The sequence below is a fragment of the Didymosphaeria variabile genome, assembly GCF_027946475.1.
Source record: "Didymosphaeria variabile strain IMI 356815 chromosome Unknown scaffold_9, whole genome shotgun sequence".
In the NCBI taxonomy this organism is placed as follows: domain Eukaryota; kingdom Fungi; phylum Ascomycota; class Dothideomycetes; order Pleosporales; family Didymosphaeriaceae; genus Didymosphaeria; species Didymosphaeria variabile.
This window is the reverse complement of record NW_026611628.1, coordinates 1-253966: the sequence shown is the minus strand read 5'-3', so window position 1 is coordinate 253966 and position 253966 is coordinate 1. Positions and strand designations below refer to the sequence as shown.

Below are 253966 nucleotides of genomic sequence, written 5' to 3'. Positions count from 1 at the left end.
AGGAGATATCGAAGACTGCTCATCCATCGCCATGTTCTATCCTTCTTTATAAGACTGGTACCAGCGCAACAATGTCGTCCGTGCCGCCTCTCTCTCAAAATCAATCACAACAAAGTGTCATGTGCCTTCAGTGCGCTCGCAAAGACCGCTGTGCTATCTGTGTTTGTTTTGCCAGTCCAAAAGATACTAATCAGTGGTCATGATGAGTTCCCTTTCCTCTTCTCCAGGAAAAGGAAAACCAACGGCGCTCATTACGCCTCTGTGGATGGTTTCCGAAGTCCACAGCGAATGGGTAGACGGTCGTTCCTCTTCTACAAAACACTTTGCCAGAACAATTCATGTCCTTCTGTGTCTCCCCCTGCAAAGCGTGACAACAGTGCGGTGTTGGCTTGCGCGATCGATGCGCTTCATATCACCATGCGTAAAAGAATTCAGGAGACATGGGAATGTTCGTTTGGACTTGCGGGACACAAAAGTGCCCTTGAACAGCATACATGTTTTGCTCCTTCTCCCATCCAGGGTACATCGCTCTCAAAACCTGCCCGGCTTCTCTTCTATGTGTACTCGGACAGGACTATGAAGATTCGCAGTTCACATTCGCGAAATGAACGAAAACCACAATCACAACGTTCAATGCGCTTTGGCCTGTGGAACACTGAAGGCTACAGTTTGGGTTCACTATGTGTTTCTTGTCTTGAAAAAAAAGAACAGAGAAACGCCATATGCTGCGCTCTCTTCTTCCCCGGATAACTCTCTGTTCATCTGCACGTTTCTGCGCATCCCTAGTATCTCGCATCACATACGGACGCAGAAACAACGGATGATTTTGACTATGTTAATCGAATTGTGGCAGACTAAGCTTTACGTGATGTGGGCGATGTATTGCTCTCCAAGGAGCGAAACCCTTTGTGGAGCTATCATATGCTGCGCTCTTCTCGGCTATTTCCAAGATATCATGTCACCAAGACTATGGGTTCGCGGATACTGCGCCGCTTGCATACGCCCTTCAAAAAGACAAACTAGCACACGTCATGTCTTTTGGCTTGTGGAACTAAAACCAATGGGACTAGTATGCATGTGTCGTTCTGTTCGAAAAGCCCTGGTAGCGCTTCCATGCTCTGCGCTTTTCCTCCTCCGAGACTGATGCATCAATTGCGTATGCTGACGGACCTTGTGTCTTTCACAATCGCTGTGTACAGTGGAACAAAGCCCTGCCATTATGTACTATGTTCTCTCGGAAGCCTGAGCGACCTTAAAAACCTCGAGGTCGCGAAATGTGTTCCCGTCGCCGTAGTCCAAACTCGACGATCACAACGAAGATGTTCTGTGCGAAAACAATCTGTACCGATGTATGCATCTGCGTGGGGATAACGCTCCAAAAAGAACAAAAGTTCCTAGAGATGTGTTTCTGGCTTCTTGGAACGCAGAAATGCGGACGCTGATGCAGTGACGTAGCTCTTGCTTGTTGGTGTTGAAGCATGCAAACAAAAACCGTCTGTTCGCTTCACAAGACTACATGGGTATATTGCGAGCACACTTCTTTGACGCGCAATCTGTTCGTTTTCTATTTCTCCAATCATCAAAACCTAAAGGTCATGGATACATCTTTTCGTTTCTGTGTGGAATTCAAACGTTGGAGAACTAATCCGACGCTCATCACATCATGACCATGGAGAAATAAAGGCAGCTACTTCAACGTCTCGTGTACACTTCGCAGCGTAACCTCTGCCTCTCACGGAATTCGTCTACGCCACTCAAAGTTGGCGGAAGAACAGAGCATGTCTTCTTGAGTACCTCAAGATTACTGTCCTACCTGGACATGGACTGGCTTGACTCCAAAGAACAGGCTTATACGAGAAATGTGAACCTTTTCTATTTGGACGCCCCAGAGGACGAGAAGGGATAGCCTTGAGGTTTCTGGCTACTAAACAAAGTCGGTATTCTATGCTTACCCTGTCTTGTAAGATACTCATGGTCCAGCTCGATAAGCGCTCCGGACCGAAAACCACGCAAACTTCGTCAATGTACTCGCCTTGACTCTCGCATGCTCCAAAACCACGTCCGTATCATGGAATGAGTCTGCATTTAGGAAAACTTTCTTCGTCGCCCGAACCTGCCTACACTAAAGCACTCGATCGCTTCAAACACATGCCTCTTGGGGTTCTTGGGCTCGAGAAGCCTACCAGAAGATCAACTATCGGCTCTTCTATCTCGATATCTGAGCTCAAAAGGACCTGTAAAAAAGACAATCCATGTCCTGTTTCTTTCGTGGGCTCAGCAATGCTCCGGTTGTCAGAGTGCTGGAGGACCCAATAGTATATGACATCCTCAAAATATCTTTTCTCTTATGCTATGGCGTAAAGTCCACTGGACTACGCGGCAAGCTCCGTGCACAAAGACTAGAACCAAGACCTCATGCTTCTCGCGACTTCTACGTAACTTAAACAAGAGCCAAAAGTCACGATGTTGGTCTGTTCGAGCTACAGAAGCAACGGAGCGAGAAGCTTAAATCTTGTGGCTCTGCCTCTGAATTACTCAGAATCTAGATCTTTACTAAAATCCCCGGAGGTCTGAACCATGAGGAGCGAAGGGTAACTCGATATGACCACGTCTCAAAGTGGTGGAAATGCGAGCTATGCTTCTCGGGACTAGAAGCATATTGCGAAATGTCGTCCATTCACAATGTGTTGCTCCGTCCCAGCTGCAGACCACACAAAAGAAAACTCGATCAAAGAATATCATGTGTCTTGGTCTTTCGAATGCTTGAATCTGAACACCCGGCTTTCATGAGCACCTTGGCGACGACATCTACAGTCTATCAATGAATGCCCTTCTCCAAAGCTGGTTGTGGAAGATGCCATGTTGCTCGTGGGTGTCTCCGTGACTCCCAAATCTGGTTTGTCCAGTATAATGCTTCTCCACCACAGCTCATTAAGACTCAAATCGAAGATCGGGCAATGTATCCGTCTTCTGCAGGGAGAGAATAAGTATCATACCGATCCTCGCCACAACAGTGGACGCATGAACAAGCTCACCAAGGGTCAAGCGACCCAAGCCAATTATGGACTGCCAATCTACATGTTTCCTGTGCCGGCACTTCGAAACATCATTAAAATATTGCTGACGCATGTATTACGACAAATAGCTCTGCGTCAGTAGATTATGTACTTCGCATCTTCTGCTGCAGATGAAACTATCAAAGGAAAAAGCAGATTTCTCTGAGGGTCTGTCTCCTTGGAAGGCCACATGGGGTAAAAGTTCAACCATGAGCACCGGAGCACATGGAATGCTCCTGCCACTGGAAAGCCCGTGTTCGCTTGGAATAATACCCTTCGCAGGAGGTTTCATGTCTTCTGCGTTAAGCGATCGTGAATTCTCAAGGATCTTCCCCAGAGAAGTATCATGGCAAAGGACCGGGGGTCACATTTTCATGCTTCTTTAGCTCAGATATCTCGCACGGTCGAAGCAATTGAGTTCATATTTATCCAAGACGGAATTCATCAATCATGACTGGTCTACTCTCGCAAGAACTGCCGGGAGACTTCGACCGTCCTACTCAGGACCTCGAACAATCTCAAGAATATGTATCTATAAGCACTGCAGCACACATAGCTCATAGAGCCAGCGTTGTGTCTCTTCTGCTCCAGGACACCCAAAAGTTCATCGACGACACGAAATGCGCCTCCTGCTATAACTAACTAAATACCAGACAACATTCTGAAGGATTACAAGTTCACGACCTGGTGATGCATGTTCCTGGAAAAGCGTCTTGTCTATCAAAGCGATCGATACTCCCAAGCATGGTCTTTCTCAAGCTTAGGCACCATACTACCAAACATACTTCAGCCATGAGCATTGGTGCCTGAAGTATCGAAATACACGGCGTAGGAACACATTGTGGGTACAAAAGACAGATTCCCCAGTTACATGTCTGTGTCTGTGGAAGCGGCTGACCTTACGAAATCGGAATAAACATTTTTATGTCGCTCGTATAGAGCATCTAAGTCCCACAGAAACGCGGCTTACGAGCACTCGAGAAATAAGGCCATGTTCGGAGTCTCCGCAACATACCTTCTGCACAGGAAAACGAAAGCAGCTGAAATGAGACGCGTGTCTATGTTAAAGCCAGCTAGTTTCCATGTAGGAAACAAACGCGTCATTTGTCTAATCGCTGCTGGTGAAGGCCTCCTTACTTGCTCTGTCTGACGGGTCGACCGTAGCCTCGCACCATACGGAATATGGCTCTTGTCGCTTGGTGGGATTTCTCGGGCATTTATGGTGCCCAGGCGCAATTGTTGGCACGGGACCTTGAGAGTCTAGACGTTCGGGCCCGGCTCCTTACCAAAGAACTCCAAGAGCCCCTCCTTCACTTGGCGTTCAGCCCGGTTGTTTACTGATGGGCTCGATCTTCGAGGTCCTGATCCTCGATTTCCTTGTGGACGAACATGTCAAGGGACTTCTCACTGAGCGGAGCAGCATCAAGCGAGTCAGAGAGTGTATCCCAAAAGGCATTGTAGAAGACTGAGAGACCCGGTACAAGATCTATGGCCTTCCTTTTCGCTTTTGGATTCGCCTCTTAATATCGGTCGACGACGTCTTTCCAGCCCTTATACCCTGCACTGGTGGCATCCTTGATCTTTCTGTTCGAGCTGGAACTGGAACCGATGCCACCATCATCGACAAGTCGCTTGTTTGCTGTGGTGCTCGGGTTGGAGCCGGCGCCTGCCATTTGAGAGTCATCGTCATCCTTCATAGTACTTCGGCGGGAGAAAGAAGTTTTCGACATTGCTCCTGAGTTAGTGTGCTCGTCGGTTGGTTCGAAGAGAAGCAGGAAGCCTTTAAGAGTTTAAATATTGTAAGCGCGACCTGGAGAGGGCGAGTGCATGATAATGGATAAGAGTGTGAGAGAGTAAAAGTGAATAGTGAGGGGTGAATCAGGGTGAATCAGGGTGAACAGGTGTGAACGAGCGTGAATGGGCGTATGTTCATCCTCGGAAAGATCAGATTAACTCAGTTGGACAACGAAGTCCTGTTCTGCTACATCACAACAATCCTTGATGTATCACTCCTCTTTCGTGTGCTTTCCGGGTCTTAGAATCCTCCCGTATTTGTGAGTATGAGACCTGCTGCTAAGCTACAGTGGATAGTAATATGTCCGTGATAGGAGCATGCAAACATGAACTTCGCTTATAACATGGGGAACTCGAAACCATTCTATTACCGATTGCCCGAGTTTCCGATCTTTTGATGATGGCAACTAGTTATACATGTCTTCGTGTTGTTCAGTGCGCACATCAACGAATCCCAAGTGTATCCCTATCTCTAACCCTGCTCCTCTACACAAAGTATAGATGCCCCTATGTAGCCCCTGGGTCCTTTTTCTGGGACTCTTGGTACTTTGCCTCATCCCAGGCATAGAAATCCTTGACGAATTGAACGTCCTTAGCAGACGGTCTTGTTCTATGAGGAATCATGGTCTCGCTTCCGGGAATCTTCTGACCGTTCGCGTCTCTTCGGATTGCGACAAGTACAGCGGTTCTGATATCAGCCTGATCACCTGCTTCTGAAGAGGAGTACGAGTCGTAAAGCATGATCGAATCCATGTCAAAACCTCCCGGTCCGTCTAGCCGAGGTTGCGAGTTGACGTTAAGCCCGGCACCCTTGATGTAATCTTGGCTTGGGGCGTGATATTTATGAGCCATGGCAAGATCCTCGCATAAGGCCCTATGAGCCTGGGCGGGAGATATCTTTTCTGCTACATGCGCAGTATTGATTTTATCCCACATTCCGACTAGGTTATCACAGCGGAACTCAACGTGGTCGTCACGATCCCAACGTTGGTGCTCGTGTATCATACCTATAACTACCAAGATGTTAGTGCCGTAATTGACGGATGGAAATGTGTAGACTAACCGTGCCCGAACTCATGGGCGATATCGTCAGGCGTAGCTCCAGAGGCAACTCTCATCCAGTGGCGGTTTGGTTTTTCCTTGTCGGCGGCCCTGACATAACCTGTGGTAGATGAGCCAGCTGAACCAGATGCCTTGACATCGTCAATCCAATGAATCGCTAGTGTATCACTAGGCCACCTGGAATGGTCCCAATCGCACTGAAAATCACTGTCGGTTTGTGGCTGATTTTCTGTCCCATATCGATAGGAGGTACAGCAGAAGTGATCGTTCGCCACGCGAAATCCAAGAGAATGTCCGCTTGCCGCGCTTGGTCTTCCGTTGAGAGCCCCCGACCACACATTGAAGGCAGCCCTTATCTTGCAGGATTTCCCAGAGTCTCCAATGTTCTCATATGTGCGCTTGTCTACGAAACAGTACGGAATCGTTCGGATGTAGCCTTCGTCAATCTTCCATAGGCCACGACGCATCGGCCAGGCAGATACGTGACCGGAACTTATGACTGAAATCGCAGGGGGTCAGTGAAGATTCTGTTACACACGTGTTCGTAACAGCTTACATTCCGCGTAACCCATTGCAGGATTGTCATCGTTGCTCATGGATGGGAGCGTGCGGCCCGTAGCGCCGGTGGAGTTCTTGTGAGCTTGACGGACGGGAAGGGCGCGATCGCCAGCGGGGATGGAATTGATCGCAAAAAGGAGCTGTATCATAGCAGCGAGTGCGATGATTTGGGCGAGAAACTTCATCATTGTCAACGGCGAGGGGTGGAAAGCTACGTTTTCGACCGTGGGTGGAGGGGTGAAATCAGGTGGCGGTGTGTTTATATACAGTAAGACTGGGAGGCTCCGGAGCACAGACCAATATCATGTGCAGCAGCTCACCGAAATTTTCGTTTGTTAATGTGTCTTTTAAGCGAAAGGTGAAGGCGCAGGGAAGCTCTGGAGTGTGGGCAAGTATAGGCCCCGTTTGGAAACAGCCGGCACGAGCGTTTTTCTTACACAAAGAAATTAACCCTATGCTGTATTTGCTGTGAATGTTAGATGCTAAGGTTATATTATTAGGCTGTCAATCGCTACGTTTGATTACGGGCAGTGCCAACACTGTAATGATGTAATGAAATATTCGGCTTTGAAAAGCTGTGCATGATGAGGAATCACTACGCAACCGGTGGTGGATCTAGTCGCCAGAAAACTTATGAACGTATCTTAAGCCATTCATATATGTAGGAGCAGATGTTCGTCTATGATTGCTGACGTCTGGTGATCAAGAAATTATCAATAAGGCCAAGCGGGCACTACCATAAGCAAGATCGGTGCTGACACGGTAAAAAGAGGCCCCAGACGTCCCAGGTTCCCTCAGTTACATACAGGCAGTATACTAGTCTTTCTGTTTCTATAGCGCAAAAACCTAAGAACACGATCAATCTTGATGACTGGGTTGCATACCGCCTTCCGAAGCAGACAGGTTGAATTTTCGGCCAGGTGTTCTCTTTGGAGGCAGATTCCATTGTAAGCCTTCCATTGTAGTGTCAGCTAAGTCAAACAACCGTTTGGCAGATTTAGAAATCCAGGGGGCCACATACACGCTCTCTTTTGCAGCACCTTGCGCTTAAGGAGTCAATAGTTTCTCGATGTTATGTTCTTCCAGAATCATAAAGCTATCTAATAACAGTGCACTCATGATTTACAGCATTATAGGCCTGCAGTAGAAACATCTCCTTGAACTTGGACAGCCGACGGTCACAAGCATCCATGGATCTTCGGATGAACATCTTACTGGAATTGAGCGGAGTTTTTAGGTTAGCCAAGCTATTTGATCAGCTTTTTGATTGGACCTTGGACGATTCCGGCGGCCTTGGAACAAAACGGCCTGCGATGGGGTAGGTGGAGCATGAAATATGTGCTCAGCTCCCAATTCAGTGTCCAACCTGCCTCTGGAACCATCTCTCAGTGCAACAGACTACTTGGCGACTCGAATCATGCCCCTACATGGGAGAAAGAAATGTTTAACAGGATAATCCTCTTAATAATGGGAAACGAAAAGCCCCAAAATTTGATTTTCATGGTTTTTGTTGTCATCGAAAAGTCCCACAGCGCCAGCGACGCCATTGGATCTGAAAGCGACGAGCATTTCCTCACATGTCCGCAGCAGCACGAGCAGGGATCACAGACTAGTGGCGCTTGGGCTGCGTCTTTCTATATAATCGGACAACGCGCTGTCCATACACTCGAACGTGTGAACGCATCCCTCTCCTGTCCTTGTGCTTCCAAAAGACAAAATAGAGATACCATGGCCCTCGGTGTCACAAAAGATCAAAGTGCAGATGTATAATGGGACCGGAAGCTCAGCCCTCCATGCAACGTTCGCAAAAGCGTGGATTACTGACAAACCCTACAAGCACGCGACTGTTCTACTTTTCGGACCAAAAAATGTGACCATGCCAAACTATGAGCCCAAGAGAGTGTCTCCAGTATCTCTTTTACCCATTTTAACAAGTCAGAAGGACGTTTAGGACACGGTCGTTGTTTCCAAGCCGTCTAAGCATCCTCATGTCTTGGGGAGCGAGAACACGTCTCCACCACAGTCATATCCAGAAGTGTCATCGCCAAATAACGCAAAGAACAAATGCATGTCTCTTTCATCGGTGGCCAAGTCTTACGAGACAAAGCCGTGATGAGCGCAAAAGAACAAGCGTTTTACATCATGAGGATGATTCCGAACCGAGTGTGTAAGAAAAGCATGTCTTCAAATCCAAAGGTTTTACACTTTTTCAGTATTTCTGTGTCGGTGCGCTTGAGGATCAGAATCGAGCTAGAGTCCATCTATGCCTCTTGTGGTGACCAATATACTCTTATCTCCAATATAGAGTGAGCATTATGAAGCTTTTTGCATTGAGTCTGATGCTTTGCGGGAAATCCAAACACAGATGAAGTCATGTTCTTTTGGCTCAGAAAAAAACAAATACAGAAATGTTCGTGGGTTGGAGCAAATTCCCGTCCGACTGCCGGGAGTCGACACGCAGCAGTACAGTGCGAAACAAGATGCTGCTGATCAACTTCATGTCTGTGCCGAGCATGAGCACCTTCGAAGACCTTTACCAGACTCACTACGGCGAAGATCAGGCGGTCTTAGAGGGTGATTGTCCAGCGAATGGGGTTATGCAGCGGAACATTCTTAGAAGAGGATAACTATATAAGAGCTATCTTGTCTCCTCTTGCACCCATTACTTGACCACTGCATCGACTCCGGACTAAAACGCAGACGAGTCTCATGCTATGTCTCTGCTGTCGTCGAGACCTCTCATACCTATCTGAACAAACCACTTTCCAGCCACTCGATGTCTTTGTGAGGTCCAAGTCTGCTGTGCAGATTATTATGCTGGAGTTGGCTTGGAACAGGACACCATTGAAATTTTACTTATGTTCCTTCCTCCAACAACCAAAATATAGACCCACGAATGATGTACGCCGGAGCGAGATCGTTCTCACTTGTGCGTAGTGTCTCCCCTGTTCCTCGCATATGTTACTTCGGCTACACCAAACTTGCTTTCGATCGCATACATGCCTCCGATGAATATTTCACCGCATGCAAAACAAGTACACTGCAGAAGTGCCTACCCTCGCACAAGGTCCAAGGAGGCAAAGCTCATGTGCTCTTCCTCGAGCGGATGAAAAATCACTTCATCTTCTGCACTGCGCTTTCTTGCGAAAACACCAAAACCTACGATGTGCCCAGAAATGTCCCTCCGTCGTTGCTGGAACGTACAAGCCCACCTGGGCATACTACCGGAGATTTCCGTATGCTCAATACATGCGTCCGTAAACCAGAAGTTCACGCTTAACGAACTATGCTGCGGACCTGGCGTGGTTTGGACCGCAAAGGCTCCAACCTACACAGCCCACTCTATCAGAACTTCCAATCTATCGAATACATGCGTCCGTGGACCAAACAATCTCACCCGCACAGCTATGCTGCGGCCGTGGTTTAAACGAAAATTTTCACTTCACCCATCACGTCCTCTCTCGACAACTGAAAATCACAACCTTCTTGACGATGAGTCTGCTTTGCTTCGGCGAACACCAAGATCACATTCGTAACGTACGATGTCGCTCCTTCGCTGCTGGGGCCTGCAAGCCCCCTTTATGAACAATCTCAGTATACTCAATACATTATGTCCGTGAACCAAAGGTTCACTCCCTCCGAAGCATGCTGCGGTGGCCTGAACTGCAAAGACCTTACACACCATGAAATGTCCTCTCTCGACGACTAAAGTTCATACCCTATCCTAAGATGCGTCTTTCTCCAGCACCACCAAAAGCGAAAACAAAACATAACATGTCCCTCCCTCGTGCTCCTGAAGCACGCTCTGCTGATTTTCCTCCTCTACTTCGATATGTTCATGGACCCCGAATCTCATGTCGGAATATTCATGCTGGACGTCTCCAAAATGCACAACTCCTTGCACATGTTCGCGTCGCTTCTCTTGTGGAGTTTAAACTAAGAGACGTGTCTGGGACGAAGGGCGCTTCTGTGCACATTATGTCCTCTCGACGACTAAAAGTCATACCCTATCTTAAGATGTGTCTTCTCTGGAAACACTAAAAGAATATGAGAAGGCAATATGTCCCTCCTTCGTGCTCTAGCTGTACAAAGCCCGCTCCCCGAGGAATCTCTACTCACGTTTAAACGCGTTTGTGACTTTAAATATCCCGTTGGAAATTTCATGCTGGACGTCTCCAAAAAAGCACAACTCCTTGCACATGTTCTCTTGCCTGCCTCTTGGAGCTAGAGATATATAAGAGAGATAAATCTGGAATGGAACAGCTTTACTTCACACACCACGCCCCTTTCAAAGCGACTAAAATTCGGAACGGCTTTCTCTATGTCTCCTGCTTCCAACGGAAATAAAAACAGGAACAAGTCACTGCATGTTCGTCCGCCGTGCTCGTGCTGTACAGATCCCGCGCACTTTCAAGGCGACTAAAGTTCAGAACGTCTTTCTCTATGTCTGGTTCTTTGGCAACACTAAAATGAACAACTATCATCACATGTTCGATTCCTCAGACGTTCCGTGCTCTACAAATCCCGCGCTCTTCCAACACGATTGAAGGTCACAATGGATTTGATAACGTCTCCTCCTCCACCGACACTAAAACAAGATACCACTGTTGCAATGTTCGCTCGCCGTGCTCGTCCTCCAAAAACACATGCCGAAACGCCCGATGCCTTTCCTGGTCTCCATTCCTTACCATCCAATCAGCTATGTGGGAGCCAAAAGGTCTGTCGTATCGTTCGCATGGCTTCCCTTCCCTTCTGTCAGGGGACTAAAGTTTTGAACATCTTTCTCCATGTCTTTTCCTCCGACACTTAAGTTAAAGATCTTTGATGGAATGTTCCTTCGCCGTGCTAGCCCTCTAAAACTCACGCGATAACACGCATTCCGGCCTTTCGATGTCCTTCGCGACTCCAATTCTACTATCCACTCGGCTATGTCTGGCAGCCAAAAACCTTGCCACAAATTGGTGATGCTTTCCGTTCTCTTCCTTGCTGCATTCAAAGTCGACATCCACTCAGCTACGTGGAAGCTAAAAGGTCCGCGAAACCCTTCTTATGCGTTCTCTTTCCGTTCCTTCCTCTTGGAATCAAAGTCAAGTTGTCGAAGGTCCATGTGTACCAAAGTCCTTCAACCACCCCCGCATGAGGAGGACGCCAACCTGCTCCATAACCTGGTATGCGGAAGCGCCAAAGCTCGAATAAATCTTTCTCATGCTTTCCTGTTCCTCCCTGCTGGACTCAATATCAAGAAGAGGGGTGCAGTCACGTACCAAAAACCACCGTCAATCACACCATGAGGTGGGCTCCAAGCGAAAATAATGCAGGCGTTTGCTGTGAGCGTGACTCGACACCAAAGGCTCAGCGCTCCCCGTTATGCCTGTTCCCCTCTCTCATTTCAAAAACGACGTCAACTATCTCCATGCGCTCGGAAGCAGATCCAAACTATCCCATTTACAAAGCATGTCCCTTCCTCCCCGGTTCACGCCACTGTCATCCCACGAAGCGGACTCAAATCCCACCCAGCCCAACTTGATGCCGTGAGCCCGGCCTCGGCTCCTAAGACCCAGCGCTGATGCCAATGTCTCTTTCCTTGTGTCCTTTCAAAAACAAAGGATCCCACTTTTATGCGCTTAAAGCGGATCCAAACCATCACATCAGTCGCCTATGTTCCTTTCTTTCAAAATCAATAACGAAAATAGCATGACCGGAAACGGAAACGAAAACCACCCTCTCGATCCTCACATGCGTGCGTGCGGTCCGTCCGTCGGTGCGAGGAAGGGACAATCTTCTTTCATCATTTAAAACCCTGGCGGGTACTTGAAAGTAAGGCCTATACAACACATGGGGTGATCGTTCCCCGGCCGGACGCGCACAAAAAGAATTCCAGAAAGGCGCTGATGTCGCTCGCGCGTACCATTTCGTAGAAAAGAAGGCTGACGCGTGCTGCACGGAACGGACGGCGATAGGTGATGGAAAGTGAATGATGATAGTGCGCATCGGCTTCACACTCGAGAGGAACAGAACGAACGGGTAGATGATAAAGACGACAGGACAAGAACAGAAATCGCGCAACGTAACGTATTCATTCTATCGCCTGAGAATTCAAGAGAATCCAAGAGAGAGGGAGGGATGGCTAGTCGCCTATGCAAATAACACGCTCAAACGCAGCGCAGCCCACACATACATTCCACCTCCACCTCCAACCCTACAACTCGTCTCTCAACCCCTTATTCCCAGCGCTATACGCCATCGCCACATCCACCATATCCGCAACACGCTGCCCCAAATGACTCCTCCCAAACCCCAAGTGCCGCACCGCCCACGCCTGCAGGCCCCTCGCAGCCTGCATCTCCCCCTCCATCGCGTCCTCCGCCACGAACACAGCCTGGCCCAAACTCGGGTCGTAGAATGGCGACTTCGGATCCGTAGAGTTGAGGCTCCACGGCGACGTCGGCGGAATGCACACCGTGTCCGGTGCAGGCAGCTCGCCGGTCTGGAAGTAGGTCTTGACAGCAGCGACCGTGCACGCGACAGGGACGGAGAGCGCGCAGTGGCCCGCCGAGTCCTGGACGAGGACCTCGCTGCCGGGGAACCTGGCGGACATGGCTCTCGCGCTGCGCAGCGGGGTGACGGGGTCAGCGGTGTTGGAGATCCAGAGGATGGGGTGGCTCGTGTTGCCGTAGAAGTTGTCGTCGCGGCCGAAGGTGTAGAGAGGCTTGATGGGCCACGCAGCGCACTTCATCTTGAGCATGGCCCAGATGCCGCCTGCCGCCGGGGAGATGCTCTCGAGGAGCCGATAGTATTCCTCCATGCCTTTGAGGTCGAGGTCGTTCTGCCAGACGCCGTCGCCGCAGAGGATCGCGTCCTGGGCGGTGTCGTAGGTGAGAGGAAAGGTGGCTGAGCCATTGATTGCGGGACAGGTGTAGATGTGGGAGCCACGCAGCGCATTTCCAATAGCATCGAGCACTTCACCGGTCTTCTCTTCGACAGCCAGAAGAATATGGGCAAGACCCGGGAATACGAGATTGGGCTGGTAGAGACCAGAAAAGATGATACCCTTCAGGTCGCTGTACGTGAAGATCTCAGGGCCCTGAGCAGTGTCGATACCGATGGGGTTGTGGTAGAGCGACTTGATGATACGCTGGGTACGCTGTTCGATGTCTTCAACGCTGGCCGTGGAAGCAGCGAGAGGACAGAGCTCCGGTCCGGCGGTGGCACAGAAAGTGTAGAACGACTTCATGTCCTTCTCGGTGTCGTGCAGACTTCCTTGCGCGAGGCCGTTATTGTAATCGTGGACGTTGACAACGCCATCAAGCATCAATCGGCCAACACGGTCTGGAAACATCCCGGCGAAAGTCGCACCCAGGTAGGTACCGTAGCTAAAGCCCGCGTAGGTGAGTTTGACCTCGCCACGCTTATAGATCGTCTGGTCATTCGACCCGCGGCCTGTCGTAGAAAGCCCTACGCGGGCGAGTTCGTTCGACTTGTCGACCGCCCACTTGGCGTGCCTTTCAGCAATCTCAAGCATATCGCGAGCAACAGACGCTGTCGATATATACTGCTTAATGTCTGGCTCTCCACTTGCATCGGAGTGTTGCTTGCAAGATGAGCCCCACGCATGCGACATAGACCAGAGACGTCCCAGCGCAGCGTCTGAACTTCCAAGAATGCCCTCTGCGCGCTCACGAAGCTTCCATGACCAGGAAGAAGGGTTGTCGGGCATGCACTGAGCGAGTGGTGCTGTGAACCCGATTCCGCGAGGATCAAAGCCTAGGATATCGTAATGTTTGCCTTTGGATTGAACGCTGGCATCACTGCCCGAAGGGCCCATAATGGTTCGCAGCTCGTGCGCTTGCAAGAGGGCCAGCAGGACTCCAGAGCCTCCAGGGCCGCCTGGGTTGATGAGGACAGGACCAGCATAACGAGGATCATCAACAGGCACTTGGGCTGGAAGTTTTGCTATCGCGATGCTGGCTGAAGCGTTGGGATGCGTGCCGTTGAACCAGTCCAGAGGCACCTTTAGCTTGGCGCATTGAAAGTCATTCCAACAAGGATGAAATTTCAGCTCTTCAGTTGCGTGGATCTAGTTCGATGTCAGTCATGGTGTGATGTTGTAGCAGATTTGGCTAGCCGCTAGGACGAGACGATGGGATGCGTCTGAAGACGACAAGAGCGCAGCCCGCCATGGAAAGCTGGAGGCGGTGTGGTTGTATCCCACGTGCACAGTTTCACAGCGCCATGGAGCAAGGGACGACATGCAACGGTGTGGTATATGTAGCGTGACGGGTGCTAGCCTAGTCTCCAACAAGCTCCCGTGGAGATTTGAGTAGAATTCGCGAGGTGAGTGCAGGCACCGATACCGGTACAGAGCCGAAGGGAACGCAGACCCACTTACCGCGTCCCAGTTGAAGTCTTCCCATTGCGGTCCGAACACGTCGCTGTTAGCTCTGCGTCCTGAGCAGTGCTGCAGGATGGACTGGTAATAGATCAGCGCTGTGGCTGCAGCGGCGGTCAAGAACAACCATCGCTTTTGTCTCCGCGCACGGGGGTCCGGCCCTCGTTGGTGTTCAGCATCGCTCCAGGTCTTCATAACTATGAACGAAGGTCGGGGTAGAGAGGATGCGGGGTCGGAACGCAATGGACGAGGTTTGAGGTTTCGCAAGGCGTGCAGCCCAGCCGACGATCAGCGTCAAGGCAGCAACGACCGACTCGTGTCTGTGGCGGTGCAATACAAAGCAAACCACCTGCCATTGGCTCTCTGGTCTATCACACAACACGACTGTTGTCCGTGTTGGGCAGACGCATGTCCCGAATGGTGAAGGTCCGGATGTCGTTTTGTGTGTCGTGAGGTGATTTGCAACAGGATGCCCGCACACGGACGCTGCAACGATCTGGACCGACGCACGCCTCATGTGTGCCCGTCACACTGCTGCACGTTGGCGGAAAGGGTCACAGGCGTTTGCCGTGTTGCTGCGTGTTGGACAGAGTGCCAGATTGCGCCTATGTCGGCGATATTGGGTCGCTGCAGACCCATGTGGGGCAGCAACCGAAGCCCTACCTTGAACGTCGTGCCAGATTCGTCCAGCGCCTTGGCGATCATCCCGCTCAGAGCAGACGGGAGACGTCGGCGGTTTTCAGGTGCTCAACAAAGTGGTACGCCATCTGTTAGTCGCGCGATTGCAAGGAACTAGCAGTTGGCATTCGAATGAGCGGACCCGTAGCTACCACTCTGAAAGCAAGGTACACGATAACAGCACGCTCTGATGGGTATCATCTTCTCATCAGCTACCAACCCAAGTCGCACTCTCCAATCCATCCTGCCCCGAGACAAGCAAAGAATCGTAGAAGCTCATTGGGTCACCACCAGTGCCCACCATTAAAGGATAATAGAGTTCAAGCCTGACGTCTAGAAGAAGACAGCCACCATTTTTTTCATCGCACGTAAAGTCAAAACCGTCGATCCAGTAGAACACCGAGGGGAGCGTCTCCGGCCGTTTCCATGTTCGCCTGGCCAAGTGACGTGTACAGGTCGCAGTCGTGAAGCATCTACCACTGGCCGCCGCCGTTCTGGCCGCCCTGACCTTCGTAGCCGCCCTGGCCTTGACCCTGACCGTAGCCACCACGGGGTTGGTATCCGCCGCCGCCGCCACCGCCCTGTCCCCAGGAGGCACCGCCGCCGCCGCCGTAGCCTGTAGTGTTCGTTAGATGGGTTAATCAGATGAACGGCTCCTGGAGCTTACCACCACGTCCACCGCCATAGCCTGCACAAGTTAGCAATGATTCAGAACATGTACAGAGATTGTTGCTTCTTACTACCGCCTCCGCCTCCGTAGCCACCGCCGCCGTATCCACCGCGTCCTCCTCCGTAGCCGCCGCGTCCGCCGCCACCGCCGCCGCCAGAGCGATCAGAGGCCTTGTCGACGCGAATGGTGCGGCCATCGAACCTGTTCATGTTAGGAGGTGTACTGACTTGATGGATTGATGATAACAGCTAGATGGCATCGAAATTCGAATCGGAAACATGCTTACTCGACGTTGTTCATGTTCTGCATCGCGTTATCGGCCTCAGACTCCTGCGAGAACCGCACGAAGCCGAATCCACGGCTGCGGCCAGTATCGCGGTCCTTGACAACGACCTGGCACGAGTTAGCATCAGGACGTGAAAATTTAAAATTTGATGGGCTGCCTATCCTCATCTGCGGAAAAGCTGATGAGGCGCAACAAGAGAGGGAACTCGCGCAATGGAGACGGAGGAAAGCGCGAGTCGTGGCTGGGTCAGTACTCACGGCTTCTTCGACCTGGCCGAACTCCTCGAACTTCTGGCGAAGAGTGCCATCGTCGGTGTGCCAGGCAAGGCCACTGGTCTCGGTTAGTGTCGGTTCAATTCGTCTTGCGATGTGTACTTACCCAATGAAGAGCTTTGTGGACATGGTGTAGATGTAGCGAACACTGAACGGTCTCAATTCACGCACTCGCAGCAGAACAACGGTAGGGTACAGAGCGCCTCATGACATGACTGGTGGATGAAGCCCGTGACGACAGAGAGAAGTTGGGCAGTGAGAGGCCATGGTGGCCGGATGAGGTGCAGGGAAGGAGCAGTGACGGAACGAACATTTGACCTGAAGGCTACTGGGAGAGAGCGAACCGCACAATCGAGCGCTGTCCGTGGTAGGGTCCTGGGAGTAGGGATGGAGACAAGCAGGCCGTGAGCGACTGGTGGGCGAGAACAATGAAGGGTCGAAAGTCGAAGAGGTCGAGAGCTGCGGGGCAGCAGGAAGGATGCGAGAAAATACCCCTCCGACAAAGAACGCTAGCTGTATCGATCTCTCACGCAATCGCTGGGTCGCAGGGAACCGGTAGGTAATAAAAGGCTGGAGCCGGGGGCGAGTGAGAAGCACCGAACTGCCTTCTGGCGTATGCGGCCCAATTGCAGGCCGGTCTAGTAAGCACGGAGGGGTTGTCTCCTGAGCGGGAGCGTGCGACGGTGGCCTTTTGTAGCTCGACGGATTGCAGCGCGAGGCCCGCGCAGGCAGTCGACATGGTGTCTGAGGTGCCACATTCGACCACGGTGGGCCGCATCTTATCCCGTGCCAACTTGCGTATGCGGTCCGTAGAGCTAACGCAGCGCCTGCAGCGGCCCCAGCCCAATCGCCGGCCGCAGCTGAGCGTTTGCCGCTGGTCTGGCGCAGATAGTACCGTGCGAATTCTTTGATAGGCTCGTCTCGGGGCTTGGAGACGGCCTTCACGTCGCCCGCTGGCCTGCATCATTGGGCGAGCCCAGAAGGCAACGGGCGAGCAGAAACTCGATGCAAGAACGGAGGCGTTCGCAAGCGAAACTCTCCCACGAATATGCAAAAGGAACTCCGCACCAGCGTCCCCAACGCTCAGGCAGGGTCGGCTTAGGCTGCTTCAGACGCCTACCGTATCGCGCGGGCGACTCCTCTACCGCATGGCTCGTGCGCGGCGTGGGGATGCACGCCGACATCAGCATCGTCGTTCAATAGTAGTCAGCCGGTCCATGGTGGCCTCGTAAACACCACGGACGGAGGCGTCTGTGGTGACAAGACGTGCGCTTGGCTGACGGTGGACACATGGCACTACGCATGTCAACCGGCATTCGGCGCCTCTCCGTGTAGCAGACTTGTCTCTCTCTGGAGGAACCCGCAAAGGGCGCTACCACCAATCAGACTTCGCCATGCTCCAACCACCACAAAGCTGAGCAGTCACCGCCGTGAGAATGCGAAGCTGCCCAGAAGTAATGCGTGACATTTTCACCATCTCAAATCATCGAATTACAGTTTGGTCTCTCTTTCCATCCCAACTGAGCAAGATGCTCCTGCCTTCCGTGGTCGTCGCTCCCTGCCAACAAGAGCCGTCCTTGCTTCCCTCTGCGCCAAATACACCTGGCCCTGCTCTGGGAGTCTTATCACACATGCATTTGGATATCAAGCCCCTCCAATGCAACACTGGCGCTCCAGCGTCACACAGCACCATCGCCCTCTGCGGGAGACGACATCTACCGGTTTCTTGAACGACAGTGCTTCCGCATATCTCCCGCTGTCCATGCTGTATCACCTCGACTAGACCAAGATTCAAGATTCTCCTCGGCGAGCTGTACCAGGTTTTCGAGGTCCAAACGGCGGCCCGGCACGCATCTGTCAGCCGCCCGCACTGGGGCCCCATCTTGCGGTGTCTGGAGCTTAGCATGGATATTCACAAGTGGCTGAGCGAGACTGTGCTTCCGCAGCAACCTCCAAGCCCGCCTGAACAACGAGAATATCATCATGCTCCGTGCTCAGAACAACCAGAACGGATCCCGAAGGACAAGCGCAGACGAAAACAAAGCACTTCGGACAGTTCGTTGCTCGATGTCCCCCCGCAGCGCAAGAAAAGGCCAACCTCGGGACGAGTACCCTCGCTCAAGAAAGAGGCAGACGAGACTGACCACACGGATGCATCCCACTCCCCAAGTCGCTCCGCAAGCAGCATATCGAGCGAGCCTTTCAGACGCAAACCCCGTCGCAAGACACGCCCCGAGCGGTACGAGCCAGTGCTCAAGGATGCAAAGGAGCGGGGACTGCATACCCAGCGGCGCGACAAGGGCGAATCAAAGAGGGCAAGGCGCAAATCCAGACGCATGAAGGCCAACAATCCGGGCAGTGGCATGGTCCAGGGCTTCCAGGCCAAGAACGTCCCCCAGGATCGACTGACCGTGAGAAGCACCCCTGTGAGCAGAAGCTGTTGGTGGTGTGTTAATTACAGGAGTAGTTTAAACCGCGAGATAGACTGGGATTATTCAACAAGGGCAGGGTGTCGTCACCAGTCAAAGGCCGTGGCTGTAAGCCAACTTCTGTGGCGCCCCGCAATTCAGTCCATATCTGACCTGATATAGTACCCGACTTGGTCTTCTCAGAGATGAAGTTCTTGCAGAAACACAAAGACAAAACAGGAGTCGGTCCACTGTCGGGGTCGCCGAAGAAGCAGCGAAAGAAAGATCAAGCACACGCGAAGGAGGAGGAGATCTCCGCGTACTTCACTTCTGTGCGACCGGCACTAGCGGAGCAGGAACTGAACATCCAAACGAAGAAACCCTCTCCCAAGAAGCTGCGCGAGGCTGATAGCGGACGCCGGGGCCCGCCTCCTATTGTCGATGAAGCTGTCCCGACAGTTGAACCGGCGGACCAGACACCATACTCAGGGTTGGAAGGGGGAGGGCCACGCCATGAGAGCAGAAGTTATATTTCATGGTCAGAGTCTGTTCGGGTTCCCAGCGCGACGCCGGCACATAACCGTGTAGAAGCTGCTTATAGCAGTGGTCAGCCTACGCGTGGTGGAAAATCAGCAGGGCACACTGACAGTGGGGAAGTGTTGCACTCACCGTCAGCCCCTCCAACCAAAACTAGACATTTGGCGGATGGCAGAGTTGGGCGATTTCAGGTTTCGTCTCTGCCCCCGACAAATGAGCGCCTGTCCCGGTCGCATTCCCTTCCTCAGCACACGTCCTCACCACGCCGCATCAATCTGGTGGATCGGGCCGCAAGGCGTCGGGCACTGGAGCATGTCGCATCGCCTTCGTCTATGCCACCTTTCGTATCCCATCGCAATCATCAGCGCCAAGTCCACTGGCCCCATGCTCCAACTAGTTCCGAGCTGAGGGATCGTTCTCTTCCTGTACCGCCACCAAACCTTACGAGATATCAAGACAATAGTCTCGATCGCGGGATAGAGCCGCCTGCACACGATGATCCTGGCCAACAGACTTCTTCCAGTCTTGGGCGAATGTTACAAGAATGCAACACAGCGTTCCACGACCAACGCATAGCAGAAGCACTGCAGCCCAATGTTCGAGAGCCGTATCCAGGCGTTCCAGTACAGGGTAACATGAGGCCGGCTACCGAGCTTTATCCGACCATTCGAAGAATACCAAGTGTGCGATTTGCAGGCGTGGAGGGAACCTATCGTCATACAGCACCAACATGTCCCGGACCTAGTATCTACGGACAACAACACGAGCGAGTGTATGGATATGGAGATGATTTCTTTGGTCTCGAAGGCGCCTTTTCAACATCACAAGCTGTGCAGGACGAGTATTTCGACGAAGAAGCATGTGACGACGCCGAACAGCAATGGGAGGAGGCTCAATTGCCTGAATATGGTAATGGACTTGATCCAATTTTCAAAGATCCCGAGACGCGACAAATGAACGACAATGCTCCGGATAGAATACAGAGTCGAGGTAGTGTTGTTGCTAAGCCGGGCTTTTGGCGTCCTCATAAATTGTATTGAAAGGAGTTCAGGGTGTTTCGCTATCTGGTGAGTGAGAGGGAATGGTGAGCCACTGACCAAGGCAGAAGGAAGCGAGACAGCCGCGGCTACCTTCATCAGTGGATATTGAATACAATTGCTTGAAGAACAAGCTCCAGAGATCATCGCACGTCAACTCTTGGGCGATCCGTGCGCGGCACCTGCGATGCACGTGACCATGCGATTTCGGCTGGCGACTCCAGGTTTTGTCCTCGGCTTTCGCATCATACTCCGCAGTGCAATGGTAGCCGCACGCGTGTCTAGTCCCTTTCCAGTGTTGCATTATTATCAATTGTCTGCATGAGCCGCTTTCTTTTTCCTGCGCGGCTCACTCTGGGCCAGAAACGTGCTACTGTCCCTCACCTGAGATTTTCTCCGTCTGCATCGCCCCGGCCTGCATGTGCGGCCACGGCGCTCTCTTTCGTCAGTGTGGCTAATCATCAGCGCCCCTCCGTTCCTGCCAGCCCCACCACGCCCGCTACCGTTAACAAAACCCACTCTCGAACACAGCAGCTGGCAGGTCACCTCCACCCCACTCGATCGTACAACACAATGGCTCCTCAGTATACCGCCCGCAGGATTGGCGCTGCCAACACCCTCGAGCACCGCATCTACATCGAGAAGGATGGCGTGCCCGTCTCGCCCTTCCACGACATCCCTCTGTATGCCAACGAGCAACAGACGGTCCTTAACATGGTCGTTGAGGTGCCGCGCTGGACCAATGCGAAGATGGAGGTGCGTGTTTGCTATTTACCCCTCACCACCAAGATACCCCGCCTCAGACTTTTCAACTGACGCACCACGCAGATCTCCAAGGAGGAGACCCTCAACCCCATCAAGCAGGACATCAAGAAGGGCAAGCTCCGCTACGTTCGCAACTGCTTCCCCCACAAGGGCTACCTCTGGAACTACGGTGCCTTCCCCCAGGTACGGACTGCATACCCACCCGATACCGGTGCACACACTGACAGCCCCTGCAGACATGGGAGGACCCCAATGCCATCCACCCGGAGACTAAGGCGAAGGGTGACAACGACCCATTGGACGTGTGCGAGATTGGTGAGCTTGTGAACAGGCCGGGAGAGGTCATCCAGGTCAAGGTTCTCGGTGTCATGGCTCTGCTCGACGAGGAGGAGACCGACTGGAAGATCATCGTCATCAACGTCAACGACCCGCTCGCGCCCAAGCTCAACGACGTCGAGGATGTCGAGCGCCACCTTCCCGGCCTCCTAAGGGCTACCAACGAGTGGTTCCGTATCTACAAGATTCCCGATGGCAAGCCTGAGAACCAGTTCGCATTCTCTGGCGAGTGCAAGAACAAGAAGTACGCCATGGATATTGTTCGCGAGTGCGCTGAGGCTTGGGAACGCCTCATCACTGGCAAGACCGCCAAGGGTGACGTCTCCACGTAAGTCTACTGTTCTGCTCTCAGGGACTCCACTGATACATTGCAGCACCAACACCACTGTCTCGCACTCGCAAGATCGCACAGATCCCAGCGCGCTCAGCATCCCCAAGGGCGAGAACCAGAGCCCCGCTCCGATCGACCCCAGCATCGACAAGTGGTTCTTCATCAGCGGTGCGCCGTCTGCGTAGACACAGCACAGTAGAGCGGTGGGATGCGTCCATGCTTAGGTCTAGACAAAAGTCGTGTGGCACATATGGATTGATGCCTACACAAAACCTCGATTGGTCTTTCGACCCGTCCATGAATGAACAAACACTCGTCCTCTTAATGCCATGACTCCGTGCAATGCAAGTGCCTATCAATATACAGTGTTCGTACAGTAACGCTGGTATCGCATTATCCCTTCAGTTGCCCGTCAATTCCTCCTTGCGGGCCAGTATCCGCGAGTGCCTGTCGACCTCCTCCATAACCTCTGGGATCCGCATCTTGTCCAGCTCGAGTTTGAGCTCCTTTCCATCTTCTGTTATCTTGTTAGATTTGCGGAAGACAATCGGCTTCACGTCTTGACATACTGAATTTCACGTCTAATGTTGCTGGCTCCGTGCTTGTGCGTGGCAGCATCTTAGTCTCCACCTTCATTCCGTCTGCGCGCGCGTTCGGGGGAATCAAAGAGAGAAAGAGCCGCGCAGGCTTTGCGCGCGGGGAGAAGGGGTTGAACTTGACGCGGACGTCTGTGAGGAATCGGGTGATCATGTTGGCGCGCGACGGGGAGCGAATGCGCAAGTTTGATGGCGTCTATCGCAAGTTAGAAATATCTGGCTCCAGTTAAAAAGTAAGACCTACAGTAGCAGCCGCAATATCAGTGCGATGAACCAATTGAACGATTCTCCGCGCACTCTCCTCCCGACTCCCATCTCGAGAATCTGGCTCGTATGGCCCGTGCGCATCGCGGAAGAAACAAACACCGACAGCCCCAAGGAACAGCGGCGCGTCATGGCCCGTCACCTCCACCCTGGCCGCATTCAATTCACCATGCCCCCGCTTCCCCCCACCACGCAGACCCTAACAACACGTCTTACTGCCCTATCCGACTCGAATAAGGCCGTTCAGCAACTCATTCACCGCCTTGCCAAATTAGATTTTCAGCCCGGAAGCCAACCACTAAACGCTGACGAGGGCGACGTCCGATTGGAACTCAGTGCTGAGATACATGAGAGTTTGAAGGCAATTGAGGAGGAACTTGAGCTTCTAAACCAGGAAGTCGAAGACCTTGTCGGCGCGGGAAGTTCTGGCAGGCGAAGGGACAGCGTGAGGGAAGGGGAGAGAAGCAGACTTGCCGTACTACTAGCGAGGTTGACAGAGGACTTGAGATCGTGGGTCGCCCACTCTTGCAGATACAATGAGCTTGCTCACTAACATACATTTTGCAGTTCTCGATCACAATACCGCAAGGCGCAATTGACCGCCAAACACAACGCCGACCGCGCGAAACTCAAAGAACGCGAACTCCTCTTTTCAAATCTCCAAGCCGGCGCCGGCTCATCGACTCCCTCCTCCACCCACCGCCGGCGTGGCAACGGCCTGAACGAATCCGAAGTTGTCACGCAAGCCTCCTCGGACGTGACAGCTGCCCTCCGACGCACGCACCAGTTGATGCAAAGCGAGCTCTCACGCTCACGCTTCGCCCAAGAAACCCTCGAAGAATCCACAGCTGCGCTCGCCGACCTTGGAGAGAAATATTCTGACCTGAACTCCCTTCTCGCGAATAGCAAGACGCTTGTCACGACTCTGCTCAAGAGCCAGAAAAGCGACACGTGGTATCTTGAAACCACATTCTACATCCTCATCACCACACTCATCTGGCTCATCTTCAGAAGGTGGTTCTACGGCCCAATCTCCTGGTTCATCCTCTGGCCGCTGAAGATCCTCTTCCGGGTCGTCTTTGCGTTTGTCCCTGCTTCAGCCGCGACTTCGAGCGTTGCTGCAAGTCCTACGAGTCTCATCGTTAAACCGAGCGCAACGGGAGGCATACCCCCGCGCCAGCCCGGACAACAGGCGAACTACGTACGCGTGGGCGGCGGTGGAAGAGGGTACCCGGGAAACCCCCAAGATCCAAGTCCCCCCGAGTCACTATCACACAGCGTAGGCAACATGGCGGAGAAATCGCAGAACCAGCAGAACGCGGAGGAGGAAGTACCAGACCACCCGCAGCTCAGGCGGAAAAACCACCAAGAAGACGACGGTCCGGTTGTGAGGGGCGACGGCACGGTACTCCAGGAGCGCGCCGACCGGCCGCGCAACCCGAAGAAGAAGATGTGGGAGGAGGACGTGGAGAGCGCGAAGTTTGAGCAGCAGCAGAAGGAGGCGGAGAGGGAGATTCTGGGGAGCAGAAGGCGGCGGAGGGGGAGGCGGGGATAAGCAGAGGAGGAGGGATGAGCTGTAGATAGTGGGTTGGAGGTCGATATCCTATGCATGGTTAATGAGAGACGAAATGATTCCTAGATCTGGTTTGTGGATGTAAGGTGCGAGTGTGAGTCGCTGGTCAGCTTGATGGCTGGCTCGGGCGCTGCGTCGTCTGATGGCACTCCCGCCGAGAATGGGTATATAAGGAGGCGTTTTCCGCTGGTTCTTAACTTCTTCACACTTCTTCCTTGCTCTTGGGCGGGACTAAAATTCACCCATTGCTGTATTCATGGGCCTGGGACTAAAACCCACAGTCTACAATCCGTATGTGTCTGGGGACTAAAAGGAGACTCCTCAAAAACTATGTGTTCGGAGACAAAAATCCTGGCGATTTCGCCCTATGTGCGTTCTGTGTGCGCTGTTCTTGAAGCTACACGGGAAAAGCGTGATGGTGTCCCGGTTCTCGGGGATCTTCAGACTTACTTCTTGGGGGGAGGGGGGGACTAAAACGCACCGATCACGATATCATGAGCCTGGGGAGTAAAACTCAAAACTAAACCAATCATGGGTCTGGGGACTAAAACCTGCGACGCATCGATCGTATGTGTCCGGAGACGAGAGCTTTCTGCTACCTTCTGCTTGGGCTTGGGACTGAAATTAAACGCCCAAGAGGTCATGTGTCCGGAAACAAAAAGTCACCCAATATGTACATGTGCGTTTTTGGTTTTCTCCTCCTCTCAAGCCTATGGATGTGTATAAAAAGAAGCGTTTTCCGCCATTTATTAGGGTCTGCACACTTCTTCCTTCATATGGGGTGGGATTAAAAGTCACCCGCCGCGTTGAAAATGGGCCGGGGGACTAAAATACAAACGAACCTGCCCGATGGGCCTGCCTGGGGGAATAAAACTTTGAAGAATTCGAGATCATGGGACTGGGGACCAAAACTCAAAAGTGTTCAACGCATGTGTCCGAGGACTAAAACTCACCTCAAAGGATTGTATGTGTCCCGAGACGAAAACCTTTTACTATACCCTTCTATAGGCTTGTGAGTAAAGTTCAAGGAGATTGAAACGTATGTGTCTGGAGACAAAAGACTACAATGATCCAGCCGTATGTGTATCCTCCGTGCGCTCCTCCACTCACTCCCGTCTACAATTGTGTATAAAAGGGCAAGAGTTTCCGCTGTTCTTGAGGTCTGCACACTTCTTCTCTCCTCTGGGTGGGACTAAAATGCACGTCGCTACGAGGATATGGGCCGCATGGGGACTATAAACTCAGATGAACATGTTCCATGGGCTTGGGGACGAGAATTCACAAAGGCCAATGCATGTGCCTGGGGACGAAAAGAGTTACAAAGAATGGAATGTATATGTCCAGAGACCAAAAGGAACACGGGTTCGTTTTATGTGTGTCTTCCGTGTGCTGCTTTCCAAGCCATGGAGGTGTTATATTATGGTGTTCCGCCAATTCTTTCTCCTGGTTGAGACTGAAATGCAGGTAATCCCGAACCATGGGCCTGGGGACTCAGGATCAGTACATCCTTAGCTATGGGCCAGGGGACTAAAATGAAACGAATCTGATTTAATGTGTCCGGAGACAAAACACATAACGGCAACAGCCGATGTGTGTCTTCCGTGCGTTGTTCTCTAAACTAGTTCTAAAGCGCACGATGAGTTCCGGGACCAGAAACGCTACCATGCCGTCCTATGTGGTCTCCTGGGGCAGGACTAAAAAGCACCTCTTTCCTCTACCATGGGCTGGGAACGAAAAGACACATCGACTGGGCCATGTTTCTGGAGACAAAAAGCAAACAAATTAACTATACATGTGTTCTCCGTGCGCTCTCTCAATAGTCGACGCATTTAATGATGCGTTCCGGGACCAAAAACACCAGAATGCCGTCGTATGTGGTCTTCTGTTCTGTTTGCTCTTGGAAACTTCAGACCGTCTGCGCGCATGCTGCTCGAGAAGACAATTGTGCAAAGATAACGCTGATGTGTCCGGAGACCAAGACTGTAACGAGCCCACTGTATGTGTGTCTTCCGTCGCTGTGCTCTCTAAATGGTAGACGCATACATCGATGCGTTCCGGGACCAGAAAGGAAATCGAGCAGGTGGTATGTGGTCTTCTGTTCGGTCTGGTCTCTGGAAAATCAGTCTGGCAAATCACATGCTGCGCGAGATAAAAGTAGCAAAGGCATGCTTCAATGTGTCTGCTCTGCGCTCTCCAAAAAGACACCATCCTACTTTTGATGTGGGTTTGCCGTGGGTCTGGAGTAAGCCTGATACTAAGCGCCTTATCTGGTACGGAGACTGAGACTGAAGGTGACGTGCTGCCGTGTCATGTCTTTGCTGTGTGTTTTCCAATTCAAAAGCCAATCGACGCATGGTGCTCGAGCTTGGAAATGCCTCACTTGCTGTCTCTATGGAACCTGCTGTGTACCTTCAAAATTGCAAGCGAGGCTGATGCATGCTGCGCGAGATAAGAATCGCGCAGGTTCAGCCTCAATGTGTCTGCTCCGCGCTCTCCAAAATGATCCTGTCCTACTGCCGATGTGGGGTTGCGGTGGGTCTGGACTAAAGATAATCCTAAGCAACTTATGTGGTGCTGGACTGAGACTGAAAGTGGGAGACATTCATATAATGTGTCCGTTGTTTGTGCGTCCAAAATTCAAAGAACGGAACGATCATGGTGCTAGAGACAGAAAGTCCGCAGATGGGCCATCCATGTGTGGCTGCCTTGTGCTCTCCGAAAGCCTCCTTCCGAATATTTAATGGCGCTGGAAGTTGAAAATGTCAGAAGATCCCTGCGCATGTCGTTCTGGCCTGTGGCCCAAACAAAACCAAAGAAACATTTGCAAATGGCGCTGGAGACGGGAAACTAATCAGGGTTGATACATACGTCTGTCTGCCCGCGAATTATGAAAGACGAAGGAAACGGCAAGATGCTGCTGGGGGCTGAAGCCTTCCGACAGGACCTCGATGTGGTCGGTCGAGTGGCTCCTGAAGACACAGATTTCCATGCTTATGGAACGGAGGCAAAACTCAGCATGACTGCTGACCATGTGTGGATCTGCGGTTGGCTTGGATAAAGTGGGTCAATGAGAATCCCATGGTGTGGAAGCTTTGACTTGCTCTACATCTGATTCGCAATGCGATGTATGTGGTTGGCTTCTTGCTCTACAAAAGGCCACAATACTGGCTCATGGAGCTGGAGAACAACCACTCTGCAGTATTTCATGTTGCTCCGTGGTGTGTTTCAATAAAGACACAAAGCATTTCAATCGACCTCATGGTGCTGGAGACTAAAATGCGACACCGCGGACTGTGATGTGTGTGGTCCGGGCCGTGTCTCCAAAGTGCCATTGGAAGAGGACATGTCGCGGGAATCAAGAAAACAAGCAAAGACTCTAAATGTGGACTGCCCTTCGTCTCGAACAAGTGCCAGCGTGTCCAGCTCACGGTTCTGTGCACTTTGAACGCATCCCCAACAGTGCTTATGTGAGTCCGTCTTCTGACTCGAACAAACATGCAGACGACACAATCCCATGCTACTGGATTCCAAATAAGCCGAGGGTTTGCGCGATGCAGCTTTGCCTGCCGTCTGGCTCCAAAATGGCCGTTGTGCTGTTCTATGTGCTGGAGCCCGAAAACCCTCGACTAGTATAGCTATATGTTCGTGTTAGAGCCCTCACAAGATTTTGTACGTGCAATATATGGCGCTGCGGGCTGAAGCCCAAAGATAAGGCTACCATGTGACTCTGTCGCTCCGTTGGGAAGTTCTGACGACTAAGACAAATCCATCGAATTTATGGCGCCGAAACTGAAACCGAGGGACCATCCATCGATGTGCTTTTGTCTTGCTCATCTCTAAACTAGGTAACGAGGTGTGCCATGAGTCGGGAAACATAAATGGTCACAATGCACAGGTATGTGTGTCTGCCGTGCGTGGCTCTCTATCACAACTTAGACATGTCTAGTACCACGGAGCTGGGAAACAAAATTGTGCAAAAACGCATTAATGTGGCTCTGCCTACCGCTTGTTCTACCAAACCCTCTATCGACGGAGTAGGCAATGTCCAAAATCGAGAACCCCATCAAGAATGTGGCTTTCCTCCTCCAGGTCGAACAAATCGAAAGCGCGTGATTACATGGTTGTGGAGATTATAAGATTGTGCTACCACGTTTTATGTCGCTCTGCCACGTGTGGCTTCTAAGAGATTCTTGTCGATCGTATGTTTGTGTTGGAGCCTGGAAATTCTGACGGAAAATTGTTAGTGTCTGACTCAGTATCGATAGCATGAGGTTTAAAAAGACCGTGCAGTCTAGCCATGGTATTGAAAGACGATAACTAGAGAAGGATGTATGCGTCGATAAGCCTCTGCCTGTTGTTTAGCTACATCAATAGTTTCCTGCGTCGACCCTACTAGTTGCCAACCAACAGGACCATGTGTTTTGTGGTGTCGCTGGGACAACACAAGAAGCACGTCCTTGCCTACATGATTGCTGCAAGCCGAAAACCTTCACGAAGGACAGAATGTCGATCGTTCTGGAGTGGCGCTTGATTCAAGATGGGGTTCGTCAAAACTATGGCACTGGAGGCTCAAAACATGGATCGACAGCTTCGACGTCTTGCTGGCTGTCTCTAGGGCCGGGAAACTAGAGAAAGAGCTTATATCATGCACGGGACCTTCACACTAGGTTTTAGCATTGAGAATCAGCATCAAAAAGGCATCGTGAACGGCGACAGGTGTGGTATACAAGAGCCTTCATGTGCTATTCCTTGAGGTTTTACACGCGCTCCACTCTCGTAGATGCGAGGACCAAGACTAAAACGAAGTCAACAAACAAGTATGGTCTTGGGGATAAAACCCAACCACATCAACCTCACATGACTGTGCTGGAAGTTCTTTTGGCGACTGAAAACACAGATAAGATGCGCATATTCCTATGAGGATCGCGTGCTAGGCCTACAAGTACCATCTGAAAATCACCAATGAATCACGGCAAGCCCTACTTTGGGTTGTAACCCTTCCTTCTTGCCGGTTTCTCTGAATTCCCCTACATCCTCCGTTCTCAGTACTCAAGGACTTGAAATGATCTTCGCCAATCTTGATGGGTTGAAACTAAGACCAAAAGAAACATATGACTTGTTGTGATGGCTGTCTCTTTTCGGATCGCGGCAAATTACCAAAGAAGAAAGTAAAGAGCTCTATGGGCGTTGTCTGCTTCGTCTTTCAAGATGAAGAAAAATTGCAAGCCATATCATATGTCAGCCTGTCATCTCGCATGTAGAAGTCTTCCTTATGCCATCTTCCAAGTCTTCACACTTCTTCTTCTGTATAACGAGACTCTGAAATTGCAAGAAGCTCAAGTATGTCTTCTGTGCCATCACGAATGCAATTCGACATGGTACGTGGCACTTGCGACTAAATTATTAAGACCAAAGCCTCATGGATCTTCGAGATCAATCTCTCAAATCAGATGATGGAACTAGCTGCACTTCGAAAACCGTGGAACCACGAGATATAGATTTCGACTGACCTTGTAATGGGTTATAAAATCCTTGCTTCTGCTGCTATCAGTGCTCTACACTCGTTGTTCTCCTGGAGGGCCTAAAATCAAAGATGCAGCCGAGCATGTGCTCTGCCTCTCCAGGGAAGATTCTTGAACATAGGGTACGGGTACTAGAACTCATACATCACTTCATCGATGGAGCCCTATCTTCTGCTTCTCAAAGCTAGAGGGCACTGAGTTGTCCTGCGTCTGTTTTTCACAAACCAATGTTGAGATGGACATGTGGCAGCTGCGAAGTGATGGAAAAGAGCCTCCCTACTTGCAGCATTTTATTTTGGTTCCTACGCTCCTTGTTCAATCTTCAGGGCATTCAAAAGAGCCACCGAGAAGAGGCATGGGCTTGTGCAATAAAACGAACAAAACGCCTTGATTTGACGCCCGTCTTGTGAGCTCCCAAGACGACGATATCCAATAACATGGCCTTTGGAACGGGAAGATCGAGGTGGCAGACGTGACCTGTCTCAAAAAGCGACCAGCGCCTGGGTCCATGTGGAAACATGCTCACGGCGGCGTGCTGCATCTCCACATTAGCAACCAAAGTCAATCTATTACATGACACATCCCCTCTGCTGGGAATGAATCCTAGCTCACTTCTACTACTCGAGACTTCCCAAATCTTCTTCCTTTCTTGAGTGAATCAAAACGATGGTGCATAGATTATATGCTCCTGAGACCGAAGTAAACATCAGACGTTATGATGTTGGGTTAAGCCTCTCATAGGTGACGAAGACCTGCGAAAAGCATGCATGGATCTTTTTCGGGACTTATATCATGTGCTGTAAGGCAACGTTCGTGGGGAAAGCTATGATACAAAGGTTGACCAAATTTCACGTGGAGATATCCGTTGTTCCTTAGCAAGAGTAGTAAGAATGGACATGGTCTGGGGCCATGCCGCGCCGCAATGTGGATGTTTGCATAGCAGGAAAGACTTATTGTTGAGCGAACAATTGAGGGCCGGTGGGTCCCAACCGTTGGTACGACTAGTCAGAAGAAGCCCCAACCACAGTACACGCCCATTCGTTCCACGTTTGCGCTCGATCATTAAAACTTAATTTCAACGCTATCTTATATACTGTGTGGTAGAAATAGAAATTCTTCACTCTGCCCTTTGCCGACAACATCATCACACTTCTACGCTGTTACTACAAGAAGACTTAAGTGAATAAACATCCGAAAGAATGGCGTCGTTACTCGGCCTCCCACAGGAGCTGCGCGATATGATCTTGAATTTGGTCATTCTATCACCCGCCACGAATCCATCTCATTCTCAAGTGTCGTCGAACTTCAACCGCAAACCTATCCCCTTTCTCAAAGATTATTTAACCGAGGGAGTTCTGGTTCCAACAGAAGATGTCGCTTACAAGCGACCCTTCGCCTCACTTCTACTCACCAGCAAATCGATCCGCAAACAGACCATTATCCAGTCAAAGCTCCTGGAAAGCAAAAAAATGATCAAATACGAAGTCGAAATTTTGATTGCGAATGAAAGATATTGGTTTCCAACATGGACTCAAATGCCCTGGAAGCTACCCCAGGTCATCCCCGAAGTGACACTCACTTTCCGTGCGTGCGGACCAGACTTATGGGAGAATAGATGCGTATCAGGCTTCTTTCAGAGCCACCAGGACCGGAGCAGAATGAAGACGGCGTGCAATATCTTCTTTTTCTGGTTCCTGACCGATCGAGGGGTATTACGATGTGGTCAACCTGTAACAGCGTCGAGTTCATCATCTCGATCATCATCTCGACACGGCTGCAAGATAGAAGTTCTGCGATTGGAAGTAATCGGCTCCGTACTAGAAGAGGACCAAGTCCTATCACCAGCGGGCATACCGATACGCACACTGAATCCGTGGACAGGAAAGCCTCCCAACAGGAAGGTCGTCCACCCCGAGTCACTCGCTACTTGGCTGAAAGAGGAAGTACATAGTCAGCTCTACAGAGGTTTTCTCGGAAGGAATATATGGAGTTCTGTTGGTGAGGTTGTCATTACTTGCATGGGTGAGCAGCTAGCGTCCTTCGATAGATCGAAGTATACAGAGTTGTGAGACTCCAGAGGGTTCCAGCGCACTCGACTACAATTGTTTCGAAATATACAATAGATATGTATAATATGAGTACTAGCAGCAACCCATGCAATGTCTTTAACTGCCACGACTTAGTGATTAGAATACAGAAGTGCTTTGTTTGGTTCTTGCCGTATATCTTGGATGCCTGCAAGCTACCACATGCTTCGTCTACACGCATCACGACTGGCGATAACTCTACAAGCATGGCCAAGCGCGGTACATATTGGAGCTTCTAAAGTCGAATGGGCCGACACGTCATGCCTTTACATTGGCACACCAAACCGAAATACCACCTTTCCATAGTTACGTCCGTGCAAATTAGACGAAGTGAGTTAGTTCCGGACCTATTCAACTCATAGAGTCTCTCGACGACACATAGATGGGAACGCTTTTCACTGCTACTTCATAGATAGAGACCGGGAAGACTTCTAGGACTTGGAGTCCCTCGCTGGGTACTTAGACAATTGAGCCCCGAAAGCTCCTGCAGCTTTCTCGTCCACGTAATCACCATTATCTGCGACACTTGCATACCTACGGCGCAACACCCACGTTACCAGCTCTAAAAACATCTCAACGGGCATATGCCTGCGCTGCCCTTGAAGCTCATACTGAAAGACAAGCGAGAGCGTACTGACGGCTTGGTCCGCTTAATATATGAAGTGACTGTACCGACGATCTCGTGCTTGAATTAACTTTCATCACCGTTCTCAGCCTCGCAGGCTCAACGGCTGATACAACCCACCACGCGTCTCTGATGAAAATTGTATATGTTTCCGAAGCCTTACTCCGGGGGTATATAAATCCCTTAGCTCACCACGTATTTCTGTTCCACACCACCGCTGCTCGCAGCATCCAAAAGATTGCAGGGTCAAGTACATGACCAGTGACTAAAAGCACCGAGGCTGCCTGTCAATGGCCGCGTGGTCCGCGAATTCTCTTCAAAATAAACAAGAAGCGAAGCATGGTGGCGCCCTTGTGTGAGCGAAAGCAACTGTCCCAGCTTAAGTTTACCGGTTTCAAGGAGTACTTGAGATGTCCCCCATTGAAGTTCCGTGCAGCATGACTGCTGATAATGACACTCACTACACATCACTGATGATTCCAAGTATCCGCTCAACCAACAGCCTTTACTGTAGCTATATAAACCCTCGAGTCGACCATAGATTAGTTCTGCACACGGTCATTGCCAAAGACAGCACTAAAAACAAAACCTCAACCAAATTATGTCTTCGGACTAAATTTCCAAACAAGGTGCTCGATATTTGTGGGGATTGGTTTCTGGCACTGAAATCTTGTTCCAGGACTGGAATGTCCGGTTTTTGGTGCGACCGAAAGTGCTTTCCTTAGGTTCCATGCACCTCCCTCGCTAGACCGAGCCAACCACGCCGGCCCTGGATGCAATGATGATGAGGTGCATCATCCACATCTGACAACGCAAGTCCTCAGAGTCTTCACAAGATACATAAATACTTTCGCTTTTGAGACTCCTTTCTTCTCTACGCGATCATGCAGGATGCTTTTGTAGACTAAAAGTAATTGTCACAACCGCCCATGTCTTGTTACTAAAGTTGGTGAGCGCTCTTCCAATGGCTGTTTTGGCCTTGGAACGGCCCGAAAATGAAGCTAAAGGACGACATTTTGCTTTTCTGTGACTTGTAGGTCTCGTTTCCGTTCTCAATATTGACGACGCTCCGGTGATGATGATGTTCAAGCCTACAAACGTCACGATATGATGATGAGAGTGCAATCTCGGATGACGAGCCGTGCCAAAAGGTATATAAACGCCTTACCTAACCCTCGCTCTGTCCCCCCACATAGTTGCAAGACTCAATCATCATCCAAAAGAAGCGTACAACGGTGCTATGTCCTCGGGACTGGGAAACAAATTTCACGATGTTCAATGTCGGCGAGTGTGGTGCTCGTGGACAAAAAGAGCTTGTACACCATTGCTAGAGCAATGAAACTGCTGGTGGAGCGCATCATCGATAGAAATCGGCGATACAAACGAAAACAGGTGGCCTCTCTCTATTCTGGGAGATATAAACTGCCTCACTCCAACCTCCGTTCCATTTTCTACACTATCCCTCTGGACTATTGCGAAGTCTAAAAACGCAAGCAAAAGGACTCATGTCCAAGAATCCAAATTATCCCAGAACTATGGAAGACGCTGGGGACGGCGCGCGTGAGCTCGAGTTTAGCCTTTTTCTATGAGATATGGTGATGATGATAGAGTGCACTACCACCAGCCCAAGATAACCAGAAGATATAGATCATCTCTTTTTCTGGGCATATAAGTTTCTCCCTCCCTCCGTTCCCAAGTTCTTTCTTTACACAATCTTTCTGTACCATTCTGTGGTCTGGAAAAAACAACCAGCAACCCACATGTCTTGAGCAGAAGAAGCAATGCTGGAAGCAATACATGTCGGAAGCGTCGCGTGGCCTTCAAGCCATTTCCAACATGTCATTTTGGATCGACACGATACTGATGTTAATCGTCATCACAACTCGTTGGTTGGGAGTGTGGATGAGTCCAGGCCGGTCTTTGTGTTGGGTATAAAATCCCTTCCCGCCGGACCCGACTTCTTTCTTCTTTACACTTTCTTTGATAACTACACTGTAGTCTAAAAGATAACGAAGAGGTCAAGATGTGCCTTGGACTAAAGAAGAGGTGCACAAGCCACATGTTTGCGGCCTCGTGTGGTGCACGAACTCAGCACGTAGAGTGTTTCCCTTGTACCGATATACACAGTGCTGACGATATGTATCACTGCGAACTGGTGATCGACAACATCAGAAGGAAGTTGTTGTTCCTCGCTCGGGTATATAAGCCCCCTCGAATCTGTCTCTATTCTCCTTCTCCACACTGTCATACTGGACCAATTGTGGTCTAAAAACCTTCTTCGGCTACCTTCATGTCTTGGAGGCTCAAGAACCTCACAGCATAGATGATGTGGCCGGCGTGCTCTTCCTTGGACCAAGTTCTACCTTCGCTTGCTTCTTCGGGACCACGCGGTGATGAAGCGCACCATCTTGCTTCAATGACCTCAAGCGTGAACACGTCCACTTCATAAGTGGGAGAAGTATATAAACTCCCTTCTCGGCCTGTCTTCTATTTTCTACACTACTTCGTGGCTACTTCGTGGTCTAAAACCCGCGGCATCCTACGAATGTCTTTGGTCTAAAAAGGGACTTTCGCAATCTGTCATATTGGGCGGTGGGAACGCCGAGATAACCAAAAGCATGTTGCCCACCGTGGGTTTTCAAAGCTGCCCTAAGGGATGATGATAACGATGATGATGCGCAGCACCTTGCTCTAATGACGTCTTAGGGGACGAAAAGGTATATAAACCCCCCATTCTCGTCCCTATCTTCTTCTCTACACGACTCCCTGCCGCTGAGGTGTGGTCTAAAATCCAAACCTTCCGTATCCATGTCCTGGGGACTGAAAGAATCACCCAGACCTACGATGCCTGGCCGTGCGCTCGTCTCGATACCTACATCCTACTCGCAAGTACTCCTCTCGCGAACGTAGTGATGAAGCGCACCATCTCAGTAAGATGACCATGAAAATGGACATGTGCATCGGGGAAGGGGATATAAACCCCCCCTATTATCCTCCTAGACTTCTTCTCTACACAATCACCTGCCGCTGGGGTGTGGTCTAAAATCCAAACCTTCCGTATCCATGTCCTGGGCACTGAAAGCAACATCCGGACCGCGTATGTCTGGCTGTGCGCTCGTCTTGAGACCTCCATCCCGCTCATAGCGTGCTTCGCTCCAACTATTCAGTGATGAAGCGCACCACCTTAGTGCAATGATCATGAGAATGGACATGTGCATCGGGGAGGGTATATAAACCCGCTCGATTCACGAACTTACTTTCTCCACACTACTCTTCGAGGCTGCGCTGCGGTCTAAAAGAAGTTATGGAAACTCCAAATGATGGGGATTAAAATCCATCGTTGCAAAATTCGATGCGGGCGGTGGGACCGTCTGGGTGGACTGAAAACTCCATCTCAGACCAGTTATGGCGTTCGTCTGCGTCTTGGGGACGAAACAGAAGATGGCAATGTGCTATGTGGGCGGTGGGATCGTCTGGGTGGATTAAAATCTCTGTCGGAGAGTTGACATGGCGTTGGATTGCGTCTGCGTGGACTACCAAAAGTAAACCGGAATGGACTCATGGACGGATGAAGATCTGAAACCAAGGCGAGACGAACAAGAAAGGAGGAGACTAGATGAGCTCGAGTCAAGTGGTGAGGAACAGCATCATCACCATCAAGCCCTGCAAGTCCTGCAAGTCCTTCAAATTAGTCTTGATCTATCTGGGTATAATTCAACCCCCTTTCCGCCCCCTCCTTCCACCATCCCTATCACCTCGCAGCCCGCCATCGCATCACCCAGTCTATGTGAACCCACGAACCTAAAACCCTCGCCGCCTCCCCTTCCCTAGCATCGGCTTCTTAACCACACCATCCACCTGAGCCTTCTTAGCACCCACGCCCGGCCTCTTAATCACCGGCCCGGCCTCTTCCTCCGCCAGCCTCCGCTCCTCCCTCTCTTTATCCACCGCCATCTGGGCTTCCAGCTCCGCCTTACGATTAAACTCCGTCTCAGTGACACGCTTATCCCTCGCCGAGTACCCCTTTTCCTTAATGGAGTAGAACACGGCCCCCAAGTCCGCAAGCCAGTGCGGATCGACAGACGTAACGCATGACATGTACTCCTTGCTCGTGAGGATAAGCTCATGGTACACCACGTAATCAGGTAAATATCCCAACCCATACAGCGCAGACGTAGGATGCAACTGAATAGTCACACTCGTGCGGAGATTAATATACTCGCCGATGCCCTTAACCTTGGCAGCTTGATGGTAGTACCCGGAGCAGATACACTTGCGAATAACGTCCCAATCCGTGCCGCAACTCACGAGGTCCATCTTCTGCATCTTCATGATGTCGAGGAGCTGGTCTCTGATTTCCTTTGCGCGGCGGAGCGCCTTGGGGTGCAGGAAGTGCCGGACGCACCAGCCGTCCGAGAAGCCGTTTACTTTCCATTGGGTGTAGACGTGTAGGAGGGTGAGGTGGTCGGATTCGGGGACGAAGAACTTTTCGCGCGCGGCGTCGGATTCTTCTTGGCGCTCTTTGGGGCGGTAGAAGACGCTTGGGACGGAGAGCATGGATACGATTGTTAGCATCTCTTCGCTGCATTCGTATTCTACTGCCGTGATGATGAGTTTGGCAAGCGAGGGGTCCATTGGGAAGGCTGTCATGGTGCGGCCCAGGGGTGTGAGATCGCCGATGTTGTCGAGTGCGCCCAAGGCCCAGAGGTCGAACAAAGATGTGGTGATTGTATCTTGAGGCGGCGGGTCCATGAAGTCGAAGTCCAGCAAATCCTTCACACCCAGCGACTTGAGTAGAAGGACCGTGTTGGCGAGGTTCGTACGCTGAATCTCTGGGATTGTTTGAATGTAGAACTCGTCACGAAAGGCTCTCTCAGTGTAGAGATGGAAGGACTTTCCCGGCCCTGTACGTCCAGCTCTTCCAGCTCTCTGTGAAGCATTCGCTTGTGAAATTGGTGTGATTTGAAGGGTGTCCATGCCCATTTTGGGGTTGTAAACCTTCAACTTGGAGAAACCGGCGTCGACTACGTACATAATGCCGTCGACAGTTAAACTTGTTTCTGCGATGTTGGTTGCAACGATGACTTTGCGGACTCCAGGAGCAGCACGGTCGAAGATTTTGGCTTGTAGGTCTGCAGGCATCTGACTGTAGATAGGTAGAATGCTCAGCTTGGGCGGATCGTTGAGCAATTTCAACCTTTCCGCAACAAGCTCGCAGGTTATCTCGATGTCTTCTTGACCGGTCATGAAGACTAGGATATCGCCAGGACCTTGAGATACGTGGATAGCCAAGACCTGCTTGACTGCGCTGTCGACGTAGTCTTCGCACGGAGACCTCGAGTACTGTATGTCGACAGGGAATGTCCGTCCCGGAATAATGAACTCCGGTGCTCCACCGTAGAATCGCGAGAAGCGCTCCGAATTCATAGTTGCAGAGGTGACGATGAGCTTGAGGTCGCGCCTTCGAGACAAGACCTTCTTGATGAGGCCCATGAGCACGTCAGTGTTGAGGGCCCGTTCGTGGGCTTCATCCATGATGATACAAGAGTATCGGTCGAGGTCCGGCTCGTTCAGTGACTCTCGCAACAGCACGCCGTCTGTCATGTACTTGATCTTGGTGTCCTTGCTAGTGCAGTCCTCGAAACGAATAGCATATCCGACCGTTCCACCGAGCTTGACCTCCATCTCTTCGCTCACACGTTTCGCAACGCTCATGGCAGCGACACGTCGCGGTTGTGTGCAGCCGATCAAGCCATGGTCCGCATACCCGTCTTCGTAGAGGAATTGGGTGAGCTGCGTCGTTTTTCCAGATCCTGTTTGACCAACGACAATGATGACCTGGTTATCGCGTATTACGCGGAGTAAATCTTCACGTACTGCAAATGCTGGGAGATACTGCCGCTGCTCTCGCAGCGTCTTGCTCTTACTGAAGGCCGACTGACCTTCGTTGCTTTTGAGGTGCTGGGCAAACTTATTGCCGCCCTTGTTCTCTCCTTCTTCTACTCCTGGAGCAGGCGCTGCACTATCTGCGTCATCCTCTTTTACGCCCATGATGTTACCTAGTGTAGTGCCCTTGACATTCGTAGCCTCTTGCGCTTGCTTGGTTCTCTCTTTCTGTTGCCGCTTTTCCTTCACAACCCGACTTCCTCTTCGACTAAACACTGCCATATCGCTTTGGGGGTCACGAACTGCTGGTACAGGGTCTATCTGCTTGGTGAAGACCCTCTTTCCGTCCAGAAAAGGTGGCTTCAGATCATGAACCAGAATGTGAATTCGTGTCGATTCGTTATCGTCATCAAAATCGGTATCGTAAGTCCTTCTTTGAGCCACACCAGATTGGAGCATCCGGTTAGTCTCCCATGCATCCACATCCTTCTGCTTCTGTACCGCTCTTGCGCTTTGCCTGCTATTCTGCTTTTTCTCAGTAAGCGCCGCCTCTCTCTGCGCGTCTTGCCATGTGCTCTCTGCCCCGCCAAACGGATTGTGCGTGTCATCGCCAAAGGTGTGTCCATTCTCTTCTCCGCCGTACCAGTCTCGATCCAGCGCCATCGAGTCGAAGTCCTCCACCATGGCTTCAGGCCCATCGAAGGATTTCTGGTGTGGTGTGCTGCCATCCTCGCGGGGCCTTGGAGTATGCGATCGTGATGATGCGGGTGAGTCTCTGTGCATTCGCTTCTGGAATTTGGGCCGTGGAGCTACCGAGAATTCCTCGTTGTCGAGCTTGCGACGTTTGGGGCTATGTCGACGGTCCATGGCAGCGGGTTGCAAAGGCCTTGAGTCTGGAAAAGTCGGCTGTTGCGTAGATTGTTCTAGTATAACTCAGCCCAGGTTCTGCAGCGGTCTCCCACGCGGTCGCAGAGCTGTAGCGGGGTCGTGGAGGAAGCTCTGTGAGTGATGGTCGTTGCCCTGGAAATTTCGGGGGAGCTGCGGAGGTTGCGCCACCACAGCCACAGCCCCGCCACGCGCCAAAAAGTTCGAGGTCGAAATTATTTCCCCACGCTTGCAGCACATGCTTCGTACGCTGCATTATACCCAGCATGTCTATGATCACAGCGACAACATGGGTGCCTCGCGGGTTTGCGGCACCCTTCCCCTCTAAATATGTTTTCGACGAGGACGAGTATGCCCGCATTTCCGAGCTCGCAAAGCTCCAGCTCGACGATGCGAAGGAGGACTTAGAAGAGGCGCAAGAAGAGGAGAAGCAGAAGCAAACCAACGGCAGCGGCGGCGCAACCAAAGCTCAGGACGCAGAGTACGTGGTATCTGCTACGTGCATATTTGCAAGCTTATTTCAACAGGGAAATCGACGATGACCTAAAAGAGTACGACCTCGAGCACTATGACGATGACGACCAAGATGGCGAGGGCGATACCATGGCTATGTTTGGTAACAGCAAGAACCTGGCGTTCCACGAGAATGACGAGGATGACCCGTATATCACAATGGAGGGCAACGCAGAAGAGGAGGACGAGGAACGGGAAGAGCTCCAGATCTTGGGCACGGACAACTTGGTGCTGGCAGGCCGGATAGAGGACGAGGTCGCACATCTGGAAGTCTACGTATACGAAGACGAAGCAGACAACATCTACGTGCACCACGATATAATGCTACCCGCGATCCCGCTCGCAGTCGAATGGTTGGATCTTCCAGTTGGAAAGGCCGCCGCAGGAGGCGACGCAAAGGGAAACTACGTTGCTGTAGCCACAATGGACCCGGACATTGAAATCTGGAATCTCGACATGGTCGACAGCATGTACCCAGACGCAATCCTGGGACAAGGCGCAGAGGATGCAGACAAGCCGAAGAAGAAGAAAAAGAAGAAGTCGAAGAAGGCAAACGACGAGTTCCACGTCGACGCTGTTCTCTCACTTGCCGCAAACCGCCACCACAGGAATCTGCTCGCATCATCGTCCGCAGACAAGACGATCAAGCTGTGGGACTTGAACACGACCAAGGCCGCAAAATCTTACACATACCACACGGACAAGGTTTGCTCAGTTTCCTGGAACCCAGTGGAATCTACAGTCCTGCTCAGTGGCAGCTACGACCGCACAATCGTAGCAGCAGATATGCGCGCCCCCGACGCAAAAGCGCCACGCTGGGGCGTAGAAAGCGACGTAGAGACCGTCCGCTGGAATCCCCACGACTCAAACTACTTCTACGTGTCGACCGAGAACGGCATTATCCACTACCACGACGCCCGCAACGCACCCGCCGACCCCTCCCAGTCAAAAGCTGTCTGGGTCCTCCAAGCCCACGACGAGTCGATCTCCTCGTTCGACATCAACCCTGTCATCCCCGGCTTCCTCGCAACCGGTTCGACAGACAAGCAGGTCAAGCTGTGGAACATCCAGGACTCCGGCCCCTCCATGGTCGTCTCGCGCGATCTCGGCGTCGGCAAGGTCTTTTCCACGACGTTTGCGCCCGACAAGGAAGTCGGATTCCGCCTCGCCGTCGCAGGAAGCAAAGGCGCGGTGCAGATCTGGGACACTTCCACCAACGCCGCCGTTCGATCAGCGTTTGCGACCAAAGTGCCGCAGATGAAGGGCGACGGGAAGGAGAAGGTCGTGGGGCTGGATGAGGCTGAGACGGATTCCGATTCCGACGAGGGCGAGAGTGGGGATGACGACGAGGACGCGGGCGAGAAGGGGTACGAGTCGATGGAGGAGTAGACGTGCCAGATGCGGAGTACAGAAAAGCCTGCGATACCCAATCCAATCCGTTTGTCCTACATTCTTGTGTTGGAGCTGTGCGTGCCGAGAGACCCTGACTGTGGTGCTTCACGCTGCGGCACAAGTTCACGCAATGTTGATGCTGCACGACGGTGAGCTGCTTCGACGTGCGCCGCACATTCGCGACGGTCTTGCTTCAGCCGCATGTACACAACCTCTCGTCTCATTCGACAAGAAATATCAATATAGAACGTCACCGTTCTTGTCGACGATTGTAGGCCTCGGCAATGGTCACGACATGGTTTCAGACATGGCTGCGCCGTAATTAGCAGCAGGACGTATGACACGCAGGTACGCGGCGCACGGTTGGCTTACGTAGAGCAGGCCGGGGAATGCATGGATGTGGGCTACACAGGGCAATATATTCGGCACTGCTTTTATTATTTGCGACTGTAACTATGCAACGATGATCTTGGGAATTGATTGTGCACAGAATGCTGAATTAGGCTGCGACACTGGGGCGGGTTGGACTGTGAGCGTACTGCAGGGCGGTGGACGTCCAACACAAAGACAAGGCGATTTCTGAAAGTTGTCTCTTTGTAAACACGGCATGCTGTGAAAGACAAAGCGACCCTTGACATGCTCGACTCGTGGGCGTGAGGATATCGTCCCGTGGTAGACGGGTCGGCACAAGTCGACGCTTCGGGACACTCTCGCTGTCGATGCCATGCCAGCTGTCAAACGTCATGTACGAAAGCAGCATTCCATTCCAAAGCAAGCCACGAGGAACGCACACATGGCCACGTCCATCTACAAACCTGCACGCGACGTGAACAGTTCATCACAACAACACACCAAGTCTCACATCCACACCTCATCGCAATATGCCGATCGACCAACCGCGCTTCCATCCCGCATCCCGCATCCGACCGCACACTAACCTCAGGCGCTACCAAAAGGGACACTCTGGTTCAACAGCGCACTAGCGCGGTCGAGAACTGTGTTCGTTCCTGAAAAAGCGGAACGTTGACTGATGGCGCGCACACGCTTTTCGATGGCCATGCACACAAATGCCAAATGCCGCGTCGCTGCCCAGAAAGGTGTGCCGCTGGCAAACGCTCCGGCGTCCACGACTCGCGTCCATCCCAACGTTTCTTTGACGCTGCGCTGTTTCGAAACGGCGGGCGCGGCGCGAGCAAGCGAAGAAACAAAGACGGCATGCAGGTGGGAGCGAAGCGCCGCGTGGACGTGAGGCCAGCGAGTGCGCTCATCCAGCACGTCTGTCTGCGAGGGATGGGATGGCATGGCATACGGCGCGGTCGAGTGAGGACCGGCCATTTGGCGCCTGAGGACTGGAACCTCACCACCCACGCTGGCTACGCCACGCTGCCAGCAGTCCCGTCTCGCTTTTGCCCGGCTTACGCAGAAACGTCCCTTGCGGGCGGAGAATTAATGGAATCAATGCCACGGCACTGAACAGAAAACAGCGTCGCTGGTCGCCGCAACCCGCGTCATCAAACCCAAAAGGAAAGTCAATAAGGATCAAACCCAAAAGGAAAGCCAATGAGGCATGCTTTCAACGTGAGGAGAGCGTAGACGGCTTTTGGGCGGGTTGAAACAGCCATCATCTCAGTTGGCCATGCACGATGGCGAGAGCAGGCACGCAGGCGAAGCATCCCCTGCGCGTCTCTAACACGCTGGCGGCGATGCAGAGATGCCATTCGCGGGCGCCCAAAACAAACGCCGGCCTAGGCTCGCGGTGGAGCGGCCGGGGGAAGACTCGGGCGGTGGCGGCCTGTTCCCTGCCACCTCCCACGAGCCGTCCTGCCAATCTCTGCACGCACAAGGCGCGGTCGGCTTAGCCTACCACACCAGCTGCGCTCACCAGAGGATGCAGGGCTCCTGCCCAAAGCGCTGGTTTTTCAACACTCGGTCCCCCTGTTCACATCCCATCGACATCACCCTCCCTTCCCTTCGCCTTGCTTGCCATTGCGTGCCCTCGACGGCAGACTTCACTCCCTCTCGCGACCCGGTGTTCGCTCCTTTTGACGCTGGACCTCACGCTCTTTGACAGACCCTTGTTTCTACCTATCCTTCACCTTCCCGTGCTGCGAGCCAGCTCCAGAGGACCAAAACCCCAAAATCAATCACATCCGCTTCCGTTTTCTGACAAAGTATCGGACTGCACCGTCAGGCAAGCTCTGCGCCACTACCGCCGCGACCTGCAACTGCCCGTACCACAGGCCCAGTCCGCATTCATCACCGGGTTGCACCAACAGCGCACACGCGCACTGCTCAGAGCCACCAGACAACTGTCATCAGCCCTTCTCACACTCTTCACACAGCGCTGCAACACTCCAGAGCGCCGCCCCGTCAGCTGTCTTGCTGCATCACGCCAAAGCGCTGCTCCTTCCTCTCGCGGTCCAGCCTGTGCGCCAATTTACCCGCGACCACCTCCCCGCACAGCACCTTATCGGAGAAGCGTCCCCATTTCTGACTTGCCGCAAAGGATCCCCGGCCCTTATACCGACTCAATCTGGCCTCTCTACCGTAGTTGATTAAAAGTAAATCTCACCCGGATTAATTCCCCACCATGTCTATTGCGCGCAGCTTCACCAAGCGCATCAAGCGGCCCTCCAACGATGCCGCCATCCCCGCAACACCGACGCGCAGCCAGAGTGTAAGAAGCCCTGGCCTGGCCATCAACCGCGCCAAGATTTCCGCACCTGTTGCTCTGGTCTCCACGACAAACATGCTCAGCTACAACGCCCCGGACATCGTGCCCGTCAAGACGCCCTCGTCGTCCGCATCAACACATTCCGCCGACGACTCGGACCACAGCGTCTCGACACGCTCAAGGGCGTCGTCGCACGCTTCGCACGACACCTTGACGGACGCCTCGTCAGTGAGCTCATCCTCGCCCACATCGCCAGCACCAAACCACCTCTCCGGCTACTTCGCTGCTGCCAACAAGAACATCCGGAAATCCGCATCGTCCGGCAACCTCCAGCAGCTGAAGGAGCAGATCGAGGAAGAGCCAGCTGTCCCGGCCATCCCGGAGCGCGCCTTGTCCCACAGTAAGCGCGCACACGAGCGCCTCGCCCAGAAGCGGTCCCTGCAGAACATCTCGCGCACCCGGTCGTCCCGCGAGCACCGCACCTCGGTCGACATGTTCAACGCCGCCGCCGCCATCAAGGAGGAGTCGCACCCCTTCGGCAAGGAGCTCGAGCAGCTCAACGAGGTCGCTGAGGAGTTCAACGGCGTGGTCCGCGACGCCGAGATGGAGGCTGACTATGCCGTCATCCGCGAGCGCAACCTCGCTACTTTCTGCGCCGCCGACTACCTCGCTGAGATCCAGCCGTTGTTCAGCGCACGCTTCGGCAGCGTTGCGCAGCCGGCGCCCATGGCGTGGATTTAAAACTGCGAAAACAGACACGGCTGTGACGATTCTACTTTCTTTTCTTTCTACTGTATATATCTTGCCTCTCGGGACGACATCGACCGACTACACTAGGTCCATCGCTCGCTCGCTCGACTGCTGCACATAATCACTATTCTCTATTCTTTATGTCCTGTCCTGTCCTGTCCTCTGGCTTTTTGGCATCGGCGTTTGCGAAACTAAAGGACCCGGGAAAGATACCTGGTTCTGGTTCGAACTCTATGGATTTTACTTCACTCTGGGAGGAAGAAGAAGCAAGCTTATTCGATCTGTTTGATCTATCTATCTGGTTACGCGTACATGTATATGCGGGCTGTCCTATCTTTAACGATTTATCGATTTTATTGTATCGAGGTGTATATGAGTGTGTAGGCTAGGCTGGGGCGGAGAGGATGAGATTTGCGAATTTGATTTGGAGGCGTTACACTGCAAACAAACTCAAAGAATGAGAATGAGAATTAAATATGCTACGATGCACGTTCGAAATCATTGCTGATACCTGGGTGAGATTGTGACTAGACTACCTTGCTTTGCCGAGCCTTCTCTGGTCTGTCTCGAACCGAACCTAAGGAAAGAGAAGCACGGGCTGTATGTCACTTCGGCATAGCGCAACACCGAGGGTGGGTGTGCGGTGCGATTACGATTACGACGCCGCGTCGCACGGGGAGGTTACGCTCGGGCCGTGCGTGAGGTTACACAGATGGAGGTGTCATGCTCGCCTCGCCGAGCATGTTCCCCTCACATGTGCGGTGGTGTTAGGGCACAGTCTCGGTTGCTTGTGAAGGAGAGTGTGGGGTACTAAGCTACCCTGGCGTGTACGGGTAGGCAGCGACTGCAGCGACTGACTGGGTATAATATACTTCGTAGACCTAGTCACACCCTAGTCTACCTCGACGAGACGATTGCGTTTTGGTTTTGGGGGTTGGTCGCGTATGGGCGGGAATGTACTGTCTGTCTGTATAGAAAGGTATGGGTGTGGTGTGGATACGTGGTGGGTTTTGTTGTGAGGAGGGAGGAGGGAGGAGGGAGGAGGGTGGGAGTCGCTGCGAGACTACCTAGGTAAGGAGATGGATGGGCTAAATGTGCTGAGTGTGGACAGGGTAGGGTGGGATGGTATAGGTGGTGTTAGGGATGGATATGTGCGGGCTTTCAAAGCAGGATGGAACAAGACTTGGAAGCGTGGAAGTAGCCGAGCCAGGAACGCTGGGGGTGCTTCCTGTGTGAAGCAGGGGTATGGTACTGTTCGATTTTGGGGCTTGTATCACGTGCTGTTCAACCCTGTTCGTAGGGGATGCTATGGACTTAGTTTATGATATTGTTGTTAAGTGGTGATGCATAGGATTGAAGCGTGACGCGAAGATGCTGCTTTGTTTGGTAGCACTATTAAAGAGGGTAGGTAGCCTGTGCGTTACCCGTCGCCCATCCTATCATGCGCGCCGGCTCGCGGGTCGTAGATGGTAGCAGCTTGTGCCGCTGATGGTTATCATAGAACGATATAAGAATGCCATGATTGTTGAAGGTAATCAAGTGTATTAGTCAGATTTGCGAAGATGAAGTAAAGTTGGTTGAGATGATTGTGCTGTACCTGACTGGTTGATAGATTGCAAGGGGTGAAGGGGTGGGAGTATAGAGTAGGTTTGAAGTAGGGAATGACTAGAAGGTGTGTGGAAACCGAGAGCTTAATGTTCCGTCGTTGGGATATCAACTAATTGTGGGATGTTAATTTCTGGCGCTTTTTTCTTCTGGGTGACGCATAGGGTGGCGTGTCCAGGATTACATACGGAGTTAAGTCGAGATTCTGGGCTTTGTAGTCGACGGAGCGGCTCGAGGGTAAGCGATGAGGGTTCTGGCTTTACGTTTTAGCCTGGAGGCAAGGCTGGCTTTGTACGAGGCTGGCTGGTGGTTTTGTGAAGTTTTGGAGCCTAAAGCAGAGCTCGGAACCTCTTTTGGAAACCCTTTGCGAAATTGAGATTGAAGGCATGTATGAAAGATTGGTTCTTCCTGAGGAGGTAAGCGTTAAGACTAATGTGTTGGTCCTTATGTCGCCGTTCAGAATCTCTGCATGCTTTTTCCGGACGAAGTTCTAGAATTTACCTACCTACCTATCTACCCGGCATGCTCTTTTGATGTCCTTGAGTAGCTAGTGTTGATTCTCATACAGATACTGCAGCACTGAGTGAACTGCTAAGCAAGTCATGTGTAAGAACTCCATAATATCTACTACCATGACCTGTCTGGTGATAGAAATCCTTCATCATGACCTTTCTACCATAACGGTATAGAAGATGGCTCATCTGGAATAGCATAAACTATTTCTATACTATTATGGCAGCAAAGCTGCATTCATGTACTATCAAAGATGTCTTTTGGTCTATAGTGGGCTTCTCTTCTGTCCTTCCTGCTTCGACTCCTTCTTGTCGTAAGCACCAACCTAAGCCCAAAGACGCTTCCCCCAACTTACTGATAAATCACTCCTGTGGAAAGTATCATCTTGTATGTTTTCGAAGTTTCTTCGGTCGGAGGCAAGCATTATCTCCCACCGCATATCACTCGGAACCAGGCGAGGATAGCCTCCTTCGGAAATGACAGACCACTTTTCGTAGTATCGCAATCTCTCAAGGGCTCCCTTTTCGCTGACAGATCTTGTCTCGCGCAGTGCAGGGTCCATACCCAGTATGAGGACATTTAAAGATTCCGACAAGTCAATGAAAAATCCATGGTAAAATCTGTACATGAGATACAAAGTCATGGCTAGACTTTGAATGCATGCAGCCATTAAAACAACATACCAACCCCACTGTATGTTCACAAATCTTGGAGGCGGGCTTTCACCGGTCCTGAACAGGGTCTCGAAGTCTTGGGAATGGGCCGGGAATTCTTGCACCGCAGTCGGATTGGAGTAATTCTACTCAACATCAGCTTCGCGACTGACGAAGTATGTCTGGAAAGTACCTACTGTAGAGATGTCAAATGGTGCATCTTGCATGCTTTTAATCAATGTCCAAGCTGACAATCCAGCAAGAGTTCTCGCTAGATTCAGGCGCTTATCGTCAACACTGGTTGCTATTGCTCTCAAGTGCCAGTCGAGGACTTTCTGGGACATGGAAAATGCAGCAGGGTCCACATTCTCGTTATCTAAAGACAGGCTATGCGCCCACCTGCGCGCGACTTTTGCCCAGCTTGGTAGCCCCTGTGCTGTAGCACTGGAATGGGTTTTTATATGCGCCATCTCATCGTGAGGATCCTCGCAGTGAGCTTCTAGAGTACTCGTAGACCCATTGACGTTGTATCGCGAACTGCAGGAAGGCGTCGCAAAGGCGTTCATCCTGCAAAGAATGAAGGACTCGAGAGGTTCCGACCCGCTAGATTGGCCGACATGGCTCAAAACAAAAAGTGCATCCTCCCTGGAGTTCTCCGCTACGTCACTGATGACCCTTCCAGAGGGGCCTGGTAAGGTGAAAACTGGAAGAATTTCGGATTGGGGCCTTCCATTCGCTTTCCATCCGAATATACCATGCAAATCAGTGTTGTTCGCCGGCATGAACTTGTGTGCATTGTCTCGCGAATTGTCGTGGGCTGTAAGAGGTACCAATTCGGAGGCATTCAACGTGGCACAGAGAACGTTCGTGGCCAAAGAAGGAACAGAAGCATGCAGGGAAATCTCTTCGGTGGAGCCAGATACCTCGGTACGAAGGATGGTGTTGACTGCAAGAACAACGCCTGGATGAGGTAGCGCAAGCGTCACGTTATTGACCGTACGATGATACGCCTGGGATTGTGCTGCTTCGTCTATAACGTCGATCCATTGGCCGATAGTTGTGGTATTTTGATGTATCTCAAGAGCAGGAAGGTATTCCCCGAAGGTTTGGGAAGTTTTCCGCTGCGATTCGTCAAACCCTAAAGCCTTTTCTAGAAAATACTGGTAGGCAGTAGCCAATGCTTCATCTTCGAAACAGGTGTCATTGCCGGTGCTTCCAAGAATTGGTACACAACGACTGGTTATGTATTGCAAGTCAGCAAAATCCGTCTGGACAGGAGCTGTAAGCATTCTTCGCTCCCAGTGGTACTGCGGGTTTCGAGGCGGACCAGGTTGTACTGCTCCTCAGTCAGTGATTGTGACCGCAATAGACAAGACTTACAGACATAGAGTTAGTGCTGCAGGACTATAAAGAATGGCAAATACAGCGGTGATTAGACTTGCGAGACCTATGGAGCTCCATGTTCTGCCAAGATCCAATACCCATCGCCGCGAGACGAGAAGGCTAGGCTGAAGCGGTATCCTCCACGCCTCTAGTTCAGCTAGCCTGACCCCAGCGCGCGTGTTCTGACTAAATGCCCTGGCACTGAGTCTTTGCCCGATGTATATAGTAAAAGAGGTAGTGAAAGCGAGCTCGCCCATCTTGACGAGGAACGCATCAGACACTATACCACTGGCCGAGGTGAATTCATCAACCAGACGTCGCTTGATGGTGAGTATGATTATCGTACTGGTCAGGATCGTTGAGCAGAGACAAAGGAGAATGTTGCAGATACTGCTCCAGTTTTCGTAAGCTCGACGTAGGCAGCGACTAGCGAAGATGCCAATCAGACTCGCCGAATCTATACAAGCTCGACGTACGCTTCGACTATTAGTTTTGCCGTTCCTGGCATATTCACTTGAAAACATTGGCTGCTCGGGAAGTGGCACATAACCAGGATCACTGCCAAAAGCCATACGTCGAGGCCGTCGGGGATGTGATGGCAGATTAGAGATTGATGGATCGAGATTTCTCTCGGTACTTGAGCCTGAAGAAGAGCCGCGTGGCCTGTTGAGAGCATCTTCTCTATGGCCTAGTTCCGAATGCTCGAAGCAGTCAACAGCGTGCGTCCGTGAGGGAAGCAACGGTATTTTCGTTTCCAGAGCCGACAAGCCTCCTGCAAGATCCCCGAGTTCTGGAAGAGGGCAGTCTTCAGAAGCCACAGACGACGGTGCAGAGACCGTAGTACAAGGCTTTGAAGTGGGTTCTCCAATAATCACTAGAGGAGACCCCAGCCTCTTGTTCCGCGTTGTAATGTCATCTTCAGTAGCAACTCGGATGGTTGTGCACTTGAGTGCAATACGAATGTCCTGGAAGACCTTGTCTATGGTGATCATGTGTGCGTACGGTTCGGTTCCATACACCGCTAACACGACACCACAAAGACGATCTCCCTGAACGACCCAGCTTCCGGATACGCCTTTCGCTAAGTTTGTCATTAGAACATGTCTCGGGTTCTAATATTGAAGTACGTACGCAGGGGCTCCCTGAGTTCAATCTTCCTTGTTTGAAATAACGCGTCCTTGATCCTAAAGCTTGCGGGTCCCCTCAATAGATATCCGCAGACCGTTTGATACTTTCCGGTCAAGATGAAAACCTCGCCAGCTTTAAGATCTGCATCGTGGATTACGTCGTTAAGGTGGAACATTCCGTGGCCTACGATGTCTTCGTACATATAATCGAGATCCGGAACAAAATTCCATATCAACGAGAGCGAAGTCAGAATTGTTCAAAGAGTGATAATCAGCTTGTGCGCGACTATGAATGTCGGTTTTCCCGCAAAAGCAGGCCAGTCCGCCGGCAGGGATATCTCTCCATCGGATCTGATGGATGACTTCGGCGCACTGATTCGAGTCAGCGTTTGCATCGGCTACAGAGGCGTCCGATGACTCCGAATCCGAACCGAAAAATTCAGACTCATACTCAGAGGATGATTCTGAGGGAATCGTATGCGTGACCGTGGGCAGATCTGGAGGAGCTATAACTCCATGACCCGTGGTGAGGCCATAGATCTTCTCGTCGATCTTGATCAAACCACCAATCGTGGAGATTGATTGAATATTCACTCCACTTATGTTCGTCTCTATTCGTAACTTCAAGCCGCAAGCGGAGTCTTCGGGAAATAATTCCTGTATCCACCATTTCTGACGTATCCACCAGTCGCTCATTGCTCGTGGCGCTTTCCGTCTTTCTTCGCGCTCGTGGTGATGCTCCAGCTGAATCTTGTATAAAGATTCTATTTCGGCCTCGCGCTGTGCCTCTTCTTCGTCTGTAGATACATCTTCGTAGTAGGGCGTTTGCGTATCAGACTGAGGAAGCATACTTGCAAGTTGTGGGGCCCCGAGCCTTACTTCTACTCGGCCGAAGCAGAAAGAGGCGAGGTAATCGAGGTCTTTGACAGCCCTTTCGAATTCCTTCCGACACCCCTTACTTTTGCAGCGAATGCATACAGTGGGGTTGAGTTCAACAACCTTTTCTTTCCTGACGACGCCTGCCATACATAGCTCGGCTTCAAAGCTCTCATTGGGAGTCGACCAGCTACAAACTGACTCGAGGTCGCTCATGAGCCTGGGTTTGATGACTTCTTCCCACTTTGTCACTAGGTCGGCATCACAGGGCAGAGCCCTCGGTTGACCGACGAAGAGTTTTGCCTTGGGCAGCCTTCCAAATCGTACTTTCTTGTCCCAACACTCAAGAAATGTCGATGACACGTCTAAGCTGACACTTTGTTGTGGCGCGTGCGTATCGGATGCGATGATAGCCGTGTCTAGTCGCTCCCCTTCACGGAGACGGTCCGCAACCGCGTCCAGCATTGAGTAGGTATCAGTCTGGTTTCGTGGGAGTACAGGACTGCTTCCATCAATCTTCGAAACACAGCCCTGGACCTGCGACTCAGCAAAGGATTTTGCGGGGGTATATGCTCTGCTATCGAACGATGGAACCAACTCGACATGGCGATTCGCAGAGTTGCCGACTGCTTTCCCATGCTGCTTGCTCGTATGGATATCCTGGGAGCATGTCCTGAGAAGTAGTAACTCGTCCAGTGCTGCAAAATCATGCTCTGAAGCGGACAATGGCGTGAGTGGGGGGGGTGAGAGGCTGAGCGGGGCGATATTGGAGTTGGCTTCGTTTTCGAATCGAGTCAGGATGCGCGCGTGCGAGTGCCTCGGTCATCGTGCAGGTACGATAGCATGTCAGCCTGCTATACTCGAATGACCGTAAGCGTAGTTCGATCGAATGGTAAAGCTGTGCGAAGTCAACATAAGAATATAAGGTTATAGCTGATTGTTTGAGGGCTAGGGGATGCCATGGCGAAACATATCATGCAAGGCTATCGCGGGGCTTTCGCTCGAGCCTTGCCAAGCATGGCCTGCATTCACCGGTTCCAAGCCCAGTGAACGAGGCGCAGCGCAGGCAAGACGGCCAATCAATTATCATAAGCCACTTTGCCTCCTTCCTTATGTCGTACAGCTGATGGATCGACTTAAGCGGGGCCGGAGGGTTCTCCTGGGTTTCGTTGGGACCTTGTCTTACTCCGCTGCTTTACAAACACCACGATCATGTTTACTACAAAAACGATCCTTGACGATCTTTGTACTGCCAACAGCCCTGCCAAGCTTGGTCTCGTTTGCGAGATATGGCCTGATGCTGGACTGACGCCCGGAGTCTTCGCAGAAAACGAGTATGTGTCGTTTTTTGAATACATTCTGCAAGAACTTTCAAACATGAACCGACACCGATCGGTTTTCGCGGCCGAAAGCTTAGAAGGGACCATAAATCTTATCGCTCTTTTAAGAAAGAGTGTTGACGAGCCACTGCATGTTGTGTTGCAAAAGCTGAGGGAGTCGTTTCCAGAGGTGGATCACTCTGCTCTTGTCAAAACTCTGGAGCTATCTACTCGACTCTGGCTCACTACCAAGGTCAAAATAAATGGTAGTAACTCGGTGTCACTGCAACCGGGTTTTGGAGCAATCGAATGGTTTGCAGAGATCTCATTGAAAGAGGCGTTGCAGTCACGCTTTGCCCGTATGGATCCGGTAGGAACAATGGAGAAGGATTCCAGCCCAGGCCTGGATCCAAGCTTCACAGCATCCGCACTCGTCGACATTTGTGGCATCAAACTCTTGTGGACTTCTAATCTGGTGGACCACCTGCGTCTCGACAAGAGGCATCGCGTCCTGACAGTGTATGAGCACAAGATCTGTCTGCTCAATCATACAAAGGGGATCAATTCGCCTTTCCCGCTTGATCTTCTGCAAGAGACCATAGATACACTGAACCTGCTCTTCCCTTTCGGTCATGGCCCAACCCGCGAACTACTTCGACGAGAGAACAAACTCGCCTTATACGGCTTGGGTACTTGCAACAGAGACCGTCGATTCAAGCTTGACAATTATCGAGCGTGGCGGGTGCAGATAGCGGGCCTGATCGGAGTGTTCAACGAGCCACCTCACAGTATGTGGCAGTTACTCAGCGATCGAAGGGATTTGAAAGAATGGGTAACGTTTTGGATCGGTGCAATGGTGTTGGTTTTGACGGTAGTGAGTATCGTGACTGGGACTGTAAGCTCGGTATATGCGGTCAAACAGTACAACCTCGCCCGCGCCCAAGCTTGTGCTGCCTGTGCCATGTGAGACGCTGAGAGGCATTTCCGGTCGACACTACATATACCTCAGAGGCGCCTACGTTCACGGAGAAAGAGTTGGAGGACTTCACACTAGGACTTTTTAGAGACAGCTCGAGAGGGAACTTGCGCAAATTGTGATACAAGAGGGAGCAATTCGAGGTGGGCGATGACGGAGCTGATGGAGGCTAAATTTGGATGACTACACATGGAAAACAACTTTTTGTCGGATGGCACATTTTCTTAAATCTTATCTTCTCTTACTCTTCTGCGTGTTGGAGGTTCCCAATAGAAGAAGAAGTGATGGTGAGCGTTGGAAGCAATTGTCGGACGTTCGAATTGTTGAAAATCCCGAGGTCCGTTTCACCTAATCAGCCCCCAGCATCCCCAGGGTAGTGCAGCTATCGCGATTGACAAAGATCTTTTGACTAATGGACCACCTCCGAAATTCGTTCTCGGCACCACTTGAGCGACATAAGATGTCACTTCTACCAAAGATGGTTGCCTCGGCATTGAGGCATCCGCAGCGTGAGAACGATAATCCCGGAGCATTCTTTCGACGATCAGTCCTACCGTCACTGACACATTCCGGCCAGTACAGCAATCGAAATCACGCTTGGGGACTGCTGGTCGCGCAGATTGTCAGCACAGATGCGGTTATTTCATTCCTAGTAGGGTGATGTAGCTTCACACAACCTTGATCAAAGTTGTAGCGGAAAGAAGAAGTCTGAGCTTCAGCAGGGAGTCAAGGTTTCTCCGAAACTCCCGACATCTGTTTCCGAGGCCGGAGCTGCCATCGCGAAGGCCGTGAACACAAAATTACTTGGGAGTGGAAACATGCATGCAGCACCTTTGGACATGTTCGATTATACGTTCACCCAGTGATTTGACTCGTGTTAGAAGATCTAAGTTTCACCAAAGGCATGCCAAGTGCACTCTTGCTTGAGCCTACGTCAGACTTATATAAGACTGGATATTTGACGTTACATTGGTCTGCATTGCCTGGTACGTACACAAGGAAATGTCTGATAGAAGCCAAGCAAACCTTGCACAACTATATTCCTGCGCTAGGGTACAGATTGATTGACCAAACGATAAACTTCCGGTCGATCACGAGCACTTAGTGCACGCACAGCCTAAGGAACTGGACTTAGCATCGACCGGGTTCTTGTGGTAGAACATTCAACTTAACTTACCTCTGTCTGCGTAACCCTGCCCGCTGCAGCAGTCATTGAAGTTGGTGGTCACCACTGTTCAAGGAACCGTGGTCAGCTGACTTTCAAGACACTTGAAGCTGTTGGATATAACTCACCGCCTGCGCCGAGGCATCGTTTCTCGACGAGACCTTCGGCTGCGCCAACGTTCTCTATGGAGGGGGCAGCCATTACGGCGGCGAAGAGAATGAATAGAGCGGCAAATGCGACTTTCATGATGGCGGTGGTTGACAATGTATCGTGCGAGGAAGGTTTCGAAAAGGTATGTGGATTCAATATTTTAGTCGTTGTGTATTTGCTTAATGTCTTTCAACCGTTGGCTTGACCTCTTTATATACTGTGCTGGTACCTGAAACAGTCAAGTGTAGAATGCCAACATTGTGGAGTCAGTGTATGTCGATCATCTCGGGTCCCTCCAACTCTGACACCGCGAGAATTAAGAAATAGGCTGTGTAGCCTAATGACGACCACTCATGTGACCTCGTAGACACCGTTCTACGTCGCTTGAAGCTGGGTTTCCTCGGCGGGCTGATGCTCGTAGTCGTCCAGGTCTGCCATTCGATGGGTATATAGGTCTTACACGTCACAGTGGGGCCAAGTAGTGGCTAACAACTGTAATATGGATGCACATTGCGAGTCTAAGCCCTTGGTATGCCGGAAGGTCATAACCACTACTTGACCAGGATGAGGCATGCACAACGCAACAAGTAAAGACGAGTGCAATAGCGGGTCTCGGATCTGACATTCTTTTGCTATGGGTCTATTGGGTCACAGCCTGGCTTAAGTCTTATAGTGTAAGCTTGATTTATGTAATGCAATCCTCAATGTACGTTTTATACGCTCTTTTTGGAAGTCCTTGCTATTAACGGTCATGAAGATTATCCGAAACGGTCCGATGGGCTGAAAGTGGTTGTGATTTTCAAAGTCGACTAAGCGCTAATGCTTCACGCTACCATCCTGCGTTGAGTACAACAATCTCACAAACCTCAAAAAGCGGTAGGTCGGAGGTATGCATGGATTACGGCGCTTTTATTGTGCCCCATGGGGACACGAATCACAGCTCCGCATTTCTCACATCTCTGTATGGGCAGCCGCAGGGCAGCGGCTCCGTTACTACCGTCACTGCGTCCATTTATCAGAGAGCACCAGATGCAGAGGTTTAGCACACGCAGAAATATTTGTTTATTTTCGAAGCCCATGATTCTAGGGAGATGTACCTCTTCTCCAACGCACGTCTGCTTGTCTCGACCGCCTCACCATCCGAGCTCTTTTGCTATCGCAGCAGCCAGAACCGGCGCCTCGGCGGCATTGGTGGCGATATTCGGATGATAATCGCATCCCACGTCTGATCCCTGAGTAGGCCAATCCACGACATGAACCTTTGTGCCATTCAACTGGGCGGCTGCATCAGTGAAAGCTTTCGTCTGTGCTGTGTGTTGTGCTTCTCCCGCAGGGTAGCTATCGCCTAGCATAGGAGATGTAACAAGGAAGAACTGTGCAGCGGGATAATGCCCCTGGACGGTGCGAATGAACGAGGCTGTCGCTGACGTAAAGTTGCCTACGTCAAGCGCCTCACGGTTGCCGTCATTGCTGAAGTCGTTGGTACCGAGAGCAATCACAACGGCGTCGGGTGTTTCGCTGGCTGGGAAGGTATAGCTGTTGTCGGCGTCTTGGGCCCCGTACTTTGTCCAGCGACTCGTCATCGTCACGTCGCCTGGAATACCATAGGCAGTGTTACGTACAAGGCCTATGCCGCTCCACGCGACAATGTCGTATTCTGCCTTCAAAGACTCGGCGGCCAGAACGGCATACGTATTGGGGTTGTCTTCAAGTTCAGCACTGTTTGTACAAGGGAAGACGCCATCCATGCCGTAGCCGACCGTAATTGAGTCGCCTATGAACTCGATCTTCCGGTTACGTCTGACATCTGGCCCGAGAGTCCCGTCGGTCGTAACGTTGCCGACAAAGATGCTTCCGTACAACGCTTCTGATCGCTTCCGTAGCTCAACAGTATGATTGCCATTCGCTAATCCGGCTGGTGTTGAAATGCTCGACCCATTGACATTCGGTATGATAGTAGACTTTCCATCAACTGTGAGCAGAACACTGTTTGTACCTGCAGTATGAACCAAATTAGCCACACGATTCATGGAAAGCCAGGTGATCCTCAATAAACATACCAGTCACCGACTCGAAGCCAACCGTTGCAGAGGATCCTGTGAAGCTAAAGGACACTCCAGTGCCTGCCCATGTTAACTCCCTTGTTGCGGGGTTCACGCGACCAAGAAAGCGGACAGCTTGCGCGATGTCCAGTATTGCCAGCGACAAAGTGATTGCGCAGAATTGCTTCATCTTGAGTAGGTAGAACGATGTAAGTAGGCAGGACACCGAATGACACTGACTTATACTTTATATTTCCCCATGTTGACGCACCTACGATCGTTGCAAGATCGTCGAAATTAAGACCGGGGCAACGCATTGATCGTTAGCAGCCTACGGATAGATTGCTTCCATCTACAAACCGAGGCTAATTTTGCTAGCGGCGATACATTTCCCCCAGTCAGGAACGGAGGAGCAACGTGAATCGCGCGCTACCGGACTGCCTTCCCGTGTTTCAGTGCTCTCCGTGACGCCGAAGCACGCATGATGTACATTTCCAGCACTTCAAACCGGGCAGGCGGCGTCTTTGGCGCCAAGGTGAAGTAACGTTTTCTTGGTATGAGCGCGACGAACCTTATTAGTCGCATAGAATCATGTCTAGATCATATATAGATGGACGAAGCTGCATGCAATCCCTCGCATCCATCCGTGCATAGATTGATTGTTGCTAGTTTGGTAGTGTTGATATCCACAAACGATTCGAGCAGGTCGACGGTGGCATTTGAACGCCCGAGGAAACCACGTGACGCAAACTGGAGCTAGGACCAAAAGAGGCTAAAACAGGTTACTAAGGAATTACGTTTGCGACTTCTCCCCTAAACATCTAACCTTCCACTATGGCAAGTTACCATCATAGTTCATCACAGGCTTCTAGTAAAGCTTAGAGGTCCTGTGGGTTAAAGCAAACCCATGACCGTAGCTGTACCTCCTTTTTCCAATACTGAAACACCTTTCGCCTTCTCCGCGCTTGTTTGATAGACAAAGCTTTATGTCAACGTAAACGTCGGACATACAGTATCAGGGCACCACTTTGAACACTAAGTATAGAGCGAGTTACCCTAAGATACAATATTTTGTGGACAATATACTAACGCTTTTTAGCAAGCCTATGATTGAGCTTCATCTGGGTACGAAAGACAAGGACATAAGAGGCCACAATTATTCACCTTGACATAACGTCAAAACGAATACGAGCCACAGAATATATCAATGGAATCCACCGCTACTGCAAGAATGTCGAAAACCTTCAACGATTTAAGCGTCGACCTGGTCTACGTCATCTTCTCTCATCTCTGGCCGGAGAAAACTGACTTGTGCAACCTCGCCTTGACTTGTCGACCATTCCGTGATATCGCGCAACGCTTCATCGTCCGGGACACTTCGATATCCCACAGCGTCAATGGCTCACGCACTAAGCTGTTCCTCCGAACATTGATGGAACGCCCAGACCTTGTTGTTCACGTACATCGACTGGAACTCGACCTCCTCCGGGAAGATATCCACTGGCCAGAGGAGCAGCAAACCATCCACCAGATCACCCGTCTGCTCACAAACTTGCGGGAGTTCTGCTACCTCTCCCGCGACTACAAAGCTTGGCATTACAGCGTACCGCTGCCCCTGAAGTGGACACGTGAACACGCTCACGACCAGGTTCGCAGGGTGGAGTGGCATCACAACATGGCTCCTTGGGAACTTCGAAAATGCATGGAACTTCCCAGCATCGAGACGATCCGCGTACGGGAGCTCCAAGACGATTCGTACGGCCGCTTCACGTCGTTCGACCTCCCTGCTCGCAAACATCGGACGTCCTCGCTCACCGAGCTTCGCATCGGCTCACCTGGCACTTTGGCGTCCGAGGCCTTGGAAAAGCTCCTGCACATGCCAAGAAGCCTCAAGAAGATCACCTTTGAGTCTCGCAAGGAGTATCAGTCCGTGCTACAGCCAGCTGGCTTAGTGTTCCTGCTCCAGCCAGTCCGGGATTCTCTGGAAGAGCTGCACGTGGAGATACGCGACAACTTATTCCCAGCCTCTACACAGGCCGCGGACCTATCAGGATTCACATCAATCAGGAACCTGACCTTGCCGTTTCGATACATTTTCGGACCAGGAGCCGCGGCTCCGTTGTTGAGTGCTGCGACTTTTCTTCCCCCGCATTTGAGCGAATTGAAGGTACGTTGCCCGCATGCTTCAACCATGGTGAGTGTTTAGAGGTCAAACGTGCTAATGTCGATCTAGATCTTGTTTGTCTCTACAAAAGCGCCTGTTCCCGCGTCAACGGTATCAACACTGGCTGATAACCGCAAAGCTCTTTCTCTCTTCATAGACAGTGTAGAGCAGCAGGAGGAAATGCCTCGATTGCTACCGGAGCTGAGATGCATCACATTACAAGGAAATGGAGACCATAAGAGCTATCGTCCTGATTTGGAGCCCGAGAGCCTGAGAGGTGCGCTGGAAACATGCAGTTTGTCCAGGCTCAGTGTGGAGCGCTGCTTTTAAAGACAGTCGATATTATTAATGTTCAGGTACTTACAGTACTACGTCAAGGTTTGGGAAATGCATTGCTCATCCTGGGGTAGCATAGGGCATCGAAGTATTGACCGGACAGTGTATATTGAGGGTGTGCACAACACATCCAGATACGCGCGTATTGGCGTAGATGGCCTACATATAACAGCGACATAGTCAACTCCAAATAGACTCGTTGCGCGGAGCATGAGAAGGTTGGAAGGGTATATTGAGCCAGCTAAAGTCCTCTTTCGCTAAAAGTACCGCCTGCGCCTCGACGCAGCAGCAATCATCAGGACCTAATCATAAAGGTCTATATGACCCGCACTCTGAATGTATATAATCCTACAATGAACAGAAACCACCTCCTTAGATATGGAAGCGACATGATCGGAATCTGCGGTGTCCTCCGCGCCTTCATATCCTTACTCCGAGCCATCCTCAGGCAATTCCGCAATGACGCTCTCCACCATGCCAATCAGCTCATCAACATCCGGCCTCTCCCCCGGCTCGACCTTCAAGCATTTTCTAACCACCTCTTTCACGTTCTCGTTTATGCCTTCACCCTCTGCCGGCTTCTTTGCTGCTCTGCCCTCATCTGGAAACCTCCAATCGCCACCGAGTACGCACATACTCAAACTACCACCCGTCTCGTCGCTACGCGCCTCGAATGGCGATTTGCCGACTAGGCATGCATACAGCATGCAGCCCATACTCCAGATATCCACCTTTGTATCGATGACAGAGCCGGTCTTTACGTCGAAGAGTTCTGGCGCGCGGTAGGGCATGGTAGAGTGTTCGGCGGCGGTGTCTTGGACTTGGAGAGCGAGGGAGCGCGATGTTATCGGAGTTGGTGAGGGCGCAAGGGAGCCAAGGTCCATGAGGATGGGTGTTTGGCCATCATCATCTATCATGACGTTGCCTGTTTGTGTTAGCTTTTCTCTGCTTTCTCGTCCGAACGAGAAACATACCAGGCTTAATATCTCTATGCGCATACGCCCTCTCCCCGCCTGGTGCGATACCATCCTGCGCCAAGCTTGCCTCGCCGCTCTCTAAAAGTCCTTCGCCCTCGGCTTCGTCATCGTCGTCGTGTTCTCTGTGTCGCCGCATTTCCATCGCCTCTGCAGCCTCGGCATCCGCGCGCGCCGCATCCTTCCTCACCTTCTTCGCCTTGCCCTCGCTCCGCGCACCGCCCGGCCCTTCCCTCACCCTATACTGATGCATCGTCTTGAGGGCCTTGCACACACCCAGAAATAACTGCATAAGCCTCTTCTCAGGGAATTTCGTGTGGTTGACGAGATTCGCATTGATCATATCCTGCAGATTCCCTCTCCTATAGTACGGCAGCAGGATATAAACTGTTTTCGCGCTCGGATCTGACTTGTCGGATGCGACGCTGTAATCGATCGAGCGAATGATATTGGGATCCGGCGAGAAGAGCGAGTAGGCTTCTACTTCCTTTAGGGCTTGCGAAACGGATTCTTGGCCGAAAGGACAGCGGATCTTTTTCAGAGCGAAGAGCTGCTGGTTGGAATTGTCTTGGACGAGGTATACGTAGGAGAAGCCGCCCTGTACGCGCAGGGTTAGAAGATATGTGAGAGGGGAATTAATGGAGGGCTTACCTCGCCGAGCAGCCGCAGTATCTTGAAGCTGCGGCTGTTTATCTTGAGTTGCGGCGAGCCGGGGAAGCACACCATGCAATTTGTGAAGGAATATATGACATCGAAGAAGTAGGATTGTAACGACATCGCGGCGGTTGTGTGGGAGCTATGCGTGGGAGAGCTGTTGGTGTTCAGGACAGCTATGCGGAGCTGCTTATCGACCTCCGCGCGGCCAAGGGATGCGCGACACCAGCAGACGAGGTGTGTTACAAGCGATGGGAAAATGGCACGTGTTGAGCCAGTGAATGTAATATCTCAGCGTATGAATAGTAGGTAAGTTTGTCGTGAGCTGGAGCTGCGCAATGGGTTCGGCGAAGCTGAGAGGTGGTTCGTTGTACGTCCACGGGTGCCAAGATGAATGTGGCTGTGTTTGTCAGCCACGCGTCCCGACTTCGCGAGTGCTCGCAACCAAGCACCCCTCAACTAGCATTGTATCGAGACGACTCTTTCGCAACATTGGTCTTTCCGAGATTTGAGGGTCGTGAGTATGCTAGAGGCCATGATGAGACGAAAAGCAGGTTCTTTCTACGAGGTAGGGCGTCACCAAAAGGCATGTTGAAGGCAACTGGCAAACATGCTGTCGTATCGGACCTGTCTGATAGGCCGGATAGCTTGGGAATGATTTCGGCTTGGAAAGGTCATTGTTGTCAAGGCGATGTGTCTGAGGTGCAGTGTCCCATTGTATCAAGGTTTTTTTTTCCCTTGACATATTTCCAACGCGAGAGCTGAGGAGCCAAAAATAATAATAATGTGATCTGGTCATTGCCTGTAGTATGAAACAATGTGATCCTGAAACCAGCCTCCATCAAAACTTAGATCATCGCCCTTTCTTCTCCAGATATCGCTTCGTATTGGTGATAAGTATCGACAATCCAGGACGGACTGTCAACTCAGACTATGCCTATCATATCGATCACACGTACATCTTAATTATTAACTCACGTGCTGCGCCCGTAGGTGCTGGTGCACTGTTCATTACTAACCTTGCAGTACCCAAGAACGCCTCCTGTCCATCCATGGGGAATGGTTCACATACGGCTTTCAGCGTCCGTCGTGAAAATACCTAGGTACCCACCTGTATTTCTCATCGCGCACCTGTTGAGATTATTACACAGTTCGAGATCCCTTCTTAGCATACATATAGGGCTATCGATGTATACCAAATTTACGTTGCATGTTCTGTGATTCTCTCAACGCCTCGGTTATGGGATGTGGAGTGCGGAATGTGGGTCCGGAAGAATTCCACAAGCGAAGACAGATAATCTACAGCTTGGGTAAATTGCGTAAGCTAGACCCCGCTTTGAGGGTTCGAAATTCGAACCCTTTGAATGGTAGAGCTTGTATACAGTGTACTATATTTATTTTTTATTTTCACAAATACCCAATCATATGAAAGCAAAAAATGGCCGCCTGGCGCAACGGTAGCGCGTCAGATTCCAGTCTCTTGGAACCTCCTGAAGGTTACCTGTTCGAATCAGGTGGTGGTCATTCTTTTTCTAAAATTTTGCTCCTACATTTTGCATCCAAGACCTAAACCTACACTTTTCAACACGCTATCGTAACGACATTGTAAGGGACGATAGAAATGTTTGGGTATGAATCAAACGGTAAGCATGGAGTAAGACATCTCACTGATGTGATTCATGAACACGACATGAACTCTATGTGAACAGCTCGCTCACTACGTTCCGGCGAATCAGGTTTTTTTTTTCGTACCCGACTTGAATTCAACACGGGGCAATATTTCTAAAGCTTATTGTGGAAGAAACACAACTTCAGATGGTGTAAGATTGATCCTTTGTATCGACTAACAGTGTGCAGCACTTTGAGTAGAGCAGAAGAGTTAAGCCAGAGCCTTTCAGTCGCTCAAAAAATACGATCGTGGAGCTAATCGTGGAATGTTTCAATTTTAATCGGCCTAGGTTCCCTATATCGGGGAGTACTGATTCGTGACAATTAGAAACAGGCCAGAACGCCTCAAGAACGTAACAGGCGCGAGATTTTCCAAATCAGGTTCTCGGATTATCGAGGTTGAGGGGAAGGTCGCGGAAGAGGAGATGAATACATCAGACAAGTGTTCGTGACGATAGGAAAGAGACTGAAGAGGGAGGAGCACATCATCTTATATGATGACAAAGTCTTCCAAAGGATCTGTTGGTTCGGGGTCATGAACGTGATGCCTTTTGAAGACCTTTACAGCTTCTCCTTGCATATAATCCTGAACATAGCATTCTCCCAATAGCGTCCATTGCTCTGCTTTACAGGGGCGGAGAACGAAAGGAACAGTGAATCCTAGAAGAATGCATATCCAGTCGCCCTGTTGGGTCTCTTTTGGTACTAGGCCTGTTATCCCATCGGCGCTTACGAGTTCAAGGTATTGGTCTAGCGGACGCGCTCCAGACAGGGCATAGCCTATGTACAGCCACTCATTCCTGTGGTAGTCGTTCAGCTTTCGCAGATCGGTCAAATCCGCGTGAGCTGCAGCCTGTCCAGCATTTGGAGAGCAGGTCGACACTTGTGTGAGCCTCAAACCTCTGACTTTGATGACGTGATGACTGATAATTCGAATATTCGTCTGCCGAAAGGAGGCAAAACCAGCCGAGCTACAGGCCGCGAAGACTCCATCGGTACGACCAAGTGCATCCTGGTGAAATTTGCGACGCCAATCTATAGCCCAGCTCGGGATTTTCCCTGTATCATCGCACGTCGCAGCTGACAGAACTCTGGCGACTCCATAGGATAACAGGAATCTGGAAATATTTGTGTAGAGCTCGTCAACGCTACACAAATAGTCCGGCTTCAAAGCTTCTGGCAAGCCATTCGCGAACAGAGATACCAGAGCGAAGAACTTGTCTCTTGGATCGGTGCACTCGTAATGAGCTGTAGCGCATAGCACGTCGAAAAGATAGCCCGGGTTCAGGAGACTTGTGGAGGTGATGAGGTTCAAGGCGCTCGCTGGCGTTTTCCACAATACGCTTTTTTGAAGAAAGTCACGTCTTGACGGATGTAAAATGCTCTGATCCCACTCCTGGTAGCTTCCCGTGTTGGACCCGCGAGAAAACTCGGTTTTTAAGGTAACGACGCCTTGTTCGTGGTGCCAATAGCCTCTTGAAACGGCAAGTTTGGAGTTCCACATGCCCAAAATGTCGAAGTTTAGCTCTTCATGGCCGATCTGATAACAAGGTTTGTTGAAAGCAGCGCTTCCTGAATCACCCAAGTACGCCTGAAGAATAATCGTTTGAGAAGCGCGGAAGCATGTCTGTGATCCTGCGGTGGCACTTCCTTCTCAAGTATTGTTGGCCAGTCAGAAATTGGGGTTTTGCCCCACGCCATGACGGCTCGAGAGTGATCGTCGTGCTCACCAATATACGCAATGGTGCGCTTCGCAATCCGGTAGATCTTTCCCATGAGACGCACTTGTTCACTTCGTTCGTGTTTGTCGCCTTGATTGATACAAAGACCATCAATCCAGATGCGGTCGTTGCCAGTGGAGAGAAGACTGCGTAGGACTTGCTCGCAGTTCGCTGTTACGAAGGCTCGTCCGCCTGTGTCGGCATGTTGGATTGCATTTTCGCGGATACGGCTTCCCCAGGTGTACGAAACTGCCTCATAGTCGAGTGTCTCGTCCAGGATCTCATGGGAGAGCCGGAAAGTGGCTTCCCCATGCTCAGCCTTGCACAACTGCAATACTCGAATCTCGTTCGGTCTCAAAGGTTTGTACTGGTAGTTTGCAGTCGTCATGTTTGGTCTCCTGTTGTTCTAAATCACTCTTATTGGATACGCGGGGTTACAGAAGCTGAACTTGCCAACGCAAGCACGGTGGTGAGAGGCGGTGGGGGCGGAGCATCGAGTCTGAGGCTTGGCTGCAGAGCTCAGCTACCGTGTCTTATGACCACACCAGGTCGTCCTGCTACGCTGATATTATCTTTGCATCTTACTGTATGAGATTCACGCGCTTCCGTCGCATACGCGAGGCCACCAAATTTAACACGATGGTGCACATTCACTCTAGGGAGTTACGCGAGCAGTACATGGCGTTTGTGCTATATTGCACCTAAAATACGTGCTTGGTGTACCACCGACGAATTTTGCGATCGCTGTATTCAAGCCGATGTTGCCTATATAACAATTTAGGCGAGATTAATGGCGATTTGGTGAACTGCAGAGCTTCTCGTTCATTGCAGGAAGCAGAGGGAATATTTGTCCCGAAAACAATGGGTCGAATCTTCGAGTCAGCATTACATTTGCGCCAATTGTACCTTGAATGGTCTCAGCCGTGAGCCATCGTTCGTAGTAAGAAAACATAGGCGTAGTTGTGATCAGTGTAATCAGTGGTGTACAATTTCGTTTAGATCTGCTGTGTTTTCGTGCAGGGCAGTCCTATTCGCTCAGACTAGTCTTGCCCTTGAAGGTTACTTCTTCGAATCATGTGGTGGCCATTTCGTTCTTGATCTTTTTTTTTGTCCTTCATCCCGATGCGTTGCAATGTAAAGTTTCAGACGGTAATGGGCGCACCTTTGGCTCAGAATTATCTTCCTGAGAAAGCTTTGCTCCGAACATACACCGTCAATATTGCTAAAGACCAGGAGCTTACTGTACGTGGCTGATCCGAGGTACTGATAGCATTGAAGATGCAGTGGTTCAAGCGTACGCAAAAGCGCTACAAATGAAACGCGACTTACAAACTCAGCAAGACAGAACTAAAACGTAAAAAGGAAGATCTAGATAGATACTTAACGAAGGAAACAAAGATAACGTACGCTAATACCCAGTGTGTAGCGACAAGGGATGTCAAAGAAACCGATCGGCCCGGACAGTCATCTCACCGGCAACCGAAAATACACGAACATAGAGCCGTTCATATAGCACCTGCTCTGGTCATTATCGAGTTCATCTCTGAAAAGACACACGATACTGAAAGGAGATACATCCAAGAGGCATTGTCGAGCCTTGAACCAAGTCCTAACAAACCCAAAGATATTGATAGTTGCCAGTAAACCGCCTTTTCAGCATGATCATTATAGGAAGTTTGACGGTCGCGATGTTGACGTTGGCGCATCGAGGTGTTTCTGCATCGTTATCTTCCTGGAAACCGACCCTCACGTCGACGAATCGCGATCCTTTCGGGATTTCCAGGGGCTGTAGCTTTGACGATTGCATTCCTACCATTATGGTTAGCAAAGAAGACACTGATCAGCTTTTGAAGGAGCTCACTGCTTATTGAATCTCTTCGAACAGCCTTGGCCTCATTTCGTTGCGTGTCGTACACGTATAGCTTCTTCTCTTTGGCCGATGTTATGTGCTTTTGAGACGATGAATCCAAGGTCGGTGACGCTGGAGGAGATTCGGTCGTCGTCGTCATAGTTGTGATCAGGATCAAGAACGACTTAACGAAAGCGGGGCAGACGCAGAGCCGCATCGAAGCTGAGGGTTCCCGGGCTTTAAACCACGACAACACAGTAAGTGCAAAGCTGAGATGACATGGAACATGCGACGTCAGATGTTCCGATTTTTGACCGGTCTGGGTTGCTATCGGACCCGTATTCGAAATTAGGCGCTGCTACTAAGCCACCAATGCATACTTCGCGAGGAGGGCGACACGCATACGGCCCCTCATGGCCTCCACATGCAACGCCTGCAAAACTATACACCAATCATGAGACGGCCATGTCTGTTACTGCGGTCATTCGATTGTCGCACCCCACCACCACATGGCAAGAAATCTCAGGATGATTGTTTGTGCGACCACACCTTTCGCGTCAGCCCGGGATTCCCTCCACATCTCGCGGGCTATAATCTAGCAGCTTTTAAAACCCATGATATTGTATCAGTGGTTGTAGTTTACACGCTCGTGGTCTACGACTATTCGGAAGAACCTAGGTTGTGCGATAGTATCAGCATACGATCCTATGCAAGGTATTTACGAGAATTTTCAACGACAGTGAGTTGCAGCAATTTCTCACCTGGCGTCTGACGCTCCGTTCAGTCGCCTTCTTCCAACTGCCATATGCGGTCTTTACATACCTTATGAGGTCCCTCAGCCGTCAAGAATAATGCAAGTGGCGTGGTATGATGCCTAATGGAGGCCGGGAGTTGAAAATCACTGGTTTATGAGATGCGATGGCTTGCATGATTGTGTCGGGAAAGTATGGAGGCCGACGAGGCTCTGGTTCAGCCTTCTCCTGAGCATCCTCAGCCTCGCCCACGCGCAAATGATAAAGCACCTTGACCGCGACTGGAGGCATGGAAGACATGAGTGGATCGTGTTCCATACTTTACTGGTTCACATGGCTGAGATCGAACTGAGACGAGTGGAGGTAGCTGGTCCTCCTATTCCCAACCTGAATGCTGAGCCCAGCGAAAGGTCCCCTCGGGCTTCTCCCGGTCCTGCGCTAGCTAGTCATTCCGATCAATCAGAGTCGCACATCGGTGATGGGCCTGCGTATTTGCGGGAAAACCCGGCGTTGCTTAGAACAGACCCATGGCGGCCTATTGTTCTTAGCTTAGGTGCGTTAAATTCCTTATCTCAAAACTCCCATTCTATATGACACTCTCGCTGACCTGGCTGCAGATGGTGGTGGCATAAGAGGTCTCTCCTCGCTATATATTCTCCAACAGTTGATGCAGAAGATTAAAAGCGAAGAAAAAAGGCTGGACGAAGCGCAACATCAAAACCCGGATTCGGATGAGGTTCGCCCCGTATTGACATCAGCTTCTTCGTCTGGGTTGCAAGGTGTAGCCACACGACAGAATGCGGGCGAAGACAGTCAAGACCGAAGACTTTGCCATTACTTCGATTTCATGGTCGGAACGAGCACAGGGGGGTAAGAAAGCTCCTAGAAAGCTTGAGCCATTTCATGCTGATGTAAAAACAACAGTCTCATCGCAATGCTACTTGGAAGGCTACGGCTCGACATTGATACCTGCCTCAAGATCTACGAACAATTAGGAACATATATTTTTGGGCATTGGAGATGGTGGCGCCTGACCAGATACGACCACCAACGATTAGAAGATGCTGTAAAGATTGTCCTCAGAAGATATTGTAAGGAACACCATGAGACTGACCAAGTCGGCTGCGAAGGAGAAGATCTGATGAGACAATACGACTTCTCTCATCTAGACGGTACCTTCAAGAACTACAGCTGCAAGGTGTGAGTTTGTCACTTACTACATCAAATGGAGAGAAAGGCTAACCGGGACTACTCCAGAGCTATGATGGCGTTACGGGAGGGCGATCGAAAACGAGGCGAAGGTGACAAGTGCCACTTATTTCGGAGCTACGACCACGTCGAAGCACCACCGAGAGGGTACAATCTATCCGACGCGAATCAATTGAACCCGGGCAGAGTGCAATCGAATCCCACGATGATCTGGGAAGCATGCAGGGCTACATCAGCGGCGCCTTTATATTTCGACAAGATGATGCTAGGCGGAGTACGATATATGGATGGCGGTGTAGGCCAAAACAACCCTGTGGAGTACGCTTTGAACGAAGCGCATCAGATGTGTGCTGGCGGCGACCAGTATAAGAAAGTTGCAGCGGCGCTAATCAGCGTCGGCACCGGTCATAAGAAGCCCCAGTCACGCTTCCAAAACATCCTCCATATCATGAAATGGGCGCGTAAGAGCATCACCAATACCCAAGATGCCCATTTCAGAGTCGAAGGCACGTGCAAAGGCCTTGATATCCCGTACTTTCGTTTCGATGTGAAGACCGGTTTGTCGAAGATGAAGCTCGACGAATGCAAGAAGGAAAGAGCTAAAAAGAAGCCCGAGAACATCGCTCAAGCGAATGGAAGTGCCAATCCGGCCGCTCTGGCTTCAGCGCTACCTGAGCCTGTACAGACTCTCGAGAAACCTCTTTTCGACAGCTATCAGCCCGAAAAATACGACTACACAACATACAACACCATCAAGAACTTCACGTTGACTTACTGCCACCACAAGGGTGGGGACCACAATAACCCAGTGGATGTCGATGGAGAATTGACGAATGCTGCCGAACTTTTGGTTTACTACAGAAGAAAGAGAGAGGCTTCGTCGCGGCAGAAGTGGGACAACTTTTCGACTCACCCCTATGTTCGAGTAAATCAGCTATTGAACGGGCTTAATCGAGAGCCTTCTTTTCCTGCCCGAGCACAAGCGTAACAGGGGCTTTGATATGGCTTAGATAAGGTTCCTAGTCAGATCTGGAAAATGTTTTCAATCTGCTTATACCCACATAGACCGCTATTGTTGTCTTCCTTGCTTGTTTATTCCGTAGTCAATGTGAACGCAGTACCTAAATGCTTGAATTAGCACTGCCAGCTCTCCTCCTTACCTTGCTTGAGCTTCCGCGACTAATGTGCTGCAGTCAGTAACCTTGCATTCTGATCTTCAACCACTTTTTGAAGAGGACCTAGATACTTGATTTAGCACAACCAGCTCCACGCACAATTTTCTCTTAAAAGCCACTTTGAACGAAATTTTCCGGTACAATTTGTCGCGCAAAATCGATACAACTGTATTTCAACAAGCTCTTACCATACGCTTGTTCTTCTTCTTCTCCATGACGAAGATGCTAAGGCTACGAGGAGCTCGTTCTTCCTGGATACACGCAGACGACTCAGCCTAACGCAACACAATATAATCCTCAACTATATCAGTGTATGCTTTCGAATACAGAAAAAAATCGTATAGAAGCTCTATCTTTAGCTCCTATTAATAAGTATTAGCATTAGAAATTGTGGTGGTGTCACTTCTAGGCTATTCCTCATAGAAAAGGAGGTCCTCGTAGGCCAGAGTGATGGGAGGTTGAGCCAGTCTACCCCGCAACTCGTAGTGTTGCACAAGTACATTGCCCACATGAAATGGCTTTTCTAGAATTTCAGATTAATTGACAGGAAAGCGCACAACAGCATGTGCTTGTAACATCAAGAGATCACCGGTCGGACATGGGGTAAGGCACTTGTACCACTTCGGTTAGGCTTCCCGCACCTTAGGTCCCGCTCACCTCACCTCACCTCCGCCGGCCTTTCCTTTTCCACCACACTCTCTTCCTCATGCGGGCAACACGCTGCTGGCGCACCGCCAGATACGAACACCCGAAACGTGGCTGGGGGGAGGTCGATCCTGCTCCTCTCGTTTGTCGCTTACGACAAGCCTTCGGATCTGTGGCCATGCGGAGTCGTGGCACGGAAATTTGGGAAGGACAGTAAGCTCGACGCTGCGCCCGTCGAAGTCCGATCGGTCAGGTCCTGGCCAAGTCATTGGCAGCATTTGATCTTCGACTCTCTTATCGCAGTGCTTTTTGCATGTTGCGATGAGGTGTGGGCTGCGAGCGCTGCAGAAACGATCGTCTAGGCCAATTGGCGATGGACTGAATCACCTCCGCGTGGAGGGCTATCGGCTCCACATTGTCCGCAGCAATCTCGATGGGACGCTCATCTGAGCGCAGTAGAACCTATGCTAGACATCCGTCTTGGTCTAGACGGATGGGAGTGTGCGGAGCCCAAGGCCGGGTACCGCCTATAGTCCGCATGGGACACCTAACCCTACGTGCGCGTACGATTGGTGTACCTGAACGATGTGGTGCACCTGCGGGAAGGTCCGCACATCATCGTGGAGGTAGGTAGCAGTTTATAAGATTGCGCGTCTCCGCTGGATCCACCGCTATCATCCACTCAAGCCTTCTACTTTTTTCCGCTCCACAGCAATCCGTTCTTTTGACACTTTTGTCAGTCCATTCTTTATACACACACTCGTTCACTATGCTTCAATCTTCCCTCGTTTTGGCCCTGGCTGGCCTTGCCTCTTTCTCTACTGCTGCTCCAACGGCCTTCAAGCGTGGTGCTGGCAAGCGTGGTCTTGGTTTCGCGAAGAATGCCCAGGATAAGGCTAACATGTTCACTGGCTCCGGTCAGGTGACTTGGGCCTATGACTGGGAAGCTCGCGCTACTGATGCCCCAGGATTTGGCGTCCCCGGTGTGGAATTCGTTCCTATGTTGCACGATGGTGGCGACATGTTCGCGGGTGCTTTCCCCAGCGACTGCCAGGGTGCCCTTGATGCCGGTGCTAAGCACATCTTGAGCATCAACGAGCCCGACATCTGCGGGTAAGTGGTTACGCCCCGATCGATACACGCTACAAGGACAAGTACTGACCATGAACAGCAACGGCGGAACCTGCATGAGCGTCGACGACACCGTGAAGGCCCACAGGAACCTGGTCCAGCCTTTCGCCGATTCCCACCCCGACGTCACCATCGTCTCCCCGGCCTACAGCAACGCCGGTGTCGACGCCATGAACCAGTTCCTTGGCGCCTGCACTGGCTGCAGGATCGACCACATCGCCACTCACTGGTATGGCCCTGATGACGTTGAAGCCTTCAAGGCCCACGTCAGCAACGTCCACGACATCACCCAGAAGCCCATCTGGGTCACCGAGTTCCAGGCTCAGTCCGGTGATACTGAGAAGTTCATGCGTGATGCCATCACTTGGCTCGACAACCAGGACTGGGTCTACCGCTACGCTTACTTCTCGGTTGAGGCTTCCATGACCAACGGCATGTCGCTCAACAACTTGGGCAACATCTTCTCCCAGTAAATGCGTGCGGCGCAACTTGCGAGAGCTGCGGTAAGCAGGACCGCATGACGATAGGGATTTTTGAGTATCTTTCAATTCTCGGCTTTCTTGTGGACTTTAGACTTAGGCTTTATTGATGGATGGACGTACGTTTCTGTTATAGCGCTGCATTTTTGATACCAATCTACTGCTTTACACCACTTTCTTCGCATCGTGCAACGTACATTCTATGGGTATGATCGGTCTCTCTATATAGACAAACAACAGCCTGGTGTTCTCAAAACGTCTCACTAAATCTTAGGCCGACACAACCCCCTCCAGTCGGCATGCAGCAGTCCATCAGCTACCTGAGCCGTTTGCACTGCCCAACTCGCAAGCGCAAGCTCAATGATCCACGCCATCAATGCGCGCCGCCAATCCCTCTTTTTCCCCCACACCGCCACCTCGATCACGGTAAACACTCCATTGAGCACGAAGAAAAGCCCGATTCGCATCTTGCCCTCCGGAGGAAGAAGCGGCGACATGACCTCAGCGTGAAACACGGCCATCAGACTAAACGACGCGATAACAGCGAATGAGCGCGCAACGCGGCGAGGTACTCCAACTGTAGTGAGCACCCACATCGTAGGATTGTACGCCAGCGTGAGACAAGGCGAAGCAAACGCATTATGCCACGTCTCCGTCCAGAACGTAGCCAGGCTGTCGGCAAGGAAGATGGGACCGAAAAGCGGCGGGCTGTTCTTGTACCGGAGCAAAAGCTGGCAGCCCGTGAAAATGATCCAAATGCTGAGGAGGACGCCGAAGGCTTTCACGGGGGCGTACTGGGGGAGGCTTTGCAGAGCGATGAATATGGCGATGTGGATGAGGATCTGGACGTGTTCGGAGTAGAAGATTTGTCTTTTCTTGGGCGAGGAGGGAAAAGGGTACTGGGGGATTGGCGCCAAGCGGATGGGGTTCGGTGTGAATGATTCATAGCGTAGCTCTGTGAGCAGGAGGAGCGCCATGATGGATGGGCGTGGTGGGCGTCCGTTGGTGTACGTCGGTAACGCCTTCTTCCAGCAAAGGATGTGTATTTCGACCAGCTTCATGACCCCGATGACAACTACACTCAAAATCAGCAATCTACCCTTATACATAACACTGCCGTGTTTCTACAAGCAATTGCTATCAATACAGACACTTACTTCCGAAGTCAAACACGCCTCTCAACGCTAGACACCGCACCGGCGCCACCACAATACTCGCCCAGAACAGCAGTAGCGTCGGCACAACCACCACCCTACTCACTCCTACCCACCCCCTCGCCAAAGCATACAAACTCGCGTACATTGCCACCCCCGGCACAAGCAGCGCGACGATAGCCGGCGGCCCATCGACAAGCAGCTGGTGTATCAAGTCGTCTTCAAGGACAGGCACCACAGGGGCCCAATATGACGTCATCATCTTGACACGGCGGCGCGGAGAATGTGCTGCGGAATCGAGGCATTAGTACTTTGTCCAAAGGCGACAGATGGATGGGAGGCACGCTCGGAGCGATGTGTACAGTCAGATTCTGGAATTGTGGGTTTGCCTTGCTCGGACGTGGACGGAGACAGGGTACCGTGAGGCTCCGATTTGTCCGATGGTGTGGCGCGGTGGGGCGGTGCGCGCCTCACCTCAAACGATCTTCGTCTTATTCATGCACTTACTGACTATAGAAATGATTGGGTTAGATCGAGATTCGAGACGATGGGAACGTCGGGGTAGAGCGATTTTGGAGGTGTATAAGCGTGTTCTTTCAAGGTCGCGGGTGCTTTACATGATACGGTAGTCTACGATCGAGTTTGCGATCAAGGCAGCCTAGAGCACAATTGAGCGACGACAAGTAGCAAGCAATGACACAGACTGCATGAGACACAGGTCCGTTGTATGCGAGAAACATGAACATACACCAAAACAGCAAGCCATTACAATGTCAATGTAGGGTGGCGTACCAACACACGTGCCATTAACATATGTATCTACATAAATCTTACTTTTACACAACGCACCATCCCTTCTAATTCTATATGTACGAGTAACAAAACGGGCCTGCCAACGTGCTCATAGCGTCCCGAATAGTGATAGTTCCCGGGTACGCATACCCCAGATTCATGCTGTCCTCAAGCGTAGCATTAGGCGCGGTTGTGTTGGCAAGGAAGATGGTGCCGTAGATGGCGTTGACGCGGTGCTTCGGGTCGAGATTCTGCCACGTCCACCAAACACGGTCGATCTGGCCGTGGTGGAAGAAGAACCTTTAATTCAAGTCAGTACCAGGGAAGACGACGAGGATGTACAGACGTGACTTACCAAGGATCACCGGGCGATGACACAAAGTCTGATCCTGGGTCGCCGCCGATGGTGAAGTGACCCGCAGTGTGCACGCCCATGAAGTTGTTCGAGAAAGCGTTCTCGCCGCCTTGCATGTCGTACCAGAAGGTCTTCATATCCCTGCTCTTGAGCAACTTAGTCACCTGCTGGTCATTCGTCCACTGGCTCGAAGTCCACGCCGAGATGTCACGCCTTAAGCAGCGTGTGTTCCTGCCGAGACCCATGAGTCCGTTGGTGAAGTCTTGCTCAGGGTTGGAAGGCGTGCAGGTCACGTCGGTGAAGACGGGGCCTAGATTGACCTTCCAGTCGCTGAAGGGGCCTGAATTTACGCAGCCTCCTCCGGCACCGTGAGGGATTGAGATCAGAGGTTGGGCCTGTGTAGGGATACCGTAGAAGGTCTGGTTCGTGCAGCGGTCCCCTCCGAGGCCATTGCCGCCCATGGAGGTTGCGGAGCCATCGAGAGCAGGAGATGCTGCGGGGTTGCTGGCCCAGCGAGGCCAGTTGTAGTAGGGCTGGTAGCCCTTGTAGCCACACTCTTTGCGGAGTGTCTGCTCGTAGGCCCACGTAAAGTAGCGATGCCTAAGATTCAAGGTACGATGTCAGTTGTACACGTTCACACTATTCCTAGACGTTGCATACCAAGCTAAGAAATTACCCGTATTATGAATCTAAACCCGTCAGCCAGGTTTCAGAGTGCGGCGAAGGTCGCAAGTTACCGAGAACGTCTGATTGATGTGGGTTGCTACAAAGTCCTGTCGAGCAAGGTGTGAGTAGAATGCCCCAATCGGGTCAATACCGTAGGCTAGACTTACGTCGTACCGGTTCTGGCACCCTGGGCACTTGTCTTTAGGCGTCTTCGGGGGCAGCTTGGACATGCACTGCACTGCCTTGATGTAGTCCTTCTTCTCGGAGGTAGAGAAAGCGGCCCTATCATGTGTAACTCATGTAAGCCACCATACGTCAAGTTGATACATGAGGTACTAACCACTCGCGGCGGTATATGGCGTTGTTGCGGTTGCACTTCTTCCATTGCGTAGGGTTAGTGATAGACTGGTAGATTTGCTGGTTAATTGCAGCAGCGGCGGCTAGTATGTCCGCCTGTAGCACGTTCGAGCTAGCTGGCGTGGTATTGAGGACTGAGTAGTCGAGGTACTCTTCACTTGTGGTCTGCGGTGCAGCGAAGGATGCAGGGGCAAGCAGGATTGCCCCAATTACTGCAGCTGTCCGCATGGCTGGCGGTGAAGGAGTCTCCGTTCCTTGCAAGGTGAAGAGGAAAATTAGAAAATAAAGTTTAATAGCGTAAGAGAATTCGAGTGGTGGACGACGGAGGAGGTACTGCGTGGGTGCGCGGTTAAGTTCGTGACCAGGCGTGCGGCACGACCGATCTCAAAGCCCAGGATTAACACGAGAATACTATAGGCGGATGGAAAGCATAGAGACGCGCAGAGATTAAAGGGTGCATGGAACGCGCTTCAAATACCGAACATATGGCCCCTTCGTCCACGACTCAGTGTCCAGTGAGTACGCAAGCCTGGCGTCCGGCATCTTGGTCGCCTCAGTCGAAGAGCATGCCGGCAGCTGAGATTGGTGCTGTTTGAAGGCTAGCTCTCCGATCAGTGAGCGACTCGGAGCAAGAGGTAAACGGAGAAATGGCATCTTTCGGGATGATAGACAATGCCTGGGTGGCGCGGGCTGTGTTAGAGTGGTTCTGGGTTCTCGATCGTTCAGGATGTCATTGGAGGTCAACCGCACAGGTGCAGCTCGCTTCCAAACGCCTGTCGCTTCTGTGGCTGTCAAATCTAGGTCCCGTCTGGGGAACCGGTTAATGGGGCAGGGTGATTACGATTACTTGTCCGAAAGAGGAAGTCGAAGGAAGGTTTCGCTTCCGACTGTGCCACCACAAGACGAATAGATCCGGATACTCGTTGGGTGTGACCACTCTGAAGTGTAGCCTGGGGCACATAGGGCGACTTCTAAGTAGACAATGACAGCGAGTGTGGTTTCTGAAGCACAGTGCTAGTGGTTGAGTAGTGCGTGGGCTAGGCTGTGATGGCAGTAGCGAGTGAGCGAGTCGTGCTTTTGCGGGGGACGGCCCGCCCGAACCCAAGTTTCCTCGAACCGGGAACAGGGGCTCGATCTGGCTCAGCGCATCACTTGCGACATCGGCTATATTCCCCCACAGTATGATCTCTTCTAAATCGCGTCTCCACTCCTCATGATTGCATCGCGCTCCGCGGATGTATTCTGCGCTTATCAAATTGTAATTTCTTCATACAGTACCCGTGCCTGTTCTGGTTACCAACCCGCTCCTGCATCAGCTCGCGACAATTTTTTTTCGTCCTGCTACCATGAGCAAGCATTTGCGAGCTGTCAGAGTTTAGCTCGAAGACCTCGATATCCTATCCGTCAACCGGAACGAAACTGTAATCGTTGCGCATCTGTCTCCACGAACCCTACCATCCCGCGTCCTGCAATCAGTCCTGTGATGCTATTCCTGGCCTCCCACATGGTTGAAGTCCTCGACAAACCCAGAAACTTTGTGTAAATCCTTCAAGAAGGGGCTCTGGGCGAGGTCGGTGTAATCGATCGCATCGTTCTGTGTACGAGGTAAATAAGGTTCGATGCAGGGGATTCGGTTCCTGGGATTAGCACTATGCTTGGTATCTGCGGGACTAGGAACTCCACCAATGAGACACCAATCGCATATTGCATGTGCAGAATATCACGCGAAGAGGCTTGTACTGAATTCGGTGCGGGGAAGTGTGGGAACGTCCGTGAGGTGAGGTACGAACTAGGGTAGAGCGGGATTGCCGACAGTTCAATCTGTGTCATTGACTTGATCAAGGACTGTTGAACCTAGTATGCACCCCAGATACTCCAGCAATATGAACTCTAAAGGGATGTCAGAGTGAATATTGCGAGCCTATCTTTGTAATCGTAGAGCTCGAATTGCTCGCTGGGTCATGCGTAATTTCAGCATTCACCCGGTTACGCAACAGCCGGCTGTGCAACCTCGATCGCCACGTGAGGGAGACGAAGCGCAATCTGTATCTACCGGTCACACTGGCCAGCGATGCTGATGCTACGAGGGTAAAATTGAAGCCATGCATTCACCCGCCCCTCTGCCAGTATCAGATCCTTACACCACATACGAGTACGCATCCTTTTTCGGCTTCCCACCGAGAGGCGAAACGAGCGCAACCGGTCGCAATCTTTGACTCTGCAGTATATCCATCATGACCAGTCCGTGCATGAGTGATCTTTTCGCATCCAAGTCCCTCTTCCTGCACGCCCATCACCTCCTCTGCAAATCCTTTTCTAGCACCACTTCGGGTGGCTACGTACCTGGAAGCTCGACCGTCATCCTACAGAAACCTGTCACCAATGCTCGTCCCGGCGCTCTGGAACCTGGCCTGAGATGCTCGTTCGGATGCATGTGACATCCTACCCTCCCAGGAGCCCTGCCTGAATCGTAGCAAGAATCGTTCCACGCCATACATTTCGTACCGCAAGCGACTTCTGGAAGCGGTAAACTAGCACGCTCACTCCCGCTGGTCGGCCCGTTGAGCCAATCCTCTTTTGCTGGGTCGTTCCTGCCTGGCTTACACATACTGTATACCAGACGAACCGATCCTCCTCCTTATATAGGCAGCACTTCAGCGTTATCATAGCGATCGGTTCCTTGTATTACTGTTCTTTTGTCCCTGCATTGCGCAAGGCGCAAGGTTGGTAACTACCTCCCAGGCGAAGGGACGGATCTTGGTAAGATCAACTGAGGTAGATCACACCGCCTACGGCACCTACGTCGGAACCTCGCAGACAAAGAAGAAAACATGAGTGGTACGCAGAATCTAGGGCCGCCGCCCTCGCCAGAGTATCTCGCCGAGGACTATGGGCCGAAGTTGCTGGCAATCGACTGCACGTTGTTCGGCCTCGCGGCTGTCACGATGATCTTGAGGATGTATGTGAGAGTCTTCATGCTGAAGATGTTCGGTATCGATGGTGAGTGAGTGTTTTTTGTTCCACCATCTTTTCGATGCCATCACATCACTGAGGCCGCTCATTGCGACCACGAATTGGATGGAAGCCGGCCAAATTTCTGCACTCAGATATCCCTTACAGCGCCTTCTCCTATGTCTGGTAGCCTGAGTCACGCAGAAACCTTGGAAGCAGTTCTGCAGAACGTCTCTGCGTCAATCGCGACGCAACCGCCAGCACTCTCGAAAGGCACACACTGTCCCCGAATCCATAGAACATAACCGACGATAGAAAACTCACTGACTCTCCCACTAGACTGGCTCATGCTCATCGCAATGTCCCTCTCCCTAACGATAACCGCCCTCTTCATAAAAACCGTAACCCTCGGCCTCGGCCGCCACTTCGACGTCTCGGGCCTGGCCTTCCCCCTCGCAAACATGGGCCCCTTCTTCAAATACACCTACGTCTACGCCATCCTCGTCATCTTCGCCTACTCCTTCATCAAGCTCTCTATTGGGTTCTTCCTCTTAAGACTGGCGGACAGGACGCGCTGGAGGACGTTTTTGATATGCACGCTCGTATTTTTGGTGGCGTTTACGATAGGTAGTACCATGGCGATTGTGTTCCAGTGTATTCCCGTCCGGGCGGCGTACGATTTGACTTTGAAGCCGCCGCTGGGGTACGCGTTCCCCCTCCCTTCTTCCTCCCGTAATCCCTCCCCCACTTCCACAGACTAACGCGAGAGGCGAACAGCAACGCAAAATGCTACTCGGTCAACATCTTCAAAAACGTCGGCGTGTTCAACTCCAGCGTCAACATCGCAACGGACCTGCTCTTCGCGCTGCTCCCCATCCCCATCGTCTGGAAACTGCAGGTCAACATCCAGACGAAGCTCGGGCTGTCCTTCTGCATGGCGCTCGGCTTGTTCGCCACCGCCACCGCGATATACAAGACGCCGATGCAGTATCATTTTTTCGAGGAGCCGGATTTCACCGGCAAGGGCAGCTGGTATTATATTTGGCAGCAGTGCGTCAATACCCCAAACCCCTTTCCCGGCCCATGGGGGAAAATCGACCCAGGAATGCAATGCTAATAAAATGGATCCTAGGGTCGAAATGAACGTTGGCATCACCGCTGCTAATCTCCCGACGCTCAAGCCCCTCTTCGCCCGCTTCTTCACCTCTCTGCGCACCATCGCCGGGTCCTACGGCTCGCACGCTGGGCACTCCGCGCTGGGTACGCCGTATAAATCCACGGGGTACTTTAAGCAAGAAGACCAAGGGAATTCCTTCGCGCTGAGCAGTCTGAGTAAGAAGGGCACTGCAGATGAGTGGGGCAAGAGGGGAGATAGCGACGAGAGTATTCTGAGGGAACACGGGGGTGCGTTTAGTATAGGGAGGGAGAGGGAGAGGGAGAGAGACACGCAGAGGGACATGGCGAGGAGATTGAGTGTGAGGAATGGGGGCATTATGCGGACGACGGATGTGGTTATTACAAGATGAAATGATTGACGGAGGGGGAAATGGGAAAATAATTAACATATTCCAATGGTGTATCTACTATTGTGCGGAAGGGGTATGCGTGCATGCTGCGCGCTGGCTTTGCGTTCAATGTAGTATAATAGAGGCGAGTATCAGGTATATGCCTCGGATTTGGATGCCAGATCGTCTCAGATTGTGTGGTGTTGTGCAGTGCGGGTGGTCGGTGAAGGCCGGACTATTTCACGCCAGCCATAGTAAGAACCTTGTATGACAAGTTCCGACCGGGCATCTGATGAGCTTAGATTACCACCAGTGTGGTGATACTCAACGTGGCCACTAGAGGCACTGAACGAAGGTGCGGTGCACATGATGGCGTTCATGGCCTTTGCTGATGCCGATGTGTGAGTGGGGTCCCGAGTTCGCAAGGTACCACTGCGTCACCTCTTCCAGCGTCCCTGTCATGTTACGATTCATCCTTCATCTTCCCACACAGCGAACACGTCCACCACTGATGCTCCATAAAGGTGCCACAGTTCAAACAGTTCCAGCCTATCCGTCCTTTGGCAGGCTCGAAAGGCGTGGCACTGGCCCCTCTAAGCCCCGCTGCAGGGGGTGGCTTTGGAAGGGCGGCTGGATGGTGGGCCGGACCGTAGCGCTGATTTTGCGGAATTGGTTGTGGCGGCTGCTCTAGGCCGCAGGCTCCACAGGAGAGGAAGTCGAGTGGATTATGTAGCGTGCATTGAGGACACGCCCACTTGTTTGGATCGGTGGGAACCACGAGAGACGCCGGCGAGGGTTGAGATTCAGGTGGTAGGGATCCGTTGCGGATTGCTTCCTCTTCTTGTGATATGAGGCGGGACGACGGGCGACGGGAGCTTGGTAACGATGTCGGTCGTCTAGCCGGGTTCCCGGTGACCAAGCGGGACAGAGGACGCCCGTCGTGATTTGAAGACACGCTTCGAGTTGGGGGCGGTTTCGGGCTCGACGTTCGTGAAGTTGGAGGGTGATTGTCAAATTGTAGGCCGTTCACGGGATCCCACGCCAGTCCACCCCCTCCGTTGGGCGCGCACAGCTCTTCCAGCTTGATCATCTCCTCCTCTTCCATGAGCTCTTGCAAAGCTTGTGCGATTGCCAAGTCGTTCGCGTCAGTCTCTTCAGCCTTCGTCCTGAATCCAGTCTGCACTTGCTGATCACGCAATCTGCCAGCTTCGGAACTGCCACTCGCGCAGCCGTCTGTGATGCTGGTTCTCCTTGTCGCCGCGTCTGCGATGACCTTGCGCATATCTACGCCACGAGAGACTGGACCGCCTCCTAACCGACGCCCGCCTGCATTCTGGTTCGTGGTCCCCCTTCGCTTTTCTGCTGAAATTCGAGCCTGACGGCGCATTTCGTCCAATGGTATCCTCTTGCCACCGAGCGATCGACCTTGAGATAAGAAACCCTCACCGGTGTAGCCTTTTGCAACTAATGACTGGTGCTCGTCGCGCAGCTCATTCCAAAGATTGTGGAAGTTGGCGTCGTGTGGGCCCCAGATGATATGCGAGAGCTCATGTAGCAGGGTATCTGTGATCTGCTCCATGGGTAGGAACTGCCTCGAGTCATGGTGATAGCGCAGCCTGATCAGTATTCTCTCTGTCCTATTGATGTTCAACCCTGCACATTCTTAGTTACAGATGCTCCATGTTTGACTGCAATCGTACCGAGCAGCTGAGGTTCATCGGGGAGAAATTCAGCTAGAGTGGCGATCTTCCAGCCTCGTTTCCTCATCATGGGCTTGACCACGGACGCTGCCTTGCGCAGCATGTGTAAAGCCTCGCCATCGCGAGGTAGGTGCTTGAGATGTTCGTACGCATCAAAGTGCGCGTCGATCTCCCGCATGTTGCGGGTCTAGCTTGATGTTTCGCTGACAGCTTGCGATTCGATATTCCAGTTTCAGTATTCGGTCCGAGGTTCTAGTCGATCTTCCAGTTTGACAGGTGAAAGAAAAGGTAGACTGAGAAGTGAGAGAGGAAAGCAGTCGGACTTGAACAACGCGTAGAAAAGACTCGAAGGATGATTATCAAGAAGAGTGCAACGCCAGCCAGCCACGTAAGCTATGCGCGCGGCGAGAAGGCACCACGGCGTACGTAGAGGCAACCCTCGAGGAAATCACTAACCAGAGAGGGCGAGGACCGCGCCTAGCCAAGGGTATCTATAGGAAAAGAATGTACAGAGGGCCGCACGCGCGTAAGCGCAGGCGCACTTGAGACTTGAGGTGCGAAAGGCCAGACACGTGCAGGATGCCGTACCTAGTGGCGGCGGAAGGCGATACGCCACATTTGCTCTGCGGTCTAAGCTCCCAGACTCCGCAGATGACGATGCACGATCCAACCTTCCTTTCTTCGCCTCTACTTTTCACATAGTCTTTTATTACATTCTCTAATTCTGTGCAATGACGGCCGACGACCAGCATTTTCTGGATGTGGTGAGTGCCCTCTCGCGCCTTATCGGGTTGTTGCTGACTGACGACACTCGCGCGACAGCTGTCTGAGTATTCACAAGACATCCGGAAATTTACGGGCAACATTTTTGACGCCTCGGACCGGCATTTCCAAAGCGTCGCCGGGTACATAAAACGATCCGTCCCTAAAGGCTGGCTACCTGAACATGCTCGCCCGCCCCCTCCGCCCCCGCGCGTAGTCTCCGGCGCCTACCTACATCGTCTGCAAGATTGGGTTTCGCGGAATCGCGCGCTTACGGCCGCACTTGTAGCGTTCTTGGCCACGGGCGGAGTTCTTTTATGGCGGGAAAGGAACAAATCTAGGAAGAAACGGAGGGCACGGCGCGCAAGCAATGGCGCACGGAAAGAAGTCATCGGTAGGATCAGCGCATGCTCATGCACTGCAGATGCTGACTATGGCAGTCCTTGCTGGTCCGCCCAACTCGCCCATAATAAAATCGCTCTCGCTCGACCTCGAACGACGCGGATTCATCGTATACATTGTGTGCTCGGATATGGAAGAGGAGCAGCTGGTACACGGCGAATCGAGAGCAGACGTGCGGCCACTGCATCTTGATGTCGCTGACGTCCTGGGCACCCAAGAGGCGATGGAGCGCTTCAACGACCTGCTGCTCAAGCCCCATGTCGCGTTCTCGGGCGCATCACCACACAACCTACATTTCCGGGGACTGGTCCTGGTCCCTGATCTGATCTACCCGTCGGGCCCCGTTGAAACGATTGGGCCTGAAATGTATTCTGACGCACTGAACGCAAAGGTTCTAAACACCATTGCCGTAACACAGGCGTTCCTTCCTACCATCTGCGAGTTCAAAGCGCGCGTTTTGATGTGCACCCCAAGCATCGTGGCGTCATTGCAGCCCCCGTTCCACAGCGTCGAAACCGCCGTTGTTAGCGCCCTGGAAGGGTTCACGGCGTCGCTGAGAGGCGAACTCGGCACGCTAGGCATCGACGTGTGCCAGTTCAAGCTCGGGACGTTTGAATGCTCCCGCATTGGGAGCAGACAGCACCTGCAAACAACCGCTGGACCGAATACGATGGCGTGGCCAGCGACAACACGGAAACTGTACGCGTCGAACTTTGTGAATCAGAGCCGCATCGCGCAAAACAGAGGACTTCTCACTGCAAACAGCACTGGAAGCTCGTTGCGAGTGTTGCACGACGCTGTGTTTGATGCGCTCACCCAAAGACGGCCACGTCGGGTATGGCGCGTAGGACGTGGGAGCGTAACGTACGACATTGTGGGCAACTGGATACCCGCAGGCTTGGTCGGATGGATGATGGGCGTAAAGCGAGTGTCGCTAGAGGAGGCAACAGCAGAGCCGCAGCTGGAAGATGCTGCACAGTCTTGGGAGAAGATTGAACAGGTCGTGTGAAGTGATGCTGCTGCAGCGCACACTCCTACTACTCTCCCCTCACGTTGAAGCAGAATCTGCCGAAGAATATCACAACCACACTCAACCGTTGGAATAAGCAGTAACGTTTGACTCCGGTCCGATTTATCGACTTGTGATGGCCGGCACGTCGGTAAGTCGATGGCGGCAACCTCGTGTTTGCGCGCCGGACATGTGTTACTCGTTTTGTAGTAGCTCTGGCGAAAGCATTGTCGGGGTAATTACACCAAAGCTAGGATACGGGGTGCTGAACAGGACGAAGGAAATTTGGGCAACGTATTCAGTCGTCAGCCAGCAATAGGATGCACAACTGGATTCTAAAATCATATCATGGAACCTGTTTGTATTCGCCTGTGCATGCGAACAAAGGCCCTGGGTTCAAACAACGTTGTCGATTCAATCAAGTCTTCCAGCTGTAAGGGTAGCAGTTCGTTCGCACAAGGCATTATAGCAAACCTACTATATAGACTAAGATTGCTACGACTTTCGCGAGCACAATTGGACTCTTTCTGCTTGCCCAGATGGCGAACGTGGACAGTCGCGAGACAGGCGTGTGACCAGCCAAGAGGGAGGCTAGTCGAGTCGGGCAGTATTCGGGGACCAAGGCGATTTGGTGTGGTAGTGTAAGGCAGGCCGCCTCGCAGTCTGGCCAGGTATCGCTGTATTCTTATTATTAGCTCTTTCGCCATCGATGCGGTGTGGCAACTGCGTGCGATGGACGCTGGTTCGATAGCTTCGAGAGAGAATCGTCTTCTTGTACTCGCGTAGGATTGACGTTGGTGGACGGGGTTGCTGTATTGGCGAGGGCACAGGTGGCTCGTGCGAGGGCAAATGAAGGACCTGGACGTGGTTGCAGCTTGTCACAGGCGAGCGGACTGCCCCCAAACGGCGTGGGCCGAGAACATTGTCCAGGTCGTGAAACGTACGCACGCGACGCGACGGCTGAAGTTGTGCATCACGGCGCCCAATCTCCCCAAGCCGGCCGAGTCCGCCACAGAGCGTCGCCGTCGCTGCAGAGGAGCCAGCCACAGCAAGGTCGAGGCTGCGAGGCTGCGGGCATTCGCTGCGATGAGATTAGATTATTCCGCGATGCTTCTACCGTGTCCGCTGACTGCAGCCACCGTCGCGAATCGGGGTGTGATTGGCGGCCGTTGGAAGCGTCGGCCTGAAACCAGCAACCCTAAACTTGGATGCGGCCCGCCAACGCGCCAAGTGCTCAGGGGCAGCAAAGCCTCAGTCTCCATAATGGAGTACACTGCCCAGTGCGCCGTCCCTGGTGCGCCGTCTGTCTACCGTTGCGGACCTCGCAGCTTTCTCTCACGTCTTCTGCAAAGTGTGTGCTCGGCGCAGCACTGCTGTCCGTTGCTCTTAGTAGTACTGTCGCTCCTTCGCCGTTGCTCCCCACTCCGCTCTTCGCCGTTGCGATCAGCATACCATCTGCGATACCCCAGTCCGACCACCGCCACTTCCCAAGACCCGTCCGTCCAGCCAGCGCACACCTTTACGCCTCAGGCATTACTCCTCGACTTTTGCCTCCGCGCCTGGTTTCACCACCTCTCGTATGACGATACCGTCTGCCGCATCCCCGTAACTCCGCCGCCGGCTTCATGAAATACGGCGCATGAGCCTTCCATTCGCTCCTTCCACCTTCTACCACCATGGTAAACAGATCAGACCGCCCCGGCGGCCTCGAGTTCCGCTCGCAATCCTTCGACCCGCCCTCCAACGCCAGCATGAGCAGCCTCTCGCTGCACGACCTTCCCAGCCCTCGCGCCGGCGAGGTGCCGCCTGCGCTTTCCCCTCTGGATGCCCTCGCCCTGCAGGGACGCCTCCTGGCAAAGAGATTTGAACAGGAGGAGAGGGCTGGCCGTCGCATCAGTCGACTGGCACCACTCACCATCCAGAATGAATTCGGCAACCGCGCTGGCTACTTCTCTTCGCTCTCGAATTCCACCGTTACCTCGCCCAACGAGGAGCTCCTACCTCCCCCGGTTAGCCCAGGTCAGCGACCTCAGAACTCCCCGCGAGCGCAGACCTCGACCGACAAGCACAAGTCGTTGTACCCCATGTTCGGTGGTGACGATGAAATGCTCAACGAACCGCCGATGCCCTACAGGAATGTCCTTTCTCCCATTGGTGAGCAGGCCGCGCCTGCTCCTCCGGCCCCTCCGCAGGGCTACTTCGACATCCCGAGATCCACGTCCCCGGAGCCTGCAATCGGACTGCAGGAGGCCACGCCAGTATCCGCCAATATGGCTCGGTCCAATTCGCACGCCCTCAAGCAGGCTATGAAGAGACAGCAACCTCGCGATGCGCCCCACAGGCAGCAGTCGAGCTCTAGCCTACGCCCACCGAGGTCACCTGGTTCGCAAAGGGCCCGCTCTCCTAGAATGTCCCCGACCGTCAGGTCCGTCCACAACGACAGTGCGGACGAGGTCGAAGACATGTCGCTTGGTGGCTCTTACGATTCTCTCCACAGGAACCTGTCTCCTAGCTCCAGCCTGTCCAGGTCTCATTCTCCGCTGACGCCTTTCTCCAACCATTCTATCCCTCGCTCGCCGTCAGCATCTTCCGAGCGGTCGAATGCCAGTCACCAACCTCCTCGCCCGTCCTTTGCCAACTTCTCGCGGCCTAGGAGCGCCACGAGCAGACAGCCATCGCTCGACGTACGTCCAAGCGTGGACTTACGTCCTAGCATGGATCGCGCGCCATCTCGACAGGCTTCCGATGAAAGTTCCTACATGCGGCCATCTTTCGAGTCCCACTCGATCCGACAGGACTCTACGGAGAACCCGGTCTTTCCCCCCTACGCAAACGACGTCGTGCATACTCCTGTGAGCATGACGAGCGAGGACTGGCGTCGCTCGACTGACTACTCCAATCCGGCTTCTACGTACACTTATTCCAAGTTTGACCTCCCGCGAGGCCGAAAGCTGGATCGCAAGTCTATCGGAATCGAAGACTTTTTGAACAGCCAGATTGGCTGGGAACAGCCCAAGAAGCCCGCGGGAGCACGGCCGCCTTCGCCAGTATCACCGCCTCGTTCCGCCAGCAAACAGCGTCCCTCGATCGAAACGCGCAGCACTTCGACGGAACGCGGCGCGCCATCGCTCACTTCCAGCAACAGCACCATCCGTGGAACCACCGGCACTGGATCTGACCAGATCACGGCACAGGAACATTGCGACAAGGGCGTCGAGCTGCACGAGGCTGGTGAGTTCATGAAGTCTACCTACCACTTCCGTCTTGCTGCCCGCGCAGGACTCGCCGAGGCCATGTTCTGGTATGGCCTTGCATGCCGTCACGGCTGGGGTATGCGCGAGAACAAAGCCGAAGCGTTCCAGTGGCTTCGTCGTGCTGTCGACTCCGGCCAGCTTGAGGTTGCCGAAGATGAAGATCAGACCAAGCATGGCCACAACCCCGATTTGGTTAAGAAGAAGCAGCACAAAGCACAGTATGGCATTGCCATCTACGAGCTTGGGAAGTGTTACATGAACGGTTGGGGCGCCAAGCAGGACAAGGGTCTTGCCGTTCGCTGCTATGAGATCGCCGGTAACTGGGGAGATGCTGATGCCTTGGTCGAGGCTGGCTATTGCTACGCAGAAGGTGTAGGCTGCCGCAAGGACATGAAGAAGGCAGCCAAGTTCTACCGCGCTGCTGAGGCCAAGGGCGTCAGCATGGTTGGCAACAGCTGGATCTACAAGGACAAATACATGGACGATGGCACCGCCACCTCAGACACCCGGTCGATCCGCTCCGGTCGTTCTGAAAAGAAGGGCCCTGGCTCTGCGAAGAAACCTCGCGAAAAGAGCCGCACGCGGACAATGTTCGGCCGCAAGAAGAGCTTCGCCGCCTGAGCTTGAAGATTGCCTACCCTATACGTGTCATGACCGGTCTCTTTTCTCATTCGGCGAAGGCGTTCCGGTTCTGCCTACCTTCACCTCGGCGGCTGGCTGTTTTTGCATATACCCCAATCAACACAGCGGCCATAGCAACGCTGCTGGTTTCATCTGCTTCACACAATTCTTAACTTTGACACGGAAATTCGCTTCTCGTCACAAAAGTTTACAATACTTCTCGGCTATACCTGCCCGGCGCACGGCTGGGTGCGCCACCAATATCGACCCCCTACTTCGACTTCTCGACATACTTTTCCTACTTTTCTGTGTTTCTATTCTTTTCCTGTGTCCTCTGTTCAATTCGCTATGTTGTTATCCTTTCCTTTGTCATCGCATCTGGTGGTCAGCGGGACCTTGACATGTATTGATGAAGCGTGCAAATACCTTCTTTTCCGTGGTTCCAAAATGCTTAATCTAATCCGGTACTGGTGTGCTGGCTGGCTGGGGGCGAGACCTGGCGTTGTCTCTGTTAATATTTATTGGGTGAAAATGGTGGTGGTTGTCATATCCTGCCCGGTGGTGGGAAAAGGAAGTGTAGTATAGCTGTGAGAAATTGATGGGTGTGAGAGAGATGTTGTTTATCTGATCTTGACTTGCTTGTGCTTGTTGGAGGATCTTAGTCGTGTAAGGTGGGTAATCTTTTGGGCGATGTGAGAACGTGCTGGTACGTACAGGCATGTCTTCTGCACCCAGACGTTGCGCTCATCGACCAGTAGTAGTCTTCGTCTCACGATGTTCGATAGTCAATGTGCTGACTAACCACCACTCGCGATGCACTTCCCCGACGCTAGAAACCAACGTTCCCCAGAGTAACCCCAGACCCACACACGCAGATCACCTGCCACAAGTAGACAGTCACAACGGGTATCACAATCCGTCGGCAACATGCGCGTCTATCTCCGGGTGACGACGTCCGTATCTACTTGCAGTCAAGCTTTTTTCTTCTCTCTAGATTGACCAACTGTATCCGTACCAGTCAAGCACTCGGCGGCCATGGTGCAAGTATACACATTGGGCGTCGCCCTCTTCGCAGCGATAGGAACATTTCTCTTCGTACGTCTTGCCCCACGACGCAACCAGATCATCTGACGGGGTAGGGCTTCGACACCGGCATCGCAACGACGACAATAGCCCATCAGTCGTTCCTCGACTACATGGACCGTCCCAGCAAGGCCATTACCGGCGCCGTGGTGGCGGTGTACATTGCCGGCGAGGCGGGCGGTGCGATTTTGCAGTCGCTGATAGGGGATCGGCTGGGACGCATTCGGTTTATGCAACTTATGTGTGTTATTGTGACGGTGGGGACGGCGGTGCAGACCGCAAGTGTCAATATGGGAATGTTTCTGGCTGGGCGCGTTCTCGCGGGTTTTGCGGTCGGGGGCTTGGTCTCCACGGTGCCGATCTATCTCAGTGAGATATCTGCGCCGCAGTCGAGGGGGTTGATTGGGGGGATATCAGGGTGTGGTATGCATGGCATTCACTCTGTGGCAGACTGCGTGTGGTACGGCAGCTGATGCTTGCTCTCAGGTATTTCTTTCGGCACCATGATGTCCAACTGGGTGGGTTTCGCCTGCAGCTATGCCCCCTACGGCGCAAACCAGTGGCGTCTCCCCCTGGGCGTCCAGATCCCCTGGGGAATCATCCTGTTCGCCGGCCTCGCAACTTTCATGCCCAACTCCCCCCGCCAGCTCATCCAGCAGGGCAACGTCGACCTCGCACGCAAAGAGTTCCTCCGCATCCACCGCTCCCTCTCGCCGCACGACGCCCACGAGGAATTCGCCCTCATGCACGCCCAAATCGCGTACGGGATGGACCGCGAAATCACCTCCTACCGCCAGGTCTTCCGCCTCTTCCGCCACCGCGCACTCGTCTCCATCGCCGTCCAAACAATGACCAGCCTAACAGGAGATACGTGCCCTCCCCGTCCTCCCCTTCCTCACCCCTAAGCTAAGCTAACCCCCCTCCACTAAACGTAATCCAATACTTCCAAACGCTAAACTACACCTCCTCGGCATCACGCCGCGCCTCAGCCTCGCCCTCGCCGCCCTCTACGGCACTACAGCCTTCGTCTCAAACGCCCTCTCAACCATCTTCCAGCCGACGCCTGGGGCCGGCGCAAAATGCTCCTTTGCGGTCTCGCGGGTACTATCGGCGTGGAGATCTACGCGGCGCTCATGCAGCGCTTTTACGAGGACACGCCGAACCGCGTGGGCAAGGCGTTCGCCGTCCTGGGCATCTATCTCTTTGTCGTGGTGTACTACTCGCTCCTCAACTCCACGACGTGGCTCTACGGCAGTGAAGTCCTGCCGCTTGGTCTGCGCTCCAAGATTATGGGTGGAGCGGCGGGGAGCCACTTCTTGGTTAATGCGGGGATTACGGAGGCGGGGCCGACGGCTCGGGCTGGGTTGAGAGAGAATTATTATTATGTATGTGGGGTGTTCGGCGGTGTTTTTGGGGGCGTATTTTTGGTTTCCCGAGACGAGGTTGAGGAGTTTGGAGGAGATTGCGGGGGCGTTTGGGGAGGAGGTCGTTGGTGTTGGGGTGCGGTGGGGTGGGAGAGAGGAAGGTGGTTGGGGGAAGGATGGGGGTGGGGGTGGGGAGGTGAGTGGGGAGAGGGATGGGGATGAGGGAACGACGGGGAGCTGAGGCATCGCCGGTGAGAGATTATGATTCCTGACTGGACGAACGGTATAGAAGAGTGCTTTGCAGCTGCTTTTAAGCTGCACACTTCTCTTGGGGCTCGCGTCTCGGGTGATTAAAACAATAACACAGACAGTTGCATGCGCTCCAGAAAAAGAACAGCAACACAGACATGTGCCTCCTCGTGCGACTAAAAGGCAATTACTTCTGGATAACGAGCGCACGGTCAGGTGCAGAAGTCGTCATCACTATTAAGCGATGATAATTCCCTTACATAACGAGCGGTATAAAAGACGCAAATTCGCCGGCTTCCTAACCTGCACACTTCTTCCGAGCTTCGTTCTCAGGCACTAAAATCCTCTGTGAAGCGATCGCATGGGTTTGGAAAACTGGAAAATAGCTTCTATGGGCTGCTCGCTGTTTAAAATCCCTTGACTACGATGGCATGGTCTTTTCCCTTCTCTTCTTCTGGAAGCGGGTTGATGGGCGCAACGTTCGGGTGTAGAAGGTACTATCACCGATGAGAGATGATGATTCCCATGCAGGAGGAAGGGTATAAAAAGACGAATTTTCGGTCGGCGTTGCAACTGCACAGTTCTTCAGCGCTTCGTTCTTGGGCGACTAAAAGCATTGCGGCAAGCATCTAATGGCCTGGGCTGCTTGCGCTGTCTAAAACCGAGACTAGAAGTTGGCATGTGCCCCTTCGTGCGACTGTGAGAGGCGACTATCTGCCGGTTGTTGAGCGGTACGTTGAGGTGCAGAATTTACCATCACCAATGAAAGATAGTGATTCTGGGAATGATGAATTGTCTATAAATACTGGTTTTCTTTAGCTTTTCAACGCACACTTCTCCAAGCTTCCTTAGGACAAACAAAAGTGTCTGGACGAGCACCTAATGCTCCTAAAAGATTGGTGAAGAGATAATATGGCCCGCTTGCTTGCGCTGTCTAAACTCCGTTATGAAGATTCCCTATGGTCTTTGTTCTTTCCTTCTTCTAAAATCCATGCAGATTGCTGCGATGGGGTAGCGCTCGTTCGAAGAATCATCACCAAGTGGTGATGGAGGAGGGTAAGACATGTATAAAAAGCCTATTTCTTTATCTTTACGTTGTACACTTCTAGAGCTTCTTTCTTCGGGCAATCAAAAGTTCTCCAATGCCGGATCATGGTCTTGAGAAACTGGAAAATAGCTTCTATGGCACGCTTGCTGTCTAAAAACCTTATAAGCGAAAACATGTGGTGGTTTGTCTGCTCTTCTATAAGTTCTAAAAGTCGACAAAGAGCGCTGCGAAGGGGGTCTGCTCTTTCAGCGTTTAAGGAGCACTATGAAGCGAGACTCTTCATCAATAACGAGTGATGTTGGAGGACAGGATGTGTATAAAAAGGCTGCTTTGTCTGACTTTGGGCTGCACACTTCTTCGAAAGGCTTCCCTGAGAATACTAAAAGGGGGGATTATGGAAGCACATGGGTCTAAAACAGGTATACGACCAACTGATGGTCTGTTTGCGCGCTCTGAGTCATAATATTGGACAAAGCAACAATACTGTCGTTCTCCCGCCTACTCTAGGGCCATGCGAATTGCAGCGATGGGGTGGCGCTCGTTCAAGGTGCGGCACGAAGCAAGACCATTCATCATTAACGAGTGATGGTGAAAGCGAGGAAGATGTATATTAAAAGCTGCTTTTCTTAGTCTCCACGCTGCACACTTCTTCGTAATTTTCTCAAGAAAGGTAAAAAATTAAAAAATTGATGGTATAGTTACATCGCTCTAAAAGCATTGATTCGCACCCATATGGCCTGTACAATCGCTTTAAGATTACACAACCCACCGATATGCTGTCCCTTTCTGCTTTTTTCCTGTTCCGGATTTGAAGTGTGCGACAAATGATGCCTAGTCCACCTGCGCGACTATGACGGGGGAGCCTCCACTAATAGATGATGGTGATTCATGAAGGTGTCGCTATAAAAGAACGGTTGCGCTTGCTTGCCTCTCACTTACATACCTGCACTGCAGGTGCGATCGGAAACATACCAAAACCTACGATGGATCAACGCATGGAAACAAAAGCTGTCTGACACAAATCACATGTGTTTCTCTCCCCTCGCACTGTTCGGTAACCGAGGTTGCGCAATGAGCGAGCATTTACGTGTAAAATAACATCATCACCGACGAATGATAACAGTCCGGAAAACTGTATAAAAGGAGTCACCACTTTCAGTCTTCAATCTTTGCACTGCGAAGTCGAGCCTCTTTTGGAAGGCTATTAAACTCATCGACAAGCGCAATCATGGAGTCCGAAACAAAGCAAAGCGGAGCCTATGCCTGCTTGCCTGCGAAAAGCATGATCCACTAATGTCATGTGCTCCTTCGGCGTGCTGGCTACATCAAAACTGAGTTCGGTCCAACATCTCACCACCAACGAATGATGATGCCATAACACGCAAAGGAAGCAGTATAAAAGGCACCGCAATCATCCTGCTTTCGTGCTGCACACTTCTCTCTGAGAATCTCTGGAACTCCTAAAATCGTGTGGTCAGATGGGTTATGGAGGGAACAAAAAGACGATAGCAAGAGCCGCATGTGTTCGTTTCCCGTGCGCTTCTCGAAAGCCTAGTATAGCTTAGCCATGAGAGAGCGTGCGAGGCGGGAAGCACCATCACATACAAGTGATGATGATGTTTGAGTAGATGGGTATAAATGGGCTTACTTCTTCTGGTTTTGGGCTGCACACTTCCTGGAGCTTCCTTTTTGGGTGACTAAAAGTCGAACAGGAAGACTATATGGTGTGTGGACTCAAAGAGACAACCAATCCACAATATTTTCTTCTCTGCTTGCCTCGAAAATCGATCATGACGAGGTTTATGCGTCTGCCTACCGTGCGTGCTGCATTAATAGCGCAGTCACTCGGGAGGACGTCAGCATCAATGGACGATGATGATGTGCGAGTGAGCGCACACAGTATATCAAGCCTTCTGCTCTCCGCCTTTCTGATTCACACACTCCTTCAGAATTTCCGATGATAGTCACTAAAAGTACATCGATAACGACACATGGTCCAAAAGCAACCGGTGATCCGCTCAATGTGTCTGCCTGCTCTGCTCCAAAAGTGCCAATGTCTGTGCTATAAGCGAGCGTTCGTGTTGCAGATCTCATCAATCGCGCGTTCTGTTCAAGACGTGTCATCGGCAGTAAGTGATGATGATTTGACAGAAAGGTATGTAAGGAACACTGTCCTTCTTCTTTCCATCGGTACACTTCTTCAGAGCCTCTGGGAGGCTTCTAAAAACCAAAGCAAGAACCAGCATGGTGTCTAAAGCCGCCAAAATTTCGTTTCATGTGGCTGCTTCCCGTCTTGTTCTTCAAGATCTCTCTCTATCGCGTCATGAGCATGTGGCAATGATCTGTTCCCCGGAAACAACCTCCGTCGAAGGTGCATCGAGTCTGAAAGACATCACCATCAAGAAGACTATATGATGGAACGACATACACGTGGCGGACATGAACACTATAAATAACTAATCTCGCTTGCCTATCAACCCTACACTCTTTACACAGATTCTTCCAAAAAACTGCAAAACCCGATGAGGCTTGTAATGATGTATTCAAAATCGGGTAGTCTGGTTTTGCATGTCTTCCTCCTTCCTGCTGTTCTTCAAAGGTCGATCCTGTCGACGTCATGAGCGAGGGTGTGGTTATGGTAGTGCATAACGTATCAACGAACGCGATCATAGCTCATGCTGTAACAAAGAACGAGGGCAGCACTAACGTACATCCGCAACAAAGTTCGATATGGAGAAACTTACTTTCCCTGCAATCCTTGTGCTGTGCTTTCTTCGAGGCTTTGAGGATGCTATGAAAATGCGGAACTTCCCTGACATGATCCCTAGAAAGACGAAAAAAAGGCCCATGTGTCCGCTTACCTTCCATGCACTTTACCTATGGTATGGTACAATTGACCACGCATTCACAACAGAGAGCGCTCGTTCACATAGTCTACACTGTGTCGTGCGCGTTTCAGTCCGGAGATGTCACCATAACGAGGTGGTGATGGTGATACGGAGCAGAGTATATACCCTGGCTTTTCTTTCTAGTCTGTCCTGCGCACGTTTTTAGGGGACTCAGAGGAGGCTCGCCAAGAATCGAAAACTTCCAAGGCAATGCCTCCAAAAGCGGAGGAAGACAGTGCTATGTGCCTCTTGGCTTTGCCTTTCTCGAAGCTAGCTACGCGACACGTAATGGACGAGTGAGTGCTCATGGTCATGCAAAGCCTACTGGGTTTTCACAGTACTTCATAAACATTACATCGTCCAAGTACGATGATGATGACGACAATGATGATGCGGGATCAGGGAATGTACAAATAGGCGGCTTGCCTTAGGCTTTTGTGCTGTACACTTCTTCACGGCTTCTGACAGGCTCCCAAAACGTGAAGAAAGCATGTAATGCCATCCAGAAAGACCGTGAACAGAAATTGATGTGTCCGCCTGTCCTGCTCTTCTCTAAAATAGTGACGTTGCGTTTGACGAGCCTTCGGTTGTTGGCTATGTCGCTCGCTGACAATGTGCGTAGAGCGCGACGGTGGTGATATATGTCACCATCGGTAATACTGATTTCGATCAAGCTACGAGTAACCAGGGTTGATATCGACGATTCTGAGATATACATTTAAATCTATGGAGCCTCGCTCAAGCATTTTTGAGCAGCGAGAGACGAATCTTAATCGTCATCGCGCTTGTTATCTCGACTTCTTGCTCATCATGCCAGGGTCGTAATACTCAGGATATGACGTCCTATAGCCAAGCATATATTCGCCGATCCACTTTCCCATCACCAAGCCGAAGACATACGATAAAGGACGCGCTACCCAACCAGGCCCGGGAAAAGCGAGACTGACCTCAGCAGAGTGCAGGAACAAGAGGAGCTGGAGTGGGCTGGGCTCGACCTTTTGCGACTCACAGTCGTCGAGGTAGCAGTAAAGGTTGCGGAAGAAGCGCTCGTTGCCGCCGACCTCCTCTTCAGCCGTCTTATCGTCTACTAGCGGCGACGCTTTGAGCTCTATTTGAATTTCGCAGGGTTCGCTGCAGTCGGGATCGGCTTTGAAAGTGTGGCGTGCTTGTGGCGGGATGGTGACAGGTTGGGGATCATTTGGTGTGATGGGGATCTGTTTGCCTTCGAGCGTGAAAATGAAACGTCTGGGATAAGGGAGGCTTGATTAGCTAGTTTATAAGAATAGGAAGAATTGGAGCCGTCACTTACCCTTGGGTCACGGTGAAATATTCTTCCTGATACCAGTGCCAATGCAGCGGAGGAATCAACGGGTTCTTATCGTCTGGTAGGTCTCTATAGGCGCCCGGCTTGTGAAATACTTGCACCTCCCGGACACTGCGGCGTGCTTCTGGCACCAGCCAAGAAGTGGTTCGCGCACCTTTGTGAAGGGTGAGTTCTTTTTGACGAGCAGTCTGGCTTCGTTTGACGTGAAAAGACATTTTTTCTGTGGGTACCGTAGTCAATGGCGAATTCCACCTCAAGGGCACTGCCTTTTACTTCAATACAGAGTCGGGAAGTCGGGATGCTGTGTTCGAGGCGCGCCCAATAGAACGGTGGGACCGCCCCGCATCAACACGTCATGTGCGTGCTAACGGAACCTCGGAGTGCTGCATACCGGCTTAAGATAGAGACATAGAAAGCAAGTTTGCGGTGGGAAGCGCAGATTGTAAAGACATGTAAACGTCCAATAAGGCTGATGATGTATGGCGAGGTCGAGGAACTCTGAACCCAAATGCTGGATAGACGATCACGTGACTTCTGCGTCTACTGTGTACCTTGAAGAAGGCGCTACGCACTCCCTCATCCACTTCCCTCCTTAAGCGCCAGCCTCGCAGAATGCGGAAGCCCGATTTCAGGTATGTCGGATAGTCATGCCTCCATCAACTGGTATCGTGGTTCCATGCAGGTACGATGAAGCGGGCAGGCAGACGTTGACTGTCACTGTGGAGTTTGAGTACTGCTAAGTGTGGTAGCTATTAGAACGACAATTTAGACTTACCCTGCGCGACTTCTTCCGGGTCGGCATAGCGCCGCAAAGGCACACGTCGTTTAGCATATGCTTCCTTCTGCTCCGGCGAAATGCGTGCTGTCATGCCAGTCTAGGATTATGATTAGTTGCAGCAGTCTAAGAGCAGCACCGAACTCACAATGATCGGACCCGGACAGACTGTGTTGACCTACGTGCCCCGTCAGCTTCAATTGACTCCAAGCCCTCCTTCATGTGCTCTTGTTTGCATACTCACTGTAATGTTCCCATACTTTCCCAACTCCACTGCAAAAGCCCTCGTCAGCCCCGTGACTGCCGACTTGGTCGCACTGTACGCTGCATTCGCTGGCCCTGTGACAAAATGCTCCGTGCTCGCAATATTCACGATGCGCGCGGCCTCGCTTTTAAGCATCGCTGGCACGCATGCGCGGATGAAGATGACGAGGGCAGAAATATTGATGTCGAGAGTTTTGTCCCATCGTGACTCGAAGGAGTCGTCACCGTCGAAAGCACCGCCGCCGAGCGAGACACCGGCATTGTTGATCAAGATCTAATTTGTCAGTTCTGGAGCAGTAATGACCAACCAGTATGGGTGTCTACGAACGTCAAGCCCACCGAAAGCCTCGATGACCTCCTTGCACACTTGCTTAATTCGGTCTCGGTCTGCGACATCGCATACCCAGCCCCGTGCCCTTCCGGAGTGGACGGCGTTGATCTCGTCGACAACTGCTTGTACTTTTCCGTTATTTAAGTCGAGGATAGCCACCTGGACGCCCTCGTCCGCGAGCAGCTTGGCCGTCTCTCTGCCCATGCCCGAGGCGGCTCCCGTAACGATGGCTTTCTTCCCATTGAGTGATCGAGAGAGTTTTGTTAGTCTTCCGGCTGGTGCTTTGACGTTGCTCAGATGCGACGAGAGGATATCTAATCTGTTGAGAGCCTGGCGGGCATACAGGTCGGACTTGTCTGTCATGATCACTGTTAAGGAAGGGTGCTTTGTTCAAATCGATTCGACGTGTTGTTGTGTTGCCAATGCGGAGTAGCGATGCGGCGCGATTACCGAGGTTCCGAGACGGCCAGCAAGTCAACTCAGTACAATCTTTCTTCACTTGAGAATGGCTTTGTCAGATAGATGCCGGAAGGATTTACTACTTGGTCAGTGCAGCCGTTTTGGGAACGAGTGAGTTGCTCAGCGTTGCGCTGTCATGGCTGTGCAGCGTAGAAGCAAGCAGCGAGCTAAGGACAAATCGGGGTATGTCATTACCCTTTACGTACTAGTCTCAACATGCCGACTTGTCCTCCGAATGTACTTCTACATGCCCTTCTGCCATTGACTTTGTCCATTCCCAATCAAGATCATGTGTACCGGCCACAGTCTAATGAACAGTCGCGATCAGAATTCTGACAGCTATTCCCAAGGCATGCAGGAAGGTATCGAGCAATCGACGAAATGGGTTTTAGAGTCTGCGACTTACGTCCGGGATCGCTGTGAGCAAGGAAGGAAATTGATGGGCTACTCAGACGCACCTGTGGAGTGCGCATCTCTGTCATTCTGTTGATGTTTCAATGCTTTCAATATCGCCTCATGTGGAGCTCTGTGCTGGGCCACAACTATGCAGATACTGTTCTCGAGTCACTACTCACGGGACTTATACAAGGCTTTCGTCGCACGAGCATTGCGTCCTCTGCAGGGGTTTGCGTGAATGTACTTGCATTTCCATCTTCTCGTCATTACGTCACTGAACCATACTGCTCCCATGCTAACATCGTCCGACCTTCTACTTGATTAGCCAGCTGGAGCCAAGCCACCAACATGGTTGCAAAATGCTCTCGCAATACAGATTCGCCAGGGAAGGCCACGCATATCCGCTTCCGCTCAAGTCCACCAACTATACCGTGTATCGAGTGCTTGGGACAGGAATGTTCTCGACAATAGAACAGTCTTCAAGCTCGTCGCATGTGCTGGATTTTGAAGTGTGATATCCGCCAATGAGTTGGCGTGTCCTCGAAGTCATTGAAACTCGCTGGTTATCGCCCTGGTAGTCTCCCTAATTATCACTCTTATCATCGTTCTTGTCATCGTCCTTATCATCGTTCTTGTCATCGTTCTTGTCATCGTTCTTGTCATCTTCCTGCTCGGGCCCCATAAGATCTCTAAGCACCTCGAAGAATCGCGCCGTCCGCGCATGGTGTACGACTCTATTCGGAGGTAAAATCACCCATTGAACCCGGAGAATATCCAAGGCCGCAAACTCGTCACTGTGGCGGCGACCAACCTCCTTGATCCAGTTGCGTGCCACACGATAGAAGTCTATAGTGGCTTCTTCGACGGTCCATGCGGAAGAATCGATACGAGTGGCCACGAGACTCTCGAGCGGCACATTTGCCAGATGATCGAGGTTGAATCGACAGCAGTCGGAAGCTTTGCCTCCCTGTACATCGAGGGCTATCGAGACCTCTATGTTGCGAAGGTGAGGAATCGCTTCCGGGAAATGGACTATGAAGGCGTGAAGTGACGCCTGTGAGAACTGGAAGAGGTTATGGGTGTACAGGAACGGCGTGGCTTCCTGGCAGACCTGTTTGCACGTGCGGAGGAGATTGTAGGGTATGTCATTTTTCTTCTTCTTGCTCTTCAGGACGGCCTTCGTCCGGTGTCGAAAGGGCACGCCGTCAGGATCTCTTTCACGGGTTGTGGGATCCCAAGGGGTGATGATGTGCATGTCCTGGTCCGAGGTGAACGCGTACTCGTAGATCATGTTGCGGATTTCCCCAGGCCTAGAACTCAGTCAGCGACGAGTTTTCGAGTCGTGGATAGGAGGCGGAGCGGGGTATCGAGGTTATACTCGCGATACTCACAGTTGCAGGAAGTCGAGGGAAGTCTCGTCTTTCTTCTTCCCTTTAGCCGCCTTGCCCTTGGCCGCCTTGGTCGCCTTCTGCTTCTTCGTAGCTACGGCTACCGAGTTCGTAGCAGCGGATGTGGAAGCGGGTAGAGCCGGGGCGACTTTACGTCGCTTCCGTTGGGGTTGCTTCACCTCTACGTCATCGCCTGCCTCGAGCTCCTCATCAGAGATGTCAGGCTCAGCGTAGTTGACGAATTTCTGGGTGCTATTAGCTTTGACGATATGAGCAAGGGTCAAACATACCCGAGATCGCTTGCTCATGGTGAGAGGCTCCGAGTTCGGTTTGTCGTTGAGTGGAATGCTAATGTGCGGGTGGACACGTAGAATAGGGCGGGCACACAATTCCGGAGGTTTTATGCAAGATAGCGTGGCAGCGCACGTGCCATTCAGGCAGTTCGGGATGTGAGACAGTGGAGGTTGAAAATGCTTTGGCTACGTGTTCAGGTAGCTATGGAAGAGCAGTTGAACAGAGGTTGCAAGCGGGGGTACTTCTACGATTAGTGCACCTGCCGAAGTGTAGACTTGGACGCTGGGCAGGCAAGATCAACAAAAAGGTTGAGTTCAAAGGAATCTTGGAGGTTCTTGTTATCGGATACAGGACAATGAAGTGAAAGCCTTCATGCGGCTTACTGCTTTGAGGGTGAAATATGGCGCTACCGTGCGTCAGCAACAAAGAAAGCCTGTACGATCAAACGCGCTTGTTCCCAAGACATGCAAAGCTATTTCCATCCCCTATGTGCTCTTCTCTGCTGGTTTCAACATACACAGTGGGTGCGGCTATGTTCGGACACCGTGACAAAAGATGTCACCAAGCGTGGGTTTTCCCTGCACTTGAAGTGATACCACGCCTTTTCCCATGAGCGGCTATTCCTCTGCCTTTCGAGTCGAACATATCGTTATATCTTCGTCTATCCGCGTATACTACTACGACACTTTATGAGGGACCACCCTCCATCCTCTTTCGGGAGGGGGAGGTCATGAACTACAGGGATGTAGAGGAGACCCGAGCCAAGCGTGGAAAGACAAAGCTGTCGTCGGTAAGGGGAAGCGATGTGGTAAGTGCAAGGATCCAGCGGTTCATCTAGCGATAGAAGAGGTAGATGCGGGACTATCGAAAGCAAAGTTCGAAGCAACGCAAAGAAGGGAAATCGAGCCAAAGGACGTCTGAAATGATATGGAGGGCTCCAGGCGTGTAGATTCATTAAGAAAGTCAGATCGTTTTCATCGTATACCGTAGAGATCGAGCCAATCCCCCTAACCACTCTAGGGTCTGCCACTCTAACCTCGTGCAGACCCCTACCAGCTTCATCGAACTTTTCCAAGTGTGAAACCCGACATTGAACCAGAGTTATAACCAACCTGAAGGCCACTGTTGCCACTACCTAAGAAGGTAATGTGGTGAGACCTGTCGCCGCCATCGATCGCCTTCCTCAAGGCCTGCTCCAACATTTTGTCCTAAGCTGCGGCAATCTCTCTCAACACAGAGACCCCTTCACCATCTCTAATAGTGGATGCTTCTATGTCGCAGAGCTCACGCTAAGTCTTCTTAGCGGTTAGGAAAAGCTTAACTAAGCTATTAACTAGCTTAGTTATATCTTCAATTAGTCGTCAGAGCTACTTCTCTTAGTACAACGCCCACTTTACCTTTTACCGTATGCCAGACCGGTTTTGGCGCTTAAGGGCCAGCTGTCGCATCTTCTTATACAGTTTTACTATTACTAGATTAAGGTCTATCTACAGGTCATATACAACAAGACTGTCGTCCTAAGGCTCCATTTAACTCTTATATCTATTCAACACTCCTTCTGCTTCCGCGAAAAGTTCTACAATCTGGCTAAGCAAGGCCTTGGCGTGCTTAATAGTTCCTTCTAACCCAAAATGCCCTTAAAGTGACACTGCGTCTCAAACATCCTTATTTAGACCTAGAGATTTGCCCCACCTCAACAAGCGAAGTCTTGCATTATTAAGTTTAAGCTAACTTATTTGGAAGCTCTTTCCAAAAGTGCGGCTAAGCTGGACGAACTTAAAGCACTTAATTATGTTGTTGTAAAGGCCAGCAAGGGCAACAACACTAATAACAAGCCCTGCTGTCTCTGCCATGTCGGTTCGCTGGAGGGAATACAATAGTGATGGTGAAGACGAGGAAGAAAGAGGAGATATAACAAAGAGTTGCAATAAAGAGATCGATAGATGTAGGCGTGCCTTCCCTCTAGCTTGTTGCGCGCAGTTCAACACGAGGTAGGGGCAAGGGGGCAAGAGCCCAGCACCTATATTAACAGCTCAGCCGTGACGGTTCAGCCTCGTGCGCGCAAAAGCAGCTACGTGTCTGCGTAAGGCTCTTACCACTACACAAACCAGGTTGCCGCTGTGTACGATGGCCCACTCTCGCATCTTAACTTCTTTCGCAGGCGACAGAAACCAGGGGTTACAGGTCGGATACAATTCGGGCTCTATCTAGACACACAACTATCCTCCCAGCAAGTGCCCACTCCTACCTAACTAACATTGTGCTAACTACTATGTCTCTATAGAGCGCCCCAAGACTCCACTATAGCCGTCGTGTATTGTGCTATTCCGTTACGACCTAGACTTTGTCGCTCATGGAACGCTACTTAACTAGATACATAAGCGATGCGCTGCGCCGGCGTCTTAAGTCGCGCTGGTGGGCCTTAGCGGTGTGGGGTACGTCTAATAGAAGCACTCTCGGGCTAAAGCGCACACTTAACACAGAACATAGGAAGTTGCAGCTGGCTATTAAGCACTACTACCGCACCGTAGAGTAGTCGCCATAGACATAGGTATTCTAGGCATACACCAGCAACACGGCTCGACTCGAGCTAAGCTTCCGGGAGATTACAGACCAGGCCAAACTACGTGGCTATAAGGAACCATAAGTAGATGTATTTAAGCTCATGCATAACTAGCTTCGCAACAAGAAGAATGGACCATAGCTATTAGTGCTTAATAACGCTGACGACGCTGCTATTCTCTCTCCACCATTAACCTACACCCAGCAGACAGACAAGGATAGTAATAGTAACAGTGCCACTCTCCAACAGCAGTTATCAAGGTATCTACCTCTAAGTAGGCATGGGTCGGTCCTCATAATAAGCCAGACTTAGCGCGCGGCTACGCAGATCGTAGAAGATAATAACGTTATACTAATTAAGCCCATGCATAATGCGGCTGCGTGTGCGCTTCTTAATAAGAAGCTTAGAGATAAGTTTAATAGGAACAAGGGTATTGCAGAGCTAGCGGCAGCACTAGATTATATACCACTTGCTCTTATATAGGCAGTGGTATACATTTAAAAGCAAGCACCGCAATACTTAGTGCAGTAGTACCTAGAGGAGTATTAGCAGAGCAATAATAGAAAGACAAGCCTACTAAACCAGGAGGCTGGCCATCTTCGCCGCAACAAGATAGCCAGCAATTCTATTTTAATAACATGGCAGATATTATTCGACTATATACGCAGCACCCGAAGGTTAGTAGTAGACCTATTATCGCTAATAAGCTTCTTTAACCGGCAGGGGATATAGGAGTCGCTGCTACGCAGCCAGAGTAGTAAAGCTAATAACAATTCTAAGAATGAATATCTTAACAACAATTCTAAGGATAAAGTTCTTAACGACAAGGATGAGGATAATATCCTTAACGATACTAGTAATTTTAAGGAGGATATTCTCACTCTACGCGACTACACGTTTATTAAAGTCACTAGAGATGTAACCACGTTTAAGATACATAGCCTAGTGCAGCTTACCACGCGTAAGTAGCTAGAGAATTAAGGCCAAGTTAATAAGTGGAGGAAGTAGTTTATCATCCACCTTTACGTAGAGCTGCCTAATAGAGAGTATAAGAACTAGGGAAAGTGCTAGGCGTTATTCCCACATGTAAGGGCGGCGTTGGCACAGCAGCCTAAGGACGAGGAGTTACTTAAGAGGTAGGCGCTATTACTATATAAGGCGGCATAGTACATAATAGCGCAAGGAAGAGTAGGCAAGGCAGAGCATATATTAATAGTATTAATAGAGGTAAGGAGAGAAGTATGTAGAGAAGAGAATAAGGATACGTTATAGAGCATAAGCATAGTAGGATGGTTAAAGTGGCTTAGCGGCAAGTATAATAAGGCCGAGTTAATGCGTAGGCAGACACTAGTGTTAGAAGAGAAGATACTTGGGCCTAAGCATTACAACACAGTAGGGAGCATAAACAACTTAGCGCTAGTGCTACATAAGTAGGGCAAATACAAAGAGGCTGAGTTATTACATAGGCAGGCGCTAGAGATTTACAAGAAGGTACTTAGGCATAAGCATCTAAATACGTTAACAAGCATGGGCAACTTAGCTAGTGTAATAGGTTGTTAGGGCAGGTACGTAGAGGCAGAATTGTTGCACAGGCAGGTGCTAGAGATGCGCGAGAAATTACTTAGGCGTAAGCATCTAGACACATTAACAAGTATACACAACTTAGCGCGTGTAATAGACTGTCAGGGCGGGTACAGGGAGGCTGAGTTGATATATAGGCAAACGCTAGTGCTAAAGGAAAGGGTACTTAGGCGTAAGCATCCCCAGACGTTAGCAAGTGGAAATAACTTAGCGGGAGTACTACGCAATCAGGAAAAGCATAAAGAGGCTGAGTTAATATGCAGGCAGACGCTGGCGTTGCAGGAAAAGGTACTTGGACGTGAGCATCTAGACACGTTGATCGCTATGAACAACTTGGGGGCAGCGCTATCCAGCCAGAGTAGGTATGAAGAGGCTGAGTCAATGTACAGGCAGACGCTGGTGCTGAGGGAAAAGGTGCTTGGACGTGAGCACCGGGACACGTTGGGAAGTGTATACGACCTCGCCTGCCTCCTCGTAAAGCGACATCGCTACAACGAGTCTCTTGCTCTGTACGAAAGAGCATGCACTGCGTACGACACTGTCCTCGGGAAGGACCACCCGACTACCCGCGATTGTCACGAGGATTACACTGAAGCCAAACGACTTGCATCAGAAGCACAGCGTCCAAATACCTTGTCCCCTGCGACACCAGATAGCAGCTCCAGTACACACAAAGGCAAGGCATCGAAACTGGCACGGGGCCTGGCGAAGCTTGCCCTCAGGAGCTCAAAGAAGCCTACAAGATAGGAGACATTTTCATAACATACACATGTATTCAATTTTTCGTATAATTACACGCAGCTACATCCTTTCAATCCATTGCCTAAAGTAAGCAGTACATCCCACAAGAACAAGCGCATGCAGAAGGCAAGAGTGATGACAAGCTAAGCCGGTCTTCCCTTCCAGCGCAAGCGAATCATACTCGAATAGGCATTAGTATAGCCGCCAGAGCCAGAGTCGGAACGTCTAGTACGGCCACATGCCTATCAGATAGACCGGACGACTTACTTACCAACATGTTTAATTTACACCAGGTCTAACTATGTATAGCGTCACTAACAATCTCCATCTAGCCAGACGGGATAGCAAGCGCTTCGTCCTAACGTTTTTTCTTACCTGTAGTGCGGCACAGTACCCCTACAACACTATATAAAGGCCCCCTCCACCTCTTCCGACCTGCACACTCTCTTCACCGCGGTACCAAAAGACCCAGAGAAACAGATACATGCTCCAAAAGACCGTTTTCCCTCGTAGCATGGCTGCTTTGGGACATAAAAAACATCCAAGAAGAGAGCCATGGACGCTTTTGGTGGACCGTGCAAACAAGACTCCAAAAAGTTATGCGTGGCGTCTGAGAAGAGGGTGGTACAGTTTCGAAGCTGTACTGCAAGAATGCGATGGTTCGCTTTGGAGCTTCAAAAGCACCACTGGGGAAGCTGATGCTGGTTTCTTGCGAGACCAAAGTATTGGTGGACGGTTCGAATCGAGCGGTATGCGCTCAAATTGCTCATTCTTGGACCTTATGGCCGCACTCGCGCTCGTGAAGTTATTCAAACAACGGTCTATGCGTTCCTGTGCTGGACATAAAAGCGCCACCGCGAGCGCCCTATTTCGTGTGTCTGGAACCGAGTGATATGCTCTAAAATTACACCTCAACAGTTTCATGCCTGGCTCTGGGCTCTAAAATCACTTCAAGACGACGAAATGTGCGCTCTTGCTGGGTCCGAAGAACAAAGCTAGGGAGACGGCGTGCTTTTTGGGACGACTTAAGGGTAGTAGGATGAGCTTGGGTTCTAAAATATAGCACTCGAGTTTCATGTGCTTCTCCGGCGGGCATGAAAGGGTTTATACAGACGAAGTTGTCTTGTTTGTATCTAGTGTGGATGGCTTCTCTACCAGACCTTACCACAACCGTCTCTCAGCTACAACAATCGCACTTCAGCATGTCATATGCGTTCTGTCCGCGCGACTGAAAGCGTATATCGAGGACTTTATGTCGTGTACATAAGCGCGCCATCTCACATGTGGAACATTGCGTTCGTGGTTTCAAAAACTTTTCCCCAACAATCATGTCTTTTGGAGCCAAAAGCAGGCTTCAAGAAAGGAAAATGTTTCTCTGCCGGGCCAGAAATGAGACCTGAGAATTTCCACGCTGTGGCGGGAAAGGCTCGCAAGCGACACAATGCCCACTTCCATGTTCGGGGTCAGATATTACTTCTCACCGCGACTCAAGTCAACCACGGAATTTGGCATGCCTTGCGTTGTAAAACCCGCCTTAGGAGCAACCTATGTGTATCTCGGGCTTCTTCAAGGGGATCAGGCGGATTTCATGTGCTCTTCTACTTTGACCCGAACGTATAGTGGATTGAGATGATGCCGCGTTACTACGACACATCGTCAGAAACGAACGGTGCAGCCTAAGGACCAAAGACTAGGAAAGGATACGGAATGTGTGCTCCTCGTCTTGTCGTTTTACGCACGCAAATCTTTCGCATGCTCGAATGCCCAAAAGCTAGAATGCGGGTTTCGATGTGTATTCGTGTGGCTCAAAGAAGAAAAAAAAACGAGAAACACGCGATGTGTTCGTCCGCTGGAACCAAAAGTCATGACTCACGAGATCATGTTTTGTGTCCCTGGACTGGATTATTAATGGGCAAGTCTTGAAATACCTCCGAAGTCACAGTGTTTCTTCTCCTGTCCATAAAAGCCGAGCAGAAGAAGTAATGGCGTTGTCAAAATCTCGACGAGCCCGGTCATGCCCGTTGCTGCCGTTCAAAATTTGTCGAGCAACAAGAAATGTGCTTTCCTGCTAGCATCAAAACCTACCTAGGTACTCGTGCCTGTCTTTCCTTTCCGAAATCCAGAAAACGGCAGGATATGTGTCCCTCTTCTGGGCCCAAACTTCACTCGCGGGTAAAACTATGCTCCCTGTGCCAAAAGTTTTGGCAAGATCTGCCATGGAGATGTTAACAACGAGTCACGATTACGCATCATGCTCTCCGGGGGACGCATAAGCAAGCCCACGATCGTATGGCGCGTCTCAAAGTACTCCTTCTCACGCCACATGCCCGTCGTCTGGCGTCCAAAACACTTACGACCATATTCATGTGGGATCCTTGTGTCGTATTGAACTGGCATGCCGCGCCAGAAACAGCAGCCAAAACCTCCCATGTCCTTTTCCGGATCCCCGCGAAAATTACAAAAAAAAAGAGTAATGTGCTCCTTCCTTCGACTAGACTGGTGTATTCACCCCCGAACCGCTCCTTCCAATGTCTGAACCCTTCCCTACATGTCTTCCTGGAACCAGAATGACTGCACATTAGGTATGTGTCGTTCCCCCCGGCATCCCGAACAAGGATAGAAGGATGGACACAGTCATGGTATGTCCAAAATCCGTAGTCTGAGTACGTCATGTCTCTTGTGCTCCCGAAACCGTCGATGTTCAGCCTGACGGCTTCCCTCCGCTGGAACCGAAGCGGATACGCAACTCGTTCATGCTGCGCGGCTGCCTTCGGAAGTTGAAAACACCGGCGAGCGATACGATGGGTTCCTTAGTGGGAGGGACAGAGCTTATATCGCTCGCTGGATAGAGGCCTTGCGATGCAGTCTTTTTGTTAGAAAAGGCAGGGGAGGGCCAAAGACGTCGCTGGGACATTCCATGTTGTGTGCTCTGGACCCGTCTTTGAAGACCAAAAGACCCACCAAGAGAATCTATGGCTTAACCTGCGCGCAGAGCTTCTATGCTCGTCGTCATCACCAAGGAACGATACTTACTAGCACCTCAGAGCAAGACTAAGTGAAAATCCATGTCTTTCTGGATATTTCGCGGACTGGAAACGACATGAAGGAGATGTTAAGGGATGAGGTCCATCCAGAATATGATGGGCGGTATGGTGGGCGGTAGTGGAAGGGGCGACGGAGACTGCAGGGTGGTTTTGTGAATTGCCAGTAATATCATTATGTGATTTGACACTGTCAAACTGGCATTGAAGCTTCGGAGTCTCTATCCGCGTTGAACACTATACTCATGAAAAACACCCCTGGTGCAGTCCGAGTGCCGAAATCATGACTGTGCCTGTGCGTCGTGACTTTGATAAACCATCTCAAGCACCATTCTTCGCCGGAGCAGCGGCACCGAATCCACCCGTGCTGCCAAAGCCTCCTGCGCCTCGTACGCTCTCTTCGAGCTTCTCCACGACCACCACCTCGGGCATGGCGATCTAAACCTCTGTTAGCAAACCCATTAGACATCCACCAACCGTAATGCAACACACCTTCTCAACGATCAACTGCGCAATCCGATCGCCAACCTTGATCTCAAAGTCCGTCTCGCTCAAATTCGCCAATATGACGCCCACCTGCCCGCGGTAATCCGCGTCAATCACCCCCGCCATAGTGTCAATACCGTGCTTCGCTGCGAGCCCTGACCGCGGGGCCACACGTCCGTCTACACCACCACCATCAGCAATTGTCTTTTTCGTTCTTCCCACAAAAGCCACTTACATGTCCCAGCCGGCACCGCAATCGAAATATCCGTGTCTACCCTCGCCCGTCCCCGTGCAGGAATCACAACATCCCTCGCGCTGTACAGATCATGTCCCGCCGCGAACGCACTCCCCTTGGTCGGCGCCCTCGCCTTGTCGCTAAGCAGCTGCACCTGGAGCGCTTGTTCGGCGGCGGCGGCGGCTGCAATGCTAGGTGCGATCGGGGCGGGAGGCTGGAGGGCCATGGCGAGCGGTGTGGGTGTTGACGTGCCTGAGTCGGAGGCGCGGGGTAGCGTGGAGTGCTGGTTGAGGGTGGAAGGCTCGATGACCTTTGTGCGTTTTGGGAGGGGCGAGGATGGGAGGGAGGGAGGCTCGTGGGTGGGGGCGGGTGTCTGGGCGGACATTGTTGTGGGAGTGGGAGGAATTGAGGTCGAAGGCGGTGAGTGAGTGAAGACGCGCGTGGTGGGGCAGGGGAACGCGTCGCGCGTTCGGGCGCGTTGATTGGTTGGGGACGGGACGGGGGTCTTCAGGAGTTGTTTGAGGGGCATCAAGACTTCAATTGAGTGTCAAAGAATCAGTTGACCACAAATAGGTTAATTTCTTCCATTGAGGTGGTTGTGGAGGTGGTTGCGTCGGCTTGCTCCTTCCCTTTGGAGCGCCAAGAGCCTTGACGTGTTGCGAACATTTCCACCGATCAAAGTCGACCCTTCAGCGACTTTTCGACAATTAAGACGTGCTATGGAAAGGTGAGTAACTGACTTGAGGGTAGCTTAGGTCTCGGTACTGATTCTGGTGTTTTGTAAGGGTGCAGCTAGGCAGATGCGGATACCTTGCCAGAGGTGCGGTACCGGCGGGCTACACTACAGTAACAGGACCCAGGTTCTGTCAGGATCCTTCGCGGACAAGTGTGGTCAGCAAAGTCGGGTCGTTTGCAATCGCCATGCGTGACGGTAGAACGGCGGCATGGCCCTTGCAAGCTCCCGAAGCTGCTGGACGAATACTCGTTCATCGCCCGTCTCCCAACACATGGCACTTAGTGTGTACGCAGCCATTCGCGTGGCATCTGTCAGCATCTCACGATCTCCACGTTTCCACGCGCCCGTGGTTTGGTCCAGATTTGCTTCAGCCCCAGATCTTGCCGATTGTTGCCGGCATTGAACTCAGTCCCCACGTTCGATATTGAAATTTTCTCAGTAAGGGGTCTGTGTTCCTCGTCAACTCCAGACGTTTCTAGCACACTATTAATATTAGAAAGCGTCAGACCACCGTCAGCACCGAGGTCCAGCAGCTTCTCGATCGCGTGACCGGAAGGGACTGACTTTGCGGCTCTGGCCTTCCCCACCCACAGCAGAGCCTCAAGGTCGCTAACGCGGAGACGCCGAGATGCTGCCTAGCGCCCCCCGCTATCCGGCCGGCATTTGACCAATCCCGGCAGCAACTACTCGCGCTGCTTGCAGACTACAGAATCCGCCCGACAGACTCTCCAGAGCCTTGGCCAATGCTTCGATAGCTTACGGCGAAGGCCAATGAAGCTTGTGCTAGCGCACGAAGACTTTGCCATGCACAAGTTGCCCGTGGGCATCTAGCGGAGCGCGGAGCACACCCCGCCGTCTCTCCAACCTTTGAGCGCTACACCGGTCGAGACTCTGCGGTTCATTCCCTGCCCCATCGTGAGTGGACATCGGACAGCAAAGCGAGCCTCCATGGGGTTTCTCTAGCTTCGGTCAGTTCTCCAAAAGGATAGTGCCCGTTCTCCAGTGGCTGAGATGAGTGTTGAGAAGCAAGTACGACAAACCTGCAGCGGCTGAGTCCGTGGCAGCTGTTCTTTCGCTTTGCTATGTCAGCATTACAGCGTACGATCCTCCCCTGGAACCTTCAGTACTCCGGACGACATCACGAGGTCGAACAATCAGCAGCCGCTTTGTCGTCGGAAGCGCCAATAGAATCCAAGGCCCATACACATCGGGCAAGCTAGATCCCCGCAGTTGGCGCGTTCTGGACGCTAAGCACTGACAAGAAGCTGATCTTGAGCTTGATCGCGCCACAGGCGTCGCTTCACCGTCCTGGCGGCACATGGCTCGCAGATCTTGCGTCATGATTCGTGATCACAATGGTACATGCAGTGCTTGCTTTTATTGCCCATGTTTTGGGCGATTGCGTCGGCGATTGTGAAGTTCAAAGATGAATGATGGAATGTCGCGCCTGACGTGCCGACTTTGCAAATGAAACTCCGTGGGGCTGCCCCTCAAAACCCCGAGGTCGCTATCCCATGGTACGGTGAGACGCATCGATCTAGGGCTTCCTCCAGTGGTCCAAGTCCCCACGCTAACAATGCACTATGCATACGCCTCCCCGTCCGTTCATACGGCCACTGTTTGAAATCATCCAATGGCGGCTCTAGCGCCATTGCTCCATCATTCCAGCCTCCGATGGCTTCGCGGCCCATGGGCCTCCATGTTTTGCAGGGCCCGAGGGAAAGGTCTACTTAAAGGCCCATGAAACCCTTCCCGGAAATCATCAATCATCACTCCACGCTTTGTGTAGCTCTTCACAGTTCGGCTCATCAACCTCCTACAAACGTTTTTGGGACTGATCGCCACACATGGGTCTCATGTTGAAGAAGCCCGAGGGCTCTGCTGGTTCAGCATGGCCCTCCATTCTGGTTGGGTTGTTCGTTGCTTTCGGTGGCGTACTTTTCGGGTAGGATGACATCTCGTCTCATCTGCATATCAGTCGTTGACCCTAATCCAGTTATGATACCGGTACCATCGGCGGAATTATAGGCATGAAATATTGGCGCAACCAGTTCTCTACCGGCTATATCAACAAGACTGATGGCGGCCTCGACGTTACGTCAGCTCAGACATCCGAAATCGTTTCCATCTTGTCCGCTGGCACATTCTTTGGAGCTTTGACTGCTGCCCCCGTAGCTGATGCCCTCGGTCGACGGCTCGGCCTCGTCGTTTGCTGTATCGTCTTTTGCGTCGGAGTCATCCTGCAAACTGCAGCGACGGCCATCCCCATGTTTGTAGCCGGGCGTTTCTTCGCGGGCTACGGTGTGGGTATGATATCTGCTACAATCCCGCTTTACCAGTCAGAGACCAGCCCGAAGTGGATTCGTGGTGCAATCGTCGGCTGTTACCAGCTTGCAATCACCATCGGTCTTCTGCTTGCCGCCATTGTCGACAACGCGACCAAGAACCGCAACGACAGCGGATCTTACCGCATTCCCATCGCCGTCCAGTTCGCATGGGCTATCGTTATCTTCGTGGGCTGCATCTTCCTACCCGAAACTCCACGCTGGTACGTCAAGAAGGGACAGCCTGAAAAGGCAGCCCGCTCCCTTTCCAAGCTGAGGAGACTCGATGTTGAGCACCCTGCTCTGTTGGAGGAATTGGCTGAAATCACCGCCAACCACGAATACGAGCTCTCCCTGGGCAAGTCCACCTACATTGATTGTTTCAAGGGCAATCTCGGATTCCGCCTGCTCACCGGTTGCTTGCTCCAGTCGCTTCAGCAGCTTACTGGTGTCAACTTCATCTTCTACTATGGCACAAAGTTTTTCCAGAATGCGGGCTTCACCAATCCTTTCGTCATCTCCATGATTACCTCCGCCATCAACGTCGGTTCCACATTCCCTGGACTTTACATGGTCGAGAAATGGGGTCGCCGCAACCTCCTCCTCTTTGGCGCCATCGGTATGGCCGTCTGCCAATTCATCGTCGCCATCACGGGTACTGTTGTCGGAACCAGCAACTCAGCTGCACAGAACGCCATGATCGCCTTCGTCTGCATCTACATCTTCTTCTTCGCTTGTTCTTGGGGCCCTGTAGCCTGGGTCGTCACCGGCGAGATTTTCCCGCTCAAGGTGCGCGCCAAGTCGCTCTCCATGACCACCGCATCCAACTGGCTGCTCAACTGGGCCATCGGCTACGCAACTCCTTACATGGTGGACTCCGGGCCAGGCAACGCCGACCTCGGCGCAAAGGTCTTCTTCATCTGGGGCGGCTGCTGCTTCATCTGCATCTTCTTCGTCTGGGGCATGATCTACGAGACGAAGGGCCTCGCCCTCGAGCAGGTCGACGAGCTCTACGCTAAGGTCCCGCACGCGTGGCAGTCAAAGGGCTTCGTGCCGTCTGTGTCCTTCCAGGACGTCCAGCAGGCGCGCGCGGACAACAGGCACTTCTCGCTCGCGGAGATCGAGCAGGAGGCTACCCGCAAGAAGAGCGTGCAATACACCGAGGGCGACGGCAACTTCCCCGAGAAGACTCTCCAGTAGAGCAAGCAGGTGCAGGCAAATCTTTCTTTTCTGAGTTTATATATATTTTGAGCGACGCGTAGGGCACGCGGCTTGGGTTGTAGATGTGAGAGCTTCCGCGTGTGATGTATATGACGAGATTCTTCCTGTATCGATGACGAATATACGAATGATACCATCAATCCAAACTATTCAAAATTAGTTGCTGTGTCGCACAATCTTCTAATACATCTTATCACATCACAGCTTTACAACTGCTCTCGCAACAACCGTACTCGTGCTCCCAAGGTGCCAAGCCCCATCACATCTTCCCTCCACCAACCCTCCCCTCCGCGGAGCGTGCTTCACATGCACGACCTCCCGAACCCAACGCAGCGCGCAGCTGAGCGAAGCGACGCGCCGCCGAGACGCGCAAAGCAGACTTGCTCGTACGCCCCGGGAGCTTACCTGGTAGTCTGCGCTAGCGGCTTTGATCGCCGCACATGGCGTCGATGGCGCGGCGTTCCCCGCGTTGATCGGCGGGGAAGGTTACGAGGTGGCTGGCATGTTACGGTGCTGAGGGTGGGTGTGGTTGCTGGTAGGGCCCTAGGGTGTGGTGTGCAGTGCACGTGGAAGGGTGCGGATAGGCTGAGGGGCAGAAATAAACTGCACGTGAAACTGTGCGGATGGCTGGGTATGGGCGAGGATGTGGGAGCACTGCGATGTTGTGTGAGGATGTGGAGGGTTAATTTCCGCGTTTGCTTGAGCGAGGAAGGGGTAACTTGTTGATGCGCGGAAGTGGTACTTGTGAGAGAGTGCGACGTTGGAGTTGGTGTCGTGCTGCGCTGTGCTGCTCTTTGGTGGTAAGGGTTATGCACGATCGGGACAGGGGGAAGTAGTTGAAAGTAAGTAACCCCATACGCACCAACTCTAATGATACACATCGGATTTTCCACGCATTGATCCCGCGCGTGTTGGATGCGGCTAATAAAAAGATGCAGAAATCTATCGCGAGGTGCCTGGGGCGAGGATCCCTGGGTGAGTGAGGACGTGTTGCTGGACTTGGCTGTATGGCAACTAATCACTACCTTTCAGAAACATACTGCAGAGCTACGGGCTATGGAAGAACCAAAGTCTAATCTATAGAAGACTTCTCTATTAGTCTATCCGGGTTGCGAAGATGAATCGACCACTCCCTCGCCCATTTAGTCGCTCGCCCGTTATAGTCTGTAAGATAATGACGCATAGATATGTTCAACCATTACACTCGCTTGACATACGATATTGACTTCAGAGAATTAGGAGAGGGGATCAATATTCACAATGCGATCTGGAACAACACTAGTTTATCATACTAACCTTTGGGCCAATTTGGCCAAATTATGACACGCCACGATACTAGATACTTGTAATTTTCATCATGCTGGCCAAATCAATGATGAAAGAAACTAAATTTACAGACCTTGCTTCAGGCACAGATTCAAGCTAAAAGAGATAGTCATCTTCAACTGAACTAAACCAATGATAATCACGAGCCGAATTGATCATACCGCAGTATCCGCCGCAACGGGATCCATGATCATATCCAAGTCATATCCATCCCCCACAAGCAGATTGTACGAAGACAATGGATCGAACGATTCCATCAAAGACTGAGCTAGGTCTGAGTCATATGGGTGTGACGTTAGATCAGCGTGACCAGCATCCTTACTAGACTCTGGCGCTACGGAACATCCCAAGATGGAATGCTCAGTGGTCTCTAGCTGTTCGCGCCTAAACATAGAATATTGTTCTCCACCAATTAGACTTTGATCCGGGCAGGTATTATTGATGCTTTCAAGCTCTTGGCGGATCTTCTGCCTCTTCGGGGCGGCGTTTGCGAAATTGTCCTCTTGCGGGGACTCGTCAACCGCTTCCATACCACTTTCTCGGAGGCCCAACAACTGTACGCCATGGTCTAAAATTGGCCTTTCGACCAAGAAGGCACGCTCATGATCTGAATTTCCCATTAGAGTATCTCGAAGAATGGTAGGGAAGTCCCGATCTTCGGGTATCTTGGCCTTGCTCAAACTTAGATCAATTGTCAAAGTTAAGCGGAGACAGAAGCTTGGCTGGTGACTTAAGAGATCGGTCCAGCTATTTGGGATTGGAGCTGCGTGAATTTGGGCAATGTTGACAACGTAACGAAGCGCGGAACTTAGCCACTCGATGCCGTCGTACCGCGGTCGATATACTTTCAAGACCTGGTTGAGCACCTCGAGGCGGCGGTGTCTTGCTTCGAGGTCAAGAGCAGACGTCTCCGAGCAGAGAAACTTGGCGTCGAGGGCATAGAAGAGTAATGGAATCGCTATAAATGCCAGCCTAAAGGATTCAGTCTGCGTGACAGAATGTCCAAAGAAATCTACTTACGCGCTCAGCGGTAAGTAACGAGTAAGATCTAGCTGTACAAGTTCTTTGACACATTCAACTGCGCCTAATGCAGCCTCTTGCACGTCTCGGCACCTTTCGTAGCTGGTGGACGAACCTAAAGCAGATGTTTGGGGCTGGTAGCAATTGAGAAGTACGTCTTGGCGGGCAACGATTGATTGAGCAGAGCTACAGCACGAATGTGTCAGAATCATCCCGTAAGCATTCAGAGAGTAGGGGGAGTAATACTAGCAGGCTATGAGTAGTAGATTCGTGTGAACAATAGCGGAATGTTGGCGGAATCCAATACTGCTATTCGATATGGTCATCTCGTGTCGAAGATTGTCATGCCACTTCCGCAATGCGAGCTTGCAATCTCTTAAGGTGCTTGCCCGTTGGTCCTGGCAGTCGGAAAAATCATCTGATGGACATAGCAAGAGAACATTCGTCATAATGTTGGCGAGATGGGTGGCCCTGATAAAGAGGCGTACTAGAAGCTGTTTTGTCTCGAAACTGTGAACTTTGGAACGACTCATTTCGCTCTCGAAGTCAGAAATATACGGACACGGCTGTGATTTGATCACTTGAAGCTCTCGCTGTAAGCCCAATGCCATGCAGCGATCACGAAGCACACAACTCCACCAGAGCCTCCTTAGCATTTGGCCTTGTCGTTGTGGAGCAACTTCAGACAGCGACCTGGGGGATTTTTCCCATGCAAGATGGGCATCTATGAATCGAGCGTTCTGTATGGCAATCTGAAGCCACATCGAGTTAGTGTTTATCGGCTTCGATTCATGAGGACACCACAGTGTCATCAGCACAGCGGTTTGAGAGATCGTAAGGGGTGAGTCCTCAGTAGAGAAGTCATAGAGGAGCTTGTAGCAATTCATCAGTCCGTTGACCCAGGATGTAGTCAAAGATTAAACCAACCTTTGCGTTTCGATAAAATATCGATCTCGCCGATCGAAGTCCGTCATATCCTAGAGACTCGATTACTGCCTCGGGTACAAACTTGACGTTGATTTAGCCATAACACCAATTGATGTAAACAGGGATAGTGAGCTCACACTGCAAGATGCAAAGATCATCGCTCTGAGCAGCAATAGGGAAACTGTATAAGTTCGGCCGGCACGGTTGTCTTCCGGATATGCGCTCCAAAAGTCCCCCTCATCGAGAAAAGGCAAGAATGGATGCACGTGAAGAAAATACTGACGAACGAATTCATCGAGTATTGATTTTACGGGAATATGTAGCACACCCTTGCTTTCAAGGAAGGCAAGGTCTTGTGGACATGAGTCAGCTGATTTGTTGATGGTGAGAAATGGGTACGATGAATAATGGACCGTCATGTCGTTCGAGGGTAGTGTATGGCCTTTGGTCGCCTGATGAGGTAGCAATGTAGCGTTTGTGTTAATAGGTTCGGAACAAGCACCCGCGCTTCCAGAGCTTGCTGATTGCCTTGTCAATTGACACTCATAATGTAGTAGGGGGAACACGGTGTTTATTGAGATGTCACTCACACTGAATATAACGGGAGCTGCTGCTGCGAGGAGTGTCTCGTGGCGTCGCATCTCTTGCAGCTTCCGGAGAAATATTGTCTGAAGGCTGTGATGCTTGGTCGGTCCCGTCAACTGGAGTCAAGGAAACATCTGGACCCGCATTCGGCTCCTCGAACGGCTCGAGGGGTGTTTGTAAGTCAAGAGCTACAGACCGTTCATCTTCTTCCCTTGCAGGGACGCAGAATCCGTCTGACATTTTCTCTATATCATGTGCGACAAATAACGAACTTCTACAATACCATTTAGCTTCGGATCTTGGGTTGGTTTGGAACAAAACTTGAGATATTCACCGTTTCGCTCGATCCTTGACCAAGCAGGTCTTGTTGTCAAGCTGACAGTTCGTGCACGGATTGCCATGGAAGGTCACGTCGCATCTGACTTTTCGTCCTCGACATCTGATACAGGCCTTCTTGGCTCGATGACGAGTGCTTGATGTTTTCGCCATTATGATACGGCTTCAGGAGCAGTGTAGTTGGTAAACGGACAGGCTTGAGCACGAGCGCGGCTAGTCCAGTGTGCCTGCGGTCGGCAAGGTGTTCCTATAATAACGAATAGGTTTACTCATATAAAGTAAAAGGACAACGTCCAATTGAGTTACCGTGCTTGGATTAGGGTCAGTGTGAAGGAGCAGCAGGTGGGTTAATGCGAAATTAAAGTAGATTCCGATCTAAGCAAAGAAAGTGGGGATAGGGTGTGCTGTTTCATTACGTTTCAACGCTATGACAAGGCATATACAATTCCAATCCTACTGCATAAAACCTATTTCACCCTGTGAATCCGGGCGTGGTATCCAATGAGGGTTGGCTGTGTCAGTAATCATCTGCTCCAACCTCGGCACCGAATTACCATTTCTGATATAGTCCCCACGGCACTCGGTGCTACCACGGCACCCCAAGATTAACCCCGCTTCTGGGGTGTATTGTACCCCGGGTATTATCAAAATTTCGCCTTCGGCTTGGCGGGTTGATTCCGCTGCGCAATTCGCCGGAGTTCCCGGCGGAGGATCTTGCCGGTCTAGGGATGTCACTTGTTAGCAAGTACCTCCGTACGAGGAGCTTGATCTTGTGTTCCACTAACCTGGGATCGGGGGATGCTATCCACGAAAACAACACCGCCCCTGAGGTGCTTGTAATTCGCCACCGATTTTTTCATCCAGTCCATGATCTCTTTCTCCGTCACATCCGATCCCGGCCTCCTAACGATATACGCCCGCGGCGCCTCTCCGCCCTCAATGTTGATCCCGACGACACCCGCATCAACAATATCGTCTCGATCAAGCAGAACACCCTCTAGCTCGGAAGGTGAGACCTGGAAGCCGCGCACTTTGATAAGCTCCTTCAGGCGGTCGACAATAAAGATCTTTGCTCCTGGCCCGTACTTGTCGACGTACGCGACATCGCCCGTTCTAAGCCATCTTTCCCCGTTCTCTTCCACAACCGCCTCCTCGGTAGCTTTCGAGTTACGCCAATAGCCTTTCATTACGGTAGGTCCCGAGAACCATATTTCGCCTGGCTTGTTCGGCTCGGTGACTTCGCCATCAGAGTTCCGCATCCTCAGGCTTGCATTTGGGACGAGCTCTCCGACTGATGCCGTTCTAACGTCATCATCGTAGCTCCAGAGCGCGCCGGCGCACGTAAGCTCGCTCATTCCCCAGCCTTGGCGTACGAAATTATCACCTCCAGGCCAAATCCGTTGCTCAAACTCTCTAGAAATCTCTGGTGCCAATGGGGCAGTGCCGCAGACAACGTCATCAACGCTATCAAGATTGTACCTGGCAACGAGAGGACTCTTTGCCAACTGCAAAACAACCTGAGGAACAAGACCGAGAGAAGATACCTTCCACTCCTCGACGTGTTTGAGAAACTTTTCCAAGTCATAGAAAGGCATGATATATGTCGAAACACGCATCTTGGGGTTGTTAACAGCAAATACAGTCTGTCCTGCAGCATGGTACATGGGCATGAAGCAGATGCTAGTCTTGATTCCTGTTGCTGGCTTCACCTTCGCAAGGCTTTTTCTCATCTCCATATGAACATGTGCCTCTCCATTCGCAATATATGCGTGATGTGTGATTTCGACGCCTTTCGGTAGTCCTGTCGTCCCAGAGCTGTAGTTGAGGCAGCAGGTTGTTTCGCGTGGGTTTACCGGTTCTACCCATCCAAATCGCTCGGCTTCTGCTGTGTCAGACAGAAGGGCTGACCAATGCGTGATGCCATTTGATTTGCTCTCACCAGCAGGTGCGATGGAACCATCGAAGGAATATAAATGATCGGTGGTAATGCCGACCTTCGATGCGGCTTCGACAGCAACTGTGAGGCTGCTTTGTTGAGCAATAATAAATCGTGCGCCGCTGTCTTTAAGCTGGTAGGCCAACTCTGCGGCTCCAAAGCCAGGGCTGGCGCCAGTAAAGATGCCACCGGCCATGATAATTCCCATGAATAAAGCAGGGTATTGGATGCTATTGCTGGCAAAGACGAGTGCTCGGTCTCCGGGGCTCAGGCCGGCTTTTTGAAGGCCCAGCGCAATCCTCTTAGCAGTATGGCGGAAATGAGATAGACTGAGATATCGTGTGTCAGGGTGGTCGGCATCAATGTATGCCTTAATATCAGGCAGTGCGTCAAAAGACGAGCCAAAGACCCATTTCTGCACGGACTCTTCAGGCACCGGTATGGTCCACCGCGATCGAACAGGCATTGCAACGATTCTTCGTTCGAGAGTAGTGGTGTCGGTGTGAGAGTAATTTCGAGTGAGGTTGACAGACCCCCATGTTGATGTTGTATGCAGAGTCGTTTTATAGATCGATCATTCTTAGATGAAATTCTGGAGTTTACACCAAGAGTCCGCCGCGGCAGGAGTTTTAGGCCGCGGGAATGCGTGTGCGGCGCAACCAACCGAGGAGATCGTAATCATCCTACCTCGGCCTTCTACTCCGTTTCTAGAGGTTAGCCAGCCTGATTTTAACTAGAAACCAAAGACCTCGGTTTCTGTCCCGTCACTCCTTGCTCTTAGGAACTCAAATTAGGCTGATATGTGGCTAAGCAACTCACTCGATCATCATCAATTCTTCCCCACCACGCAGATTTAATTGTGAGTTGGCTCTTGAGTCAATAAAATCCTTTGGCACCTACCGCAGCTCATAAGCCATATACATGTCTTGTAACATTGCTCAATGCGTTGAGATACATTATGTTATCAAACTTGCGAAATGTTTATGCTCATTTGACAATTCACTTATAGAGATCTGGGACTTGTCCATTCTTGCCCGAGTCGATCTAAGCAACGACCTTGCCCAGGAAAAGGGTCTGCACGTTACAGTATGCCTTGAGTCCTTCGATGCCATACTCAGCACCGATGCCACTCTCCTTATGCCCTCCAAAAGCCGCCATTGGCGTGGTTTCTAAGTGGGCGTTGATCCAAACACTTCCTGACTCAATCGACCTTGCAATCCGTTCGGCGGCTTCAAGATTATTAGACCAGACTGAGGCACCTAATCCCAGGCGTGTGTTGTTAGCGTACTCAATGACCTCCGTCTCGTCCTTCCACGAGATCAGGGGAAGAATTGGGCCTGGCTGCCGTTAGTCAAGCTCCTCCTAGATTAGCGAAGGGTAACATACCAAAAGGCTCCTCGGCAACGATTCGAGAGTCATGAGGAGGATTATCAATAATAGTAGGTGTGATGTAGTATCCGTTTCTAGGCGCATGATCGATCTTTCCTCCTATCGCGACCTTCCAGTCATGCTTCTCAATATCATCAAAGAAGGACTTGACACGGTAGTACTGCATCTCGTTTTGCACAGGGCCATGGGTGGTACCCTCATCTGAGCCATCGCCTAGTGTATAAGACCTGACATGCTTGACAATAGCATCGCGGAACTGCTCATAAATAGACTCGTGAACGTAGATCCGCTTCACGGCGAGGCAGATTTGGCCCGAGCTGAGGAACGCGGACCGAGCAAGCTATGCGCTGGTTAGCATTTATAGTCTCACTCAAGGTAAATATTTCATTACATTTTCAGCCACTTTATCAATGTTTACATCAGGGAACACGATAGCGGGGTCGTTACCACCACTAAGCAATGTTAATAACTCGTGAGGTGTTAGCAAAGGGAGGAAGTATCATCTTACAGCTCAAGTGTCACCCGCTTGAGGGTCTTACTGGCGCTCTGAAGGACCAATTTTCCAGTCTGTGTTGAGCCAGTAAAGCTGATCTTATCAATATCGGGATGATTCGTAATCCAAGGTCCGAGGCTATCGTCACCGCTGAGCGACTGCACAACGCCGGGGGGGAAGAACTGCTGAGCAAGCTCAACTAACTTCAGTCCGCAGTAGGGAGTAAAGGGGCTTCGAAATGTTAGCGATAACTATTTAAAGTGGGAATTAACGGCAAAGGGCCATACGAAGGCTTCACGATAACGACATTTCCTGTCAAAAGGGCGGGAGCAATCTTGACGGCTGCGATCATGAGGGGAAAGTTCCAGGGAACAATGGCGGCGGCCACACCGAGAGGTGTGTACCGAGTCACGACCTTGCGTTTCTCACTATCCTCAACGACTTCCTCAGGTAAGGCAAGGCTAGACTGGCCCTTGATCCAGGCAATAGCGGCATCTGTCTCACCAATAGCAACAGAGAGCTCAGACATAAGAGTCAGTATGGCTTCTTATTGTTTTAATACAGGTTGATGTCTTACAGGTTTACCCTGTTCAGCGACGAGGAGGTCTGCAAACTCCTTCTTGTGGGCTTCAATCGCATCCGCCCACGCAAGCAGCTTGTTCTTGCGCTTATCCCAGGAAACTTTTGACCAAGAGCGGAAGGCCTTCCTAGCCGCCTCAACGGCTTGGTTTAGGTTATCCTCAGTGGCGACAGGCACCTCCTCCTTTTCTTCAAGAGTTGCGGGGTTGATACCACGACGGGTCTTTTCGGTCGGGACACTCTTCCCGTCGATGATCTGGACAAAGTTGCCCTTGAGATTCAGAGGCAGCGTCTTATTACTGCTGGGAGTCATGGTGAAGGATGTATACATCCGAGAAAAGATATTGAGCAAGTCTGATAAGAGGAGAGGAGAGTAATTCGAGGTTAATACAATTCGTAGCTGCCCTCAGCGCGTGCAATCGCCTTTTAAGTCCGATTTTGACACACTACTGTTACACTATGGACCTCGGCATTCCGGACTAACATCAGGGACGGCCACAGTGGAGAATTTGTAGCGGTCGGTAGCTTGCGGAAACGAAGTTTGGCACACTGGTAGTAATACTTGCCGAAATTTGCCCTACCCCAATTTAATCCAAGCTTTTCCAAGATATTCCATTTTCCTCGTCAGCCTGTCCGTCAAGGAGTTCTAACGGTGACGGCCCTCACTACCGACGGCAATGAAAACGTAATGGAACGTAGCCTCAACTAAGCCTAGAACCTGATACGGTTGACTTGAGAATCAAGAAAGTCTGCTATAGAGGAGGCCGAGAGGAATGCACATATCGACTAGGAAAAGAGGATAGACATACCGCTACTGAGATCGTACAGCAGCTGGCAGAGAGCGATAAACAAGCCATAAAACAAGGTAGAGGGATGCGTGGAGGTGGGTTGCAGGGGTTCAGGAAGCACTGCACCAAAAAACTCGATTGATAATTATTGTTGTTATTGTTGTAGTCCTTTATCTAGGTGTTGTGGTCGGAGATCTGTTCCTATCTACTTTAGCCGGGCCGTAACGTGAACATTTGTGTAAGGAGGGGAAAAGCCCACTAATATAGTTGTACGAATATCTTTGAGATGATCAATCTCAGTATAGTTTCTAGTTCGCCTCGCTATCTAATAGAAGGGGCGAGTGTTATGGGTAGTGAGCAGCTGGAGCTATGGTCAGCGATCATTCTTTGGTTCCAAAAGCCAAGCGCGTGATTGCGGAAGATTTGTCGACTAACCCATTGGGGCCTAGCCGCCCGAACGAAAAACTATTACATACCTCTCGCCGGGCGAAACCCTCCGGACAAATGCCAATATACCAAATATCAGGACAACACGAATTTCTGATCGAGACGCTAATACTATAAGGCCTTCTCGAGTTTAATATTGAGTGCTGTCCTATTTGTTTCCTTGATACTGTTGTGTACCGGTTTCCTTTTTCCATGTCCAGCGATATGTGCCCCGCCCGCGAGAGATAAATACATACATACATCTATCAAGGTCACAAGAAGCAGGGATCATACTTTGATGTCGTCAGAAAGCAAGAGGCATCTCCACATCTCGGTATCACCTCGCTATCGAAGCAGCCGCGGTGGATGTGTGCCTGGCCTGTCATGGCATTAGCTCTACCCTCGGCATCCTCGAACCCTCGGCTTCTTTGAAACATCATCAAACCTCGCTTTAGAACCATCATTGTATGGTTTTCGGTCGGAGATGATTTGGTTTATAAGCTATTTTACTCTCACTAGGAAGCTTCTTTCGCATAAACATAACTCAAATCACAATCATGTCCAGCCTCCCAACTGAGACTCAACCTCCTCCTACGCCAAATTTCCTGCGACTCTCTTACCCCAGCCAGCATGTACTGCTTATCCGCATGGATCGCCCACAGTCTCTGAATTCTCTTTCGATGGACTCCCTTGAGGAGATCGATGCTGTACTGCGTTGGTATGATTCGGAGCCTACTCTCTTCGTCGCAATCCTCACAGGCACGGGGCGTGCATTCACTGCTGGTGCCGACTTGAAGCAATGGCGTCAATCACTGAATGGTGAACACCGCTTTGGTGTACGTGAGGGTATCGAGAGCCCTACACGTCGCAAAGGCAAGAAGCCTCTTGTCGCAGCAGTCAACGGCATGGCTTTTGGCGGTGGATGTGAACTCGTCGTTAATTGCGATCTGGTGGTTGCCGCTGACAGCGCAATCTTCTCCCTCCCTGAAGTACGGCGTGGGTTGGCACCCACCGGAGGTGTCCTAACGCGACTTGTGCACACTGTCGGCATGCAAGTGGCTTGTGAGATAGTACTCACTGGGCGGCCGATCTCAGCAGCGGAAATGCATTCTTGGGGATTAGTTAACAAGGTCGTTCCCAAAGAAGAGGTTGTTGATGAGGCACTGCGGTATGCGGATCTCATTGCGGCCAATAGCCCCGATGGAGTTGTCTGTGCGCGAATGGGTTTACGGCAAGCTTGGGAAACGGCAGATGTTGAAAGTGCAACAGATGACTGGCTCAAGCAATACTTCTCAGTGCTCGAGAAAGGCGAGAACATCCGAGAGGGCATGTCATCATTTATAGAGAAAAGGAAGCCTGTGTGGAAAGGAAGTAAGATTTAATTGACTTCGTTCAAGTACATAGTAAGCCAGCGCGCACTTTGGTCATGCAATGTTCCCGAATAGAATACGACAATGCATCTGACACATTAAGTTCCACTCCATGTGCTCTTTCTTGGGCGTCTCAGCGAAGACCGTACAATTTCCTGCCTTTTCTCGGGCCCCAATGCAGGCTCTACGGTGTCTTTTCTTCAGTCGCGCTCACCCTTCCACGAGGGCTTTCAAATCATTAGTCCACGGCGTCATGTTAACTTCCATATGACTTATATGGATAACAAACCAATTCTACAACTCAGCAACTATATGCCAATATATGCCATGCTTCTCTCAAATTTTTAGATATGTTCAACTAAACAAGTCCTGGCATCATTGGAGATCCAAGGCCCATCGTGAGCTAGAGGAATGAGCATATGCGACAACTGGCCTCACCCACATCCAATCCGTACATAGTAAATGATAGTTGCTTAAGAAATTATAGAATGTGCATAAAGCATTTGCAGAGTGATAATGACCCACACATCTGCACTCTATTCACTACTTGTCGCTGATCTCAGCTATGAATCTGGACTTCGAGTAATCCTCTCTAGAAACACAGTTGACGCGAATCAAGACCCGCTAGAGGGGGGCAACATGATTACGGCTTGCTGGCCTGGATAAAAATACAAACCTTCCAGGGGCCAGAAGTTCACATTATATCGCACGTGCACTTACACTATCCCAATGGGGAAGATGAACCGAGTTAAACGCTATGACCGAGGTTTCCGAATACCGCATCGGGTGATTCGAGTTACCCTGATAGCCCGAAACCTATGGCCAAATTTTATATTGCCGGGTAGTTGAACCTTCAGCCGACACAGGCTGCGATTCGGTATAAGTATGGCGTTCTCGAAGATCGACGTTGATGAGTAGATGCAGCCATTCCAAATAATCTACCTTGATTTGTGTCTTGGGACCCAACACCTTCTTCATCTCATTAATTTGCGATACCTTTCTATCGAGAGTCTGATCGATAGTATTGAGTGATAAACTATACCATAATGCCTCGAGCCCTTATTCTCCAGCCTATAGAAAGCGGCAAGCCTGGGAAAGTCTATTATCCGTGGGTTTAATTCCTTGAGATTTCATATTACAGAGACTGAAAAAAGCATCACAGTCTACAGATCAAAGAAGTCTCTAAGCCAATACCTGGCCCTCATCAACTTCTCGTCCGTCTTTCTGCCGCAGCCCTTAACCACCGCGACCTTTTCATCCGTCGCCACCTCTATCCAGGCATCTCTCTGACCAACCCGCTCCTCGCTGATGGTTACGGTACTGTCGTTGCTATTGGGCCTGATGTATCCTCCTCTAGCATCCTTAACAAGCCCGTCCTCCTCACCCCTATGCGCGGATGGGAGGTTGAACCTTCAGGGCCAGAGAATAGCAGGCAGTTCACCGTGCTTGGTGGCACAAAAGCCACAGATATAGGTACTGCGCAGGATTTCGTAATCGTTCAAGAAGACGAGGTCGAACTAGCACCGGAGCATCTTACCCCTGCCGAGGGAGCAGCATTACCTCTTGCTGGACTTACCGGGTGGAGGGCGCTAGTGACCAAGTCCAACGCTGCCAGTCCAGGAAAAAATATCCTTATCACCGGCATTGGTGGAGGTGTTGCTTTACAAGTCCTCCAATTTGCTGTCGCTTTTGGATGTAACGTCTATGTGACATCTGGCGATGCCTCAAAATTGGCCAAGGCAAAGGCTATGGGTGCTAAGGGTGGCGTGAGCTACAAGAGCGAAACATGGGAGAAGGACCTCCGATCCATGCTCCCTGATGACCGAAGATATCTCGATGCGATTATAGATGGCGCCGGTGGAAAAGTTGTCTCCAAGACAGTTCCAATACTTAAGCACGGCGGAGTGATCTCACAATACGGCATGACTATTTCGCCACAGATGGATTGGGTTATGCCGGCCGTATTGGCCAATATAGAGTTAAAGGGAACGGCGATGGGGAGTCGGCAGGAGTTCAAGGAAATGGTTGCTTTTGTGAATGAGCACAAGATTCGACCAATTGTCAGCAGGACAGTCAAGGGGTTGAGCAATCTGAAAGAGATTGATGGTTTGTTTGCTGAGATGCAAGAAGGCAAGCAATTTGGCAAATTGGTTATTGAGATAGATTCTGAGAGCCAAGTCCAGTCTAGGTTGTAAATACCCAGACAGACACATATGTGATGCTCGAGACTTTTGACACGCGTCAGCCGGTCGAAACCAGCGTCTTGAGTTTTTCCTATTTGTGGTAGAGATACTGAAGAAGTTGTTTGTATACCAAGTTGTACATGGTCGGTAGGTATGTATCGTAGGGAGCATTCTTACTACAAGGCAACTGAAAATTGGCAGCATTTGCAAAAGTTGCTTTGGGATAGCCCTCCAAATTACTACGTAGGAAGCATCCCATAATGACATGCTCACAAGCACAAGCACACCGTCGAATTGTGACAGAGCAGACTGGGTTCAAGCCCATCACCAGCCGAACCATGATCACATTCTGAGCATTTCCCAGGCTGATATGCGTATTGAATGACCAATCAATTCTGTTCCGAATGAAAATCATGCTCAACGGAATACTCAAAACAAAAGAGTGTTGTCGCGGTCGATCCATTAGACATACCCCATGACGTCGTTTAGTTAGCGACCTTCAACACGACTCGTCCTGCAACTTGGCCTGCGTCCAACTTTCCAAGCCAGGAGTTCAGATCCTCAAGCTCTCCTTCTGAAACTATTGGCTATTGACTCGTCAGCGAGGGCTTTCTCCCCTTCAAGGGGTACCTGCACTCACACGAACTAGGCCGCGAGCGGACAGATGGAAGGCCTCGGCCACCTCTTGGTGTTTTGCTGCAGCACTGCCGACAATTCTAAGCTCAATAGTGATTAGTTAGGCCGGTGGGGCACCAGCCATCATGGACATATCAGTGGGGAGACCGATGATCACAGCCGTGCCCCTTGACCCCAGGAAACTCGGTGCTGTGGCGACGGCGGGGAAGGTTACGAGGCGGCTGGCATGTCATGGCGCTGAGGGACTGGTTGGGTTGCTGGCTGGTAGGGCCCTTGGATGTAGTGGTGCACGTAGAAGGGTGTAGATAGGCTAAGGGGTAGAAATAAATTACACGTGAAACTATTTAGGGGGCTGAATGAGGACGAGGACAGGGGAGGAGTTGCAGATGTTGTGTAAGGATGTGGAGGTCATGTTTTCGCGCTGGCACGCATGTGAGTGTTTCTGGAGGTTTGAGTATGGTGGATGCGCGGGAATGTTGCTTGTGAGAGTCATGCTTGTGAAAGGTTCGGACGTTGGAGTTGGTGTTGTGGCCAAGTGCACCGTTACTTTACTGTTCAAACGACTGGAGGACAAATGTAGACTCTGTGCACGGCGTGTTACAGTGTGCGATTGAGCGACCGTGTTGCAATATATCTGGCGCGGCGCTGGCTATGCAGTGGAGGGATACCAGAACACATGGAGTACATCTTCTTGCGTATTAAATGCATAGTTGCTTTCAATTCCACGTATTACGGAACTTGGGGCACATGCGATCGCGTGGACCTCTAGAATGAGCTTTTTGACAGGAAAAAGTCGAGACAGTTTGAACGGTGTGTAGGTCATCATGTTAGCCTCATTTGAGGGCAAAGGCACAGCGTCCTTGGGGACGGTGTACAGTGTATCTGGTAATGGTGCACAGTGCCCTCATCTGAACGTCAATTATCGTTGGTTCATTGCGGATTGCACCTGGCACTGGTCAAGAAGCATTGTGCAATGCTTCTCCTGTTCTCAATAGGTCTTATACAAGCACAATTATTATCTTGTCGCATTGATGGTAACTGAAACATGCTGGCTAGTTACACGCGCGGTAAAGAAAGGCGCAATAAACTTGTTTCCCGCACTACGCCAGACTGCTGCAGCACCTGAGTATGCAAGGCGTATTGGCGTAACGTGTGTTTCACGTTCCAGTCGGGCTTAGGTACCTGCTATATTCATACATGTGTGCGAGGGTTCTCTGAACTTTTATTGGGACCAATTGATGCAGCTGTAAAGCAGGCGAGCTGACAAGGTCAGAAATGAGACAACCGGAATTGAACACTTCCTCTCGTCACGGCACTCTTTTGAATAATTTTTTCTTGAGGTCTGTCGCAGATGGACTTCGAAGATGAACCTGTGGCAGGTGGCAGGCGAGATTCACTCGAAGATGCATCCATCGCATCTGATGAAGGTAAGCTGTTAGATCAGTTTTTCCAGAGCCAGACTGGTGAGGTAACTCTATTATTTGGTTACAGATCTATCCAAAAAGGATCAAGAAAGACTCCGAAGAGCACTTCAGATAGAGGAGAGCGTAGAGTTTGGCGAGATCACGGGGAAGACTGTGTCCGACTACCTCATGCGAAACTACAGTTCTAGTTACAGTTGGGATAGATACCACGAGATCCACTTCGTCCTGGACAAGGTCAAGAAATGGGTGGATCTGAGCAAGCATTCCAGGGATTTACACTTCGCAACGAGATTTGAGCTCTACGATTACATACAATTACTGCTCATCCACGGTGCCGATCCAGAGGGTGAATTCAGGAGGTGGAAGATAACGGACCAATCAATGCACTTTCTACTCTCCTACCATATCGCAGCCAGACGCTATTTGGACCGGATGACCTTACGGTGGCACAAGATTTTTTATACTAGAAAGAGCAAAACGCTATTCATAACAAAGTTGTGGACACCTAAGCTTTGGACATGCGAAGCTCTCAATGAGATCCGTGCACTCTCGGTTTTCATCCCATATGATAATGTAAGTGGCTGAATGAGCTTCATGGTGTTGCTAACCGACCAGGCTATGGCTCCGCTGGTATTTGAATCATATCCCTACCTGCCTGATCTTGACTGAATCGACGTAGATGCTGACGGGAGCCATTGCAAGAAAGCTTGATCATAATTATCACGGGTCTACTTGGCGAACGATGCAGTCCTGGTCTCAATCTGTCATCGGAGTTTTTACTACTATACCACCGCTCATTTCTGCTCGCGACCCTATCTTACACTATCGCGATCCAACGTATGACGCTAGCGTAAGTAAAGCAGCATTTTCTGACGCCGAGCTACGCTTAGTAGACCCTCTCGCTATAGTGGTATGTATGGACAACATAGAAGATGATATTCGGTGCAGACACTCACTGTAAACAGTTTCCGTACCTTGTTATGGATGTTATGAAAAACTGGAGAAGACGAAGGGCGCAACACAGAGCGGAATGGCGACAACACAGAGCGGAATGGCGACAACACGAAGCGGATTGGCAACGACTTGTAGCCAATTGGCGACAGCAGGACGAAGCAAAGTGGCGACGAGAAAAAGAAGAGTGGGCGTGGCTACAATACGACGAAGAGAGCTTGCGACAAAATGAAGCGAGTTTTGGGAAAGGTCTTCGGCCCTGTCCTTATCCCGATCATGTTCAACCCAAAATTTACTGTGAGCGCACCCTGGATGAAACATATTATCCGAGCCTCCCAAGGGATCAGCTTGAGGAAAGAAACACGACCCAGGTAGTTCAAAGGCAATACATGAGGGACAACGATTGCGACCAATCAGAATGGCCGATTCTCTTGGTACCTCAATTGTGGATCTGGAAAATAGACGATGTTATCATCTCCACGTACCCATTGCACACAAACCAGATGTCATTCGAGCGTAACGGAGATTACGCACGCGAGATGACTGGGGAAGCTGAGGTAGAATGTCATATGACACAAGCTATTTGGGAGCACGTAGATGCCTTCCGAAAACCTTTCAGAGACGCGGACTCAGAAGAAGTCATATTTGCCTCTGCGCTTGATATTTTCGAGCTTGCAGTTGTGGAGACTCTTTCTGATGTTCGTAAATATGCTGCAGAACGCTCGACACAGAGTATCGATATAGAGCTCGAGCGGAAGCTCATAGAAGCCCTCGCCGACATTCGAAACGAGTTGGACATGATATCTACCATCATGGCACAACAGGAAGAGATCATCGACAACGCCATTATCGATCGAACTAAGAGAATGGCTGCTTGCCGGGAGACACTGGTCGAGACAATTAAGCAATCAGAACGTAGTCTTGAAGAAAACGAATCTCTCGAACAGAGCGGAGCTTTGAGGGATCATGACATCAAGTCCAACAGACTCATATGTGGGCTCGAGAAGAGCAAGGACTGCATCGAGAACTACAAAAGACGGATCTCTAAGATCAATAGGGACGCGGACAAGGTAGCGAAAACGGTTGATGACATGCTCAATCTGAGCAGAACAGAAGCGAGTATCAAGGAAGCCCAAAATAGCGTCATCATAGGATGGGCAGCGATCGCATTCGCAATCATCACGGTCATCTTCACGCCGCTATCATTTATGACAAGTCTGATGGCTCTGCCCATTAACCGGTTCATGGATCATCAATACAGATACGACGACGACGATAGAGCATACAAGTCAGGCTATCTAGCAAGCATCTTTAGTAAGCTCACTTCCACTTCACTGTTTCGCGTGTTGACTTGCAGTAGTCGGAGCAGAGATCGCTTCTCTGCTTGTTACGGGCGCTATTCTGGGGGTTGCGTACTGGATCTCTCCGATGAATCGGAGATCGCGAAAGCAGCCAGCTCCCAACAGGAACATGAACACGCAAGAGACCGATACGCCTCGCGAAGCCAAGCAAGACCCACCCGGCGCCAAAGACGCTACTGGCACAACGACTGAGCGAAATACCAAGTTTACTAGCTGGTCCGTAGCAGGGGTGTCAAACTCCTTGACGCGTAGGCTCAAGAGCAAGAAAAAAGACGAGGAGACTGGAGGACAAGATGAACAAGTACCCGAAGTCTAGTCACTAGGCTGGGGACATGGAAAAATGGGTTGACAGGCGGCAGAGAGCTGGTTTTCTCATAGTTATCCCTAATGAACCTGAAACAAACGGTGACTTAGCTTTCCGTATAACTGTCTATTCTCTCCTTCACACTTCGACGAACATGCTTACAAAAACATCAATAATCCATCATACTCCCTACTAACCGCCGCTGATACTTCTCCACAACCTCCTGACAGCGCACAACCACACCTGCAGCCAGCACTCTCACCTTCTCATCCTCTCCACCATCCTTCCCAGCTGGTAACCCGTCAAAAACTCCGCGCACCCATTCCTGCGTCTCCATCAGCTCCTTGCCTTGTTCAGTCGCCAGTCGCTCTTTGTCCCCATTCGTCTCGAGCAGCATCAAAACCGCAAACAACAAAGCTGACAAGATTCTCTTATCGTTCATCGCATGAGCACGACATGACAGCAGCAGCTCCCACATCTCGCGCGTCATCTGTGGTAACGCGAGGGTGTTAGGTCCAGACGCGTTCATAAGCAACGCCAAGGTATGCAAGAACGTAGGAAGCAAATGGGTCGAAGTGTATATCGACGATGCTGAGGAGGCAGATGCACGCGTAGCGAGCCACCACCGTCCCGTCAGCGGAAAGAAGAAGTTGTCCACGACCATCTGCGACAGCGCGTTGGGAATGGGCTTCGAGCGTCGTGCTTCTACTTCCATGCGCGAGCTGAATGTGCGGCTTTGGCCTACTTTGAGAATTGCTGGACCGGTCAGGGTGTCTGCTGCTTTGGCGGCGAGCGGAGAGAGGAGTTCTTTCGTCATGTTGGTTGTGAGGCGGGCTAGTGGATTTGAAGACGAGGGAGTGGGCGCGTAGAGGGCGTGTAGTTGCGGTGGAAGTTTTTTGCTCGGGAAGGCCGGGGCCGGCGGAGTCATATTCTCAGTAGCAGTGTCTTTCAAGCCGGCGAGTTCGCGAGCGCCTAGACCGAGGGTTGTGAGGATTGCAGTGCGTTGGGTGAGGGAGTAGTCGCCTGTGAAGAAGTTGCGTGCGAACCATTGCGCCATTGCTGCTGGCTTTGCTAACAGTACTGCTATGAGGGCTTGCTGTTTCTGCTCCGCGAACTTCTCCAATTCAAAACTGTCGTTCAGCCCAACAAGGATAGAGGCAAGCTCTTCGATATTGTCGAGCACCTCGGAGCCGAAGTTCGCTTTACGGCGGATGAGCGGTGCGGCTGTGGAGAGCGCTAAAGCGTGCCTGTCGTAGTCCTCTGTGTCACGCAGACCAGCGACTAGGTCGCGAATATAGACGGGAGCGGTGGGTTTGTTTCGATTGATCTCTGTAGGATCGTCCGTTTCGTCTTCGGGGTCAGAGTCCGGCTTTGAGTAAGGGACGAGGTCGTCATCTTCGTCTTCGTCTTCGTCTGAAAGTATCTCGACGATACGAGGACCTTGTATCTCGGTAATGGAGGTACTTGTAGTGTCCTTGGTTGCGACCTTGGTGGGTCCCTTGCGGCCTCCTTGCTTGTTTGATTTGTTCTCCCGGACCTTCAAAAAACTGATTTCACCGAGCCTGTCATTGATTTTCGTGAGATGCTGGTACCACTGCGCTTCTTCCGCTTCGGCACCTTCCAGGTCAAAATTGAGTTGAGTCTCAGGCTTGTCAACCATTTTCGAGATCGCCATGCCCATTGCTATGCCAAGAAACCGGGCTCGTGGAGAGGATGATCCTATTCGGTTTGACATCCCAGATGTATGATGGCTCGACTTGGCCATCATGGTAAGAAACATCGGCTGCGAGCGCTGAACGTATCCGCAGGTTATCGCAAGAGTTTGTGCGAGAGCTATTCTGTCAGAACTCCGCAGGAAAGTCTGTACGTTTGGTTTACGTACCTTCTTGCTGGATAATAGGTGTATGTTTGATGTAGAAGGTATCTCCAAACATTTTGAGGCTGTTTTCGAGGAGAGTATGTATATGATCTAAACTATATTAACGTTCCATGCCCGCAAGCGGGTGACTGCGGCCTTACCTTCGTCTTTCGCAATAGCCGCAATGACACTCCTGCGTCCAGAAAGTGAATCATCTAGCGCAGGAACACCAGACCTCGTGAGTGATGCTACCAGATGCTCCATCAGCGTGTCGCTGCCTCGGACCAACTCACTGACCAGGGCAGCGACACCGGCAATAAGCGGGGAGCTTTCGAACACAGAAGTTTTTGTATTATCGCCGACAGTGTTGAAATAATGGTTAGACAAGGCATTTATGATTGCATTTAGGTATTTGCGTTGCTCAAAGGCTTTCATCTTGTGAAGCAGCGCGGTAAAGGCGCCGATAGTGTCGCTATCGATCATGACTAGCAGCATCGAGCGGATGGTCTGATCTTGGTATGGTCAGCTTAGAGATATGCATGGCTATACTGCTAACCTACCTGTGTAACCTAGGGTCAGCGCTTTGCTGCAAACATCTACGACTATCGACGCAGAATCTTCGTCGCGCTCCATTGCGCTCAAATGTGCAATGTTACGCCCCAACCAGGTTGCGTAGCTGCTGCCATCCGCCAGCCAACTAGATTTCCGAGACACTTGCTTCTCTTTGAGTACATCCTCGGCTTCAGCTGCAAGAGAGACTATCCGTCCGGAAGCAACTTGTGCAACAAATTCTTTCCACATCATCTTCTTTCGTGCTGCGTTCTTTCCGTGCGTTTTGATGTCCGCCCACACCTGGGTCAAACATTGTTCGCCGTGTAAGATGCGCTCAAGAAAATCTAAGAGATCCACAATATGGGATGCCGAATCTCGGGTCTCTCCAACAGCCTTCTTCTGTCGACAATCTGCAATCAGCGGCCGTAATCGCGTGATGACATTTCCTATGCCGCTCGGATTACGAAGGCATCTAGTCATTTGCTTTAACTGTGGTTTCTTGTCTTTCAAGATTTGCCAATAGTCCTGCAGTGTCGTATTGATCAGTTGGAATACGATATTTGCGGCAACTGGACCCGGAAGCACAAGGTGAAAGCCATCCTGACGCTCGGTTTCGGCCACCAGATATTCAAGCACGCTTTCGATCGACTCAAGATCCGGTTGCTCCTTGAGGACCTCCAATGCTCTTTCGGGAGAATCGACTATTACGCTGCTTTTGCTGTTCACGGTGCTTCCAATCTCTTTCAGAAGAGGCTTCGAGTCTTGAGTGCGCTTCACCTTCGTGGTGGAGACAGGTGTGAGGAAGTCGTCCATGTTCCCGGGGGCATCTTTGACATTCGATCAGTGTAAGTTATGATCATAGAGCCCATACGACGCGTTGAAAGTGGTGACCGGCATCCGTGTTCAGCAAAAGTAGCCGCCCACTCGGCAGATCTTGCCACTTTCGTTGGCGGGCTTGGCGTACGCTGCGGGGCTAACCTCACTGGAACAGCTGCCTACCACCGCCGCCTGAGCTGTCAGTGAACCCACTCACTGTTCATCTCAACCACTGCAACCTGCAACGAAATGGCTGCAGCTGACATTGCATTCTTGCCAAACGGTTCGGAAGGCACCCGGGCGCGATGGTAGAATCTACCCTTTCGAAAGCTCTCAGCAAGCTAACGCTCCGGCTTAGGAAGTACTTAGACAAGGTCCTAGATAGACCAGGACCTTTCACGGACCCGGATAGCTTTGTGCCAGGTAACCATGAGACTTTGGAGAGGGCGAAAGTACTGTGAGTATTAATTACGCATATATGAAATCCCAAACTAACAGACACAGGGTCATGTGAGTTGCCTCTCAAAGTATTACCGATACATCGATTAATGATCATGCAGCGGAGCTGGCGGCTTAGGATGTGAAATTCTTAAGAATCTAGCCCTCTCTGGCTTCAAGGATATTCATGTCATCGACATGGACACGATCGATGTGTCCAACCTTAACCGCCAATTCCTGTTCCGTGCTGCTGATGTAGGGAAATACAAAGCCGAAGTCGCTGCAGCTTTTGTGGAGAAGCGCGTAAAAGGCGTTCAGATTACGCCTTACTGCGGCAAGATCCAGGACAAGGATGAAGAATACTACAAGCAATTTGCCCTCATTGTCTGTGGTCTAGACAGCATCGAGGCACGACGGTGGATCAATTCGATGCTCGTCGGTATGGTGGATGGAAACGACCCAGATAGCCTGAAGCCGCTGATTGATGGTGGTACCGAGGGCTTCAAGGGTCAGGCGAGGGTAATATTTCCTACTATGACCAGCTGCATTGAGTGCCAGTTGGACATGCACGCTCCGCGTGCTGCAGTTCCTCTTTGCACACTTGCCACTATCCCCCGTCAACCACAGCACTGCATCGAGTGGGCGCACATCATCGCTTGGGAAGAAGAGCGCAAGGAGATCACCTTGGACACCGACGACCCAGAGCACATTACATGGCTTTTCCAGAAAGCCTCGAAGCGCGCAGAAGAGTTCAACATTCCCGGAGTCACATACAGTATGACGCAAGGCGTAGTCAAGAATATCATTCCGGCAATCGCGTCCACGAATGCCATTGTAGCAGCCAGCTGCTGCAACGAGGCCTTCAAGCTCCTCACTAACGCGAACCCCTTCCTCGGGTTCCCTGGCACAGACAACTACATGATGTACACTGGCGATGAGTCTGTGTACACTTATACTTTCGAGCACCAGAAGAAAGATGACTGTCCTGTATGTGGCGAGGAAGCCCTGGCGCGTCCGCTAGAGATTGATCCTGAGGCGACGCTGCAGGAATTTGTAGACAGCTTGGCGGAGCGTCCGGAGGCACAACTCAAGACCCCATCGATAAGGACCACGGAGAAGTCGCTGTACATACAGTCAGCGGCGGACTATGAGCGCATGACGCGACCGAATCTAGAGAAGAAGATGAAAGACTTGACGGCTGAAGGGGAGGAGATGCTGGTTTCGGACAAGGCATTTCCAACGATGTTCAAATACGTCGTGGTGTGGAAGAGATAGCAGGATGCGTTGGGCTAGGCCGATCTGATGATCGGTGGTAACGGGGCATTTTCACGAGCATAGCATGCGCAGCCTACGTAGATGGGTCAGCACTCGAAGCCTTCAGTATTAATGCAACAAATAGAGATTGAACCTGAGATAATGAGAGTCCAACTGTGATAGAAGCTGGCGTACATTTTCCCAAGTCAAGCTTTCCGATCGTAGATTCCTAGGGTGAGGTTGCACGTGACTCAGGGAGGCGAAGGTCTGTGCGCAGTGCTAGCGTTGCCTGCAGCTCATGATTTACATCGGTCCCCCTCGATACCTCCAACGACAACGCTCACTCGGACAAATCGCCACGACCTGCAGCACAATGGCCGGACCGCGCGCAGGAAACAAGGCTGCCACCAACGGCTCCGGAGGTGGATCAAGCAAGCAGTCGCTTACCGAGGCGTTCGACAAGGACCTGTACGATGGCAGCAATGGCGTCGACAAGTTTGCCGGCTACAACATGTCCATCGCCGCCAACGAGGATGAGGATATGGAGGATGCCGGCGAAATCAACGGAAGGCGGCTTGTCGGACAGTACACGGCGAGCGCAGATATGCTGAATGAATATGCGCACGGCGAGGACGACATGCTGGAGTCTCGGGAGAAGCAGGCCCAGATTTCCTCACGCGAGACCGACTACCAACGGCGCCGATTCGATCGCAAACTATCGCCCGATGGCGCAGAGGGCGGTATGTCGTACAAGGAAAGGATGCAGGAGCGCGATATTGAGCGGGAGGAGGCGCGTGTCCAAAGACTTCTCGAGGACCGCGAGAAGAATGGGGACGAAGTTCTTGACCACAAGCCGACGCTCAAGGATGGCGCGCCCGAAGTCGACGGCAACAAGACTCCGCCCATGGAGAAGAAGCGCAAGCGGCGCCGGTGGGATGATGGTGGTGATGAGGAGCCCAAGATCGAAGAGGTGGCGGTAGAACCCTCATTGAAGAAGAGGTCGAGATGGTCTCCAGACCCACAAGAAGTGAAACCCGAAGAGCTCGAGGCCGCCGCACCCGTACGCTCACGATGGGATACCACCGCTGCCGCTGCCAGCGCCGGCGCCACGCCTGCTCCTGCCACTAATGGCGCTAAAGCCCCAGCACCTACGAGCTTCACGTTCGGCACCGACATCTCCGCACGTAATGCCCCTCTTTCCGACGAGCAGCTCGATATGATGCTCCCATCTGAAGGCTACAAGATCCTCGAGCCGCCTCCGGGCTACGAGCCAGTCAGGAGACCGGTCGGTGCGCCAACACTTCCAACCGGATACTCAGGGTATCTGGTTCCTGAAGCGGACAACAGCATGGCCATGATGGGCAAGCAGCTGCCGACGGAGATTCCTGGTGTCGGCGACCTGCAGTTCTTCAAGAACGAGGACATGAAGTACTTTGGAAAGCTGACAGATGGCGCGGACGAGAACGAGATGACTGTCGAGGAGCTCAAGGAGCGCAAGATCATGCGCCTGCTTCTCAAAGTCAAGAACGGAACGCCTCCCATGCGAAAGACCGCTTTACGACAGCTTACCGATAACGCTCGCCAATTTGGGCCAGCAGCTCTCTTCAATCAGATCTTACCGTTGCTGATGGAGCGAACATTGGAGGACCAAGAGCGACATTTGCTTGTTAAAGTCATCGATCGTGTTCTGTACAAGCTGGACGACTTGGTCAGGCCCTACGTCCATAAGATCCTGGTTGTTATCGAGCCGCTTCTGATCGATCAGGACTACTATGCCCGTGTAGAAGGTCGAGAAATCATTTCGAACCTCGCAAAAGCTGCTGGTCTGGCACACATGATCAGTACAATGCGCCCGGATCTGGATCACCAGGACGAATATGTCCGCAACACGACAGCCCGAGCATTTGCCGTGGTTGCATCCGCACTAGGCATACCAGCACTTCTGCCTTTCCTTCGGGCCGTGTGTAGGAGCAAAAAGTCGTGGCATGCCCGCCACACTGGTGTCAAGATCGTGCAGCAGATCCCCATCCTGATGGGTTGCGCTATCTTACCTCACCTGAAGGGTTTGGTCGAGTGCATCGGCGACAATCTAAACGACGAACAGCCAAAGGTCCGTATGGTGACCGCACTCGCATTGGCCGCACTGGCCGAAGCTGCCTCGCCCTACGGTATCGAATCTTTCGACGACATTCTGAACCCGCTATGGACCGGAGCCCGGAGACAGCGAGGCAAGGCTCTAGCATCCTTTCTGAAAGCCGTTGGCTACGTTATCCCGCTTATGGACGAAGAGTACTCCAACTACTACACCAGCCAAATCATGGAAATCGTCATCCGCGAGTTCCAGTCACCCGACGAGGAAATGAAGAAGGTTGTTCTGAAAGTGGTATCTCAATGTGCTAGCACTGCTGGCGTGACCCCAGTCTACTTGAAGGACAACGTGCTGCCAGAGTTTTTCAAGCACTTTTGGGTGCGTAGAATGGCACTCGACAAGCGCAACTACCGACAAGTTGTTGACACCACAGTCGATCTAGCTCAAAAGGCTGGCGTCGCAGAGATTGTGGGCCGTATTGTGAACAACATGAAGGATGAAAACGAAGCATACCGCAAGATGACCGTCGAGACTATTGACAAAGTCATCTCGACACTTGGAGCACACGACGTAGATCAGCGCCTTGAGGAACAGCTCATCGACGGTATACTGGTTGCCTTCCAGGACCAGACTGTCGAAGATCCGATCGTTATCGACGGTTTTGCTACGGTTGTGAACGCCCTTGGTGAGCGCACGAAGACGTATCTGCCACAAATTGTTGCTGTGGTCATCCACCGCCTGAACAACAAGGCCGCACCGGTTCGACAACAAGCTGCTGACCTAATTTCTCGCATCACCTTTGTCATGCAGAAGTGTGATGAAGACCCACAGCTAGTCAAGCTGGCAAGTATACTGTACGAGTACCTGGGCGAGGAATACCCGGAAGTCCTTGGATCGATTCTTGGAGCGCTACGAGCCATCGTCACTGTCGTCGGCCTAGCAGCAATGCAGCCTCCAATCAAGGACCTTTTGCCGCGACTCACACCCATTCTCCGCAATCGACACGAGAAGGTCCAGGAGAACACGATTGATCTGGTTGGCAGAATTGCCGATCGTGGAGCTGACTACGTCAATCCAAGAGAATGGATGCGCATCTGCTTCGAACTGTTGGATATGCTCAAAGCACACAAGAAGGGCATTCGGCGCGCCGCGAACAACACCTTTGGCTATATTGCCAAGGCGATCGGACCGCAGGATGTGCTTGCAACGCTTTTGGGCAACCTACGGGTAAGTCGTCCCCTCGCCATTTACATCAAGACGTAAGCTAACAATCAACAGGTGCAAGAGCGACAGTCTCGAGTGTGTACTGCCGTCGCAATTGGCATTGTCGCAGAAACTTGTGCTCCTTTCACGGTTCTGCCAGCCTTAATGAACGAATACCGGGTGCCCGAGCTCAATGTCCAGAACGGTGTGTTGAAGTCGCTCAGCTTCATGTTTGAGTACATTGGGGAGATGGCCAAAGATTATGTCTACGCTATCACGCCGCTGCTGGAAGACGCCCTCATCGACCGCGATCAAGTGCACCGACAGACGGCTGCGTCGGTGGTCAAGCACGTGGCGCTCGGCTGCGTCGGCCTCGACTGCGAAGACGCAATGGTCCACCTGCTCAACCTCCTCTGGCCCAACCTGTTCGAAACCAGCCCCCACGTCATCGACCGCATTGTCGAGGCCATTGAGGGAATCCGCAACGCCATCGGCACGCCTCTCGTCATGAACTACGTGTGGGCGGGTCTTTTCCACCCTGCGCGGAAGGTGCGACAACCGTACTGGCGCATCTACAACGACGCGTACGTGCAGTCTGCGGATGCGATGGTGCCTGCGTATCCTCAATTTGAGGAGGAGAATCTGAAGAGGCACGAGCTGGATATCTTCATATGAAGAAGCTTTAGTAAGTGTGACTGGCTATGCCGCCTTCTTTGATCGCGAGACACGATAGGCGGTGACTCCTCGGTGTATAATGGCAGTGTAGGAACAGCAGTAGGGTGTTTGTGTTTTTGGCCTCGGTAAGCTAGGGTTCTGCCTCGCCCCTTGTTTGGGAAACGAGCAGATGTACATCAATTGAGCATTGAGCGGGGTCTGTTAAACATCGGAGTCTAGGTCTGCATAGCCAATCTGGTTGGGAGTAGGGACGGTGGATAGGCGGCAGATGCAAATGGTAAAACACGTTTCTTCAACGCCTCACGGTCCGCTGATTGCATCTAGGCGCTGTGGGATATGGAGCAGCCTCATAGGATTAGGCGTTGTGAATGTGCTCGTCTTGCCGATTGCAGTATCCCATCAGAGTGCCGAGTGAGACACAGGTGAGTGCTGCCAAGTGCGCTCGTTGGGCTGAGTTCGCAGGAGCATTTCCCTTGTACCCAATGTGCGACTAAGTGTGGCGGCGCATCGCTCGGGATTTTAATCATCCCCCACAGCAGACGGGTACAGCCTCAGCCGTGCTCAGATGCGCACAAGGCTTCCTCGTCGAAGCGCGCAGGGTGGACTGTACTCCACTCCCAGACAGACGATCGCCATGCACGCATGTGAATCCAATACTCGTAGCGCAAGGGCGCGGTGGCCATGGCAAATCTTGCCCCGGCGTCCTTTGGCCACCTCGCACACGCGTGCAGCGTCGCCATGGAGAGTGGACGCGTAGCGTGTTAGTCGTAAGACACCCACCGGCTACTGCCTCTATTGGGAGGACGGTGGACGATGGTGATTTTCTCGAGTGGGTAACGTTCGTAAGCTGAGCTATTTCGGGCTTGAGCGCGGGGCAGGTCCTTGATAGGCGGCACAGCTCAGCCTCGACGAACGACCCCGACGACCCAATCGACGCGCTCCCTCAGCGCAGTCAGCCTGCCGTGAGAGGCTGCGCGAGGTGGCACTTTCCTCTGAAGCTGCACCACGACGGCTCGGGCTCGTCTTTATCGTTTTCGTCCCGTTTGGGCGATTTGTGCTACCGCGATCCCGGTAGCCGAGCATCGTCGATAGACATACATACATGCAGCTTGATCGACTGGGTGCTGTCCCACGTCATCTTGTGTTTCCCCTCGTCGCTTTGCTTGAGTGCTGCTTTCCTACCTTCTCGCGTGTTATTTCTTCTGTGGAGGAGTAATTGATGTGAGCGTGATCATGGCGCTCGTTGCACACAACATGCCGCTTGCCTCGCATGGCTCGTTACATCAGGACAGGATGAGGTATCCGAGGTACTACGCAGGGCAGGGACACATCCACAATGAGCAAAACTCACCACCATTTATCTACACCGGTCCGCGGTTGCAAAGCGTGTCTGGTTCGCGCAAGGCGAAGAAAGTGCTTGGACTTGTTGCCCAGTTTGAGCGGCGCAGTGGAGAAGAGGAGGAAAGAGGTGGGCCGATCAAGGCACAGCGGACGCTGGGACTCGTCACCGATCTGCCACGTGACAGGAGATCGTGGAGGAAGTCGTCAAGCGGCGACTTCGAGCAGAAGCTCGCGCAGGCAGAGAAGGAAATCAGACGCTTGTCACGGATGCAGGATCTAGCCGTTGACCCGGACGAGGAATACGGTGCGACGGCGGACGACGAACAATCCGATGAAGAAGAGCACATCGATACTCACCAAATACCCCCGCAAGACGAAGAAGAAGAAGAAGAAGCATCCCCCCAAGACCCCGAGAAGCTTCCCTTTTTGGAATTGCCCATCTCGCAATCCCCCCAACAGCTTACCTTCCCGCGTGCACCCATCGAACTCGATGCCGGGCCCGACCACGAACTTCTCCTCCCACCGCGCCGGCCCCGCGCCAGACCGCACTCGTACACTTCGCCGCGTTTTAGCGATCGACCGAAGAACAAAATTGCTTCTTCACGCTCGCGGGGTTTGAGCTCGCCGCCGAACTTCTCGCGTCCATTGTCGGGCTTCGCGCCGAAGGTTGTCCCAGGGGAGCACATGGAGCGCGATCCGCTGAGCATACGGTTTAGTGACGTAGAGGACGACCCGCGGTCGCCGATGAGTCCTATTGGCGGCACCTTTGTCTCCAACGAGATCAAAGCTGCGCTCGAGAAACTCGAGATGGGTATTGGTAGGACGCGTGCGAACTCGCCCATGCCCTCGTCACCTCCTCCGGCGCCGAAACGCGCGAGTAAGCCGCGGTGGTCGAGTCTGCCTGTGTCGCTGATGAGGCTCGCGCATAAGCGGAAAAGTTCTAGGAATTTGGAGGACGGGCTTGGTCTGGTGGGAGGCAAAGAGAAAGAGAGGAAGCAGGTTGTTACGCTTACGGAGGAGAACCTGCAACGCTGGGAGGATAGTGTTGGGTACGTGCCTAAGATGTACAACCGGCACGGGTACGACCACTTGACAGCACCGGTTGAGTTGGATGTCGCCGTTCCGCATGTCAAAACGGCGTCCCCGCGCCCAGACGCGATAGCTCTAGCAGCCGCACAGGGCCAGATGCTCACCCCGCCGCTGAGCGTAGGCGTCTCCCTCTCGCCGCCTGTGTCGCCGCCGTTTTGGAGGGGTGATAGGGGGTGTAGCCCCATCGCCGGATTATCATCGCCCTCCTTCACGCCAACACACACACAAACACCTACCCCAACCCCCACTCTTTCGTCCCGACGCCCACCCCATCTTCCCAAACCTTCCGCAGCTCCACAACCTCCACCCTCCTCCGTCGCTTTCCCGACCCTCCCTCGCCGCATGTCCCCACTACGCGCCTCAGCCTTCGCAGTCGCTCGCCCAGCAGAAAGAGCTGCTTGGGCGTGCGCCGGCGCCTGATCAGCTGGTTACGTGCGCGCTTTGCGGCGAGACGGAGCATCCGAGTGCGTTTGCTGCGGTGTCGACGAGTGGGGTGGGGGCGGATGCAGAGGGTGTGTAGGGAGTGTGCGGTGTGGGGAGGGGATAGCAGTGGTGAGAGAGGGGAGAGGAGGGTGGTGGTGTAATACCGATCGATCGTTGATACGTTTCTTTTGTATAGGCTGGATGGATGGACGGATTGGCATAGCTTACTACGGCATATCATAGCATAGCATGGCGTAGCTTGGACGCGATGGGACGGACAGGATGGAGTTTGTGCACGACAGGATAGGACAGCATAGCATAGCATAGCATAGGATATACCCCACCCCACGGATAGTCTAGTCTAGTCTATTACGGTAATCTAATTCACTCAAGGACGTTAACTCCAAAGATATGCCCACACTTGCTCTGGGCGCTGTTCCTTTCCCTCCCTAAAGATGATGATAGCATGCCATGCCATGCCGACACCGAGCGAGCGAGCGAGCATCCAATCCACGCTCTACGCTGCAGGACGCACAACCCGTTCTTCTCTTCTCCCCCCGTGGAGTCTCATGGAGAATAGATAGATACATCCAGCCAGACTCTGCGCGAGAGCGAGAGAGCGAGAGAGCTAGATAGCGAGACAGCGATATCTCCAGCCTTCCTTTGCCTTTAGCACAAAAGAAAAGCTAAGCAGCGCTGCATCGCAAGGCAAGGCCTCTTTGCAGCGAGCAAGCGAGCGATATAGCGATATGAGCTCCATAGTTGAATCCCACGAGAAAAGAAAGAGGAAAGAAAGAGCAACGAAAGAGGAACGAAAGAGAAAGACGGCGCGTCGCAATCTGCATGATACTAAACTTCACAATGCAAAGCGAGAGCGCTGACGGAAGGGAACAAGCGAGGGCGTCGAAAACGTGTCTTGTGTAAAGGATTTAACGGATGGAATTGATATGCGTGACGTACTGTGGTCGGGCAGTAGGTTCCTTCTCCACCATGCAGGGGATGACAGCAGGCTGAATCCGCCTACTGAAAAATAGCAGACAACATCCAAAGCTAATGCCCAAGTAAGAGTGATAAAAGCTCGCGGCAGGTGGGTAACCTGTATACAGCGCTGATGGGTAATTACCTACACTTGAACAACACACATGCCTGCACTAAAGCCCTGCATCATGCCTTCAACAACATCCAGCAACAGCCTCGGACCAACCCAAACTGCACTCAACGCTGTAAAACACCTCCCAGTACCACAGTCCACGTCTCAAATCCGATATCCGCATCACATATCCTCCACGCTACCTCCCCCTCCCCCACTCACCACCCTAGCCGCAAACCTCCCCACCTCAGGCGGACTCACCAACTCCCGAATAAACCTCGGCACCGTAACCTCGCTCGCCTCCATAAGCGCAAGATGCCTCCTCCGCGCCTTCTCCTCGGCCGCCTCCTCCCCTTCCACAGCCCTCCTTTTCCGCCCGCGCGTCGTAAGCCGCCATCTTCGCGCGGCACGTTAACGTGGTCTTATTCAAAATACTCTGCATGCTAGCGAGGACTTTCTGGCAGGCTGTAGCGAGGGTAATTCGTGCGCTGGGACGTCGTCTGGGGAGCGCCAGCTCGGTGTGGACTTGAGATCTGCGTCTGGGGTGGAGGCGGCGTGCACGGCTTGGATGAGGCGGGGATGGTGAGGGCGGCGAACATGTCGCCTGTGCCGGAGAAGAAGAGGGGAGCTCGGGGTGTGTCTATGCGGAAGAGGCGGGGGGTGAAGTCCGAGGTTGCGGTGGAGCCGATGATGGTTATGTTTTTGGGGGGTGAGTCGGGCTCTTCTGGTTCGACGGGAGGCTTCGAGAGGGCCTCGGTGTCTGACGTTCTTGGTGTGGAGGAGGTTGGTTGCTCGGAGGCGCCATCTTTGGCGGAAAGTGAGGCAGGATGGGTTCGTGCTGGGTCGTCGGTAGGCGTTTGTCGACCAGATGCAGTGGTTGATGTGGGCTTTGATGGCGTACGCGATGGAGCACGCGAAGATACAGTCCGGTTATCGTGCGTTAAGCGGAGAGACGTGATTATTACGTGCGGTACTTGATACTTTTTGTGCAATACTTGGATTGCAGCTGCGAGAGAATCAAGATCGGTGATGGTCGTCTCCGAAAGCAGCCTGTTCTCTGATCAGTCTTTTGTCCAGTGATTGACTGTCAGACGGTGAACATACTCTGCTTCAAACTGGTTGGGCAGGATGAGGTCTGCGTCCCGAAGCAGTGTCTTGTATTCTGGGACTTCGTCTTCGGGTATGTAGAGCTTGCCGTTGTCGCCCATTACCGGATCGAGCACTGTCGAATGTTAGCAGACTGGGCTCGGAGCGAATCGTATGTATGATATAGCTTGGCTCTGCTGAACACATGTAGAACAGCACAAGTACCACGTGCTCTACGCTTGGATACCGCAATGCGCGCATGCATCAGCGCAAGTCCGTGAGGCCGCGCCAACTCACCCCAGAAGAAGCTCCCCGGTTTTGTCCCAGCATTGAACTTGATATCGCGTCCGATCTTGCCTATCGCCTGTACACAATGCGCACTAGGCATGTATCCGGTCAACAACACATCGAAGTTGTTCAGGTTCGATTGTCGCAGGCCTTCGTAGAGGTCGAGGATCTGGTCGGGTGAGGTTTTCGTGCCTTTGACCTGCTTGTATGCGGTATGATTGCCTGCGACTCTGTTACTGACTTGTTCAGGGAGGTACTTTAGACCGGGTACGGTACATACTGTAATGTACAGTGTTAATGGCAGACACGTCGCAACCCAGCGACTGCATAACAGACGTGACCATTTTGTTGCCCACATAGCTTAAAACTATCAGCTAGGGGCGTTCCCACTTGCGCGAATCACCTACCCATGAACCACCTATTCCTGTTAGTCGAGCAGCTTCGCGATGGATGCGCGTGACTCCTACATGGCTAGCGATCGCGAGCACGCGAGTCTCCGGTACCAACGCGTCCGAGGCCATGACGCAGACCGGAAGGGAATCTGAAGCGAAATAAAAGGGCAACAATCACGATGTAAGCGGAGGTATGGGATATATAACGTGTTGTTGATTTTTTTTCGTTATCTGGTAGCCGGACGCGCGATGGCGTCGGCGGGGTATTGGGATCTAACACCGATAGATACCCCACGGATGGCTGGACCGCGGTATCCCCGAAATCCAAAATTCCCGTAAATCGATGCGCGCTTCGCATGCATGCCAAAACATCACGCTGCCGTATCCGTAGCCAACACCGGGGTCATGTATCTCATATCCATATCGGAGAATACTATGATTCGCTCACTCCTCGTCACCGATCTACATACGTTAGCGCTATTCAAGAACGATGACCGTATTAAGGACTTACCTTAGGCGCAAGATAGAACTGCAGAAAGCTGTTGGTGCCCTCCGTGAGCGGGTACTCGACAAGCAGCGGCACCTCGGCGGAGAGCTTCAGCTTGACCTTATCGCTGAGTCCACTCGCCTTGCAGAAATTGACGAGGTACTTCAGTGAGAAGGTCAGGGCAACCGGCTCAGTCATTTCGATCTCGACGCTCTCCTTAGGGTTCTCGACATTGGTGTTGCTTCGGAGCTGTACCGATCCAGAACCAATATCACCCGTGCAGCTGAATTTGACACCTTCCTTAGATACTTCAATCGCAACTAGTCGCCAATTAGCTCTGTCCCATCTACGTACCAAGTGCAACCGTACCTGACTCCGATAGAGCGCTGAGATCGCGGCAGATGCGCTGGAATTCTGCAGCGGGCATCGTGATCATCGCCGAGTAGTCCGTCTCAGGAATGCCCAGATGCTCCTGGTCAATGTCCATGAGCTTGATGTCATACTCGCTGATCCTGTCCTGGCTACTAGACTCGAACACAATGTTGACGACATCCGGGGCGTCTTCGGCCTTTATGCTGAGAACATCATCGTTTCCTGCCGCGCGGAGGACCTTGGTCAGAGAACCAAGGTTGATGCCGAGAGCGATGTTTCGATCGCAGCGGAAGTTCGAGAAGGCGTCAGTCTTGAGAGACATCGAGACGAGAGCGACGTGGGAGTTGTCCATGGCTTGGAGGTTGATGCCGGAGTCATTGCAGTCGAAGTTGCAGTCTTGCACCAGATCCTTGATGGCATCGACCACCTATAGGTGTCAATTACAGCTCGTGATGATTGTTTCGGTACAAACAAACCTTCTTGAAGAGGTTGGCCTGGGTTAAGCGTGCTTCAAGCACTGCAGGACGATTAGCATGGCGAAGGAAAGATAGCTACTTGTAGGCATAGCACTTACTTGTGACGTAGAGTAGAGTTATATGATAGGGTCAGGAAGAGAGGAGTCGTGTATTGGGAACGCGTGGTGTTGCAGAGTGTAGGGTGGAAGTGAGCAAGAGGGCTGGCTTGGAAAGTTCGTGTAGCGACGCGCCTGACGCGTGCAAGCGCGACGCAATTAAGCTTGGGCCACCGAGAACCCCACTCACGTGTAGTGCTAACCTTATCCATCTAGGACGCATTATGAAAGCACGTTCAATTCAAATGTTGCATTGCGGTGACTCTACAACTTGTTGCTTGTGAGATACACAGAAAGGAGATTGACTTAGTCTCGTATAGTATCGGACAATGTCAACCACCGTGCCACCTTCCCATTTGCATGTCTGAGCACATTGAACTTGGTTTTGACATGTGTCTAGTCTGGGCTTCCACTTTTCAAGATCATTCACTATTTATGAACTGTCCAGTCTCAGACATGATGTTTGACATCAATCAATATTTATTGGGGTATCATCTTCGTTACTGGAACATGTAGATGCCCCGAAGCGACGCTACAGCTCCAGACCTGCCTACTCAGCTGAACACGTACTCGCCGGTAACACTGAGATCCTGGGTATCTTGACGCGGTCCTCGCCTATCTGCATCCAGCTTGTCCTTGAATATCCACAGGCGAAGAGTGGAGGGATGTTGCGATGAGCGAAGCGCTGGTTAAGCACAGCCTCCAAAGTCGGGTTTGCCTGGCCCTCGCATAACCCCGCCCACACATAGAGCACCATCGCCACATCCTCTATTCCGTAACTCTTGCGTAGCCTTTTCAGCCATTCCCTTGTTTCATGCCCGTACAAGCCCATAAAACAAAGTCCACGTCAGCACAAAGCCGCTCAACCCATTGAACACATCCCCAACCCACAGGTCTCCCAGCGGGCGGTGAAAGTAGTCGGCAGGCTTTCCGTCCGTGCGTAATGCAAATATCAGCGCCGATACGATGAATGATCCAACGAGGTAGAAGATGAAGCCTGGGTAGGACTCCAGCCCAAGTGTTCCTGCGGCGACGCCGAACAGAGAAGCGGTCAGACTGCGTATGTTCGAGACGGCCTGGTGGCAATGGTCAGAAAAGGGACAAGTGCGTCAAGGCAGATGTGCGCCAAGTGCATGGGGGGTTATGAGGCGTACCTGGGTGTTGTGTTGTACGCTAGTAACGACGATGGGGTTGATGGCCAACTCCCGTTCCTCGAGTGTGGACATGGTAAATGTGACTCGGAGGCGGAATGAGTGGTTATTGGAAAGAGCGAGAGTGTTCCCTAGATAGCTGCCGTGTGACTCTTACGCTCCAAGTGCGCGATATGTGGTCGGCCGAGGAGTCCTGTCGATATCGAGGAGGCTCTGCCAAGGTCAAATGCTGCGGCTCGTCAAACTGGCGGTCTCTAGGCTGCACGATACGTCCGAAACCGCGTGGAAGGGAGTTTTTGCCGCTGAGGCTGGGTTGCGTGGCGTCTTCGCACTTAACGGTCTTGTGAGTGAGCGGTTAGACGTTGTCGTCGTCCGTCCGATGCGCACCGTCGGTGGTGAGATTGACCGACTGCATGCGCACAGACCACCTAGCCAAACGTCACTTCCCTCTGCTCAGCTTGAACATTGGTTACAATTACGAATCACGATAATTCGCGCAGGTGCAGAAGATCGGCATCTAGTATTCTCGAAGTCGCGTTTCTTGGTTTGGCCAGCGGGATGCGCAAGGCTGGTCTAGTATAGGCTCTATACTAGCACGATGGTCTATGGCAAGAGCGAGTCAAAGCATGCTAGTATTCATGGGGTGTTCGGCAGCGGTCTGGAACTGTCGACGACTTTTTGACGCGTGGAGGTGATCGCTCTGCTGTTGATTACGAGGTGTCATAGCTCAGGTTTACGTTGCAGTGCATTAGGTAACGAGGTAAAGGGAGTGGAAGATGTTTATTCTCTATTCTCTCAAAACTCTAGTACCAGAACAAAGGAGCTCCAGGCTCTCTAAGGGTATGCTAGCAATACCAAATGCACCTTTTGTCGTTCCCGACGACATCAGTCGAGCGCTTCTATCAAACTCCCGTAATCTTCAAAGTAACTAGAAATCGTCAGTTGTATTCGTACTACATAATACACATTCTTACTTTTGTAAATGGAGCGGCAGAATGTAGCCAGGCAGCTGATTTGCCGTTCGTAAATACCCAAGTGCTTGCTGAAAGTACTGGCCGTTCATTCTTGGTGAAGATACGTTTCCTAGGCTCATGAAAGCCTCAGCAGCCTGTTCCTATGTGTTAGTGATAGCATATGAGGCTGGACGTGCATCGTGACTCACAGTAGATAACAGGTCGCCAGTAATTCTGTCTTGCGCACGAGCTGCGTCGGTTGCACGTCGCAGATATTCGACAGCCGGGAGTAAGATCCCTCGAGCTTCGACGTAATCGGACATGTGCAGCCGGCTTTCCGCTTCTGCGTTGTTTCTTCTCGCCTGTCTGTCTTCTTCGCTAGCAGAGAGTGACACAAACTGGCTCCCTCCACTGCTATTTGAACTTTGTTCGGAGAGATGGATTTTGGCAAGGGATCTCTGAGCTCGGAATAACCAGTTTCGACCGATGACTGTACAATGTAAGTGATGGTCGAGTAGAGTGTTTAGAGGGTTCTTACGGGTCAGAAGTTCAACGTCATCGGGGTAGACCTGAAGTAGCGTAACCGCTTGCTTCAGACACCAGTTCGCAATATCAGAGACGCCACCAGAGTCGGCATCAGCATAAGCCACGCGCTGAAATACACCAATGAGTGGCAACTGCCATTGCCTTCGGCTTTCATCTGGATGAGTGTCGCTAAATTCCAAAACAGCAGTGATGTTTCGAATGCTTTGTAGATGATCCCTCCAACTATCGTGGGCCGTGTCGAGAGATTCCGCGATGTGTTCGACAGTGGACATAAGTATGCTGACTGCATCTTCGTCCATTGGTATCAGATTCATCGGAATCCAAGTTCTTACAGGAAGACGTGTGGGAAGAGTTTTAGATAGACTTTTGGTATGACGAGGGGCCCAATATGGGTGGAAACGCGCGAAGAGCTGGCCCCAGAACTATAAAGCACGAAACGATATGTGACTCGAAGGAGCGTAAGAAGGGCTGTGAATCAACAGACAGAATATGCAGAGCAAAGACACGATATATGAAGGGGTGTATGGCAATTGGAGAAGACGAAAGAACCTTCAGCTGAAGATACAAGCTGCAGCCTTACCTACAAGGTGTGATGGCGAACAGCGTTAGACGTCTGTTCACGCGGAACTCCGGAAGTGAAGATGAAAGTAGCAAGGTCGAAACTTGAAGCCTCATGGGGTCACGCGCGTGGCTGTGGATATTATACCTGGTGTTCGTGCATAGTGTGTGGCCACTTCATATAGGGATCCAGTCACAGACAGTGTTAGGTACTGCCTCTACCATGACGCGGGATGCACGGAGCAGGTGTCTGACCGCTTCACGTAGAACGCCGTTGCATCCGTAAGAATCAGCTGGGATGCGGTAGAATGATCTGGGCATCCTGGGCTTCTACCTGACAATTGATTTAGTGTCAACGGGCGTGGGATGGCAGAGGATCAGATACGAGCTAACGGTTGCAAATGTCGGACCATCAGGCCGAGGCTGGAGTCGGCGACGCAAAAACTCCCGCCTTACCGAGCGATACCTCAGACAGGTTCACAATGGGCAACGCAGTTGTGTGTATCTGCGCAAGGCGGAAGCACCGGTGATTTACTAATCGCGTACCCTTCCCTGTTGGATGGCGCATGATAAGGCTGCGCTATAAACGTACGAGGTAGATCGGCCGCGCGAGGCCGCTCAGCCCTGCAAGCCGTACGAGCTTGAACAAGCCCCCGACACTGTGATTACTGCAATTGCGGAATCGGAATGAATGCTGCAGGGCATGCAGGTCGTCCTGATTGTCGACCCGTACACCTGGCTTGGACGCTGTAAACGCTGTGGACTTAGTCAGACGATGGCTCCCGTGTCGTAACCTGTGTTGGCACTTGAGGCTCTAAATATCTCGGAATAGGAAAGACCGGATACGGAATGCCGAGTATCCAGCACCGAGGCGCGGTATTGTCCACTCCAAACAATGAAGACGCTGCGACTGAAGATGAAATAATTGCTACATGTGCGCGCCCGCTCTCGTCTGTTGCATCAGGACGCAGGTGTGCGATTGCTCACGGGTAATGGTATTTCCGTGCAGTCGAAAGGGATATGTAAGCATCTAGCAAACCAGAATAATCCCCTAGAAGTCAATCTGTTGCTTTGAAACCATCTCCAATGCACTTCTTTGACAAACACACACACAGCACCGATCTGCGCGCGGATCTAGTGAAGAGCCCAGTGTACAATACCCCTAGGGCACCACCGCACGACGGTCGGTGTCCAGAACGCTGTAGAACCATCGAAAGCGCATTGCTATGATGCATGCCTGACGCTCGACACGCTGGATAACAAGTATCTTCGCGCTGTAGGTCGGGGAAGCAAGAGCGCGACGCGATGCGAAACCCTCGGTGACGTCGGTGTAGTGTGTCGGCGTCGGGAGGCGGTTCGGACGATTCACTACTGGGGAGATTGCGACCAATCAAACGGGCTAGGGCCCGTGTACTCGTACTACCCCGACCGTTGCACCCTACCCCAGTTCTACCGGGCGCGATCTCCCCTTTCCCCTACTGTGTTCAGACACGCATCCAACTGCACTGCTTCGTCTTCTCGTCCGTCTGCCGCTCGACCTTCCGACTACACGAACCTCCCGAATCAGCCGACTAGCTCACGCGCCTATTGCACGCACAAAGAAGGGTCAACAGGCGCATTCCAGCAGCGCCAACCACCGTGGGGGTTCCCGCCATGCGCTGATGGAGCTCGTTGTACAAGACTCGCCGCTGGCTGAGTATCTAGAGGGTCAGATTCGCCTCTCGCCCCGATTATGAATCATCCCAGGTTGACAGTCATGGCAGGCCAAGGTCGAGGATCAACACCACCGTCGCCTACGGGCTCGCCTACGCATAAGCACGCAACCACCAGCTTCGCGCCCCGGGGGCCGTCCACACTACAGTCACGCATACGGGATAAGCTGCCACAGCCGCTGCGGGTACGCGTTGGTCAGAATGGCGCCGCTGCTCGCATTCACAGTGCTTTCTCGGTATGGTGCGCCCTATCACTCCCTATTGCACCCCACTAATGCACTGCTAGAGAGCAGTAAATTCACGCCTAGGCCGCGCCGATAACCAGCGATTCCTCGAACACTTCCGCTACCTCATTGTCGCCTCTCAACTGCTGAACGAACCTGAACGCCTTCGAGCGACCGCCATCCCCCAATTCGCGGCCGCCGGCCCGCCAACCGAATTCCAAGTTGCCACTATCAGCGTGACAGGCGCAGCGTTGACAGCGGCGACTGCCTTCACGCTGGTATGGCTTATACATTGGTCGCGGGAGCAAGCGTCTGGCTTTAGCTGGGGTAGATTTTCCCTCGTGGTCGCAATCTTCGCCGCTGTGGCCACGGCATGTTATGCCTACGTGCGCCGGCAGTGGCTGCAGTACCTCCGCCAACAAGCCGTGGAAGGTGCTTCGGCCCTGGTCACAAATCTTCAGGCGTTCGAGGCCTCAACGTCATCCGCGCTCGCATTGATCCAAGAAGTGGAGCTTGTTTCAAGGGGCTACCGACTGTGTGTAAACATTCTGCCTAAACATTCTGCTACCCCGCTGACAACGTTCCAGAAGCAGCCCTCTCCCTCCAATCTCAAGAATCGAGGAGACAGGCCAAGCCCGTCGTTGCCACCGCCTTCGTCGAACGCTCCATGCCGCATACGCCGAGACCGTACCTATCTTCCTCGACCAAAGTGGAGTTCTTAAGCAGCTGGTCGAAGAGGATGATTTAGAGAGATACCTTGACGTGTACGACGTTAGCAATCCAGATCTACAAGATGCCGCGCAAGGGTACACTGAGTCGGAGTTTGAGGACAATGAATCTCTGAAGGCGCTTCGTGTACTCCAATATCGCCTCTCTACGCTACGTCGGGTCTACCTCTGCTCACTACTCTCTTTGGAAGCAGATGGCGGCAAACCTGACTTTGCAAGGTGGTCGGCTGTAGTGGACTCCATGGTCATCCTGGCTGCCGCGGCTTGTGATTGGACCGAGAAATTCAACCGCATCGTTGCGGAAGAAGAACAGCCACTCCCGTCGCCTCTAAAGATTCACCCTACACCTCATCGGGAACGCATACGTAGCTCTGTTCGCAAGCTCAGTGGCTTATCCTCCGGCATCCGCGGGCTCCAGGCCAAGATGCAAATCCTCCGCGAAGAATCAAACAAGAGCTTGGAAGACTCCGAAGACGTAGGCGAGCTCGGAAGCCATCTGATGGCACAGTACGACTCGATTGGCACCGATCTCAAGAACCTCGTCCAAGCGTGGGAAGCGGGTCGAAGTGCTCTCGCAATGAACATAGACCGACACGAGCGTCGCGTATCACAAGCCTCCAGTGGGTTGCGATCGCCCGTGCCCAGTCTCGGTGGCCTAACCGCTGTTGATGAAGGCAGCCCCTCCGATGCACTCCGCGCTCTCAACGGCGAGCTGCTGAGCCCGCAGGTGTCTGCCCCAGCGAGCGAAGGAAGTAACTCCGACGACGAGATCTTCGAAGCGATTGCCATACCTAAGACTAGGCTGTCGATGACGAGAGAAGAGCGCATGCACAAGATCCAGGAAGATCGTGGGCGCCAGGCGTCAGCCCGCGAGGCAAGAGAAGCTAATAACAATGTTATGAAAGAGCTGGAGTCTGTGCTGAAGAACGCGAGGCCTATGGGGCGGATTGGGCCCGCGGGGAGAATAACGAGCATATGACGGTTTTTCTTTTCCCTTCTTTTCTTTTCATGATGATTGTCTTTTGGGCGACTCTCTCCCTCTCTCTTGCTCTTTGCGCAAAGAAAAAAGCCGCACTTTGGCTGCGTACCGCTTACGCTGTATTTCCTTTCCTTGTCAAGTTTTTTTCTTTGTTTTGTGGGTGTACCAGTACTGCTTTCCTTGGGACTGTGGAGCATGGAGCATGGCTGGAGTTTTAGCATAGCTACCTACGGGCTTGCTTTGGCGTCGGACTCGGATTCGGATTGGCATGGGTGGGTGGGTGGGTGGTACACTGTTTATTGCTTGCTTGCGCGTTTGCAAGAGATTGTGCCAACCACTTAGCGAGTGGTCCTTCCTTCCTTGTGTTAATATGTAATGTTTATGATACCATATACAGCAAATATATATAATGAATAAGAAAGCTGAATTGAAGTGGGGTTGGTGAGTTGGCTGCGTGAGATTTGTGGTGATGCTGACGAGGGTGGAGGGAGGTGTGCTTGAGGAGGTGGTTGCTGATGCGATCATTTGGAGGGAAGGTAGAAGTGGGTGTTCTTCGGGTGTTTAGTTGTTGTGATGAGGTGGGTTTGTAAGGAGGTGGTTGTTGGATGCGATCATTTGGAGGGAAGGTAGTAGTGGGTGTTCTTCGGGTGTTTAGTTGCTGTGATGGGGTGGGCCATCTGGTGGGGAGGGCGGGAAGTGTTTCTTGAGATGCCTAGGTGATATTTTATGCATTCATGCAGCAAACGGTTTTGGTTGTGTATTTGGGTTGCTGGTAGTGTGTTGTTGGGAGTGCGTTATTGGGAGTGTGTTATTAGGAGTGTGTTGTTAGGGTTGTATTATTCGGAGTGTGTTATTTGCTGCAAAGTCTTGTGGAGTTGCAACGCGGTAGGCGGCACGGCGGTTAGGCGAGAATGGTTGAGAATGTAACTAATTACGGGGTGGTACAGTGTCACGAGATGCGCAGAGTACTTGACTGAGACGGTAGGACCCATGATAAGGCTCGCGAGAAGGCTTCCCGGAATGTTGTCAGCAAAGGCTTGCGGTTGATCTGGGTGTGTCCTGGTATAAATTAGGGAAAGTAGTTAAGTCGAGACGTGCTTCAGCTGGTTCGACTCAATTGCATCATGATCAGTAAGACGCGGTGGAGGTTGCTTGAGTAGAGGTGCTAAAGTGTCATACAGAGTGTGGTCTGTTGTGAGCACAATGCCCGGGCAGTAGGCGATCACGTGGCATATAAAAAGAGATTGTTTCTTGTAGCAAGTCATCACGTCAACAGACATACTGCGGAGATGTGGAACAAGAAACGTTCTTTGGGAAAAGGGGATGCTTTGGTGGCTCATTATAAGCAGTGCGCTTGATAGAGATTACAATGCTGCAAGTGCTTGAATGGAGTGATGAGGAGTGTATTTAGGGACGTCATTTTTAGAGTAATTGTGTGATCGCGTTGCAGGCGCTAGATTGGTGTTGCTTGTGGGTACAGCATACGTACTTTGTACACCCTGCACCATCCCATTTAGGACAACATCAATTTCAAGAAGTGCATTCTTCCCCTTTGAAGATAGACACAGGGCCTTCGTGTCCACCACAGCCCCGATGTCGACTTCGCCTTGCATGCTTAACCTTATCGTCGAGAGGTCGTCTCCATCGCCACGGCCATTGCATCCGCACTGACTTGTTGACGCTGTAAGCTTAAGTTGTCGAGATCCATCGTCCTGAGGCTGCCACCGCACTCATTAACGTCACGTCAGCGACGTAGAGTCATTCCATGACCAAAATATCGGTCGTACTCTTAATTTTCAGCGGTCACAGATATGGGGTCGCGTTGTACGGCTAGGTCTGGCCAATTGACAAAACACGCTCATTCGCACGGAGGTCATACGCCGGTCGTCCAATCAAAAGTCTTTTGCCGAACGTGATCAGAACAATGTCATTTTCTTCTCGCGATGACAAGTCGACTTATCGCTACCTATTCCGAGTCCAATCTGACCCTCTGTCACAATCTATTCTCAAGCTACCTGAGAACACCATCATGAGGGCCATGAGGTGGACAGTTGCTGATGAAGATCAAACCATCCAGACCGAGCCCTTTGCGCCCTGGGAACACCTGTACCAGGACGTTATGCCCACATGTAGTACTGATTTAGCAACAGCGCGCCGGGTAGCTACACTCTGGGCCCGGTGGATGTAACAATGACCAATGATTGGTACAGTATGCATGCCGCATGCAAACTCTGTTCTGCTTCAAGGGACAACTTGTTCGCCGTACTCCGCGGCTCTAAGCAGGATTCTAGGAGCTTCGAAGCCTTTCGACTTCGTTACATGGCAGAGACGATTAGAAATGATGCTAAGATTTTGCTAGTAGGATTGATCTCTTGCAAAGCACTTGGACTTTGGAACAAATTCGAACTAGCGTTAAGGCATGATTCAGCGCTGCTCCAAAAAGAAGGCGAACCGTTAACATTTCTCGAGATATTCTCTACCGAAGATAGCCCGGCAATGATTCCATTGTGGAATTGGGTAAATGGCAATAGTCGACTGTATCTGTCGAATCGGAGTCGCCTTCCGATGCCATTCACTCGACCACAAGATTGTGGGATTAGGTAAAGTGTTAGGCACCCCTTGCGCCAGTATCTATCGAGCATCTGCAAGCCAAAATGGAATCGGGCTCTTCAGCCGAATAATGTCGCAAACATGCATCCATGCGTCTTGCTCGACCCATCAATGACGTTTCGATTCGCTTTGTGGTACCTCCACAATCGGGCCGTCTGCGATTAGGCATAATTACCCTGCGCGTTTGTGAGGACACGTTATGGTGTGTAATCGTTCTGACTTGTGGTATTGTGGTCAAACAGACTAAAGGATCGGGCCGCACCTCGCACGTTCCAAAGCGGGTCTGTTGGCAATTGTCATTTCAACCTCACTTCATCTCCATCCACTTCAACATCAACACAAGGCTACATTTAGAATCGTCTTCCCTGCGAACGGCCGCTCGCCGAGAAACATATGTTTGCGAGGTTGAACCCGAGAACAGAACAGTACCAGCAAATTCTGTCATGACGAAGTTTATTACCTAAACCACTACCTATCCACACCACAACTACCCTTATGACCTGCAATCTATCGAGGGCCTCTTCTTCCTTGCATTCTGGCCAGTTTAATCGGACAATACTGTCGCCCTCAACTTTGAAACGCCCCTTCCATTTGCCTCCTGCATCCCGGAGTGAGCACAGAAATATTGCAGAGAACACAGCAGACGAAATACCTCCTAAAACAGCCAATTTCCGTGCGACCTTTTGACAGCACCATGTACAGTCATATGACAACCGGCCGGGAGTTTACCTCTTACGACGTCGAAGTCGATTCGGTCGACAAGGCGGGGCCTCGTGCTTCTTACGTCTATGGTTAAGAAGAGCGTCGGAGCGCCAAAACTCCTGATAACACTCAGGGCATCTGCATTTTCTAGTTTCGGCGTGAGCGGTACAGGCTCGGGATCTCTGATGACGGGCCAGATTGCCCTTTGCATGGGCACCATTCAGCTGCAGGCCGCATGCACATTGAAGTGTGTACACCCCACCAGGCTGGGCGAAGTCATCCAGTACAAGATCCTCCCGAGCCATCATCCTCCTGGAAGCTTCGACATATGTGTCGTCAGCTGCCCGGGTTGCGTGGCTGGCAACGAGATGAGAAGATGATTGTAAGGCACTGTCCCACTTAGCATTTGATTGCATTCATTGTGTCAAAGACTTACGGTGAAGCAGGGACTCCTTCTGACACACAATCACTTCGGTCGCACGGTGGACTATCGACGTCCTTTGGTTGATCATACGAAGTGCACGTGTCATTACAATCGAACTCGTGCGTTGAGTCATCACTAATCGTCTTTGTTAGTAGCTATCTGTCGATCATCGATGTGTGACTCACCAGCAACGTGTTCGTTCATGGATGCTTGGGACGAAGGGAAAAGGCGATTTGCCAAAAGTATCAAGCAATTTCACCGACATCGATTCAGTCTTGATAGCGTATCCGTCGTCAATATATCGACTTGAAAGTGGCAGGTCCTGGTCTTCATTGATACCACTCCGGGAATCCATTGAGAAATAGTCTTCCTGGTCTGGAACCAGGTCGGCCGCAGGTAGGCCATGTATGGGTCGACCATGCGCTACACCTATGGGGCCTAAACGAGGACATCAGAGTCTACCAAATCAACAACGGAACCCTGAGGGCTGTTTATCATACGAACACTGAGGCTGAAGATCGGCTGACCATGTCTGTTGTCCACCTTGTGGGCACTCGTAAGCCATTGAATAGGCTACTGCTGGTCCATCCCAATGCTCTGTTGGCTGTTGTCCGTAGGGATCCCAATCATAAAATCCTCCACCCGCCATATCCTCAATCGATGTTCTAGGTGTAGCCAGCCCAGAGATCACAGGGATCAGTCTGATCAACTGCCGGTCCGTCAGATTGGGATTACTCGGATACAACTCGTTGGTCCTGGTCGCGAAGGCTGGGCGGAGCTGTTCAAACGGCTCTCGTGGGGAGGGACGTTGTCACGGCGAAGCAAGCTTTGACGCGGTTTTTGAAAGCTTGCTAAGTCGGTTTCGTTCTCTTGTCGTTCACTAGGCTGGCACCTTGTTCTCTACAGAGTGGGTCAGGGACGAATCGTCAAATCAAATAGCCGGTCCTGACGCGTTCCAGATGCGGAAAGTTTCATACCTGTGAAGGACAACACAGCACGCAAGCACAATTACAGAGACAGGGAGGTTCTTTCCACGCCAGTGACAGTTCCACTGTGCGGACATAGATGGTTTCGGTTCCAGGCGCGAGGCTACCCTGCTCTTGAAGCTCCAAGGAAACTGTGTCGACGAACTTTGCCAGCAGCCGGAGGACACTTAGCGCCACTCCCGCCGAGGTCACTGTTACCCGATGCTTCGTGGACATGCTCTATTCCTTGACGACAACGACCTCGTTATTGGTGGTGTTGGTGGGATATGCAGCCCGGCGCGCCGCGACACAACGGCATCTGTGATACATGCAGCACTCGTGCCGCTGACCTGTTCAGCTCTCGCAGCGGGATCGGACGCAGGACTATCCTCGATCCAGGCCACTAGAATGCATGTGGTCGCTTATGGGAGGTGGGGTGTTACAGTAGCCGACCAAGCTGCGATCTTCAAGTCGGTAAAGCCACAAAAGTCCCTCGGGAAGGGGTCTTGGCTCATGGATTGATTTAATTGAGGGTCATCGACTGGCAGCTACATCCAGACAGTACTTTCAGTGCAGCCAGATTAGCTGTTTACAAAACGCGTCTCGACTGGCGTAGACTCTCGCCAGGTATTGGTCGAAGACCCGTTCGAACGCTTTGTGTCTTTAGTCATGGGGACGCTCTACTGGACGCAAAGCAGATCACGCCTCGGAAACCCAGACCAGCTACTTCTCGATCACCTCGGCTTTCACTGCTAGGATTGCTACCCGCGCGCGTAGCTCATACGACCATCCCTTGCGAACCGTTCGACGCTCATACTGTACTACTTCTGAAGTGGGCTTGTCCATGGTTGTGTCAATGCTACATCGCGATGTCTCACAGAAGCTGCCGCCCTTTCGGCTGTGTACTTCAAAATCAGCGAAGAGATCGTACAATAGCACTTCTGTCGAACATGTCTTTTGGAATGGCTTGGCGGTTGGGCAAACGATGCGGCAGTCTGGTTGACGATCATTTGTTACCGTACAATTGGGCCACTCGCTTCCGCGCTGCTGTGGCACAGTTGGCCCCTTACGTACCGAAACCCGATCTCCGACCCCGTCCGTACGGCCGAAAAAGATGCGCTGCTTAGCAGCATCAAATCCTTACGGAATGCTCCTTGCTCTCCTCTAGACCACCAGCTGGCTCATTGTAGAAGCCCAATCGTCACTTGGTTCATGTCTCATTCAGGCCAATGGCGTGTTGATCGGGCACGATTTGCATACACTGGTTCGAAATGTGTGTGGTCAATCGCACCTCGCTGAAAAAGAAGCCGGCTTTTGGTGGACAAAACCATATATATGACCTTGACTAGCTGTTGGAGTCACCGATGCAGTGGCTCGAATTATCTGATTGTCCATCAAGTTTCGAACCAGTTCGAAAAGCTTCCGAACCTGTCTTGAACCAACCAATGGGCACAGGCCTTTGAATGCTTCCCAGCCTGCTCCGGATATCTATACCAGCAGGAGGTTACATTCACAGTGTGCCATTGACGGTCAGGACGACCAACAGGTTAACAGAAACCAGTCATTCCATTGCTGACTCGAAGGATATCCCGGATAACTGTTTGGCAGCACAGGAAAATTCGCATTCGCATTCCCATTCCTTGGGTTTCGTGCTACCACGATAAGCATTGCTCGACTCACATTCGCATATTGTCACCACCTCCCTTGGCTCGTGAGGGTATTCAACACGTTCATACGCCTCCGGAATTGATATGCAATCCTGACCAGGGTATCGCCGGTTCCACTCGATGGGTGTTCCATCTCAAGGCTGCAGACATGAAGAGGACAACGGAAAAATCGATCGCCCGCATCATGTATGACTTCACTGGGGATCACAGGATGCGCGGATCAATCCGACGTATCCAACGTATTCGACGTATTCAGCGTATTCGACGAGTTCAACATACAGCTACGCGCAGCAAGAATAGTGGTGATTCTTTTGGTAATTTTCTTTGACAGAATGATCATGCAAGACACAGGTGGGCAGAACACATGAACCGCGCGGTTCTTTTGACCGAAAGTTCGCCGAATATCGGGTATCACCCGCTTCCATGACACACTCTACTCAACGTGGGGTAGGTTTCTAGCCTACGATGTCAATATGCTTCGATTCTCCGCTTCCAAACCGTACCGATAAGATCCTTGTCATAAAACTAATGTTTCACTGCCTCGACGTCTGCAGCTAGAAATGCATACACAGTATGCAGAACCCACCAGGTTTTGATAGCGTTCGGAGAATTCTCCTCTATCTCTGATTGGCTTTCATCTACTTTCTGGGCACTCATGTGCTACGCCTGCTTCAGAGGCACCTTTCAAGAGATATGCCTGTGATATGGCTCGTACAATCCTTACCATCGCGCTCTTTATCTACGTCTTCTTATATACTAGCGTTCCGAAGCTCAATACGTAGCGGAGCTCTTCCAGGTTCAGAACAATTATCGTAGGAACTGTAGTTTTAAGCCGGCACTTCCAATGTGCACACGGCGCAGTCTACAGGATCTCGGTTTACTCTCTGCAGGGCGACTCATGAGAGTTCTAAGATGATCCGTTCTTGCAATCACAGTCATGATCCTTCCGGGCTTCATCCATAACCTGCTCCCTTTCTTCGTCTTCAAGGATGGAGGACACTTGCCTAACTTGGCGATGCTTCGATTCGGTAATTAATCGTGCGAATAGCGCTTGCGGATGTTATCCTGTGCATCCGAAATTGGACCGGCATCAATACCACGTGTATGCACCCACGGAACGGCCCTCTGCGTCGACCATTCACCAAATAGTTCTGCGCATTGACCGTATGCTGCTGCTTAGCGTCGTCTTCACCGCCTCGACCTCGTCTACCCATTCCTCGTAAATCCTTTTATCTCTAATGCTAATATCACGCTGTCCCACGCTTACTCGTGGACATGATTCGTTCGCACTACTTCAATTGCCTAACCCGATGCGAGGGATACATCGTGGAGGGTTGTGGTTGGTCGATCCCACGTAACCAGGCATAGCCGCATAAAGCAACGAATTTGTGGGCCGAACGAACAGCTTTGGGCAGCATCTGCGTTCTTGAGCAGTAGAAAGGTGTGCCACCGGAGGACTTTGTTCTCGCTCGTGACCTTCTTGGGCAATGTCAGCTCCAGTAAAGTCGGAACAAGGACGAACCAGGGATTTTAAAGCATACCTGTAGAGGACAGAACGCATTGCTGGGCCGCTTAACTTCTCTCTGGGGGTCTGAGAGAACCCCAGAATTGAGGCACTACGCGAGTCAGGTCTGTGCCTCAATAGCAACCGGGTAGCTAATGGAGCCCAACAGCCCGTATGCGCTGAGGAAGTTACTTACCGTTCGCGGGTAACGCTCCGCTCCATTGGAACGACGGCGCTGCGTCATACGCAAACCTTGTTTCGACGTCAGAAGCGTAGACGATGCGAGAGAACGACTGCATCACAGCGGGCTCGAGTGCAGAGGACAGCCGCAAATACCTGGCATTAAAGTGACGACGAACATTACATTGAACAGCTTCGGGACTTGTGAGAGCGCCCTGTCTAAACAAACTGATTGAACAGACGAACAAGCAGACCCAGTACAGTATCAACGCCAAAAGTACATAGTACACATTCCCGAATACGACCGACCGATGTCTCCCATTTGATCTCTACTGGCCTCAAATCTACTCGAACTTTTCGCGCTTTCCTTCCGAACGCGCCCTCGAGAGTACTTGACATGAGCACTAGCGTAGATCCTTCAAGGCTTGCGAGACGCCGGAGGTGGTACATTCATCTCAGGATGATCCTTCCTGTGATGATTGAGTCTGTAGTCCCTCCGACCGAACGCCTTACCACAAGACCCGCCCTCGCAAGGATATCTGGTGCCCGAGTGTTTGGATTGGAGGTGGCGTTGAAGATTGCCGCGCGCGTATTCACCATTGAAAGAGGTTCCGCATATATCACACTGCGCTTGTGGGACTTCCCTGAGATGCGTCAGCGACTATGCACAGCAAGGACATTGAGGGTGTGATACCTTTCGTCTTCGATGCGGTCGTTTGGCCCTTGGGTGTTGATTCCTGGAGCTGCGTATGGATAGACTACCTCGTCTCTGGGTCGTATCGGTATGGGGTTCAACTGCTCAAAGGTTTGTTGAGCTGGATAGCTATCTAGTTCGGGGTTGCTAATGCTTCTCAGGATCTGGTACAAGTGCGACATGAGCCATGATACATACAAGTAAGTGTCCAGGTTGGGTGTGATCGTTGGAGGTGTGCCTCTCTGACTGGATGAATAGGATCTATTGTTCGCTGAAGCAGGCGTCAAGGCTGTCAATGTTGGCAACGGATTGTGTTCGGAATTTGTGCCAGGGACAGGATATGATAACGGTGAAGAGTTGCTTGTAGCAATCCAACGGTACAAACCAGGCTGTCCAGGGACCGGCATAGCAACCCAAGTTGTTGCTGAAGGGTCGTAATATTGGTCAGAAGAGCCGTGTTGACTGCGCACGTGTGGCCGCGTGGGTTGAGTCGTGTCCCGAGAATGTTCGATCGACTGGCCATCCACTGACGTTGGTCGTACAGGATGAGCATGACCCGAAGCAGCACCCGATCGATATGGAAGGCCTGCGCTTGTTGTGTGTACTTGCATGTTTGACAGCCCATGCCCCGTCCGGGATGGTGTTGGCACTGGCGGTCCGTCTATATGATGCGAGCTACCCTAAGGATCTAGTCAGATCGAGTTTACCAACAGATAAAGAACCCTTCAAGAGCATGCGCGAGGGTAATTCGAAAACAGACGTACGGGATTACTGAAACTATAATGCGACGCTGATACCGGCATCGTTCAAACCAAGTTGGACAGCACGCATGTATAAGTTGTTCGGAACTACGAGCGAAGAGCCGGGGTTTTCCTCCTGTGGGAAAGTTGCATAAGAGAAGACGTCGAAACCGGAGGATCTTTTCGTTAGTCGGATGTGCCTCATCCATATACACCTATGGCGTGGATCAAGGACATACACGACTCTCGCTGTGACTGGTCGCCGCATCACGACGCAATATCCGAATCAACGCTTACCGTCCCGTTCCACGACGAGGCATAATCATAGGACTTTGTGAGCGCCACTTGCATTTCCTCGCTGCATTTCCAGCAACTTATTACCCGTTGTGGTCTACCTCCCTGCGAACTCGCGCAATCACAGTGTAGACCGTTGTCCTGTGCGGGCGCAGCTCAGACAGACGGGGCGGTACGCCATCTAGCTTCTCCGACTGCCCATCTGTCATGAGCATAGGTGGATGTAGACATCCTCGTTGTGGTGCCAGCGCAGCAACGGCGGTTGTATGGCGACGACGACGACTCCTGCTCGCCGGTAGTGAGGATGGGGCGTGCGGATCGTCCCAGATGCACTGCAGAACAGGACTCGTGCGCTGGTGTCCGGTGAAGGCGCCACCGTACAGAACCAATGGATGCGGTATCCCGATACACTCGAAAACCCACAAACGCAGCGAGCGCTTGGGGACATCCACTGAGGACTCGACACGCCACGTGGTAGGGCAACGGTTGAACAGACAGGCGGTACAGAAGGCGGACGGTAGGGCTCGATCTGCATGCATAAGACAGATGTCTAGCGCTGAACGGAGGCGGTGCCACAAGGGCTTGCTGAGCAGCTATGGAGCCTCAACACACGAAGGAAAAGACCGCAATAAGACGTTCGTCGTTGCTTGGATGCATTTCTACTTGCTTTTTCGGAATGCGATCCCCGCTTGCTTGGCCCGGGTGAAGAGAAGGAAACGGCAATGGGGGCGATGCGTAGCCGAGGCCGCCATCTCCGAGTGCAGCCAGAGCGACAGCAACAAATTTGACGTATCAGATCGATATCGACCGGACCATTGACGTAGCGTCGGGTCGTTACACAAGGAGGTGCAGTAACTGGGAGGGAAAAGCGACGACCATGCTTATGAGACTTGCTGGGTACAGCTCGGTGGCGTTTCCACTTCCGTCAATCCCTACACCGGTCCCCAAACATTTCCACGACAGTGCCTGATGTTCACGCACCACATTTCAGACGTGCCTAGACGGAGACAAAGTTCGTTGATAGCAAGAAAACTATTGAGAACAAGCATAAGAGTCGCGGAGCAGCTATACTTAGGTGAGCTTCTGAATAATCTGTTCGCGGAAGCGCAGAAGCGTGCTGTTGGCTAATACTATCTTCTGAATTGTATGTTCTGTATATCCCCCTTAAAGTAATGAGGACTTTTGGGCTGCAGGAAACACCCCAAATATCATGCGGATGAGAACTTGTGTTCATTTGCACAGGACTCCGGTAGAACGCCTAAAAGATTAAAACCTAGCAAGATCCCCAAACCCCCACATGTAGACATCCCACGACCCAATCAGCTCAGAATAGAATTTGAGACCGCCACAAGTAAAGCTGTAGCCGAGATCTTTGTCGATTGGATCACAATTTCCTTCCTCCTACACTAGCGTATCGACGCCATAAGCGTCACACCGCAACTCATACACACCTTTTTTACACTGCAACTGATAACGGTCTTCTTAACCCGCATGCCGCGATCTCTATCCTCCCACCGTATCGCATGTATCCTTGTCTTACACCGCATCTTATGAATTATCCCCTTGAACCGCATCCCATGAATGTTCTCCTCTATCCGCCCAACCATGCCTTTCCTGTAATTCATCGTATGCGATTCCCCAGCACATTGCCCTCACCAACCACACGGCCTGATGAGAGCCTGTGAGCATAACCCTCAGTGTGCCCTTGAACCCCCGGCCCCCGAACTTGTGACCACAGACACAACATGCTTAACTTAAAAAAGTGATACGCAATAAGATACCCTCGTTGGCTCAGAAGTTGACTCGAATGAATTATCGACTCAGATGTTCAGAGTATACGATCACTCCTCAGCAGCGATAAGAGATGTAGTTCTGACTGACTCAAGCAAAATGTGAAGCTCATATAGGTGACTCCCTATACCAGCTGTAACTGATCACCCCCGGAGTCTGAAACCACTTTACTTATCGAACATAACAGCGCCACTTGACTGCACAAGGCCTCCACGTCTGAAGTTGTCCACGTAATCGTACAGCGAGATGTTCGAATCTGGATTGATATCAGACTACTTGCATTACGCACAGCATACTATATCTATGTCTTCCCTGAAGTACTCGTACAGGCGCGACATCACATCCATCCCAGAATACATCCATCTCCTTCATCAACTGCATGCCCCTACTCGTCTAGTTGTACTGCATGTAAGTGGCCGTGGAGTTGAACTTCAAGTTGCCCTTGATGACCTTGTCCACGGCAGCCAGGAAGTCCTTCTCGGTCGCTACCTTCCTCCTCGCACGAATAGCAAACATACCCGCCTCGGTCGCTACACTCCTCAGCTCAGCACCCGTGCTGTTCGGGCATAATCGCGAGATGAGCTCCCAACGGATGTCGCGCTCCACACTCATGCTCTTAGCATGGATACGCAAGATGTTGGCACGCCCCTCCATATCCGGCAGCGAGAACTCGATCTTTCGATCGATACGACCGGGACGCATGAGTGCGGGGTCGAGTGTGGATGGCCTGTTGGTAGCGAACATGACCTTGATGTTTCCGCGCGAGTCAAAGCCGTCGAGCTGGGTAATGAGCTCCAACATGGTTCGCTGGACTTCATTGTCACCCCCTGCGCCGTCGTCGAAACGTGCACCTCCTACTGCATCGATTTCGTCAAAGAAGATGATGCACGCCTTCTTTGTCCGCGCCATTTCGAAGAGCTCACGCACCATTCGTGCACCCTCACCCACGTACTTCTGTACTAGCTCGGAGCCAATAACTCTTATGAAAGTAGCGTCTGTCCGATTCGCGACAGCTCGAGCGCAGAGCGTCTTGCCGGTACCTGGAGGACCGTAGAGAAGGGCACCTTTGGGAGGGTCGATACCAAGGTTCACGAATCGCTCGGGAGAGAGGAGGGGCATCTCGACAACTTCTCGCAACTTTTCGATCTGCTCTTTGCAGCCACCGACATCGCCGTACGTGACATCGGGCTTGTCTTCGACCGTCATCATAGTCACCGAGGGGTCGATCTTTGGCGGTAGCGGGAGGAGGATCTGGTACTTGTTCCTATCGACACCGACACGCATGCCCTCCTCGATATCCGTCGGTGATACCCGCTCGCCGAGGTTGACAACGAACTTGGCGATTTGCTTCACGTTGATGACATATTTGCTCTTCTCCGGGTCCTTCTCATCTTGTATTATTTTTGTGCATCGGGCGACCTGGAGGGGCTGTTCTTCTTGCATACGTTGTCGGTCGGCGGCGATGTCCCATAGATGTGGAGGTGCAAGACCGGTATCCGATTCCTAGACAACAGTTAGACGCTGCGTCGGCTCGCGATAGGGTTGCGTAGAAAGTACCTTGACACCTGGGTAATGTTAGTGGGGTCAACAGCTTGAAATGGACTTTGATGGAACTCACCAATCTTCTCGTTTATGATTTGCTGCTTGTCCTTGATTTCCTTCTCAAGCTTCTTGAGCTCTGCGCCATACGGTGCCGCACCGTACGTCTTCAGGACTTGAATGTCCCTGTCCCTCATTTAGCATCCTGATCGCGCCGTGCCCACGGGTATGCCTTACTCATCGGTCAGAGGTGTGATCTTCTTCTCCTCAACCTCGTCATCGGCGAAGTTCTTCTGGTACTTCTCCCAGTTGGAGCCCGTGGCGGAGGGCATGTTTGCGCTTCAGAGGCAATGTGCGTAGTCGGCCTCGATAGCGGTGGAGGTGCGCGAGAATAGGCGGGAAATAGTCGGTACGGGTCCGACAGCAGCGAGCGTGTGCGGATGGGTGCGTGGGTGGCTGGTGTTTGGGATATGGATGGCGAGTGACGGTGTTGTAATCAGTGAAGGTAGCTGTCAGGCTGTCGGCGAATCGGCGCTTCAGTCGCGCCTGCCGAAGTTCCCCCGCCGCGCGCCTTTGAATTTATCGCGTTGAACCCAACACGCACGAGGCAGCAGCTCTTCGAGACACCACACCCGATACCCTTTTTTCGTATATTGTTTTTACACATTCACACAAAATGGCAGCACCGATATCTTCAGGTGGCGGCGGCGGAAATGCTGCGTTCAGGGTATAGACGCTGTTGTGAGCTGTGAAAACATTGATTGACAGCTATGACAGGACAAGGAGAAGCCCAGAGCTGTGCGCATAGCCAACATCGTCGCCGCGAGAGGTACGAACGAATTCAGATCTAAGCTCAGAGCTCAAGCTGACATATCATCACAGCTGTGTCCGACGCAATCCGAACTGTATGTGGAGCTATGGAGGGGGCGGGGTGATCAATGTACTGACCATGGTGTAGTCTCTTGGGCCCAAAGGAATGGACAAGATGGTATGGAACAAGCATACAATGAGCTAGGACACTGCTAACTCAGCTCAGATTCAAACCGGCAAAGGCGAAACCATCATTACCAATGACGGAGCGACCATGCTGAAGCAGATGAGCGTTATGCATCCCTCCGCAAAAATGCTCGTCGACCTCGCACACGCCCAGGATATCGAAGCCGGAGATGGTACTACATCAGTCGTTGTCCTAGCAGGCAGTCTCTTGGGTGCTGCCGAGCGGTTATTGTCCAAGGGCATCCACCCTACCGTTATCTCAGAGGCCTTCCAGCGCGCCGCCGCACATTCGATCGAGATCCTCACCGGCATGTCGATACCGATCTCACTGGCCGACCGACCAACCCTGCTGAAGACCGCAACGACCGCACTTTCGTCCAAGATTGTAGCACAGGAGCCCAAGCTGCCCGCCATGGCTGTGGACTCTGTCTTGAAGGTCATCGACCCCAAGACCGCCGATAACGTGGATCTGAAGAATATCCGGATAATCAAGAAGCCAGGTGGAACCATCGAGGACAGCGAGATGACCGACGGTCTGGTGCTACATCAGCCTGTAGTCAAGAGCGCGGGAGGCCCGACCATGAAAGAGAAGGCGCGAATTGGCCTGATACAGTTCCAGCTCAGCCCCCCCAAGCCAGACATGGAGAACCAGATTGTCGTCAACGATTACAGGCAAATGGACAAGATCCTAAAGGAGGAGCGGACGTATCTGCTCAACATGGTCAAGAAAATCCAAAAGGCGAAGTGCAACGTGCTGTTCATCCAGAAGTCTATCCTACGCGACGCAGTAAACGACCTCAGTCTGCACTTCTTGTCAAAACTCAAGATTCTCGTCGTCAAAGACATCGAGCGCGATGAAATTGAGTTCATCTGCAAGGTAAGGACGGCGCCGCAGCCACAAAGGTTTTCACTGACTGGTTACAGAGCACTGGTTGCAAGCCCATTGCTGACATCGATTCATTCACAGAGGACAAGCTTGGCTCCGCCGATCTTATCGAGGAGGTCCAGTCATCAGGCGCAAGATATGTAAAGGTATCAGGCGTGAAGGCCGCCTCTTCCACCGTCTCCATAGTCTGCCGAGGCGCAAACTCATTGATTCTCGATGAAACCGAGCGCTCGTTGCACGACGCACATTGCGCCATCCGCTCGCTAGTGAAGAAGAAGGCCCTCCTTGCAGGTGGCGGCGCACCTGAAACAGAGATTGCACACCGACTTTCTATCAAGGCGCGTGAGCTTACGGGTACCGAGGCTATCTGCTGGAAAGCTTTCGCAGACGCCATGGAGGTCATCCCTACGACCCTAGCAGAAAACGCGGGGTTGAACAGCATCAAGGTTGTGACGGAGCTGAGGCATCGTCACGCACAGGATCAGCGGAACGCCGGTGTCAGTATCAAGAGCGGTGGTGTGAAGAACGATATCGCGGAGGAAAATGTGCTGCAGCCACTGCTCGTGAGCACGAGCGCCATCGAGCTGGCCGCTGAGACAGTCAAGATGATACTGCGAATCGACGATATTGCCCTGTCCAGGTAGAAGTAGACGCGCGTCCGTAGGGGGTATGTTAGACTAGCGCTGCGATAGTGAAAATACCACGAGAGCAATGCGACGACCATGACGGATACTTATCGCTTTCTTGATTCGAATCGTTTTGCCGAGGAACCTCCAGACGATCGGGGAGACTCATGTTGACAGCGTCTTCAAACGTTTACATTACGCCTGGGAGGCTTTTCCAGCGACGACGACAGAGTACCTCTGATTATCTTCCTGTTTCCCTCACCCCTCCATTTAGTTTCAGCACATCACTCAGCATGCGCTTATGTATTTCCACATAAGAAATCAATTCATGTGGATATGCGGGCTTCAAAGCCAGAAACATCTTTTCCCGAGCTGTCAAGCAGCAACAACCAAGGTTTCAACGAGATCCTGCCCGTGAACATACTGCGCTCTGCTGCTCTCATTAACAACGTCTAGTCTGGATGCCCTGCCAGGCGGGAGCAACTACCATCACGAGGTATTCCCACGACTCGTACGCAGCACCATACCCGGAGAGTGCTCGTGAACCCCGCCAATGCTTCAAGCACTCTCTCTTGCTAGCCGCTCCGTTCTCTAACGCACTTCCCCTCAAACATGCCATACTCCCCGACTCACCCGCCCAGCCATACTCCTCGTCCCAACTGCACTGCACTGCACTGCACAACCTACACATCTTCTACTGCACCCACTGACTCACCTCCCACAAACACATGCACGCCCCACCCCTACACTACATACTCAAAACACATCCTCCCGGCACTTCACGAACCCGTCCCAAGCACCCCTGCTAACGCAGGCACACCCGCCCCCAAACGCTTAGCGCAAACCTACCGAAGTGTCGCGCATAGGCGCTAACTTGCCATAGGTGCGCTAGCCAAACACACCGCCGGGGTGCTGATGTCGAAACACCGAGCTGGAAGTGGCTCCTTTAGAAAGGTGAATGGATGGGGACAAAGGGCCGAAGGGATGGCGATGCATGTGGAGTAGTAGAGCGGTCGTGGGTTGCTGACGCTGCGATACAGATCTCGGGTGGAGAGGGAGATAGAACGAAAGGAAAGGAGGGAGGAACGGAGGAAAGGAAAAAGAGAAAGAAACGAAACGAAAGGAAAGAGCGGCACGAAGCACGCCCCTCCGTCCTGCATGTACTGTAGTGTCCCTGAAAGCAGATCAGATACCACCAGCCAGCCTGCCAGCCACGCCTACCCTACTCTCGCAGCCGCACCGCAGCCGCACCACGTTCACATACCTAATGTACGTATGAACGACATGCGCGTGTAAAATAAACTACAGTACCATACCCGGCAGGCATGCCTGCCACGTTCCAATGCTAGCCATCACGTTGCGCACACCCCTGCGATTATACGTCGTATCTGCAATACCGCCCGGGACGACGCTCCCCTTCGGTGCATCACAATCATGCGATGCCATGCCATGCGCTTACGCAGGAGAACACGCAGGAAGACATTACATTGGATTGGATTGCATTGGATTTGCTTTGCGCCCTCCTTGCCCTCCACTCCAGCCTCCACGGCTACAGTACAGTATTTCTTTTTCTTTGTGCTACGACACTCGCACCTACCTACCTGCAGAGAAGGGCAAGACAAATGTAAGCTTGGAATACGGTGCTGTGATGCTCGGTGGGGAGTAGGGGGGTAATCTCGGATAGCCACCGTCTCACTCGCTCGCTCCCATGCGAGTAATTGAGTTGCTTCGGGACATTTTCTAGGGCCCTTCCCACGGGGTATCGCGGCACGGAACAGAACAGGTCAGAACAGAACAGAACATGAAGCTTGCGAACGCTCCAGCGCGATTGTCTTTGCGAGTGTAGAGATTTCATTTCCAGGGGCCTCGCACGCGCAAGTGGAAACAAGCAGCCAGCTACAGTACTCCACAAGCTCACACCATCACCCGATCCGTAGTCAACAGCACTCTGCAATAGAAGTGTTTCATCTCAAAACCATTTCGCATTTCGCTTTTGCCAGCCTGAATTCCAACTGGGGGTATCTACCATCCTTCGAATCCACCAAGATCCCGACCCATATCCCGCAATAGCAACGATAGCTATGCCGCCGGAATCTTCCGAGCACATAGACTATCACCTGCGGTATTCTCGTTTCATCCCACTCATCTCGTCTCGGTCATGCATGCATGCTAATTGGTATATTGTACACTGAAAGGAAATGAAATGGGCCTGCGTGTGAGCGCTAGCCATGGAAACGAGTTCGTCTCTGGAAAACGCCCGCTAAAGTTCAGCAGAAGGAAATTGTGACGACCGTTAAACAAGTGCAGTTTTGAAAAAGGAGTATTAGAAAGGAAATATTGATCCAGGGAGGATGATACGTGTCGTGACGCATGCATTGTATGGGTGCTCATAAATCGTGCAGAGTGGTATGTCGTGGTGCTCACCGTCCCTTCTTGCTAGTGCGCTTGAGGAGCCGGCTGACGAGGTTGCCGTGGGACTTCGGCTTGACGTAGAACGGGCCCTTTGTTCCGTTCACGTCGTCTGACAGCGGAAGATCATCGAGGGCGAAGGGGTCTTCCTTGGTGGTGGTAGTCTTCTGCCCTTGCCAGCCGTACAACTGCTCCTCATCAGCCCGCAGGTCTGGCCGAGTGAGTGTCATCCGCAGCGTCATCTCGCGGTTTAGACGGCCAGTGACCGGGTGGATTAAAGGCACGCCGTTGGAGTCGATGGATGAAGAGAAGTTGGACGACTGCTTGCGAGAGTGGTACCGGAAGGAAAGGCCCACACTGGAAGGCGTGACGGGCGAGTCGAAATCCGCAACAGACTCAGCGTCCGACTCCAGGCCCTTGTTCTCCTCCTCGTTGTCGTCCAAGAAAGACATGCGGTCGTCCTTGAGGAAGGTCTGCATATCCCGGCTGAAGTTGCGAGCATCGGTGCTGATGGGAGGGAGCTGGTAGCGAGGCGGCATAGTGTCGTCTCCGCTGGTGGAGGGGAATCCAAACTCGACGGCCTCGTCAAACTTCTGCGGGGAAGCGAGGAACTGCAGCTTCTTGCGTGTCTCGGCATCCCGGTAGTGGGTAGCCTCAGGGTCGAATACCGGGGCCTGGGGCGTGTGCGAGGTGCGCCTGCCCGAGGTTGACTGCGAGTGGGCCCGCTGATGCCAGGGCGCGGTTCCACGAGCGGAGAGGGACTCCGGAGCGAGGGGTGCAGACGACGTCGAGCTGCGGTGGGGAATGTTGGTGAGCGACAGGGTCCGCCTGAAGCTGGCCCGCGAGGGCTGTGAGGCCAAAGGGCTCATTGTGTCGAGATACAGCAGGCTGCTTTCCGTGGCTGCGTTCAGCTCTTGCCCGGGGCCGTAGGGTGAGGCGCGAGTAGGGGAGATGTCGGCCGACGACACGCTGGACCGGCGCCTGAGGGTGCGTCCACGGTGGAGAGCGGAGCCGCCGTTGTTGTCGTCGTGGTTGTTGAAGCCAAAGTGGAAGTCGCCGAAGCGTTGCTCCTCGTCGTGGTGCAGGTGGGTCCGGCGGGAGGGAGGCAAGGGCGAGCCGGTCGTGGATAGCTCGCAGCGACCGACAAGAATCGTCTGCTCCTCACGAGAAAATGCACTGCGTTGGACTTTTGGCGGCAGCGACAAGAAGAACGAGGCGTCGGCCTGCGCGACGTAATGGTCGTGTTTTAGGCTTTCGGCTCGTGCGAGTCGGCGACGTGACGATGCTAGCGGAAGTATCGAACGGTGGATGGCAGTGGACCTCGAGCGACACGGGCGCGCTTGATATTGATGCTTGTGCTCCCCTTGCTGCTCGTGCAGGGCATGTTCCTCCGCAATGCGCAGACGCTCGAGCGAGCTAAAGTACTTTCGTCTGTGGGCGCACTGGTCAGCATCATGGCGTCCATAGTTGTCAGGTACCCGGCCCGCGGTGGGGTGGGAGATGAAGAGGTTTATGCGCCCCTATCACAATCACACTCGCCCAGCAAATCACGGGTGCAGCAGCATTGCCAAATGTTGCATGGCGGTACGCACCTCAGTGGTTCAGGCAACGACTCAAACTCGGCATGCGAGCACGGAGCAACGACCTTATCCTTCTTCTTCATGGTGAGGGACGTGGATGCGGGAGGCAGGCGGCGTGGCGTGGTCGAAGTCGCGGGCTCTCAGGCAGGTATATGAAGGTAAGCTATCGAAGCACCCGCACCCTGGCCCTGTGCACCAACGGTCGAGCGTTTGTTGGTATGTCGTAGGTAATCCGATCGAATCGCACTAGGATCGTAGAAGACGTTGGTGTGGGGACGGTGAACCGCAGCGGTCGTCGTCGTGGTGAACGCGATCAGCGCCTGGTGACGGACAGCCTGAGTATAAGAAGAAGCAAGCCACGTCAGGTCGAGCCCTGGAGGCGCGTAGATCGGTTGAAGGGCAACGAATTCACCAAGGGAGCACGGCGCTGGCGGCTGCAGAGAGCATATGCAGCCATCCACGACTACTGCGCCGCCATAGTGAGCATTCCAGCGCCTCGTCTCCACCGGCGGTTCGTCAGTATCGATGACTAGCCATGTCCAGTTCACCCACTCAAGGCCCTCTACGTCGCCGTGCCTGGGGCATCCCTGGCGCATGGGACACGCCCCGCGAGTATCGCCACGAGGCTATTCGCGCATGCTGCGGATATCTTCACCTCTGGTCGGCTCTCAGGCCCCAGCACCTGGACCAATGGCAGCATGCTTCGTGGTTGCGCAGGTTTGCGCCCCCGCTCTGATCCCGCCCGCTGTTTCAGGCCGGGGGTTGCTCAGGAACAACAAAACACGGTGAGCGGCCCACTTTGCTGACGCCTCGTAGAGTCTCCACTTGCTTTCCCCACGAGCCTAAGGCGTGATGGACGCCGGGATATTGGTGGATTCCATATCGCACGCCGTCGCCGTTTTAGCCAGTCCGCAACAACTGCCACCGTCTGAGATGCTGCACCGCCAGTCTCTCCTGTTGACCGACAGGCTAGCCCAGGAGCCCCATCCGAGTGTGCCACGAGCTGCGCAAAATATCGCTGCCCGCACCGTGTAGCCTCGCCAGCAGATGCCGTGCAAGTGTCGTGCAGCCGGAGCTGAGTGACGGGGCTACGGGCCTCTAGCCCTTATAGGAAACCAAAGCCTTGATTCAAAATGGCGAGAATATGGTGTTACGCTGCCGTAAAACCATGGGTGTCTAAATAGAATCACAATACTCGGATGCGCACTCATCGATAGATTGCTGCTCAGAAGCGACGGACCCCTGCCGACCCGGATACCCAGAGCCTGTACCTATGCCAAGGTCATCCACCAAAATAGCGCCAGATCCAAGCGTAGCACCGTCACGGACCGTACCTGAGCCAGTTCCAGGCCACGCTGACTGCGCTAGATCCCACGTTGTTGTCCTCAACAAGCACGCGACCCTCACACGTCCCATATGCATGCACACAAACTTATTGTTGTTGTAGTTTCACACCCCGGGCTCCATGCCGCCAATGTCGTAATAGTAGTCATCGTCCAGTCCCTCACGGCTGGGTAGGATCGGCTCCTCCATGCCCACATCCTCGAATCGCACATTGAGCAGTCGGATTTTCAGTCCATAGCCGCCGATGAGGTTGACGAGTTTGTTGGTGTCAGCCGTAATCGGCTGTTGGTTGAGCAGCATCAGCAGTCCATCTAGCCACTCCGACGCCAGCGTGTGGCTTTGCGGATGCAGCTGGAGAAGGACCGACTCTTTCTGCGTGCTTTTCGACGCGTCCGACTTCTGGCGCGAGTGGCTCGTCGCAGGCAAGTAGCCATGGATGGTGATTCTTGTTGACGTGTTCGCATGCGCAGCGTCCTTGAGCGTGCTGTCAGAGGACGCCGTCGATGGGGCCGACGCCGACACGTTGCTGACAACCGAAGACACGATGGAAAGATCGACTAGATGCCTGTTAGCCACAGCGCGTACACTATTCCACAGGGCGGCGGGGAGCCTACTCTTGTCTCGCAAGGCATCCAGCCTAGGCTCTGTTGGCAACTTCTCTTCGAAGTCCGAAAAGTGCAAATATCGCCGATTGTGCGAAAGACGAACGAATCGCCATAAAGAGGGCACAGTTCGGCTGAGGGTTTTGCTCGTGACCGGTCCTGCTTCTGTGCCGTAGTTCATCGTTTGAGGGAACCAGGCGCCCTGAAGCAGGCACCTGATACGCTGCTCTTTGACAAATTGAAGCGCTTCGTGACTGAGCTCATCTCGAACTTGTCTATGCATAGGTTAGCATAAGGATTTTCAGCTCATGGTTAGGCACCAACCGTAGGTGATGGCCCCAAGCATCCTCATATGTGAGTTCGAGCAGCTCCATCTGGAGCTCCCTTAGGCGCTGGATGTCAAACTCGGCCAACTCCTCCTCAACATCCTTGATTTCTTTCGTGCGAGGAGCTTGCCCCACAACCTGCTCAGTCAAGATACGCACCAATTCTTCAATCTTGTCGAAATCCTCTAATTGCGCTCCTGCGGCCTTCCAAAGTCGAATGAACGCATTCAGGCCGCTCGTATGTAGCCTCGACCAATGCAAGAGCAAAGGCTTGAATGCTCTTTCGAAATTTGCTCGTGAGTCCTGAATCGTGTATCTGTTGGATTCTGATTCATCTGCTTTATCTACCTCAAAATGATCGTATAAAGTCGATGTGACCGCAAGGCTAGCGCGAGCAATTGGACAACGCTGGTCGAGCGGCTCTGCCGACTGCTCAAGCAACAACTTCTGGAAGCCATCTTCGTTCTTGTAAACAAAATCGGTGAGGTCCATCAGGCCTAGAAATCCCGTCGAATTGAATTCAAACGCTGGTGATTCACTCTCAAAGCCGAGGCGTCTCCACTTGGCAGGGCTCTGTCGTTTACTGCCTTTCGAATCTGTTCCTGGCTGGTCCGGGTTGCTTGCCACATGTAGCCCTCGTATAGCTCTCCGGTGGTCTGCCTTTTCCAGATCTACCTTTTCTTCCCTCCACCTCCGCAAGAGGATCTTGGTCAGAGATTGAAAATCGAGCAGCGGGTGTGCCAAGTCCTGTACTGCAGAGCTCTGCATCAACCCATACACACTCTTGATCACGCCCAGCTCCTGAAGCTGTTTTATGAACCGTGGCCATTCTGAGTCCGCTTCGTTCGCAATGGTGTCCCGCATGAGAGCATTTATGAGTTGAAGAGAGTTGGCGCATAGAGCATGGTCGGCGGAGGTCATCTTCTCGACTAGCGAAGGCAAGAATTGCTTGTGCGATTCGATGACTGGCTTCAGACGTTGGAAGCCAGTGACGCCGGGCTGTGAGTTGCGGTGCGAGGGGTTGCCAACGATGGCAGCGAGGACTGACATTGCGCCACGATTGACGTTGACGAGTGGTTGCGCGACTACGAGTCCGACTATCTATTTACTGTTAGACCATATGTGCCTTGCTCAGTCGCCCTGCCTTGTACTGACCCTCCTGGTGAGATCGTCTGTGACATGGTCCCATCCTTTGTCGAGCTCCAGCAGCCGCGACAGAGATGTGAGGCAGTACGCTAATGTGTTGCCGGTTGCATGCAAAGCCAGGAATCTCAGCTTGGGCAAACCCCCCTTCCTGTATGAATACGTCGGCGAAGGAGGGGTCGCCAATGGCATTCTGCAGCTTGAACACTGCCATCTTTCGCACTGACTCTTCATCGCTGCCAAGTCGCTCGACCAATTCGGAGACATTGAGGTTGTCCATGAAAGCGATGGCCTTGGTGTTATCCCCCCTAATGTGAACGAAAGTAATGAACTTGGTATTTTCTCGCACAAATATGCGCTCCTGGGTATCTCAAAATGAACCAATGCGCCTTCCCCAGCCCAAACAAACAAACCCTCCAAAATATGTTGAAATGTATATGTATACACAAGACTGCTTGGTGGGTTGCGACACGATTGCGGAGAAGAAACCCCCGACGCGCCGCGGCACTTGGCGATACACGTGAGGGCCCACCACCCTGCATTTGCTAGGATCTATCGAGCTAGACAATTATTCGAAGCAAGGTTCATGTCCTCCCACCAGGACAACAACATCTCTCCCCCCACATCCTCTCAGAGGCCGCCTGCCCGCACGTGTCGCTCATTCCCGCTTTCTGCTGCGTTGTTTATGCTTATAGCGTTCTGCACATTTGAGCGTTCTGCATCTCACCGATCGTTCAGGCCCGAGCTCTCGCCGCCTTCGCTCCTCCCAAATCGGGCTGTCACCGTCGCAGCGTCGTCCGCCTCAACTTCACCGTTGTTTCCCCGCCATGGTCTACATTACACCCGGCTTGTTCGGCCACGATCATATATACACCCAGCCTGTCTTCTCTACGTCAACCCACGCCCCCACACACAACCACATGCTCGATTCGCAGGTTACAGCCGGTCTTGGCAAGAGGAAGAGGCGGGCAGATGATGACACGGACATGCCGAGCTCCAAACACATTTCCATGTCTTCTACAGACGTTGACCGATTCGGTTCCAGTACCTCACGGACATCGCCCACAAGCGAAGGCCACATCCGGTTATATGGCCACAACCCCGCTCCCCACGAAGCGAGCGTGCATCGGACGTTTTCCAGGTCACCGAAGTTTTCAAGCACGGAACGCCGACCAGTCAAGCAAATGAAGCGTCTGCCTGTCAAGACGCTGTCGCATATCATGGACACCGAACCTGATCTGGGGCCAAGCTCACCGCCCGTCCAGAAGGCGGACACACATACGAAATCAGACCTCAGCCCGTGCCACGTCTGCAGCACTGCGCCCAAACGAAAACGAGACCTCGAGGGTTACATGGACTGTCAACGATGCACAGAAAGGACCTGCTACATATGCGCGAGGGAGTGTCTGGGATGTCAAAAGGCTATCTGCAAAGAGTGCATCGTGGAACTGGGACAGGATGGGGAGCCTTGGTGCTTGGACTGCTATCAACATATCAATACTTGAAGGATCACTTGGACTCTAAGGAGAGTGATTCGGTACCGACAAGATTGTTGAGTATGAGAGTAGTGTTGGACACGAGAAGAGAATGATACCATGTTCTGGGCGATTTGTGTTTCAGCAAGAGCCAGGCGTTTTTAGCTATGTTTGCGCTTGGGATTAATTACATCGAAGGCATACCACGATTCGAAATGTGCAAATCTCGTGGGAAGAGCTGCATGAAGTAGCTATGTCTGGTAAGATCTACGACCAGACACTAAGATTTACGAGGGCTAGGGACACAAGCAATCAACATACCTTTAATCGTAACGCCCATTCACGGACTTTTCTCGTTTTGGTGGGTTGAGTGATTCTCCCCACGTCATTAAGCGCGAGCCTGTGCCTTGACGGCCTGACCTTAGAGGAGAAGCTAAGCACGAAAGCACAGGATTATTCCCACATCTCAGGAACAGCATTGCCTATGATATGGCAACACAGGGTACCGAATCTCTTTGCGAGGCGCTGCACAAGGAACAGTGCTCTGATTCTTTTGGGGGATTGAATCTAGGGACCGTTCAGGATATTGACTTGTAGCTAGTTCGCCGATATTTCGAACATATGCAAAGTCCCACAGACGCCGTCGGTGAAATATTCGCCTAGAGTTAAGTCGAGTGTTGACACGGCAAACGCCCGTGCCTTCCAAGTTGAGTAGGCTCATGATAAAACACCACCCGCCCACGCACACCTCGACTGACAACGCACCCTTACTCGCCGCAATGTCGATATTCGCGCTTCTTGCGGTCGCCGTTACCCTCGTCAATGCCGCATGGAGCGGGCGACTCGTCCCTTCTGCGAACGATACCGCACCCACACCGTATGGTCTGACACGCCGCTGGGACAAATCCGCTACTGCGACCGACGAGCTGTGGGGCAACGCAGTCTGCAGGGGGGAGCAATTCGTGGCCGCCTTCGGAAGCACCGACGAAGAAGCCGGCAAGATCTTCAAATCCGCGGCTAACCCACCCACTATGCAGAGTCAATGGCAGAGCGACCAGCAGAGTAAGTTCCCTGGTTTCCTACCTGGGGTTAACTTGTTCACAACTTGCAATAGGCGATCTGGCCAAGTGGGGTTGGAAAGAAGTTGATGCCAATGATCACGCCATGTGCGACTACAGTGACGCGTTCTGGAATTACGATACGTCCTACGACGCGTTGGGACTGAACAAGAAACCAAAATTCTCGGGGTTTCCGAAGGTCCCTTACCACAATGGAGGGGACAACATATGCTATGAGCTTTGGCATGGCGACAGCAACTTGAACCTCAGAATTCCCTTCGTCCGCCAACTTTACAAAGTAGAAGGAGAAGAATACTCGGTGAGTCTGTTTTGTTTCCATCGGTGCGCTCTGGAAGCTAACACGGTCACCATTTACAGAAAACGGGCGCCTATCACAAAGCTTGTATCAACCATGTTGGCGGTGGTATGCGTCATTCCTCTCTCCTTATGTTGCATTTCAAAGCTGACGTTAACTGCAGTCGTCACTGCACAATTCCGACTGAGCCCCCTCCACGGCGCGACGCGCAACTGGGACCACGAGCCGCACAAATCCGAACTTCCCGCTTTACGCTCCTCCGCAGACCTTCTCTGGTAAGTCTCATGGGTACAAAGTAGATGCGTTCTGCTAGTAAAGCGAAAGAAAGCCTCTTGCCTGTGCATCCGAGACAAGGGCAGAGAGTCTTTCGTTCGCTTAGCTGAGACACGAGCGAATGTACCATCCCCACTCCATTGAGACATACACTGACTTCGTACCTTCGGGTTTGGCAGGGGCCTTTGGTGCCGCGACAATCCCAACATCAAGAACATCAAGTATTTCTGGACCCAGCAGGTCGCCAACCCAGAGACCGCCTCAATCATCGCATCCGCGTTGAAGATGTGGGGAAAGGAGGTCACCGGCTGGCCAGGGGCGACATTCAGCATGGAAAGCGACGAGGGATTGGCGTTGCTTGGATCCCCTAATGCGATATCCTTTGGATACTTTCTGACCAGTCACAAGAAAGAGCTGGGGAACAAGAGGATCACCAAGGCCCAGGTGTTCTGGGGGGACGAGAAGCGCAAGGGGTCGGACGAGCATCGTCATCCTGAGATGTTGTTCTATGTTGAGGATGTGCCTGAAGGGTCAAAGAAGGAGCCTGGAGGACAGCAGGGTAATCAGCAGCCGTAGGAGTCGCTTGGCTAAACGGCAAGTCACATTCGGATCTGGCATGAGGATGCTCGTGCGCGGAAACAGGTACTCATCTTGCGATTAGTGGGCGCAAAGAGATTTGCAATGCCAACTAGCAAAGTTATATCACACCTGATACACTACGTCTACAAGCCTTCCCTCATTGCAAGGTCCCCCACAAACTTCCTCCCAGGACTTCCTCCGTTAATCCACTCATCAGGCCTAAACAGACCAAACAAACCTACAAATTGCATGAGCTACTTATCCAACAATTACAAGAACATGCCAATTACTCACCCGCCTTCTTCAGCACCGGCATACTCGCCGCCATCTTCTCCTCCAACTCTTTCTTCTTGCCTTCGTCAGCGCTCGAGCCGGATATGAGTTGATCGTACTCTCGGATGTTGACTAGTAGAGCGCCGACGGTGCCGGTTTGTATCTTGGAGCCGTCAGGCAGCGTGACTACAGGCATCGCGGCGCCGAGGGTCGCGCTGTTGAGGACGGCGAGCGTATCTGGGTTGGAGGTCATGCTTGCGGAGTGCGAATTACGGTCTTCAGTGACTACAATGCGTGAAGGTGATTCAAGAAGATCTATTGTTCAGCAGTAAAGAGATCTCGGAGAAGAGATGCGTCTTTCATCTAGATACTTTATACCTAATTTCTTACGAGGCATCAAATTAGTGATGGACTAGTGCGTAGCCTCCGCGCAGCGAGAGCTTTGTACCGAAGTTCCGAAGCCGATACCTGGAGAGCGAAGACCGAATCGGCTCGCGCTTAGACCCGAGCATTCCTCCCAAAAAGCTGGCTAAATTTAGGGCTTGCACGTGGAGTGACGTCACATGATGAGGCGGATGCGCTTCCTCTTGCGGTGTTAGCCCCCAGGAACAAAAGATGCGCCAGGCATCGTATATTGATGGATTCGTCATGTTCTCATGAGATGTTGACGAAATTGCTCATACGACTGCCCTACATGTACAGCTTCTGCGTGTGGTTTATGTCAAGATGTCCGCCGTAGAGAGCCCCGATTGCGCACCGGTTTCCAATGGCCTCAAACGTATGTCGTCCTTAGAACCTTCCCCGCGATTGCCATTGCGGTTGTTTAGCACGCACATTCCTATGTGATCCCCGTCAATTGCGCTATTTCGAGTTCTCTTTACCGACCTATGCACCGTTCAACCTGATTTTAGCAGGCAGAGACGTCCGACAGACGGTACTTGTAGCTGACTGTGTGACACAGATCGGAGGAATTCAACCGTTCTCAACCCGAGATCCTATCTAACAGAAGATCTCTGGAAGCAAGCTCCGATCCTAACAGGAACAACGCAATTTGATCCACGAGAGGATGCGCGCAACATTCTCGTAACAGGCGGGGCAGGCTTCATGTGCGACATGGCGTGCTCGTGGAATAGAGTCGCGACTGACAACCTCACAGCGCGTGTTGGTTCGTCCGACACTTGACCCTCACGTACCCCGACCACTATAATGTCGTCTCGTTCGATAAGCTCGACTACTGCGCAACACTGAACAATACGCGCGTCCTCGATGGCCGCGCCAACTTCACATTCGAGCAAGGCGACATCACGTCTCCTTCAGATGTTAGGAGAGTGCTGCGAAAACACCAGATCGACACCATCTTCCACTTCGCAGCCCAATCGCACGTAGATCTCAGCTTTGGCAACAGTTATGAGTTCACGAACACGAACGTATACGGGACACATGTTTTGTTGGAACGGGCGCGGGAGCATGGCATCTCCAGGTTCATACATATCTCGACGGACGAGGTGTATGGAGACGTACCGGTTGGTGCAGCGGATCTCAGCGAAACGAGCATTCTGGCTCCCACAAACCCATACTCAGCTAGCAAGGCTGCGGCGGAGATGATGGTGAGCGCGTATCGGGCGAGCTTCAAGCTCCCCTTGATCACTGTGCGGGCCAACAATGTTTACGGTCCTCATCAGTTTCCAGAAAGTACGGCGTCGTATCTAACGTCTCTCGTTCCTTGCTGACCATCCACAGAGATTATACCCAAGTTCATCATGCTTTTGCAGCGCAGCAGAAAGCTCCTTGTTCACGGCGATGGATCACCCACCCGGCGGTATCTTTACGCAGGCGATATCGTAGATGCGTTAGACACGATCTTCCATAAAGGCGACGTCGGACAAATATACAACATTGCGACCTCGGATGAGATCTCCAATACGGAAATCTGCCACAAACTATTAGACCTGTTCAAGCTTCCGCACGAGACGCCAGCAGAGCTCGAGAAATCGGTGCAGTACACGGAAGATCGCCCTTTCAACGATCAGCGATACGCGACCGACGGAACGAAGCTCGCTGCATTGGGCTGGCAGCCAACGACCAGCTTCGATGATGGTCTGAGGCGGACGGTAGAATGGTATCGGCGATTTGGTGAGGTATGGTGGGGTGATATCAGTCGCGTTCTTACGTCGTTTCCGGTGGTGGAGGGCACGGAAATATGGACCAAGGAGGAGCATGAGGCGCTGGCATCGGACGACGAGGTCTTGCTTGAAGATGGCAATGTAGCTGGTGGTACGACGTGGACGAAGAAGGCTTCTCAGCACCTTGAAGAAGAGATTGAAGGATCCCACAAGCAATAGGATTAAGAAGCGTTGAGCACGGCTTGAGGATCGCCTTGAGCTCCAGACGACTTCGTGCTTGTCTTATAATTATAATGATACAAAAGCACTCTCATCTTCACATACACACACTCTTATGCATCCCTCAAGACGTCTGTCCTCATCCCGCGCTATGCTACGATTTGGCAATCTGGCCTGTGTCTTTGCAGACGTGCCACCCTCTAACACCAGAGCATACATACATAGCTACATTTTCATGGGATACATGGAATAGTCAAGTTGGATAGCGAAGCATGCCACAGACGTCATCAACGTCAAGTTAGAAGCCGGCTCTGTGGCTAGCGGTGCATCGGCCGGTGCAAACATCAGCGCTGTGCTGACGCAAAGGTCCAGATGTCGTTGCCCTCGCCTTTCCAATTAGTCTGCACTGGCGTTCGTCTGCGTTTCGCAGAAGCTGCAAATCGGCATGCAACCGACGCACATTCGTGCTGCTGGAATTGGACACAGTCAGAGCCGAGGTCGTGGTGTATGAGATGATGCTCAGGGTGGATGGCGTGTTGATCGATGACGCTCTGAGTGTACCTCGGCGTGTCGCGTACCCAAGCCTGAAGGTGTCAGATCCATATGTAGGCAGCATCGAGAGCATCAGGCAGTTGCTACGGGAGGGTTGTCAGGGCGGATATCGAGGCACGCTTTTGCAGCTATAGCAGAACATGGGCAGTGATTGTAGTTGCAGACCATGTGACCTAGATGGGCATCATTGTGTTTACTGATCGCTTCCGACGCGTTGTTGGTTGCCGGATAGCGCTCGGGTAGCTGGAACGATGCAGCTCGGCGATTTGCACGTGAAATAGTCCATCTCACAATAGACCACCTTCAACACCGTACGTATCTAGTAACATCTATAATGTCGCGCGGAAAACCACTGTTCACAGTTCCAATCGGCACAAAGGGCAAGGTTGAGGTCACCTCGCCCGCTGAAAAGGTCTATGTCGTCGCATTCGGCTCGCCGCCGGATAATCGCCTCGTGACCGACTTTTGCGAGGCCATCTTGCTGGCGCTGGACATTCTCGAGACGAAATACCAGCACGGCGTCGTCATTACTACCTCGTTGATCGAGAAGTTCTACAGCAATGGCTTGGACTTGGAGCACGCCATGCAGCCCGGCTTTTTTGCGAATGTTTTGTTCAAGTTATGGCGGCGCATCTTGATGTGAGTCTCACACAATCAGATTGATGAACCCAAATATGCTAATATATGCCAGCTACCCAATGCCTACCATTGCTCTGATCAACGGCCACGGTTTCGCTGGCGCTCTCATGACAGCCATGATGCACGACTATCGCATCATGAACCCGCACAGAGGCTACCTCTGCTTGAACGAGGTTGAGCTGGGCGTCCCATTACGACCAGCAATGTCATCCATCTTCCGGCAGAAGTGTTCGCCGACTGTCTATCGGACTCTGGTACTCGAGGGCAAGCGATTCAAGGTAAGTTCTATCTCATCACTGGCTATTGAGTGTACTCACGATGGCATCAGTCACTGGATGCACTGAAGAACGACATCATCGATGGCGTTGGCGGTCTGGAGGAAGTGCTTACGTTCATCGAAGAGCTGAAGCTGACCAGCAGGCCCGACAAGGGAGTAGTCGGAGATCTGAAGAGGGAGATGTGGCGGGAGACAGTCAATTTCCTGGAGAACGACGAGCGCGAGTCCGAGCGATTGCGCAAGGCGAGTGATAGGCTCGATGCGGAAGCTGCAGAGCGGGAGAAGAAGATCCAGGCGTGGTCGGCAAAGGTACAGGCAAAGTTGTAGAGATGGCTCTTGTACATCTCTCACAGTGCAACTCCTGGTGCCTCGCAATGCTAGCGTCGCAGCGGATGCAGGGTCCAGTTAACGCCCTCCGCAATCAAATCTTCAACCCTGCCCAGGTGGTCTGTAGAACAGCAAACTATATAGATCAAAGCCAAAAGTGGGAGTCCTATTGCGATACTGTCGATATCGAATCGTTTTTTACACTATACGCGTCGTTGAGGCAGTGAATCATTGATGCCGCACGCCCCCACCGTGGCGCGTCCCGCACAGCCACCGGGCGCCAGTCAACATCCTGGGCAGCTGGACCGCGCTTACTGCGAAACGACCAGTGTTCAACCTCCGACACTCCACCAAACAGTCAAATACTCAGGGACACCCCGAAAACACTACGTTGCTGTGTCTTCCTACCTGACAGATACACCGATCACCACTCACACCTTTACACCGCCGCAACCAGCGATAGAGTAGCAGCACGTCACCCCGCACGCACGACATCCGCCTCAGCCCAACGACCACACCACCACACCCACAACCGCACATCATGGGTCTCTTTAAGAAGAAGAACAAAGAAGGTGAGGCAGCAGCCAACCCTTACGCTGCGCCTGCAAAGAACGATCCATATGCGAACGCAGCACCCCCAGCGTACAGCGGAGGCAACGATTCGTTCCGCCAGGAGAAGAGCCCCGCTGTGACAGGCCAGGGTGGACAATTTGGAGGTCGCGGTTACCAGAGCGCAGGCAACTATGGTGCATCCGGTGGCTATGGCGGCAACCAGTTTGGCGGAGGCCCTGCAGACCAGGGCGCCCCTCGCCGTACTGGAGGCTACGGTGGCATGGGCAACGCCGACCCGAACAACGAGGAAGAACGTTCTGCCCTGTTCGGAGGCGCAGCCCAGAGACAACCGAAGCAGCCACAACAGCAGCCACCCCAAGAGAGCGGCGGCTATGGACAGCAAGGAGGAGGCAGCTCCTACGGCCAGTCGGGCGTTTCTGGTGGTGGTTACGGAGCTCCGGGAGGCTACGGCAGCGGACCAGCATACGAAGACCGACAGTTGACTGCAGAGGAGCAAGAAGAAGAGGACATGATGGCGACAAAGAGCGAAATCAAGTTTATGAAGCAGCAGGATGTGTCCTCCACCCGAAATGCGTTGAGGCTCGCGCAACAGGCTGAAGAGACGGGTCGTGATACTCTCGCTCGTTTGGGAGCACAAGGTGGTATGTATTACTCTTTACTGACCAGAGCGACAAATCAGTACTGACTGTTGCATTTAGAGAGGATCCACAACACAGAACGCAACTTGGACATGGCCTCGTCGCAGAATCGGATCGCGGAGGAGAAGGCACGTGAGCTCAAGACGCTCAACAGAAGTATGTTCGCGGTTCACGTGGCCAACCCTTTCACCACCAGTTCAAGGCGCGAGGAGAGGGATCGCAAGATCATGGAAAATCACCAGAACGACCGTGCTCAGAGAGACGCGACTCGGGCGGCCGCGTGGCAGAGTACGGCAAGGCAAGACGAGTACAAGAGAGGCACGCAAGGTGGAAACACAGGGGGCAAATCCACACTGGCAGACCGTGCAAAGTACCAGTTTGAGGCTGATAGCGAAGACGATGAGATGGGTAAGTGCTGGCGCTTTCTCTTTGTATCAGACATTATATACTGACACAGCGCAGAGAACGAGATCGACGGCAACTTGGATCAGCTTCACGGAGCTGCGAAGCGACTGAACGCTCTTGGTAGAGCCATGGGCCAGGAGGTCGATACTCAGAACGAGCACATCGATCGCATCACGCGGAAGACGGACAAGGTGGACGACCAGATCGCTATGAACAGGGCCCGTCTGGACCGCATCCATTAAAAGTCCTACTTGAATCTGTTCGATGCTCAGCAGATGTTCAGAGTATTGGTTTGACATGTTTTCTCTGCAATGTTGAGTTTTGGTCCGGCGTTAGATGGAATCCACGTGCATAATGTTGTCCGCGGATTGGAGTACCTGGATGGTCTGCCTTTTTACATAGAAAATCGATTACTCTGGCATGTGAACAGGCAGACGAAGCACCTTCTCTGTGAATAAAAGGCTCTCTGTCTATAAAACCGGCGTATCTGTGGCTCTTCAGAAGGACAGTGTGCGTGGAAAACTGGGAGTGTCCATGTTGTAATGGTGTGTGGTCAGCTGGTTGGGGTCTAAGCCACGGTTTCGTAATGCGGGGCCCCAGCCCCAGCTTATAGCTTACTATGGTACAGCTCATGCAAGGGCCCGCCGCCGAAGCTCCAGCCAGCTCACAGCTCCAGCTCTACACCCTCATCATTCTGCGAAACATCATCATGGGCGGCGAACAGCGTGTCATTCCCGTGTCTTCTGACTACCCCAAGCTCGCGGCTGGTCCCGTGGGCAAGCAGATCGACCGCATCTACCGCGACCGCCTGAACCAGTTCACGGATGGCGGGCAGTACTACGGCCAAGGCCTGTTACCGTACGTTGCGATTGTTTCCGGTATCACTGACGCTCCTCACTGACAATATCTAGAAAGATCGTATATGCCAAAGTTGGCGCGAACCCGGGTCCGTTCAAGCTTTCCGTCTACTCTCCGCCCAACCTCTCGCGCCCCACGTTTAAGGACGCCGTCTCCCATGACTTCAAACCGATCATACCCGGCCATTGGTTCGGGCCCGGCTGGTCGACGCACTGGGTCAAAATCCAGATGACAGTCCCCAAAGAATTCTTGAAGTACGAGCACCTCGAGTTCAAATGGGACGCCGGTTGCGAAGGCATGATATGGACAGAACACGGCGACGTTGTACATGGCCTGACCGGCGGCGGTGAGCGCACCGAATGGATACTACCCAAAGAATTCAGGGACGGGAAGGAGCATACCTTCTACGTCGAGGTGGCATGCAACGGCATGTTCGGCAATGGTAACGGCGGTTCCATCCAGCCGCCAGACCCAAATAGGTCCTTTCGCCTGAGCATCGTCGAGATCCAAGCCATTAACCTAGAAGCACGGGCTCTTCGCTATGACTTCTGGGAATTGGGCGATGCAGCGAGGGAGTTTCCGGACGACTCTGTTGAGAAGCACGAGGCGCAGCAGGTCTGCAATCGCATCATAGACGCTTTCATTGCTGGCGGTGGAAGCCAGGAAAGCATCCTTGAAGGCCGCAAGATCGCGCGCGAGTACCTTGGCCATGTCGATTCACACAAAGTCTACGAGAGCGACAATGAGGCTATTGTTACTGGCATTGGCTATTGCCACATTGACACATGCTGGCTGTGGCCGTTCGCCGAAACCAAACGCAAGGTCGCGCGCTCTTGGTCGAACCAGTGCGATCTAATTGATCGGTATCCCGAGCTGCGCTTCGTCTGCACGCAAGCTCAGCAGTACAAGTGGTTAGAAGAGTTGTATCCATCTACTTTCGACCGCGTTAAGAAGAAGGTCAAAGAAGGCTCCTTCCAGCCTATCGGAGGGAGCTGGGTAGAGCACGATACCAACCTCCCTGGTGGAGAGTCGTTGATCAGACAATTTCTCTACGGACAACGATACTTTGAGAGCCGATTCGGACAGCGGTGCAAGACATTCTGGCTTCCAGATACCTTTGGCTATTCTACACAGCTCCCCCAGATCTGTCGGATCTCTGGGATGACACGGTTCTTGACGCAGAAGCTTAGTTGGAACAACATTAACAACTTCCCTCACACCACATTTAGTTGGGTAGCTCTCGACAATAGCCAGGTTATTTGCCATATGCCACCATGCGAGACGTATACTGCCGAAGCACACTTTGGCGACGTCAAGAGGAGTGTCACACAGCACAAGTCTCTCGACCGAGACAACACTTCGCTTATGGTCTTCGGCAAGGGAGATGGAGGGGGTGGTCCCACCTGGGAAATGATGGAGAGACTGCGAAGATGCCGCGGAATGAGTGACAACAAGGGTGGTCGTTTACCGCGCGTAAAACTCGGCGACTCTGCCGATGACTTCTTCGACAAGCTAGAGAAGAAGGTCGAGCAAGGCCACGAACTCGTGACCTGGTACGGTGAGCTCTACTTCGAGCTGCATCGCGGAACATACACAACGCAAGCGAACAACAAGCGTAACAACCGGAAATCTGAGATCATGCTCAGAGACATTGAGTACCTGGCAACGCTCGCCACAGTTCGAAATGCCTTCGGGAAGAAGAGCTCGTACAAGTACCCCAAGAAGGACCTAGATGATATCTGGGAAGGCGTTCTGTTGTGCCAATTCCATGACTGTCTGCCTGGTAGCTCGATTGAGATGTGCTACCGTGACTCGGACGAGGTAAGCGCCGCGCCACTTGCCCCCTCGTGAAATTGTATTGACCAGTATTAGATCTACGCCAAAGCATTCGCTACTGGCGAAAGGTTGCTTTCAGATGCACTATCGGAACTTGGCTTCGATCAGGACATCAAGCACGACAGCGACCTCTTTGCGCTGAACACTCTTCCTTGGCCAAGAACCGAACTTGTGAAGCTTCCGCCGGTTGCCGGTCTTCCAACATACGGCCTCGCGCATGGGGACAGTATGAGCGCCTTAGAGGTTCGCCCGCTTGCCTCTCCTTACTCCGCCACCACTTCATCCGTGAAGGAGATCCGACCGGATGTGTTCGAGCTTCGCAACTCCCAATTTGTAGTTGAGGTCTCTAACGGCGCGATCACGTCGCTGTACGATATCAACGCCGATCGCGAAATCGTTCCAAAGGGTGCTAAGGCGGCCCAACTTGTCATATTCGATGACAAGCCGTTGTACTGGCAAGCCTGGGATGTCGAAGTTTACCATCTTGAGTCTCGCCAAGAGTTGCCCCCGTCAAAGGTGGTCATTTCAGAGGACGGACCTCACCGTGTCTCACTCAACATCGAAACTAAGATTTCGGACAAGTCATGGGTTAAGACCACCATCTCTCTACCTGCGGCAGTCGGCAACGCCCCAACAAGTGTCGAGATCGACGCGGAAATCGAATGGCAGGAAACAATGAAGTTCCTCAAGGTGGAGTTCCCGGTTGACATCGTCAACACGGAAGCCAGCTACGAGACGCAATATGGTATTGTCCGTCGCCCAACCCACTACAACACAACTTGGGACATGGCCAAGTTCGAAGTCTGCGTCCACAAATGGGCCGATCTCTCAGAGGCTTCATACGGTGTTTCCATTCTCAACGACTCGAAATTTGGATTCGCAACCGCAGGGAACGTCATGAGACTCTCGCTCCTCCGCGCGCCAAAGGCCCCAGATGCACACGCCGACATGGGCCGTCATCACACCCGCTACGCCATCTTCCCCCACGCCGGGTCCCTCAACGAAGCTACCGTCCGCAAGGCCTTCGAATTCAACAATCCGCTCCGCATCGTAGGCCGCAAGGCCAGCTCTAACCCCTCCCTTCTCAACTCCTTCCAGATCCACGGCGCGCCAAACCTCGTGCTCGATACCATCAAGCGAGGCGAAGACGACGAGGACGTTTCCCGCGGCGAGCTCCCCGTCAAGAAAGGCCAATCCGTCATCGTGCGCATCTACGATGCGCTGGGTGGAAAGAGCAAAGCGGTGCTCACTTGGGGCTCTTTGCACGTCAAGAAGGTTGTCAAGGTGAATGCGCTGGAGGACGACATCGAGGGCGAGAAGGAGATTGTGCTGACGGAGGTGGAGGGGAAGAAGGGGGCTAAGCTTGAGATCAGGGCTTTTGAGGTTGCATCGTACAAGCTTGTTTTGTAGATAGAGGGCGTCGTTTGTATGGCGGATAGTTGATGAGTGTATGCCACGAAGTTATGATTCTATCATGTAGCATGAAGTGAGTCCTGCGTACCAATGGCAATGGGATCAGCAGGCTGTGTTACATATAACATCGGAGTCACTGAGTCGCGTTGGCGGCTTTGGCTATGCGCAGCGCAATACTGAGTGGAATCGCATTTTCGCTAGCCCTGATCTGATGCCTGCCCGATGAGTTTGTGTTTTCTCATAACGAGGATCTGACATGATAATCTCCGTTCTGAGCAGCTTCCCAGACCCGCGCTCCCCTACGCCTTGCAGATGTATGCGCGAAGTTACCATCCTCGACGTTAGGGTACTCGGCTACACCGACGTCTCGAACCCCTCCTGTGAAGGTTTCATGCTTTAGTCGTTGAAGCTGGGGACAGAATGTATTCTGGACCCGCTCTCGGGCCAGTCTTCACGTTGCCTACCGCTCGGGTGTTGGTCGTGACGGGTTGCTAGCTGTGCCGAATCGATGCAGAAGGCTGTGGGTGGTATGTGTGAAAGGCGTTCTGTAATGTAGATTACCGACAACACTAAGAGCTCCCGAACATTTGATTTAGCTGTCCGGCACTCCTTCTGGCAGATCTCATCCCGAAGCGTCGAGTCAGCAAATCATGAGTTAGGTAGTTCTTTGGCCGAGATCTCGCTTCAGCACACGCTTTTGGTACGACCCGCTTGAAAGACTCCGGCGGTGGTCGAAGGGACAGGACTATCACGCAAATCGAAAACGGAGACAAAGGTCAGAAAGAGTCTTAGAGCTGCAAAACACTCAAGCTAAGCATGCTGGATGTGAAAAGTCTATCTGAGGTCCAATGAAGACTTCCTTCAAAGAGATGTTATGCTCAAGGCAGGTGTTGGGCATATGGTTTTGCCACGAAAAGGTGTATCGTGTAGGGCTTTCCTTGGAAAAAAGAAAATCAGCCGACTATGAGATCAAGGCCCCTGGGCGTCCCGCCAATGCGTGGTGACTCCGGCCTTCTAGAATATCTTTCACCGCAATCAAGACAAGCCGTCTGTCGTTGGCAATGTGACAAAGCCGACATCTTCGCCCATCCAAAAAGACCATTACAAGCCGGCCAGACTTCGATCATTTAAACACACACGTTGAGGTCACCAAGTCTTCTGACCCAACCTGATCATGCGGAAAAGGTGTCCAAGCTGGCCCTCCCGCTGCCGAGAAATTTCACAGAGAGATCATACCTTGCTGTTCAGATCGATCTGTCACTCAGAGATACCGTCTTTTTGTCTCGGGCATCGCGCCTCGCCCAATCGGCTTTATTAGCTCGGTCTCCACTGATGGTAAGATTAAGGATCCTGCACCATTCAGTTATTTCCAGGTTGTCGATGATGACCCACCCACGTTTATAATCAGCTTCTCCTCACGCTTGGAGCCCGTGAGGTATACCGACCAAACATACAGAAACCTGTGAATGCGTCTTTCCTTCGGAATCTTCCCATGACAGAAACGTCTGGGGTCCCCTCGCGGCGGTACCGTAAGAGATTGTAGAACATGTAGTGCCTATAACTGAGCCCACAGTAACGAGAGAGTCATTCACGAATTTGATACTCCAACCGATTCAAATAGCCATGATAAGAGATCCAGGCATAAAGACGGAAAACCAGCCGATTGCTGTACCATAATGATCATCGACTGCCGACGTCGTGCACCCCAGGTGGATATTCTGCCCTTATATGGCACCAATAACCTTGAAGCATACAGTCATCGACAAAAGTATGGCTCACGTTGCTACTGGTAATGCCATACCTACGAAAAATCCAGGTTCCTCGATGTTATGGTTCTTATAACTAAGCCATCTAAGAGCTGGTTTCATATGAAGTAGGGACTAACACATACCCAAGGGTCCCAATCGCGCCCGGAGACATCATCATCGGTACAGATTCTTGAACGGGGATGTTCAACCATCTTTTCATAAAGCAACGGAGTATGAGCCCATGTGCTACCTTACCAAGTGTTAACTTGTTCATTTAGGAGGAGTCAACTTACCAGAACGACATCAGCCGGCTCCCTCCCGTCCATGTGGTCACGTTGCAAGTCACGGATTGTTTCGATCAATCTGTCCAGTCGCTCGGTAACCTGTTCTGCTGATCTGATGGAACATTAGCGTCTCCATATGATGCACACACTCTTGGAAAGCGTACTCTCCACCCTCGCACCCATCTCGCCAAATATTCCACGCTCGCTCTTTGTCAAGTCCTTGCTGTTTCCGCTTGTCACGAATTTCTTCGACCAAAAGACCCTCATAATCTCCATAATCCCACTCAGCAAGATCTTCTGTTACTGTCACTCGCTTTCCGCCCACGGCTAATCCACCATGGGAAGATTCTGCATTTGCGCGATTGAAAAGGCAGGAGAAGGTCTGCAAGGCACGCTTTCGAGGACTGACCCAGATGTGGCGGACGCGAGTGGGATCGATCAGTTTGCCACGTCCCACGAGCAACCTTGCAGTGCTTACAACTTGTTCCCCGCCGTAAAGAGTCAATGGAACCTCAGTCGTTCCTGTGTAACGTCCGCTTTTGGTCCATTCAGTCTCCCCTATTATCAGTTCAGTACAACTGTGACACGAGCCATGAGCAGCACTTGCATACCGTGACGGGCTAGAAACACACGTGGTGTTGTAGCGTCGAGATCAGACATCGTGAACTCCTATATGCTTGAGCGAAGTCGACGAGAGCCTCACGAAGAGGTACAGCACGGCTTCAGCGCCTGCTTAGTGAGTGGATAACGAGCAGTTAGCCCTCACCTTGATATGACGCTTATCGATAAGTTCCCACGCCGTAACACGAAAAGGCTGGGACAGGAGGCGCACAGCTCTGGGGTTGAGATATTACGGGTTCAGAAACGTCTGCACGACTAAAATATCTACTTTAGGTAGTATTATAAATTTTCTACTATTATCATCTGAATTTTCTTCTTTCTATAATTCAGTGGTAGAATCTATGCAACATACATAGGAGTAGTAGGGCGTGGTAATGTAGGCTAACGCGGGGTAAAGCGGGTTAAGGTGGGATGTGGGGGATGAAGTGGGATAAGCCGCTGAGTTCTAACATCTGATCGGCCTTGTCTGTTTCCGTTCCGCAATAGCTCGTGCAAGAACCGAGGAAAACGACCAGTGCAGCGATGCTATTGTTTTCGCCGCAGGCGGTTTAAAGTTAAGCTAGGATGCCGCTATACTTGAGCTTCGTGATTTAGTTCATAAAGTGTGTTTCGATAATAATCCTGCCACGTTTTTTAATATCACACTGCACGACCAATTCTCCCCAAAACAAAACGAAAATGGCGAAAACGGTGGATGTCCCTGTGGTAGTAATCGGAGGAAGATGTAAGATGCCTGCTGTCGGATACTAATACTACCTGAAATTCTAATCACCTAGGAAGCATGTGGTCTAAATCTATCAATCTTCCTCTCTGACATGGCTGTCAATCATGTTTTGTTCGAACGCCATCCCACGACCTCGATCTTACCAAAAGCCCACATCATCAACCAACGTACCTTGGAGATCTTTCGGCAACATGGCATTGCGGAGAGCATTCGAGCACAAGGCACACCGCCACAGCAGATGAGCCGGGTTATTTGGCAGACGTCTTTGGCCGGAGATGGGCCCCTAGATCGAAAAGTTCTAGGCTGTGTTGAGACGTGGGGTTGCCAGCTCAATACAGTAAGGAGCAATGCGTACCAGTAAGTCAGTTACCCAAAGCCTGGAAAATCAAGTTGAATGTTTTAGACGTGACGCCCCTTACTTGCCAACCAATTTGCCACTCTTAAGGTCTGAACCTATCTTTCGCGCGATCGCGGAAAAACGCAATCCGGGAAACGTGTTATTCAACCACGATGTTTTAGATGTTACGGAAGAGGACGATCATGTGCGAGTTGACGTACTGGACAGGGTGAGCGGTCAAATGTTGTGTTATCGTGCTCAATATGTTGTGGGTGCCGATGGTGGAAAGACTGTCGGACCAAAATTGGGTATCGAACTTGACGGCGTCAGGAACCTCAGGAAGATTATATCCGTACATTTTAAGGCGGATCTCTCGCAATACTGGGATGATCGCGTTGGAATCGCCCACTTTGCGAATCCCGAGCTTGGCCTTGGAATGAAAAGTGGATCCATGCTTCCCTTAGGTCCGACCTGGGGGAGGCATTCTGAGGAATGGCAAATGCACTTTGCGATCGATGCGGATAAACCATCACCCCCTCGCGAAGACGCTGTGCGAAGAGTGCGCGAGCTGTTGAAATTGCCGGACTTCAACATGGAGATATTGAGTTTCAGTAGCTGGACCCTCGAACGTGTCTTAGCAAATGAATATCGAAAGGGACGCGTCTTCATCGGAGGGGATGCGGCCCATCGACACCCGCCGACAACCGGGTTAGGTCTGAATACTGCGGTGCAAGACGCGCACAATCTGGCGTGGAAATTATCTTATGCTCTCAAGAACAAGGCACAGCTAAACCTTCTCGATACATACGAGGTTGAAAGAAGGGCTATTGGAAAGAGAAACTGCGATTGGGCGCTTTTCACATCGAAATGCCACCTCATCATCGGCGCCGCAATAGGCTTACAGAACGGGCAACCGGACGCCAACAAGGAGCACTTGACCAGACTCTTTGATGCTCAGTCAGAGACGGGAAGGGCCGGTCTTGCTCAACTCCAACATGTCATCGATGGCCAAGCTATTGAGTTCCACGCCCATAACCTCGACCTTGGATTCTGTTAATCAGCAAGGTGCCCTAGTTCCGGATGGGTCTCGAGCTCCCAAAGCAGATGCGCGCAACCAGACTTACATACCTACAACACGACCGGGCCATCGTCTTCCTCACGCATGGGTCGAATGCGACGGCAAAGTGCTATCTACACTTGATCTCAATGGCCCAACCGGCGATTTCCTCCTCATTTTAGGTCGCAAAGGCCAAAATTGGGCAGATGCAGCGAGAAACATCTCGTCCCTTCGGGACATAAGCATTCGCGTAGTGCATATTGTTGAGCCAACAAAGGACATACAATCGGGCGACTACGTCGATAGTGAATGCGTATGGTCCACGCTCAAAGAAGCTGGCGATGAAGGTGCTATACTGGTGCGCCCAGATCATATCGTTGCGTGGCGATCGGTTCATGCTGGGAAAGAATCAGACCTTGCCAAGGCTCTTGACTTTGTTTTGGGATCCCAATGATGTAGTAGACAGTATCGCATAGAGTAATGCGTGATCTTTGGTATCTAGGTTTAGGTCTTTACCTACATGACTCTTTCTGTATCTGAACCGAACGCTCCGCCCGAGAGGGTCTGTGGATCCCATTTTGGCTCATCACGATATGCATCAAATTTAATGGCATGCTCTCATCCGCTATGCATCGAATGCTACCAATTCGAAGCAAGCAGGTCACAAGTCTCGCTTTGTTCAGTGTTCATCATTGATTAAACTTCGTGAAAGACTACACCCTGCCATGACGTGCTCACGGGGTGCTGATAAAGGAAGCAGCTGAATTTGCGCTTCGCCTACAGTGACTTTTCCGTGCAGAAGCAGGTAGCATATCTCAAATTGCCTAGATTTCTTCAAAGATGGAAAAAGACACATGGTATCCATTGACTATGCTAAAGTACCTTACCACGAAATGAGATGATACTTAAAGGACGCTGTCCTTCCTCCCGACTGAATTAGGATGTGGCGTCTCTTTGTAAGTTGGTATGGGAGTTCCCAGTAGCTTCAACTTGATCTGCAGAGCAATGAATCGGGACAAATACCTGGCCTGACCAACGGCGCCACCACAATAGAAGAATGCCGGGTCTGTAACATACATTAGTCAATAGAGATGTCGCCAGCAGGATCATCCAGGGTTAATTGACGAGGAACTTACGCCCACTGAACTTGAATGCACCTTTCAATTCACCTTCGTCATCTAAGCCCCAGTAGTCATCCAATTGTCCTGCAAGCTCCGATCCGAAGATATCGGCGACGACTAAGCGAAGATTCCCGACAAAGCCTGTCGCAAAGACAACAACGTCTGCGGGGATGTGTTGGCCATTGGAACATTCAAGGCCATCTGGCGTGTACCGAGTGGGAAGGGTGTCGGAGACGATTTTGATCTGAAACATGAGTTCGAAGTCAGCCCCTTGGTCAACATCAATCCGAGTACGATGGCGCGCTATCTCTCCGAACGAGTAGTACGACCCACTTACCAATCCTTTAGAAATCTTAGCAGAAGCGCCCACATCCATGTAATGACCGCCCAGTCTTTCAAAGATGTAGTATGACATGTCACCTTCTTCATCAATCCTGAACCCGGCTCTTTTCAAAGCCTCAAACCTCTCCCAGGCCTTCTCTGCTTTATTGCGTAACACCTTGTTGCCCATAGTACGGCCGAGGACAGCAGGCCCGCTAAAGAAGAGCCGGTCCGCTACTTCTGTTGGGACGAATTCGTTATATATGCCTTGAATTGTGCGAGATTTAGAATAGAACAAAGCAACTGTCTGAAATAGCTCCGAAAAGCTAGGCAATACTTACGGTCATGGGTCTCTCTGTAGTGCTCTCTAGGTACAACCACTGAAATTCACCTCGTCAAAAAGGTTGTGAGGGAATCTATCATCAATGATCACTTACTTGTAGGGGATCGCTGAATCATTGTTACAGATGCGAGCCCGGCATCCAACATATCCTCGGCGATGTCATGTGCTGCCATTGTTAGCCGGACCAGATGTCGGGTCGACTCGTGGGGGACTTGCGAATCCCACTCACCAGTATTGGCTGTCCCGACCACGACCCCATGTGTTCCTTTCCAGTCGTGCGAGTTCTTGTAGCTTCCAGAATGAATGGTGAGTCCTTGAAAGATGTCCTAATGACCTCTATTAACATAGATCCCTGCTGCAGTCGAATCATGACGAGGAAGAGATAGCTTACTCGGTCTGCATAGACAGGTGCGACTGGAAACGTACAGTTTGCCCCAACAGCGAACACTACAAAAGACGAGCGTAAAGTAGACTCATTTCCTTTTTGTCGGATTTGGAGCTTCCATTCAGTGGTCTTTTCACACCAGCGACCAGATACAAGCTCCGTCGACAATGAGATATTCTATTCCTGGTTAGTGTATGACAATGCTACATCGTCCTGCGGCGATGGAAAAAAGTTGAGGCTAGATGGTGAGCTCACAATGTCATATTTCTGCACCCAGTGTTGGTATCCCTCTGCGAGGTCGTCCTTTGTCAACCACTCTTGATAAGACTTATCAAAAGTGCGACAGAAAGGGAGGTGTGCTATCAACAGAGATTCAGTTGGTCGCACGTACGGCGGGTTGTGGAGTATAGCTCTTACCAAATTCTCTGACTGTGTGTACTGTCAAATTATTGTCAGCTTAACACCTTTTCTTGCAGGCCAGGGCTTAAATACGTACGTCGAGTTGAGTCATAACGAGTCTTCCAGTTGTCCCCAACGTTGTCATGCTTTTCCAAGATGATATAAGAAACACCCAAAGCCTTCAACCTTCCTCCAGTGCTGAGCCCTGCTTGTCCTCCACCCACTATCGCGACATCATAAAATTGGCCGCTCTTACTGTCCGTTGTAGAGATTCGCTCATTTATCGATGTTCCATTGCCGACCAGCCCGTTATTGTGATGTGGCCTATCGGATGTCGTACCATTCAATTCCGTAGTATCTTTGCTTTTCGATGAGATCCCGTTCGGTCGTTCTATTGGCAAAGACCTCGATGCGGGCATAAGCTCATCGACGCTTGCTAGAGAGTTGACTTGCTCGAGTATAGTTCTCAGGATCCAAATGCGCCATTGACCGTCCGAACCCAGGACTACGCTCATGTACCCATGGCCTGTTGTCGAAGGAGTACCAGCAGCCTCGAATGTGAAGCTGATTTCAATCCATGATAAATCTCCCGATCGTATCACGCGAGAGCTCTCTATCTGAAATGCGCGAGGTCGTCTCGTTATCGAGGTCGCTTGCCATGCTGCAGTGATTGAGGCGGAGCTGTAGAATGTACGCGTCGTATCAGTCATCATGAATAGATCTCTCCAAATAGCGTCGCGCTCTATAAAACTTTCGTCAAGCGCTTCTAGGGCGCGTCTGAAATGCTCTGCCACAGAATCGACATCCAGAAAATCAGGAACGACATGTCTTGGTAAAGACAGGGGAAGCTTCGGGAGTATCCAGTCTCTCGCCATGTTGTACCCAGGGTAGGCAAGGTCAGAAAACAGTTATGATAGATCGATTTCAAGAACAGTGTGAGCACGACTTTTCCAGCGAGAGGCCCGGAAATAATAAGACACTTTAATTCGTTGATTCGTGATTTCCTAGTATGATAGGACCCAAATTCGACGAAGAGTCGACATCGGGGTGAGGGCGTTGTCGGTCCCGAACTCGTTCAGGCATGTGGGGTGACCCCGCACCCGAGGTTCTTCAGTGCTATTGAGCGTTTGGCTTGCGGTGTATGGTAGCTAGAGCCAGGCTGGAATTTAGCCGGATGTCATCCATTGATCTAAGCATCGTGTGGCAGCAATGGTGCTCGAAAATGCCACCATGTTTCCTTATGAGATCCTATCCGAATTCCGAGCTCGAGAGGCTCAAGACGGCATTCGAGAAGCAACGTGGTACATTATCGCAGTAAGGAAACACTGATAAAAGGGGATGTTTTGGTGAATAGAACGAGTATTAACGTCAAGCACTAGGCTGTTGCTCTCACGTCCGCTTGTGCTGGAGAACATGTCGGTACGCTCTACCAGATAGCAACATTCGGCTTAGGTCTCGAAGACAAGAAGATCGTTCAGAGAAGAATGAAAGAAGCCCTAACTAAAGGATCAATCTTGTACGGCGTCCCACGTGCTGCTCAAGGTCTCGGGCCTCTTTGCAAGAACATTCCTGACGATGAGATTGACCATATTTCGCCACGGTACAAGATCTTTCGAGCATTTTCATTATGCAGCTGACCTTCCAGGATCCGCGAAGCGACCGGACAGAATGAAAAGAACGCTATCGTGCTGCGTGGAAAGTCTTACTTCAATAAACTATGGGGTCCGACTGCAGCACAGGCTCACCGTGACCGAACGATGAAGTACTTCCCGGACCACTGTAAGCTAGATCTGACGATTGCTACATTAAAAACTGAGCTGATGTTCGCCACAATATTAGACTTTCTCAACATCAAAATCAACTACGAGTTATGGATGAGTGAAGATTCAATCCTGTCTAATATTGAGACGCAAATGTGCAACACTGCTCTTCTTGTGTGTAACAACTCCCCAGAGCAAGCTCTATGGCATCTCCGCGGGCTTGTTAGACATGGAGGTACACTGGAGCAGGCACGTTATGCACAAGATTTCGCACTTGCAATCGCAAAGTATGTTGGCGCTCAAACTGGCCATATCAAGATGGTTGATGATATTGATTCTCAAGAATGGGAGTTGCGCAAATGAAGTAGGTAGAGACTTTTAAAACAGTAAATTGTATTTACGTAACAACCGATACATTTGATACAATTGCGGGTCATGAACCCAGTGTCTTGATCTCAGAACTCAATGTTTCTTTGCAATCGGGCCGTCCGGACGAATGAAAACAGTAGCATGCCGTTCCCCAGACTCAACCCTTGCCGTTAATTCCTCAGGATCGAACTCTACACCAACTGGATTTTTCTTGAATGCCTCAGACTCCATAAATGCAGTCGCTTCGTCGACATCTTCGAAACAATCTACCTGCATTTCCACCGTGTTGCCGTCCGGATCGTCGTAGTAGATCGATATCGTAATACCGTGGTGGACGCACCATGACGGCATTATGCCTAATGCTTTTCGTTGGCGATAAGCCTGGGTGAGATCTTCGAGATTATTGAAAGTAAATGCGACATGTTCTAGTCCAGAACTACTTTTTACTTTATCGCCCGTGCCAGGTATTGCGCAAATAGCGATGCGGTGATGCTTCATCGAAGCAAAGAAAGGCTATGCGTTCCGTCTCGAATCGAGCTTCCGCGCCGAGAATTGTTTTCCACCATGGCACCATCTCTTTGAATTTGTTGGTGCGGAGAAAGATGTGCGCCAGCGTGGTGGGGCGCAACACTCGGGTTGGATCTGACTGAGTGGTGGTTGTAGACATGATTCGGAAGCACTCGAACGACTCGAGGACTTCTTGTGGTAAAGACTTAGGACCTGCGATAATGAGAGACCACAAGAGTGACACATCACTCAAATACTAGTCAAAAGCCTGTTTCCAATTGCCGGGAGGATGTCCCTGTGCTTGCTGCGGGGGTTTCAAACAACGTCGGAATTTGACCCATGCGCGCATTTGGGGGTGGTTGTCTAGCCAGGTGGGCCCGACTCAATGCTATGTGGGGGTGGGGGCACTCCGTTCCAAAGGCCGAACACCCACACCCACTTCATGCGCAGGAAGCAAAATACGGCGCATTAGTGTTACGGAAACTGAGACAAATATCAGATCCTACGCTCAATATATCAACCAAGTCATTGCGCATTATCCCTTTACATTCTGCACAAACAATACTCTTGAGATGGCCGCAACCAAAACCGCTATTGTCACAGGCGCAGCCAGTGGAATTGGAAAAGCCTTCGCAGCTAGATTGATTGAGAGAGGTTATAGGGTTGTGTTGGCAGATATCAACGATGAAAATGGCGAGAAAGTCGAGAAGGAATTAGGGAAGAACAGCATATTCCAACATTGCGATGTCTCGAACTGGGAGTCGCAGGTCGCCCTCTTCCGAAAAGCATATTCATGGGCGGGACATATCGATCTGTTTATCGCAAACGCCGGAATTGAAGAGCAGGAATCTTTTTGGCAGCTCCCTGAGCACGTCACAGAGGAGGAAGTGGCCAAACCGAATACCAAAGTCGTGGACGTCAATCTGTATTCCGTATTGTACGGTCTGAAGCTCTTCCGGCATTACACGCGATTGGACAAAACGCCTGGGCAAGAATCTCGTATGGTTGTGACGGCCAGTCTTGCTGGATTCTACCCATTTCCTGCTGCTCCCGTCTACAGCGTAGCAAAGAGTGGAGTAAGTTTGATCTATAAAACTGAGATTGGCATGTGAAGACATCTGACAGACCTGTCCTTGTAGCTCGTGGGTTTGGCCAGGTCCACCGGCCTGAAACTAGAAAGAGACGAATCGATACTGATCAGTGTAATCGCTCCAGGACCAGTTGACACGCCTATCAGTGAGATCACAAAAAAATATGTGCCCGCAGAGCATTTCACGCCAATGGATCTAATGGTCAAGGCCTTAGATAAAGTGGTCGATGAGAGGCTGGGTGGTCAAGTGTTGGAGTGTTCCAACGCCAACATGTATATCCGGGAGCCACTTGCGTTCTCAGATGATAACACAAAGTTCCTGATTGGGGATATGTCGAGGTTTTGAACCCTATACGTTCATAGTGATACCTCAAATTTCAATCTGCAGCATCCGTGGCGTGTACCTCACTAGGAAGTGTATACAACCAGACCGAAAACCGATTATCACAAATCGTGTACCCTACCAATGCTGCAAACCGGGAACAAACGAGGGCGGTTATATCTCAAATGTGCGCTTCAAGACTAATAGGGTTTGGCGCCGGGTACGACTTGAACCATCGCATCTAGATGCGCGTCCTTGGTACTCAACAGCTTTTCGGGGAAATGGCACAGCTTAGTGCCAGTCAGTAAGGCTATTACCCCGCATCCTGCCCTTTACAGTGTCACGCTACATGTACATATGCATTCGCCTCCACCTCCCACACGCCTCCACACCCGCCTCCGCATTCATTGCAGCTAGACAGCCATACGATAACCCCCCACAAGATAGCAATCTCTGAGCAGCACAGCCAGCCCACAAGAGAAGCTCGGGATTACCGAGAGTGATCACGGGACATATGCGAGAGACTAGCATGGAAACGCAAATATCAGGTGCGCATGCCATTAGCGCCCATTGCACGTTCACCGCTGGCAGCAATGACAAATGCTGCAACGTTAGACGGGACACAGACAGGCTGACCTTACGAAACAGCTGCACCACTAGCCTCCTTATGCTCACCGAGACGTATCCGAAGCCATACATGTCCCAGTTGCCATAAACGCTTTGCGAGAGCAGAGCATCTTAGACGCCATCAATTGTCGCGTGTGTTTCCCCATTCCTCAGAAAGCAATATTTTGAATGGGCGGAGACGTTGATGGTGGTTGATACAGATGATAACCAGAGATTGAATGCTTGCGATGCCTGTAGTGCACGTTTTATACGCTCCGACGTTCTCCGTCGCCATAAGAAGAATGCCCCAGCTCCGTACACGCCCAAGCACTACAAGACACCGTAAGAAACGTGCCTTATTCAGGCCGCGCAGAAAGACGAACAGATGGCCAGAACGACTCCCCAGATCAGAGCAGGGATAGCTCTTTCAGGTAAACCTTTGACTTCTTCAGATGAAAAAGTTTCTAATACAACAATTCTTCTATCAGTAACCAAAGGGTCTCCGATCGCATAGATCAAGCCCTGGCACCAGAACACGACTGCCGGAGCACGATGCAGCCCCAGGGTCAGCAGTTGACAGCGGATGACGCTTTGCTTACGACCCAGCCCTATTCGAATCGGCCTGCTGAAGTCGATCTATCTATAAATTTTGCACCGACTGGAGAACCATCGACAGTAGTTGAAATTGAAATGAATCAATCCCACGACTACGACAGCTCTCACGATGCGCTTGGTCTAGGTTTAGCAACACCTTCGACCTTTTTGGATTCTTTACGGGAAATGTCATCGGGTGATTTGACGTTTCTCGATGACTTTTTACTGCCCGGCCTGAATAATTGCCTGCCCGATCTCTCGACTTCGCTATCTTTGGAAGAGCAAGCTGCCCATGACGTCCCGTGTCAGACTGGGATGGCGCCTCCTTCGCCGGCGTCATTGGTGCCAAGCCAAACAACAACTTTTCTTTCGGGACGGCAAGGAGCCGACACGAGCTACTCGCATGTCCTTTCTACGAGCGAAGGCGATTTAGACCAATTCCAAGAGCACGTTCGTAAGCTGCAGGATGGGAACAACCTGGAGTCTGTCAACTTTCCACGAAGGTCACGGATATTACGATGCGTTATAGCATACTTTGACTTCTTCGACCCTCACACGCCTATCATTCATCACACTACTTTCAGCATACGTCACAGCCATCCAGCATTGGTGTTTGCCATTCTTGCCATGGGCGCTCTGCACATGGGTGAAAAGGGATTTGCGAAGAGTATGTGTCACGCGGCTTCCAGTCTGCTCACTCATTGTCTTCCTGTACACGTTGAGCATCAAGCGCATCAATTCGAGCCTTGGGCTCCCCAAGCGCTGTTGCTATTAGCCCAATTTGGAGCATTTAGCGATGATGTGAAGCTAGCTGAAATGGCCAAAATACACTTTCACCGGGCGTGCAAACTTTTAAAAGCCCAACTGAGCATGATGGAGCGTGAATACTCAGTATCTGATTGTGATTGGGTCCGATGACATCGAGCTGAGACGTTTAGCCGCCTATGTGCTTGGGCATGCGTACTAGGCGCTGCGATACTGGCAAGTCATCCAGAAGCACATTATACCGTACCTTATCAGCTACGGAACATTCCGCTGCCTTTATCAGAAGCCGCGTGGCATGCTCGATCACCAGAAGAGTGGAAAACTACCACAAATGAGTGCGACTTGACCAGGCGGCGGCACTTCTCGTCGCTCACCGATGCACTCAAAAATGGAGATCCAATTCCAGAGACTATCAGCTCGTTCGGTCTACTTTCTCTTCTGGGGTGGGCATTGCTATCCATATGTCATCAGGAGCGTCTCGCCCTGGCAATGGGTCCATCCTCTCCGCACGCCTTCCAGGAAAATATGGAAAGTATCCTCAACCGATGGGCAGAATTTGCCTACCGTCGCATTGGCGCGGCAAAAGCTGTGTATAGGAGCTCAGAGCCTCTCATCACTGACTGCTTCCCATTGCTGACCTCCTCCCGCTTTCATCTATATTTGGGCGAAGAGCTGTGGGAACTGAAAAAGATATGCGATTCGCCTATGGGCGCGGGTGCTGATCCTGAAGGAAGATGTTGCCTGCCACTTCCCCCGTTGACCGGCAACATATCACTATTCAAAGCTGTACGCTTCTCCGCTCATTCTTGGCTCGTGAGAGCGAAATTAGGCATTGGACATTGGCGAATCACTGCAACGCTCGGTACATGTTTCGGAAATCGCCCACATAGCTAGGCCCCCATTCCCGAGTCCAGCCTACTTCCAACATAGTGTGCCATCTGTTCATACATCAAAGTCAACATCATCCGCAGATTGCACGGCACGAAACTGCCCAAGCAACTGCCGCACACCGCGCTTGTGGTCGTCCTCAAAAACCAGCTCCTCCTCAGACACGCCCTCGTGCAACTTGATCTGAGCTAACCACCGGTACTCATCGGCATGCTGCACGAATCCCAAGCTGCGCCACCATCGTGCCGGCACACGCCCCTTGCTCCAATCCCACAAGTTCTTCCAGCGTGAGATGGCGCGCTCTATGACCGAGATCGTTGCGGGACTGCGGATGCTGGTATGCTTGGAGTGCCAGATGAGACAATGGATAGCTAGCCATGTCAGTTCTATTCCACCGGCGCAATGTGTGAACGAAGAAGCGGCACAAAAACAAAGGGCGGCATACTGTGGACTAGGATGAAAAGGTGGACGGGCGTCAGTCGGACAAGGCGGGATTTCGCATCGGCCGGGACATCGTCGCCTAGCAGCAGAGGATAGACTTCCTTGAGTGACCAGAACGGCTGCTCATGATAGTCTGCGAAACCCTCGCTCTGCAGACATTCTGCTCTCGACGTGGCCTCGAAGAACTCCCCTGGGCAGGGTAGGCTTGCGCCCATTTCCGCCAACGCGAACTTGGGCGGGTAGTTGTAGATGATGCATAGCGTGCTATCGAACGTGTATAGGTGGTACAGAGTACTATACGAAGGCACGTTAATGCACGGTTCTGGGAGAAGAGAGCCATTCGACTGTACCGTGTACACGCCTCTTGGCGACCAAATTCAGCCCAATCAAAGTTCTCGAGAGATTCACCCGGCTTGGGCCAGGAGACTTTGAAGGAATTTAGACGCGAGGCTCGAGCCAGCTATGCATGATAAACTGGTTAGGATGTCTCGCTCTGGGCCATATGATCTAAGAGAAGAACGAAGGTAAAAGGACAAGAGAGGAGACGAGCAAGGAAAGAAAAGAAGAAAGAGCACATACTGATATCAGCTGTTGCACTCCGTCACTGCGCGCTCTCCGCTGTGCCGCCAGATTCCCCTCCCAATTCTGTAGCAGCACGATGATCAAGGCAGCCTGCATAGTCTGCAGACTCGAAGCACAAGCAACGGCAGAATCATTGGCAACATTATTGGTGCCCTCGTTAAAAGGGCGTCCTCGAGCCGCGCGTCTTAGCAATGTGTCACGGAAGATGAACTCTTCGGCGAGATCGAGAAAGCTCTTCCCGCGTCCTATGTCATGCAAAGTCGACATGTACAAAGACCCTGCTAAGCAGACTGCGACTAGAAGCCTTGGTGAGACAGTCTTCAAATCGAACGACGGTCGATGAATGATTGTGAAGTGGGGATGAAAATGGTGGAAGTAGGTCTGAATGAAGGAAGTGACATTGGATACGGTGAAGAACGTGTCTGCCTGATCGATTCTGCTTGAGCTTGCTTTCGCATGATGGCCCTTTGGCAGGGTGATGAACGTGTTCGTCAACTGTGTGACGAGTTCGTAGATCCTGACAGACTCTACGCTCTGGGCGTGGGGCTCATTGAGGCGCATGTTTCTCCCGAGCACTTCGTTGTTGGCAGGCATCACATCTTGCCTGAAAACGCCAAAGACTGGAGACATATCACGGTAAGTTGAAACAATCGGGCCACCCAGAGGAGAGTTCGAAGCCCGTTCCGAGACGAGGAGCGAGTCTGTACACGTCAGACGACCATGCAATCAGAGGAAAGGAAAGGGACATGACTGACCTGGATCTGCTAGATGTGCCCCCCGCAAGGACGACGGCATAGCCGGTTCGACCAACGGCTTCGGCGGAGTGCTCGAGTAGCCGAATATGTCTACAAAACCAGCCGAGTCGGAACTAACAAGATCGGAGAGATGCGGCCCAGGCGTAGCATGCAGAGAGAAGCTGCTAGAGTGCGCATTGCGGGCGACGAGCGGCCGAGACCCGTTCAGTGCAGCTGCATCGGTAGGACGGACCGTCTCGACTGTGACGACTGGCATCATGTCGGGGGAGGCTTCCCGTCGACCAGCCTGGCTGTGCGAGCGAGAACATGCGTGGTTCCTACTTGCACATGGGCCACAGGGCCGTCCAGAATCGCAAGCAAGCTTGTGCGACGCGCATCGATCACACGCGTGTCGCCGGCGGCCCGTTGATCCAACTGAAGGGATAGGACGAGATCCTCGCTCCTTGCAATTTTTGTAGTGCCGGCGCAGGATATCTCTGCGGCCGCATTAGCACCACAGCCAGTCATGACTCGAGCGAGTGGTGGGTTTATGCCGACCTTCGGTGAAAGCGAGCAGAGCAGAATTCACAAACACATGCTCTCGAAGCGTCGTCTGATCAGTCAAGTCAGCTCATCGACGAGGACTAGGGGCTAGACTCACGCGAAAGCTCGTGACGTCGCAGGCGATCCTGTCTCGCAAAGGAGGCGGGACATTGTGCGCAACGAAAGCTCGCAGCTGGGGCAGGGGGAGGCAGTGAAGCATCGTCCATGGCGTCACAGCGTGAAGATGCGCTTCGAGCAGGAATCTTGTCGGCTGATATGTGGGGGAAGGTGGGAAGGTTTCCCCGCATGACTGGGAAGATTACCCCCCACGTGCCCCCGCATCACGGGGAAGCGCCGCACCAACTAAAAACTCCCGCCGAGGTCTAGGCGGCTTCGCTTTGGCGTTGGCGAAAGTAAAGGCCACGGTACGGTGCCTGCTCGTATTGTGCATACGTTATGCGCTTCCCCCAGTCTCTACTAAACTAGCATTCAGACGTAGAGTGTGCGTGTGCTCTGAACAATTCAAGTACACATCTTCGTCTTCATTCTTCGTTCGTTCGTTTCTGGCGCTCACCCGAAAACAACAGAGCATCCAAAGTATTCGCTATGGCCGTCTCTGGTGCGACGATTATTGCGGGCCTGCTTGTGCTGCTGGTGGCACACCAGTTCCTCTCCAATTGGCAATTCAACAGAAAGTATAAGCTTCCGCCCGTCGTTCCCGGTTGGCCTCTGCTGGGAAATGCGCTGAGTATGCCATTCCCTGCAGGCATGTGGGGTGTAGAAATGGCTAAGAAATATGGAGAGATGTGAGTTGTTCCAATCGTCGACAGACAATGTTTCTAATGCATAATGGTAGGTACACATGCTACTTTGGAGGAAAGCCCTACGTTTTCCTAAACTCGTCTCGTGTTGTCAATGTCCTGATGGAGAAACGCGCCGCCATCTACTCCTCGCGGCCTGAACGCCCAATGACGCAGGGAATCATGTCGGGTGGCGCGCGGATGCTTTTGATGCCGCACACTAATCGTTGGCGGAATCAACGCAAGATTATGCACTCGATCCTCAATGGCAGGAGTGCAGAGACGATATTCGTGCCCTATCAGGAACTCGAAGTGAAGCAGCTACTGTACGACCTCCTCAAGGATCCTGAAAATTTCCACGTCTGTAATCAAAGGTTCTCTAATTCCGTTATCACACGCGTTGTCTTCGGAAGGCGATCTGGCCTCCATGACAAGCAATTGAAAGACATCCTCGACTTGGTGGAGATTCTAGGACAGTATCTGTTCCATCCTCTCAAGAATCTTCCTGATGTCTTTCCATGGCTTCACAGCCTGCCGAAACCTCTGCAATGGTGGCGACGTGGTGCAGAAGAGTACTTCAACAAGGCCCGAGAGTAAGTAGAAGCCTGAAAACTTAGCGTAGCACCAGCTGATGCCCTTTTAGTCTTTACAAGGCAGAATTCGATGCTTTTGAAAAGAAGCTCAAAAGCGGGACGGCGCGCCCTTGCTTCGCAGCAGAGTTAGTTGCAGGTGCCGAAAAGAAAGAATTCATTCTGGACGAGACTGAGAAGCTTTTCGTCTTCAGCACACTGCTCGAAGCCGGTAGCGATACCTCGCGAAATGCAATCACCCAGAGCATCGCTGCCATGGCCACAAATCCGGGATGGGTGAAAAAGGCACGGCGTCTCCTCGATGAGGTCTGCGGCGAAAATGCGGAGCGTTTGCCGTCCCTAGCTGACCGAAAGAGGTTACCTTATATGAATGCAGTGGTGAAGGAGGTACTGCGGTGGCGTCCATTCATCCAGACAGGCGTCCCGCATATGCTTGAGAAGGATGACGAATATGAAGGTTACCGGTTTCCCGCCGGCACCCAATTCGCGTGGAATGCTTACGCCATCGCCCTCAACGAGAATGACTACAAGGACCCTGTCGCCTTCAATCCGGACCGTTTCATGGACGCCGACCTAAACAGCCCGCTCAAGGGCCATTGGTCATTTGGCACCGGTAAGACACCGCAGCGGCTCTGCCATCTAGTGACCTTTGACTGATGCTTGTGAATAGGTCGAAGAGTGTGCGTCGGTTACAATGTTGGCGCTAATAATATATGGCTGGCCGTGGCGTGTCTACTCTACTGCTTTGACGTAACCGAAGATCCTGTGAGTCAATCTGTTCATGAAATCTGCTGCATCCATTCTGACACGCGCTCAAGGACCATCCGATCGATACGTTCAATACCGTGTGGGATGTTCATAAGGACGCGCCATTCAAGGCCCGGATAAAGCCGCGCAGCCAAGCCCATGTCGATCTCATTCTGAATGCTAGCAAGGAAGCACTGGCTAGTGATTACTGATTGTCGAAAGCGCGTAGATATGAACCGATGCAGGTCGTTAGCTACATCTAGCCTTTCTTCTTATCTTGATAGAAAAGGATTACCATCACCCTCAGCTCCAAATCAAGTAGCACCTATGAAAACTAGGATTATGAACTCTCCAATACTCTATTATATAGTATAGATAGAGCCATAGATTATTACGAGAGCGAGCGGCGTTCTGAAGTACAAAGCCAACTCCAGTGTGATTTCCTTTGAAGCTGAAGGCTAAATGGCTTCTAGAAATGGATACGTTTTGAATTCCTACCTCAATCGTATTTTATGGAGTAATCAAACTTATGTCGGCATATCTTACATGAAAGATGATTGTCTATTGATGATACCTAGGAAAGGAGCGATCGCTCCGTGTTATAAATAGGTAGTGGTGTCCCCAGGAGTCTCGCCTTTACTTGTAACGCAATAAAGCGTGAATAGAATCTTGCCTGACCTACCGTGCCTCCGTGAAACCAAAATGCTGGATCTATGGTTCATGGCGTTAGTAATTCCTCTGTGAAATTGTCGCCAGTTTTAGAGTGTGCAGGTGAGGGCGACTTACGACCGCAGGGCTTAAAGACTCCTTTGATTTCGCCCTCCTCGTCAAGCCCCCATACGTCTTCTAGCGATGCCGCAACCTCAGACCCGAAGAGCTCCGCCACTGATAACTTGAGGTTGCACACGAATCCTGTTGCAAAAATTACGACATCGGCCCGCAACTGTGAGCCATCTGCGCAGAGTAGTCCAGTTTCTGTCCATGCCACTGGCAGTGAGTTCGACTTGATTTTGATCTACCCAGCCACATCATGTGTAAGTTGCCTGCTTGCTGAAAGGGGAAGAAGTAGAAATAGAAACGTACCAGCCCCTTGGAGATCTTCGCCGACGCCCCTACATCCATATAATGCCCACCGAATCGCTGGAAAATGTAGTAGAACATGTCTCCGTCCTTATCGAGTCGAAACCCCGCGCGCTCAAGAGATTCAAATCTCTCAGGCTGTTGTGCGGCTCGGCCCAGTAGCGTCGTCTGGCTCATGATCCTGCCCAGGACAGCGGGATTCGTGAAGTACATGCGATCGGCGCTCTCTGTCGGTACATCACTATTATAGACCCCTGTTCATTGCGTTATCAGCGACGACTTCAGAATGGCAAAGAAGAGGTTTGAATATACTTGAGAGGGTTTCTGCGTAGTACTCGGCTGGTACAACATCTATAGTGCCTCAGTCTGGTAGTTCTCGAATATAAGCAGTGTAGTAAACTTACAGGTTGGAGTTCGCTGCACCATCGTTACAGACGCGAGCCCTGCAGCCAACATGTCCTCGGCAACATCGTGAGCTATGCGGTCTGTTAGTTGTTTGCCGACGCATGACGTATCCTTCATTATCTCACTCACCAGTGTTCGCAGTTCCCACAACGACACCGTGTTTCCCTTTCCACCGATGAGCGTTTTTATAATCTGCAGAGTGGAGCGCTATGCCCGCGAAATCCGCCTGAAAGTATGAACAAATTGCATGTGTTTATGGATTACTGTGGCCTCTAGCTGGTGGCATTCTTACCTCATTCTCATAGGTTGGCTTGACGGGTACTTGAGAACCCACCCCAACAGCGAGCACTATGTTGGACGATGTTATGGTAGATATCTCGCCGTGTTTGGAGATCAGGAGTGTCCAAAGCTCTGTAGTTGGGTCCCAGCTCCCCGAAAGAAGGGAACTAGACAACTTGACATTCTGTGTCCAGTGCTCAGTACAATAACCCCCAAAGACGAGTCGAGTTGCTACTAACGATTCTGTACTTTTTGACCCAATCTGCATAACCTCGAGCGAGATCGTTCTTCGGTAAGAATTCTGGATAATTCTCTGGAAAGGTTCGATCGAAAGGAAGGTGGGCTAGTTGCCATCAGCAGCCTCCCTCTAAGATTGGTACCATCGAGTATGGTCACGAAGCCCACTACTAACCAAACTCTCTAATGGTGTGAACTGTGCCATTACAGCGGTCAGTAACGTGTTCTTACATTGTACTGTTATGGGGGCATACGCTTAGTCGAATCATATCTGGTCTTCCAATTGTCTCCAATCTCTTCGTGTTTATCCAGGATAACATAGGAGACTCCCAGTGCTTGTAGTCTACCTCCAACGCTCAAACCTGCCTGGCCGCCACCGATGATAGCGCATCCATAATAATCAGGAGTCTTAGAGCTGTTCTTCCCATGGCCATTCGTGGTGGCCCCATTGGTGGTGATTTCATTGGGACGAGGAACCGGCTCAAGAACATCCACGTCCGGCTCTCCTTCCAACCCTTCTAGGATGGTTCTTAAGACCCAGATCTTCCAACGCCCGTCGTGTAGGGTCATGGACGCAAAGCCGCTGCATGTTGTGGCCGGTATGCCCGTCGTCTCAAATGTAAACGGTACCTCGAGCCATACGGCAGCCGCTACTCTCGTCACTCTAGGCTGCGCTGTGGGTACAGCAAAGGTTTTTGGACGGTGCGTCGCGCTCGTCTCCGTCCAGGCTCTGAATACCGCAGCGGCGGAGTAGAAGGTGCGAAGCGTGCCTGTGAGGGCGAAACTATCACGCCAAATGGCATCGATAACGAAGTCGTCTTGCTTCAGTTGGGATAGAATTATCTGAGTCTGCAAGGCGACACTAGCAAGGTCGAGCTTGTTCGGATCATCGATAGTTGGCAAACTGCAGGGTAGGGAAGGGAGGGAGTAAAGATCAGCGGCCATACTTCACTTTTCAGCGACTAGGATTCCGTTAACAAAACGGTTCATATGACGGCTTTTGTCCTCATATAACGGATATTTCCATTCGTCTAGTGGCCGCTACTCATGGGACAACTTCTTTGCCGTTGACAAGGAAGTGACTAGGCATTTGTCGGGTAATGCATCAATGTCATCGATATGGCTAATTACCCAGTTTTTCGCTTAATCAGGATGCCGAAAAACGGTTAGATAGAATCTGTTCATGTGGGGGATTTCCGTCCCAGAGCCACACGCGCTAGCGGCACTGATTGCAAGCTGCTGACGCTTTTTTAGAACGCAGAAAATGTTTCTGTCTATTGTGGATGCTTGTGGGATAAGTCCTTCTGATATCATTCGAGAGGAGACGAGGATTCTCTCGATGAGTGATGCGCAAGTAGGAGGTTGTCAGTCGTGTGACAGCCATGCATTGTGCTCTAGTCTTGGTGAGGCCCGGCTTATGTCGGTCGTATGCGAATCGAGATGCGATGTCGCGCTCCGTCCAAGCCCATAAACAAAATTCACTCGTTGTCAAAGCGCACTTCGGCATGCAGAAGCGATCTAGTTCACAGGATGATTTTATTCCAAGCTTGGATAGCACGCAATGTGGGGATCGGATAGATGTGGTGGATTTCCGAGAGCAGCGGTACAACAGATGCCTCCACTAAGATCACTCAGGGTATCAATTGAGCTCTTGTATGATAGTAGATCACACTGAGAATAGTATATTGAATTGAATGTTCGATCTTATTTGTTGGAGATATTTGTAACTTTCCATTATCACTATTTGCAGACTCAGGAAGCATATAATTTATCGAAGGTTGCCGATCGGAAAAGCCGCGCTAGTCGAATCGACCCGTGCTGCTTAGGTATATAAATTAGGCATTCTACACCACATATCTTCTACAACCTCACAGCATCCAAGTCCTCGTTTACGTATAGGTAGAGATCTGATATGGCTCAAATAAGCAATACAGACAGATCTTCGGATGATCTAATCAACGATCCCTCAGACCTCCATGTCATGATAGTGGGTGCAGGCATCGGCGGCTTGACCGCCGCCGTTGCTTGTCGAGAGAAAGGATTGAAAGTCACCGTTCTAGAAGCCGCCGAGGAGTTCACATACGTAAGTACGATTCGCCCAACCTTGCAACAGTAGGCTGAATCAGAACCATAGATTCGTGCTGGACTCATGATTTCTTCAAATTGCACACGTGTACTGCTCGGCATGCCAGGTATGCGTGAGCGCTTGGAGAAAGTTGGAGCGCCACTGAAGCGGGTCCGCTTCCATGATCGAGACGGGAAGCAACTCACGGAGAAGCTCTACCCGGATTCTGAGAAAGAGTACGGCTCTCCGACCTGGATGATTCATCGTGGTGATTTGCACGAATGCTTGCTCGCAAGAGCGCGGGAGCTCGACATTGATATCAAGATGGGTCGACCAGTCGAGCAGTTTGATGGACACACACCAAGTGTGACACTAAGGGACGGCACTGTGATGCAAGCTGATGTAATCGTATGTGGAGATGGCGAGTCTGTCCTGCATTATCTATCCCTTCGTAGTGCTGACGGGCCGCGAATCTAGGCTATCGATCCCGCGCAAGATCCGCTATGAAGGGTTTCGTTGACGAGCCCAATTTTATTGGAAATTCGGCGTTCAGGGCATTGATTCCATGTAATCTGCTTCAAGATGCTGAATTGCTTCCCTTGATTGATTTCAAGGATCAAAGTTGCTACGCGTGGTATGAGACTTTCTGTAAAAGTCCTATTCATTCAGAAGCTAAGATTATACATGTAGGGTAGGTGGGACTCACTTTATCGTCGCGTATCCGGTCCGTCAAGGAGAGTTCTACAACTTTGTTTCCACTCAGCCAGCTGTGCAGACGAAAGGTGACACATACGTTGTCAAAATCGATTCTTCAATTGTGAAAAACGAGTTCAAGGACTGGGATCCACGCGTTGTCAAGATTTTGAGCCGTCTCCCCAAGGAGACTTTGGAGTGGAAATTGTGCGACCTGGAGCCTATGGATAATGAGACACTGCCTGGCGGAAAGATAGTCCTACTCGGCGATGCAGCCCATGCCTGCTTACCGTCTGCATCTCAAGGCGCAGCCATGGCCATCGAAGATGGTGGTGCCATTGCTGAAATCCTCTCTCGTGTCACATCCAAATCACAAGTCAACGCCGCCGCCAAAGCATACCAGACCTTGCGGATGCCAAGAACTGCAGATGTGAGGGACAGCGGCCGTCGCAATGTGGCTAGGTGGAAGAGTAAAGATACGCACGAAGAGTCAACGAATGACTACGTATGGGATTACGATGTCCAAGCGGAGGCAAAGCAAATTCCAATAGCTGCTTAGACTCCTTAAACTCACATATGCGTGTTTCATCAATTTTCAATCAACTTGTCAGTTTAAAATCCCCGGTTTTTGGGCGACTATCCTTGCAGCCGCCGAGTACGAATTCCACCCATAGAATTTGTATGGCACGCGTTCTGTGTTTACCAAACTAAACCTTTTCGCGATCTAAGTCTTCTACGAATGTCAACGCTAGCCTAACCCCACATACCAGTCAGGGCCGGGTACCATCCCACATGTGGGGGGCTTAAGACACAACGAACCCGCCTGTAACATGTGTAGATCCCGGAGCCGTGGAGGACAATAGGGAGGCGCCCGTGGGTGCCCGTGGGCCGCCCGCACGAAAACCCCCACAGAGCCTTATTATAAGCAGCCCGGGTATCATAGCCTAGTAACTACGTGTTCGTTACTTCCCTTTTTTTTTTGGCAACGATTCTTATAATATACGAAATTCACCCAAATTTCAAGAGTACAATCGAGTTGTCATGAATTTTGGGGCTTTAGTGAGATTTCGACAGGGTGATCACGTATATTACGGAGAGCTGCTGAATGCCACAAAAGGGAATTTCGAAGTTCGACGTGTTTCAGGAAGTCTTGATGGCGGATTTTCGGCGACAGGGGAAGATGCTATAGTGGTGGGAACTGTGCGTACCTGCAACCTTTTCTGTTGCGCAATGCGCTGCAATCGTTTTGCAGATAACTAATGATCTGATATAGCTAGAGGGTTCGCTCGAGCAAACACCGATTGTGCAATGCGTGGGAGTCAATTATCGGCTACATGCAACCGAGAGCAATGTACGTTCGCATACCTTCCTATACTGACTGAATTATGCCAATCTCAAGATGAATTAAATTGCTGATGGGGAGCGGTACAGATCACCATTCCAACTTATCCTGTCATCTTCAGTAAACCTGCAGATTCCCTGGCCGGCCCCTTTGAAGATATCCCAATTCATCCGGATGCTCAGTCCATGTTGGATTTCGAAGGCGAGCTGGTAGTCGTTTGAAATCGATTGTGAGCAAGTGAAACAGGAATTCCCCGCGAAATGTCTAATGAAGCCCTGTAACGGATTGCTTTCGCGCGATGTGTGAGTTGAGGACTACGCTTCAACTAGAGAGGGTATTTGATCAGGCACAAAGATCGGTGCTAGTCCAGTACACATTCTTCCGATGATACCATTGTTATCCAACCTCGTCACACTGTCAGTCAAGTTCTCAGATGCGACCTCTTTCCAATAATGCTTTAGTTTGTTCTCTGCGACCACGCACAGTACACATGCAGGGCTTCGTTGTTGTACCCTAGATACATTAACTTCACTTATATTATCTCGATCTCAGATCTATAAGTACGACTCGACCTCGATATCGGACCATAGGTGAGAGGTGGAGCTAAGCGCGATGAATACGAGTTCAGGATGCACCAGCTGATGTTGTCGATGAAGAAATGGCTACAGCTGCATAATGTGAAGTGCATACAGCAAGTCGACTTCTGAATGTGACCGTCAGAAAGGACAACTATATAGTGTTCGGCATCACAAGAGACAACAAGGCTGGAGGGGTCGTCCGAAGCTCTTCGAAATGGGTGCCAATCTCACTTGGGGGCGAGAAATTGTTCATTATTACGAATAGTGAGAACGTAACTATTCTTACTGCGTCTACAGTCATGTTCCACGTCGCGGGTCTATAGTTGTTAGAAATACATGGGATCAGGGATGGAATTTTGTTGATATCCTGAACGTGGGAGATAACGCCTGTATTGTGGTACAAGTATCGTGGTGGATGCTGATTGGCCAAATGTTGGCGGGGTAGTAGACGATCGTGGCCCATAATGTTTTGGAAATAAGGCGTATGGAGTACTCGATAATCCTTTATTCATTCTCGATCTGTTGTCGTAGCGAACGTTTCCCTACAAACCCGCATCGAACTTTAGGACAGTTTTAACGATGGCAAAGATGAAGAACAAGAAGGTTAGTCATCCAGCAGACGCGATAGCGTCCGAATGATCTTCAAGGATGTCAACGCTAAAGAAAGCTACCTAAAAGCCGAGTCGCGCCGCAGAAGGGGACGAAGCTATTGAGAAGGTTGCACCTACGGCCAATCCTGAACCTTCGACAGCAGAACCAGAAGCTACAGCAATTCCGAAGCCTCAAGCGGAACCGAATCCTCTGTCGTAAGCTAACCCGACGTGTTGAACAGGGCTTAACTGACCCGTGCTAATTGTCAATCGTTTAGTCCCTACGCCAGCAGTCCCGTCACGATCAATGTCGGCCCAGTGCCAGTTACCTACTACGTTCCGTGGCATCTTCTCAAATCCACAAATTGGTCGACGATTCCGCCTGGCGGAGAGATCAGCTTGCCTACGATAAGTGCGGATACGGGACATATACTTGTTCATTACCTTTACACAGGCGCTTATCAGACGCTTAAGTCGAAGATCGGTGATATCGCACAGCAACCGCAGCTCGCCTTAAAACAAGCGCTTTTGGTATACAGGGTGTCGGTGACCCATACGCTGGATAGACTGGAGCAATTGGCAAGGCAACAGATCGAAGAGCATAGTGCTTCCATGGATCTGAAGACAATGCTCGATATCATCAGGAGCGAATTGCCGAAGAAGACCGAGCCCAGTGACTGGCTCCAAGCATACCTGAAAGACAAGACCCAAAAGGCTTTCGAGAAGGACCACACCGTGTTTGCAGACGATGCCTTCTGTGCAAGTCTGTGTAAGAAAAGTAAGCTGAATGATTATGTTGTGCGCCACGTGGTTAAGCTCTTGAGCGAGAAGTTGACCCAAGCACTGGCGGGGAAGGGTAATATTGCCGACGAAGTGGATGAGTCTCCACGTGCGCTGCTAGTCTCAGAGGAGATTGTTGCCGGCACAGACCCGTTTGCTGGCTTAAGCAAGGGACAGAGGAAGAGGCTGGAAAAGAAAATGAGGGAGGAGAAGGAGCAAGCACGACTTGTAGAGGAAGAAGTAGAGGCGGCTGCGCTTGCCCAGTATGGCTATGTCGACGATGACCCGCCCCTGGCCCCTGATGTCGGTGAGGAGCCAGATCCTGTTGAAGAACTCGAGACTTGCTGGGAAGCTCTAGCCCCTGCCTCAGAGCGTGATACATATTACGAAGTTTCCATTCCTGCGCCAGAACCTGAGCCTGGCTATGAGGACGCCATGCCTGCACCAGAACCTGAGCCTTGCTATGAGGACTGCATTGATGTCGTTGGTTCTGAGACGCTGGCACCGGAGCCTCCGAGGAGCGTCTGGGTTGAATATGTTCCTCCGCCGCGTCCGAAGAAGGAGACCGCCACATCGAAGAAGAAAAGGCTGGCTAAAGAAAAAAAAGATAAGGAGAAGTGGGATAAGAAGCAGCAAGAGCGCATCGACCGGGAAGAGAAAGAGGCTCCCTGTGAGGAACCGGTACCTACTTCCGATGCCTATTCGGGAGACTCAGCTCCTCACGCGCAGTCTGATTCTTCTCGGGAGCACGCCGTACCCGTGCCCGTTGATGAAGCTGAGCCTATATACGATCACTCGATCCCTGTTGAACCTGAGCCCCTTTACGAGGTTCCACCTCCAGAACTCATATCTGTAAGCGATTATCCCCGAGAACCTGTCCCCATCTAATTTTCTCTCCAAGGTTGAAGAACACAAGTCCCATGTGATGAGCTCGCTGTGTCCTAAGCGATCCATTCATATAATGGAGGGTGACTTGTGGAAGGAGTGCGAGATGTGTTGCACAATGCTTAGGAAAATCGCAAGCCGTATGGTTTACGAAGAAGGCACGTGATGAAATATGTAATAGAGCTAAACTTCCCTTCTACCATTCACCAAGTATGTGACTTACTACGCGTGTATAGCCTCTTACTATAGCTATATAGAGCGCGCTATGGTAGAAGATAACAGAGAACTAATACTTTTAGATTGACGTTCAATTCATTGCACCTTAGTCAGCTATACCAATTGCGATACTCTTCAGCGTGATCGTACCGAGACCTTCGCTTTTCCAGGTTTCCCCATCCTGGATACTAACCGGTGCCGGCTAACGCGCGTTAAACGCGTATCGGTAGCGAAGCCTTGCTGCACTGTTCTGGCAAACCGTCAGGAACAAACTTGGACGTTCCTGCCACCAAAACCGCCAATGGTTCGAGACCATCAGCATCAAGAATATCATGGACCCTGACATCGGCTCCCAAACTTCGTCCGAGCCAGTTTTTGAACTCTATCGCGATCAGAGAGTCAAGGCCAAGGTCAGCGAGAGGTTCTTGAGGGTCGAGCTGCTCCACGTTGACCGATACAAGGGAAGATATCGTCCTGATCTGCTCCTCAAGAACGATGATTCGTGCCTCCTGCATGCTTGAAACAGCAGCGAGGCGCTGCTCTGCACTCAGTCTCCTGTTTAACGTTGATGAGGAAGCACTGTTGCTCGTAGCGGTAGACGTTGCAATTGTCCCTGCGGCATTAGGATGTTCGATCAGGGCGAGCAAGGCTTCCTTTTCGTCTTGTGACACAGAGAGCTCTTTGATAGCTCGGATGATGCGTTCGACATGCGCAAGGGGGGCGTCAGCTTCCTTTACATTGACGAACGCGTCCTCTTCCGCTAGTAACACCGTTTTACCGACGTTCTTTTGGCCTTGCACAGCCTTGAACGCCGATGCAACATCGGATATGGGTACTGCAATGATAGGCATCAAGCCATCAAAGTCGCCATCCCGTAATAGCGATAGAACAGTCTTGAAGGCCGAGCTTGCTATGGAGGGAAGATGTCTGAGAAGCTGACTCGCATCGAAGGAGGCGTATTTGACGGCGCGATGTGCGAATGAGAAGGAAACAGACTGCTGGTGAACATCAATGACTGAGCCGAAGGCCTTGACTGACGCGACCAGGTCGGCGGGGAAAGCTGTTGATGAGGTGTTGAACACTACGTCAACACCTGCACCTTTGGTCAAGCGCAGCAAAGCTTTTGAAAGTGCAGCATCCTTCGAATAAAGAATTTGAGCTGAGCGCATACCGCTAAAAGTCTCCAAGGCATCTTTTTCTGCTTTCGTCTTGACTGTTGCCAGGACCCGTAGGCCAAGCAAATTCGCCACAAGAGCCACAGCCTGTCCGAGCGCATCACCCGCGTTGTTGATTAATACAGTCTGGCCGGATTCAGCCCGGGCGCAGTAACGCAAGCCGTGATAAGCGAGCGACATATTCTGCGGAAGAGCTGCGGCCAACTTGAATGACCATGAGTTCGGAATCTTCTCCACAAAGGAGCTCTTGACTCGTGTCCTAGCAGCAGTCAGCCACCACTCTTTACAAAGAAGTAGGAATGTCGAGTGTTCATCTAACTTACCTACTCGCAAAAGCAACTCTGGTGTTCCAAGCGCAGACCCGCTCACCAATTTGGAAAGAATGCATCGAATCAGACCCTATCGCAGTGACGATACCGGCGCACTCTCCAATGCTGGTAGAGTCACCACCTCGACCAAGGATTACGTCGACATCGGCTGCATTTAGGGCGAATGCCAGAGCCTTGATCTCAACCTCGTCCGGCTGCAGAGAATCTCTGGCAGCTTCATCCTCGATAAAGCACAGGCTGTTCACTACTCCGGGCGTTGCGATGGTCATCTTGCGCGGCTCATGGACATTGTGCAACGGACGTGAGACGTATGTTGCCGGCGCGGATGCCGCGCTGGTTGCGATGCCCTGGAACCTTTGACCACTTAGGATGACGACTGGAGTGACTTCGTTACCTACAAGTCGAAATAATATAAGCATATGTCTCACAAGCATTACGTATAGTAGGGCGACGCACTGTCTCTCTGGAATGCGACGACGTCGACCGTGCCGGAGCGGGGCCCCAGAGGAGAGAGGGCAGCACATACATCGAGATGGCTGCCCGGCAGTGTCGTCATATCGGCCTAGAAGTTGTTGATAAGCTCATGTCTCACGTACATCATGTACCTCAAGGGACCCTGGGGCGCCTCACCGTAACAGTAATTTCCTCGATGGAAGTCAGCATAGCCGTGCCAACAGTGCAGTGTCGAAAGTACAAAGGTAGAACAATGTGCATCAGAGCGTCAAATGTTGCTGGGTGGATAGTGTGAGGCTGTTGGTACCCAGATGGCATGCATTGTGCCACATCGGGGATCACGACTTTCCCGAGCGCCTGACATTCGCCTACTCGTAGCTCTTTGATGGTCGCAAAGTTAGTGCCGTAGTCGATGCCATTGCGGCGCATTTCCTGGTACAGCGCAATGTGCTCGATCGTCTGGGTACAGGCTCCGTCAGTCTGGGAAAGGCGCTCGCGCAGATTGGACAGTGCTTGCAATTCTTCACGGCCTCCGTCAACCTCGTTCAGTACAGACTGGTATTCGAGACGAATCTGCCCCACACAGTTCAGACTCCATGTGCCCGCGTCGGCCGAAGACGTGATCCGAAAACTCTCCCACTCCGACGACTCTTGTGAATTGGCGACGCTGGAGCTTGGTGCTGAAAGGCTTATCATAACCTCGACCTTTCCGGGCGATTCAGGAATCATGATGGCCTTAAAATAGTTCACTTTCCTCAAGTGAAACCGCTTGATCTTGGGCGCACCTTGTTGGTCGCTTAGCTGACGCGCTGCTTCCATGGCCATAGTGACGAAACTAGAGCCAGGAAGAATGGCGAAACCATCAATGACATGATCCGAGAGCCAGGGCTGTGAATCGACGCTAAGGATATTCCTCCAGAGTGGCTCCAGTGGCGTGCTGCCAATCAGCCTCAAGCCTAGTAGGTCATGGTACGGATACTTTCGGAAACGGTATTCCTTGCTCAGGCGCGATTCGTGCCAGTATCGTTTTGAGTAGTCCCATGCGTAGGAAGGCAGATCTAGGAGCATATTGCGTGACTTTGCGCCACCTTTCATGTCATTTACCGCCTCAATGTCAATGTTCAGCTCGAACTCAAAAAGTTTGCCAGCAAGGTTGAGTACGGTTGTGTATGCATTCTTGTCACGGACAAGAGCGGATACGTATTTGAACTCGACTTCGTTCTGTCCCGAAGTCAGGGTTTGCTTCGCTGGTCCTGCGAGTGCCGAATGCGGCCCAACTTCCAGGTATACGTGAGGTGTGACTCTCGAGCCCGACGCATTGCGTAGCTGCTCACAGGAAGCCTTCAAGGCATCTGAAAAACGCACAGTTGAGACGAGATTCTGCACCCAGTAATCAGGACCGAAGCCAGAAGTCTTCAGCTGACCGGTCACAGATGAGAAGAGCTGGATATCGTCACGAGCCTCGGAGTTTTCCAAATCGTGGAGCGCACTGAGATACTGATCTGCCACAGCCTTCATGTGATGCGAATGATATGCCACGTCAACCGCAAGACGCTTAGCCATGATGCTTTTGCCTTCTAGCATAGATTTCATCTCCTCGAGTGCATCCTCGTCGCCGGAGATGGTCGTGCTGCTCGGACTGTTGATGCAAGCAAGCGATAATCGGTTCTTTCCAACACGTTCGATGTAGTGGTACGCATCGGCTTCACTCAGGGTAGTGACTAGCATGCCACCAGGTGTGCTGAATACCTGTTGCACCAACTGAGAGACTTTGCTGCGATGGAACGAGGCGCACAAAGCCGCAGCATGCGACAGCGCGCCGACTGCATATGCAGCCGCAATCTCGCCACTAGAATGTCCGATCACAGAATCTGGACGAACCGAGAAATTGTCTAGTAGATCGACCAACGCGATTTGCAACGCTGTTGTGGCAGGCTGTGATATTTCACTCTCATTGATACGAGACGTGTCCTGGCCGCGTTTCAACTCCTCGATCAAGTTCCACTCAGCGCCCAGACTTTTAAGTATCCTTTCTGATTCCCTAATCGACTTTGCGAAGCTTGAGGGTGTGTGTAGAAGCTCACGGCCCATTGCGTACCACTGCGCACCCTGACCAGTGAAGACCAAGGTGAGTTTGGGCTTGCTGGTCGCTTTTTCAGGTATTCTGCCAGCTGCATTCGAGGCAGCGGCCAGAAAGCCTTCTTGTGTGCTGGCAAGGAAGCTTGTGCGAAGGGGGAAGTTTGAGCGCCGGGCTGCGAGGGTGTAGGCGAGTTGCCGGAGCTTGTCTGAGGAGACATGAGGTTGGGAGCCAATCCATCGCTTGAGATTTTCGAGGTTGCCCTTCAAGGACTTGGAAGACTTTGCGGAGACGACAAAGAGGGTCCCTTCGCCATTAGCTTCGCTGACACCATTGGTTCCGTTGATACCGTTGGTTCCGTTGATACCGTTGGTTCCGTTGATACCGTTGGTCTCTTTGATACCATTGATATCATTGATACCATTGATATCATTGATACCATTGATATCATTGATACCATTGATATCATTGATGCCATTGCTTCCGTCAGCGGGCTGATAGCTGTCCAAGATGGCTGCTACATTTGTTCCACCGTAGCCGAACGAGTTGATGGCCGCCCTTCGCACACCCAGAGCTGGCCACTCTTCTAGCTGTTGGGGAATCCGAATGTTCCTTCTCTTTAGATCGAGCCCCTCCTTCATTTTTAGCACACCTGGTGTAGCTGGAATTGCACCCTTTTCGAGCGCCAGAACCGTCTTTATGAGCCCTGCTAAGCCGCTCGCACTCTCGCAGTGCCCCAGATTGGCCTTGATTGACCCGACAAACAGTGGCTGGCTCCTCTTGACGCCGTTGCAAAACACTTTGGAAATCGAGTTGATCTCGGCATTATCTCCAGCTTGCGTACCTGTGCCATGAGCCTCGACGTATGCAGTCAGGCCCGGGTCCAGTCCAGCATCCGAGTGTAACGATCGCATGAGGTCCTCTTGTGCCTGTGAGTTGGGGAGCATAATTCCATTTGTCTTGCCGTCTTGGTTGATTCCAGTATTTCGGACGATGGCGCGAATAGGATCTCCATCTTTCACGGCATCGGACAACCGCTTGAGAACAATAGTGGACACGCCTTCGGATCGTGCATACCCTTTGCCGCGGCTATCGAATGCGTAGCATTTGCCGTCGTCGTTCAGCATACTGCAATTCGGTCAGCCGATTGGGATGTGGAGTTTGGATCGAACGCTCGACTTACTGTAGCTTGCTCATCGCGATCGTCATATCCGGCGAAAGCAGCAGGTTCGTACCTCCCACAAGTGCCATATCCGTCTCCCTCGACCGTAGCCCCTGCACGGCGAGATGGAGCCCCACCAAGCTGCCCGAGCAGCCCGTATCCAGCGAAAAACAGGGACCTCTCAAGTCGTACGTATACGAAACCCGTCCAGAGGTGATTGCCTCTCCACAACCTGTAAGTTGATACTTCGCAAGGTCCTGTGGATCTCGATAGGCGTTACGGTCGTAGTCACGGCTCACGGTCGCTACATGCACCGACGTCTTCGAGCCACTCACACTGTGTAGCGGCAGACCGGCGTTCTCCAGCGCCTCATAAGCCGTCTCCAAGTGGATTCTCTGCTGGGGATCGAGGCCATTTGCTTCTGCAGCGGGGATGCCGAAAAAGGCGGCATCGAAGGCGGCGAGGTCGCGGTCTATGTAGCCACCGCCTGTTTGATTGTGTGCAGCTTCGGCGTCAGGATGTGGATGGTGGAAAGACCTCCACGTGTATCGGTCGGACGGTATTTCTGACCATGCGGACCTTCCATCCGCGAGAAACTGCCACAGTTCTTCGGGGCTATTGGCTCCGCCTGGGAACCTACAGGCCATGCCAATGATGGCGACGGGCTCGAGGCCCTCTATCGCGTGGGGCATTGTGTTGCAGACTGGACAGACAACAAGAAGACAAAAATGGTATATGCCTTAAAGACTTGGGACAAGACATGCGTCCTTTTAAAATTTGTACGTATTTCTTTTGGTTTATACCCACTTCTTAAGTATTAGCTTTTGGGGTGATTTCGCGCATTTGTCTCAGACAAGTGCTACAGCTTCACGTCTTCACCAACTGGCCCAGGGTTTCAATCGCCATCGGAAACGCCACACTGCAGGGCGTGGTCTCCGATGGACCCACAGCGGTAACGGCTCAACGGTATCGGCGAAGAAAGTAGCCAAGGGGTCCTTAACGATGCGTATACAAACTGCATCGGCGCAATAGGATGCGCTTGCATATGCAGCCTAATGACAGGGTGATAAACCCACCGATCTAATCAGACTACGGATCCGGGCGGGGACGATTCCGAATCCATCAGTGCGCCTGCATGATGCATGTATCTTCAGCGTCGCGTAAGAAACGGATCTTGGGAGCAGGGGTCAGTTTTTGGGTAAGATAGGATCGCTTAAGGGTCTTGCAATCCCTGCCGCGCTAGAAACACGCACCTGCTGTTTAAGTGTAGCTCAGGATTCATACGGCTTGCCGAACACGCCAACCGATCGCCTTGCGCTCGTTTGATCCGTTGCACTTGTCTGAGGCCAAAATGGACCGGCACAATGTAAATGGGTTCAACTATGCAGGATCTTAACCCGCCGGTTCTATCAAGCTAGTCATGTATGTGTGGCGCTGGAGAACTATCGGGGCTCACGTGTATCCTGTATTGGATTGCAGTCCATTACGACGGACTATCAACCACTCTTGGATACAATTCATTTGGAACAAGAAGCAGGTGTGACGAATCCCTCCTCAGAGTTTTTTAATTCCATCTATATATTAGATCGGTCTTTCAGACTACAATCATTCAAGCAGTAGAGCCGGTTTCCGATCTTCGAAAATCGTAGGCAGGTCTCCCGGACTGAACCCATGAAGACTGCAAGTCGCTGACAATGTATAGTGTTCATAATCCGCACGCAACATACCACCGTGATATTCCACCGAGGAGTACAGCGGACTGGACGTTTACTTTATAAACATCCATCGACGAAGGCTATCAATCAACAAAGATGGCTCCGCATGCAGAGATTGACAAATCTTCCTCCGATCGGGCTGGAAACGTTGGCAATGACCACGAAGGTTCATCATCTTTCAGGAAAGAGCTTTTTACAGTCAAGTCACCTAACGTGGTGTACACGGAAAAGGAAGTTCTAACCAAGTACACGTACCGCACTACAAGCGTTACGAGAGATGATACCGGAGACTACACTGTTACTCCTCGGGAAACCCAGTATGACTTCAAATTCGATCGCAATGTTCCAAAGGTCGGCGTTATGCTCGTTGGTTGGGGCGGCAATAACGGCACGACTGTAACTGCTGGAATCATTGCTAACCGTCGTGGACTGGTATGGGACACACGCGAGGGCCCAAGGAATGCTAATTACTATGGATCCGTCGTTATGGGCTCCACCATGAAGCTCGGTACCGATGCGAAGACTCAACGAGACGTGAATATTCCATTCCACAATGTTCTGCCAATGGTCCACCCAAACGACCTTGTTATCGGTGGATGGGACATTAGTAGCCTGAATCTTTCTGATGCCATGGACCGGGCAGCTGTGCTTGAACCCACCTTGAAAATGCAAGTCAAGAAGGAAATGGCCACGATGACCCCACTTCCCAGCATCTATTATCCCGACTTCATTGCCTCCAATCAAGGCGATCGAGCAGACAACATTATCAATGGCAGTGTCGCCTGTATGGGCCATGTTGATCATATTCGTCAGGATATTCGGTGAGCATTACCCAACAAACTTGGCGGGAAAACATTCTAATCTCTCAAAGGGATTTCAAGCGTGTCAATAACCTCGATAAAGTCATAGTCCAGTGGACCGCCAATACCGAACGCTTCGCTGACGTGGTTGCGGGGGTAAACGACACAGCGGACAATCTGTTGAAGGCCATTGAAGAGGGGCAAGCCGAGATTGCGCCCTCGACGATCTTCGCAGTGGCCTGCATCCTTGAGAACGCCCCATTTATCAACGGCTCGCCTCAGAATACGTTCGTTCCGGGTGCGATTGACCTTGCCGAAAGATACGGCGCTTTTATTGGGGGTGATGACTTCAAGTCAGGGCAAACAAAGATGAAATCCGCTTTAGTGGAGTTCTTAATTAATGCAGGGATCAAGGTTACTTCTATAGCAAGCTACAACCATCTAGGTAACAACGACGGCAAGAACTTGAGCGAGCAGAAGCAGTTTCGGTCTAAGGAAATTTCGAAATCGAACGTGGTGGATGATATGGTCGACGCGAACAATGTGCTCTACAAGGACGGGGAGCACCCTGATCACACTGTTGTCATCAAGTACATGCCGGCAGTGGGCGACAACAAGCGTGCCCTCGATGAATACTACGCTGAGATTTTCCTGGGCGGTCACCAGACAATTTCGTAGGTTGATCCCATGTCTGTCTTACTCCATCACTGATCACCACAGAATCTTCAATGTGTGCGAGGACTCACTCCTTGCCTCGCCTCTGATCATCGATCTCGTCTTAATCACTGAAGTTATGACGAGAATTCAGTGGAAAGCAAGCTCAAATGACGGGTCTGCAACAGCGTATCAGGGATTTCACAGTGTCCTTAGCATCCTCAGCTACATGCTCAAGGCTCCATTGACCCCACCAGGTACTCCGGTCGTCAATGCATTGGCCAAGCAGCGAGCGGCCTTGACCAATATCTTCCGTGCCTGTGTCGGTCTGGAACCCGAATCGGATATGTCTTTGGAACATAAGCTATTCTGAGGATCGAGAGGCTACAGGAATCATGTTCGCCAATGATGGAAAGGGGATTCCTTTCTGAAGCCACAGCCAATGCGCTTCCCCTCGCGTTTTGTCATAGGTGTCCCTGTTACCTGCTAGTTGCCTTCAACAGGGACTATCTCGAGGATTTCAACATATTATCATCAGGATCACTGTATTTAGATTGCAAAGCGAGATAGTTCCCCTGTCATTCTTAGTCTACAATTCGTAATTCAAATCGGTTCTCAGCAAAAATAGTTTTGGATTATGTTCCTTGACGCAGAGGCTCTTCTGCGTGGACTTAGAAGAGTTTCGACTTCTTATTTCCCATATCTGTCGCCTCCTAGGTCGTAAATTTTCCCGACGCTAAGTCTTACTATCAGCCACTTGACCTTTTGCCCGCAACCGTCGAATTACAGCTAGAACAGTACAAGAATCACGCCTGCAAGAGCTCTTCGATCTTTCCCGTCAGTCATTCCCTCTCAAATTTCAATAGGTCAGCTAAACCTAGCTGTTAGGCACGGAGATACTGAGGGCACGAGCCGGTTGAATTAGGCAACGATCCTACTTTAAGTCGCTCACCAAGGCGAGATACAAACTGCAGGACTGCGTCAGATTTCTGTCAGGATATATGCCATGATTCATAATCAAGAAGGTTCATTGTTCAGGTAACAGTGCATCTAGCAAGAGACTTTATGTATCGATGTTGGCCGATTTAAAATTTGAACGTGCTGAGGACCTTGCCCACACCGTTATTCTTCTCGGTCTCAGTCTCGTCCTGTTCCTTGATGCCCTATGCAGCTGCTCTAGTCAACCAACTGTCGTTGTTCATAGTGAAGTACGCGTATATGTCGACGATAGGAGCAAAGTTGTCCATGAGGAACAGTGCCCAGATTGTGCGTATGCAATATGGGTATCTTTGGAGGAATGCTCCGTATCCTGAGACCCATCCACCCCATCCGAACATCATCCAGAGCACGTAAGCCATCCTATTTTTTAAGCTGTCAGAGACCTTGCAAACGACAACGATATGAAGGAGATAAATGATTCGAGGTTTTACTCACGCAAGCCAAGGTGCAGTTCGTAGCGTCTGCAGCCAAACCACGACGTACAAGGAGGCCCAGAGAGGTCGGGCGAGGCGTTCGACCATCTTTCGGGTCGAGTATGGGTGTCTCCTGTCAGCTGTGGTTAGTTCGTATATCAAATAACCACTTGAGGTAGATCAGAACCGAGAGAGGGCAGGTTTTACCGCATCATTACCCGATAGCCAGGGTACACAAAGATACGGGCAAGGAAAGAGCGAATGTTCCCCCTCTCCCAACGAAGTACCTGCCACGCAAACTTGTGATCTTGCTTGACGTTGGTCGTGATTTCAGACTCGGGTGAATTTTGAATGGAGACCTTCCAACCATGGTCGAATACCCACTCGGTCACAAAGACGTCATCCGCTCCGTTTACGATCCTCTGGCCAATGAGCTGATGCGTAAAGGCATCTACGAACTGCTGGTCTTGGAGAATAGTAGCACGAACGAACAGCGTGCGTCCAACTAGGGCCCAGCAGCCTCCATCCGCTGCGAAGCGCATGGCCTGAAGTGTTTTCATATTGAACATATCGAGAGCAGCAGCTGCTTCCCAGATTGTGATTACATTGGAATCTTGGCGCTCTAGTGGGATCTCGGCACTTCCATTCCATCAGTAGTGATAATGGATAGCATTGTTTTTCTCTGGAGTGAGGGAGCATCAACTCGGAGGGGAGACCTCCACCTACGGAGACTGAACATTGTAGACTGACCTTTGAAGACCCGCAGCCGCACCAACCCTGTCATCCTCGAAGGGAGCCAGGAGGTGTGGAATCACAGTGTCAGCGGGCCAGTAGGCATCGTCATCGACCAAAGCGTGTATCTTGCCACTGGCAGCCTTGGCCCCGACCATCAGTTGATGGCGCTTGTTGGCAAGAGGCGCAGTCAGGATGGTGATCTTGTCCTTGAATTCGTGTATCGGCATAACTAGCTGCTCAACGTGGGCCTTGCATCGCGGTACAGTGACAATGATGATCTCGCGGGGATTACTCTTGAGCCAGAGACGCACGCATTCGGTAAAGGTTGACTCAGTGTCGATTGTTGGAACTATGATGCTCACATCGGTAGAGGAATATGTGAGTACCTTTGGTAGGGCGATCGTTTTGTACTTCTTCGAGAAGTATAATGAAAGAGCTTTCTCGTAGGCGTCCCAAGCCCTAAAAACCAGAGTTAGGGGTTTTTATTATCGGTGGAACAATCAGAATGCGAGGGTAATATACCAAAGTGCTCCTAAAGCCAGGGCCATTTTGTTTGTCGAGTTGATAGCGAGCATATGAATGGATTGTAGGGGGATGAACCGCTGCAATGGGCAGTTTCAGATGTAGGCGCAAAGAATAATTCCTGAAATTTGAATGGGAGTACACTCGAACACATTTTGTCAGTATCTCTAGACGCCAAGACGTGCTGAAGCCCATCTGATCTAACACTGCTTACACGCCGATTAGGTTCGCAATCTTGTAGCCCCACATCCTTTCAATAATCTTCCAATTAGGTGAGTGGCACGGCACAGTGCGGTTGTTGGGACAGAGATAGGCCAGCTTCCAGTACACCTCCCTCACTCGGAAGCAAAAGGTTAACGCGTGCAAGGATGGGTAGCCGATAGATCCTACAGTCTGTGATGCAACCTACATTCAGGATGACGATCACTTGCATGTTTCAGGTCTAAACGTTGCAAGGATCTTTCTCCTTCCAAAAGATCTGCTGTAGCCAAGAGAGAACCTACCTTGGAAACCCTCCGAGCTACTTTGGGAACCCTCCGAGCTACCTTGGAGACCCTCCGGGCTGCCTTAGAAATCCTCCGAGCTACCTTAGAAACCCTCCGAGATGCGATACATGGAAGAGATAAGGTTTTGGCTCCGTGAAAGCCTCAAATCAATCTTCACAAGCAAGGGCATCTAGCCACCCCAGCTCCCTGTCGTCGCATCCTGCCACTAGTCCTAACCCCATTTCCCCAGCTTGAATCACTGGCACCAGCCGCTCTGCGGCCCTTTCCTCTTCAAGAAATCTCAAGGGTTTTGGTACAAACTTTGAAGCGAAAATTTGCGCTAGCAAACCGCACGGGTAAGATGATTTTGGGAGATTGCAGCAAGGGGCGATCTGCGGGCGCTTTCTTACTTCCTAGTCGTTACTTGATAGCTGCTCCGCTCTAATCTTCTCCTTAGCATGTTTCACGCCGCAACAAGACCCTCATACCAAACCTTCATCGCAACGCTACCAAGTATGAAGATCCAAACTGTTGCCGAATCGACGCATGCGCTGCAAGTATTGGCCATTGCTGCTCTCGTTTTCGCAGCATACGTTTCCGTCCAGAGAATCTATTTCGATTCCCACATCGGAAGACTGCCTGCCTTCCACAATGCAATCAGTAGCGAGGCGCATAGGAAGCAGTACCTGAAGTCGGCGAAGAAATTGTACCGAGAGGGCTATGAGAAGGTGAATGCTATTGTAGTATTGTCGAGCTATTCGACTGACGAGCTCAAAGTTCAAAGACTCGGTGTGGAGGGTGACATCCGCCGACGGATTTCACCAAGTCGTCATTAGTCCTAGCCTTTTACCTGAGCTGAGAAAGCTCCCCGAATCGATTCTCAGTATTGAAAAAGCTGTTGAACAGTTTTTGGCCGTAAAGTGAGTTATGAAATGACACGTAATGCACGAGAGACAAATTTTCATGGCATATCAACTTTCCAGGTATACGAAGCTGCTTGTAAACGACCGTGACATCACTGTTGTCATCCATTCAATCAGGGCTGATCTCACTCCGGCTCTTGGTACGACTTCACGTGTCTCTTCCATGATTTCTCCACTGACCCGCGGTAGCGCGCCTGAACGGTGTTGTTTATACGGTGGTCGAGGAAACCTTGAAAGACGAAATGCCAGCAGACTGCGAAGATTGGACTCCAGTGAGGGTCAACCCGAAGCTGGTCAGTATGGTGGCGAAGATCACTGGTCGCATTTTTGTCGGCCCGGAACTCTGTCGCAACGAAGAGTATCTCGACGCCGCGATCAACTACCCCGTGGAACTTGTCACAGCGGCGCAAGCAGTCAAGCGTACACGACCTTTTCTACGGCGATGGCTCGCTCCTCGCCTACCAGAAGTGCGAAAGTTGGACGAAACTGAGAGGAAGGCTAAGCAGATGTTAGAGCCTATCATTGAAGCCCGATGCAACGCTCAAGCAAACGACCCGGAGTGGCAGCAGCCTGATGATAGTAAGTAAGGTCAGGGTACAACCTAATTGCTCTGTCTCAAAGCGAAGGAGATGCTATATTTTTAGCCCAACAAAGCTTCATGACGTAGCACTAGCCCTAACATCGTTCACGCTCTAGTTTAATTTCGAAACATCGTACTGACTTCATCTCCGCGCATTTAGTGCTTGGCTGGCTCATGAATCGAAGTGCCAAAGAGGGAAATCGAAACGACTCGTTGTTGCTTGCAAGGCAGCAGCTCACCCTCATTTTTGTGGCAGTGCATACTACATCTACAACGGTAACGAATATGTAAGTCGCAGAAGGTCTGTTCTTACCGGTTCCGGCGGTCAACTAATGATTACTTGAAGTCTTTACTCTCTCGCGGCTTCTCCCGAATATATGGAGCCTCTTCGGGAGGAAATTCGCCAGGCTATGGCGGACAACGGAGGTGCCATAACCACCCGCGCTCTCCAACAAATGGTCAAGCTTGACAGCTACATGAAAGAAACCGGCCGCTTCTATAGTGGCATCGCAAATTTCCAGCGCAAAGTTCTCCGCGGCTTTACCCTCTCAAATGGCCAGTACATTCCTCCGGGAGTCATCATCGAGGCGCCATCCCACGCAATCTACATGGATGAAGCCAATTTTCCTCCTGATTCACAGCCTGCTGAGGTCTTCGACGGCTTTAGATACTATAAGCTGCGTCAATCTGGGTCAGCTTCCGACCACGCACGGAACCAATTTGTGACAACCAATGAACGGGATCTTTCATTTGGGTACGGCAAGCATTCTTGTCCGGGGCGCTTTTTTGCGGCGAATGAGATCAAGATGATCCTTGCGAGGTTACTGCTCGATTATGACATCAAAAACGAGGATGGAAGCACTGCCAGGTATGCACAGATCGAGTCGGGCGGCTTCACGAGTCCGGATCCATCAAAGAATCTTTTGTTTAGGAGGGTGAAAGTATGATGCCGGTACTTTTCGCCTCAGTGTCGAGTAATCCTTACCGGAGAGGCTCTTCTCTCTGGCGGGTATGCCGATCCGCCAAGGAGGATATATCAGTGAGAGTAAAGTAAAGCAGAGTCTTATCTATGCGGCCGTGGAAGATATGATTCTGGTAGAATCAACACCCCCCACATAATAACGCCACGTTTCGCAAAAGGACGGTAGAAGATTTAGGAAAACTTTATTAATTATCCTATGATCTCTATAGTACTACGATCGAACGTAGTCCCGAACACCTGAACGTAAGAAATGTATTCATCCAGAGCTCTGTACGAGTCACTATGCCTGTGCATTTGTTTGACTCGAACACCAAAAAACGCTGTTCGAATCGATTCTTCGAAGCGAACATTCTGTACATTGGCCGCCGCTGATAAACGTGACGTAATTGTTAAACTCTATCACGGAACACCGGCTTTACTGAACCCTCAAAGACTTATGTTTACACCGAAGTCGTCTTTCAGCTTAGCTAGAACCAAGCGGATCTTGGCCATTCGTGTTTGCTGGTCCTCGCTGATCAGCATACGCGTGTGCCGAGCTAAGCTCGGCGGTCGTTGTGATGTGTCGTCAGAGCCAAGTGCTTCAAGCTCGCTCAGTGTTTTCTGGATACGGTTGAGGTAGTGGAAGCCTGTGTAGAGGAGCATCTGGAGTCGAAAATGGGGATGTGGTGCTAGCTCCACGCCGGCGACGGAAAATGAAAGGGAACACGCCGGAGACCTGCCACCACTGCCAGCCGTGGCCTGTTTCATCCAGTCCGGGTTTTGTTGGAGGCAACGATGGATAGTTGAGTAGAACCAATGGTGCAGTTCGGTTAGGCGCATTGAAATCGAGATGAGTTGCAAGACGACGGCGGTGTCAAAGGTTGACGACTCTTGAGATCCTTTGCACCCGTGACGATTGGCGCAGTAATGGTGGAGCTCCTGCAATAGACCTTCTTTCCCGGAGCAACTTCGTATGTTGGATGCCCCCTGAGATTTCCCGGGACTTGTGGGTATCTGGACGAGCTCGAGGAAGATCGAGGAACTTTCGAGCACATAGGCTGCTTCCTGCTCAAGTTTGGAAGGATTGAGGTATGATCCACAGTCGATAACGCGAGCTAATGTTACTTGAAAATGGGCAAGCTTTTGGAGGTAGTCTTGAAGCGCGCAGCCCGTGGCGTTCGCGTCCGAATTCATGAATAGAGGTTGCGGGTCAGTCGCAAGTCCAAAGTCGCCCAAAATTCCCTCGTGAATTGGCGGGTTCTCGCTGGTCGAGCTTGATGAAGACATTTGGGTAATGCTCGAGGGCCATGACATCGTACCAAGCGCATCCTCCTGACCCAACTGCATATACGAAGTGTCCGAGGAAACATTCACGAAGCCGTGTTGCGGCCAGGGCTCCATGTCCATCCCCATGAACTGCTGAGGTCCATTGCGCATGTCATTGTTGAGTGCGTCTCGAATCCAGGCATCCTCTTCAGCAGTTACTTGACCTGATAGGGTGCTGACGCTAGTCGGCTCTGCAACAGCGGAAATATTTTGTGTGATCACACCGGCACCTTTAGTTGGTGGCCGCCCCGGCTTTCCTGGTTCGCTATAATTGCAAGGAACTTCGACACTTCGACAACGATTGCACTGTTGGTTACGTCCGTCCGTCTTGCACTGCATTTTCATCCTGTGACAACGGTCACAAGCAGACCTTTTCGAGCTCATCCTTTTTGACGTAGAGACCGGCGAGTATCGCAAATCTTCGAGATGATGTCTGACATTGATCTTGAACGAAGGCTACAAGTAACAAAATATAGTTGATCTACTGGGCTTATCAAATACGGTGTTTTTGTGGTTACAAGCAAAGGAGTACGTTGATGGAGAAATGTGGATCAATTCCCCAGAAGAAAGGACGAAAAGACAAGTTCTACTCGTCCCCTCCAGTTTCTGCTAGCTGAAGGAGTGCATGGGGCGTTTTGAGATATGGATGAGCAGACATACCCCGAACTATACATGAAGCTTGGAAGAAAGTAGAAGGTCTAGAGTGGGTTTGGCGGACATACGAACGACGCGACGCAAGCAGGCAGCGCTCTCACCGCATTCTCATCGAAGTGCGTTAGTCTCGTTGTCAAAGAGGTTATACGACGTGGGGTTGATCGAAAGAGTAAAGCTCGTGAGAGAGTTATAGGTGGATCTGTATGGGAAAAGCTTGTTTCGACGCATCTATGTCAGCAAGGGATCTATGTTGCCATAGGATTCGCACCCTTGTTATGCGCTGCTCACCGACACTACTCTCGCCGAACACCACAGTAGGAAAGCAAACATGTCGGAAAAACGGTCCGGCAAGCAATTCTCGGCATGCTTAACCTGGGTCTAGATTTCGGCACCCTTGCTAGTACTTACTCGTCACACGTTCCACCTGTAGTAGTGTGCGAAGGCACTACCCAGCGTGGGTAAGACGAAGGAACTACCCCGCGTGGATAAGACAAAGGATCCCGTAGGAACTGCCAAGGCCCCTGGTCAGTTCCACGCTAACCAGGGACGGCAGATAAAGCTTATCGAGACTCGCATCCCTGACCTCTTTTCCTGAATCCTTGTATGACTTTGGAGAAGCCGCAAGCTTGGCTCATTTAACCAATGCAAAGTTCATTGCGGAGACATTGAGTTGAGTCACACATACAGTTGACTGGGCTTATTCCATCTACTCTGTCCGGAAGATTGTGTTTCGTACAGCCTTCTCTTTACCAACTTATCCTCGTGTTTCACCGCAATGTCGCGCGCAATTCAGGACGGAACTATTTTGAAGCCTACAGAAAATGCAGCGAACGAAATCGTCCCATCAAAAGGCATCGTGAATGGCACAACAAGCTCCAACGGTGCAACAAAACGCGAGTATCGCTTCGCTCCGAACCGATTGCCTAGATTTCCCTTACCAGACATCAACGCGTTGTGTGATGCGTTCCTCACAGGTGTCAAGGCCTTCGCAACTCCTTCGGAATTTGCGAACACCTTGCGCGCCGTCGAAGATTTCAAACAGCCAGGCGGTCAAGGCCAACTCCTATACAGCCGTGCCGCCGCTAGAGCTGCAGACCCAAGCGTCGAAAACTGGGAATATGAGCTTCAACTTCAGCGCGGCTTCCTCGACCGTAGAGTGTCGCTCACTCCATGCACTAGCTTCTGGTTCAGCCATCCGCTCAGCACACGACAGCACTCGCAAGCAGAGCGAGCTGCTCTTCTAGCATACACAATCAACAACTTCAAGCTGAAGCTGGACGCAGGACTTGTCGAGCCGGAGGTGCTGAATGAACGAGAGTTGACAACCGCGTTCCATAAATGGATATTCAACACTGTACGCGTTCCTGGCGTTGACAGCGATGAGATGGTGAAACACCCGAACAACGACTACTGTGTTGTTTTTTGGAAGGGTCACGCCTACAAGCTGAGTCTCTGTACAAGGGACCAGCCGGCGACCTATCAAGAGTTGTTCACTGCGTTCGAGCTAATCTTGCGTCAGCCGGTGGCTCGTTCTTTTGTCACCATCTTAACCGCAGACAACAGGCGTCCATGGGCCGAAGCAAGACAACAGCTCCAGCTTCATGACTCGCAGAACGCTGCAAATATAAAGACGATCGAGGCCGCTGCGTTTAGTGTTTCCTTGGACGAAGCTAACCCCACGACCGCCGCGGAGAGGGGGCGACAGTTCCACTTTGGAGGCGAGAAGGATGCAGCAAATCGATGGCATGACAAATCGCTGCAGTTTGTCGTATGCAGCAACGGAGCCTCCGGCACAATCGGCGAACACACTATGCTGGACGCCCTGACGCTGGGTAAGTTGAATGATGCCATAGCCGCCGCCATCAGCAGCCATTCCCACACAGAAGCTGGCACTATGTCGGCCACCACTACCACCACGCTCGAACCTTTGCCCCTGAAGATCGACTTGAAACTCGAAGCGCACATTGAAAAGGTGCGAGTTCAATATGCCGACAGCATCAAGGACGCCGAACATGCGTACTTCTCCTTCGAAGGCTACGGCTCCAAGGCACTCCGGGCCGTGAAAATGTCTCCCAAGAGCGTTTTTCAACTGGTCGTTCAGCTTGCCGCCCATTCAACGTTCGGCTACACGCCCCCATGCTGGGAAACTGTGAACCAAGCGCATTACCACCTCGGCCGCGTTGATATCATTCAAGTTGTCAACCCCCAGGTCGCCGCCTTTTTGGCTGCTGCGCGCGATCCGTCCGTCGATCTGCCCGAGCGCCGCGCCCTGCTGATCAAGGCTACCCGCGCGCACATCGCGTCCATCAACAAAGCTGGTAGGAACCTTGGCTGGGAGCGTAATCTTACGGCCCTGCGTGCTCTTCTGGAGAATGGTGAGCAAGTGCCGGCCTTATACGAAGACCCAGTCTACAAGAAGGTGAGGCCGAGGGTCATGATGAGCAATTGCTTTGAAACGGGAATGCTGGAGAAAGGGTGCATGTGGAAGGCCCCTGAAGCTGTCTGGTCGCATTACGAGGTTTATGACGAGAGGTACGTTTTCATCCCTCCTTTGACCATTTGATGATCTTTTCGTTGGTGTTTGGACGCTTCGAGGCTTCAGGAAGAGCGCTAATTTGCGCGTGCAGTGTTTACTTTTCCGTGGTGACTTCGGAGCGTGGTCGCGCGACACAGTTCTGTGAGCATTTGAAAGAGGCGGCCGAGGTGGTCAGACAGATCGTTTTCGCATAGTGTACTCGTCCGTGCGCAGTTAGGCAATCACATCCACAATTACTCCACCAATGCCGCTCTTCTCTGCCGTGATGCTCGCCATACTCGTCCAGCTAGTCGTAATCGAGTAGTGCGCTTTGACCATACGAAGCAATGCATTAAGAATGGCGCACGCAGGCGACAGTAGCGGCGATTTGGAGCGCGGACGGATCGAACGCCAGCAGCAACCGACAAGTGAGCGCTAGCGCCGACTACTCGTATACACCCCACGCTAGCGGCATGGGGAGAGCGGACGCTAGCGGCAGCTAAGCGGCAACTAGGGGGGCGGACGCTAGCGGCAACTAGGCAGCGGACGCTAGCGGGTATCAGGGAGCGGACCGGAGTGGTGATTAACCGGCGGCTGTATCGAGTTCTCTCGCGTGCGTACGCAATGCAGCAGCGTGTGGTTGATGATGTCACTTGGCGAGGAGATAATCAACCGGCTGTCGTGCGAGACTGGGGGTAAGAGGCAAGGGAGAGCGTAGTTGCTAACGAATAGCCTGCAACCAGCGGGCTAGACCCATGCTCCGCCGTATCGTGCACGGATACATGGCTATACATGGCTAGGGCATGGGAGACCGTAGTGACTCACGACTCAGGTGACCTGTGCGACTCTTGATGGCGAACGTGTCTGGTCGATCGACAAATCAGTACCTAAACTCTGCAGAAGAGTTTGCATAATCTCTAATAGCAGACTCGTGGACCTGTAAATAAGGACATCACGGACATCACGGACTTCGTCATACATCGCAGCAATCCTTCCCCGAGAAGACCGGCGCAAGCTTCAACATTTACAGGCACGTCTTGGCACAACATTAGCGTTCACTGTCAAATAGTTATCGCGGCCAACGGAGGTCGCGATAAGTGGCGGACGGACAATGATAGGATATGAGTCTGCAGTAGACCTGCATCGCTTACTAGTCACACTCAAGCATGAGCACCGAATTTCACAGCTGCTAACCAGGGAGGGAGAAAATGTAACATATGCATCACTAACCCCACCAAGATATCGCGAGAAATGCATGCTTCCAGTGCCAATACGCTGGGAAGTTGTCATGTTAGCGACCAATTTCACATGCGGCAATGATGTATGGAAATGAGCCGCCTTATGACCAAAGCAGCCCAGTTGCACGCTGTGCGGCGACCTGGGGGTTATCAATCCACCGTACCCACGGGATTAACCCGCCGAAGATACAAGCAAAGCATATAGGCGAGCTGTCTATAACACCACAAGTCCGCGATTGCGTCTGCACGTACGCCACTATATCGTCTCTCTTTTGCCTCTGCTTCAAGCGACAAGCATACACTTATTCCCTTCTCGGGGTTCACCATGGGCCATCAAATTCGCCGTCTACGCATTGCGGTCTCCGGACTTGGCCGCATGGGTGCTCGCCATGCCCATAACTTCCTGCACCAAACACCACGTGCTAACCTAATAGCGGTATTCTCACCGGACCCCAGGGGAAATTGCGTGGGCGAAGGAGAACCTCGAGCCATGGGGCGTCACCATATACGAGGACTATGATAAGATGCTGAACCACATGGGACTGGAAGCAGTGTGTATAGCAACAATTACGAGTGTTCACGCGGAACAGTCGATCAAGGCGATTGAGTCAGGGAAGCATGTACTATGTGAAAAACCCTTGAGCACGGAATTGTCTCTGGTACCTATGCTGCCCATCGACGTAGTAGTGGACACGTGAGCTAACCATCAACCACAGTGCCAAAACGTCCTCGATTCTGCCCGCACCCACCCAGATCTAAAGGTCATGTGCGGATTCTCCAGGCGCTTCGACTCTTCCTATCTTGCGGCGTACCGGTCTACAGTCGCAGGCTCTATAGGGCGTCCTACTATCCTCCGCTCTCAAACCTGCGACAAGTACGACGCTAGCGGTGCTTTTGTACAGTACGCGCAGTTTAGTGGCGGTATCTTTGTTGATTGCAATATCCATGATATCGACCTGGCGCTGTGGTTCTTGTCCGCAGGTACTCCGGACAAGGCTTTGCCAAAAGTAAGAACTGTCACGGCCGTCGGTGTTGCAGCACTGGAGCCAGAACTCGTCAAGTATGGAGATGTCGATAATGGGGTTGGCGTTGTAGAATTCTTCGAGGGCCAGATCGCCTATTTTTTCAGCTCCAGAATGAATTCACCAGGGCAGCACGATATGACTGATGTTATCGGCACAATAGGAAAGCTTTCTGTGAATGCGCATCCTGCATCTAGTCTACTAGAGAGCCATACAGCAGATGGTATCTATAGAGATATCCCGCAAAATTTCTTTGAACGGTTTGAGCATGCGTTTGTGAAGGAGGCGCAGCAGTTTGTGGATGCGGTGCTGGAAAATAAGCCGGTACCTATTGATTTGGAGAGCAGTGTGCTGGCAGTTTATATTGGTACACTCTTGCAAGAAAGCTTGAGGAGTGGCAAGAAGCTATTTTTTGACCGCGCTGGAAATAGGGTGGAAGAGGCGGTCAAGGCAGAGTGGTGAGCTTGGCCGCGGAAAGACGATACGAATCCGATTGTCGAAATGACAAAGTATGATTTCTATCTCATGACCCGAGATCGAGTGTGTGTGAGAATTCAATCATTTTCAAACCAATCGTACATGAGGAATAATGCAATCACGGGGGTAAAAAATTGGAAAGACCTGAAATAAGCTTGGTAGTACAGCAATCCAAGATAATTGAACACCGTCGCTAAATCACGATAGGCGACGATTGAGCCGGGTTCCCAAGAGGGATAAGGGATCAATCGTATGCCTGGCTTGTTCGGCGTCACCTGTGGTGTGGTTGTTCTAGCTCTACTTGGCATCGTCCGCAGCGCTGTTGTCTATGTCTCTAGCGACTGCTGGGCCTTAAGTACGCTAGTACTCTGGTTTCGGATACAGCCTTCCGACGGAGGCGACGGTGTCGGGGGTAGTGTTTGACGAGTATGCGTCGGGAGTATTGAAGGCGTCAGGGCTCTACTCAGCGGAAGTTCCGTCTGAGTAACACAGTATGATGATCGATCTGAAATCCCTCCGATGCACCAGCTTAGGCTGAATATACGCGCGCCGAAGAATATCATGTCAAATGTACCAGTGATGCGCATAGAGTAACAATCTCGCAGGGGTCTGCATATACCGTTTGATGATCCGTCTGGAGTTATCGCATAGACTTCTCAACACTGCTTTTCCAGTGGCTGTTAACGTGTCGTGGCAAGATCATCTTAGTATTCGGTGGGTTTCCGGTGGGTTTCCGGTGGGTTTTGGTGGGCTTCCGGTGGGTTTTCCGGTGGGAAGGTGGCCTGTTGTACCTATAGCATATCGACACACGCAATGCCAAGTGGAGGACCCGGTTAGCACCCTCCACCTCATTGTACAACGAGCCGCTTATGAACTCATGTGGATGGATACTCGCTTATCATTGATACATAACAACCCGATACTAGGACCAGAAGGGGCAGATAGTCCAACGTCTTCAATAATCATGTGAACAAGGATAAGGACGAGTGTTTGTAGAGCCCGATCCGAATGGGTATACTGGAGGTGAAGTTGCTTGGTGTACTAGCATCCTAGAGCGCATTGGTAAGTCTGACAAGGGTATCAAACACAACATCTGCTAACCTTGTCCCTCAACATACGCGCGACCTGCATGCCCACACTGGTGGAATCAGTACTAACTCTCTGAAAGAAGGTGTAAAATCGCACCGGCGCAGGACCGAGCACGCTGTAGTTGAAAAGTGTAATTAGCCTATGCCCACATTGCCGTCTCGATTGATGACGGTCAATTTACCTTGCTAAGGACCTAGCATCCGCGGGCTACTGCACAAATACAGTCACAAAGCATTAGCAGATAGTCGCATTAGACTCAGGTTGGGCTTGGGCGGAGTCGACCGTAAGTAGGGATATGCGGATACGGTATCAGACGGAAAAGTCCCGTACATCCTGTCACACCATATAATACAGTACTATATGTCTTAGTATGCCTAAGTAGGTTAAGCGACGGAAGTTCTGATTACTTAGTAGTTACTAAGGACTAGACATCCTTCGGTTCTGAGTCTGACTGCACTAAAGTTTGTTTGAGCCTCCGATAATCCAAGGTGTTAGCGTCAACGGCGTTTTACGTCGCCGGCTCGGTCGAGGTCAAGCTGACGCCCCCACATGTCTAAGCCTAAAGCGCTGCCTGAAGCTCCCAGTTTTGTTTCGACAGTGCGCCCTTTTCCCAGCCGCCCATGTGTCGTTCTGTTTCTCTGCCCTCTGAAACTGCATTCTCTTACCCCAATTTCGTTGCAAGCATGCCACCCATCACTCCAGAGGAGAGGCATATCGCTGGGGAAGCAGGATGCGAAAAGAACGACGATGCGATTTTGGCGGCAACGAGCGACGATGCATCGAGCGACGAGGATACACCCGCCTTTCTCGAAGGTTGGGACTTGTGGTATCTGGGAATGGCTTTGATGAGTTCCGGTTTCGTGTTGTCCCTCGATAATACCATTCTAGGTATGTATCTTCGGGTCGGCAGCGTGGCAATGCCAATCTAACAAATGTCCAAGCAACGGCAATACCTCGCATCACTAGTGAATTCAACAGCCTCAACGACATCGGCTGGTACGGCTCCGCGTACAAAATCACTCAGATGGCCTTTCTCCCTACCTGCGGTCGTATCTTCACTTTCTACAACGTCAAGTGGTCATACATTGTCCTGCTGCTCATCTTCGAACTGGGCTCTGTCATCTGCGCTGTAGCCCAGAACTCGACAACTCTCATTATGGGACGCGCAGTGTCAGGCGTGGGCGCTGCGGGCTTGATGAGCGGAGCGGCCATTATCATCTCATACTGTGTGGCGCTAAGGAAACGCCCGGTCCTGATGGGACTTATCTCTATCGTTTATGGCGTTGGATCTGTGCTGGGTCCGCTCGTTGGTGGAGCCATAACGGACAACTCAAAGCTCACTTGGCGGTTCTGCTTCTGGGTCAATCTTCGTAGGTAATTCGAAACCGTCGCCGCAACATTGTATGCTGACAGTTCGCAGCTGTTGGAGCCGTTGGGCTCGCTCAGATATGGTTCGCTCTCCGGACGCCCCCGATGGCAGTGAAAGCAGGACTACCTCCCAAGATAAAGTTACGTCAGCTAGATCTACCAGGCGCCACTGTTTTGATTGGCTCGGTCGTATGCCTGATGCTCGCTCTGCAATGGGGAGGCATCGTCTATCCATGGTCTAATGCAAAGGTTTATGGCTGCTTGATCGGATTTGGCCTGACCTTGATCCTGTTCCTTGTGATGCAAATGAAGGACACAAACAGGTAAGTCTTGCCGCGAACGCACTTTGGCCACCGCTGACCTATCTAGCTGTACTGTTCCACTCTATCTGTTCGCGAATCGCACTGTCTGCGTAGCGAGCGGCTTCATGATGTTCCTCCAACTGGCCATAACCGTGCAGACATACTACTGGCCTATATACTTCCAGTCCGTCAAAGACACCAGCGCCAAAGACTCGGGCATCTACATGTTTCCGTTTGCCATTTCAACCATGTTCTCAACTTTTGCGGCTGGCTGGGTCATTTCCAAAGTGGGCTACTACGTCCCGTTCATGTGGATTGGTGCTCCTACCCTTGCCGCAGGCGGTGGGCTCTTTAAACTTCTCAATGCGCACAGCCCAGCGTCGAGCTGGATCGGATACCAGATCGCCAGCGGCATTGGCTACGGTATCTGTGGGCAGATACCGGTCCTGGCGGTGCAGGTAGTTCTCGACAAGGAGGACGTGCCGACAGGCTGCGTTTTCGTCATTTTCTTCGAATGCCTCGGCGCCTCCTTGGGACCCAGCATCGCCCAGAATCTCTTCACGGACACCCTTCTGAAAAGTTTACGCGGGATCGACGGCTTAGATGGTGCAGCAGTGGTCGCGGCAGGCGCAAAAGACTTTCGGCGGTTAATCAGCCCAGAATTACTAGACAAGGTGATCGATGTATTCGGGGAGGCTTTGTGGAACGTGTTTCTGCTGACCCTTGTAAGTTCCATCGTTGCTCTTTTCATCAGTGCAGCGATGGAGTGGCGCAGATTGCCCGAAGATACAAAGTGAACCGACGCAGAGAGAACCCTAGTTATACACTCGGTATGGTTACAATAATTGTACCGCGGTCAGATATCACCCACACTAGCGATACCACGCGTGCGATGGAATAACGTGTATATGAGACGAGCACTATAAGACCAAGAGAAGAATCTCAGACGGAACAAAGTACAGCGTGGTGAAATACAATTTGCTCGTCAAGGTCGAGGGTGCGAGAATAGTGCTTGCTTTCAAATGTGCTGGGAAAGAGTATGGCATGGTGAAAGCCGAGTACTGAAGCACAGTCTTCGACCACCCTGCTTAGATAGCGCAATCTATGTCGAGTTTCTACGGTAAAATCACAGAAGTTAGATAGAAACAACACCTGACCGACTATAGTTAGTGGTATATTCTTCTCGAAATGAGCATGTAAGCAACTCTATGTTTTGGTCCACCTGATGTTCTCGTACCCCGGTATGCGTTGCGCTGACCCTTAATGATATTGGAACACTACTTAGGTTACATTTGCAGCCCCTCAGATGGGCACTGCGACAAACTTTCTACTTAGAGGATGTTTGCAGCCTATGGGCTCACGTTCATCGTCAGGCCTTCTTTGCACAATACGAGTCATCTCTAACTCGTTTTCGACGGGATATAGGATAAGGTAAATAGGAAGGGAGAGTGGCTCGCAGATTTTTCCCTGCCTTGAGTGGGATATCACCCGCCGCCGACTCAGACCGGAATGCGTGACGGTCTCAACTACGTCATGTAATTCCCAAATATGAATGTGACATGTGTTGACAAGCTCTATGAGATTTAGACTCATGTCGAAGATATTCTGGAAAGCGGCGGCAGTGAATTAATCTCAGCCAAAAGCTACTTCTCCCAACGTAACGCGTCCGTGCCAACGTCAACGCAAGGGTGATCTTGTAGGCGAACGTGAATGGAAGCAAAGAAATGGCGCGCAACGTTGACGTCATCAGAGGTCTTCATAGGGATGATACCACCACTACAAAAAAGGCAATCTCTCACCCTTGTGTTCAACCCAGGCACCGTCCCTCATCACACGTTCAACCAACTCATGTGAAAGGTCATGACACGACGCCCCGCCTTCTTTGCACTCTTTGCACATGTCCCAGTCTCCCCCAGAACAGGTATTACAGTGATAGTGATGGTGTGACAACTGGATCGGTGCCGTGCAGATATCGCAAGATAACCATGGCTGTCGACCGTTGATTGCGAAAGCTCCGAGAGTGGCATCATACTCTAGATCTGTTCTCTTAAAGACCTTACTCAATAGCAAATCCATTGCGGAATAATTACCCTTCATAGCAGCTATCATAGCTGGAGATCGGTCAAGCCAATCTGCTTTGGATGGATTGCTTTGGCATTGGTTCAGCAACAGCCTGATGATTTGGACGTTGCCACCCGCTGCGGCCCACCACAACGGCGTACGTCCGTATTGATCAGTGAGTTCGATATGAAAGCCGGGAGCATTCAGGAGAAGCTTTAGAACCGAGATTGAGCCGGCGTAAGACGCTGCGGACAATGCGTTTCGTCCATTGATACTGCGAGATGCCGATGCGCCTTTCTCGAGCAAAAGCCTGGCCAATGGCTCACGATCTGTCTCAGAAGCCAGTATAAGAGCGTGATCAACGTTACTGTTCTCCAGTTCAGCATCTTTGATATCATAAAATAGCCTCCTCTCTGCGAACAGGTCACCCCTTGTCAAAACAGCATCCAGTTTGCTGCTGCCATGGTGAGTGGTGAATGATTCGCCTTCTCCTACATGCCCTTGATCGTTATCCTTCTCTGAATGTCGATCGCTGTCTTCGTTCCCACTATACCAAGTTGAATTGGCGTCTTTCGCAAACCCTTGATCGCTATCATCATAATCACTGAATTCTTCCGAATCGGTGCGTCTCCAGCTTTCGTATGAAGAATTGGAATAATTCCGTAGACGGGACGTCGCTCGTCCGATCAGTTGGGCTGGCATACCTCGTTCGCGGCGGCTAAGCGCATATTTGAGCAGCTCGGATTGCACACCGTTACCAAGTTCCAACAGGCGTTCCATAACTTTCTCAGACACATACAAGTCCTTGCGAGCGTTCAAGACTAGTTCGAAATCTGATTTCTCCGAAGGTGAACGTCCTGTCTGGTCACTATATGGCGGCAACGATCCCGGTCGTCTGAAACTAGCTTTCAATGCCGTCATGAGTAGATCGGAAACATCCAAGTCCGGAGCAAGAGACAAGAAAGTCCGAAGAAGTAAGGGCGACTCTTTCCCAAGGGCCGCTTCTACGGCAGTCTGCGCAACTGGTCCCCGATGTGAGTTTGCACTGCTCTTGTGAAGATGCTTGAAACGACCACGCGGATCGCTCGAGTCGAGCTCTCGTGTCTGGTTAGGGTCGGCACCATGCTCGAGCAGGATCTCAATAATGCTTGGTCGATCCCCGTCCAGAGCAGCAAAAAGGGGTGTTCCATGGCCTCCCGCCCACTGGTCAATCTCTTTGGACTTCTCGATGAGCGAACGAGCTACAGGTACGTGGCCCATGGAGCATACTAGGTGGAGAGCTTTGTCTTCAACTGTGCTGCCACTATCGACATCAGTACCACTGTCTAGAAGCAATTGTACGACTCGCTCGAAAGAGATAATATGCAAAGGTATCAGATCCTCTACTTCATCTTCACCAACTTGAAGCAGTTTTTGAAGGCCCGAAATAGCACGGGTAAGTGGCGTTTGTCCAAGAGCATCGGGGAGGTTAGGGTCCGCACCATCCTTGAGTAGGGCAGCGACCAGATCATCTTGCAGAAATAAAGCCGCAAGGTGAAGCGGCGCAAGACCATGGGGCAATAGAGTGTCAATTAGGATTCCTTGTTCCACACAAGTTCGAGCTGTACAAGTCGAGCCACACATGCAAGCGAAAGACAACAAAATCGGACTTGGAGGGAAGTAACTTGCCAGAAGTTCGAATCCTTCTGAGCATCTCGCGATTGCAGCTTTTGCGAATGAGGCGAGTCCGATGTCGTCCCACTGAGGCAAATGCAGGGCGTACTCGCACAACATCTGCAAGACCTCTCTCATGGAGGTTGACCAATCGCCGATAAAACAGCCGGAGAAAAGGTTTTGAGGTTTCGTGTTAGCCTCATCGACAACCAATGCGCCATGTGCGATCAGTTCTCTAGCTATATCAGAGGCCCCATATTCACACGCCAGTTGGAGAGGTGTTGATGGAATCCCGTCTGTCATTGAGAGACTTCGCGAAGGGATAGAGAGGCTCAACAACTCTAAAACATACGAGAGCTTGGTGTGAAACGAATCTTGTTGAGACGCATGCGAGGCGACTTCATCATCAATAGAACCCTCGATCTCATGTTCCCGTTCTGACTCGTCATCGTCCAGATAGTCTTGGTCAAAGTTGAGAGACATACCTCTCGGCTCTGCCCAGCGCTGGTGGATGCTCGATTGTTTCGCCATTTCACAATTTACGTCAGCACCATGCTGGAGAAGCAGCTGGACAATTTCGAGACACCCTTCGTGAGTAGCTGCTATCAACGGGAATGTGAGGTCATCGTCAGTCTTCAGGTTAGGGTCTGCGCCATTCTCCAGTAGCTTTCTGACTGTGCGTTCGTGTCCCCGCTTGACAGCTATCAACAAAGGCGAACGTTTACGTCTCGGATATACTTCAGCTTCAACCAGATGGTTGACTGGTGACCCTGCCTGTAGAAGTTTATCGATCAGATACAGATTGCCGATGTCGCAGGCATATGACAACGCGTTGGAATTCTCAATCGAGCTTCCGGTCCGTTCGAGGATTGCTTCAACAAAGTCTTCGTTGCCTACTTTCACAGCTTGTTCAAGAGCGGAGTCTTCAATGGCAACGGCACTTTTGTCAAGAATCAATCTCAGAGCGTTGACGCTGCCACCGTGAATGACTCCTTCGACTGTCGGCTTGGCTCCTGCCTTCAATAGTGCCTTCAGAACGGGAAGCTGGTTCAAGCGCGCGGCCCCATCGAGTGCGCTTTCCCCGCACAAGTTCAGATCCAGCGAGACTCCATGTTTGATGAGCAACTGTACAGTCGCTAGGTTACCTGCTACAGCAGCCACTCTCAACGTGTCAGAAAAAACACTACCGACATCGATCGTATGGTATTCAGCGACAGTCATGAATACTGGCTTGCGTTTGAAACTAATGTCGAGATCAGGCATGTACTCGAACAGCTTTCGGAGGACGACTAGTATGCCTCCGTCCATGAGTCTTTTAGCCAGGGTGAGGGAAAGTGGTTTTTTCGGCATGCTGTTTCCGTTGAAAAGGATACTTCGTCCATGTTTTCCCCATGGCGATATATAAGACTCCAGAGAACGGACAACATCCTGGACTATCTTTTGCGTGTCCCACCAGAGATATGCGAGCGAGCTGTTGCAAGACGTGCTATGACACGGAAGGCCACTTCGTCTTGCCTAGCTGCTGCTAATGCTATCAGACTTGCGTTCTCGCCTCCCTCGAAGCCGTCAACCGTTGCATCCTTCTCGAGGAGAAGCTGAATAACGTCATCTCCAGCGTAGGTAGCCGCAAGCTGTAGCGGCAATCTAGAATCACTCCCATGATCGTTAGGATCAGCACCTTGCTGTAACAGCTCGGAGACTATCAGATTTCGTTGCTCTTCGGCATTTATCAGGCCGGCAAGGTGGCGATACGGTACTCGGGGACCTTCAGCCACCTTGCGAAGGCGATTATAGCCACGCAAAGCAGCTTGTAGCGGAGTTATAGTGGCACCCTCAGGCACCGCTTCCACGAAACCCCTGGCCGGGATACGGAGGCCCGATGGCTGCGAATCGCGGTAGTGCAACGCTTCCTGTGGATCAAGTTCCACAGGTCGCTTCTGTTTGCCACGAAGAAGCGCACGCGCATACTCTTTTGATGATGTTACAGGATGCACCGAAGGAATATGCATATTGATGTCCGCCCCTTCTTCATAGCATAGGCGCACAAGACGGAGGTGTCCAGCTTCGGCAGCCCCAGCCAACATACGACCCAATAGGGACCCACCGCCCAGTTCCAGAATAGAGGAGCGGTACTTGTCAATGCTGAGGAGGCATTTGATGATTTTATGATGCCCACGAGATACGGCGGATACCAGACTATCGCTTATGTATAAGCTCAGGTCATCGAAGGAGGTTTCTTCTGGAACTTCTTCGATGATGGCCCGAACGATCTTCGTGTGACCGGAAAATATGGCCATGGAGAGGAGTTTGTGAACGTGAGCTTGGCGAACTACCAGACTCTTCTGGAGGTACGCGAGAGTATCTATGAACGACCCTAAACCACGCTGACAGGCTTGCATGAGTACGACGAAGAAAAATCCAGCATCGAAGCCGGCACGAACGGCAATTTCTAGTAGCTCATGGCGCAGGGTTCGGTCAGACTGCTCGAGAGATATGATGATCAAGGTCTGTAGCTGGTGTTCTGCTCGCTTCCTACCGACGTCACTAGACGTATCAATGTAGGGCTGCAAAAACAGGACACGTTGAATGGCGTACGGACGTTCCAAATCGACCAGTGACAGAGGGCATTGGCCCAAAACGTTCCAGAGTAATGTGGCCACACCAGTCGCTTCGTCTTGGACTGCGATGGGAAGAGCAGCCAGAAGTGCATCTAGATGAGATGTGTCTGGTATGCTTTTCATCAGTGATACCATGAACTTCGGTTCTGTTGTTCCAGCAGCCGTGTTGAGTACCTTGTACCAATCGAACTGTTCTACGTCGCTGAGTTCGAAGTACCAGCCTAGTACGAAGACAAAGGCCTCGAATTGGCTACTCTGTATGATCATACACAGTATCGATACGATGTCGAACTGGACGAATTCGATATACTTGAGCCCTTCCAACGTTAGTAGCTTTAGTGCGTTCAACTGACCTGACGACGCGGCGGCTTTAATACAAAGAGCAACCTCTACGCTAGCTCCTAAACCTGGTACGAGCTGCAACAAACGTTGGCGGAGGATAGGAAGGTTTCCCAGGTACGCAGCCAGCTGAAAGTGCCCTTGAGGTATATCGAGCGTTTGAGAGACGCCTGTTTCACCTTCGACTCCCTCGTCCGATTGTGAGCCATCTTCTGAGGAGCTATTATCCGTAGAGGATGTCGCATATTTCTTTATAGGGCCTTCATCGTCTACAGGCTGCTGAAATTGTAGTCGGCGACCACGAGCGGGTCGCTGTGAGGTCTCTTCATCACCACGTGCAACGCCTGGTAACGCACCTATTGCTACATAGCCTCTTTCAAGAAGATATGACGCAACACCAACATGGCCGGCGGTGGTAGCTGCCTGCAGAGCATCCCCGTGATCGCCCTTCTGGTACATGTCTGCGCCGCGATCTAGCAGAAATTCTACAGTGGCTTTGTGTCCACGAAAGCATGCTGCCTGCAAACTGTTCCCGAATGGTTTTGTCGGGGAATTGATATCAACTCCTTCTTCTAGAAGGACTTTAATGATATTGACGTAGCCATTCTGGGCGGCGACTTGTAGTGCGTCACCAGAGGTCTTTGATGTCTTTATAGCGACACACACGCTCAGAAGCTCTCGAATTACTCGCTCGTTCCCTGATGCGCAAGCACATCGCAGCGAGGACCCGAAAGGTCCCTCCACATCGGGATCTAGTCCTTGGTTGTGCAAGGAAGTCACCATGTGCGCGTGGCCAGACTGTGCAGCTGTTGCAATTGCATCCGCCGGCAGCAGACTTTTCCATTGAGGCCTGTTGCGGAGAAGCCCTTGTAAAACTTGAACGTTCCCTCGCTGGACGGCGCTCCTAATGAGTACTTCTTGATGACCGCTAGCATTTTGATCTTTGCCGGTATATCTAGTCGTCGTGGCAGGAAGACTAAGCCATCCCGAGAGGCTTGCAAGACCACCTTCGATCGCTTGCTGTAGGAAGCTCTCGAGATTCTGTGCGTTTCGGATCCAGGGTCCTTTCTCAACCAAATAGCGTGCAACCGGTTCGTGTCCGCCAATACATGCAGCTTCAAAAGCGCTTTGGAAGGCGGTGCTCGGACTGTCTGATATACCCTGACTAATCAGTCTTTCTACAACTGCCTGCCGACCCTTGAAGCATGCAACATGCAGAGGGCTACCAAAATTCCCGCATTCAGTTGCGGTATTAGCACCGTACTTCAAAAGCATACTTACGACTTCTGCATGACCATGAGCGCAAGCAAGATACAAAGGCGTGTGCCCAGTCTCACTGCTCTGCTCAAGATCGAAATGAACAGCGTTCTTCAAGATGTACGCGAGCAGGCTCGGTAAGCCAAGAGCGCACGCTGTAAATATTGGAGACATGCTGCGACTCTGAATGGGCTCGAAATCGTACGCAACGATGTGGTATGGAGGTGACTTTTCCACAACTTCACAAATGCAGTCAAGCCAAAGTAGGAATGGAGGACTTGTTTCCCAAGTATCCTCAATGAACACGAAATGCTTGAGGTTTTCGTCCACATGATGCATCTCTGCGTGTGATAGCTCGAGATTTCGAACATGAGTCGGCCAATGTAGAGCCGCATACTGATAGAACTGCGCGATAGGCGATAGGCTCTGCGCTTTAAAGAGGTCAGGTGGGCCTTGTGAACATTGCCGGAGACAGATCTCTCCAAGTAAACTTTATGCAGAGAGTGGCGAGAAGATGGCTTGCTGACGCATAAAATCTTATGCGGAAGCGTGGCAAAACCGAAACGTCTTAATACTCGTATCCCAGAGTATGAGATTGCCGCAGACAGCTGTGTAGTCGAGATCCAGCGAAATCTCCTCTAGACCCGGTTCAAAGCTCAATATCTAATACTAGGTAGAGAGATGTAGCGGCTCCCTTATAAAGAGTAATATAGTAAAATAGATCGTTATAATCCTACTTATATTATCGCCCACATTAAGTATTTTAGAAAGTCTCGATCTATATATCTTATTAAGGCTAGATATTAAACCTATATCTAGAGTAATAATAATATCTTTCTTAGTTATTTTCTTATATAGGGTATTAAGCTATAACTTTACCTATAGAAACCTAGATAGGGTTAGTTAGTAATAAGGTGTATTTATAAAATAATAAGTAATTATTATTTATATTTTACTAGCTCTATCTATACGATCCTTTAATAGATAACTAATTAGAATAAATAGCTAGTATTTTAATTACTTTATAACTTACTAGTTACCCTTTTTCTTTTATATAGATTTACTAAGTTTACTAAAATCTTATTTAAATTAGAGCTAGACCTCTACTAAAGGCTTACTAATATATAGCTAGATACTAGTTTATTCTATATTATAATATATCTAGCTTTACTATTACTATTACTATTACTATTACTATTACTATTACTATTACTATTACCTACTTAGCCTTTTATATACCTAAACTTCTATAAGCTCCTACTACTACTAAATAATCTAATATTATAAAACTACTAGTAGCCTTATTATTCTTATATTATCTACTATAGGCTTTATACTTAAGACGGCCTTAGGTATAGCTATATTTATAGCTTTATACTAAGTAAGATCTTTTATATCTAGAGAATACTTAGCCTATCTATTACCTTTATAATAAATCTCTTATTTTTCTTAGTTAGCTTCTTTACCTTATAGTAGCTATAAATACTTTAGAGTTTCTACTTATACTCTAAAAAGTATCTAAAGTTATTATTTATTCTTAAAACTTTTACTACTATCTACTCTACCTTATATAACTAGAGTGCCTTAATAATACCTATATATACCTCTTATTATATTTTTAACTAGTTTTTAACTTACTTAATTTCTCTACTATTTCTAAACACTACTATAGTTAACTAGATTTTATAAGACTACTACTTAGCTTTCTTCTAATTCTATATAGCCCTTTTACTAGTACTATAGATAGTAGGTTATACTACCTATAGTAGCTTATTATTAATAGTTAGCTTATTACTAATAGTTAGGTTAATTTTAATATAAATCTAATATACTATATCCCTAAACCATACTACTAAGGTAGGATTAGGTGTTATAAACTAGATAATAGTAGGGAAGTTTAGGCGCTTATAAAAGTAGAAGATATAATAACTAGGGTTATAATAAGATAAAGATACGCTAAGTTACTTAGATAGTAGTTATATAACTTACTTAGCTACTTAGGGTTCCTAAATAACTAAGTAGCTAAGAGTTATTACGTAACCTACTTAGTTATTTAGGGCTCCTAAGCAACTAAGTAAGATCCCTATATAGGAATATAAGGATAAACCTTTATACTTATATTTAACCTAAGTTTTAATCTATTATTTAGATTTACTTAGGCCTCCTTATTAACTTATTACACTTTATAAAATACTTCTATATTAATAAGAACTTCTTTTTCCTCCCCTTAGTAAGTCTTACCTAAGAACTAACCCTAACCTATTTAGGACTAGCTACCCTCTCTAGATTTAATATTAGGTTACTTCTAGGGATAAAAATAGTAGCTATCCCTAGGGGTAAAGAAGGTAGAAAGCTACCCCTAGGGGTAAAGAATAGAAGGCCTACTAAAAATACCTAGTAAGGGCTAATAAGTATAGATATTACTTACTTCTAGAGGTAAGAGGTCTATTATAATAGGACCTCTAGGACTCTATTACTAGCTATGGCCCTATTAGGGTTCTAGTAAGAGATAAGTAGCGTATAGGGTAGTATAGATTACGTATAGTATAAATACTAATTAATTACTACTATAAGAATATATTACTAAGAACTTAATAGTAATCTTCTATAAGGAAACTAGATATAGAGAACTATATTATAGATTAATAATAAAGGCTTACCTAGTAGTAATCTATTATCTCTATATACTACTATTTAATAATAGCTCTATAGGCTCTACCTATAGATTCTATAGATCTAGGCTCTATAGCTCTATTCTATAGATCTATAGATCTAATTACGTGACTTCCTTATATACCTATATTATACTTAGTATCTAACTTATAATTATATTCTTCTCCTATATAATCTAATTAGTTACTACTATTATTAACGTAAGTCCTATAATTTTATTATAATATAGTAGCCGTAACATCTATACTAGAAATACTAATATATAAAGTCTTAATCTATATATAAATAACCTCTTAACTTTAAAGATATTACTTAACCTAAATACTCTAACCCTAATAAAAGTAAAACTATAATAAAGTATAAAAGTATAAATATCTCTACTTAAATAGAGAAAAGGTAATATATAGCCCTTAAAAAAATTAGGGATATAGACTTTATTTATAACTAAGTTATACTATACCTATAAGGGGCTAGATACTTAGTAAGCTAAAATAGCTAGAGTAAAACTTTTTATAAATTAATAAGGTTTCTATCTATATTCTAGCTTAGGTTTTATACTTTAATATAAGCTTAGTTACCCCTATTAAGCTTCTAAGGTTTAGATAACTAAGTACTTAAGAAGGCTCTTAGCCTCTTATAATTAGTAATAATAGGTATAAGAAGACGATAATAGTATAATAAAAATAGTAGTTAAGATAAAGGTAATCTATCTAATCTAGCCTACTATTAGATATAATCGCGGTCTAGTCTTTAAAGGTCTAACTAAATAGGTAAATATTAGAGAATATAGCTAAGTTTAAGAACTAGCTTAACCCCGCCCTCTTATAAGCACATATTAAAAATTACTATAAAATAAATATTTTTAAGTACCCTATTATAGGGTACTCTAATTTATTTATACCATAGAAATAGTAAAATAATATAAATTACTACTATTAATTAAGATTCTAAGTAGCTTATATTTATTTAACCTATAGTAGTATTAACACCTAGCCCTAGGTATTAAAGAACCCTAGTATATTATCTATAACTATACTCTACCTACTTTAGTTTCTCTATTACTACTTAACCCTATTTACTTTTAAGCTAGTATATATCTTATATCTCTAAAAAGCTGCGTAAGCTTCTATAGGTAATTATTTAGTATTTAGTAGAGACTTAAGTACTACTATATTTAGGGTATATTACTCTAGAAAGTAGTCTAATTATACTTTATATAATTCTACTATTATATTTATACCTTCTATTTCTTCTTACGCCTAGGCCTACCTTATATAGCTATATCTAGTAGTTTATTATATTACTATATTACTATAGGTATTTTCTACTACACTACTAGTAGTTATATATAGATACGTATTACTTAAGGTATAATAACTTAGGAGTAAGCACTAACTAGTGTACTTTAATCTATATTAATTATATAATATAGAAGCCCCTACTATTATATAGTTTAGCTAGCTATTACTATAATATATATGCCGCTATCTACGTAGTAATTAGTTTATATCTAACTAAGTTACTACCTATAGTAGCTTATACTAATAAGTTACCTTTCTATAAGATAGAAAATAACTATTAGTAAAGGTATACTAGCTAGATCTAGGTTATAGAGCTTCTTCTATAGCGCCTTAACTCTTATTATTAATGGCCAAAAGTAGCTTATATTAGATGCCAAATTAAAGAGTAGTTAATTATTAAGATAAGAACTAATATAGTAGGATTTAAAGAATATTTTATAAGTAGGGAAATCTAGAGCATAGCTAGGGATAAGGCTTAGACTATCTCTACTACTATTTTAATTATTCTAGGCCTAGTATAGTATAAGTATAGAGGTAATATATACTATAAGCGTATTAACTCTAGATAAGGACCTCTTAGATACTTAATTAAAAGAAGATATTATTATTTATATAAATAGGCTATAAGGCCTAATACCTCTATAAACTATCTAGGTATAATTTTA

At 51.2% G+C, this 253966-nt stretch overlaps 69 protein-coding genes and 1 non-coding gene across 70 annotated transcripts; 39 read left to right on the top strand and 31 right to left on the bottom strand.

Annotated features, from left to right (window-relative positions):
• Positions 1–5357: 5357 nt before the first annotated feature.
• N0V89_011384 (uncharacterized protein) lies at positions 5358–6655 on the bottom strand (the record flags this gene model as incomplete). The annotated part of the gene is made up of 3 exons (XM_056220115.1): positions 5358–5857; positions 5914–6411; positions 6469–6655. The coding sequence occupies 3 exons, from the start codon at positions 6653–6655 to the stop codon at positions 5358–5360; spliced, it is 1185 nt and encodes a 394-aa protein (XP_056065418.1).
• A 6014-nt stretch (positions 6656–12669) lies between these two features.
• N0V89_011383 (uncharacterized protein) lies at positions 12670–15564 on the bottom strand (the record flags this gene model as incomplete). Its single annotated transcript, XM_056220114.1, has 3 exons — positions 12670–14547; positions 14860–14940; positions 15523–15564. The coding sequence occupies 3 exons, from the start codon at positions 15562–15564 to the stop codon at positions 12670–12672; spliced, it is 2001 nt and encodes a 666-aa protein (XP_056065417.1).
• A 446-nt stretch (positions 15565–16010) lies between these two features.
• N0V89_011382 (uncharacterized protein) lies at positions 16011–16416 on the bottom strand (the record flags this gene model as incomplete). Its single annotated transcript, XM_056220113.1, has 3 exons — positions 16011–16153; positions 16205–16225; positions 16278–16416. The coding sequence occupies 3 exons, from the start codon at positions 16414–16416 to the stop codon at positions 16011–16013; spliced, it is 303 nt and encodes a 100-aa protein (XP_056065416.1).
• Positions 16417–16489: 73 nt separating this feature from the next.
• RBG4 (Glycine-rich RNA-binding protein 4, mitochondrial) lies at positions 16490–16894 on the bottom strand (the record flags this gene model as incomplete). The annotated part of the gene is made up of 3 exons (XM_056220112.1): positions 16490–16600; positions 16751–16823; positions 16872–16894. 3 exons carry the CDS (start codon positions 16892–16894, stop codon positions 16490–16492), a joined length of 207 nt encoding a protein of 68 aa, XP_056065415.1.
• A 1775-nt stretch (positions 16895–18669) lies between these two features.
• Positions 18670–19927, top strand: N0V89_011380 (uncharacterized protein; the record flags this gene model as incomplete). The annotated part of the gene is made up of 3 exons (XM_056220111.1): positions 18670–19204; positions 19357–19721; positions 19868–19927. The coding sequence occupies 3 exons, from the start codon at positions 18670–18672 to the stop codon at positions 19925–19927; spliced, it is 960 nt and encodes a 319-aa protein (XP_056065414.1).
• A 1393-nt stretch (positions 19928–21320) lies between these two features.
• Positions 21321–22364, top strand: IPP1 (Inorganic pyrophosphatase; the record flags this gene model as incomplete). The annotated part of the gene is made up of 4 exons (XM_056220110.1): positions 21321–21503; positions 21576–21695; positions 21749–22176; positions 22223–22364. The coding sequence occupies 4 exons, from the start codon at positions 21321–21323 to the stop codon at positions 22362–22364; spliced, it is 873 nt and encodes a 290-aa protein (XP_056065413.1).
• A 216-nt stretch (positions 22365–22580) lies between these two features.
• On the bottom strand, positions 22581–22929 carry MRPL44 (39S ribosomal protein L44, mitochondrial; the record flags this gene model as incomplete). Its single annotated transcript, XM_056220109.1, has 2 exons — positions 22581–22696; positions 22749–22929. The coding sequence occupies 2 exons, from the start codon at positions 22927–22929 to the stop codon at positions 22581–22583; spliced, it is 297 nt and encodes a 98-aa protein (XP_056065412.1).
• A 279-nt stretch (positions 22930–23208) lies between these two features.
• On the top strand, positions 23209–24594 carry SEC20 (Protein transport protein sec20; the record flags this gene model as incomplete). Its single annotated transcript, XM_056220108.1, has 2 exons — positions 23209–23549; positions 23607–24594. The coding sequence occupies 2 exons, from the start codon at positions 23209–23211 to the stop codon at positions 24592–24594; spliced, it is 1329 nt and encodes a 442-aa protein (XP_056065411.1).
• Positions 24595–36647: 12053 nt separating this feature from the next.
• Positions 36648–39599, bottom strand: PRP16 (DEAH-box RNA helicase prp16; the record flags this gene model as incomplete). The annotated part of the gene is made up of 1 exon (XM_056220107.1): positions 36648–39599. One exon carries the CDS (start codon positions 39597–39599, stop codon positions 36648–36650), a length of 2952 nt encoding a protein of 983 aa, XP_056065410.1.
• Positions 39600–39883: 284 nt separating this feature from the next.
• PWP1 (rRNA-processing protein) lies at positions 39884–41519 on the top strand (the record flags this gene model as incomplete). Its single annotated transcript, XM_056220106.1, has 2 exons — positions 39884–40098; positions 40145–41519. 2 exons carry the CDS (start codon positions 39884–39886, stop codon positions 41517–41519), a joined length of 1590 nt encoding a protein of 529 aa, XP_056065409.1.
• Positions 41520–44112: 2593 nt separating this feature from the next.
• N0V89_011374 (uncharacterized protein) lies at positions 44113–44937 on the top strand (the record flags this gene model as incomplete). Its single annotated transcript, XM_056220105.1, has 1 exon — positions 44113–44937. The coding sequence occupies one exon, from the start codon at positions 44113–44115 to the stop codon at positions 44935–44937; it is 825 nt and encodes a 274-aa protein (XP_056065408.1).
• Positions 44938–48867: 3930 nt separating this feature from the next.
• Positions 48868–51568, bottom strand: N0V89_011373 (uncharacterized protein; the record flags this gene model as incomplete). The annotated part of the gene is made up of 5 exons (XM_056220104.1): positions 48868–48953; positions 49026–49053; positions 49577–50181; positions 50232–50420; positions 50515–51568. The coding sequence occupies 5 exons, from the start codon at positions 51566–51568 to the stop codon at positions 48868–48870; spliced, it is 1962 nt and encodes a 653-aa protein (XP_056065407.1).
• A 4278-nt stretch (positions 51569–55846) lies between these two features.
• Positions 55847–56743, bottom strand: N0V89_011372 (uncharacterized protein; the record flags this gene model as incomplete). Its single annotated transcript, XM_056220103.1, has 2 exons — positions 55847–56709; positions 56737–56743. The coding sequence occupies 2 exons, from the start codon at positions 56741–56743 to the stop codon at positions 55847–55849; spliced, it is 870 nt and encodes a 289-aa protein (XP_056065406.1).
• A 1243-nt stretch (positions 56744–57986) lies between these two features.
• N0V89_011371 (uncharacterized protein) lies at positions 57987–59249 on the top strand (the record flags this gene model as incomplete). The annotated part of the gene is made up of 2 exons (XM_056220102.1): positions 57987–58922; positions 58989–59249. The coding sequence occupies 2 exons, from the start codon at positions 57987–57989 to the stop codon at positions 59247–59249; spliced, it is 1197 nt and encodes a 398-aa protein (XP_056065405.1).
• Positions 59250–59683: 434 nt separating this feature from the next.
• ENV7 (Serine/threonine-protein kinase env7) lies at positions 59684–61006 on the bottom strand (the record flags this gene model as incomplete). The annotated part of the gene is made up of 3 exons (XM_056220101.1): positions 59684–60180; positions 60230–60827; positions 60881–61006. The coding sequence occupies 3 exons, from the start codon at positions 61004–61006 to the stop codon at positions 59684–59686; spliced, it is 1221 nt and encodes a 406-aa protein (XP_056065404.1).
• Positions 61007–62323: 1317 nt separating this feature from the next.
• Positions 62324–62407, top strand: N0V89_011369. The gene has a single exon. It is a non-coding gene; the product is annotated as a tRNA-Trp (tRNA).
• Positions 62408–63041: 634 nt separating this feature from the next.
• Positions 63042–64660, bottom strand: N0V89_011368 (uncharacterized protein; the record flags this gene model as incomplete). The annotated part of the gene is made up of 2 exons (XM_056220100.1): positions 63042–64197; positions 64248–64660. 2 exons carry the CDS (start codon positions 64658–64660, stop codon positions 63042–63044), a joined length of 1569 nt encoding a protein of 522 aa, XP_056065403.1.
• A 2546-nt stretch (positions 64661–67206) lies between these two features.
• On the top strand, positions 67207–67747 carry N0V89_011367 (uncharacterized protein; the record flags this gene model as incomplete). Its single annotated transcript, XM_056220099.1, has 2 exons — positions 67207–67426; positions 67491–67747. The coding sequence occupies 2 exons, from the start codon at positions 67207–67209 to the stop codon at positions 67745–67747; spliced, it is 477 nt and encodes a 158-aa protein (XP_056065402.1).
• Positions 67748–67934: 187 nt separating this feature from the next.
• Positions 67935–69070, top strand: N0V89_011366 (uncharacterized protein; the record flags this gene model as incomplete). The annotated part of the gene is made up of 2 exons (XM_056220098.1): positions 67935–67939; positions 68131–69070. 2 exons carry the CDS (start codon positions 67935–67937, stop codon positions 69068–69070), a joined length of 945 nt encoding a protein of 314 aa, XP_056065401.1.
• Positions 69071–70671: 1601 nt separating this feature from the next.
• Positions 70672–71506, top strand: N0V89_011365 (uncharacterized protein; the record flags this gene model as incomplete). Its single annotated transcript, XM_056220097.1, has 2 exons — positions 70672–71015; positions 71074–71506. 2 exons carry the CDS (start codon positions 70672–70674, stop codon positions 71504–71506), a joined length of 777 nt encoding a protein of 258 aa, XP_056065400.1.
• Positions 71507–71775: 269 nt separating this feature from the next.
• On the bottom strand, positions 71776–72928 carry N0V89_011364 (uncharacterized protein; the record flags this gene model as incomplete). The annotated part of the gene is made up of 2 exons (XM_056220096.1): positions 71776–72587; positions 72670–72928. The coding sequence occupies 2 exons, from the start codon at positions 72926–72928 to the stop codon at positions 71776–71778; spliced, it is 1071 nt and encodes a 356-aa protein (XP_056065399.1).
• A 601-nt stretch (positions 72929–73529) lies between these two features.
• On the bottom strand, positions 73530–75064 carry N0V89_011363 (uncharacterized protein; the record flags this gene model as incomplete). The annotated part of the gene is made up of 5 exons (XM_056220095.1): positions 73530–73758; positions 73814–74413; positions 74474–74502; positions 74647–74761; positions 74820–75064. 5 exons carry the CDS (start codon positions 75062–75064, stop codon positions 73530–73532), a joined length of 1218 nt encoding a protein of 405 aa, XP_056065398.1.
• Positions 75065–78147: 3083 nt separating this feature from the next.
• Positions 78148–79314, top strand: N0V89_011362 (uncharacterized protein; the record flags this gene model as incomplete). The annotated part of the gene is made up of 3 exons (XM_056220094.1): positions 78148–78390; positions 78558–78838; positions 78921–79314. The coding sequence occupies 3 exons, from the start codon at positions 78148–78150 to the stop codon at positions 79312–79314; spliced, it is 918 nt and encodes a 305-aa protein (XP_056065397.1).
• Positions 79315–79756: 442 nt separating this feature from the next.
• On the bottom strand, positions 79757–81171 carry N0V89_011361 (uncharacterized protein; the record flags this gene model as incomplete). Its single annotated transcript, XM_056220093.1, has 2 exons — positions 79757–80946; positions 80994–81171. 2 exons carry the CDS (start codon positions 81169–81171, stop codon positions 79757–79759), a joined length of 1368 nt encoding a protein of 455 aa, XP_056065396.1.
• A 553-nt stretch (positions 81172–81724) lies between these two features.
• N0V89_011360 (uncharacterized protein) lies at positions 81725–83166 on the top strand (the record flags this gene model as incomplete). Its single annotated transcript, XM_056220092.1, has 3 exons — positions 81725–81757; positions 81816–82149; positions 82196–83166. The coding sequence occupies 3 exons, from the start codon at positions 81725–81727 to the stop codon at positions 83164–83166; spliced, it is 1338 nt and encodes a 445-aa protein (XP_056065395.1).
• A 1676-nt stretch (positions 83167–84842) lies between these two features.
• On the top strand, positions 84843–87041 carry N0V89_011359 (uncharacterized protein; the record flags this gene model as incomplete). The annotated part of the gene is made up of 1 exon (XM_056220091.1): positions 84843–87041. One exon carries the CDS (start codon positions 84843–84845, stop codon positions 87039–87041), a length of 2199 nt encoding a protein of 732 aa, XP_056065394.1.
• A 1196-nt stretch (positions 87042–88237) lies between these two features.
• On the top strand, positions 88238–89029 carry N0V89_011358 (uncharacterized protein; the record flags this gene model as incomplete). The annotated part of the gene is made up of 2 exons (XM_056220090.1): positions 88238–88493; positions 88611–89029. 2 exons carry the CDS (start codon positions 88238–88240, stop codon positions 89027–89029), a joined length of 675 nt encoding a protein of 224 aa, XP_056065393.1.
• A 5432-nt stretch (positions 89030–94461) lies between these two features.
• On the bottom strand, positions 94462–96730 carry N0V89_011357 (uncharacterized protein; the record flags this gene model as incomplete). The annotated part of the gene is made up of 6 exons (XM_056220089.1): positions 94462–94918; positions 94983–95121; positions 95773–95872; positions 95921–95950; positions 96017–96310; positions 96365–96730. 6 exons carry the CDS (start codon positions 96728–96730, stop codon positions 94462–94464), a joined length of 1386 nt encoding a protein of 461 aa, XP_056065392.1.
• A 1075-nt stretch (positions 96731–97805) lies between these two features.
• On the bottom strand, positions 97806–98918 carry N0V89_011356 (uncharacterized protein; the record flags this gene model as incomplete). Its single annotated transcript, XM_056220088.1, has 2 exons — positions 97806–98532; positions 98614–98918. The coding sequence occupies 2 exons, from the start codon at positions 98916–98918 to the stop codon at positions 97806–97808; spliced, it is 1032 nt and encodes a 343-aa protein (XP_056065391.1).
• Positions 98919–110134: 11216 nt separating this feature from the next.
• Positions 110135–111811, top strand: SNF3_2 (Plasma membrane low glucose sensor; the record flags this gene model as incomplete). The annotated part of the gene is made up of 2 exons (XM_056220087.1): positions 110135–110232; positions 110284–111811. 2 exons carry the CDS (start codon positions 110135–110137, stop codon positions 111809–111811), a joined length of 1626 nt encoding a protein of 541 aa, XP_056065390.1.
• Positions 111812–116757: 4946 nt separating this feature from the next.
• N0V89_011354 (uncharacterized protein) lies at positions 116758–118428 on the bottom strand (the record flags this gene model as incomplete). The annotated part of the gene is made up of 1 exon (XM_056220086.1): positions 116758–118428. The coding sequence occupies one exon, from the start codon at positions 118426–118428 to the stop codon at positions 116758–116760; it is 1671 nt and encodes a 556-aa protein (XP_056065389.1).
• A 578-nt stretch (positions 118429–119006) lies between these two features.
• On the bottom strand, positions 119007–120736 carry N0V89_011353 (uncharacterized protein; the record flags this gene model as incomplete). Its single annotated transcript, XM_056220085.1, has 6 exons — positions 119007–119299; positions 119349–119691; positions 119743–119803; positions 119860–120075; positions 120132–120364; positions 120422–120736. The coding sequence occupies 6 exons, from the start codon at positions 120734–120736 to the stop codon at positions 119007–119009; spliced, it is 1461 nt and encodes a 486-aa protein (XP_056065388.1).
• A 1458-nt stretch (positions 120737–122194) lies between these two features.
• N0V89_011352 (uncharacterized protein) lies at positions 122195–123019 on the top strand (the record flags this gene model as incomplete). Its single annotated transcript, XM_056220084.1, has 1 exon — positions 122195–123019. One exon carries the CDS (start codon positions 122195–122197, stop codon positions 123017–123019), a length of 825 nt encoding a protein of 274 aa, XP_056065387.1.
• Positions 123020–124053: 1034 nt separating this feature from the next.
• Positions 124054–125202, top strand: N0V89_011351 (uncharacterized protein; the record flags this gene model as incomplete). The annotated part of the gene is made up of 2 exons (XM_056220083.1): positions 124054–124115; positions 124170–125202. 2 exons carry the CDS (start codon positions 124054–124056, stop codon positions 125200–125202), a joined length of 1095 nt encoding a protein of 364 aa, XP_056065386.1.
• A 3502-nt stretch (positions 125203–128704) lies between these two features.
• On the top strand, positions 128705–129878 carry cdc27 (the record flags this gene model as incomplete). Its single annotated transcript, XM_056220082.1, has 2 exons — positions 128705–129515; positions 129559–129878. 2 exons carry the CDS (start codon positions 128705–128707, stop codon positions 129876–129878), a joined length of 1131 nt encoding a protein of 376 aa, XP_056065385.1.
• Positions 129879–130035: 157 nt separating this feature from the next.
• TEL2 (telomere binding protein) lies at positions 130036–133089 on the bottom strand (the record flags this gene model as incomplete). The annotated part of the gene is made up of 4 exons (XM_056220081.1): positions 130036–131699; positions 131749–131835; positions 131886–132236; positions 132285–133089. The coding sequence occupies 4 exons, from the start codon at positions 133087–133089 to the stop codon at positions 130036–130038; spliced, it is 2907 nt and encodes a 968-aa protein (XP_056065384.1).
• A 252-nt stretch (positions 133090–133341) lies between these two features.
• Positions 133342–134805, top strand: uba3 (NEDD8 activating enzyme; the record flags this gene model as incomplete). The annotated part of the gene is made up of 3 exons (XM_056220080.1): positions 133342–133400; positions 133451–133549; positions 133653–134805. The coding sequence occupies 3 exons, from the start codon at positions 133342–133344 to the stop codon at positions 134803–134805; spliced, it is 1311 nt and encodes a 436-aa protein (XP_056065383.1).
• Positions 134806–135157: 352 nt separating this feature from the next.
• On the top strand, positions 135158–138751 carry prp10 (U2 snRNP component prp10; the record flags this gene model as incomplete). Its single annotated transcript, XM_056220079.1, has 2 exons — positions 135158–138100; positions 138152–138751. The coding sequence occupies 2 exons, from the start codon at positions 135158–135160 to the stop codon at positions 138749–138751; spliced, it is 3543 nt and encodes a 1180-aa protein (XP_056065382.1).
• A 1254-nt stretch (positions 138752–140005) lies between these two features.
• Positions 140006–141601, top strand: N0V89_011346 (uncharacterized protein; the record flags this gene model as incomplete). The annotated part of the gene is made up of 1 exon (XM_056220078.1): positions 140006–141601. One exon carries the CDS (start codon positions 140006–140008, stop codon positions 141599–141601), a length of 1596 nt encoding a protein of 531 aa, XP_056065381.1.
• A 1536-nt stretch (positions 141602–143137) lies between these two features.
• On the bottom strand, positions 143138–147116 carry POL30 (proliferating cell nuclear antigen; the record flags this gene model as incomplete). Its single annotated transcript, XM_056220077.1, has 9 exons — positions 143138–143744; positions 143799–143916; positions 144078–144324; positions 144972–145267; positions 145317–145746; positions 145796–145836; positions 146461–146669; positions 146758–146966; positions 147045–147116. 9 exons carry the CDS (start codon positions 147114–147116, stop codon positions 143138–143140), a joined length of 2229 nt encoding a protein of 742 aa, XP_056065380.1.
• Positions 147117–148011: 895 nt separating this feature from the next.
• Positions 148012–148839, bottom strand: N0V89_011344 (uncharacterized protein; the record flags this gene model as incomplete). The annotated part of the gene is made up of 3 exons (XM_056220076.1): positions 148012–148155; positions 148204–148484; positions 148533–148839. The coding sequence occupies 3 exons, from the start codon at positions 148837–148839 to the stop codon at positions 148012–148014; spliced, it is 732 nt and encodes a 243-aa protein (XP_056065379.1).
• Positions 148840–150759: 1920 nt separating this feature from the next.
• On the top strand, positions 150760–152741 carry N0V89_011343 (uncharacterized protein; the record flags this gene model as incomplete). The annotated part of the gene is made up of 4 exons (XM_056220075.1): positions 150760–150805; positions 150862–151046; positions 151097–151569; positions 151622–152741. 4 exons carry the CDS (start codon positions 150760–150762, stop codon positions 152739–152741), a joined length of 1824 nt encoding a protein of 607 aa, XP_056065378.1.
• Positions 152742–164705: 11964 nt separating this feature from the next.
• On the bottom strand, positions 164706–166183 carry RPT1 (26S proteasome regulatory subunit 7; the record flags this gene model as incomplete). The annotated part of the gene is made up of 4 exons (XM_056220074.1): positions 164706–165815; positions 165870–165877; positions 165931–166037; positions 166089–166183. The coding sequence occupies 4 exons, from the start codon at positions 166181–166183 to the stop codon at positions 164706–164708; spliced, it is 1320 nt and encodes a 439-aa protein (XP_056065377.1).
• A 344-nt stretch (positions 166184–166527) lies between these two features.
• On the top strand, positions 166528–168377 carry CCT4 (T-complex protein 1 subunit delta; the record flags this gene model as incomplete). The annotated part of the gene is made up of 6 exons (XM_056220073.1): positions 166528–166578; positions 166629–166680; positions 166734–166756; positions 166810–166839; positions 166888–167724; positions 167772–168377. 6 exons carry the CDS (start codon positions 166528–166530, stop codon positions 168375–168377), a joined length of 1599 nt encoding a protein of 532 aa, XP_056065376.1.
• A 2402-nt stretch (positions 168378–170779) lies between these two features.
• On the bottom strand, positions 170780–172431 carry N0V89_011340 (uncharacterized protein; the record flags this gene model as incomplete). Its single annotated transcript, XM_056220072.1, has 2 exons — positions 170780–172184; positions 172361–172431. 2 exons carry the CDS (start codon positions 172429–172431, stop codon positions 170780–170782), a joined length of 1476 nt encoding a protein of 491 aa, XP_056065375.1.
• A 1366-nt stretch (positions 172432–173797) lies between these two features.
• On the bottom strand, positions 173798–175955 carry N0V89_011339 (uncharacterized protein; the record flags this gene model as incomplete). Its single annotated transcript, XM_056220071.1, has 4 exons — positions 173798–174249; positions 174307–174569; positions 174619–175721; positions 175776–175955. 4 exons carry the CDS (start codon positions 175953–175955, stop codon positions 173798–173800), a joined length of 1998 nt encoding a protein of 665 aa, XP_056065374.1.
• Positions 175956–178017: 2062 nt separating this feature from the next.
• On the top strand, positions 178018–179461 carry N0V89_011338 (uncharacterized protein; the record flags this gene model as incomplete). The annotated part of the gene is made up of 5 exons (XM_056220070.1): positions 178018–178300; positions 178353–178615; positions 178675–178720; positions 178776–178887; positions 179065–179461. The coding sequence occupies 5 exons, from the start codon at positions 178018–178020 to the stop codon at positions 179459–179461; spliced, it is 1101 nt and encodes a 366-aa protein (XP_056065373.1).
• Positions 179462–179607: 146 nt separating this feature from the next.
• On the bottom strand, positions 179608–179990 carry N0V89_011337 (uncharacterized protein; the record flags this gene model as incomplete). Its single annotated transcript, XM_056220069.1, has 2 exons — positions 179608–179702; positions 179759–179990. The coding sequence occupies 2 exons, from the start codon at positions 179988–179990 to the stop codon at positions 179608–179610; spliced, it is 327 nt and encodes a 108-aa protein (XP_056065372.1).
• Positions 179991–180463: 473 nt separating this feature from the next.
• Positions 180464–182079, top strand: N0V89_011336 (uncharacterized protein; the record flags this gene model as incomplete). The annotated part of the gene is made up of 4 exons (XM_056220068.1): positions 180464–180515; positions 180699–180843; positions 180894–181429; positions 181478–182079. The coding sequence occupies 4 exons, from the start codon at positions 180464–180466 to the stop codon at positions 182077–182079; spliced, it is 1335 nt and encodes a 444-aa protein (XP_056065371.1).
• An 886-nt stretch (positions 182080–182965) lies between these two features.
• Positions 182966–183874, top strand: N0V89_011335 (uncharacterized protein; the record flags this gene model as incomplete). The annotated part of the gene is made up of 3 exons (XM_056220067.1): positions 182966–183270; positions 183323–183548; positions 183599–183874. The coding sequence occupies 3 exons, from the start codon at positions 182966–182968 to the stop codon at positions 183872–183874; spliced, it is 807 nt and encodes a 268-aa protein (XP_056065370.1).
• A 541-nt stretch (positions 183875–184415) lies between these two features.
• On the top strand, positions 184416–185732 carry SEC9_2 (Protein transport protein S9 plasma membrane t-SNARE; the record flags this gene model as incomplete). The annotated part of the gene is made up of 3 exons (XM_056220066.1): positions 184416–185088; positions 185146–185493; positions 185548–185732. 3 exons carry the CDS (start codon positions 184416–184418, stop codon positions 185730–185732), a joined length of 1206 nt encoding a protein of 401 aa, XP_056065369.1.
• A 377-nt stretch (positions 185733–186109) lies between these two features.
• Positions 186110–189594, top strand: AMS1 (Glycoside hydrolase, 38 vacuolar alpha mannosidase; the record flags this gene model as incomplete). Its single annotated transcript, XM_056220065.1, has 3 exons — positions 186110–186348; positions 186402–188169; positions 188221–189594. The coding sequence occupies 3 exons, from the start codon at positions 186110–186112 to the stop codon at positions 189592–189594; spliced, it is 3381 nt and encodes a 1126-aa protein (XP_056065368.1).
• A 3727-nt stretch (positions 189595–193321) lies between these two features.
• On the top strand, positions 193322–194368 carry N0V89_011332 (uncharacterized protein; the record flags this gene model as incomplete). The annotated part of the gene is made up of 2 exons (XM_056220064.1): positions 193322–193325; positions 193494–194368. 2 exons carry the CDS (start codon positions 193322–193324, stop codon positions 194366–194368), a joined length of 879 nt encoding a protein of 292 aa, XP_056065367.1.
• Positions 194369–195484: 1116 nt separating this feature from the next.
• N0V89_011331 (uncharacterized protein) lies at positions 195485–196157 on the bottom strand (the record flags this gene model as incomplete). The annotated part of the gene is made up of 2 exons (XM_056220063.1): positions 195485–196117; positions 196152–196157. 2 exons carry the CDS (start codon positions 196155–196157, stop codon positions 195485–195487), a joined length of 639 nt encoding a protein of 212 aa, XP_056065366.1.
• A 3988-nt stretch (positions 196158–200145) lies between these two features.
• Positions 200146–201009, top strand: N0V89_011330 (uncharacterized protein; the record flags this gene model as incomplete). Its single annotated transcript, XM_056220062.1, has 2 exons — positions 200146–200649; positions 200713–201009. The coding sequence occupies 2 exons, from the start codon at positions 200146–200148 to the stop codon at positions 201007–201009; spliced, it is 801 nt and encodes a 266-aa protein (XP_056065365.1).
• A 2883-nt stretch (positions 201010–203892) lies between these two features.
• Positions 203893–205875, bottom strand: N0V89_011329 (uncharacterized protein; the record flags this gene model as incomplete). Its single annotated transcript, XM_056220061.1, has 5 exons — positions 203893–204209; positions 204284–204573; positions 204630–204739; positions 204859–205562; positions 205617–205875. The coding sequence occupies 5 exons, from the start codon at positions 205873–205875 to the stop codon at positions 203893–203895; spliced, it is 1680 nt and encodes a 559-aa protein (XP_056065364.1).
• An 869-nt stretch (positions 205876–206744) lies between these two features.
• N0V89_011328 (uncharacterized protein) lies at positions 206745–208487 on the top strand (the record flags this gene model as incomplete). Its single annotated transcript, XM_056220060.1, has 5 exons — positions 206745–206944; positions 206995–207531; positions 207582–208141; positions 208199–208293; positions 208347–208487. The coding sequence occupies 5 exons, from the start codon at positions 206745–206747 to the stop codon at positions 208485–208487; spliced, it is 1533 nt and encodes a 510-aa protein (XP_056065363.1).
• Positions 208488–210516: 2029 nt separating this feature from the next.
• N0V89_011327 (uncharacterized protein) lies at positions 210517–211221 on the bottom strand (the record flags this gene model as incomplete). The annotated part of the gene is made up of 1 exon (XM_056220059.1): positions 210517–211221. One exon carries the CDS (start codon positions 211219–211221, stop codon positions 210517–210519), a length of 705 nt encoding a protein of 234 aa, XP_056065362.1.
• Positions 211222–212188: 967 nt separating this feature from the next.
• On the top strand, positions 212189–213593 carry N0V89_011326 (uncharacterized protein; the record flags this gene model as incomplete). The annotated part of the gene is made up of 3 exons (XM_056220058.1): positions 212189–212359; positions 212411–212766; positions 213032–213593. 3 exons carry the CDS (start codon positions 212189–212191, stop codon positions 213591–213593), a joined length of 1089 nt encoding a protein of 362 aa, XP_056065361.1.
• Positions 213594–215533: 1940 nt separating this feature from the next.
• N0V89_011325 (uncharacterized protein) lies at positions 215534–217212 on the top strand (the record flags this gene model as incomplete). The annotated part of the gene is made up of 3 exons (XM_056220057.1): positions 215534–215557; positions 215633–215760; positions 215823–217212. The coding sequence occupies 3 exons, from the start codon at positions 215534–215536 to the stop codon at positions 217210–217212; spliced, it is 1542 nt and encodes a 513-aa protein (XP_056065360.1).
• Positions 217213–217637: 425 nt separating this feature from the next.
• On the bottom strand, positions 217638–223313 carry N0V89_011324 (uncharacterized protein; the record flags this gene model as incomplete). Its single annotated transcript, XM_056220056.1, has 6 exons — positions 217638–218859; positions 218924–219323; positions 219386–219491; positions 219560–222587; positions 222643–222762; positions 222814–223313. 6 exons carry the CDS (start codon positions 223311–223313, stop codon positions 217638–217640), a joined length of 5376 nt encoding a protein of 1791 aa, XP_056065359.1.
• Positions 223314–224432: 1119 nt separating this feature from the next.
• On the top strand, positions 224433–226163 carry INO1_2 (Myo-inositol-1-phosphate synthase; the record flags this gene model as incomplete). The annotated part of the gene is made up of 3 exons (XM_056220055.1): positions 224433–225157; positions 225208–225810; positions 225857–226163. 3 exons carry the CDS (start codon positions 224433–224435, stop codon positions 226161–226163), a joined length of 1635 nt encoding a protein of 544 aa, XP_056065358.1.
• A 790-nt stretch (positions 226164–226953) lies between these two features.
• N0V89_011322 (uncharacterized protein) lies at positions 226954–228485 on the bottom strand (the record flags this gene model as incomplete). The annotated part of the gene is made up of 4 exons (XM_056220054.1): positions 226954–227172; positions 227421–227841; positions 227953–228396; positions 228460–228485. The coding sequence occupies 4 exons, from the start codon at positions 228483–228485 to the stop codon at positions 226954–226956; spliced, it is 1110 nt and encodes a 369-aa protein (XP_056065357.1).
• A 974-nt stretch (positions 228486–229459) lies between these two features.
• Positions 229460–230454, top strand: N0V89_011321 (uncharacterized protein; the record flags this gene model as incomplete). Its single annotated transcript, XM_056220053.1, has 4 exons — positions 229460–229672; positions 229722–229864; positions 229928–230007; positions 230057–230454. The coding sequence occupies 4 exons, from the start codon at positions 229460–229462 to the stop codon at positions 230452–230454; spliced, it is 834 nt and encodes a 277-aa protein (XP_056065356.1).
• Positions 230455–230525: 71 nt separating this feature from the next.
• On the top strand, positions 230526–231394 carry N0V89_011320 (uncharacterized protein; the record flags this gene model as incomplete). Its single annotated transcript, XM_056220052.1, has 2 exons — positions 230526–230530; positions 230794–231394. The coding sequence occupies 2 exons, from the start codon at positions 230526–230528 to the stop codon at positions 231392–231394; spliced, it is 606 nt and encodes a 201-aa protein (XP_056065355.1).
• A 2769-nt stretch (positions 231395–234163) lies between these two features.
• On the top strand, positions 234164–235951 carry N0V89_011319 (uncharacterized protein; the record flags this gene model as incomplete). Its single annotated transcript, XM_056220051.1, has 1 exon — positions 234164–235951. The coding sequence occupies one exon, from the start codon at positions 234164–234166 to the stop codon at positions 235949–235951; it is 1788 nt and encodes a 595-aa protein (XP_056065354.1).
• Positions 235952–237466: 1515 nt separating this feature from the next.
• Positions 237467–238625, top strand: N0V89_011318 (uncharacterized protein; the record flags this gene model as incomplete). Its single annotated transcript, XM_056220050.1, has 3 exons — positions 237467–237521; positions 237598–237824; positions 237858–238625. 3 exons carry the CDS (start codon positions 237467–237469, stop codon positions 238623–238625), a joined length of 1050 nt encoding a protein of 349 aa, XP_056065353.1.
• A 2128-nt stretch (positions 238626–240753) lies between these two features.
• Positions 240754–242196, top strand: N0V89_011317 (uncharacterized protein; the record flags this gene model as incomplete). The annotated part of the gene is made up of 3 exons (XM_056220049.1): positions 240754–241099; positions 241150–241420; positions 241467–242196. 3 exons carry the CDS (start codon positions 240754–240756, stop codon positions 242194–242196), a joined length of 1347 nt encoding a protein of 448 aa, XP_056065352.1.
• Positions 242197–243175: 979 nt separating this feature from the next.
• Positions 243176–246540, bottom strand: N0V89_011316 (uncharacterized protein; the record flags this gene model as incomplete). Its single annotated transcript, XM_056220048.1, has 2 exons — positions 243176–246464; positions 246536–246540. 2 exons carry the CDS (start codon positions 246538–246540, stop codon positions 243176–243178), a joined length of 3294 nt encoding a protein of 1097 aa, XP_056065351.1.
• Positions 246541–246546: 6 nt separating this feature from the next.
• On the bottom strand, positions 246547–248675 carry N0V89_011315 (uncharacterized protein; the record flags this gene model as incomplete). Its single annotated transcript, XM_056220047.1, has 2 exons — positions 246547–248596; positions 248668–248675. 2 exons carry the CDS (start codon positions 248673–248675, stop codon positions 246547–246549), a joined length of 2058 nt encoding a protein of 685 aa, XP_056065350.1.
• Between the last annotated feature and the right edge of the window lie 5291 nt (positions 248676–253966).